The sequence below is a fragment of the Falco biarmicus genome, chromosome 4 (genome assembly GCF_023638135.1).
Source record: "Falco biarmicus isolate bFalBia1 chromosome 4, bFalBia1.pri, whole genome shotgun sequence".
In the NCBI taxonomy this organism is placed as follows: Eukaryota; Metazoa; Chordata; class Aves; order Falconiformes; family Falconidae; genus Falco; species Falco biarmicus.
In genome coordinates, this window is record NC_079291.1 from 106,221,564 (window position 1) to 106,453,236 (window position 231,673).

Here is a 231,673-nt window from a genome sequence, read left to right on the forward strand (position 1 = left end):
TTCTTTGTGATCACCCTTGCTGGGCTTGAGCTCTTGCTTTTCATTTCTTTGAGACTGTGTTGCTGGTATTGAGACACTGATATTTCAGATCCTGTCTTCATTTGGACTCCTTCATAATTTTTTTCATCGTCCATGGAAATTGGTCTGTTCTAACACTGTCCTGGTTAGATCTCATTTCGAGCTGATGTTCAAACACACTCTACTGCCATATGAGGCCAGGTAGTGAGTATTTGCCAAGCAGAAGCTGGGCAAGCCACAACGGGCTGGATTTGAATGAGTGAAGTAAAAATGGAAATTACAGGAACATAATTTTGAATATCTCAGTGAGTCACAATCCATTTGTTAGCAACAGAATGCCTTTTGGAGATGAAAAACTTGGGAAGAGTACGGGAGATATCATGTCACCTTTGCTCACGCTGAATAGACTGTCATCCTGCTGTGAGACTCCAAGAGACGTGTTGCCAGATGAGAGTTTTGCTGGCAGAGTTGACTTCAGAAGCCATGAAGGAATTATGTAGCTTGGGACTTGAAACACAAAGATCAAAGTACAGTTATGATCTATTCTCTTTTTTTTTTAGATAGATCTGTGGTATTTAAAGAGAAAGAAGGATACAGTGTTCTCAGGTCTGGAAAAAGTTTTACTTCAGTATTAATCTGAAAGTAGATGGGAAGAAGAGCCCTGTCCAAATGAAGGTGGCTTTGTGGTTTATCCTTTAAAAATCATCTTGTCTTAACAGAGAGTGTGACGATTAATCTCTGACTCTGGTTACTGCATGTCATTCATTAAAAAAATGGCTTAAAGTAAACATATAGTACTGCCTTGGACAGATTCTCTTTGGGAACGATTTCATTTGAAGGCCCTGTTTCCCAGGCCCTTTTCAGTGATGACTTTATGGGAAATACCGTTTTAGAGGTGTTACCTGGCAGACATGATCTGTTATCGCTGCCTCCATATCGGCCTGCTGTGCAGGCGCTCTGAGAAGACACAACCAGGACTCGGCCTGTTTCTGTGCCACTCGTTGCCGTGTTTGCTCTGCGCACGGTCTTCAGAGGAATTTCTCCATAGCCACCAAGGACCATGACTTTTTAACGTGTGCGTGGTGCTCCCACCCATCCAGACTATTTGCCTCCAGCAACTTTGTTAATAGTGAGACTTCTGGGAACACAGAGAATTTTCAATGAGCTAATGAGGAAGGAAGACACTAACCCTCTAGGTCTGATCCTGTCATTTTTGCTCATGCTCATAGAGTTCTGTTGACTTGGAGGAACCAGGAGCGCAGGCATGACCAGGCCATGCTGCTGCTGATACTCCTCTTGGAGCAGATACTCCTCCTTTTTGCAATGCAAGAAAAAGACACTTAGTGAATTCTTTACAAGCTGGTTCATAGTCTCAGTTAAGCAATGCATACATTATTCATTAGGTTTATTGTGACAGTTCCTAGGGACTGCATAGGAGTAGGGCTTAATTATGGTGGGCATCAGAGCCCCTGCAGCCCTCCCAGGTTTTATAGAAGAGGAGGGCAGGCAAGGCAGGGAAAGCGCTGATTTCAAGGCACTGGGTTACAGATTGAGCCCTGTTCTCATTTAGCAATGTCTGTGCTTGAGCGCGGTGTGAAACAGCAGCCCGATGTCTGTGCTCTGTGCTGATGTGGGGGCTGCGGAGAGCAGCGCTATGGAGTGTGCAAGAACATGACACAAATGGAGAGCAGAAGACTGCTCTGTCCCATGTTCCCCGCCCCCTCCTTTTTTTTTTTTCTTCTTTTTTTTTCTCCTTTCATGCCTGTCCTCTTGTTCTGATCTAGCTTCTCTTTGTGTTGTCTCTGGAAATCAGCTGGAAGACCTTGGTGAAAAGGTTACATCCAGGCTGTGGTGACTTAGGAACCAAGGCCGGTCTCGGAGGCCAGACATGGATGTGAGACGGGTTGTTGGCTCCTGGGCTCACAGCCTTCCTGAGGGCCAGGGGAACTGGGAGGGCTGAGACCGTCACGGGGCTGTAGTACTGTTTGTAGCTGGGTAATTCTAATTTCCATAGAGTGAGCACTAAGGCATGGCAGCAGTGCCTGTGGGCCTCGTGTAGGGTAGGGGAGAGAAGCCCTAGTTTTGGGGAAGCCAGCCTGCTGGACCCAAGTGCAAATTTTTGACATACATGTACAAATCTGTGCTTGACTCTGCTCTCTAGGTGGTGTGAGTCTGGATGAGCAGTGAGGAGGAAGCATCCACCAACTTTACAGGGTCTTCCTCAGTCCGCGTAGTCCCATTCAAACAGGGCTGGGTGGTGACCTCCATAGTGCCATGCTGGGACGTGCTGCTTACAGAGCGGTACCGCTTGGCATGGCGCAAGCACCTGCAGGTTTGTAAGTGTCCAGGGGAGCTTATGTTCCCTTCATGGGACACAGGGACTGGCGTGCCTTGGGACCTCATGCCTTGAGCACTTTGGAAATTCTTCTTTCGGTACCTCAAGGTGATCCTAACAGCAGGTGCAGGGTGACTGTAAGAGGCTCGTTTTGTAGAGTGCCGCTTGCTGCTGCTCTGGCTGCCGCCTGCCCAGGGGTTAGGCTGTCAGTGTGGTATCCACCCAGCCAAGCCTTCTTCTTCCTTCTGCTTTAGAGGCATCCAAGTTCAGTTCCCTCGGGCAGAGCCCATGGACTCAGAGGTGCAAGGGTACAATGGCTCTGAACTCTGTCCTGATTTTGACACTCCTCCTTAAGTATATAAGGGCTTTTGATGTATAACCTAGGAATGTACCAGCTAGTGTTACTTGTAGCCAGATCTGTACGTTACAGCTCTTCAGGGATCTGTCCTTCACTTTTGTATTTTACAGAGCCCTCCAGGCTTCACACCTTTCTCACCCTGCTAGCTGTGATTTACTGTTTCTTCCTTAAAACAACCTTCTAGACCACGGAGGCACTGTGTGCTACAGCACATGCCTCTGGAAGTGCCACTGCTTCCCTGCTGTTCCTGCTGCAGAAACACCAAGAGGACCTCCCTGGGGGGTGCTCTGACCATTGCAGAGTGCACTCAGCTGCTGGGACGTGGCTGTGGGGATCCCTTCAGCAGCACAGGTTGCGTCAAGGTTGTATAGAGCATCCAGTGCTCTTGTGCAGGTATTGGAGTCAAGATAAGGGCGAGGGCTATCTTAACTACAGTTTTGCTGTCCTATGAACTCTACTGGAGTTTGGGAAGTTTGGCATCTCGGTATCCAGAAGGAGCTCAGCCCATTTTTTTAATGGCCTTTTCTTCTTTCAGTCTGCTGCTAGTACACTTGTAAACTAAAGAGAAAGGAATAAACTGGGAATGGCTCCAGTGGAGCCTATGGAAATGGGCAGATGCAAAGATGGAGTCAAGAAAGTTGACTTTTGAGTCCAGTACTGGACTTTGAGGCTCATTTTCTTCTGGGAGGTTGGTGGGGGGTTTTGCCTCCATTTCTGCTGAACTTCTACAGAAAAGATACCAATTTTCTTCCATTTTTATGGCATCACAATACTGTTTTAAATTGGAACAGAACATGCCAAGAAGTTATCTTTCCATGGAGAACTTGTTAAAATGCTTTTTATGAAAGTTTTCCCTATGGTTAGAGATCCTTCCAGGATTTTTATTTCAAAGGAGCACAGTAAGTTACTATGTGAGCCCCTCTGCAGCCTGTACCAGTGCCAGTGCCAGCCTGCCTGTCTGATGGTGGAAACCAAAGGGGCCAGCCAGCATGTCCCCTGAAGCACAGTGCCATCATGCTGGCTGCTTGCAGCCGACCACTGTGGAAGGTGACAGGGTGACACAATCATGTGACTCATTTTCCAAGCTGCTTCCTTTACGTTATGGAAACTTGCTGAAGACTGAAAATTCAGCCCATAACAAAATAAATGGGTAATCGTGCCTGGACAGCGTGGGTGAGCACATGTGCTTTAGCTAGCATGACTTTTAATTTTTTTTTTTTTTTATGCTATCCGTTTTTTAGATGTCTCATCTTGTGAACCTTTGAGAGGGTACAAGTGATTTAGGATCTGAAGGACACCTAATTCAATGCTACCCAAGATTCAATAGCTGCCTGTTGTTGGTACAGATCTAAAGGTGTGGCGCACATACTCGGAGAGATGGAACGTCGTGACGTGCTATGTACTTCAGCTGTCCAGGTAAGCAGCTCCCTCCAGTCCACACCACAAGCCCTTACACTTCAAGGTAACAAAACAAAACATCCGCATACATGATGGTGCTCTGTCAAAAAATCCTCCTCAAGAGTTGTTTGCACAGAAAACATTTGAGGGATTTGAAATGAAAATAAAGGGACAAAGACCTCTGAACCTAACTGGGAAGTCCAGCATGAAGGGAGGGAGCAGAGGTCACGCACATGGAAAGATGCGTGTTCTCCTGCCTTGGAGAACAGCAAGTGTCACATCAGCTCTGTAACAGTGGAGCAGCGTCGCTCCTGAAGGTCAGGCTGTCAAGAGCTGACTTTCTCAAACAGACCAATATCTTTTTCATGAAGTAAGCCAAACTCCTGCATGAGACCTTTTCTTCAGTTTCAGAGGAAAACCGAGCTATTTTGAAATGCTCTTTTGATTAGTGCTGTGTAATACAGCATCCTGCCTTAGCCAACATTCAGCACACCTAAGAATTAGGGACGGCACTGCACCCGGTGCTTCTGTAATTGTGAGGAGCTGTACTAGTTACTTGTATTATACAAAAAGAAAACTATAAATCTTTTTCCTTTTGATGTTATCAATATCCCTTGCTGAATGTTTGTGCGTGGATAATTCCAGTTACAAAATATCTCCTTGCTTACAATTTCCTTATCAAACTAGAGGGAATCGGAATTCTCTCCTGTGCAATTGTATGGGACCAGGTCAGCTGAACTTTCTTGCCAAGAGTTTTCTCTGATCAAATAAGAGATCTAACTGGCATTCATGTAGATGGGGTCTTTTTGTGTGTTTCTTTTTTGTTTGGTGTTTGGGTTATTTGGCAATGCATTTAGATGATTTCATATAAACATACTGCTTAAGACTGTCAGTGTTGTTTGGGAGTCTTAGCTCTACATCGTCTCAGGCAGATGGCTGACAAGCCAGATGCCCCCGTGATTAAACTTTTTTTTTATTCCTGGTTTGGCTGCTGGGTAGTTGAATACTGGTCATATATGTGAGGGTTTTGTATCTTCATTTCTTGGTCAGTGAATATGAGACTAACATTAGTGTCTCTAATATAAAGTTCTGTAAGGGTCTTAGAGTGGAAAATACTGGATATGACCTCAGTGGTGATGCCACCAAGTTCTGGGGTGTTTTGGAGATGCCAGTGATACAGACTGGGATAGTGCAGATGTTTGCCGCTCATTCCTTTGCCAGCTGCTACACAACAGGAGCAGCAGAGCTTTTCTACAAAAAGAAAGCTCTCCTTTCAGGTCTCTGTAGAAAATACGGAACATCCTCTTTCACTTTTGGAAGGAAATGAACCTAAACAAAGAACTGACTGTGCTGTGGCCTCTAGGCTGGTGGCCAGTGTCATTATCCTTTAAGGGCACATTACAGCAACCTTCAGTTCAGAGGTGTTGATTTGTATCTCTCTGGTGAGATGCCAGAATGGGGACAAGGCATGGATCCCTCTTGTGTTGCTCAGTGCTGCTGGACCAGTCAGTGTCAATGGGAGAAATGTTTGTTCTGCTGTCATCCTGTCTTCTGGACGGGGATTTGGGAAGGACACAGTAAAGGTGACGTTGCAGGTAAATGCAAGCTATCAGACAGAAACAACTCTGAGACCGTAGGCTTTCCTGCCGCCAGATGTTACTAGATCCCACCCTCTGCTGCATGCTTTAGAGGAAGGCACAATCTTCACAACAGGCCAAATTCATGGGCTTCTATTTGCACCATAATCATCTCTAGAAAGAAATTTCTTACGGATTAGCATATGCCCAGAAGCGTTCACAATGAATAGGCCTTACAGTTTTGTCTTCAGTGTACCGCAGACATTTGGTCATATCTTCAGCTGGTGAAAACTGGCATTGCTTTGTTGCCTTTCCAAGTCAATTTACAATGAGTGAAGATTGGTCTTTCTGTTCTCCTTCACATGAAGGTCATGCAACTTTTGTGGCTTTGTGCAATATGTTCTTTCTAAAGAGAAATGAATGTGCAGTTGTCTTTTATTTTGCAATGATCTTTTAAAGTACTCAGTTCAAAGATTGGGTGTGCTTTGACACACTTTCCACCCATTTCTTTCAAATTAATAATCCTCTGGTGCCTCTCACATGATCTGTTGGTCCTGTGAGGGTTTGAGCTTTGATGGTGAAGGAGTCTTTGAACAACAAGGGAGGACTGGAAAATCTGGGGAACTTCTGTTTTAGAGGCTTTGATATTGTGCTGGTACTCTATCCTACTGTTCGGTTGTTTCAGTATTTCCAGTCTCAGAGATTCATTTCATAATAGACACAAGGATTCTCACTTGGCTTGTCTGTGATTTTCTTAGTTGCTTGAGGAAGACTGTAATAACTTGCCCACTAAGGCTGCCACTACCTTATTTTCAGCAGGATCTAAAAGCAGGATTTCAAAGGAAATGTAGAAATCTGGAGGAGAACCAGCCCCCACTGAGGAAAGGTCTCACCCTAAAGCCTCAGTAAGAGAGCTGGGAGGCACGTATTTTTACATCCCTCTCCTTTCTTCTCTGCGATGATTAAGAGCATCGGCTGCTACTCACTGTGAGCAAAGGTTTAAGAATTTCTCTCACAGATAGTGGAGACATGAGTCGTTCTGCAGGCCTACCAAAATCAGGACTCAGCTTCCTGCACAGTCAGCCTTTGAATCAGATCCCCCAGTGTTGCAGGGAAGTGGGTTGTTAGCTGGGCATCCTCCAGACCCATCTCCAAAGGGATCCCAAAGATGAGAGCTCAGAGCACTCTAGGAAGCTGGAGGAGTCTCGAAGCATTTACAGGAACAAACTGACTTGAGAGTGTTTCAGGCGCTGCAAGCAATGAGGAGGAGAAGTCCCCTTTGAAAGCCAGTTTAGGCTCCAAAGCCAGCAGAGGTTTGGAGGAACCCCTGCCTTTTCTGAGAAGAAAACCACAGAGTTTGAACTATGAATCCACAGCCACCCCCAAGCTATGGATAAAAGCAGAGTATCTTTAAAATCCAAGGCCAGCAAGTCTGGCGTGAGTGGTTAGGAGCAGGAAGCCTCCTACGAGACAGGAGCTCATCTGCTTTAAGAACATCAGGGTGTGTCACAGAGTAACGGAGCAAGATACCAGCAGTTTCACAAGCAACACTAGGAGTCAGATCTGCTTTCTAACGTGTCCTTCTGGGCACTCTCTCGTGTTGGGGGAGAGAGACCTTAGTTTATCAGCCCTTCCCCTACTAGGGGCACCAACAGAGACTTTCTGCTCTGTTTGACCCCCAGTGTTCTCAAAACTCATAGGAACTCGGTATGTTGGTGGCTGCTTCTTCCAATTCCAGTTGAAATTGGACGATTCCCAGAGGCAAGGAGGCACATGGTGTGACTGCACATATGGGTCGTCTCCCTTACGTACTGGGAGGAAACGGCTGTAGGTCGGCTCTGTGGTGGAAGCTGATCTCCAGGAAGAATCACTTTTGAAGAGAAAGAAGTAACTGCCCTGTGACACAGAGTGCATCTGTCAGTGCTGTTTCACTTTGAGGCTGTCAGTAAATCATCTCAAAGGTCTTGTTTGCACTTGATGCTGCCTCAGAAATCCTGAGTCACTCTTTACCCGATTCACCCTGATACATCTGTTTACTCTATGGTTATATGATGGCTGTGAAAGTCCTTAAGTACAAAGAAAGTCGAAACTGGCTCCTTCCTAAAAATGTAGTCCTGCTGCTTTTATAATGAGAAAGCAGGTTGGATGTCACATTCCTTGATAAAACGCAACTGCGTGTCAGTCCCAGCATTTCTCAGGTGTTGAGACATAACTTAGTTTTGCTGTCTGCTTGTGCTCAGGATCTCCTGGCTGTTGAAGTCCAGGAGTACCAACACAGATTTATACCTCTAAGATGTTAAGTACAAATTACATTTATGTCAGACAGAAGCATCTCAGACTAATCCTCTCAGTCTCTGACCTGGAAACAATTACAGGTCTGTATCAGTGTGGAAAAAAACAACAACAACAACAAAAAAACCCAAACAATTTTCTTTCCCATTTTCAACATTGAAGGGTGTTTGGGGCCATGTTCAGCTCAGCTCTGGCCTGTGTTTACTGCTGTCTATGTACATGCACGTCTGTGTCACTTGGGTCACTCTGTCTTTGCTGAGGGTTAAGGCTGTGTACACAGCTGTTTGCTGGGGTCATCTGAAGTGCATTTACATTTATTCTGCAGTAACTTGGTCATGAATTTAAGCTCTGAAGGGCACCAAGCAATTGTGCTTATCAGTAGGAGCCTTGGTGCTCACCTCTTGCTGATGGGCTCTTTCCTAAGTTATCTTCAACCTCAGTCGCTGCTGGCAGTCCTGAGAGCTTAAAATCAGACAATTGTTTGAGCGTTCATTAAGCTCTAAATACTTAAACAGTGAAACCTTTATAAAAGCACCTCTGAAAGCTGAAGAAGAAAAATACAACTGCCTGTAATGAAACTTTCCTGCTGGTGGCTGTAAATCAGTAGGGTTTTAGTAGCTTTTGATGAGCATCTCAATGGGGCCTATCAATCTGACTGCATTTAAAGTTTCAGCCGTTGTTATAATACCCGAGTGATCACAAATCGTCTGATGACAGAGATAACTTGAAAAGATTTAGCAGAATATGAGTTTAGCTGAAATTGTGACCTGACAACCATGGTGTCTCTAACAACTGCCTTAAGTCACTAATGTGCCTCTATCCTGGATGCAGAGACTACGCTGATGCCATTCTGTCTTTTGTGGCAGCTCAGCTATTGGTGTCCCCATCTCTCCTACCTCCATTTTCTACCTGAGGCAATAGCATTCACTCCTGACCCAGGAGACATGGAGTATAAATTCAGATAAAGGAGAGAAACTAGAAAAGCTGTGTATGAGCCATTGTCATCAGAAATTTGTGCAGCCACAGCCACTTCCCGGTCATATAATTCAGTTTTCTCTAGCAATGGATGCAACATAGCTACTTAAGAGTCTCACCTCTTTATTTTTCTCCTGTTTCAAAGCTAATGGTAAAAAAATAATAATTAAGGTATCCATGAACATCCTGTGGTTTAGGAACTTGGGGAAGCATAAATTGAGAGTTTTAGGCACTTATCTTCAACCAGCTATCCCAAAGGCCATTTGAGCTGTAAAGTCCATCCATCACTTTGGCTACTGACGCCAGTGCCACTGCCAGAGAAAGATCAGTCAGGCTGGATTATCAAAGTCAAACCCAGAGACAGCTCTTGTGGGAAGTCGTTGAGAAAGTCTCATGTCTTAATTCCTCATTGCGTAGGAAATAAAAAGGGGATTGTGCACGAGGGGTGGGAATGTTCTGTTTCTTATTATCTGAATGCGTGGTCTTGAAAGAGAGGGCAGAGCCCCTGTGCAAAAGATAAATCATATTAATGCAGTTTGTTTCCCCATTTTTGCCTTCCAGTGCTGTCTTCTGGGAGCTGGAGTCCAGGAGCTTTGCACATGAACTCTTATATAGGGCTAGTAGTAAGGGTGGGTTGTTTTTTTTGTGATAAGAAAGAGCCAGCCTTGGGGAAAAGGAAAAAAACAGACCCTCAAAATGGAGTGAAAGCTATTTATTCATAAGAGAGTGACCAGCTTGACTTTAGAGGTGCAAAGGCAGGCCCAGACCTCTCTCCGCATTCAGCAGCATTGACTGTGCTCGGGGTGCTGGCTGCGCTGCTGGCTTCCGGAGTCATCACGGGGGCTGACGGATCGGCTGTGCCCTGGGCAATGGATGTGACCGATGGCATCTGTCCATGCTGGTAGGGGGATCCCCTCTGGGGGAGCAAGCGGCCTGGCAGCTTAGCATGGGGTGCAGTGGGCTTGGGAGTTGCAGTTTCGGTAGGGAGGGAAGAGGAACGCCTGGAAGCATCTTTGGGGCACCTGTGAGAGCAGAAGGCAGGGATTTGCACTGGTCTGTGACATGCACTGTGGTGTGATTCAGTCGCCGGCCCTGTCTCTTGGCTCAGTTCAGAACACAAAGCAACTCAGAAGCTTCCCCCCCTGCCCCTCCCCGGAAGCTGGGGCTTTTTGATAGGTATGTGCATCCCACAAGCAACTGTTTCTGTCAGGACATTTCATGGCTTTTGAGGGGAGTGTGTGTGAGAGGGGGAACCTAAGCAAAATGCACAGGTTTTGCTAACCAAAACCCAACTTTCCCTACACCTCTCTCTCTCCAGGTAAGATTTTTTCGGGGTTGGGTGTGGGTGTCTGTGTATACGTGATTCACTTGGATTTTAGGAAAGAAAACCTACCTGGGAACCAAAACCTCCTTTACAAAAATACTGATAAACCTTTTCCAGTTCCATGAAACGTTTCTCAGAAGGCAGGAAACAATTTCTTGCCTCCCTCCATGTGGTTAAACAAGGCTGAGCAGTGAATGGGCAAGATGAAGCTTGATGGTGGTGAAGGGCCCTGGGGCTCACAGGCACAGGCTTTGAGCTGGCAAAAGCCAGCAAGCTCCTACCTACGCAGTGAACCAGGAACTGCAGCATTGGAAATGTGTCCCAGCGCCAGCTCAGTGAAGTCTGAGCAAGAAGGTACATATATCTGCCAAAGGCCAGGGTCCTAAATCTGTCTTCAGGGGGAACTTTGCACAGAAATCCACTGAAAACCAAAGAAGTAGCATGATTTTTGGACCCATGGGAGAAGGGTCAACACTATCCATGTCAATTAAGCAGGTAGGTGAATTTGAATAAAAGAATGGCGTAGCTCAAAATACATGGCTGTAGCTTGCCCTCTGTGGTCTGGTAGGGTATCTCAAGATACCCTCTAAAAAGCTGTTCAAGCTTCTCCGGTAGCAGACTTGTAGGAGCACTGACACAAGGCACAAGTGCAGTGCAGGTTACACACTCCCTCCTTCCTGCATAACTTCATCACTGGCTACTTTGCCTCTCATTGGATTTGATTAAAATCTCTCAAACTGCGTTAGAAATGGAAAGAACACTGCTATTAATTTTCATGGCTGCTTACAGTGGGCATGTTGCATTCAATAGTTCAACGGGTAGGTCAAGCTGCAGTGTTGTTTTAATGAAACCGTGAGACGTGCCGTGCAGAGAAAAGCAAGCTGGGTTCCGCTTCACGGCGACTCCCCCACTCTGGTGGGTCTTGCAGGAGCAGTTTGACTTGCATGCCCCGTGGACAGGACATCACGTCACAGTGAGCAACTTCCATAATTGCTACTGGTATTGGTTATCTTGGCAGAGAGGCCGAAGACTGAACACACTGCAGGGAATGAGCTCTGGGCTTGCTCTAGAAGAAACCTCTTTAGTTAAGGGTCAGGGCACATGGACAGGCAGCAGTAGAGAGGGAGCTATTATTTCTGGACAGACAGCTGACACTAAGGGTGCTTATTGCAGCATATTTATCTGTAATTTAAAATCTGGGTGTGTTTTCTATGCTTAAAAAAAAAAGAAAAAAGCTGAAAGCAAGCAACAGGAAGAGGGTCTGAAATAAAAGGTTGCAAAAAATCAAATGAGCAGCTTCCAAGATCTGCATGTCCGGGTATTGCTCTGGGTGGAAGGTGGCTTGTTTTCCAAGATTAGCTCTTGGCTTATGCCCCAGTAAGTAAGACCACGCATCTGTACTGGCTGTGGCCCAAGGCTTACCCTAACCTGTCCCTGACGGTAACTAGTAGCACATGCTTAGGGGAAGCATAAGAGAGAAACTGTCGTGTGATCCTTCCTCTGTTATTCTTCTGGAGAAACTGGCTGCTCATGGTTGGATGGGTGTGCTCTGTGCTGGGCAAAAAACTGGCTGGGTGGCTGAGCCTAAATATTGGTGGTGAATGTAGTCAAATCCAGTCAGTGACCAGTCACAAGTGGTGTTTCCCAGGGCTCAGTACTGGGGGCAGCTCTGTTTAATATCTTTGCCAGTGATCTGGACAAGGGGATTGGGTGCACCCTCAGTAAATTCACAGACGACACCAAGTTGGGCAGGAGTGTTGATCTGCTGGGGGGCAGGAGGCTCTGCAGAGGGGTCTGGATGGTCTGGATCGATGGGCTGAGGCCAACGGTGGGAGGGTCAGCAAGGCTGAGCGCTGGGTCCTGCACTGGGGGCACAACAGCCCCCTGCAGCGATACAGGCTGGGGGCAGAGTGGCGGGGAAGCTGCCTGGTGGGAAAGGGTCTGGGGGTGCTGGTTGATGGCTGGCTGAACACGAGCCAGCAGTGTGCCCAGGTGGCCAAGAAGGCCAAAGCGCCCTGGCTTGTAACCAAAACAGCATGGCCAGCAGGACAAGGGCAGTGACTGTCCCCCTGTGCTCAGCACTGGTGAGGCTGCACATCAAATCCTGTGTTTGGTTTTGGGCCCCTCGCTTCAAGGGGGACATCAAGGTGCTGGAGCGTGTCCAGAGACGGGCAATGGAGCTGGGGAAGGGTCTGGAGCACAAATCTTAAGAGAAGCAGCTGAAGGAACTGGGGTTGTTTAGTCCAGAGAAAAGTAGGCTCTGCGGGATCTTATTGCTCTACAGCTACCTGAAAGGAGGCTGCAGCGAGGTGACACTAGGTCTTTTCTCCCAAGTAACAAGCAATAAGACAAGAGGAAATGGCCTCACGTTGTGCCAGGGAAGGTTTAGACTGGATAGTAGGAAAAATTTCCTCACTGAAAGGGTGGTCAAGCGTTGGAACAGGCTGCCCAGGGAAGTGGTTGAGTCACCATCCCTGGAGGTAATTAAAGACCTGTAGCTGTGGCGCTGAAGGACATGGTTTAGTGGTGGGCTTGGCAGTGCTGGGTTAACAATTTGACTTGATGATCTTAAGCATCTTTTCCAACCTAAATGGTTCTATATTCTATGATAACCTCCGGCCTGTAGTCCCATCTTTTGGCATCAGAATCTTGGTGATTTTTTGAGCTGGCAGTTGTAGTGGTTCTAGGCTTGGTTTTGGGGGTTGTTTGGGTGGGTTTTGGTTTTGGGAGAAGTATTGAACACCTGTGCTTTAATCACCTTTCTGCCCTCTGTGTCTCTACAGAACTTGGTCACCTCCCCCTGCCATCCCTTCTGAGCTGAGGCATCTTCCCACCCCCTGCCACCCCTTTCCTGAGCCGAGGCATCTTCCCACACAGAGGCAGGAGCTGTGCAGTATGCCAAATCACTGGTCAGTCCATTCTTCTTCTCCATGGGTTGTCTATCCTTTTCAAGAGAGGGTGATGAGACGCACACCTCCCCAGCATCCCCACTCCCTGGAAAGGTCACCCACAGGGTCATTTTTTTATGGTGGCTATAAAAAAGGAAGGCTTCACCTTCCTTCTCTAGCCTTTCAGTAATACTTTTTGAGATCCTGCATGCCTTCATGACCATTCCTGAGCCTTGAACTGGCTTTTTTATAGTACTTTCTGCAGCAGCCCCAATAAAGTGACAGATGACTGTGAGAGCAGAAGGAAGCATAATGTGCTCACAAAGTAGAGAACTGCATGTGCAGGTAGACACTTCTTATTTTATACTTTGACAGTGTATTTGTGCTGTCATAGCATGGCCAGTGTCCCTTTGCTGCGCATCTGCTTGGTCGGCCTTGGAAGTGACCTGATTGCAGCAAGCAAGACAAGCAGAGCAGAGCATTTCCAAATTCTTGGTCATATTTGAAAACTCTCTGAATTACCGGCTGGTGTATGTGGATGCTGTGCTAGAGAGAAAGAGGAAACATTGGTTTGAGATGTAGATCGCAAGTGTTTCAGAATGACCTTGCAATCCCCTGCATGTGGAGTCAGCCATGTCTCAGACACCGCTGCTGTTAAGTAACAGCAATGTAATCTGGTCCTGGGGTTATTCCGTGTACATCCCCTGATCGTTTTGTGGTTTTGAATTTCCCCAAACCAGTTTTTTTTCTAAACTTAAGTAGTGAAGATTAAATCCCTCTTTGATGCACTTTTATTCCTTTTTGTAGATGTTACTGTCTCACTGAGAAAACAAATTTGATTATGAAACACCCTGTTCCCATTTCTCGACTCTTCCCCTCTGTATCTGGAGACCTATGTCCCCTCCCCTTTTGCATATGTTTTGATATAAAGCTCTTGTTGTGCAGGACGTGTATACATAGGCATGTGCTACCTATAGACTGACTATAGAGCTTCTTCTGCTTTGCTGAGAACAGGTGAATTTAATCAGAGCTGCAATAAGGACTGGATTTCCAGTCCTTGCTTTTTTATTTATGTAAGTTGCTTTTATTTACCTAAGTACAAGCCCTCTTCCCGCTCTTGGAAATTTCCACTGACTCCACTCATTTCTTCTTCAGGATTTAACTTCATCTGTTCAGACCAGCCTTGCTGGTCAGGGTTATTCTATCCATTTTTATTCAAGAACAGGGTTAAGTTGGTAACTCTGAACTCTCGTTCCCAGGAAACAGGCTTTGACACGGTAAATAACAGACCAGTTAGGTCTGTTGCTTGGATTGGTGTCTCTCTCGTCTAGGGAGGTGAGCTAGTCTTTGTCAGAAAAGAAAAAGGACAGAAGTGTAAATAGAAATGCATTAATTTAGATATCTAGGCAATGTCTGTAGAGTTAAAATGATTGAAAACTTAAGGAGAATTGGGAAGATGGCAGCAGTACCTCCCTGGGCTTTACGCAAGAGGAGCTGTTGCATTTGGGGGAGAAGAGGAGGATGAAGTGCTGAGGTACTTGGGTAACGGCTCTGTTTCGCTTTGTCACGGAAAGAGGGCTGGTATAAAGGGGAAGGCAGGGGACAGAACAGCTTTTATGTTTGGGCATGGGCTGGGAGAAATAACATGCTGTAACTATTGGAGCTGACACAGCAGAGGCCCATTTGGCCGGGAATATAGGGCAATAAATGCAGTCAGGTGATTGGAGGGTGTTGTGCGTAAGGCTGCCAGGTAGTTAAGCGAGAGCCGATCAGGAAATAATTATGGCTGATAAGAGGAGCTTGTAAGGAGGCCAGCAACTTCTGTGACCATGAAAGGTTTTAATGATTAACTATTATGGAAAGGCTAGAAGCACATTCTCCCCTGTCTTCGAAGTCACACCCCACTGCTCTCTCCCGCGTCATTAACTTCGGCGCTGCCCTGCTGGACGGCCGACTGCTGTGCCAGGGCTTCGCTGGTGAGCGTGAGCCAGCTTTAATGCAGGACGGTCTCTGGGATGTGAATGGAGAAGCCGGTTGCTTCCGAGACGGGCATAGGTAGCTAAGTGCTGGGTCTGCCCAGGTGCCTGCACCTCCTGGAGTTAAGTCCTGGGGGAATCCGTACCCGGGGACTCTGCAGGAGATTGCTGTCCCCTGTATATTGCAAATGAAACCCCACCCTGGCAGTAGGCTCATGTGCGGGTGGGTGACAGAAAGCTGTGTGGCTTGAAAAAGGGTTTGGGGAAAAGATGCAAGAGGGAGGAGAGAGGAAATCTCTTGTGCTTTGAGTGGGTGCAGCAGCGTATGGCGCGGGTGCCTCAGGACGGGTGCACCAACACACACACAGTGCAGCTCCCCAGGACTAGGCCTGGACACTGTTTCTGAACATCTCCTTTCTGTTTCCTTATGCAATGATGAAAACAGCAGACGTCAATAAATGCAGCTTTTGCCAACGCGATGTTGACAGTCTGTGGGTGTTTGCCTGCTGCAGGATTTACAGCTCGGTACAGCCCTAATCATTCGCCTTGCTCACTTGCTCTGGCTTCCGAGGCTCACACAAGAGAAGTGACCTACCACCATCAAAACTTCTGCTTCCCACAACTGGGAATAGTATTCCAGTCTGGTGGGATTCCATCTTCTCAACCACTTTGGCTCCATTTACAAGGTTCTGTACGCACAGGCTTGCACATAAGTGGCTGTGCTGCGGGAAGATGAAGAGGCCACAGACCCTGCTAGGACTGTATGATGGATGGTGCTCAGCGTACATGAGATGAGATTTGTATATTCTGGCTCTGTATGTTCCTAGGATTGGCCGAGGGGTGCAGGGGTGGTGACCACGCAGCAAGCTGGCCTTGTCTGTAGTTGGGTCGGCCCTTTGCAACACACCACAAAGCGCCATCCTTTGCATGGTAGCTCTTTCTTCTTTCTGCTGCTCAGCCTGTACCAGTGAGGGCAGAGCTGTGCCCGGTGCTTGGCAGGCGCTGAACCAGCAGTCTCCAGATTCACTCCATGGAGGGAACTGGCCCGGAATATTAAGGTGGCGGTGGTATTGGATATAGACAGTGGGAATGGCGCTGAAACAGTACTCTGGATCCTGAATAGACTTTCCTTTGCAACCTTACTGCATAGCTGTTATTATAGCGTTTGCTAATTGATTTTTCTTGATTAATGCTAGCTAATTAATTTTTATTAATTAAGTCACATTTAGTGACTTGTATGGTTAGGCACAGCTATAAACCCGTGCACAGACCATCTGCAATGAGCACCAGTTTTTCCAGCTCAAGATTTGCCCCTGACAGGACAAGGTGCTGCCAACCCTGTGGACCCCCTGTGCTGGACCCACAGTAAATGTGGTATTTACTGTGGTATATAAATACTATAAAAGCATGTAAAGGTGCCAACAGGCCGGGGGAGCGGGGGCAAATCCACAGGCTGTTGTTGGGACTGCCCACAGACTGCAGGTAACTCCTGTGTCAGTCTGTGTTGCTGTATGTGTTGGATAACCTTGGCCAATATACAGATTCCATCATCATTTCTGAGAAAATTACGTCATTAATGTATCGTCTTTAATCAATAGGCCATGGCCCTGATTCAGCAAGACACTTAAGTACACGGCTAATATCCATCACAAAGTCTGGTACCTTGATAGGTTGGGTTTTGTTTTTTAGGAACCTGCTTTTTGTATTTGAGATTGAATTTGTGCTAAACTGAGCAGTTTGTGCCTGCAAAGAACATCAGCTGTGGCTTGACCATGAGGTGCCATGTGCTCACAGTATAAATATGACCTCAAAGCTGTGAGATGCCATCATGTGGAGAACAAAATCAAAGAAAGCCAAGAAAAGGGAGAGACCGTTACCAAGTGGTGCATTTGGCCTCTTGTGGCCCACCTCACCTGCACGGAAGGTTGATGCAGAGATCACAGATGATGGAGTGGAAGGTGTGATTTTGGTAAAATTGCATTTGGCTGTTCTTAATGCTGGACGAGCACACAGTGCCCAGGAGGCAAGGGGAGAGAGAGGACTTGCTGATGAATGGGCAGAAAAGCAGTTGATGATCATACTGGGGGAAGCAGAAGCTCTGACTTACTTTCCATGTACAACTTAAATGAATCCTTACAAGTCCCTATTTGATTTCTTTTTTTCTTAACAAACATTTATATTTAAAGAAATCTGTAATTTTATTTTAAACTGTTTCTTTTTTTATTTGAAGGATGAGTTAGGAATAGTTGTAAAGCGATTGTTCATTAGGCTTGTAGCTGGGTTTCATTTATTTTTAATTCTGTTCAGCTTGGATAGCTTTTAATCAGTTTAATACTTAACATCTCATTTCACTAATTGTTATTTATTCCATTCAATTATGTATCTTACAAGCATTCATTTCCCCTTACAGATCTCCTATAATGACCCCTAGGAAGCCGAGGAAATGAAGGCAGAGAGTTTCAAACCACCTTGAGAACAGCTTCTAGTGACCACCTTGCATGTTAGGAGCCTGAGCCATAATAGCAAGAGGCAGGAAAACTGGGATCCTCCAGTCACTTAGATGCTTTTGAGAAATTACTTCTAAACTGTATTTAAGCACTGCAGTAAAGCCCAATTAAGTAAGTACTTAAGCAGAGGCTTAGTTTAAAGCACACAGCCAGTCTTGCCCCTGTTTGACAAACTATATGCTGTGAATTCAGTTACTACTTCTTGGGGAATGGCTGGAGCCATTTGCCTGTCGGGAAGCTTTGCTGTAGGCATGTAGCAAGGAGGAAGATCTGAGCTTCAGGTGTTGAGCTGGTATCACCTGGAATTATTTGGTTGACTTGGATGGAGGTGGTATGATTTACGCATCCATCAGGGGTACTCAGCAATGCTTTGGTCTTGTTTGTAATTGTAGCGCCAAGTGAAGAACTGTGGGGACTCACTGTCACCTCCCCACATACAGGCAGCCACATCTGGCCATGGGCTGTGTCTCTGTGTTACATTGCAGGGAGACAGAAATTTTCTCAAGCTACTGATTTTCTGGCAGAGCAGCAGCAAGCTTTGGTGGCTGAAAAGTGATGAACTCTGCACTGAGCTGTGGGGAGAGCCAGGGGCTCAGCGCCGGCACAGTCAGCCCCAGCACAGTGGTGGGTGCAGCCTTGTGAGCACAACCATACGGGTTTTGGATTCCAGCCATCAAGTAAGCACTTGGTCACACATCATGGACCACCTCTGTCCTCCCTTCAAACAATTTCCTTGCTGTGACCTGCTTTGGTCAGGGCCTGATCCTGACCTGAGAGGAGTCAATGGAGAGGTCAGCCCTGACTCTACCACAGACATTCAAGCCTTGGCCTCTCTCCTGAGCCTCTCCAAGGAGCTGCAGGGCTGACCACATTGCTGATGGCTGCCAAATACACTATTTTCCATTCCAGCCTCACAGCATCATTGTCCCTGCTCAGTAGTCCAGTCTCCCTGGTTACATGACAGCAAAGCTAGGACAGGCATGGCATGGTTTTGCCTTATGTTCATTGATCCTGGCTTAGTGCTCAGTGTTTAACATGACAAAAGGCTGTTTGCAAAGTCACAGCAATTAAATTCTCTAATGGTCCTATTTTTTAGAGGAGTTGAGTCTGTGGGATGTAAATGTATCACAAAAGTAGTCTGTTTAGCACTGTTGCTTTTTTAAAGGCAAAGCAGGCTTGTTGCAGCTCCAGGGGTGAGATCCACAAGATCCTCAGTGGGTGTGGCCCGAGCAAACCCCCAATAAACAGGGTTGGCCAGATCTTCATGGCAAGTTGGTGGCCATGTTGCATTCCTCTAGCAGAGCATGGCTAGTGAACACTTCTGAAATGGCAGAGATAACGACTGATATTTAGGAACAGGTCATAGGGTACTACCAGGAAGTCAGCCAGGAAGCTGTAAGATGCTCCTGTACTCCTACAACACAACAGCAACAAGCAGACCCCTGCCTGCATGGGCTGTTTAAACACATCTGTGGCTCCAGCAGGTTGTTCCACCCAGGTGTGGCTTGTCTTCAGTGCCCTTTGAAGCTGGGACTTGGGGACTTTAAGCAGCTTTCCTTCTGCTCCCAGCCATGACTGTCCAATTGCTGTGCTTGCAAAGACTAGAGAAAACATGAGACAGGGGGAGCTGGAGCTGGAGCAGTTGTGGAACAGCTTTGTCAGAGCTTGTCTTGAACTGAATCACTTTATGGTCCCAATCTGATCTGGATTGTGCTCATATGGGAACCACCCCCTGCTCAGCTTTCTACTGTCGTGGCACAAGGAAGAGAGATCTACTGAGCTCCAAACCCTCGTTCCTTTCCCAAAAAAACATTTTGTCTGGCGGTATGGACTGCTGTAAGGTTAGCACACCTAAGAGGTCTAAAGCAGAGCTCCCATCCTCTTGAGTTTTGTGGAGTCTCAGGATTTCTCTTTGGCTTGCATAAAACGAAATTAAAAAATCAAAAGCTGTCCTGCCCCAGGGCTGGCTGTTCTTGCAGTACCCTGTCACCCTGTGCTTCCTGGCACCCCCCGCCAGCCCCCCGCCCAGTGCTGGTGCAGCTGGGGCATTCTCGGTTCCTCTCTTGTGGGAAGGCTCAAAGGTGGTTTTGCAGCCGAGGAATATTTCCCTGGGGGAACTACACATGGGGAGCTACAGTCGTTTTGCTCTTAGCTGGAGCTAATGGCTGAGGTGAAACAAAGTGATTCAGGGTTTGGAGAGTGATTCAGAGTCAGGCTCTGGGAGCAGCTTCCCTAACTCCACATTCAGGTAAATCCAAGGGCATTGCTCTGGCTTGAGACTCAAGTTGGCAGTTTTATCTCCCATTGGTTTGTCTCCTGAAGCAGTCAGATGTGTTGTGATGTATCTTGGGATAGGTGGTTTTGTTTAAATATAGAAGAATTTGTTTGTGTCCCAGTTCCTTGGTTTCTGTACACTATTTTGTTGCAATTTCAGTGGCCTTGGGATCAAGCGTGTAATGATGATGGGTGAGGGGTCCCTCCACTGCTTCACACAAGTCTAGAAATATACCTTAGCTGATGGCTGCATTTAGAAGCTGAAGTCGATAGTCTGCTGCTTTTTATTTAGCCAAGCATCCCTGCCAAAGCACCAAACTGTAAATAAAAGTGACCTTCCATGGGCTAGGGGGGAGGTCAGGCCACCAGGATGAAATTTGGACAATACTGGAAGGAATAAACATGAAAGGCTCCAAGCCTTGCGTCGCACTGGAGATAGCTCATGTTGACCTTGCTGAGGGCTGTTTGGTGCTGTGTGCTGGGGGAGAGTGTCTGTGCCATAGCTGGCAGCAGCTGTCGGGCAGATGTAAACTCAAAATTAAAAAAGCACCATAGAGCCAGGAGGCTTTTTCAGCCCTCTAAGCATCCGTTCCTTCACAGTGTGGAGGCACAAGCCAAGACCAGCCAGGACGGGCTAATTCTGTAGTAAAGAGGAAACGCTTTGTCTTTGAGCCTGGCAGCATTCAAAGCTTTCACAGTGCTGGAATTTGTCTTAAAAATGGGGAAAAAGATTTCCCTGGATTAATATCCCACCAAACTTGGTTCAGCATACCTAGAGATCAGAATAGATCTGGTTGTTTTTATTTGGTTGAGAAATTAGAAGAGCCTGGCATGGCTGGACATGAAGTCATGCATTCACGGTGTTTATGAATTCTCTTGTGAATGTATGGAAAGCATGTATCATTTCAACTCCAAATGTTGGAAATAGTGCAAATAAATGACTGTGAGTCAGAAGAGGGTGAATCAGTATAAGTTAGTTCCACTGACAATCGTTTAAGAGCACAGACGTGACATGGGCGATTATTTGGCTAATTAGAGCAGACCTTTGAGCATTGAAATCCAGGGTTTTCAAAGGAGCCTGGCAGAATTAGGTGCCTAAGTCCCTCTGCTATCAGTAGGAGGTGAGTACATACTTAATGCTTAGCTTAACAGAACATCCAAGGCATTTTATTCAGATGTTAAGGAAGCAGCATTTCCCCTGAGTGAGTGGGCAGCATGTTCCTAGCAAGCGGGACAGAACGCCTCTAGACAGAGACCTACAGCCTGTACCAGCCCCTGCTAATGCCCACTTCAGTCATCCACTCAGGCTGGAGCTGAAACTTAGGATGCTCACAGGAGTGTGTGAGTGGGAAGAACCCTCTGGCCCTGCCGTGCGATCTAAGGGTGGCAGCTCTGTCCCACAGTCTGCCCCGCATAAAACATGAGAGGGAAGGCTGTTAGTCCTATGTGCGAAGTCAGACAGTATTAAGATGGTTTCTGTTTGCTCCGCTGATGTGTGATGTGACTCTTGTTTATCCAGCAGTAAAGCTGCACATTTCTTAAAGGCAAGCTGCATGTCGGAGGTGTTCACCCAGACACTGATGCTTCCAGCAGAATGTGCTGCTGTGTCCCTGACTGCAGCTGCCACTGGAAATCTTTGCAGCCTGTTGATTTCTGCCCCCTCCCCTTTCTTTTCTCTGGCAGGCAGTGTATATGGACTGGTGCTGTGAGTGTCAGCCAGGCAAGAGTTAAATGCAGTCCCGGAGCTGTTGGCTTACCTTTGAAAGCACAGTGGGAGACATGTACCTCTGATCTTGTAAAAGAACCTGTTTTCTTGCTGGCAGTACAGCCTGCTCCAGTTAGAATACATGGGCTGAAACAGGGCCCGGAGTCAGTCTGTCCCCTGCTGCGGTGGTGGCACTGTCACTGCTTTTGTGGTAAGTAGGGCAATTTCAGTGCCAGTCACCTCTCTAAATACAGCCTTGCAAAGACATGCAAAGTCATTGATTTTTCTTTAGCCCCAGCGTGTTTTCCCTCTGTGAGATCATGGAGCTGGCAGGACAGCCCTGCCTGCAGAGGATTTGCTTCCACTTGGGCTCCAGCCAGGCAAGACAGGAATCCTAAGTGCTCGCTGCTTTGTGGCTCATCTGCAGCAGCAAAGCCCGACGCTTTCTCCCCCAGTTCACGCTCTCAGCACAGAGGTGGCCCAGGGGAATTGTTTGCTTTTTTTCCTGTTAAGTGGGTTTACCCAGGGCAGGCAAAGGAGGAATGGAAGCATCTTCATCAAATGAGTACAATGGTCATGTCTTGAAGGCCTGGTAAAGGCTGCTGCACAAGACGGTGCAGACACACAAGTACTAGAGATGGGAGTGTTACCTGGGATGCTGCACTCTCTGCCACCAAAGTGCCTTCATGTGGTGGGCCAGGAATTGAGGTTAGGGGGCTGAAGTGATGGAAGGCCACAGTAGAAGTGAACAGAAGGTTTGGGAACTTGTTCACATTCCCAAATGGCAAGTCTTCCAGTGTTGCAGGTCTTCCCATGCTGCTTCTGTTCTTGGGAGCTTTTCAGACCCATAGTAACATCTGTGCAGGTAACAGCCCTTGATGAGATCCTATTTGACAGACTTCCTAAGGTCATGCCTTGAGGTCACGTACAACTCTAGCATCCTTTGGCAATAAATTATGCAGCAGGGAACTGTACTGTAGGAGAGCTCCACAGGCTGCCAGAGAGTGCCAGGAGCTTGTTGCTGAGAAGGAAATCTCAGCCTGACCTGAAATCCCTGCTCAGGGATCACTTGCTGCCTAAGTGAGTAGGTAGGACTCTAGTGACATCCTGGGCTATGTTACACATCTTCCAAACCCAAGACTTCTAGTTGCTACCAGGGAATGAAATCCAGGCCAAGCCAGTCTCCCTGACTCCGCTAGAAACCTATGCCCAGTTATGCCATCAAATTCCTCCATGGCTTACGGGTCCCGGCTTGGGAATTCAGTGGCTAGAATGGACCAAGCAGCTTATTTGAAATCCCTGCACACAACTCCATAATTAAGAACAAGAGAGATATTTGCTACTAATTAGCTTTCATTGACCCACTTTTGACCCTCCAAATGCTGTTGTGGTGCACTAGGTCTCTGAGAAGGCATGTCATTCTCTTTGGGGAGAGATTAATCTTCATTACTGTTTCTGCATTAGCTCTTTGTTAGTTTCTCATTAATGTTCTGGTAGATAGGCTGCTAACTGAGGAAGTAACATTCACACAGAACATTGTTAGGAAAATACAGTGCTTTCATGTGGTGTGGTACAGTAATGGCCCAGGGCACTGCTGCCCAGGCATCATAGCACAGCCAGGCCATTGCGGATGGGCTGGTAGCAACAAATGATGGTCATGGATAGTGTGGCACGTGCAACAGGTCGTGTTAAACCATGTTGCTTTGTTTTGTTCCTCTCTTCACCTAGAGTGGCATCTCCCTTGATTGTCTCGTCCACATGTAGCTTCAAATCACCCAAGTTTCTGGGTCCTGCTTTGGTTGAGTTCCCACTGCTCCCTGTTGCAGAACATCCCCTGCTTAGCTCCACGGAAGGTTGCAGCTGTAACACTGGGGACTAACTGAGGTCCACACCCAGGCTTTCCTGTTAATCAGGATACAACCCTGTGGTTTTTCACCTGAGATGAGAGGGGAGGAATCCAGTAGAGGCTGCCTCACAGATATTTCACCAAAGTGGAGACCCTCCAGCAGGTAGCCTTAAAAATAAATTCCAACTGATACTTACCAGAAGAAAGGTCAGCACCAAAGAAATCATATTGTTTTGCTGCTCTGTGATCTCTCTGTCCCATCTAAATTAGGAAAGGGGCTTCAGTTGGTTTCCCTCGGCCGCACTCATACGGTGTTGCAAAAGTTTGCTTGGCTGTTTTCTGTGCCATGGTCTTGCTACAAGAACAGTGTTGCTAACAAGGAGTAATGGTATGGTGTTTGTGGTGAGTCCCAGCCACAGGTCACAGAGAGCTTCTGCTCCCCTAAAGGAGTGACCCCCACAACCCATTCTGCAGGGGGATAAAACAGATCATTTCTAGTGACTTGCTGCGAATTGGTGAATGAGTCAATGGCCAAGCCAAGAGGCCAGGTCTCCTGGCTCCCAGGACTGCCTGTTGTACTTGGCTCTGGACTTTGGAGAGCAGAGCACATTGCTGGAGTCACCTGGAAGTGGTGTGACAGATGTAGGAGTGCAGCCTGCTGTTCTCTTGCAGCTACTTCAGGATCCCACAAATCATTATCTGGAAGTGATTCATTTCTTTGCAAGTGCCACGAATGAGATATGTGTCAGGGTTACAGCAGTCTGTCGCAACGTTACATTGAGTTTCATTGAAAGTGTAAGGTCCTGGTTCAAGGGATTGTCTCTTTTCAACAGCGCATTGCAGTAGCTGAAAGAACCTGCTAAATGCAGTCCTTGAAGGCTCCAAAATTCAAAGGGAAATAAAGAGAAATAAAAACATATTTGAAAAAAAAAAAGAATGAAAGAAACAAACCATTGTGTTTAGATTTCTTGCATATGCATTTGGAATGTTTGGTACTGTTAGTAATGTTGCTGGTAGAGGCTGCTGTGTGAATTTGTGAATGGGCTGCCAGTGTCAGTGGCTGGCTAGATTAGGAAACACATGGTAGAACAGAACAGAACAGACCATTTAAGTCAGAAGGGACCTACAATGACCACCTAGTCCAGCTGCCTGACCAATTCAGAGCTGTGTCTCTGGGCATGGGCAAGTGCTTGCGTTTGGGACCTTTTATTCTGGGCAGCAAAGGCAGTGGTCAACAGCCCAGGCTAAGTACTCAAACACGAGGCTGTTTTCATTCAAGCACCAGAGTGAAATTAAGCCGTAGGATGACCATGGATCTTATTTATGTGCTTGGGAAGATGAAAGTCCTCAAAATACAGGCAATCCCTTCCTAAAGCACTTGTAGCTTGAAGAGTGTAACATCTCAACAGTAGTTAGGCCAGGCTAATGTGGGAAAGATGGGAAGGAATTAGATGTGATGCTTTTAATGTGTCTCAGTGTCACTGGCAATTACTTCTGTTGCAACAAGAACCTGGAAAGCTGGGAAGAAGCAGGTTACAAGAGAAATGTGGCAACTGTTTGGTCAGCTGGCCTGAGGAAGCTCAAAAATATGAGAAGTGCCTGTGTAAACATGGGATGCATTGCCTGCAAGGGAACCTGGATGGAGCTGAATCCAGTTTCAAGCTATTCCTCCTTTATTCACCAAAATTTTTGAAGTGCCCCGGAGCTTTGCAGTTGCTTTGTAAGGTTATTCTTGGTGCAAGTACTTGGGACTTCTCAGGGTGTGCAAACACAATCTTTAAATCTGTTGCTTGGATTCAAAGTTTCGATGTTTGGACACATCAGCTATGTGGTATGTTCCTAATCTTCAAGTGGATGAGGGTAGTTCTGATGGTCAGGTTGGAGAGGTAAACACTCACCACTGCGTATTTCAATGTTACTTTGAACAAAGGGCTAAAAAATGTGATTTATAGTCTTAGCAAACATTCCTGCCAGGGAACATATTTGCTAGATTGTTGGTGAAAAGCTAGATCTAACGGGATGTGAACTCATTCCAAGGTAATTTTGTTTACACATTTCAAATACATGATTGCAAATAATGTTGCTTTCTGCTCTCTGTGCCCCAGTGGAAGCTGTGCACTAACTGGGGGAAAGGAATTTCCTGCCAGACTCAAACAAAACGTGACCTCTGTCTTAGCATGAGCTAAGGACTGGACTCATTCAGACTGGGGTTGGGAAGACAAGGCCTTTTGCCTATGGAAAAGGGAGCTTTTCCAGTGGTAGCATGCTGTCCAGGACTCTCAGTGGTGGTTTGAAATACTGCTGCCGTGTGAATTTTGGGGGAAACTTTGCTCAGCTGCAGTTCCCGTGATGCTGTACTGGTTTGCCCCTTCCTTGGGGTTGGAGGCTGTGTTTGACAGATCTCCAGCTGTGCTGTATCACGGGGGACATTTCCTGGTGAGAGAGAGGCAATGGAAGGTACACCAGGCAAGCCACAATTTCCAAGAAATATCCTGGCCATCTTTCTGTATGCAAATAGTTTTTGGAGGGCAAAACTTTTTTTTTTTTTTTTTTTCATAAAACAACATAGTGAAAAATATCCCAACTGTACTTTTCCTGTTCAAGCCTACTATAATGGAAAACCTGTGCTCACACCTACCTATTAGTAGCACTGTATTAATTCTGAAGCCATTGATCATCAAATATGGCCAATTTTGGTCATTGCAGGTATTTTCCCATTAAAAGAGAGCCTTCACTCTAATCAGGTAACAGTCACAACATTAGGAAAATAAAAATAAAATTCTCTCAATGAGATGAAATACACAGCTGGGAGAGGTAGAAATAGCACTGGCAGATGAGATGCTGGAATAAGGACTTGTCAGCTGGGGGGTGTTGAGATCCAGGATATAGTTGTGGAATGAGGAGAGCTGCTACATCTGTTAGCTGTGGCAGCTGAAGATTAGGTAAAGGCAGCGTATATCAGAAACGTCTAGACAAGGTGGAAAACTTATTACAAGTATTGGGGAGAAGGGAAAAAAAAAAAAGGAAGGAAGAAGAGGAGCAAAAAGCCAGTAAATTGCGTGATTATATGGTGCCTAAGCAAGGCAGGTTGAGATTATGTAATTCTCTGGGGAAACTACATGAAACAATTATATGTTCACTTAGGTGCATTATGTTAGGGTTTTTTTAATTAAAAAAAAAAGGGGGGGGTTGAATGCTCAAAAAAAGTGTGGAGGAGGGTAGTGAAGTGCTGAGCTGAAAACCTTTTTTTAAATCTTTATGTGTACTGCATAGTGAGGGAGAAAGCAGAGAAAAGGATGCATTTGACACGTGTCAGAGATATCAACAGCTCCAGTGACAATTCTAAGGAAATTAAATGGAAATTAAAGGGAAGTGCTTTAGAGCAGAAGTCCCAAAAGCACTTAAAAATATTGAACATCAGAAAAGCTCAGCATCTGTCAGCAGCAGGGGATCAGCTCCTTTCATGACCAGCTTGCTAAGCTTTGAGGGCCAAGCCTGCATCAGCTCTGAGACCCCAGGACTCAATCTGATGCACATCAAAAGCTGTGCCAGAGTGCAGGAGAACCTTGAGGGAAAACCAGCTCCTTCCAGCAGGCAGAAGCTCTTAAATTCCGGCATCATCTAGGGATGAGGGAAAGGATTGGGAATCGGGCACTGATATATCAGCTTTGTGGATTCTCTAATTCTTCAGCTTAGCTGCTGAGAGGAGTTCATAAGATCATCATGATTTCATGGCGTTTGCTTCCCCATTGCCCCATCCCTGTTGCCAAACTGCCGCAGGTTGGGGTGAAGACTGTCCCCAGCCCCTGGCTATGCTCTTCACCCTCACCTCAAGGGGACTTTAAGGGGGGTCAGGCTTTTTGTTGCTGTCCTCAACTGCCTGCTCTTGGTGCACAGTGTGACTTCTGGAAGGCAGGGCAGCACAAGTGTGTTACAAAGCAACTGGAACCAAGACTTTGCAAGCATGGCTTGACTTCCTTATTTCAGTTTCTCATGGTCTTGCAAGGCTATGCAATACCCAGCGCTGGGTGTGCCCAGTGGTCTTCCACTAAAAATCAACAGGCACTTGGCTGTCGACACTTAGCTTAATGCTAACACCGTGTGGCCTCTTTCCTCAGGGCCATGCTTGCTTTCTTTTCTCTGCCTCACTCTCATTTCAATCTCTGCCCATCTGTTGGGTATTTTCATCCTTCTCAGTTCTACCAAGCCAGCGACAGCAGCAGGCGTGTGATACGACACCACTGTTACTTCTTTTGGACTCCCACTGCCTACGTGAGCCAGAACATCATGCAGCCCATGTAGCCTGACACAGAGAGGACCCACAGAGACGCGTACCAGCATCTAAGCAGGAGAACAGTGAGTGTGTTCTATAAGGAAGCAAGAGAAAAAAAGACACTAGCATGTTTTCATTTCCTCAGGAACACATCCCCCAAAAAACCCCACAAGATGGTGAGTCATCCACAGAGGGTATTGGCCTCTCTGAGTTGCAGCTGCTAATTTTTAATTCTATAATTTTATAGGCAAATAAAATAAAAGAAGGAAAGAACGAGCAGATAGGATGCATATTATTGTCTATATGTAAGATTCTCCCTTTTCCAGCATGGAAGCATGAGATTGGCTGTTGGATCTCAGGTCTTTGACGTATTAGTTGGTCGTGCACAGGTGGAGTTTGTGCAAACACATCTACAGGCTTCAGGTATAGCTTTGTGAGATCATATAAGATCATATCATTGGTGAAAACAGTGGAAAAAATTTTAAAATTATCTCTTTTTCTGTAAGTACTTTAACATTCATCAGTATCCTTTGACTGAAGCCCTATATACAAAGTCCAGGGAATAAAAAACTGGGAGGAGTGGCTGATACGCCAGAGAGTCATGCTGCCATCCAGAAGGACCTAGACAGGCTGGAGAAATGGGCCAACAGGAGCCTCATGCAGTTCAGCAAGGGGAAGTGCAAAGTCCTGTCCTTGGGGAGGAACAACCCCAGGCACCAGTACAGGCTGGACACTGCCCAGCTGGAAGGCAGCTGTGCAGAGGAAGGACTTGAGGATCCTGGTGGACACCAAGTTCAACATGAAACAGCAACGTGCCCTCATGGCAAAGAAGAAATCTGGCATCCTGGGCTACATTAGACAGAACATTGCCAGCAGTGGAGGGAGGTGATCCTTCCCCTCCGCTCAGCACTGGTGAGAGATATCTGGGGTGCTCTGTCCTGTTCTGGACTCCCAGTATAAAAGAAAAATGAACGTGCTGGAATGAGTCAAAGGCAGGGTCAAGATTAAGGAGTTGAAGTATCTAGTGTTTGGTCTGGAGCGGGGAGTGCTCAGAGGGGGATCCTGTTGGTGGACACAAACTGAAATTCAGGAAATTGCATTTAAACATAAGAAGAAACTCACTGTGAGTGTGGTCAAACATGGGAATAGGTTGCTCAGAGCGGTGGTAGAGTCTTTACCCTTGGAAATATTCACAGCCTGACTGGACATGATCCTTAGCAACCAGCTCTGAGCAGCAGATTTGGGCCAGATGATCTGCAGAGTACCCTTCTGACCTCAGTGATTCTGTGATTTTATTCCCAGTTGTTACCGCTAAATGGATTATTCAGCTGTCAATAAATTGAGATGATCTAGTAAAGAACTGAAGTGATTCTGTGTTTAGCCTGAAGCTTCCACTGGGCTGCTATGGATTAGCTGAGTCAGACCACCAGTCTGTCAACTGGATAAACATGCCTCTTCCATTTCTGCTGAGGTACTCCCTTTGGCACACACTGAACAGTAGAAAGTCAAGTGCTGCAGTGCAGAGTAAACCCAGAGAGAGTTTATGATCAGTAAGTCTAGATCATAATAAGACTAGATCATAAGTCTAGTTTTTGTTAGGTGAATGGCAAATGGAAGAGTAGGGCTGACGCAAGAACTTTTCCATATATCAGGTCAGAACCTCTTCAGTTATGGGCCATCCTCTACTCTTAGGCTTGACTGGAGTGAGCACAGAAGCAATTTTTCAGGCTTTGTGCCATGAGATATAAGGAGTCAGTTGCAAACACAACAAGGGAGGTTGGCAAAAGGGTACCAATACTTCAAATACCAACTTAAGCTATCTTACTGAAGAAGGATGCAGTGTGGGAAGAATATTCAATTTGATTAGAGGTTGTATTGTTGATCTAATAGAAATCCTGCTTGTTTCTCCAATGGCTGGTACAGCTTGGAGGCTGGGATTTCAAGGTCTTACTCTGTTAGCAATAATGGGAGACTGGGACTGAGTTTTAATTCCTGGCACCTTCTTCAGGGTGCTAAGGGAAGTAGTTTCAAGGTATGAACTTAGTCCAGGGGTCTCAGGAAGGGAGAAGGCAAGGAAAGCTTAAAGGTCAGGCTGTAATCATGAAAACTAGTCTGGTGGGACTGCCTTAAGATACAGGCAAGTCAAGGGCTCTGCAAAACTAAGAGCTCAGCGGCCAACTCCAGGCTGGCTGGGGCTAAACTGGTACTTTTATGTTTATGGACACCCTAATGGACAAGAATGGAAGCTACACAGCTTCTGCCTTGGAAGATCTTGCACTTCCTAGCCTAGGCCAGCCTGGAATGAACTGAGTGGCTGAAAACAAAATTCCATGTGCATGTGTTTTTCTAGGCTTTTCCGCTATCATACTTTCTGAAAGGCCACCTCTATTTCTTTCTGCTCTTTATTGAGGTATCCAAACTAGGGGCACAGGAGGAGCAGAGATGAGGGGTGGGTTTGGCAGTTGTGCTTCTAAAAATCTCCAAGGCAGACCTGTGAAAACATGAAGATTCTCAGTAAAATATCTATTTTTGGAAAGCCAGGGAAATCATGAAACTATAAGGTAGTGGAAAATAGTTCTGCAAGACCTTTGTCATCTTCCTCTCCTCTCCTTGTGGATAAGAGGATATGGATTTCTGAATGCTATTTAAAGTTGGAATGCAATGTCCCTATTCCCCTGCCCCCTCCAACTTAATTGAGTACAAACTGCTTTACTGACACTACTGTTTGAGAGCCAAGGACTGCCTTGTGGTTAAGACTGATTTGATCAATTGTCTCTTTTTCAGTCCCAGCTCTGCCAGCAGCAGCCTGTGACACTGGCAAATACCATTTCCCTAGTATGGGAACGCACTTCTGTATGAATTTCCCTGGACTATTGTGTCATTAAAGCTAATCCTGTACTTTGAATATGGTACTGAATCAAGTTCTGCTTCTTCTCTTTATTGATTGTACACAGTGAATCAGGATGGCAGCATCTCATCCTGTCTGGCTTTTCTTTGTAGATTTAGGCTTTTAATTTCCATCTGAGGATACTAAATATTTCTAGGGACTGCAGCACTAGGGGATGCTGGTACCCTCACAGCTGTGGCGATCAGGGTGTAAAAAGATGCCAGTATGCCATTGCTGTCTAACCTAGCACTGTTAATTCTGATAGTGTGAACAGTGTGGTCAGAGAAAACCAGAGCAAGTGGTAAAGGCATTATCCAGTCTAGAAAGAAAATTGTGATGGTCAGGGATGATGGGAAGGGAGTGATTGAAGTTCTTCCTGCAAAACATCTCCTAGCCTACTCTGCTGTCTTGTTTGCAGCCTCAGTGGGGTGTCAGGCAGGACCTTGGACGTTAATGAACGCAAGGAGGCTTGAATGTGGCAACTGTTAATTGCAGACAACTGTGGGAGTGATGATGCCAAGATTGTCACTGTAATGCCAAAAGGATCCAACTGGAGTGCTTAAAATTCAGTCATGCAGGATTGTATTTAAAGCCTGTTCTCACCTCTCATGGTGGCTCTACGCAAATCCTGCTGGATTATCATCACTCTTCAAAACCAGGCACACTTCTGAAGTTCCTAAATTCAGGTAGTATTTTAGAATCTTTTCCTGTCTAAATACTGGTTGTCTCTGGCTGGTCCCTTTGTGTGCTGGTGTCCCATCTTACATGAGGGTGTTGAGGATCCTCCACAGTGTGCCTAGACTCTGCTGCCCAGTGCCAAATGGCCTTGCAGGTCACATCGTCCCTGCTTGGCAGGGCAGGTGCAGGGAGCTGGTGGCAAAGCAAGACAAACTCTTCTGTCGCCAGGCATGGCTGGGAAAGCTCTGCCTTGTCTGTCTTGTGCTTTGAAATATTTCTTCAGGGCACCACTGATTCCAGAAAATGCTGTTCCCTTGGATGGGGGTAAATCAATATGCAAAAATCCCTCCCTACCAGCTGATACCAAATGTACTGGGTTTTTGTGTTTCTGTTGGCCTCAGTGCTTTATGTATAGTTTCTGCATAATATTTGCATAAGGTACAATTGCACCAGTTGTCTCTTCCCTCAAAATGTTACCCTGCTTCTGCAAGAGCTGGTGCTGGGCAGTAGAAGACAGTAGACAGACCAGGGGGAAGCCTGGCACAGTGATTTCATCGGCCTCACATTGAGTTAATCCTCTGGGGACTTGAAGGAAAACATGAAGTGATGCCAAGACTTGAGGTCAAAGCGAAGCTCCAGCGATGAGTCCAGCCCCTACCTGAATCAAACCATGGTTTCCTTAGTCTGCCCTCTGGTAAACCTACACATGAGTCCAAACACTTTAAAAATTATTCAAGAGAAGGCAATACCCTGGAAGCGTGTGTCCAGTAAACACAGTGGTGGCAGAGGGAAAGGTCCACAGAGCACACTGGACCGCTCCTGGAGTAACCAGAGGCCATTACAAGTGCCCTTGTCCTTGCTCAAGTAGTTGTCACAGGAGGAGGAGATTGCTAAGTGTTTGTGAGGGTTAAAAGTGAAATGACAGTGAGGGCTGGACCCAGCCTCCCCTCTGCTTGAAGTACTGGGTTTGGGATAAGTGGATACCAAAGCTCTCAACTGCTGCATCAGGAACAAAACGTTGGGGTTTTCCCCTATTAATTTAGCCAGACTGACCCATGACTTTCCATCAGGGTCACATTGCATTGGCAATCAAAGGATGCTACTAGTATCTGGAGCCACAACCTGCAAGCCTTCCCCTGCTAGCGTGCCTTTGCTCTGCTCTGAGGCAGTGAGGATCTCCCCAAAATATGCAGTCTTCTGGTGGCTGCTCATAGACAGGAAGGATCACACAAGGGCCCGGTCCTGGCATAGCTTTCAGCCCTTTGGGTGCAAAAGGTATCTCTTAAAAGGGGGTTAAGAGCCACATTTCTCTTTCTAGGGGAATATTCAGAGAGTTCTAATTTTTAGGGTTTTTTTTTTTCTTCAAAGCAAACCAAAACCCTAAGGTTAGATTTCTGGTGAAGAGCATCACAAAAATAATAGAGCCCATCAGAACACAGTTCTTCTCATTTCGATTGTGGTTTTTCCTAGAAAACTGTTGAAAGTAAACAGCTCAAATGTACCTTTAAAGTACAGAAAATGCAGGCTTTGCACAAGGGTGCTCAGCAGGTGGTTTCCAGTTCAGTTTTCCAACTGAAAAATCTAAAAATTGCCTTTATATAAGATGTGGGCTTTTGGTGAATCAACCTTGTCCTGCCCAGACAGCTGGGTTAGGTCAGACTTTGAGGAAACCAGCCTTGCTATGGACAGCCACTGCTCCAGCACCGCTTAGGCCATTGCCTTCATCTTGCAAACCCTGGCTTTAGCTTCAGCTCCCTGGAGTTGTTCTGTACCCTTCTGCAGGGGCCCTGATGCAGGATGCTGTAAGAATGGGACTTGCTGCTGAGTGGTGCTTGTTAAGGCAAAGGGTCGGGGGTTGTGTAGTTTGAGTTAACTCTGAGAGACACAGGAGGCTGAGTAATCAGCAGGGTAAGGGGAAATTTGGCAAGCTGCCTGGGAGGCTTCAGGGAAATTGGGAACAGCTGGGATACCCTGGCAGAGTGAAATACCTCCTGGAAGGGGTATTTCTCTCTTGGTACCTGAGCTGAGTGGAGCTTTGATTCAGGACAAGGTTTGGAGGCAAAGTGAAGAGTGAAGCATAAAGCAGTGGCTGGGAGAGAAGAAGGCTGGTTGTCCTTGGCTGGGGACTGGGGCTGGGAGAGCTGGTGGCAGGAGGGTCACAGTGAGGTGCATTGCTGTGTTCACCAGCCCTGTTGTGCTAGCCTGCTGTCTGAAAAGGCACTCTAGTTTATCCAGAAAGTGGTGGGTTCCCTAGAAGAAGGGAGGCAGCTGACGTTGCTCAGCAGGAACGGGGCAAGGAGGGGCTGGAGCCAGGCAGCAGCTCTGCTGCACTGTCAGAAACGTGTGAATCTGTCTGTGTTGAGCGTCTTGGTGTGTAATTAGCTCTGCAAGGCAGATGCAAAATCAGTTGTGTCTCAACCACTTTGCTTTGGGGGGGCAGCCATCTGTAAGCGAGTAAGACTGCTGTCCTGACAGGGTCTCTCTTTGGTGGGCGGCACTGCTGTGTTTTGGGAAGGGAAGGAGCTGAACGCATGTGCAGGCTTGACGGTGAGGTGATATCCCAAACCCCACAGCACAGGTACCAGTACTAGCTCTAGTGCAGAAGCTGTGGGCTGCGAGGATGTTCTCTTCCCCCACTGCTGCCAGGTCTGTTTCCAAGTGGAAATGGGCTGTGCACAGAGTTCTTGTTGTGGCCTGGGGGCAGGAGGAAGAAATTATGTTTGCAGCTAGCTGGTGGCATGGGTACTCTGGAAGGGGATGAAGGAGGAGGTGGAAGTTGATGGAGTTGTTCTGTGCTCATCACTGCAAGTTTGTGGGATCATAAGGCAACATGCAGTGCGGCATGGGGCCAACTTGTCCGTCTGCAAGGGGAATGATGTCTTTGCCATAACTTTGGTCTTTGGAGTTTTGGTTGGGGGGGAGCTGCTTCCTCGATCATACTTGGCTCCTGAAAGTTGTGTGCGAGTGACTTTGGTCTTGCAGAACTCCCCGAGCTTCTCTGACTCCTCTACCTCATGCTCAGGGCAAGAGCACACTTGGAAGTGGGAAGCAGTCACTGCGAAGCAGAGGATCTGGCACTGAGTGGGTTCTTGTATCTGTGTGTGCTTCAATGCTCTGTCTTCAGTGTTAGGGCTGAAGGTGCGAGGTGGTCTCCAACATCCCATGTAGAGGGAAGGAGAACTACTGTTAACTAGGGTTCTTGAATTCTTTGAATTGCAGCTGACTTAGAGCTCAGAAGCTGCAGGGAATGATGCCGAGTGTGAGGAACGAGCCTTTAACTCACTGACCTACATTTCTGCTCTAACAGTGTCGCAGCATGACATGTTTTATTCCTTTAGTGGCCTGTGGCTGCTCAGTAGAGCAGAGGGCTGCTGGGGTGCTTTGTTCTGGTGCATTGTCCTGAGTCTCAGGAGGATCTTACACAGGCTGGGAGCTGCTAGAGGCAGGGCAGAGAGGAGTGTGCTGGCAGTAGTGGGCATCGGCATCCTACAGGTGTCTCCTGAACCTGCAGAAAAAGGGATGGGGGAGGAGGGACTAGCAGCTGATTTGAACAAACGTGAAAATTTCCAGCAACTGTTTCTTGGCTTTCATGCCGGTGCTCATTTGCTGGGCTGCCATGTGTCACAGGGTCAGAGGGATGCTGAGACTTTTTTTAAAGCGTGGTGTGTGTGGGCCAAGTCAGAGGAGCGTGTGAATACACATGCAAAGTCAGCGCCCATGTACATGGCTAGAAGACCTGAACCAGAGAAATCATTGTGTAATTTGTATTTCTGCATACAAGTAGATATTTCTGTAATTGAGGGGGACAGGACCTCCAGCATGAACACAGGAGAATCCAGTATGACTGATCTGAAAAGAAAATGTGAAATATGAAGTTGTCTTAAGTGTCTCTAGTGCTGTATTTGTGCTCGCTGTCTTTTGAGGTAAAAAGGAGGCAACATGATACTTCTGTTACAAAAAACCCTGACACTTAAAAGCCAGAACTTTTAAGTGCATGTGCCAACCTGGAAGTACTGAGACAATGGCAAAGTACTGAGATGCCAGCTGAAGAAGCAAGTGACTTTGACCCACCTCTCTTCTCCCAAGTAAATCTTTCTGAAACACTAGAGACCTTTCTACCTGTAAATGCTCAGCCCTTGCAGCTGGCCTTGCGTGTCACTGGAAGGAAACAGCTTTTTAGCAGGTTTATCTGCTCCATGCTGGTTTCTCATGGAGACTGAAGGAATTCTTTCTAAACCTCAAAATGTCAGTTTTCATGGCTGGCCCAGAAGCTGGAGCTAAGTGATAAATGGGACAGATTTTTGTCTTGTAGTGTTTTTTTTTCTAATGTTGCAAATAGTTTTGTCAGATTTTTTGTTTGTTTGTTTGGTTGGTTTTTTTTATAAGGACCAGACCGCTCAAATCTTAATTTGCGAACAGGTTTAGTCAAAAAGTAGTATTGGTAGTTGATGGAAATATAGCCAGAAGAAACTGGTTTCCTGGGTCTTGTTTTTAAAGTGACTGTTTAGCTTCTAGATGATGCTGTCAGTTTTCTGAAACTTGTGGCTTAACCAGAGCCACTTTGGACCGCGGAAGGTGTCCCTGTTAGCTGAGCTGCAGAAGCAGCAGCTGTCATTGGGACGCAGAAGGGGCTGGAAGCTTTAGAGAGGAAATGCAACCTCCTGCATTCATAGGTTTAGTTGTGTAGACTTTTTCTGCACCCCAAATATACTCCCTATTTCTACATAAAGAGCAAAGAGTAGACTGGTGTTCTCTGTAGCTGGGTTTCACGGCATCTGTTGTTCATCTGGAGCTTTGCTGAAATGATTGAGCGATGTGGAGCAGAATTCCCAGAAGCGAAGGGCAGTACCAAGTGGCTTGTGTGTGCGGATGCAGTTGGCATCTGCCACAAGGGCTAGGGATGCTCAGCAACGTCACGAGCACTGTGCTAGTCAGTTCCTGAGATGCTTTTGAGGGATAGGGGGATGTCAGAGCTAGAGTGTTTTAACCTGCCTTTCCACTCCGCGCCCCCCCCCCCCCCCCCCCGTAAGCCCGTTGAGCACCACACTATGCAAGAAAAGACATACTGAGAAGGAGAGGTTATTAAAACACATTTCAAAAATAGCTGAAAATAAAACATATTTGGATTTTAATGGCCAGATTTGTAGAACCTGATGCCTCTTCAGGCTATGGTGGAAGAACACAGCTGTCCTGTTCACCCACCAGTGTGGCAGGTACAGCTACCTTGTGGTACCACCAGACTCTAGCCGTAGAGATGTCCTCTCCTGGGTCCCACAGAGCTGCACCAGGGCCAAGCTGTGATCACAGTAGGGGTGCTACAGCTTTACAGGGCCAATGCTGCAAGCTGAAGTGCTCAATGGTAAAAGTATCAGACTAGATTTCTCCACAATATCATCCTCACATAATCCTGGCTGCCTTGTTTTGGGGAGGGACAGCATAGTGTAGGGGCTGCGTAGGCTGTGGAGCAGGAAGACTACAGCTGCAGGGTGAAACAGCCTCACTGCCCTCATCCATCTGGAGTTCACCTCTCATTTCTCCTGAAACACACTGAGAACAGCCCTTGTTCCCTGTGGTCCTCACATCTTCCAGTCGAGAATTTGAAGAGCACTCCTCCATCTCTCCAGCAGGATGGATACCATGAGACTGACCTCACTTGAAGCCACTTCATCCCTTGCCAAAGCTGCTGCTGCTCGTGGGGTCACCTCAGCAGGTTGACACCTTCTCTTGAACTTCTGTGCTCCTGGATGACTTTTCTTGGAAGGATTTGAGCCTGTTGGCTGAGACAGGTGCATGACTGAATTGAACAGGCTGCTCTAACTCACACCAGAGATGTCCTCCTCCTTGGTTTGCAAAGGACACTGAGGGCTGGCTTACCAGCCCCCAGCTCCCACCTCTCTGCTTCCTCTGCAAGGGAGGAGAATCCATGCAAAGGGGAACGTGGCACCATTTTCTTCTCACAAGAGACACCCAGCCTAGTCCAGCACAGTAAACTACAATTATTTTGTGGGTCAGGAGCCCACAGCCCTGTTATGTGCCACACAAAGATCCTTTAGAGTATAGCATAACTGAAAATGGGGGTGGATAACTTGGAAAAGTCACAAACTGTAGCATAGCACAGAACAGTGTGGACAATAACGAGGTGTTTTTGCATACTCATGTTTTTCCTGAAGATGGTAAGAGCTCTTCGAAGTGGATGCCAAGATGTGGTGCCCACTTGGCTCATGGCACAGCAGGGAAGGTTTTGTCTTTAAAAAGATGGTCAGAGAGTCTCTGAGGATCACTTTGTTTTCTTTCCCAGACAGAGGTGCTGAGACCGGAGACTCAGTTAAATTAAACAAATCTTGAAAAACTTCCTCAGACTTGGTAAACCAAGCAGGTTTATCAATCAGTTACTCGCCGATTCGGATGAAGGAGCTATGAGCTCAATTGAAATACGAATAGCAAGTCTAATTCTCTAGCTTGAGGCATGTTGTGGGGGTGGTTTGGACTGTGCAGTGCTCTGAGTCAGGCATCAGATGTCCCCAATGAGCAGATAAGCCTAGCTGCATGTGAGCTGGTGTCACCACAGTGCCTTGGGCCACATGGTGCCATGGAGGTGCTGGTTGTGGTGTCTTTCATAGAGCTTTTCCATGGGGGAAAAACCAGTCTGCTAAATTAGAACGAGTGTATGCTTAGCCTGCATGAACCATTTGCGTTTAACCTCAGAGACATGATCCAAACCCATCAGAGGTGATAGAAGTTTCCCAGGGATTTGTGTGGGTGGTAGAGCTGGCTCCTTTTAACTGCAGGCTGGGACAAATGTTGGCTGAAGAAACCCTGATGGTGAAAGCTGGGCACTGCTGCCTCTCCAGGCTTTGCAAGGGTCTTTTTGTTGTATCTGTCTTCTGTAGCTGTAGAGTCCTTGCAGGCTGTCTTGGATGATGAGTTTTGTTCATCTGAGCAATCTTGACACCTCTGTCAGCAGTTTTTGTGAGATGGGCCTAGTGGCTTCTGTGCTTGCTGCCTCTGTCACAGAGGCTTTGATGTAAATTGAACAAAAAGGATGAAAATCCTGCTCCAAAGAGCTCTGAAGTGTGCAGTCCTGTCTCTTCCTTCAAGTACTGGTGGGCCACGTCCACTGCCTTCATCTGCCCAGGCTCCTGGGGGTCCTGGAGCCATAATCCCTTCCTGGCTGAGAGTGTGGGGTGAGTGCTGGTAGACTGACAGGGGTGTGAGGAAGGGATTTATCCACCCAGATGCCTTTCTTCCTGTGTTTTGCTGCAGTCATGGTCTCCCATGGTGACTTAGGTTTAAACACGTGGTGTTGAAAATTACAGGAAATCTGTCTCCCATCCAGGCAGTCAGCTGTACAGTGTTTCTCTTAAATGTCCTTATAACGTCTTCCATTAAAGAGTTCAAGCCTAAGTTACTATCTGTAAGTCAAATTCATTCTCAAAGAATTAGTCGGTGCTGATATTTTGGTCATCAACAGCCTTTTAATTGGAAGTCCTAGCAGAATTACAGCTCAGTTCCCTGGTATCTTGATGACTGTGCTGTGTCCTGGCGAGCTCCCCCCCCCCCGAGCCACTCTTGCAGTGGGCTCAGCTCAGCGGGCTGCTGGCTCTCCAAGAACTGGAGCTGCGTGCTCAGCCACCACACTGATCCAGGCGCTTGCATTTGGCAGAGGCACAGCCTGTTTCTAAAATTGTCTCTGAGATAGTTCTGCATGGGTTTGTGTCTCCCAGACAGACGATCTGGGTGGTATTTTATATAGTGTCATTGTTTGTTTAACTAATGAAGTAGGAAAAATAAAGAGCTTGGATCCTTGGCTCTATGAAGCAGCTGTCAACAAGCAGCCCTGAGAGAGCAGAGGAGCAGGGACCTAGCAGCCAGGGCACTGAACTGGGGCTCCAAGGGATGGTTTTGATACTGACTCAGTGTAGTCGTGGATGAAATGCAGAAAAGGATGCTGCAGCCCAAAAAGAGAAGGGAGGTGCTGGGAGCTGCATGCCTTTGCTGGTTCTGTCTCGGGGAGCAACTGCTGCAGTGGCGCACGGTGGAGGCCAGCTTTTGTCTGCTGCTGCCTGCCTGGAGTGAACATGACCCACTTCTGCAAATGTTTCCAGAGCCTTCCTTTTGGAAGAACTTGTCCACACAAGGGTGGTTTCCTTCCCTCATGGCTTGTGCCTTACCGCGTAATGTGGGGCAGTTCCTTTAGTTGTTTTTATCTGTGCTGAGGAGGCTAGTGAGAAGCTCCTGCCTGGAGGAGCTCTGCTGGAAAGCAGAAAGCACAAGGAAAACAATAAAATGTCTTCCTGCATCGCACTTTAGTTTGCCATTTTGATTTCAGATGCAAGCTGCCATCATTTCCACATGGAGAAGCCACATGAAAAGCACCACTAAACAGTTCTCTGAGTTTCTCAACAAGAAACACAGCAGCTAAATGTATTTAATCTGTGGGTATTGTTCATCTTGGCTTTAATTTCCTGTTCTCAAAAGGTTTAGGAATTTAAACCCATGAATCATTACTGAAGCTGTTAATGCTTGGAGCCTTTTTCAGAAATGGAGATAAAGGAACTGATATTAATACCAGCTTAGCATGAGTTCAGCCAGAACAACTCTGTGAGAAGTTAACTGCCATCCCAGAGATATTACTTGGTTCTAACCACGATGAAAGCCTCTAAGAAGCAGGTATGTGGATGAGATCATTATCCCCCAGGTAAGCAGAATGCTTCCTTTTAAAATAAAAAAAAAAGTCTCTCTGGCAGGTTAGAGGCTGCATCATCCCCATCTTGAGACCTCTAGAGCACTGTACTGTTCCACTGTTTCTAAAATTGCCACATGTATTCAAGCAGTGACTTTTTCAGAGTATAGTCTTAAGATTTCTCTGGGGCTGGAGGTCATGCACTTACACTGAATAAAAGATTGCAAGAAAATTTTTCTCAGTTCCATCTAGCTGGGCTTTCAGGTTCCTGCTTTTATACTTGCAAGATGTAAGCATCCTCCCTATGTCCTGACCTTAACAGGCTCCCAGATAGCTCAGAAGAAAGGTCTGGCCATGAGATGCTTCAATGGAGGATGTGGCTTCCATTTCTCTGGAGACCGGACAGGATTTAGGGTAAATCAAGTTATTAATCACATTGCAAGAGCCTGGTTTGGCTGCAAGACCATGTCAGGCTTCGACTCCTCTGGGATTGAACTCTGAAGGTCAAGAGAGAAAGTCCAGTAGAGCTTATAGAAAGGTCCTAACTAATGATTGTAGTCAGGAATTAAATGAAAACTGTGTGGGCACTGGGTTCTATTTTCCTGTTGACTTGGTTTTAGTTCTGGAAAGTCATAGAAATAGAGAATTATTGAGGTGGGAAGTGACTTCTGGAGGTCTTCTAGTCCAATCCCCTACTCGCAGCAGGGCCAGCTGCCTAGTTGGTAATGTTGGTGGATGTGACTGTGCGGAAGAAGCTGCCTCCTTCTTTCTTGTTTGATTTTTTTAACTTCAGGTAGCACAGGAGCAGTGAAACTACAAGGCAGCTGCAGGAAAACATTTGGAAGGAACAAACTCAATTCTCCTTAGCAGACTTGCTCTAATGATTTCTTTTTTCAGGATGGAAGAGAGGTGGCCTGGTTTCTGGCGTCTTCCCTCAGGAAAGGGAAGGCCCTGATCTAGAGGAGGTGGTCCTGCTTTGTCTTGCTCCCTGTGCTGGTGGTGTGCTGGAGAGCTGCTGCTAATTGAGATGACGGATTGGTTTCTCTGTGTGTTCATGCTGTGACTGAGACTCCTTGCTGTCAAACAAATATATGGTGGAAGGAAGGGTGGGGAGTGGGGGCATGAAGCACAGCAGTGTGTTGTGGCAGTTCAGGAATGTGCTGGCTTGCAAAGGTGCTGGATGTCCAGTGATGCTGCACCAAGTCACTCTGTCCCAACGCTGCTAGAGCTGCAGTAGTTTTGTGCCAAGCGTCACCTGTTTGGGAAGAACTGTGCTATTTGTTTATATACATGAAAATGTAGCTGAACCCTAATGAGAAATGGAGACATTCCTACAAATACAGCTGTAATTTACATTTCTCTCCTCTAAAACTAGTTTTAAAATGTGTTAGTCCTACAAAGCAAGATGCTAAAAAATGCACGCCCCAAGAGCCTGCAGCTGCTAGTACCAAAAATGGTGGCTGAGTCTGAATAACTGATGGTATTCATTGCGATTGCTGCTGGTGTCCTTCCACCAAAGCACCTGTGAGCCCATTTTGGGCAGTTTGGATTCACTCTGAAGTGGCACAGCAGAGCCCTGTGGCATGCTTCTTCCAAAAAGCTGCTTATAAGGACAAGGCCTCTGTCCCCTTCTCTCCTCTGCTCTCCATCACCAATTAGCTCGAGTCTCTGAGGCTGCAGCCCGTGACCACGTCTCTTCCTTTCACAGAGTGCTCTGGAGCCACTCCTGCTCCTGGAACAATCACACTTGGAGCCAGAAAGCATCAGGCTCTGTCTGAGCCTCTGGGGCTGTCTCTCCATCTGTTTGTTTAATGACACGCAGCAGCCTCATCTCTGACTTTGCACCCTCAGGACAAAAATCCACTCTGATGTTCAGGCCAGCCAGCTGTTCTTCCAAGACAAGGCTGCGGCTGGTACACTGTAGGTCGGAGACCGTTTAAAATTCTTTTTCTGAATTGCTTTATGGCTCAAAATGTTGCTCTCAGATCTGCAGGATACACAGAAAGCTTCCACAAGTTTGCTTGCTTGTTTTCCACTGAAGGGATGGGTGAGCCTAAAAATCCAGATATGCTTACCTGATCGGTGAGGAGAACACCAGCTTGAAGACTGGGAGCTGAGGACTTTTATCTAGCACAATTGTGCAGCCTTGACCAAGCACCTTTGCACTCCTTTTCTCCCCGTGACTGCTGGCATAGCATGAACTGTTCAGATGCTTTGAGGTAGGACAGAGAAAGGAACGTTTGCGGAGTTGTTGCTGTTCTGAAAAACTGACTGTAGATTTGTGTTGCTGGGGGTGACAGTAGCAGTGATTTTTTTAGAAGCTTATTGCACAGTTTTGTGAATCAGTGAGGGGTAAGGACTTGCTGTCACTTACAAACCAGAACCACCAGGATCAGCAAGTATCTATGGTAAAATGCGCCTTCCAAGGTAGTGTGGAGCTGCCCTGTATCCTGTGAACACTGTGTGGTTAATAGAGGAAAAATTAAAAAAACACCAACAACCAAACAGAAAAAAAAACACAACACCCCCCCCCCCCCCCCAAATACAACTGAAAGAGAAGAGTAGCTTGAGATATACTACCTTGTAGTCTGTGCTTGGATGTATCCATGCCTGAGACAGAGAGGGAAGCAGGCAGTAGTGCCAAGTGGTGTCTGAAGGAAGGTGGGCCCCGAAATCACTGAGTGAGAGTAGCAAAACTTCAGAGAAGAGAGAACTCGGTAAAGCGCTGGCTTTAAAATCCTCCTTTGCTCTAACTGCTTGGTTCCTGTGGCCTTTTGTGTGAGAAAGTGGCATGGCTCCTCTCTATTCAGGAGCTCGAGTGTCAGAAGGGAAGAGTCGCAGGGACTGGATCCTCTTGGGGCTGCCCAGGTGGTACTAGCCCGAGTGGAACACCCCTCAGCTCCCCCAGGGGTATGGTTTGGGTTTAGTGCCCCATGCAATAAGGGGAAACGTACTTCTGGGGTGGAATGAGGAAAATATTTGGCTTTCCTATAATCCATTACTAGCTCTTTCCTTTTGTTTTGGAGGTGAAGATCATGTGTGGTAATTCCAGTTGGCTGCACCTCACATCACGTTTCATAAGTAGAGTGAAGATGTTACCCAAATAGTCTGGTTCTGTGTGTGAGCCCGTATACAAAATGGGGTCCTGTTCTGCCATGTGCGTCCAGGCCCAAGGCACTGTCAGCAAGATTTCTGAAGCAGGTGATAGGACCCCAAGCCTTTTTGCAAGTTCCAGGGGGTATTGGCTCACCATGGGCCCAGAAGATGCTTCGGGGCCTTAGAGAATGAGCACAGGGCTGGGAATGGCAGGGGGAGCTGCTGTACCTGCCATGCCATTGAGAAATTCAGACCAGCCAAATATCCACATCTGAACATCTGCAGTTTCTGGCAAAGGTAATGCCAGGCCGGATGAAATGCAAGCCCTGAATTACACAGACAGATGGAGCAGGGTAAGAGGGAGGCGTGGGTCAGAGGAAAGCAGCAGCTGATGCGTGCAGGCATCCTTCTCCAGGGTGAAGGAGCAGGAGCAATTTCCTTTTCGGAGCCAGCCGTTACCCAGCATGGTGCTGAGCACAGTGGGTACCGTTCATGCAAAGTCACCAACAGTGCATTAACAAAAGCCCTAATGAAGAATAGAGCAGGCTTATCATTCACTGAGGAGCCGCAGCTATGCCAAAAGAGCCATGTATGAAAAACAGAGATGGGAGCACATGTCTGCATGCACCCACCCATGGAACTGAGGGACGTGTGCCCAGGGCAGCTGGCCTGCTTGGCACGGGTATCTTGAGAGGCTTCAGTACAAAAGGTTCTCTTGATTTGCTTGAGCCTGTGTTCAGTCAAGGAACTTGATTTCAGTGAAGCAAGATCAAGCCCTCCTTAAACCAGAAGTTATTTTGAGAGTGTTTTTTGAATGCTTGAGTTGATTCTGTTGAGTGGGAGCTGGTTTGTTGATTTTAATTTTTTTTTTTTTTAATGAAAGTGGATACATAACATAAACTTGAACATCTTAAGATGCTTTCACTTAGGGCATCCATAATTGATGATGAAAGTCAAGGCTATTGAAATCTTTCCCCACTGGACCTTTGTGAAGGGACCTTAGAGCTCTGGAGAAAGCAGGATGGAAAGTGGGAGCACTTCCACTTCCATAGCACAGCAGCTTACGGAGTTTATCCACCAGCATACTGTGCAATCAGCCATTCAGATTCCTCCATTTGCATCCTAGTAATAGCAGAACAAGGCACTTTTCTCCATTATAAAAAAAATCTCCTTCTGCTCCACCTTATTCAGAGGTGTTCAGGAAATCTGGCTTTTCCCCCTTCTCTCCCCTGCTCCCTGAAAGCGCTTTTCTTTCTCCAAAAGCAGCATGTTGCACCTTTCTCTTGCCCAGGCAGATGGATTTGGATGACTGCATATACTCAGGGTTATTGCTGCTACCTGCTATTTTAGCAGGAAAATCCCCCGCATACAGAAAAGAACAAAGCCCAAGGATTCCCAAGGTCTCTATTGATGCAGAAGGCACCGAGCAGAGCATGAAAGAGATAACAGAAGCGCAGCAAGATCCTCCTCCATCCCTCCCCCTTACTTGCCCTCTGATTCAAGGAGCAGAGACTGGTTTGTGAATGAGGAGCCGAAACTCGTTCAGACGGAACAAATAACCGATAAAGGCGCACAATAGCGGCTGCTCGCAAGCTGAAGTCAGCAACGAAAAGGTAGCGGTTCTCAAGAGGGGGCTTATTTCCTGATGAGTCATTGGTGCATGACAGATGGAAGGAACTAATAAAATATTACAGACTTGCAGAGCTTTGATCTTCCTGCTTTTTCTTTTTCCCCTTCTTCCCAAGGGTGCAGGCTGTGTTGTTCAAATGAATAGGGTGGAAAGCTCGTTTGGAAAAGGCTCCCCCGGCAGCCATGGCTTGTGGAGGGAAGGTCAGGAGCCCTGATTCAGCACCATGTTTTGGTGCGTGCTGGATTTTAACCCCAGCATGGTTTTGTAGCCTTTGGAGCACCTGTTCCCCTTATCATTCTGTTGATGCTGGTACGTCTTTCAGCCTGCTTGCAGGTCTGCTGGAGAAGGGGTGGGACAAGAACAGCCATTTTGCAGCTTTGCACTTACTTTGCAGGTTCTGGACTATGTGCAAGAAAGAGTGAAATGCATTTCTGGGTCAAATGCGCACATCTAATTTCTGTTCCAACTGCTGCAGCTTACAAGGACCCAGCAACCATGAGCTGGGACCCTTGGCAGGCACCAGGTCTTAATTTACTTTTCTTAATGTGACTAGTCTTTAGGGTGAACAGGTGTAAGTCTTGTCTCTGGGGCTGTGATGCAGAGAAATTTCTGTTCTTTATGGAGAAGTCAGTATAGTAAGAGCCCCAGCCCTGGGGCTTGAATGCAAAGAGCACGAGTATCAGCTGTGTGCAGTTGCCTCTGTGGACAGAGAGTGCTTTCCTTGATTTCAGGTTGTGTCTCTATTGTTGTCTGTCAGTCTGGCTGTCACTGCGCAAACGGAGGAGGGTTAGCAATTCACGTAGGAATTGCTGCACAGGGTTGAACTGTGATTATTTTATTTTTCTCTCCCCTTAACAAGGGGTATTTGTTATTCAAGTCATCTGGTCTGGCTCTGTTCAGTATTTTTTCTTTCTTGAGCTCCTGCCTCGGTTCTGCCATGCTCACATGCCCTTTCTAAGCAGATGTCCCCTGTTCCACCTCACCATGGCAGTTCTGTCATGGCCACCACTCCATGCCACACAGGCGTGCATCTCTCAGCCACTGATGAATCTCCAAGGCTTTGCAGCACCAGCTTTTGCCTTGGCCCCTCCTGCCAGCCCATGTAGAAACCTGCCTCCACAGTGTATCCGTGATTCCCTGTTGTTCACTCGTTGCTGTTTTGCTATAACAACCTCTGTTCATGAAATGATGGAGTTGGGATGCCTTGCCTGCTTGTGGGGTGTGTGGGGTTTGGCTCTGCAGGTTTCTCCCTTCCCTGTACTGCTGGTCAGCTTCCTTGTGCTGCCCTTGCTGCATTTACTCAGGCAATGCTCCTACTCTTACTCCCTTTGCTGTCCTCATTGTCTTCTACCCTGTTTGCCTGTGTTATTGCAATAATACCATGAGACCCTTGCACCATCAGCCCCAGGGGTTTCCTCTCTGAGGAAAGTTTGAATCAGCATTGTTGCCCCTTGCACAGGGAGGTAGGGAGGTGTTGGTGTAGCTCTGCACTTTAATTTCTGGTGGGGAGGTGAGGGGTCTGCCATTTGAGGGGGGCAAGGAACCCACACCATTGTGTTCAGCTGCTGTTATATTTTCTTTAGTGCAGTGTAGGGTTATCAAGGCGCATCTTCCTAGCACAAGGTAACCCTAACAGAGGGTTACCTCTCTGTTAAAGAAACACATAATGCTTCCAGTTTGCAGTGTTTCGGGTTGGGGTTTTTTTTTCCCCCTAAATTGAAATATATGTGGCTTCTCACTGGGAAGTGTTGATCCAGAGCTACGTACAGAAAGAACCTGAGCCTGTTAGCAGAGGCAGGAAATGTAAGGAAATCGTACAAGCGTTGTGGCTTTTGTTCAAAGATTGTCACAGAACTTTGCAGAAATGCGAGGCTAGAAACAGGTAAGGGCAAAGGATTTGTTTAATTTTATGGTATAACATTGCAACTCAGGACCTCCGTGGGGCTTTTTTGTTCAAGATACTGTGTTTCACTTTTTGTTTGTGAATTTATTACATTCCTTAGCTGGTCCCATGGGCACTTAATCTCCAATAGCTGGGGGGCTTCTGATTAGAGCGCAACAGCAAAGCTGCAGATGTGCAGCTATGTAGTAATCTTCAGCTGTGTTACAGATCTTGCTTGCCTGGCTTCATTTTAGCAGAAAGCCCATGGTTCCTGCTTGTTTTTCATGTGAGTGGCTTTCTAACCAGTTATACCCTTTGCCAAGCAGGAGGGAGGGAAGGAAAGGGTGGACTGCCCCTAGGTGGGTGCAGAAGTAATGTTCCTGGTCAGGAAGAGCAGACCCCAATGGAAGCAGGTGCTGGGCAGGGAGATGCCTGTGAGAGTCAAGACTAGTTTGTCTTTTTGGTTTGTGTTGCTTAACACTGAAAAAACTGAAAAATTATGAGTTAGTGGTTCTTCTGTCCTTTAAATTTAAAGAACAAACTAGGGAGAGAGGCCTGTACAGATTGAACACTTAAAATAATGTCTTGGGTTTTTTCAAGCTTGGTTTGCCAAAAAACTCTTAGTAAGACTTTTTGCACTGATCTTGGACAGGAAAACATTGCAAAATACCACATTCTCCTTGGATGATAACATTGTTTCCTGCCCCACTCTAATACCAGCCATGCCGTCCTTTTGCCTCAATTCCTGGGATTACTTTACTCAAATGTTTGCTTTCTCCACTGGGCTGGACTCTGACACTTCCTACTGGTTTTGGGGGATTGGCTGAAACTGCTCCAAGCCTAGAGGCAGCGCAGCCCAAATGCTTGCTTGCTTGTCTGGAGCTAATCTGTGTTCCCAGCTGATATCCTGACAAGCTCCCACCCCTTCACCTCCAGAGAGCCAGCTGGCGTATATAAATCCAACCAACTGGAATTATAATCGCCACATGGAAGTGACGAGATAAGTGCCAAAGCTGCATCTTTCGGTTATCCCCTGAGAGCATCACTGAGCTCTGGAGTTCAACTCATCACATATAACATGGTCCCTTCTGCAGACAGATTGGCTTTGATTTTCATAAATTGGCTTTAATTCCCATAGACTGTCCAGAACACCCTGGTCTGAGAGTGGTAGCTCTGGTTGTGTTTGGAGCAGATGTACCTGCCTGGAGACCTGTTAGCTGTTTGCCCCATCCCTCAAACAGTTACCTGATTTCTTGCCTTTATTTCCACCACAATGTTTCTTTTAGACCTACAAGATCCAAAATCCACTAGGTGAGTTGCAATGTGCTCTATGAGGAGGGTATTTTTTGCATGAAAACAAAGCCCGTGGCAGACGGAAGGGTGGTGAACCTTCCTGAGCATGCTGTGGTGACCCTGCTGTCCCTGGTGGCCAGCTGGCCATTTTCACCAGGTGGTCGTGTGGAGCCTTAGCCCAGCTTTCCCAGTCCCAGTTGCTCTGACAGTCTTGTTGGTGGCTTCAGGCTTAAGTATTGGGCTGCGAAAGGCAAGAAGCCAAAGGACAAGCATTGCTGGGGGTTCCGCTGTGTCTTCACAGCGGGGAGGGGGGGTGGGTGGGGGGTGGAGCGGGTAGCTTGTCCCTCACCCCTCCCAGGCCTGCGCCAGGCAGGCTGTGGGCAGTAACCCAGCATCTCCTCCCAGCAAAGCAGGCAATGGCAAGAAACTGGTCAGACTTAAGCCACTGGCAAGAGGAAGAAGTGCTCCTGTGTCCCTGCAGGCGAGGGCTGGGAGAGTTTTCTCCTCACAGGTTTCTGTCATATGGTGCACATCAGCTTGATATGCTGTTTACTGGCTCGTCCGCTCCAGAAATGTTACACAGAGGGGAAAGCTCTTGGCCACTGCGAGGCTGGATTTTCCAGACTGTTCCCACCGGGGTTTTACTGCTTGCAACCTTTAGCGTGTTTTTTGGTTTGGTTTGGTTTTTTTGCTTAAATCCAGGCCTATGCAACATTAATTAGCTGACAGTGGACATAAGCTTGCTTGATGCGTGACAGTTTTGATGGGGAAGTATAAGCAATGGAAGTGGTGAGTAGAGATGCTCAGGAATAGTGGGTTTGGTCTGTGGAAAATTTCAGGAGTCTCTCTCTCCTCCTCCTCCACCCCCCACCCCCCACCCCCTCCCACCCCCAAACCTGGATACATACTCAGAATTTCCCAAAAGCCCCTCCACCCAACAACAACAGAAGAAGAACTGCAGATCCCACGCCCCCCCATCTTCACTTCAAATAAAAACCTTAACTCTATTTATACCCTTTATTTAAACAAAGATTTTTATAAATACCCCGAAGTATTCCTGGTGACTCATGACTTCAAAAATGTCAAAATAGGCATTTTGAAACCTTTTCTTTCCATTCAATGTTTAACAAAAGTATTTCAGTGCATTTGTTGAAGTATGTTTTGTTTAAAATGGGAGATTCCTTTGCGTATCTGTCTCTGGCACAACCACAGCAGGTTCTGGGGCCAGTTCAGCACGGGGGCTCCCAGCGACCTGCATGGCCCGGCTGGCTGGCAGCCCTGACCTGGATACAGGTAGACCAGGTTCCTGTGTTGACACAGAGATGGTTTTTCTCCTGCTTCATAAATCAGTGGACATAACGGGGTACAAAGCTAAGCAGAAAGAGCTTAGCAGCCAATGTAACTGTACAGGATTATATGTGCAGCTGCAGCGCTTGCGTTACCCTGCAAGGCCACCCAAGAACAGATGGAGAAGGGGACTGAAAGCTGTCTATGGCCTAGACCTTGGTCAGAGCTCAGGAATAACTGAGTGAACTGAGAAAAAGTCCAGAGCTGCACTGGCCTTCTCCTGTTCTCCTTCTGGCACAACTGAGCCAGTATAGGGGATGTCACTTGCACCTGCTGGAGTGTGGCAGATGGTGCTTTCCAGGGACTTTGCTGCTGCCCAGTTGGGCTTAGCACCAAAATCCCATCTTGGAGTGTCAAGAGTAAAGAGTAAGCAGATTCTTACCTGCCTATAAGCAGATTCTTACCTGCCTACAGCACCAGTGTCCTGCTAGCTGGACTAGCAAGGCACTTCCCACCCAGCCTGGCTTTCTGCATAATCCCTGTCTTTAACTTGGTCTGAAGGTGATCAGTGCAGAAAGGATTAGAGACATTTCTGTAGCTACTCCAAAAGAACAGCAGATGTTCCCAGCAGTGGGAATCTCGTCTGCCCTGCGTGGGAGCAGTGTTTGGTACAACCTCAGCCCTGTGTTGGTTGTATCTCCTGCCTGTAATTTACACAAGGAAATGGAGATAATGGCAGGCTTCTGAGAAATGCAAGTAGATTTGGGTCTAAAATGAGAAATACTAGAGAGGTGGCTAGTGTAAGCGGGCACTCACCCTGGGCTGTGCAGCACAGCCATATTTGCCACCTTTAATTTTAAGGTGCCCAACCCAAGCTCACTGTGGCTTATCCAAATCCTTGCTGGGAAGAGAAGCTGGACCTCTTGCTGTATTATAAGTAGGGAGCCAAACTGAAACAGCTTGGTGCTGTGTCCTGTTCCTGGGACCTGGTGGCTATGGTCTGGCAGGAGCATGGGGAGCGGGCCCAGGAGGGACAGAGTGCCCCAGAAGTGTTCACCTCTCCCATTATGATTGAAAATAAAGTTGTCTTATTCAGTCATGTAAGGGTAAACCCAGGGACTGTCCCCAGGGTTGCTTTTACCTCTCATACGATCTTTCCTGGTGTGTTTTTTCGTTTGTGCTTCAGCCCACGTGCTTCCTTCTCAAGTCTGGGAGAAGCAGACACTCCTGAGGGCTAGGTGTCCCAGAGAACTACAGGTATGCATCAGTCTCAAGCCTCTTCCAGCCTGGCTTCATTTGCTGAGCTCTTGCTCTGCTCGCAGCCTCTCAGCACGAGAGGTCTGCAGACCCCTGGCAGTCCCAACCGTGGTGAAAGCCAGCTTCTCTTGGTTTGCAGGTAGACCCCTTGCCACACATGCTGAGATTCATTTGCAGAGTACGTGGTGGATCACTGTGGCAAATGAGATATTCTGGAGATAGTTTTCCAGAAGGTGAGGTGGGACCTTTATTATAAGGGACCCCAGGCCTGTGGGTTCCCATTCCTGAGGTGAAACGGAAGGTGCCATGTGACCAGTCCTTTGCCTACAGCCATGGGGAGGGTATTGCCTAGCAGATAGCTTCCCACACTGCTTTCTCATCCCCTTTTCTGCCAGTCTTTCCTTTCTTGCCTTGAACGAGCCTTCCACAGCAGAGGCTTTGGGGGTGTCCCCTCAAGAAGTGGGGAGGACAGTATTCTGATGTGAGTGGCTGGTTTTCCTTCAGAGCAAAGAGGCAGCTGCCCTCAGATACCAGGATGCCCAGGAGATGTGTGATAGCCAGCTGAAAAGGGAGAAGCTGATCCCATGGAGGATACTTTGCCCTTTGAGCTTGATGTATGTCTATATCCATTTTTTTCAGATATATAAAATGTTCTGTCAGGTGGAATAGTTATATAATTTTTTCCTATAGTTTCACATAACGAATAGGCTGTTTCTATAGGTAGTTGTTTCCTAAAATCTAAGGATACATGGGTGAAGATGCAGCATGCTGATGCTTATACCTGCATTTTCCAAAGCAGATAACCAGAGTAGTTTCAGGGTGGTTGAACCACCATGGACCACAATAATTTTGAGAGCCACTGTGAAGTATCTGTAGAAAGCAATTTTCTACAATCAGCTACTGTATCCTGTATTTTTGGCTGAGTTCAGGAGCCTGTTATGTGGTGTTCGTCCCTCTCATCTTTTAATCACAGCCATCCAATGAAAAAGAGGAAAATTATGATTGTTTCAGAATAATTGACTGTGATTAAATATCTGCTTCCTCTTGGGGGAAAGTAACTGTCTGGATCTGTGTGCGAAGTGCCAGGTCCCCGTCTCCTCCTTAAAGAGTATCCAGTTGAGGTGTGCGTTTGTATCAGCCCTCATGCTAGAATCTGGTCCATCCCCAAAGGGGATAAGAGCCCTGACAGTTTTCAGAGCCACTACCAGGAGATGCTGCTGCATCTATAAAAAAGCCCTCTGCTCTAAACCTCCCTGCGATGCAAAAAGAATGGTCTTTATTTGTCACAAGGAGCTGCAGTGAGAGTGGATTAGTTAATGTTTCAACAACGTTTGGAATTATTTATAGCATTAAACTAATTTTCGTACCACTCAGTAAATAGCTGTTATTTCTTTATGGCAGGCTGCATACGTGCGCTGTTACGGTGGTGTAGCTAAAGGGGCTTTTGGTAGTTTATTCCCATCAGAACTTGGGCATACGCATTTCATGGGTGCTTTCAAAAATTTCTCCAGTCAGATCGTTAGCAGCAGGAGGAGAGATAAGATTGATAATATGAAATACAGTTTCTCCCCCCATTTCTCGAAGAAACTTGGTAAGAGGGAGCAAAGTGAGGTTTCAGGAGGGAGTGGAAGTGCTGTACCATCTAGCCAGGGTGTGCATAGGTTCCAGCTCTGTTCACTGTCTTCTGCCCTATTTCAGTCACACTTTAGTAGCCAGAGTTGCAAGAGTGAATTTTAGATGCTACAGCTAAGCTGGTTTCTTCTTCCTGACAGCAGCGAACTGTTACATCCTCTCCCTGCTTCCAGCTGTGTCTTCCCATCTCTTCCCTGGTGCAGGTCCTGGTGCTTGGCAGACCTTGTGCTAGGAAGATGCACCTTGATAACCTGTCAGAAGCAAGTCTGCTGTATTTGGGGAGTCACTTGCTTCAGTGCAGGGTCTGCTGAGTGCCAGAGCTATGGCAAAGAGGATAAACGGGGGAGCATGCATAAGGGAACCAGCTCCTTTTGGCACCAGTGATCCATTAGATCGGTTCAATCTGTACATCTGTCATTTACATTAGGACTAAAGATTTTTGATCTTCATACACATTTTGACTTGAGGAGAAAGATAGCTTTAGGACAGCCGAAGCTGAAAAAGTGCAAAATGAAGAGTTGATTCATTTACTCCCAGCACCTTTGGGACCACTCTTTCAGAGAAAAAGCTTCTGGAAGGAAGCTTTGACCCTCACTCCAGGTGAGGTGGAAGAAATTCAGTTCCTTGCGGAGTTCATGATGAAAGTGAGCAACAAAGGAGATGTTTTGCTGAGATCAAAACTGAGGAGCTGAGACGTGGGAAAGAGAGGGAAGGTGGTGATGCATCTTTGTATGGTTCTAGGCAGTCCTGGTACAGAGCTGCCTGGGGCACTGCAGGGACACAGCCCCATAGCTAAGTGTCTGCTGGCTTTAGCTCTGATAATGTGTTCTGTCAGTCTCACGTTTCTTTTGATTATGACAATTTGCCATTCCTGCTCATGCAGGGGGTGCTGGATGCTGGCAGAGCGCTTGGTCTGGCTGCCGAACAGCTGGGAGCAGAGGGTAATCCCTGACATTGCTGGGAGGCTGGAAGAGTAGAAAAAGCCAAGGGAAGCTTGATGATGGGGTCAGAGCTGTTTACTTAACACAGCCCATTGGCATAACACTGTGAGTCCACAGTTCAGTAACAGATTCCCAAGACGATGAAAACTGAAAGCTCCAAGAATAACTATTAGGCACGAAAGGTGTTATTTCATAGTGTTATGATTGTTTATATTTGCATACACATATGCACAGCTGGGAGAACTTTTAACTCTCCTGGACTGGGGCCCAGAGAGGCTTTACTTCTTCATCTGCAGGGCAAGCTCTGGCTCCCTTGGAGCACCCGGTCTTTGTCCTGCCATCTCTGTATCTCTGTCCTGCGGGCTCTTGCCCTTGTCCTTTTGGGAACAGGCCCTCTCACCCTGCACAGTAACTGTCATGGGTCACTTCAACAAGCCTGGGTTATTCTCTGCATGGGAACAGCTGCCACAAATCTAGTGCAGGTAGGAACCTGAATGAGAACAGATGAGCCTTGACAGAGAAATGAGATATTGCATGCCTAAGAGCTGGGAAAAGTCAGTATCTCTGCTACATCCTGTAGTTGTCTGTTCCTATGCCTGGCTGATGAAGAGGAGAGCCGTCGTGTTGCTTAGCTATGCAGAACGTGACAGAGACAGGGAGAAACTCAGGCCTGGCTGGCCTGAGACAGGGAGAAACTCCTCTGACACCCATCTGAACTCAAGGAATTTATCAATAATCTCCCACCTGCCTTGGAGAACAGATTAGGAGCATCTGCTGAAAACCCTAATTATCCCTTTTCCCTGCCAAATATTCTGTGGTTGTCAGCTCAACACAGGTTTAACATGGCAGACTGGGAGTCTGCATTTGCTGACCCTGCTATAAATGAGTAAATGCAAAGGACACAGTTACATTCTTGCTCCCTACAATAAACATCCCTATGACTCCAATTTTGCTTTAGCTACTGAGATTAAAGGCAGTGGATTAAGTGGAAGGGAGTGCAGGGGCTTTGAGGAAGACCTGTGGTTTTCCCTGATAGCCAAACAGGCTGGAGATGAACAGGCTGTGATTTGAGCTGGGGCCGTTTCACTTGGGTGTCTCTACACCAGAGGAAACCATCATCGTGGTCAGGTTTAAATAGCTTTTTGTTAGTTTTGATGGAAAGAAGGCAGGCAAGCTATGCTTTTGGGCTGGTCTCTTCTAAATTGAGCCAAGATGCTGTCTTGAGAACAGTGACCCTGAGACTGCTATTTTCTTCTGCCCAAGGAGAAAGAGGATTTCCGTTTCAGTAGTAAGACGTATGTCCTTGTTTCCTACATAGATCAAGTGCAAAACCCCGCAGCATCACAGTGCAGGGGCTGCCCTGCTTTTTTCTCAGGTATAAGCTTTTTTCCTAGTTGGTGTTTTTTGGTGTGTGGTGTGTTTTGTTTTGTGGGGTTTTTTTTCTTTTATTTTTTTTTTAATTTCCCTACCTTATTTCCTCTAACTCCAAATGCTTCTAAAATATATTAAATATATTTCCTGGAATGGCACGTTTCTGAGCATGATTCTTTCATTTCTTGTGTACAGGATTTTCTTCCAGGCTTTGTGAAGTCCTCTTTGTTAGAACAAAATGCAGAAGAGCCAGATGGTTTGGCTGGAGTCCAGTTACCTAAGAAACGTAGCACCAGGACCCTATCAGAAGCTATTTCCTCTAAAGATCATGCTCAGCCTGCTTTGTTCTAATAACCGGCTTAGAGTCAACATTGAGCTGTCAATACCTATTTTTTTCTCCCATAATTAATCTACAAGGTTCAGCCTGGAATAAATATAAATGACTTCATGGTTTGTTCCCCCCCCCCCCCCGCCCCTTCATTCCTCAACATTTCTCCACATGACTCCTCCCTCAAAGGTGTGTTGAATCATGCTTTTTGTCCCAAGTAATACTGTAGTAGAAACTTTTCTGGTCTCTTGCTCTCCCTGGACCAAAGCATCTGGGTTGTCTGTACACATGGGAGAGCTGGAGGAGCTTTAACACCTGCCTGGTCTCTAGTGGCTTGGGAGCTCCTGTAGCTTCTACAGTTTTTCTGCCCATTGGGAATCGATAGATGGGGGATGAGGTGTGTGCTGCGTAGGTGTTGGCCTGTGTATCTGCTGTGTGCTGAAGAGCAGAAATTTCTTATCTACATGATGTTTGCAACATGAAGCTGGGCAGCATGCTGTACGTTTATTTCCCAGGAAGAACCAAAACTCATACAGCTGCTGGGTCACTGCTGTGGAGGGATGTGGGTATATTCAGTCATTCAGTGCACGTGAAATGGGTTGGGAGGACCTCTCAGAGGCCATCCTGCTCTGAAAGGTGGCACTGGCCACTTTACTGCAAGAAGCAGGTTCATCTGCTGAGAAGAGCTTTCATTTGTTTCTTTTTTTCCCTAGCATGTTTGAGATAATGTTATGTTTTCAATCTTGATTCAGACTTGAAACAAAATTGAGGTTTTCTTCAGCAGAAAATCTAAGGGAACATTTGAGTTCATGCAGTGGAGACATTCTTGCTTCGGATCAAATGCTTGTCATGTTCTTTGTCTTTCAGATTGAAGTAATCCATATTTTGAACCAGATTTTTTTTATTTGGTTGTTTAGACCATGTTCACTTAAAATCAAATATAAAGTGGGGAAAAGAATAAAGTAATGTTGTGACATCCATCCCCATCTCAGAGGGGAATGGCAGAGGGACAAAGAAACACACAGGATCATGATCCCATGTGACAGGCAAAAATTCATCCCACAGCCAGTACCTGTCTGGGTCCTTCTGACATGGAGGATATGATTTAGCAACTGCTTAGTATCATGCTCCAGGCTGAGTGCTCGAGTGTATTGACTTTTTTGGTAGTGAGGTAAGAGCTGATTTTTCTTTCTGAACAAGGCTCTGATTGTCAGTTGTATAGCTGGGTAGAAATCTGGCCCTGTTGACTTCTACAGTGTGACCTGGTCATTGGCAGAGCCTTAGGTCTAAGGCATCTTTCTCCCTTCGGAGTTTGTATGTCACCAATTTTTTTTTTGTATGTCTATGATTAGTCTTGCACAATCGCTTCACTAAAGTAGTGTATCAAAATAATTGAGTGAAATTGGATGCTTCCTTTGCAGATGTAAAATTTATTGTCCGCTCGTGCCTTTGTGCTGAAGTTAGGATCTTGGGTTTTAAAAACCCTCCTTCTCCTGGCTATGTGGGAGTTTCCCCTAAAGATGTGGAATGTTTACTGCATACCAACAGCAAGACATTATGCAGACACGAGGCTCACAACACCTACAATTTCTAAACCGCATGTGGTCTGTGTGGATTTCCTTGTGCTGAATTCACATGGAAACACAAACACATGTGGCATTTTTGTTGCTTTTCTAGGAAATCACTGAGCACAGCCCTGCAAAATAATACTTCCTACTGTTAGATCCACGGCGTGTGGGGGAAGGTACTGCTTTTGTGTCCTGTGCTGTTGGAGCTGCATGCCAAGGCTCGTGAGTCATTCACCCCGAGTGTCTGGCTTTCCAGGAAGGCAAATCTCAATTTTAGAACCTATCAGGGACTGAAGAGCGCTGTGGGGAAATAATAAAGGAAAGGTCATCGAATGTTATCAGAACTGGAGTTTTCCAATGGGGATCATGCCAGGAAGTGCATGATTAGAAATAGGAGAAACTGTGTTGTGTCAAGACAGCTGGAGTAAAGCCAGCAGGATATGAAGTGGCTTCAGCCTGCTGTAAAGAAGGGTGAAGTGAGCTGGCAAGATGTAAGAAGAGCAGAGGTTGGAGAAAAAATGCAAGAAATTAATAGCTGTCTTCTTGCTATGTGTGCTCAATAGCACTGTACAGCTATCAGCTGTTCAGTCATCGCTTGGGTGATGTGAAGGAAAGGGGCATCTCTCTTGACTCAGTTGCTGCCAGGTGAATATCAGCCTGTGTTGATGTTTCTCAGAGCTTTCTGACCTGCCGTCAGGATCTCTCAGGTTGGCACCCAGTGAGGTGGTGCTGCATGGTCCTTGAAGAAGTATGCAAGTGAAGGACAGGAGTGGCAAGACAGATCGTTGCTGCAGGAAGGCGTTCCCTCTGCACGGGTACCATCAGCCTTCTGCCTTTCTGATGAGGGAGATGTCTTCTCTTTCCCACTTAGGATCAATATGGCTGAAAAAAAATATCAGTTCTCAGGGAATGCAAAGGTCCCTTGATTTCCTTGGCGCATATAGCAAGAACAAGGACACTTCGCCTCAGTGCACTACTCAAATTGTGATATAGCCTCAGTTGTTTTGTTTGATTACTTGCATAATTCTTTCTTTGGATATATTGAGCAAAATACATGTGCACTACCAGCAGCTGCAGGACTCCGCCCCAGGAATGGCTTCATTTCAGTGGTGAAATCACACTGGAATGTGCTTCTCATCTGAACGTTAACCCCACTTAACCTGGAGGGGGGATGGACAGACAAAAACAAAAACACCACCACCAAAACCACTCCAAGTTTGTCCGGTTTGAGAACAATTTACTAGCCTGTAACAGAGGGACTTAAGTGTTCTGTTTATGTCCCTGCTGACCCACCTCAACTGTTTAGCAGAGAGCTAGAAGGCTTAGCCATATTACATTCATGTTGGTTTGGGAGACAAGACGTGAGTGGGAGAGAGACACACAATTTATTTCCCTTTTCAAAAAATCCACTTCTGCAAAGCTACGTATACTTTGTGTGATTGACCTCTTGGTCATGTGAGCAGTCTAGTGTCTTTCATGGCCTTCGCTATGGCCTTTGCAACTTCAGCAGAGTTCTTCTAGTTGGGTCTCCTTTCCCTTGGCGCGCCTTCAGCCTCCTTTGCTTAATGTTCGCTTTTAGCCCTGGTATCGTGCCTCATATAACTGGCCTCTATCACTGCATGCACAGAGCGCCGCCTTCACAAGAAACCTAGAAAGCCTGGCTCATCCTCAGATGTCTTCCTACTTAAAACCAGGAGTAATGCTCTGCAGAGTTGGTACCTAGAGCACAGCTGCAAGCGTTGCCCTTAATGATTTCAATGTGTTAATGACTTGTACTGCAAGATGTTGTTAATATTTTCTTATTTTGACAGTGGCTATGAGCAAGCAGTTGGCGCATGGTTTGTGATACCCCTAAAAAGCTCCTGGCAAGGAACTGCATCCTTCTGAGTTCCTCTGGGGAAAGAATGCAATGTGACCAGATGCATCTCCGGGCTTGGTCACTCATGTGTGTGGTAACGCAGGCTATTTGGGCATGAGTATTTCACTGGTAGAAGTGATACGAGTTACCAGGTGGGGTTGCTTTACATTTATATTGCCAGGGAAGAACAGGAGAGATCATTCCCAAGAGACTCACCATGCCAAGAGGCCTACCGATTGTTTCAGTTCAGATTGCCACCTCTCCTGTGGTTACCTTTTACACTTTGGTCCCATTGCTGCTAAAAGCGCTGATAACTGTGAATTACTGAATCGGCACGTTACTGGTTTTAAAATGTAAATTAAGGGTCTTTGAGTAAGTGGATCAGTTTCTCTACCTGCTTTGACTTGAGCTGCATTTTCCATCGCTTGCAGTGGTGACAAAGTACTGACACTGCTGATGGCTCTGCAATGTATCAGGACGAGTCCTTTTCAGTGAATGACTTCAGAAATCCTTGTTGCTTGTTTTGCTCATTGCATTTATTTTTTTCTGGCACTGTTATTCTGCAAACACTAGCTTTTAGGCATGTTGATGAAACTTTCATTCAGCATTTACATCTGATTTGAGAAAGGGCTTGAGACAAAGCTGAGGGACACCAAGTTGCTTGGTATGGCCACAAAAAGTTGCTAGTACCCAAAAAGACACAAGGGTTGTTGACGACATGCTAAGTTTTCACTGTAATCAGAAGAAAAACAGGAAGACCCTAATAAGGATATGAAAGAAGCAAAAAAACACACCTGAAATGGAGGCTTGAACTGGTGGCGTAAATTTTTCCAGTGAGCTGTTAACTTCTTTGTTAACAAACTGGACTTGAGTCCTAAACAGGGCATGTAGTCTAACCTGTGGGAATCAGACACTTCACCGTTGGAAAGCCAACATCTTGTTAAAATGTACCATCTGATTAGGTGACAACTACAATTTATCCCCAGGGAAACCCATTTAATTAGTTGGAAGGAGTCAGGATGTTTGATCTTCCAAGAAACAGAGACTTCCAGGGGCTGGTAAATATGAACTCAGGAGGGGGATTTTGTGAGGTGTTCACAATGCATCTGTTCACTCAAACTTGTAAAAAGTCATTACAGCATTCAGTTCTCTCACAAGTCTCTGAATGTAATGAGTTATTTCAGTTATCCAGCAAGTGCTTCAGGTTCACATCTCATGCGCAGTCAGCCTGTTTTCCCTATCCAGCTCTTTCAGTGGCCAGAGAACTCAGAAAGATGAACCAAAATCTGTCCAGAACTACCACAGCTCAGTGGGGAACCTGCACATCAGCTGTTGTTCACAGTAAGCTGGTAACACCAGGGTGGTCACAGGCTGTGTGTGGTATGATTTCAGGGAAGGAGGGTTCACTCATCCTCTAATGATGCTGGTGGTTTTGGAGATCCATTTTCACAGCTGCAGCTGCTGTTTGGTTCCTGTGGAGATGGACAATTTGGCATTTTTTCCAAATTCCCCTCCTTTCTGCACCCAGCTCTCCTCTATGTGTGTTGCCAGAGCAGCCAGCACCAGTTTAACGTTGCTGGCTGTGTTCTGCATGGTGTGAAAAGAGGGACTTCAATCCACAGGAGGAGACTTCTAGCCTAAAGGTCATATGTGATTTCCACATACGCATCAATGTACAGATGCGGCACAAAACCTGATTTCGAGAAGCCTGGGGCAAGGGTCAAACGTAGAAATATTTTATCACTTGTAAGCTACGGTCTTTAAGCCACCTCTCCTGCCCTCCCACAGAGTGCTTTAATGAGCACAATGTAGAAATATCTCTTCTTCTTTAACTCACATTATTAGAACTTTGATTCAGATTCAATGTTTTATTTATGAATTCAACCTTTGACATTTGAAGAGGGTAAATTCTCCTGCTGCCTATTTCATGGCACAGGATAATAGATTTTAGTGTCACAACAACAACAAAAAAACCAACCCAAAACCCAAACCAAACAACAAAACCCACCGGTATAGTGTATCCCTGACACTGTTATATGCAGAAGCTGTTGCATGAATGCGCAGAGGTTGGTGTGACTGGGGGTAGAGAGTGCCCTCCCAGTTCCCTGCCTGTCACAGAGCGATTTGAAATGTTCCCGCTTTCCTCTCCCATATAAAGTTAAGTATTTCCATGTTAAATATTCCCCCTTTGACTGGGAAGTAGCTCTGTGAGGATTTCTAGGAGGAAAGAGGGGCCAGCTAATAACAGCATTAAACCTGACCTTCTGCGTGTGCCTGAGTCTGTTTTCCCCAAAGTGGTGCATAAATTAACATTCTGGCAATAATACTGAGCCTGTTTAATTTTCTGTTTGACTAGAAACGCTGAGAAAATGTCATGATATTTGATTTTATCTTTGTCTATTTTTTGCTCCCGCTGAATGAAGCTTATTGGACTCTCAAGGCCCAAGTGCACACATCGTGTCTGGGAGCACATAAAGGGGTACTGTCCCTCAGGCATGTGCTCCTCAGCCACGCAGGAAGTATTGGGTTTTATGTTTGAAGCCTGGCTGAGGTTCCCTAATGGCTGTTAATCCACTGGTTTCTTTGACTACATCCTGTGCCAGCCCCGATCCCACCTCAGAAATCTTGAGGTTTCTGCTTGCTTCAGTTAAGTATTCAAAAATGTGTAGGAGCAGGAGGCTCCATACCAGACCGAGTACGCGAGAGTGGGATGGATTGAAGGAGCGGCTACAACAGCTAAATTTTCCTTGCTGAAGTGCTGAAAAGTTTGAAGGTACTTTCAAGCACATGAAGGGGCAAGGCACTTCGAAGGTAGAGGAGCTCTAGCCTGAGTGGGCTTTAGTGTAAGAGGCAGCAGAAGAAGTTAAGAAAAGCTTAGGGGTGGGCTGAGCAGATCTGCTGCTGGTGGTTGTTGTAGCTTCACTGAAAGCTGTGGGATATGAAGCCAGATGGAGACATGGCCTTGGGCATTGCTGATAGAAGGAATGGTTTCCCAGGAGAAAGGGTGAAAAACCTTAACCTGAAGAGATGGCCTGACACATCACTATGGTAATAAGTCCTAAAAATAAAAAGTTTGGGAAGGAAATGAACCCTTTACTCACAATCATCCTTCCCCCCCGAGTCCAGTGCTGCTCCAACAGCTGTGATCCCATGGAAAACCTGTCCCAACAAGGCATTTTTCCTTAGTTCTCTTTACAGTCTTGCAGCTATTCTCTCTGTGCTCATCTCATATATTCCCTTTCCCTGTGGCTTCAGGTAGTGTTAATTTCTCTGTATTTATTTTCTCAAAGTGCTGGAATAAGAAAAGGAACAGGTGTTGGCAGTATTTTTTTCCCCCTGGAGGTCCTGGGGGGGTGCCTGTGTGTGCCGCAGGGCTGGCAAGCACAGGAGCTGATGTGCAGAAGGACACGCAGACCACGTGGCTGCAGGCCCATGTTTGATGAAGGACGTGACACTTCAGTGTGGAGCAGCGGCACTGAAGGCAGTGTGATTTACCACTGCCCATGCAAGGAGCACGTGTTCAGAGGGCACACTGAGCACAAGAAGTTATATATTATTTCTTTTCCCCACCTACTGCTCCTTGCCAAGGGATCCCAAACGCAACAGCCAAGCCCTGCTTGCTCATCTCCCCCAAAGGGAAATTGTGTCATTTCTAAAGAAAAGGGCCTTGCAAAGAGAAACAAGATGGGGCGGGAAGTGGGAGAAGAATATGGGGGCAGTGGGGAAAGGCCATCTGGGAACGAGTAAGGAGGCTGGCAGAGCAAGGGGAAGTTGAGCGAGGGGAGTTTTCTAACAAAAAGCCTCCAGTTGGGTGCTTCTGGGGAGGAACATGTTGGTGTTGTCAGGGCACCCCTGCGCCATGATACCAGGTGAGAGTAGCAGCTGTGTAGATGTGGGGCTGGTTTGTGATTCCTAGGGGCAAATGTTGCAAAACTGTTCAGGACCTGTAGAGGAACCTGAAAAAGTATAGGACAACCTGTGGGGATATAGACTGGGCAGGCATAAATGTACATGTCTGACACTTTAAGCACACCTTCAGAGGGGACAGTCAAGCAGGGCAGAGGATCAGCTTACCTGAAAGCATTTCAGAAAGGCATTCACAACCTATCTGGTCTCACTTCAGGAGGAACCCTGTGTCCTGTGTGGGTGCTTTGGCACAGACTGGGCTGGAGAGCTTGCCCCAGTGGGTGCTGTGGGGACACCCAGCCCTCTGGAACACACGTGTCCTGCATTGTGTTATTGCCGGCTGGGAGAGGGTTTGAAAACAACACAAGGTTCAGCTTATTAGAGACCAAACGCAGAGGTGATCATGCCAGCACATACTTTTCACTCCTGTAAATTTTAGGTGACTGGATACTTGCAGAACACTTACTCTTCTTAGCTGCAGTTGTTGGACTCAAATTTGAAATGTATGCAGGGAAGACTTTGGCCCATGTTAAATGCAATAAACACAAGATCCTTTGTTATAGTAAATCGATCAATCAAGTCTGCTGTGGTAGAGATCCCAGTGAGTCACTGGTGTCTCTTGGCCCCCGAGCAGGAGCTCTCAGCGATCCTGGGCCTCTCAGCCAACAGATGCAATATGGCCACCTCAGTTTCTCAACGTGATTTTCATGGGTTCTGCACATCTTGGGGCTTAATCCCAACATGGAAGCAGAATGGGACTGCTCAGAGATTGTTAATGTTTCAGTAAGACCTGCCAAAGAGGGAAAACAGTTGTGAGCTTGCTGGGTGAATGGCAGAAGCTGTTCTCAGCTCCCGTATCTTGGTGCTATGCTGCTGTGTCTGCTGGCTGGCCAGTGCCTGTGAGCACCTCCATCCTTGCTGGAAAAGCCTTACCAGCATAGTTGTCTTTAGTCAGTTTGCAGCCACCGTCAAACTGTAGTAGCCAAGACCTCTGTGTCTCTGAAGAGAAGCTGGCTGAAGGGCACGTGGGTGAGAGGAACGCTTGCCAAACACAGGCCCTGACACCTGTCCCAAAGATTCGTTCCCCATCCCTTGGAGAGGTACTGCGAGGTGTTATGATCCCACCCAAAATTTCCATTCAAGCTGCTGTAACAAAGCAAAGGTTTTGTCGAAGCCAGGGGCCCCTCGTGCCGTGTGGCAGCACCAGCTCGCTGCCTGGTGGCGGGTGGCGATGCGTTTGTGGCGCTGTGGCAATGGCGGGCGGTGAGGCGAGGCCCTCTAGGCCATGCCAAGGCAGCGCCTCTCTGTATGTCAGTAACTCGCCTGGCCATATTTTGGAGGTTTTTTAAAACTGTAGGACTGATTAGATGCGGTTTTTGGATCAGGATTCTGAGGTTAAAAGCTGGTAATAATGTGTACAAAATATATTATTTTGGTGGAACATGAAACTTGCTGAGGGCTTAAAAGCAAAGTCTGTGACTGCTGTCCCGGGGAGCAGGAACATGGACATGTGTAAATCGGGATGTGAGATTAGCGGCCTCTCCAAAAAGGTCTTTTAGTAGCTGGGCTTCCCTTTGGCATTTTATTAATGCATCTGAGCCTGAACTCTTCACCATGCTGTTTCCTTGCTGCCAAGGAAACACAGGCATGTTTGGTGGCCGGGGGTCCCCTTTTGTGTCTCTGTCTACACAGGTATATGCTACTTAGCAGCCATCCTTACTGCTCCATCAGCATTTGTGGGGTTAAGACTCTGGCTGGCAGTGGCCATCCAGGCTGGGCAGAGCACATGGGGAAAGATAGCCCTGCTCCAAGGGGCTTGAGCTCTTACCAGGCGAGATGACCAGCGAGACATGATTTTTTTCCTTTTCTCTTCACAGAAATAAGGAGGATGGCTGGCTGAGAGCACGTAGGAGCGGCAGCGCTAGCAGCAGAAGAGGAAACCCACATCTCCCAAGCACCAGACCAGTAGCTCCTCCAGGGACTGCTTGGTTTTGCTCTGGTTGCTGCGTGATGCTCAACTCTTCTGTCGTGAAGCGGAGCCTGTACTGGTGCCAGTGTAGCTAATGGAGAAAACCGCAGTGTTTTGGAGGTGAGCTGCTCAAGCATTCTTTTCTTCTCAATATTTCTTTCTAGGTAACTTTGGATATTCGTGACTCCTGGTCTGTGAGATTGAATTTCAGCTTTGAAAGATTGTTTGAAATCACCTATTTTTTCCTACAAATAACTGTGAAACTATTTTTACAATTAGGCACTGGGTGGTTCTGAGTGGTTATTAAGAATTGCCTGCTACTACAAATAACACCTAGAAAATGAGTGAAATTCTGGCATTTTCCATACCTCTGTGTGTAATGTTGGTGGCATAATCAACCTGTTAGTTAAACCTTGTCAACCTCAGAAAAAGAATGTCAATTCAGTTCAGTAATTTTATTTTTAGATGGGTTTCTGTTTTGTCTGGATCAAGCCTTGATGAAATTTGCACCGCTGCTGTCCCTGGTGCAGCAGAATTGGTAGCAGGTAGCCTGTGTGTGCAGACAGGTCTCCCTGTTGGGTGTAAATGAAGGGAAGATTTCAACCCGCTTCTGCATCTGAGGGTACCGTTTTCACCCGGATGGTGCTAGCCACCCTGGCACTGCTTCTCTCCTGCATTCTCCACTTTGTGTGGGTTTGGTAAAAGACTTTTCTCCACTGCTGGCTCAGAGTACTTTCGCTCATGGTGATTTTCGTATTGTTTGAGTGGTTATTCACCCACCATGTAAATATCTGCAAGTTTGAGTCAGGTTTGAAGCCTCTAGGAGGGGGCAGAGGGGTAAGACATACACCAGACCACAATCAACCCTGATCTAGATGTGTTGTTGGCGGTAACAGTGTTTAATATGACGTGGTATTGGGTAATTGTAAACAGCTTTTGTTTCATAGGGATGTCTCTGTCCCATATTAACACCCCCACCCTTGCCACAGACAATCAATGCCTTATGCTGAAAAACAGATGGGGACTCAGAATTTCTTTTTGACCGTGATGTGAAAACCCACAAGCATGAAGCAAAGATTTCCCCTCCACCATACACTACTAGCAGGTCCTAGGGTGGAGAGTTTCTGAAGGGTCATCTTTGCTCAGAGTGTTGAGAAGCAGATGGCTCAGCTTCATGGGCTGCACACACTGGGAGTGATGGTGGCTCAGTCATTTGTGACACTCAGTCCCTTGAGGTTGTTTTGCAAGAGTGTTATTAAGAAGATATTTCTGGAAGTTGTGTGTGAAACTGCTGAAAGATCATAGGAGTTGGACAAACCGAGGGATCTGAAACAGCAAAACCCTAGGGCTCTGGTTTAACATCAAGCCTGAGATGTGCCGCTACTAGCCCTTGCTGCAAGGTGTATTTGGGACATGCACTGTAGACAACGGTTGTACATAGTGAATCATGAGGGCCTGGCAAGATCTGTAGGAGTGAGAAATCCATCCTGCATTGGCAATGCAGTGTTACAGGCTCTGTGTGCTGGAGGGAATTCAGTAATAGTGAAAACACAGATAACAATGGTAGGAAGGAGCCTCTGTAGATCCATGTAAGTGCCGATGGTAGGGACCTCTTGCTGCTCAGGACTGATGCCGTTGAGAAGACAGTGGAGTCGGGGAACAAGGCCAGAAGCCCTGTGCCAAGGGGAAAGAGCAGGTCTCTGAATTTGGGTACTGTATTTTTTGCCGGATAGCAATGAGCCTGGCCTTGAAGAGCCCACAGCAGCTAGTTGGAGGGAGCAGCGGGGAGGGAAGGTCTTGCATGGCAGTCATCTCTGGGGCTCTTTTCTGGCCTTGGTGTGCTTTGGTGATCACCACACCAAGAACTCAGCCTTGTGACTAGGAACTGAGGGTTACTCACCAGCCCCTTCCCCAGAATGAGCTACCTGTCTGGCTCACAAATGCTCTACATCACCTGCTAATGAAGCAGATGGCAGGGGAGGTGTAGGCAGAGATGCTAGTAGGAGTTCTTACTCAGGGCCACATCAACCAGCACTATCAGGATAATGTAACTGTGATGACCTGACATAGTGTTTGGGTAGCACCTAGCAGTGTGGAGACGTGATCCACATGCAGGCCTCCTACAGCAATGCACATAAATAACAGTGATTTAATGGGGAGCTATCGTGCTGAGTGGTCCAAGGGCCCCTTATTGCTGCAGATGAATGGAGTCTTCCAGATGACAATTCATAAATTCTGAGTTATTTACTGCATGCAACCTGTCCTAAGCAGTAAATCTTATTTTCATTTACCTGAAGTTAACTTCTTTTTACAAACAATAGCATTGCCCAGGAGCCTTTTGGAAGATGTATCAGTTTGTGAACTCGTGGCTAATGGACGGTTTGGATGGGTTCCAAGTCATCGGGAAATCGGTTGTGCCCATTCTGGCCGAGCTTGAAAAACTGTCAGTGTTTAGTAACACTATCCAGGGGCAAGTAGAAAGATGAAGAAACTGACAAGCAGGAAGGGAAGAAAATACCCTCTCCCATTGTGCATTACTTAGCTCTGGTCTGGGCTACGTGATCCATCCAGAGTGGTGCTGTGCTGGAAGTTGGAGGCATTATTGCCTAGTGCAGGACACCCTCCAACAGGGTGTAGTGAGCTGGGAAAACAAATGGGGCAAATCAATGTAATGCTTTAATGCCACAAGTTGGGAAGGGAAACTTCATGCTGAAGGACACAGAAGCATATTTTGCGCGTATATGTTGTATCTGAAGAAGAGCATCTTCCTTGACTACCAGATTGCTTTGCTCCTGTTAAAGTCAAGGGCAGTATTCCTGTGGACCGCAGTAGGAAAGGACAGTAACGTCTCTATACAAATAATTTTACCTGGAAGCTGGGTATTTCAGATTTAAAAGTTTAAAGGCCTGGTTCTTAGATCTTTTGTGCCAATAAATTGCTGTGAAACAAAAACAAGGCTTCTGTCTGTACTTGTGGTGCCTACAGATTGCAGACAAGTACTTTCTTTAAACTCTGTTCTCTGAAATAATACTCTTTGCAAGATCTGTTTCATTCTGTATGGGAAATGAAATTTGTTGTGAGCACAGCCGCTTTGCTTTATGGAGCTAAATGGATTGAGCGTAGCTAATGGAGTCTTCTGACAACATCAAAAAGAGGTAAAGGAAGAAAGGCAAACCACTTGCATTTTGAACCCCTGTGGATAAAGCAGGACGTGATGAACCCATTTCATTCTCAATATGAATGCAGACTTAAAGCATATTGCTTGATGCGTGGTTTTCTTTTTTTCTAAAAGCCAGTAGTGTGGGTTTTCTTTCTGCACTTGGGAAATGTGTGTCACAGATGAGCGATCCCGCCAGATAATGTTGTCACTAGCACTTAGGTCAAACTAGACTCTAGCAGGTCATCTTGGCAGCAGTCTGTAGGGCTTTGCATGGTGGCTAATGAAGTGCTAAGTGCCCCTTTCACAGACAGGCTGACAAAATGTACTAAAAGGTACATTTGTACAGAAGCACGTCTTCTGCACCCCACAATCCCTCTGAGAGTTTGGGTAAGATTTGCTCAGTAGTTCTTACTGGGAAAAAATGGGTGCATGATGGCTTGAAGGTGGACATACTTGCCTCTTACTTGGAATTTCAGTGGCCTCATTCAGAATATGAGTCATAGGTCTTTTTCCTTTTATTGCTGGGAAAGGTTTAAGTTTGAACCTGGTTTTTGCTTTATATTTGCAGGGATTTGTGGGTTGCATACTCTAGGAGAGCACTTCCTTCCAGACGTCCAGTGATCTCATCTTTCTGAATCCCTGTTTTCTTCCTCATTCTTTGTGTACCATGTCTATACAGATTTCAAGTGCTTCAAACCCTCAGTGGTTTGCTGCTCAGGTTTTTATAGTCTTATATACCATAATCTTTTCAGTAGTTGCACTGAAACTTCTCTGTTTAAAGTGTAACCAAGTGTGGATTCAACCCAGAAACACATGAATAGACCCTGTATCTAGAAAGAGGCAATTTTTGATACGTCACAAGCAGCAAAGTAGACTTGCATCAGTGGAGTTCCTTGTAATACAACTGCTAGTGGGCCCGGTATATATTTAAGTAGATCAGAGACCAAATTAGGTAGATGTTAAGGGTGTTAACAGAGATACCAAGGGTATGGTGAGCATGAAGAATGAATGATCTTGTCCAACTCTACCTAGAAACCCTGCTAGTTTGGGCTATTGTGTGGTGTGTCATGTCCCATGTAGCAGAATTTCTTGTCTAGCTTTGGAGGTGTAGCTGAAAGGGAAAACCTGAGCAAGTGTCTCTGAACTTACATAGCCTGTCCTCTGTTCTGGGAAAAATAAATGAGCTCCTCTAAGGAAGCTCTGAATGGGTAAGGTTGTGCACTCTGCTGGGTCCTCCACACCTCCTCCAAGGTGTAAAGGCACATCCTGGAGGTCTGCTCTGCCAGAGGAGAAAATTGTCACTGGGGCAGCCTTGCCCAAGTGATTTCCATCTGTCAGACAGTACAAATACATTTCCCCTCAGCTGACAATTTCTGAGAATTCATTAGTGCAGTCATTAGAGGGGATTTCTCCTCTTCGTGTGTGGTTTTGTAGCCATTGTTTCAAACGAGCTCAGCCCTGAGTCATTTAGGATTTCATCAGAGTATTTGTGTCCCAATGGCCTGGCAGGCCTGTGGGTGTTGTTCCTGGGGACAGGGCAGTGTAGCTCTCTTCCCAGGCTTATGCTGTTGTGTGTGCTAAAGTTGTGTCCTGAGGCCACGAACTCAGTTGAGACCCACCTCATTACCGGCAAGTGGTGAATTAGTGGGTTTTTTTCCACAATGATTTTAACAAGGAAGGATAATACAAAGGGGAATGTGGCATTTCCCCATTATAGATGGCAACAGTTAGGATACCTCTTGTTAGAGGTGTGCTCAACTGTCTTAGTGGAAATAATTTGTATACTGATGGCATGGGTTGCACTGATAGAAAGTGTTCATACTGCTTCAGCTTGGTCTCCTTCCAGTGCAACAAAAGGTGCAGTAGCAGAGACAGCCTGAATGCAGTACAGGTGGGTGAGGTTGTGCTGTATGAGGTGAACCTCTATTGGAGGTGTGCGCTTTTTCATCTGAAGAGAAGATCCACAATACCTTTCCTAACCCACACAGGAAGGTGAGGGCAGCACCATTGTCTGAACCCCCTTCTTACTTTCCCTGCTGGCTGATGAGTTTCACTAGGCTCAGTTTTCACACCAAAGTAAATTAAAGCTAAAGAAAACACAACAGCAGGGAGAAGTCCTGTCATCTCGCAGCACAGTTCCCCTGCAGTGAGATATTTTTGACAATTCTGTTTCTTTATTTCCTAATTAGAAATAATGATGTGTTTTTTCGGGTCAAAAGACCTCCTTTGCTGTGAAATGTTAGGCAGATTTTGACAGTGTAACTAAAAATAGGCATGTGCACACACGTGTGTATGCATGCACATGCACTAGCGGGAATAAACATGCAAAGTTCTTTGCTTAATTATGAACATACTTTCCTCGGGGAGGGGGCAGGGGGGAAGCGCCTTTGCCTCCAGTTAATTGTTTTTCAAATAAATAGAGAGAAGGAGTTTTCGGAAGAACAGATGGGCTGGAATGAGGAACAGAAATATTTTCAGTCAAAGAGGGGACGGATGATGTAATAATCCACAGGAACAAAGTTCAGTTATTTTATGCTCTCATCCAGACCTCAGAGTGAAAATGCCTCTGTTGTTAATTTCATATTCATCTGCTTTTGAGGGCTGGCTCTGTCTTTAAATGCTATTATAATACACTCGGAGCTAAACTGAGCAAATAGCAATTGAGCAATGATGGAAGAATATATTTGTCAGCACTGGAAGCGTTTGGGTACTGTTTGCACTGTGGATGGTAGGCCAGATATGCATTTGATTATTCTGGAGGGAAAAGGATGTACCTTGAATAACCTTAATGGAGGTCCTCAAAATTTTCATGACTGAAATGAAGTTGGCTTTTGAGGTCTGGCATTTGGGGCTCGATAGCTGCTCACAAATACTTCCAGAAGTACGGCTAGCTCTTATGCTGGTGACTAAGCTCTCTCCTGCTTGACTTATGTGCATAGCTCCTACTGGTGGGGGCTTGTAGATGTGCACGTCCCCACCTTGGGCTGTTAGGGGCCTCTTCATGCTTCTGTGGGCAAACCAGGGTGAAGCAGACATGATGCCTGCTCTGCAAGCTCAGCTACTTTGTTCATGTTGGTTGTTATCTTTGTACCCTTTGAGAGAACTGCTAATGAAATGCTTGTCATCCTGAGTTGCAGACTCTTCAGGTGAGTTTAAGGGTCAACAGACATGGGTTGCATCCCACCATGCAGAAGAGGGCCTTGTGCATGGCCGAGACAGAAGAAAGAGGAGGATAGAGTGATGGGGACCCTGAACAGGAACTCGGTGCACTTTGATTCCTCCAGTGATGAGGAATGACCGTGAGAGTTAAATGATGGTAGTTGGAGCTGTTGGTGATGAGCCTTTTGTGCTCAAGCTGGTCAGGCAGCAGCTCCTGAGGGAACCTGACAGCCTTTGCTTCTTTTATCTCAGAGCTATTGAGCTGGTGTGTAGCTCTTTGAAGCGTTAGTGTCCCAGAGCTTGCTCGGAGGAGCACTGTAGCAGTATTACAATGGAGAGAGGCTGTGTGAAATGCAGTAACTCTTGCGGTGGGTCTAAGATTGAGATTTTGCCAGTCACTGATGGGGTCAGAGAAAAGCAGGGCAAGTGTGTGTGATAATCACCTGGTGTCTCTGACAAGCTGGTGGAGAAAATGAGGATAACAAATAGTGCAAAGGATGATAGAGAAGGCTGTGAAATGCGGGGTTCAGGGGTGGTCGCATACCTGCAGAAGCATTCTCTCTGCCTCTAAAAGCTACTTTTCAGGACTCAATTAACTTACATTTCAGTTGGAATAAAATTCATGCTGTTTGTTTCAGTATTGATCAAACTGGTCCCAGTTGCTTGTGTAGCACTATGCACTAGTCCTGGTTACATTCTGGTTAACTCCCTTCAGAGACAGCAGCGTTGCCCACAAATCAAGCAGAACAATTTATTCGCTAAGAGAAGTCTAATGGATGGTTTGGACAGCCTCCAAAAGCACAGCTCTCCCTGTCTGAACAGCCTGAAATGTTTCAGCACTTGAGAACAAAATCCAGAGATGGGCACAGCTGAGAGCTGCACAGAAAGCTGATGGACCGGGGTTGCTTTTTCCTTTCTCTGCTTCCTCAGTGCCTCGGGGAGACTGGACTTCTAGGGGGCAGGATTGGGGAATCCAAATCCAGCCCAAATGCCATTACCCCAAACCCACAGCTTTACCTTCTAAACTTCAAGGGTTGAGGTCTAGAAAGCTTCTGAAAAGTACTGTGATTCCTTACAGGTGTAATGTGTTCTAGGTCCTTACGTGTCTTTACTTAACATTTATTTGAATTAGCACGTTCTGAAGTCTGAAGTGACTGAGACATCTGAAAAAAATCAGAATGCAGGGCAATTTGAGACATAGCTAAAGGGAGTTGATTGGTACAGGGTGGTTTTAACTGTGATTACAAAATATAGTTAAGCCCAGTAAAGATTAGCCTGAAAATGTACTTTTGGAGGGGTTTAGGGTGTAGCGGATCGCCCCCTACCAGCAGCTAAACACTCACCTGGCCACTTCCTTACCCCTCCCGCAGTGGGATGGGGAGAGGATTGGAAGAGCAAAAGTGAGAGAAACTCCTGGGTCAAGACAGTGTAATAAGTGAAGGAAAATAAGTGGGGGTGGAGAGGAAAGGACACAAGTCCTGCAAAGGCAGTCATTCACCACCTTCCATCAGCACACTGATGCCCAGCCCGTCTCTGAATGATGGCTACCTTTGGTCCCACCTGTGTCCCCTCCCAGCCTCTTGCCCACCCCCAGCCTACTTGCTGGAGGGGGAGAGTGGGAAACAAGGAAGGTCTTAACGCTCTGCAAGCACTGTGCAGCAGGAGCTAGAACACTGGTGTGTTATCAACACTAATGAAGTCACAAATCTAAACCACAGAACAATATGGGCTGCTAGGAAGAAAATTAACTCCTTCCCAGCCATGTTCCTGTGCACAGCATTTTGGAAGGGGGAGGTCTTTGTTAGGTGCATGTCTTTTGAAGTCAACAGGAGCTGGGGAGTGGAATCAAGAGGCTATGTAACACTTCCCAAAAGTGCAGTATGGAGACATTAATTCCAGCAGTAATTTTTGTTTGGTGATAGTCACGCGTGATACATGGCACAAAACAGGAGATAGAAAACCAATACATTTGTTGATGAGTTAAGAGGATGGAATATGTTTGGGTGATGGCAAGTAGCCTTCACTTTTGAAGGCCACAGTGGGTGATGACTTCGAAGATGAGCATTTGCATTGCTCTTCTGCCTGGACAAAGAGGTGCTCAGCCAACAAGAGGATAATGTTTTGTAAGAGAAGTAAACCTGGTGTTTCCTAAGGTCCTGCAAGTTGGTTATCTCTTATGGAGCCCAATTTTCAGCTGGGAGGGTTGACTTAGGGAATGTCAATTTGAGAGGCTGTTTGTAGAGCATGCACTGTCCCTTTCTCGCAACATTGCGTGAGTTTGTCCAGATGACACATGCATTCTCAGGGGCACAGTACGGGAATGCATTGGGCGGCAAGGTTCCTTCTGGGGCTGTGGTTCCTTCACATGCTGTTATTAGGAGAGGTTGTGTTGTGAGCGAGGAGAGTTTGAAAATTCACTTGGCCAAAAAGAATTTCTTCTGTGTCCACTCTGTATCACAACTATCAGTCCATTGAGTTAGTGCTGGCTGGGGCTGGGGGGCACTAAGGATCGTGCACAGTTTTGTTAGAAAAATGCCAAATGGTACAGAGTACTTCCAAACCAGAATACAGCAGTGATGGTTGCATGACATTGCAGTAGACAGTGTACCAAGTGGAGAAATCTTTACTGAGACACTGTAAGGGCTCCTCAGAAGCCAGGATATGTCTGCTGCTCCATCCTTTGGCTGCAGATGGAAGAGACCCTTATGTGCTAAATGCAAGTTCCATAGAAGGAGACAGCATTGGCAGAAGCGCACATAAACAGAAAATAACATACAGGAGAAAAGGCAAGTATGTGGTATGAAGTCTTGAGTAGCTGCCAAAAAGCTAATCTATGTATTTAATCACTTGGAGGTATCCCAGAGCCTGTGTGGTAGAGTGAGGGTCCCTCAAGATGGAAACGTTACTGCCTATAAGTAATGTTCCTGTTTACTCCCACTGATGCTTTACGTAACAATCCTGCTCTGCCCCTGACTGCCTGTCAGATCTGAAATAACTTTCCTTCTGATGGATGTCTTCATGCTGGAGGGGAATGGTGGGGATTTATAGTATGAAAAGCAGCAACAGGAACAGGTATTCTCTCTGTGCTGTCTTCTAGAGGAGCACAGAAGCTTGAAGGTGGATGTTTTTTTACCTGAAGCAAGGATTATGAGGACAAGAGTCTTTTACATTGGGAGAGAGACTCTCTGATTACTCAGATGCTTCCAGGAGTTTTTGCGTTAAAATACTAAGTCGAAGTCCTAACCTAATAATCTCGGCTGCTTTCTTTACATGGTGTTTTCTGACTTCCTTGCTATGTTGTATTTCCATTAAGTTGTGGAAAGCAAGGCTGTTTGTGCTTGGGAGAGGATGCAGAGGCAAGCGTCCAAGCATGTCCATAGTATTGAAGATGATTATATTCCAGCCACCTCCGATGTAAACCACAAATCAACCACTCATGTAGCAGCAGCAGCAAATGGAGGGATATTTAAATTGCCTTGAATAATTTAAAAAATAAAAGCCTTTTAAGTCCCTATCTGCAGCTAATGCTGTATATTTTCCCCCTTTTGTGAGAGGAAGTGGAAGGGGCAACACTGCTGGAGGAACACTATCGTTCAGTGCTCCAGGGACTTGTGGGGTGGGACATGAAAATTGCAGCAGCATCTTAAAACAAGTGTCAGCAACCAAGTTCCCATCAGGAAAGCTGCTTTGAGCATGCAGCAAGATAATCTTCCAGGACTTGCTGAGGTCATGGCTCAGATCACATTTAATGAACAGCAAAGTTTGTGGTAAAGAGGTAGGCTCAGATTCTTTTCAAATCTTCTACCTTGCTCTGAGATTTACCAGGACAAAACTCACCCTGAATCATTTTGAACCATCTCCCTTGACTCTTAAATAGAGGAAGAGAAGCAGCAGCTAAAACTTGACCTTGTTTAGAAGAACTCTAATTGCTTATGTCCTTTTTATGGACTGCTGCTGCCAACAGCTTTCTCTCACTTTGCGGTTGTGGGTCGCACTGCCTGCTGCTGCTGTGTGTTCAGCTGGGCAAATATCGCATGCCATATTCGATGAATATATTCCCTTGATCAGAAATCGGAATTTCTTTCAGCTGTGTTTATTTCTCTCTTCGTCTGCTCTGTCTTCGTCCATCCACCATACCCCCACCAGTAAGACCTACTGCTTGCTTTTTCTTGAGACTAACACGATCTGAAAATGCAGTTGCTTTTCATTTTATGCATGTAACTAGACTTCTGAAAGTCCTGTTTTCACCTCCCTTCTTCATGTCTTCCCAGTAAGCTGTGTCAAGATGTGTCAAGGGATAAAGCTGAGTTGTGTTCATCTATTCTGAAAAATCTGAGGTCTTGGCTACACTGTGAACACCTGCCCAAAATAGGACACTAAAGGCTGTTACGCCCACAAAATGCTTCCTCATCTGGACATAGCTGTGCTTTCTACTGTCACAGTGTAAAGGAGGAAACATACCTTTGTGCAGACACAGATATACAGCGCAACACAAGTTATCTTTGTTTTTTAAAAAAAAAGAGGGGGGACGGGGACGGACGGACTGATGGGAGAAGCTTGCTGGTATAACCATATCTACACATGGGATTGTTGCCAGCACAGCTCCATCAGTGAAGGATCACACCTCTTCATATCCCTGCCTTGCAGAGCTGGGCTGGCAGAAATGCCTGTGCATACGTCACCAGCTGTTGCCTGATTTTTCTCTTTAAAAGGACTTTGCTGATGGGAAGCAGGGAGAGCAAGAGACCTGGCGTGAATTCCTCCGCTTCGCCCACAGAATAGCTCCTGTGGGAGAGGAGAAACTAATAAATGGGGTGTGAGTTTGAGATACGGTCCCCTGACAAAAATACACATCAGCTGAAATGGTGTGAATCCAGGCTGCTCTTGTCTCTCTGGTATTATCTCAGTTACATGATTCTCATTACGGCTGGAGCAGAGCCATGCAAGTTTGGTCCTCAGTGGGAGAAGAGAGACATTGTGTGGTCTCAGCTCTCTAGGGCAATCCTGAAATTCATCCTTGCTTCGAGGCTGCATTGGCTGTTTCAAGCTTGCCAGTGGCCACCTGACTTCATTGAATTGAGCAGAATCAAAGAAATCACCTGCAAAATCACCCAGTGGCACAATTTCTCACTGAAAAGGTGTCTGGGCCTAAGATTGCTTTAGATATGCGTTAATTTTGTGTATTGTCTTCTAACGTATTTATGGTCATGCTGAGGTTGTCCTACACCAACTGTAGGATAAGGCCTTATCCTGCCCCAGGCAGCTCAGAGTCAGGAGCCACACTCAGTGGATCCTTGATATAGGATTGAAAGTATCAGCAAAGTAGTCTTGTTTCGCAGCTCCCTTCACCACATAGGCAAATCCATAGTGTTACCAAAGTCCCTCTTATCCTCTGTCAACATCCCACTTCTGACGTGGGCTGTTAGCTCTAGAGTGCCTGAGCCGGGAGGTGGTTGTCCATGCCATCTTCAAAGGAGACATTTTCCTGCTGGCATCAACCAGTTCAGCCCTGGAGCACCAGGATCCTGATGCCATTTGTTCCTGAGTGTGTCTTCTCGTTATCCACACCAATACCTAAACTTTTTATTTGATTCTGCCAAGATCCTGATCCCAGAGCAGCTTTGCTGCAGTTGTTTCCATAGTCAGACAATGCAACTCACAAAAAGTTGGTTGCATTACCTGGTTTCTTTGACACCAAAGTGTTCCCCAAATCCTCCTATTGCACTTAAGGTCTGGTCAAATGCTGTGTAAGGTCAGTATGTTCAACTTGCACCTCAGGTTTTATTGCACAAGTTTTGTATTCACTTAACTCCAGTTTGGATGCCTGTAAAATTCCCAATATGCAAATGTCCTAAATTTGGCAAAATTGGACTGGAAATCTCACTAGAGTAGGCTTTTATGTGCTGTGCCTCTGACTTCCTTTCCAAATAATCTGTCTTCAAAATACTTCGTGGTAGTTCTCTTGGGATTTTTGCTTTTTCTGTTCTTGCTTTTCCCCAGAACAGGAGAAAAAAAGGAGGAAAAAAAAATAAGGCTGGAAAATTACAAATGCAAATATAATTTGCGCACATGGATTTTTTTTCCAACCTTCTGCACAGGTTAGCTTCAGATCAAAGTTCAGGTCATTCCCCAGTGCCTGAGGCTTTTTATTTTCCATGCTTGCAGCACAGAGGATGATGGAACTAATATGAAGTGATGCCAGTGCCTGTTTGGATGTTACTTGGATCCGTAAAAATGCACTCAGTGTTTCCCAAGTATAAAAAGCCAAAAGAAACCATCTTGAGGTACCATGTGATGTTATTTGCTTTGACCCAGGATAACTAAAATGAAAGGTCTCTCTGAACGCAGGGTGTTCAAAACCATCCCACTATTTTACACGTATGTGTGAGGAAGGAAATGTTCTGTTTACGGGGGCTTCAGCTCGTGTGTTTGCCTCTGCGTGTCTGTGCCTAGACAGAATTTCCCGAGTGAAATGGGTTTGGTGGTTCTGGTCCAGCTTTTAAAGGTGGGAAAACAGAGAGCTCTTCTCCCAGATTACACAAATTGAACCTTTTGTTGGAAAGTTCAGAAGGCAGGGCAAGGGCTGGGGGGCTTCTTCCAGACAGACTCACTGGTCAAGTGACATGTCCCAGGTTAACTTTGAGGGGGGCTGTCAGAGCCCTGTGAGGTACTCTTACAGTCAGTTGTTCAAACTGCGATGTGCGTACTTTGAATATAAAAATTAATCAGAGCTGCTGTTACTTCTAGCTCTTCATGGGACTGTTCTTGTCCGCAAGGCTTGGGAGTGCCTGTGTGGTTTTGGACTGAGGAAGCCACGACAGTCTGAGGCTGGACCGTGGGTACCAGTACCCATGAGCAGTGCTCAGCTGGATCGAAACCTCAGAGCTGCTCTGCGCTTCATCTTGCCTAAAATAGGAATAAGTCTACTTTTTTTATTTTTCTACCTGCTTTCTTTGGGACAGTGCTGTGAGATCCGTGGGTGAACAGCACTGCTCAGAATCAGCACTTTGTGCATTATTTTGTGATACCGGGCTGATCTGCTTGGGGAGCTGTTAGCTGGTGGACATCTCAGAAGGCATCTGCACAGTTCTCAGCCTTGGGCTGGGGTTGACGGTGGTTGTCTATCCTATTTTCCCACCATACCTGTTGATTTGGGGGTAACGAGAGAAGTGGAAGGGTAAAACGCTGGGATGAGCACTGACTGTTGAGCATGGTCTCAGTTTCACCTATTTGGAGATCACAGTAGTGGCCGCTGGTATACCAGAGCGTTAACTGCCACCAGCATCCTGCCTAAGCCCCACTCATTCTCCTAACAGCACTTACGTGGGGATGCATCACTCAAGGTTCAGCTAGACAGAGAAAGAGAAATAACAATAGCAGAAGAACAGGAAGGATGCAGAACTGTGCTGTGGGAGGAGAAAAGGTCTCCATGAGCAAGATGGGCACTGATAGGACTGGTATGATTGTACACAGGAGCACATTGGACATCTATGAAACAGCTACATAGGTGGTGTGAGTTGAAACAGAAGAAAACCAGAGCATGTAGACTGCTACACAGCCTGGGATCCTAGTCCCAAGTGTGAACGCAGCTTCCATCTCTGATGTGTAAGAACAAGCCCCGCTCTTGTTGCACTGGCTGACTCCATCAGCTACGATCGAAGGCTCCCTCGGCTCTGTATTAACACAGCCAACACCTGCAAAAGTACGGTATCGTGCAGATACAGGTGGACACCTGTCCACAGAGGAATATCCATGTCTGTCTAGGTTGTCCAAGTTGCAGTCTCAACTGACAGAATATTCTTCCAGTTTAAGATTTGCATCTCTCATCCCTTGCACAGCCAGAGGAGGAACATCTCTCCTCACTGCAACCCTTCACAGGATTCCTGACCCTCTCCCACCCCCAGTGCTGCCCTACACATGGATGGGTTTAATCTGGCATTGCTTGTACATCCTGTTTTTCTCATGCAGGTGGATGGGAGGGGGGCAAGGACGGATGCCTGAACTCTTTGAGTATTTCTGAGTGTCAATGTATAATCGCTCTGTGCTCATGGGGGCTCACTGTACCTGTTGCTGAAGCTTGGAACAATCTCAGCTCTGCCCTGATGCAAATAAAGGTGTCTAATCTAATTGCTGTTCCCTGCTGCGGGGATTACTTGTTCCTGGTGAGCTGGGACTCACATCTGATGACACTCGCCCTGTTTAATCCTGGGGATGTTATCCCTGCCACGGGAGGGGCTCCCCAGACAGCCATCTGTGCTCTGCCTACTTTGACATTGTCTCTCCCCTTGCATCCCCCTGTGTCTGAATGAAGTGGGGAGGATTACAAGCAGGAGGAATATGGCTGTGGAATGGGAGGTCACTCCTACAGTGGTAGGAAGGTCTAGTTCAGTTGAGGTTTTGGCTTTTAAATGAAAGAGGCACTGGGCTGCTGTTTGGTACAGAAGCCATGAATTAGTGATTAGTAGCTTGCTGGCCCAAACTCGAGGCTTTGCCTATCTGATTTAGTACACCCCAAATTTCTCAGATATCTTGGTATGCACTGGAAGGATAGACCCTTGGGTTTGGGGTTTTTTTTCAGTTTATTTTATTTTATTCTTTTTATCCCAGGCTATGGGAGCTTTTGGGTTTAGACCTGGAGGGTCCTTGTTTGCAATTGCTACTTAGGATGCAAACAACAATCCTCGGGCATGCGCCTGCCACCCGCCCCTGTGGCTTAACAGCTACATCCGAACAGTGTCCTCTGCTGCCTGCGCACTAGGGCGTACTCTCAAGTGTTCGTTGCTTTATTTTACAACCACAATTTCTTCTAAACTTAGACGAGCACACAGTTTGTCAGGAACTGTTCCCATGCCAAGTTTCAGGTTTCAAAGTATTGCCATTTTTGAGCTATTCCCTGCTTCTTTCCTTCTGTGTGTCTCCCTTGCACTTGCACACAAAACTTTCTTTTTAGTGTAGAAAACTATATTTTCTCCACACGTTTGTAACTTAAAACATCTGAAGAGGTTTTGCTCCAAGTTTATATTTGAAAGAAATAATGAAAGCCAACACTGGCAGAGAAAGCAGTGTGAAAAGTTGCAGCTCAGAAAATTCAGGAACGTTATGGGCATTTGCAGAGGAGGACTAAAATGGAAGTCCTTGCAGCCTGCCTTAGCAGGAACCCGGGTCCAATGTTCCGTAAGGTTGTAGCTGCTGTAGCACAGAGGAGTACTCCTGGTCGGGCAACTTCATGTGCTTTATAACACGACGAGGCAGTCCAGTTGTTTGTTGTAATCTAGCATCTTCAAAAGCACTGCAAAGGCTAAGCATTTATGTTTGAAGATCTAACTGGGAGGGCTGTGCTGTGAGTTTCTGGCCCATGAACAGTTACAAACATCTGGGTTTTCTTCGTACTAGTATTGTCAGGTTGGCAGCCTTGCACTCCGTCTGCCCTGGCAGAATCTTCCACCTTTCCCTGACATCATGGGGTTTATTTACTGGATGTCCCCCTGAAGAAAATGGGTGTTGCATAGGCTGGGTCTGCGTTGTCTAGAGGCTGTAGGCTCAGTTTAAGCCTGTGTTTCAGAGTGTTCTTAATCTGCGTCTAGACGTAGCGTAGACATTCCTATGTCTTCACTCTAGTTGAAGCATGGCGTTAGGTTTTGGTGACTGTGTGGCTGCTAGTCAAGGCAACGAGCCAGACTTTGATTTTCATCAGAAAGTGTAGCTTCTCCATGTCAATATCCCATGAGCCAGATGCTGCCACCTCCTGCAGATTTTCCTCTCCTCCCACCCTGTCCTCTGAAGCCCCCCAGCAGTTGTTTTATGATTAATGACATGCACCTGGGTTTCAAAACATGCACTTTTGTGGATTTTGCTGGGGTCAAGCAGAGAGTTGCTCTTTCATCCACCACATAATTGGGTTGGCTACATTGAAGAAAGTATGAGAACTGTAAGGTAGGACTAGGAAACGGGTCTTGGACTAGGAAATACATCTTCTACTTTTTATGTAGCAGACTTTTTTATGTAGCAGAAAGGGTTTTCAGCTCTAATCCATAATGCTGGGACCAGGGTGACAACTTGGCTCCATAGTAGAACCCAGCATATCACAGCTGTCATGTTCCTACGTTTCCCTGGGTTTTATGTTTGGTTCTGGAGGTCTCAAACTTCACAAATTATTTTCTGTGGTACTGTTAGGGCTTGTGAATCTGGAGTTATGGATTCTTTGGCATGTACAAAGGATTTGAGGGGCTACACAGTTGATCCTGGCTGTAATGCCAGCTATGATGAGATGTGGCCCTGAATCAAAGCCACAAGCTGGCCAGCCTCTTCTATGGGGACATCCTTACCTGTTTCCAGATCCAAATGTTGTGTCTATCTCGAATCTTTGTGATCAGGTAAATTAAATTCTTAACCCCGAACAGTGCAGGAATTTGTAGAAAAGTAGAACTAGAGGAGGATCTAAACTGGTGTAGTTTAAGCTTATCTTTTTGTCTAAACAAACTTCAGCTGGGAAAGAGGTAGACTTTCTGGGATGAAATTGTAGGTTCACTGCCCTGAAAGGGATGATTCAACATTTCTTCTTTAGGCCTGGCAGGATTCGTTTGGGTGCAACCTATCTATTATGCATGAGCATGAAAGATCTCATGTACTTTCCATAAAAATCTTCTTCAATTTGGGACTGTTTCAGACTTTTTGCCATTGAAGTATTTGTAAATTTTAAAAAAATCTGATGATTTTCTTTAAACCAGCCTTGTTTGGTGTGCTCCTCCGTTTTGTGCTGCTTTGAGTCGAGTTGTGCGTGGGCACTGTATTTAAAAAAAAAAAAAAAAAAAAAAAGGGAAACTCCAAGGATATTATTGTTATCACCAGAGACAAATTCCTAGAAGCGGTGCCATGATGTAGTAAATGCTGTGTAAACCCAGAGTAACAAAATGTTCTTTCATTTACCACCTACCACAACACAAAGCTGTATTTTTGGGTGTGAATACTGTGATGTATCATACATACACAGCATGCTGCTTCTGCGGCAATCTGATGAAATGCTGCACGCTGTTATTTCTAAGCTTGCGTCTTTGGGACATTCCAGGTTAGATACAGGAGGTTTCTCTGTGGCTTAGTGTCCATAAACAGCCTCGTGGTCTTTGGCATCTCTGCCAATTGACATCTGCCTCTTGCTAATTACACACAGATTAAAAGGTGATCACCCAGCTACTTATCTTTGCAATACAGGTGGCGATGCCAGGCAGTGTGTTTTTAACATGCTGGCAGCCTCTCGTCCCACACCAGTCACCCTCGGTCACCATGCCCACCACACAGCTCTATTTCTACTCATTAAATATACTTAATAAATAAATAGCACCTTCTAAACGCGTAGGCGGTTTGTCTAGCACAGCACTGGTCCTTCCAAACACGCTCTGAAGTCAAAACTGTCTGTTCAGCTTGGCCAGGATTTATCATTAGAGCAGTATGGGCTAGAAAGCGTATTTGTGGCCGGCGTGCCAGCTTGCCTGAATAGCCCGCAGTGTAATCTCCCTTTTTCCTCGGTGGGAGGAGCTGCCAAAAATAGCAAGCCAAGAATTTGTCCATGTTATTTCTGGGATTGCACCAGGAATTGACATCAGGAGGAGAGAAGAGAAAAAGCAAGCAGTGTGAGAAGTTTAGGGTCCAGGGCTGTTTGGGTTTGCAGGCTGCCTCAGGGTGGTGTGGAAGGGTCTGGTAGCCACCATCTGCATGTGGGTGCTTCCATGGGCAGGGCTCTCCCCAGGCCCTGGATGGCTTGAATGAAGTGGCTTAAGCCTCTGCTGTCTGTTAGGGCAAACCTGCTTGGCCCAGCGCATTGGACTGAGCCAGGGACTCCGTTTTGTGGTCCCACGGAGCAATAACGTCCCCCACAACAGCCACGGGACTGTGCCAGGAGTGAAGTGTTAGTTCCTGCGGCCGAGAAAAGGCATGAATGAGCCCTAGCTGAATCAGCCTTCACAAAAGCCTGTGAATTGAGCTGTGACTTCTCTGTGGAAAGGGCTGTTTGTGCTGTAGGAGACATCACTGCCCTGGACAGCTGGGTGGGATCCCAGGGACAGGGATGGAGATGCTGAGCATGTTTTTGTCACTGCTGCTGCATCCAGACCTGGGTGGCCCTTATGCCATGGGGTTATATCAAGACCAGTTTGAATGACCCTCCATGTAGAAAATTTTTGCTTATTGCTAGTTAGCAAAAGATTGGTCCTACCTAATGTCTTCTGTGCTGTCTGCCCCCTCCTTTCCCCTATTCCCTTTGTTTTCAGTATGTACTTTTGGGAACAGCAGTAATTAACATCCTAATCTGTGCCTACAGCAGTTCCCCTGTCAGCAGGGAAGTCACTCTGCACTGCCGCTTGCTTGGGAAAAGGGTAGGGGATGTATAGAAAGCTGAGGTTACCCTGTGCTGAATGATGAGACAATGGGGGAAAAGCAGGGTGTTCTTGTTGGATAAAGAAGTGAAAGGTGGTCAGGGCGAGAAGGGAGGAACTTGTGTTGACAGTGTAGGAACATGGGCAGCAAATGAGCGGTAAGTCAGGCTTCCTTAATGTTGCTGCTGAAATAACCACTTTGTTAGCCCAAATGGATTCATACAAGTATGTCATATGCATCATGAAAGAGATCAGAGCCTCCTCTGTGTGCTAACGAAAGATCCATCTCGCTCCAACACAGGCTGTGAGCCAACTCTCTGGCCTGTGATGCAGCTAATTGGGCATCCGAGTCCTGGGTTCAGTGGCACTGGCCTCATAAGGGCCTATTTAGCTGCCTGACTTATCTCCAAATAGCCGTTTGTTCCCTGCCTGCAGTTGCATTCACCATTATCTTTACTTAATAGTGCATCATATTACAATGAAGAGGCTACTGAGTACAAGTCCTAAGGAATGAATAAATTTCTGTGTTGTCTGTTACGGGACAGAAGGCGAAAGAATTCAGTTGCAGCTTTGGTCTACCCTTACTTCTCCAAAATTTGCCATGCTCTCAAAGTTGGTCCATGTGCTGTATCAAGTGGCAGTTTGAACATCCTGTGGGGGGCCACCAAGATTTACCAGTGCAAAGAAAATAAGAAATGCATGTTCACATTTGACTATAATGATTAATGACTTACTGACACCCATTTTAGCAAAAGCCATGTTTGGAGCTCAACACTGCTGCTGCCATGGTGAGAGATCCATCCTGCTTCGCAGAGCTTAGAGTCTACCCATAAAAACCAGGTAGTGATGGAGAAAGGAGAAAAGGTAAATGTAAAGGCTCCAAGAGGTAAAAGCACCTTCTCCATGTCCTGCCTATGCCAGAAAGCAGGGCTATGAGCGTAGATTAGGTGTCTTTGTTTAGAGTTGTAAGTGAAAATATTCTAGGTGAAAACTGTCCTGTAGGTTGAGGATCTGGATAATGCCAGCTCCTCCTGAATTCTGCCTTTCACCATAGTTAGTCCTGCTAGAGTCAGACAAAGCAGCTACAGAGGGAACAGACCTCACTGTAATTAAGGAGATCAGCATCTGACGCTAATGCAGCAAAAATCAGTCCTGGCTGCAGCAGGTAACAGGAGCTGGGCATGATGGGTTTGCCTGCACGTTCTTCCTGAAAAAGTAACTTTCACCTGTCATCCCCTTTTTCTTTCCTCAATGAATCAGAAATCAGGAAAGCATCTTGGTTTAGCACTTGCAAAACAAAGCATTGGGTACTTTTTGGTTAAAGTAACGTTGCAGTTCAAAATGTACTTGATCTTTATTTCTAACTGTTTAGAATGACTTGAGCAAAATATGTCATCCAAAAGGGGATTTTTTTGAAGAGAACAGTCCTGGGTACCACTCTACTGATTGTCTGATCATTTTTAAGATCTGGAAATGGCAGCAAGCCTTTTCCAGGTAAAAAAGAGATACCTTAAAGGCACCAACCAGCACATTCAAGGGGAATACTGTTGTTTGGTTTTAGCTCCTCCTCTGGTTTGGTGTTTAAAGGATAATGTAGAAATGTATGGACATTTCTACAACTTGGAATCAATGCAGTAGGTTTTAAAATTTCAAAGGATGGATTGTTGCAGTAGAAAAAATTGTAATCATAAACCTATAACTGGGTCATCTGCCAATTAGAGGAATAAAAGAGTTGCAAGGCAGAACACACCCCACATATTAAACTCAGCAGGATTATTTGATTAGCGTATTGCTGTCATTCCCATTAATGGCACACAATTGAAGCTGCTGTAGGTGACCCGTCAAAATGTTTTCATAGTTTTTTAGATTCATGGGAACTTTTTTCTAAACTACACAATGGAGCAGCTGCACCGTACAAAACATGGCATCTCATCGAGTCACAGCCTTGAAAAGCCACGCTGTTTTTCTTTGGTGCAGGTGCAGTAAATGGTAGCTAGTCATTCCATAATTTGAAAGCTGCGGATGACCTATCAGTATGCAGGACCCCAAACTGTAAAGCCGGGTGGAGAGGAGAGAATGAGGGAAGCTGAGGGCAAGGAGGGAATTGGGCTGCACAGCTTTTGGGGATGCTTAAACTGGTGTGAGTGAACAGGACCCATCCAGCAAACAGAGATGTGCTTCCAAACCACTTTTATCGACAAAGGTATTTAAAGCCTGAATTCAGGGGGATGGCAGAGTGCTGAAAATGCTGATCAGGAGGGTTTAATCCAGTGTGAAAAGCGTGAGAAGTAGTTAAAGCAAAGGAATACCTTATGGAGCAAGCTGTGAGGTGACTGGGTTGAACCGCTGTGTTCATCGTGCTGACTCTCTTTATCCCTTTGGTTTGGTTTCATTATTATGCCTTCATGTGAAAACCCCTACAAATAAAATAGATAACAACAGCTCATGAAACTGTTGATCTGCCTGCCATAAAGGATTTCAGCTGTGGCCTGGAAAGATAAATATTATTGCAATTTGGGGTTTTTTTCCCCAGTTCCAGATACTTTTCCTGAAGGATGTCAGAGTGGTGGCCAGCTGTAGTGCTTTTAATGTAGCAGACATAGGGAGATCTCTATACAGAGCATCATCAAAGCTCTGATTCAGACCTCCTTTTCCACTTGGTGCAGTTGAGAAGTGAGCTTGTAACATCCTTCAGTTAAAATCATATTGAAACCCTCTGAGATTCACGAGTGCAAGTTGCTGTACACTGTTAGCCACCTGCAATGCAAGCACTACAGGTTTTGATTAAAGGCAGCTCAGCAATCCTTTGGGCCTTCAGGAAAGCATCTTGCAATGGAAATTTTGTACAAAGTGAACAAGAGCAGTCAGTAATAACCAAATAAATACCTTCAGTACCTGCATTTGGGCTTAAAAATGCTGCTTGGGATGATTTTCCTCAAGAGAGCTCTGTTTTTCCAGCACAAGCCAGAATCTGCTTGTATGTCCAGACAGCTTGGCTAGTAGTGAGATGGAAACATTCTTATTTTCTTGTACTTTGAAGTCTAGCTATTGTACAGATAACTATTGTGTTGGAAACCCAAGGCTGGTGGTTCAATCCAAAAGGACAGAAGGGAAACCCAGTGTGTATTGTTCTTCCAGTGCTAGTGAAGGCCCTTGTTCTAGGAGATGGCATGGTTAGATGGTTGGAAGAGCTTTTATCCAAACAGGCCAGAGCTGATTTTGTTCTGCAAAGCTGAAATGGGGCCTCTGGAGAGGAAGATAAAACTCTGTATGCTTAAGCAGGGAGTTGCCAGAGGTTTTTCTGGCTGGGGGCTCTCATCTTTCAACACAGCCTCACCTGGGCAAGGTAACTGGGAGATCAAGGACTACACAAGCCGACATTATCTCCACTACAGACCCATTTCAATTCTGGATAAGGGTGGCCAGCTTGCTCTGTTGCAAATGCTTTAATAGGACTCTGTAAAGTCCTTAGATTTTGTCCCTGCCCTGTGGGGCCAAGCCTATTCAGCTAAAAAAACCACACAAAACAAACCTTTTCATCACTTCCCTGGACTATGTCCCCTTTGCATACCCACAAGTGATGTTGGTGGTTGAAACGTTTCCTCCTATCCCGAAGCCCTCGCTCAAGACAAACTCCCTGTCTCCATGGGAGTTTCCCAGTGTAAAAACTAATTAAGGACAGGACGATGCAGTGACGATATAAGCCATAACCTGTTTATTTTAGCCAGTATTTAGATTATGACTGAAGTGGGAAGCAGCGTGAGTTTCTGCAAGACAACACTCACATTTCTCACAGAGCATTGGAGATGGCATCAGTTCAAGGTGGGGCTGGTGATGGTGGAAGCCTTTGGAGTTGATGTTAGAGGAGAACAGACACGTAGAGCATCACGTCAACTCCTCGTTGTATGTGAAGACATAATGAGGCGTGTTAGAGATTAACCACAATGACGTATGCTCATAGGAAGCAGTGGGCCTGGCACTCTTTCCTCTGTACAGATAAAGGATCAGATAAAGAGACTGTGCCAGACACAGCCTCAGTTAGAGGAAGAGCTTTTAGGCTGGTAAAGTCATTGAAATATATCAGATTGAAACACTTGTCCTCTCTCCTATCCCACAGTCATTCAGAACAACCTTACTTTGTTTGAGACCCTTTACAGGAATTACTGGGGAGAGTTCAAGGCTGCATTGCTCACACCATTTTCCTGTGTGCTCCTAGAGAAAGAGGATTGAAAGTCAAGAACCTTCCACGCTCCCATTCCTGTGGCTGAGTAATTCTTAGTGTAAGGCAAGATTTGTTTCAATCAGATGATAAGTAACGAAAAAGCTGTTTTTCCCAATTCCCCTTTTTTGTCTAAGTTTAGCCTTGTTTTTTAAAATCTGTTTTGTTAGTTTTACTTAAAAAACAAACAGAAACAAGTTGGAACCCAGAAGGGAAGCATAGATTCACGCGCACTCACACTCACTATTTTATTTTCATCCTAATTTTTGACGTTGTGACTCTTCACCAGCACCTCTAAACACGGACCAGCTCTCAGGTGTGGGTGTTGCACTGCCTACAGAGGCTGACAGCTGCTGCTCTTGTTCATCATTAACAGCACAGTCGTGCCATTGCGTACCACTCAGCACTCATTAATTTGAGACCAAGCTCACTGCATGTCCCAGCAGAAGCAGCAAACTGTTAGAGAAAAGAGATAACAAGGGGACAAAAAAAATTGTATTTGGTAGCAGTAAAGAGCATGCAGGAAGATGCTAGTCATGCAAATCTCTTGTAATGTAAATGCTGCCTGCTCTCAGGTTAGCTTCAGTGTGAAAAGCGGCTCTAGAAGTATCATGTGTAACTTCAGGTGTAAAGCAAGTGAATGGCAGCAATGAAGCCCCGGTGTTGTTTTCCATGTGGGTAGTACCCCTTCAGGTGGGGGGCTCTATGGGAACAGTCATTTTAGGACCCCCCTCTCTGGCCTTCCTTGCAGTTATGTTTATCTCATCTCTAAACATTCCCTCTGTTACCCAGTGTATCTTTGATGAGCGTCCAAAGTTCATATCCGCTCTTGTGTTTAACCTTCATGTTCAGCGGCTGAGGTCGGTGAGCTAATTACGTGCACACCAGCCTCTGAGCACGTAGACCAGGTCTTTTTCTTTTTACTGGGTGACTGATTAGCAGCAGTGGGCCAGCCCATAAAGGAAGGGGCAGCCGTTAGCGCCAAGGAGTCAACAGGGCTATTCTTGCATCTTGCAAAACATGCTGGAGGGTTGGTGGGCAAAAGTGAGCGCTGAGCCCAGCCTGTTGGGTTTTCCATAGGTTGCTGTACAGAAAACATACTCTGTAGCTGACTGAAAACATTTTCAAGGTGTTGTTAAGAGGTATGTGCCCATATTTTATCCCGTGATCTGGCCCAGCTTTGCTATTGTTATGGAAGTGAAAGGTTGGGAAGCTGCTGCTGGAGTTTCCCTCAGCACAGGGAAGTCGCAGCCTTGAGGAATAAGTCCTCAAGGAGACAGTACAGCCGTCAGTGGGGTAGGACCCTGGGTGATGAAGTCTGTGTGTGTGAAGGAGGCATCACAGCTTTTCTGCCTCTTGAGGTGTTTCAGTGGACAGACAGTGTCATGCTGTGCAGGGTGGTTGTGATGTTCGTAGTGTCTTTGATATGTATCTGCAAGCAGTTTTCTTTTAAGGCACAAGACGCTTCATTAGCTTTGGAGCACTTAACTGGGAGGATGTGGAGTGTCAGGAAGCTGTAACCCTGGAACTGTTTGTTGTTGCCTTCTAATAGATGTAGCGCATGAATAGGATACACAGTGGTCAACACAGGGCAACGTGTAAGTGGGCCAATGCTGGAGGCTTCGGAAAAGGGTATGTCCTAAGTTCTCCTCTTCACTGGGGACAAAGCATCTAATGTTCATAGCAGAGGCCAGTTCATAGATGCCTAATACAAAACATGGAGAGAGTATGGCTTGTCCTTTTAAAACAGACCACGGTGGGACCGGCCTCTCTGTGATCACAGCACGTGCCCAAGAGGCGCGTGGTGCCAGGTAGTGGGACTCGGGCAGAGGGACTGAAGAGCCCCATTTCCCTCACTGCAGAGACTGCCCTGGGCAGGGTGCTCTCCCCTCCACCTTCATGCAGCCTCATGAGGCTTTTGTTTTGTCTGCGGTTTTGGGGTTTTGCTTCTTAAATACCTAAATAAAAGCATCTGTTTGGATTGCTTGAGCAGGATGTTACACACACCAAAACCAGAAGGATTTTTCCCAGGGCTTCCAGACTTCGGTGGCCTTAGCACCCACTGAAACTTTGGGAAATGGAGCTTTACACATAGATGTCAAACTCTTTATCTCCACATTTTACATGGATATTTTGCTTTGCATTAATACTTCTCAGACACTGTATTTTGTGCTAATGAGCTCCAATACTTATAAGGAGCAGAACAGAACTGAATAAAGTGCCAAAGGAATAATTATTTTCACACTTGAGCAGCAGACTGACAAAGACAAGTCCTGCTCAACCTAATAAGCTCCTGGAGCAAGGAGGTGTTTTGAGAAGTTGAGCTCCAAGAGGTTAAGAGTGTATTTCCGAGCTTCCTAGAGACTGACACCTATTTGAAATGCAAACCAGAGGGAAGCAGGAAAGCATTAGCAAATCAAAGTGTGTTCTTCACTTGGGGTAGCTTCTGTCTTCAGAGGCAGATGGGTTATGGGCACCAGTCTGGTGCGATATAATTTTTTTTTTTCTCCATGACTGGGAAAGAAAATAAAGCTAATGCTGTGATTGATTAGAGAGCTCTTGCCTGGTCCAAACAGAAAAATACACCTTTTGCTGTTGGCACGTGACACTGTGAATATTTGCTTTGGCTAATAAACATGGAGAAGTTGTTAAATGATTTACCTGCTCTGTGTACCTAGTATTTGTTGCTAAGCTTTTCAATATTTAAACGCCCATCTCTCCAGCACACAGCTCTCTGCGGAGGTGGGGTGTGGAGGCTCCGTATAGTGTCTCCTACCAACCTTTTTGGTGAAAACTGGAACTGGGTGTGTAAAACATTCCAGAAGCAAGGATGGGCTCATGGACCATCAGCTCTACTCTGTAGGTAGCCATTGCGTGCCCTTGGTGGGAACTGCACAGGGGGCATTGCTGGATTTGCCTGAACAGTCTTGCCGAGGGACTGCTGGTGGCATAGTGATTGTGCTGGCTGCAGGATGCACAGGGTGCCTTTGGGAAGACAATTTGTTCTGTTTGTAATCTAATTTTGGCTTTTTTTTCCTTACAAATAGTGTTAGGCTACCAATAAATTGCAGGGGTTTGCCCATGGATCTTAATAGCAACTTTGTTGGCAAGAGAAAACTGCTTTTAAATGTGTTTGTCCTAAGAACAAGCAAGTGAACAAAAATCCAGCCAGTTGTCATCTGTGGTTTTAAAGAGGACTCAAGGTGTGAGTCATGTCATACGATTTTGGTGGTTTCTTATGCAAAGCTTTTGGATTTTGATGAGCTTGGGGTTTTTACATTTGCTTGATTCCAGTGTCTGCAGCCATATCCCAACAGGGTGGCCTGAGAGCTGGATATGCAAGACAAGCTGCCCTAAATCACTATCTCCAGTACAGGTTATCTTATTGTTATGATAGAGATTGTTGCTGGGTTTTGACCCTTCTAGGATTGATACGTAGCCAGAGGTACCTTTTAATCCTCCCTGGAGGGGGGATTTTCCAAAATAATCACTTAATGGAGCCATATATAGCCAAGAACAAATTGGCCCTTACCCCAGGTTGATGCTTATGCATGACTTCGCTGTAACGCTGTACAGCTTCTGGGCATGCTGGTGGGTACTTTGTGCCTTTGCAATCTCTTCTGCTTTAAAAGCTGAAATAGAGAAGAGCACAGAGTTTTCCTGGTCTTAAAACCCAAGACTTACATTCCATATGCTCCAGTGCTATTTACTGATGTTGTCTATTAGCTGTTTGCTGGTGTGGCTGCAGCCCCAGAGCGTGCTCGTAGCACTGCTGGAAAACCCAAAGCAGGACAGAGGTGGTGTCTTCACCACCAGTTGACTACATCCCTGCAGTGCTGAGGGCTGTTTGGTGTCCTCTGTGTTCTCACAGGTGGATGCTCTTTTGCTCTGAACTCCTACCAGCATCCCAGAGCCAACCTCGGAACCAGGCTGGTCCCATTGGCGTAGAATCCTCTTTTAGGGCAAAACTCTTGCTGTTGACGTGGATATCTGTGTTAGCAGCAGAAATCTGTTCCTGAAAATCTGTAAACTGCAGTTCTTATGCTTATTACAGAAGGAAAAGTAGGCTCCCTAGATGGCTGGTTTGCTGGCTGGAGCTTGAAGTGTTAATTTATCTTTGCCTACCATGTTTAGCCATGCAGTGGCCCAGTAACAGCTATTCCAGACAAGTACCTGATGTTTATATGACACATGGGCAAGTGCAATGACAGACTGGCCATATAGGAATACACTGCATGGTGTGCTCCAAGGGATAGATTTACTGAATAAAAGAAAGAAGAATTTAAATAACCTTTACTCTTCATATTCAGGAGTGGGAAGGGCTCGATTCGAAGTTCTGCACACCTGCAGAATGATCTTTTTTACCCCAGTAAAGGCTTGCTAGTGAGTTGAATTTTGTACGCAGATTCCAAATCAAACTATTTGTTGATGTCATGAAAATTATACTTTAAGCTGTGTCAAACCCTCAAAAATGTAACTAATTTCCTCTGTTCACTCAACACCCCTCACTCAGTAAACTGGGGCCAGAAACCAAATGGCAAACCAGCTTGTGACTATTTTTGCTTTTTGTATGAATGTTCTGTTTGAATGTTTTTTGGGGTTGAGTTCTTTGGGGCTTTTTTTACCTTTTCTGTGGCCTTTTTTATCTTTTCTGTGAACATTCCAAGAGCGGTGTTTCTGCTGGGTGATTTTCTCTAAGCAAATGAAATGTGTTTGCTCAAATTATCTCTGAATGTGAACTCTGCATCGCATGTTTCCTGTGATGCATTGCAAGCTGTTAGTACATAGCCACCAAAATGGGGAACACGTGCAGTACTGGAGCTTCTATAATTATTCAGTACAGAACAAATTCCTAAATTTGACCGTGAGCTATCTGAAATTCACTGTTTTCAAGGTATTCACTGAAATAGACTTGTACAGTGCAGCAAAATTACAAGCAACAAATTCATTCAAAGATTTGATGAGATACATTTGAACATTCAGTGGGAAAAACATAACTCATCTGGTAGATTCCAGGTAGAAAGTAATTCATGTTTTAGCTATTGTGGTGGCTGAGTCTTTGTATGGGAACATTTCATACCAATTTTAGTCCTCCAGTAGTGTATATATAGTATAATTTCAGAGTGCTTTGAGTTAAATAGGTCTGTGTGCCTTTTTTACAAGGATCTCTAGGAGCTTTACAAATACTGATTGTGGCTTACGTTTTTCTTTCCACATGGGAGGTGTGTGTAAGTGGTTGGGTTCACATGTACAACAAAAGATTTGTGATCATAGAGGGCATCTGATCTGCCTGACATCACACACAGTACCTCAAGGTCAAGCCAGACCCCAGGAATCTTACCTGCTGCTCAATCCCCTAACTTCATCTACGACCTCAGGCTTTCTTCACATGCACTGTCAGAAGGAAACATGTATGTGTATCCCATGTTTGCCAGTAAAAAAGGTTTCTAACATCTGTGGAAATGATGGGTAGGAATTTGAGACAGGTTTCAATGTGAGCTGGAACTCTGATCTTATTGATGTGTCAGCTCTTGTAAAAGTTGAAGACTTAGAGTGGAGAAGTTAGCAAACATTCAATTATCTCTTTTGGCCCCAAACCGGGCTGTGAGATCTTAACTTGGAAATACCATGAGAAGTCAAAATACAAGAGCAACAGGAAGAAAATGTAGATGGAAGGAAATACGGTTGGGCCTTAAGCCTTAGAGCTTGATTTGATGTTCAGAGCAAAGTTCAGGCTAGCGGCTTTTCTGTCCAAGCTGGACCATGTGCCCATGGCTGGTCAGGACGCCACTCGCCTGCATGATGTCTAGCTCAAAGCACCAGAGTGTGTTTTCCCCAGTTAATGGCCACTGCCTGCAGGAGCTGAGTGCTGAGCCCACCTGAGCTGCAAGAGCGTCAAAGGGGACCCATGTTTGGTGTTCAGGCAAGGTCAGAACCGGGGGGGGGGGGGGGGGGGGGGGGGCTAAGCCCCCCATTATGGGCTGCCTTTGGTCTCCACCACATTGGCCAGGCACTCAGAGCGGGCTGGCTGTCCCTTACAAATTACAGGTCTTTGGTCTCCAGTGCTGTCAAAGCCAGCAACTATCATCAGTACTGTGTTGATATTTCATAAATAAACAAAATTGGCAGAAATGGCTCTGCAAGCCATGTTGGCTCCGTGGAGGACAATTTCCCAGGTTCTTTGCTTACTATAAGCCTTGCCTTTGCCTAATGTACTAACTCTCAGAAGAGCTTGAGAAGAATTTTAATGTGCTAAAGCTGGAAAAGAAGTGACCATCTCATGGCAGGATTTGCCTTTCCCCTTTGGCCTCTGGTTCACTCTACGCTTTCCTCTGGGTTTTGAATGTGCTCCCAAAGAAACATGCTTTGTCCCCTAGGGGAGCATCGCTCTTCGGTGTTTCCTTCTATGCATTATTAAGCTGCAAAAAGAGCTTTGCAGCTTTGAAATATGTTCTCATTAGCTGTAATTAAATCTTTAACTTCTTCAGGCTTGGATAAGGCACAAGCTCTGCTCATCCCAAAGTCTTTCTTCTCCTCTTTCTTTTTTTTTAAATATTTTATTAGTCTCACACTTTGCTAATTACTGAACCCAATGATGTTTCCAAAGCAGCCACAAATAAAAGTATTTACTATTCAGCGAGGCATGTGTTAATCTGGCAAACTATTATATTGGCTGCACAGTCTCTTATTTAATATGAATCACTCTGTAAAGTGCCTCAACAGCACAGCTTCTTATTCATTATTGCTTAATTTCATGATATCTGAGATGTGGGATTTCAGTTAACGGATAATTGAGATCATAAATCAAAATATTTTCAATGAGATTACATGAAACACAAGATGTTCAGGTTTGGAGCCTGAAATACCGTTGTCCCTCTCAGCAGCTCTCAGCAGGGATGGGTGAGGTCTGCAGGCATGTCCCTTTTTCTGTCTCGACTCCAACGCTGGGTCTGCCAAGACAGGGCAAGTTTTTGGTGCGTGGTCCACTTTCTGTCTGATATACTTGCATCACCTCTAGTGGTGTAGGATTCCCAAGTGACGTTTCTCTGCTCTTGACACATCCTTTAGATGGGAAGATTTCTTGTTCCCAGTTTACCAGTAAGAACATGAGGCCAGTCACAGCATATGCACTCAACTTTTGGCAGCATGTGAACATCCAGCAATGTATATGGGACTTAGCTGGGTTTTCAGGTTCTATACTACGTTGCCAAAACCATTCTCCAAGTGTCCTTAAGGTTTTACAGGAAATCTGGGAAGGAATAAAGATGTCGTAGACAGGTGGTCTCAACAACTGACCCATCTCTCTAACTCTTTTCCATGACAGGCACTGAAAATCAACTTACCTGGGATGACTAATTCCTTCCAAAAATCCTAATTACTGCTTTTGTTACTGAAAAGGACTCCTAGATAATGCTATATAAACCACTGATGCAGCAAGTATTTTAGAAGAGAGAAATTACTAGATGTACTGACAGGCACCTTCATTCTGTCTTCCCCATTTAACCCTACTGACCTCCATAAGCCTCGGATCGATCACGCTACCAATTTTTCTGACAAAAAATTAACTGATTCCTTTTTTTGAGAAAGTGGGAAAGAAAGGTTACCTTAAAAGATCACAAAGAGGACAGGAGTCCTCTTCATGTGGAACAAAGATGTTGTAAAACAAGAATGTCCAGTTCTAAATTTTTCTAATGGAGATAAAACCTTCAGCAGAGTTTATATATTTTTCGCTAGATTCCTTTTGTTTCTTTTCTTTCTTGGCTTATTTGTAGCAGCCTTGAAAATAGTAGTTTCATATGGAAATGCTGATACAGCACTCGGCACCATAGCAGCAACCCGTATCTTCTCTGGTGTATTTTAGGTTGCCAGCAAGGCCTGGGTTACTGCTGGCCAAATCTCACCAGGCAGAATTATTGCTTTTTATAAGGTCAGACGTGCAGCTTCTTCCTACTGGAAAGCCTGAGGAAGGACAATGAGTGATTCATTGTAGGCACTCAAGACACACAGACCCCTCGTGTGCACGGTTGTGGGAATACATTAGTACACAGATTTCCTGTTCGTACAGTCCAAGTTATGTAGAAAATGCCTTTGACTCATCGCTGGAGGACAGAATGGGCTGTTTGTGACCAGCTTTCTCTTGTTTCCTATTCTTTTTTGCTCTGCCCCTTCCAGGGTGTTGTTTGACTTTGTTATTCACCCTAGGGGTTGAGCTGGGAGGTTCACCAAAATCATGGACCATGTAGATTTAGAGCAGCTGAACCATTTAACCCAGGGGTGCAGCAAACTGTGGCTGTTATGGAACCTCCTGCAGCTTTGTCCAAGAGTCTCTGAGTTGCTCCATCTATCCAGATACTCAAAGTGGACAAATACACTCTCATTGCTAATCCTGTTTACTGACCCCATGCTCTGTGCCCCCAGGTAGCTGCACAAAATGCAGGGGGAGGATGGAAAGGCCATGGGATGGGAAAGGAGAAGCACGGGAGGATCAGTGGTAGAGGGTGTTCAGAGGGAAGAGCGTCCTGGGCAAATATTTCCTTGTGCTGTTAGACCCTTCAGGTCCACAGGTACTCATACCTCTCTGATGGGATGGGGACACTATTTTATTTCAGCGAACACAGTCATTTTTCTAAGAGCTGAAAAAGTTGCTTGAAGCCTTCAAAGCGGGTAGCGGTCTGATGTCAAAGTAATTTTGTGGATCCAGTGGTTTTCTCCAGGCTGTGGCAAATTTGGTGCAGCACTCATCAGTCCTTGGGTGCCTGTGGTTCTGCCCTATCATCCAAATCATCTTCATCTTCTGCCTGAATTCAAAAATTAGAAAGTGCCATTTTTCATTCCCAAAAGCTTCCAAGCTGCTCCATAGCTGCTTTACATTTGGTCGGTGTTGGCTAAAGGCCTTGCTAAGAAGTTCATCCATAGGTAAGGGTGAGTAAAGAGGTTAGGCAATGCAGTGTAAGGTCCTTCTTGCTGTCTGGCCTGGATCACAAGACCCAGGGAGCTTCACTTACTTGTTGGACCCTCTCTTCATCTCTGCTTTGCCCTTCTAGATGGGTTTTTCTTTCTTTCTTTCTTTCTTTTTTTTTTTTTTTTAATGATTAAAATAGTTCTAAATACCATCATTTTGCTCAAAGTGTAGAAATAGACTGAAAATGCATTCCCCAACTGAACCGAAAAATGTTCAGGTCTCATGTCATTATTTTTTAACCAGGTCTGCATTAAAAGTTTTATGAGCTGCTCCAGTTTCGGAAGGTTTCCCGTAAATGAACTTTCCACCACTCTGTGACAGCAGTGTGTTGCCAACACATGGATAATATGGAAAAATGAAAGGAGCGGGGGGAAGCCCCCCCCCCCCCTTTCCTCCATCTGTTACAATACGGGACTGTGGCAGGAAACGAGTTTTTGCAGTTTTATACAAGCAGAAGTGTGTTGTGTGTTTTGTTGTTTTTGTTTTTGGTTTTTTTTTTTTTAAAGCCGTGGAGTGTGTCATTTCAGAGCTGTCTCCAACAATCTGGAAGCAACCAAATTAAGGCATGGAAAAGACATTATGTAATTGCAAAAGACAAAAAACCCTCCCAACACTGAGGCCTTGTGGCAGAAGCCAGTCTCTGACCTCACCCTTCTCAGGATCTCTGGAGAACACTGTGTTCCTCTGGCCCCTTGCAAAAAATAGCCTCTGCCAGATTTCAGCAAACAATTCCGGCATTTCCTTCCCCTGCCTCTGGTCTGTGGGTGTTTTGGAGTCTCTCGCATGTGTGGGCAGGGATTCATTAGCTAAAATAAAAACCGTACTACAGAGCTGCATATTAGAGAAGGAGAAAAAGAAAGTTGGGGGGGGGGAAATTTAGGCAAGTGTAATAAGCCTGCGGCATCAGCTAGTTTGGACTCAATTCCGGTTTTGGAATTAATAAAGAGTAAGCCAGAAATAAAGGGGGTCTCTTGGGTCCTCTTGTCTCCCCTCCCGTCATCAGTCGTGGGCCCTGGTGCCTTGTCTTGCCCAGCAGCAGCCAAACCCCTGGGGTCTGTAGTGCTGCATTTGCAACTCCTGCCGGCACAGCTGAGCACGGGCCGAGTATTTGAAAGATCAAGGTCTTTGTTCTTTTTTAGCTTTTCCCAGTATAATCCCTACAGAGATGTAATCATTTGGTGTTGTTTTTACTCTGAATTCTCTTTAATTTCCTGCCTGTGGTTTTGGGGGTTTTGTGAGGTTTTATGGTTGTGGAGAAATTTTGCTGTTTACAGTGGCTGTCCTACATGCTCTAAAAACAGCATCCCATTTCTTCTAAGAAAAGTCCTCGTATGTCCTAATTTAAGTTACTGGGTCATCATTATTGCCACAGTGATACTGCTGAGGGAACACAAATAAATATCCTTGCCCACGGGCATCCTGCTGTCACTTTGGTCCCAGGTCTCTGGGGGCAGGAGAACCCTGTTCATCTTCAGGCTGCAGGTTGAAGACCCCAAATTTCACTGCTGGTATATCCAAAAGCAAGGGAAAGCTTCTCCATTTCCTAACCACAGAAGCCAGCGTGTTGCCTTCAGTTTTCCCTGCAAATGTGCTTGACTGTGGTTCGTGTCTGCCAGCTGGAGCTCAATACCTTCTTTACAAGCTTCTGCTTTTGGCAGGCAGGCTGCCAGGGGAGCCGGTGATAGATTTTCAATGGCTGGGCTGTTTATTTAGGATCATTGAACCTCAGAAGGCTCCCAGAAGCAAACAGAAGTTTTGGTTGGCCTGGTAGGGAACCCTACATCTGCCTGCTTGGGCTCTGCAACTATTGTTTTAGCATTAAGGAACGTTTGTGTTGCATGTTCTTTAGCTTAACAATTTGGCTGTTGTGGTGCAGGAAAGAGTTTTGTCCTGCTCCTGTCGGCAGCGATGCTTTCCTTGCTCATAAAGCTCTGCGCTGAGGAACGGGTTGGGGCTGGGATCTCAAAGGAGTCTGAAAGTTGGCTGTGGTCAGGATGCCACATTATATGTGTTAAGGTTCCTCTGCTAGGCTTGAGAGTGTGAAAGTTGCATCTATTACCTGAAAATGTAGAAATTCAGTGATATTAGGAGTGGAGAGGCTGGGGAATAAGGTGTAGAAAGACGAGGGCTTTCATGAAGGGTGCCGTCAAACTCACTCACTGTGCTGCAGCAGGCACGGGGTTCCTCTTTCTGTGCCACAGCAGTGCACCCCTTCCCCTAAGCCCAAAGACGATGGAGAGATGCGCAGGCAAGTTCTCCACTGCAAATCCCGCTCCTGTAGCCAGCAAAGGGAGGTGAGCAGCTGCAGGGCTATGACAATGCTGCTGCCAGAGCCACAGCATCCAAGAAGCCTTCCTTTTGACTTGAGCTCAATTTCTGGGTAAAACAGGGATCCTAGGTTTTAAAAAAACCCACTAGCATATCGCTGGGATGGATGGCCAGGTGCAACAGCCCAGCGGCAGGGCTGTGCTTGGTACAGCTGGAGCAGGGCACCCACAGCCATGTCTTTCTGATACATCAGCTCACGGGCTCCTTTCTACAGCCACTTCCATACTCCTTGACAGGGCAGAAGGGCAATGAAGGGTGAGGTGAGGACTTCTTGCCTTCAAAGGGGCTTACAGCCATGCCCTTAAATGCCTCTGCATTGATCGGTCGTCCCTGGCACCAGCCTGCTGGCTGCACAGTTATCTGAGTGCTGGCCCTGCCGCTTGCCCTGTAGGGAGAAGCTGCTGCTTGCTGGCAGCTTTTGCTTTTTCCCCTGTGGAAGAAACCATAAATCATTGATGAATCCTTTACCTAAATGATGCTGCAGCTCCTCCACCAAGGGAGCCAGGCTGCAACAACCCAGAGTCATTGGGGGGAGTAATTCCCATTCCCTTGTCCCTCGCCAGCGGCAGCAGAGCATGCAGAAGCCCTGTGGACTGGTGAATCGAACATGAAGCCCTGAGAGAGCGTTTTCTAAGCCCCACAGTGGTGCTGCCTCATTGCCTTCCTTCTGGAGGAGTATCTGACATCTTGGTGCTGGGGATTTTTTTCCTCCATTGTGCCAGAACAAAGATAAATATATACATAGTGCGTTAACTGATAATAAAATTAATATATTAAATATATTATTAAACATATATTACACAGATATATCATTAATAATATAATGAATAAATAAAAATAATTAAAGGTAAATAATAAAGCTGTTTGCCTCCCTTGCAAACAACTTTAAAATGTGGCAGGTCTCCGTAGTGCTGCAGAAAATGCAGCAGGAAAGGACAGCGACCTAACTGTGGCGAAAGTGTTGATGGTCGCCAGGATCCTTCAGGCCACTTTGAAAAACCTCTGCTGAAATGGGGCAGAAACTCATTGATGGATGGATAGAGAGGGGCTGAGCTGGCTTGGGGGGTCAACACTGGCTGCCCAGTCCCAACTGGCTCCTTGTGGTATTTTGTCTTGGTTAGAGGAATCAAGCTCACTTTGTAGGATGACTGGTAAGAGCTTTTGAGTCTCTTGAGGAATGACCATCATGTTTGCCGGGGTGAGGAGCTGGGGAAGGTGTCGAGTATCTCCAAAGCTTGTGGAAATCGGTGGCTGGGGAAGCAGCAGAGATGCAGCTAGGAGAAGGGAGAAGAGCTGAATGTGGCCATTAGGCACTGGGGGGGGAGGGATATGACTAAGCTCCTGATGTCCTGGGGACCTCCTTCCATGATTGCTGAGGCTGACAAGTCTAGAAGGATCACACAGACATCAGAGAGCATTTATGAACCTGATCTCAACCTGGCCGTGCCTTGCCGGGGTTTCCACTGGGAAGAAGTTGGCTCTGTACACCTAATTCCACCTCCTCGGATCCTGATGCCTTGTTAACTGACTGCCTGATTTCTCAGGTAATGTTCCATTTACACAATGTAATTAGATTTTGGAGAGGGGGCACAGAAAGCACTGCCAGCAGTTGTTACCCCCTTGACAAACAGCACTGTGTGAAGAGAGCCTTGAAATGCCAGCCCTGAGCCCTCTCTCTAAACGCAGCCGGCAGCGGGGTTTAAGCCATATCCCCAAGGAGACACTAGCTCAAGCATCACATCTTCCCCTCTGGAAGAGGTTTTGCCTTGCTGCTTGATAATGTTCCTTATGATAATTTGCCAGCAATTACTTCAGAGCTTTGTCTCCTCTTGTAAACAGTCTATCAAATTCCGAGTTGTCATTCAGTCTCTGGGCTGAAATAGCATGTGTGTGTCTGTGCAATCCTGAACGCACCTGGTTTAGGTTAAACAAAGCCTGGGGGGTGTTTTCTGCTGCACTGATGTACCTGTGTGGCTCAGACCTGTGATTGTCCTTAAATGCTGCAGATTAGTGCTGACTGCTGCAGGGATTGCATTAGTGTCTGCTGGCTGGATATTAGGACAAATTTCTTCACTGAAAGAGTTGTCAGGCATTGGAACAGGCTGCTCAGGGAAGTGGTTGAGTTGCCATCCCTGGAGGGATTTAAAAGATGTGTAGATGGTGGCACAAAGCGACATGGTTTAGTGCTGGACTGGGTAGTGTTAGGTTAACGATTGGACTCAATGATCTTAAAAGTCTTTTCCAACCTAAACAATTCGGTGATTCTGTGGCTACTACCCAGATCTCTGTATATTGTTGTGTTCCTGCAGCACATCAAAATGTTCTCTCCAAACATTTTTGGAGCAAGAAACAGTTTTTTGGGGGGAGAAGGAAAAAAAAAAAGTATTATTTGCTGAAAACATATTTTTGTTTTGAAAGAAAAAGGCAAAAAGCATCTCAGACAGGTAACAGGAATGTAAAATACTCAGTGGAAAGTAAAATCCTTTTGATTTTCTCTTCTTCCCATCCGTGTCTAACCCAGCCCCTCAGTATCTCCCATGCATAGCTATGGCACAGCCAGTCTAGAGTTGTTAAGGGAATTTCTTCCTTCTGAACTGAAGATGATCTGTATTGGAAGGAACAAACCTAATGCATTTTAGCTTGGCTAAAAAAATGGATTATTGTTTTAAGTTGGGTTATTTGAAAGGGTTGAAACTACTCAAAATAATTTGCTTCTTTCAATAAGCAGTACTTTATGGTGGAAAGATCATAACTTATGTGTCTTATCTTTTTATCACCGTTAAGTTTTTAATATATTACCAATTATCTCTGGATTAGTTGAAAAGTTCATCGTTATGTCTTCTCTCTCCAAATTAACATAAATTAATTACTCTTCCCGGAAAGGACTGTGGAGAGAATAAAAATGCCTTTTGGTAACTGGTCAGACTTGAACAAAAACCCAAAAGTGAGTGTATCTTTAAATGCAGAGAGAAGAGACAAAGCAGCCCCCAGTATTAAATGCCAAACAATAAAGCCTTTAACATGTCTTTGGGATTTCGAGGGGACTGTACTGCTGACCTCTCATTCCTGCATATTTTCTGCTGGCAACGTGGCAGCCTTTTCCCTCTTATCTGCTCTTAGAAACCCATCCCATGAAATGGCAACTTGAGGACCAAAGTAAAAGCAGGCACTGAACTGATGGCTTTGCTTGGGAGGGTGGAAGAAGCTCAGAGCTGGTGGTCGCTGGAGGTAAAAATGGTCCAAGGCAGTTAAGGCCGTGGACACATATCCTGGTCCTGGTCTGGCTGGACTGTCTAGACACATCGCAGCCACTCACCAGCAATGATTTCTACGGCTCTCCTGGCAGAAGGGTTGTGAAGCCCCCAATGTGGCTGCTTTCTTCCCCGCAGGCTGGTTGGCTGGTAGCTGATGGGGCAGCTCTGGCATAGCCATGGTAGTAAACACATAGGGGATGTGGGAATGGCTTGATCTGGCCACCATTCATAAAAGAGACACTTATTCAGAGCCTAAATCCAACTGCAAATCCCTAGCTTGCTGCTGCAAGTAGCTCGTGAAGGTGTTCAGGCTCATGGGGAAGATTAGGTGAGGTGGTTCCTGGTCCTGGTGGGACCTCATGAAGAGGATGGGTGCATGGGCGCTCCTTCTCACTCCAGCATGCACTGTGGTTGTTGCACACACACAGAGCTGCCACTGTGCTGTGTCTGTGTCATGTTGAAGGCATCACCCGTGGTATGAACCTTGGTATGCACCTCTGGCAAATGTTCCAGCTCTGGAGCCAGAAGGCTTGGGCAGAGGAAAGGGGCCTCTATCTCCTGACAGTCACATTGATTCTGTATGAGCCTGACAGTGGCTTGGATACAGAAGCCTTGCCCCTGCGGGAGGAGGAGGAGACTGCATTTAGAAGTGACTCGTGGGGACATGAGCACCCTCCTTGCATGGTGGCATGAGTGCAGAGGACCTCCTGGCTGCTGGCATGGGGGGCATTACTGACAGGTAGTGGTGGGGTGGCTGATTTTATGTATTAACAAAAGGGACATCTGACTAGTAAAACAGTAATTACCTTCAGATCTAGTAAGTGTAATTACTGAGTAATCCACCAGAGTATATAAGGAGGTACGAATATTTTTAGCCTGCAAGTGAGTTCTTCATAGTCCCCAGGTGCCATACTCCAAGTAAAGAGCACTTAGGCAGCACTGATGGCCTGTAGCTTTTAAGAAATTACTGTGATGCATCTTTAAAACTGGCAGCTTTATTAAAAAGGGAGGTGGGGGGATGCTATTATCTTAAAATAGCTAGGTTAAGAGGGAATACACATTTCAGGAGGGCCCCATTGGACTGCAAGGCTTGCAGGCTTGGTAGCTTGAGGTACAGCTTAGAGCCAGAGATGCTGAGAAATTTGTCTGGGCCATTTTGAGCTGAACGTGCTGCTGTTCTCTGATCCAGGCAGTGGGGCTGGGCTGGGATCATCCAATGCTGAGATGGGCACTGCCCAGCTGTCCCATGTGTAGTCAGAGCAGGACAAGGAACCTTTGTCAAACACCTGGAGGATGCTAGAGCACAGAAACCAGTTGAGCTGGACCGGTACTTTAACGAGTACACATTTGCTGCTTGGCTGACGAGTGTGAAAAAGGAAAGGAAATTGTAATTTTCTGGTGGAGCAGATTTATTATTCCTTTTTTAAAAAAAAATAAACTTCCAGGAAATCCCATTCATGTTTGCCATGTGGCCAGGGCACGTTTTCAAAGAACCGTTGCAGAGCAAGCAGCTCACCATTATGTTCAAGCATGATTTCAGAGCACCTGCCTGAGCTACTCCCATTGCCAAGCGCTAGATGAAGCCCTGGGAGACAGAGCCTTTGAGCCTGTGTCAGCACAAGCACTCCCTCATCAGCCTTTCTTTTAATACCTCTGCATAACAAACACCAATTACTATCATTTATGAGGGCAAAACAAAGGTCACACTGGCATCCTGACTTGTGCTTGGATGGTTTCAAGCTGCAGTTTGTTACTTATGTGACAAACATTATCTTTTGCTCCTACTAAGAACTTTCTTGGCAAGTTCCCCTCCTCCACCCCCCACCCCCAGCCAAAAGTTTGTGCGTTGGAGAATGTTTTCCTAAATTCAGGTGAGGGGTTTCAGAGCTGAGTGGCCATAGTTCACCTGAGCCAGCCAAGCACTCCCAGTCTTATCAGTGCCTTGCCAGCTGGGAGGGATGCTGATGGGATGGGTGCTTGAGTGGTTCCCGTTGTGACTGCAGAGCGATGGAGCTAGCAGTTTCTATTGCAAACACCTGTTTACCAGCAAGCCCAGTACGTACATGTTCACAGTGAAAGGTGTGCACTCCCCAAGTGCTCACAGAAAGCCTGTTAAAAAAAAAAAAAAAAAAAAAAAAGGTGTAAAACCCACTCAGCTAGATTCATTTCCATATTTGCAGAAATTTCCGTGGGAATGCCTTTCACAGCACTCAGCCAGCTCGTGCTATGAATTAGCTGAGCCCTTCAACTGCCCCCGGCCTGCAAAGCAATGGTGTGCTGCCTCTTTCTTCCTTTTTTAGCAGACATTTCAAAAGGCAGTATCTTATTCCAGCCTCTTCAGACTGAAGTGGGAATGCAGGCCTCGAAACACCTGCTTCCCGCACCGGCAGCGCTGAATGGCTGAGGAGCATGCAGCCACTGAGCCTTTGTTTTAGGGCTTTCTTTTAACTACAAGGAGTAATCGGAGTTGGCTGTTAAATGAATGAGTTTCGTTGGAAGACAAGCCTGGACACCTGAGGTCTTGCATTCCCGGCAGGGCTGGTGAGCACCAAAGGGCTTTTTCAACAGGCATCACTGGAAAGTTGCTATTATGTGCGAGCTTTACACTCAAACACCTTTGGACAATGAAGGCACCAGAGGACACTGCTGCTCCCAATTGTCAGCAGCAGAATAAATCCGTGCTTCCTGCAGTGTTTCCCTCCTCCGGCCGAGGGGCTGGTGCAGAGCAGAGAGCTTTGCAGAGGCACAAAAGGTCTCTCAGTAGAGCAGGGGTCAAACTGCGGGTTCCTCCTTTCAGAACAGCTCCTGATCTCTGATGCAGAGAGTCCTGCGAGACCCCCTTTCGGAAACGGAGAAAGAGTGACATTGTGTTGCAGAAGCGAAGAAGAGAGGGAGGAGGAGGGAATTCCGTTCCAGGCCCTGCTCCTGAAATGAACCTGGGCTGGGGTTTCGAAGCTCCCCACAGCAGTTTTAGGCCCCCAGCTCCCAGTGGGACCGATGGGAACTCTTACCCTAAATCTCTGCCCTTCCTGGCTGTGCAGCATCTCTCAGAGGGGGATCCAGATACCTGCATCCTTCTAGCTGTGCACCCCATTTGGTCCCCCACGTGTGTCAGGGGGCGTCTGCTGGCCCTGGAGCTGTAGGGAGGCAGTGAGATGGGTTCTGGTACTGAAGGACACCTGCAATCACAGTAATTCAGGTGGACTGGTGATGCGTGTGTCAGCAGGAAGGGGCTGTCTCTTTGCAGAGCTGTGGGCTCCAGTGTCCACAGCCTTTCCCAGGACTTTGGTGAGGACCAGCAGAGATCTTTGGGATGAGCTATGCTGTGGTGCCGGTAGCATGCTCACTCTTTCCTCCAGTGGTCATAGGCTGCAAGTGGATTTGCTTCTGCAAAGCAGACGGAGGCTGCAGTGCCTAACTTCAAAGTTGCTGGGCTCCCTGCAGAACCAATGTCTGCCCTTGAAGGGTGCAATACAGTGCCCTTAAAAATAGGCCGGGAGTCTTACACTTGTCCTCGCTCAGTCCTGTCCCGTGGCAGTCATTGGTGGCAGGGTTGTTTTGTACAGTGGGCTCAGCTGGACATGGCACCCCAGGATGGCCAAAGGAGGGTGCGCAGGGCGACCTCATTGCCGTTTACGTGTTATCTTCATGAGCAGATACAATGGAGCCATAGAAATTCATGTGGAGAGTGACATATTAATACTAAGGACTTGATGTCCCCGCTGTTCATGTTTTGGGATTAGTGCTTTGACTTGTTCTGTTCAGATCTTGGACCTGTTCGCTGATGGGCTGTATTTTTTATTTGTACCTGTAAGGAATCCTGTTCTCACAGCCTGAGTCCTCTGTGTGATGGGAGCCAAAGTGAAGAGTTTGGGAGTTCCAAACCGCACTTCTGATCCAAATCAAATCCTTCTGAGGACACTTTCTTGGACTCTCTGCTGGGGGTAGGGAGATGCTTTATCACCTTGTTTCTGCCAGTGTGTGCTGGGTGGCAAGTCTGGAAGAACTGATGGGATGTGCAAACCTTCTTCTCCCCTGTACAACAGCACAGGCACCTAGGCTGGGTCTACCAGCAGCAGCTGGAGGGGCCCAGACATCCAGCCCTCACCGAATTCGGGTGTCCGGTGGGTGCTTTGTTCCCCTGCATACTGTGAACATCCCAGCCCTGGGCCATCAAGGTCCAGCAAGCCAAGAGCCACTGTTGGCCAACGTATAAATGTACACAGCATCTACATTTTGAGTCTCTTACTACCTTTTTTAAGGCAAATGTTTTCCCCAGAGGTTTCTGAACTCTTTGAATAGTGTAGGAATATGGCCATGCACGTGGTACTCTTCCTGTCCAAGCCCTGCAAAATCCCTGGCTGCATCACCCTGGCACAGGTGAGGTCTTCAATGGCCCTGGACCCCAGCTACTGTCACTTGTCCCTGTGGCTGAGGAAGCTCTTGCAAATCACGCCCCTTCTATTTTTCTACCTGTAGAAAGCATGTGGCAGCCCAGTTCTGAGAAACTAACGCAGGGGAGCCTGAATTTGGTCGTCACATTCCCCATCTGTTAAGTACATCCACACAATGTATTTCAGTACGTGTCTTAAAACAATGATTTCCTTTTCTCTTATTGTTTCAAATCCTTTGGATTCCTCGTGCAGATTAAGGAGTGACCCTGTAGAGCTGAAACACAGCAGCAGAGCTTCTGGGGTAAATCGGATCTCGTCTCCCCGCAGAGCACCAGCAGCGGAAGAATAGCACTGTGCTGGCATTGCATATTTGCTCTGCAGCCAGGAGCCCGGGGAAAGAAAGGATCCAGCTTGTCCATATTGCATGGGTGCAGCCGTCACATTTTAAGGGGTGGAAGAAGGGAAGGGGAGACCCACCAGAAACTTGTTGAAAATCACCATCCATTTACAGCTTTTCTTTCTATGCAATAAACTCCTCTGCTTTCTGCTGTGCAGAAAACAGCATGTGGGGAATTCTGATGCCAGCAACACTTTTTACTGGAAACCAGGATGTTTCTGTAATGAGGAAAGAAACGTTCTTCAGCATGAAGTTATCAAACAACTTGACAAATTCAGATGCGCTAAATCACTCGGTGTAAACATCTGTCTGGCCTGCTTTTATGTGCCTACAGCAAGGGTGGCTTATCCACTTCTTGGCAAGATGCGACCTCTGTCCTCTGGTGCTATTTTTAGCTTGTATTTATTTGGAGGAGGATGTTACAATAATCTAATCAGGCCTCACTTGCCTTTAATTCCTCTTAAGACTCTTTTGGGGAGAGGGGCGGTAAAAACACTGCTGTGGCTAAGGCTATTGCAGCGTGCTAGGATGTGAAAGCTCCACATATGGTTCCCTCCGAACATTGGAGCCATTGGACCCTGCATCGTTAGTACTTGTCTTGGCTGCATTAGTGACTTGCTTTCTGATGTTAGGGAAAATTGCTTCGCTGCGCTGTTTCACGTTTACGTTTTGTCCTTACGGACAAAGCTCTTTTGGGGCAAAATTGGTTGTTAGTGAGTTTTCCTGGCCCTTCTTTTGGGGTGTAGGGGGGGAGAAGCATGGCTGGGAGCTGTTAGAAAGCAGCAATATTCAAGTGTAATCCCATTGACCTCACTGAGAATGCTCACGTGTTTTAAATTAAGTGTGTCCTTAAATATTTTCAGGAATCGGAGCTGGGTTAGTTTAGGCTGAATATATTCAGAAATGCATATGCATTTGGGACCAGAAGGGAACTTGACTGTTTTAAACCCATTAAATGTAAAAGAACAAGATTGTGTGTTGGCTTAAGAGCTGGGAAACCAGTTTTGAAGTCACTATTCCCTATTGCTGAAAGGAACCCCGTGCAGCAGCTGCACAGTAGCATGGGAGGGGAGCAGAGCTCCTAAGGGCAAGGCAACCACCTCCCTTCATCCAGGCAGACCTGGGCACAAAGTGATGCTTGGTACAAACATCTGCTTGCTTTGCATTTCACTTCTCTGTGCAGTGATGCGCTGCTTAGGAAGGTAGTCCCACCTGTGGGAACTGCACCTTCATGGCTTCTGTGCTCCCACCATGGGACTGCATCATGGAAATAGATTTGTAGTTTATACTAAAGGAAAACCTACAGACGGTTTTGAGAAAGTTGCCTGCACCAGGGTTTTTACCTGCATCTTTTCCCATCAAGGCATTTCTGTTTCATGAAAAGGTACTTAAAACCTTTAGCTGTTTCTTTTGTTTGGCATCAAAGCCAGCTTAGAGGAGACTTTTTTTTTTTTTTTTTTTTTTAATTTTAATAGCAGCCAGCTGCATTAGCATGGTCTTGAACCATATTCTTCCTTCTGCTTTGAATATGAAACGTATAGCAAGGGAACATTAGTTTTTTGTCTTGGCAATAAATAGTGTCTTAAGCTGCCAGTAATGGAACTTGCCCATTTACTTGGGAGAGAAAGTAAAAACAAGCACTAATGAAGAAAAGGAGCAAATCCAGCATTTCAGGTCCATGTTCCCTGTTCCCTATGAATAGGCATATACTGCTTGGAGCAGTTATGACAATGGACTGGAAATCCACCGGGTGTTGCTTGTGCAGGTATAAATCCTGCTGGCTGTGAGCCACTTCTCTCTTATCAGTTTCTCTGCTGCAGTGAAATGGTTCAAAATTCACTTCTGGGTCCTGAGGCAATGCCCATGTACTTGCTTTGGCTTTTGCATGTAACAGCAGAGCATGTGTTGGCATTTTTTTCTGTTTTAAAAAAGGGAGGAAGAGGAAGAAAAGAAGGTGTTTAATTTGCTCCAGGAAGGATCACCTTACAAACCTGAATGAAATAAAATAAATGCTGTTTGGTTCTCCAGCCACAAGAGAGAGCTTGTCCAGTTGACAGAGCTAATGCCCTGTTCATGGGCTAGTTCTTTTTGAGCTCTTCAGTGCCCATGGCCAACATCCCAGAGGCCATGGAGCCTATTTCTGAGCCATCCAGCACTGGGAAATGGGTGAATCCCCTAGGATTTGCTCTCTGGCATGAGCTCTTTGTGGCCCTTGGTCACACATTGCAGCACTTCTGGTTTTTGGCTGGTTCTTAAAGGATGTCCCGGTCAGGCTGAGCAGACACAGAGTCTGTGGTTTTCTCTCTTCCTGAGTTCAAGTTCTGTTAAGTGGGAGTGCAGGAAAGAAATGAGCCTTTGTAAACTGTTAGTTCACAACTGTTGCTGGGTCATGTATCTGTCCGCTCATCCCAGTGCCTGTCATCACACAGCTGCCACAACCCTCTATTTATCTTGCTCCTTCTCTTTCTTCCTCAATCATTTCCCCCCCTCCCCGCCCCGTAGTCTGCCTTGCTGCTGGTTTCTGCTCCGTTTTTTCTCTCCCTCTTGCTTTCTCCTTGTCTCTGTACTTTTTTCATGCCTTTACATTTGTTCACCACCTGCGTTCGACCAGGCTTGCAGCAAAAGCAGCTCGCTCCCTTCGAACCTCCTAGGGGTGTTTCTCATCGTCTGCAGGAGTGAAATGAGCCACAACCACGGGACAAAACTGAACTTCGTTCCTGCGATCAGAGCATGGTGAAATTACTCAAAAGTCTATTTAGAAAACAAAATCCCAGCTCATCTTTCCTTTGAGTTTCAAAAGCCCAGCTCATCTTTCCTTTGAGTTTTTAATTCACCAACGTGAAGATCCAGCAGAGCTGGACACCCTGGAAGTCCCTGCAGAGCCAGTCTTGGTGCACTGCAGTCCAGCTGGGGAGTGTGGATGGATGCTGGGGACACTAGTTTAGCAGTGCTGCTGAGCCCAGGGTCTGTTGGTGCTTCAGGGGCAATTTTGACACCCAGTCCTGCCTTCTTGGTGCTTAGAGTTGGAGTAGGTGATCTCCTGAGCTGCCTCCCTGCCCTTCATTTCAGATAAGCTGCTCTGCTGGGCTGTGATACACCTGCAGAGTGCCCTGCCTGACAGCCAGCCTGGCAAACCCAAGAGGGATTGGGAGCACCCATTTCTGCCTGAGGTCTGTGTTTGCCCAGTTAGGACTTGCACAAGAGGAATCCTATGTGTGTGCATGAAGGAATGAACATAAAACCACCCTCTCACCCACCTTCCTGCATCTGCACCTCCCTACTTAGTGTTTCCAAAGCTATCTTTGCATCTGCTCACAGATGATCTCAGGAGTGATTTTGGGGGATGAACAGGCTTTGCTGCTTCTACATCAGCTTTAGTTTTCCCCGTGGCACCCTGAATTTCTTTAAACCTGAAGTTCCAGAAGTGCAAAACCATGGCAGAAGACTGTTGAAACATGTACAAACTGGCAAGCAAAATATGCTGCATCTTACTGAGAGGGCCAAAGTCTTAGAATTATCCTTCTCTTATTTAAGGGCTCAAGTGTAAACTCAGAAACCTGACTTTAGTAACTCATGTCTCTTAGCTATTTTATTTATAAAGAGCGAAAGTTCTTCTGTGTCCTGCTAAATAACTTTTTGACTGGGAAGATATGAGGTGAGGTACATAACTGCTTCATAGTTACAGTAGTGCACTTGGGATTAAGCTTTGAATTTTCCTAGATATTCAGATATCAGAGCTTTTGCCTTGAACATGCTTTGTTTGTAGGAAGATTTTAAACAAGGCAATGTATAATTCCAATGGGATATTTGGTCAGAAGATAATCCTACAATTGTCCTTCAAGTGTGGATATATCATGGCTTATGTAGAGTTATGGAAAACTAGTCCTAATTGTAACCTGAGATTTTTATCTAAGACATGACAGTTTTTTGGAAGATGCACTCTGGAATGTCAGGTCATGACCTGCCATATTGTCAAAAGCCAAATACTGTATATAGCACACCATTCCTGTCTGCGGCTCACATCAGTTTTGGCCAACAGCTAGTCAAGGATGAGAAAGCATGGAGGAGAACAGCTGAAGGCAAGGTTTGTCTTCCTCATCCTGCTGCCGCCTGTGTTTGCCCTACAACATGTGAGCCTGCAGAGCTGCTGTTCTCTCCGACAGTCAGCCAAGATTTCTCTTTCAGGAGAAAACTCTTGATAGCCAATAGCTTCTAAGGTTTTTGGGGTGCCCCTGCCAGACCCTAATTGGTTGTTTTACTCAAATGCCTCTTCTTTTTTGGCTTCATGCAGTTGCTTGTTAAATATAAGAATCCACTGGTCATCTGATATGGTCTTTGGAGATGAGAATATATCTTTTTATACGTAAAGATATAAATACACACAGACAAATAAATATGCTCCTTAGTGTTGTGCCGCCTTCTCTGTCTCAAAAGTCTTACATTGAGATACGTAGTGTAAGGAGCCATTAGAAACACCTGTGGACATCACCCATGTACATCTCTGTTGATATTTCTTTTCTTTAGCAACATATCTAATTCCCCTTATATTGAGCCTCCTCCAAAAGTACTAATGAAAATTGTCAATAATAGAAACCACTAACGCTCCTCAGCTCTTGCAGGGACTTGATGAGGTAAAGGACCTTCTTTTCCACATACCGCTTTGGTTTTAGCTCTATGTTTCCTGTTAAACATATGTAGTGTATTCCCAACATATGGGTGTTAAAAAAGAAGGAATTACCCCCAATGCCGCCTTATGAACATCATTATGATTCTTGTGACTTCTTGATGGTTGGTCTCCAGAGGGGGAGAAAGCGTGGGATTGCGCAGTGAAAACCTTTCTAGCCCTCTCCTGTCCAGACTCCTCTCCCTGAAAGCCAACCTGTTCCTAAGCGATGAAACGAGGGAGGCCAAAACTGGGATAGGGCTGTGCAACGGTAACAAGGCAAAAAGTATAATTGTGTTTGCATATTAGAAACCATGGCCAAATATCTTGAAATATTGCCTAAAGCAATACTCGGGCTGCTCCCCTGTGCTTTGCCGGGCACATGGTTTGTCAGCTGGATTCAAGAGCAGGCAAGGAAATGTTGTGAGGTGGTGTGACAGCTGTAATTGTCACAGAGGGGGGAAACCCTGCAGAAAGCTCGTACAGTGTGTGTGTGGTCTCCTCAATGTGCTTTACTCTGTGTGTATGGGTGTACAAAATTCCACATACAAGTTGGTTTGAACTCCAGGGATCAGCTTAAAGATCTGTGATGAGCCAGGTTGTATTGAGAAGCAGGAAGAACTGATTCAGAAGATGTCAGTGCAGGAAAAAAGTAATCCCAACGCATTTGTAATGATGGTGGCTTGGACTTTTACACTTAGTTTACCTTCTGAAGGAAGAATCTGGTTTCCACAAAAAAAAACATTTTCACTCCAAAAATTTATTTTTTACTGAAAACTGGAGAAGGGAATTTTGAGGCTGGGGCAAATGCTAGTCTCTGTGTCTTCCCGAGTACTAATGAGTGCCTCTCTAAAGTTTTATCACAAGTTGTGCATTTCTGTCCATGATCTGGACACTCTCCTTCCTCTTGTCTAGAAGTCACCTTCCCGCAATGCATTGCACTTTCTGCTGCAGGGCTTAGGTCCATACAACCCTCCACTTCATTGATAATTGCCATAATTTTCAAGCTAGCTGAGTTCTTGATTACAATAAAAGGGATGCCTATACTCAACTCAATAGATGTTAGCTATTTTGCTTCCAAGGGTAATTAGTCATGGATTTAAATAGAAGGAAATAATTGATGTACGCATAGAGTGGAAGCACTTCTGTGCCATTATGGTCTGAAAACTCATGTTTATTTGTTCATTCTGTCTGAACTTGAAGGAGCTCTTTTGTTAGCATGGTAAAAGCAGTAGGCTTTTTGACATAAGATTTTTCTGTGTCTTATTAGAAGCTATTTTCTCATTTCTGGAAGAGTGGGTAAGAGCAAATTACTTGAATTTATCATACTTGGAAAAGGAAAACAAAGGGAGTTTTCTGAAGAGTTATAACGTATTTCTGACATGGTGGGGGTTACATTGGTATAACATGACAAATGTTTATTGAGATACACCTGTATATCCATACTTTAGCAGAAACCTGTAGTTTGGAAAGGTTCTGATTCAGGATTTCCATCTGGAAGGTGCAAGACACACTGGTATCATCAGCCAAGAGCACAAGAAGGAGCTTTGCTTTGTCTTTGTAAGTCCTTTTCGTCCACTGACCTTGTGGTTCATGTTCCCTGTCTTCTCTTCTTCCAAATGACCTAGTGTGGTTAGTTGTGTTATGACAACATCATAAGGAGGAGCATCACCTGGCTCCTCAATCATCTTAAAATACAGTCTCATCCCTATTTTATGCCTCCCTTTGGTTATCTCTCAAGTCCCCCCCCCCCGCCCCCCATCCCCCCCCCCCCCATTCCCTTGCAGCACTTGCTAGGTGCAGCACCTCGTGATTCATCTGTCCTCCAGGGAGGTCATCTTGATTATCTTCCCAGTTCTGTGTCCACCTTTTCACCTAGCTTCCCACGGTGAGTTCTTACAGGGAAAAAAACCTCCACATGCAGGATACAGACCGGTGTCATGTTGGTTGTTGGAGGACGGGTATCTTACCTAAAGCAAAAAGTAACTGAAAAACTGGGCTAGGACACAGGAGCCAGAAGAGCTGGGCTAAGAACCCCTTGAGGAAAAATGGGACCCAATCCAGGTCTCCCACATTCTGTGCAAGAGCCTAAGCCACTGGCCACTAAAGAACAGAAAACCCTTTTATTTGCTGCTTCAGGTCATCAGATTTTGACTCAAATTCACCAGTTGCTGGATGACCTACACTGTATGAGTAAGCGGTTAGGTGAAAAATATGATCTATGTGTAGATAAAGTGATAACATTAATTCTTACCGTGCCTTCAATCTGACAAGAGTTACATCTTGCTACTATACGTAGGAATTCCCATTGTTGCACATACAAATGATAGTGTGTTACTTATAAGCTCTCTTTCATGTCTCTTACTGGGCTAGAGAAATGCCTTCTCAGAAACCTGTGCTGTCAGCTAAGCTGACAAAGGTTTTATTTAACATGAGGCAGAAGTAATATTCTTTAAAGAAAGCTGCCATGCCATTAATTGTCACTCTGGTCTGTGTCAGATGCTTGCAAGAAGCGTGCTTGGTTCCTCCACAAACACAACTGCATCTTTCACTCTTGAATAATGTGCTCCAGATGTTCCACCCTGTGAGAATTTCTTGTGCCCGCTGCAATGCCAAGAGAAAAATAAAGCAGTTCAATTTATTTAACCCAGATCTCAGACTGTCTGTCTGCATCATCTAACTCCATCAAGCTGATGGAGCACATGGAATGGATGGAAAACATGTGGTTCCTATAGACTCTGGCATTTTATGTTGATTAACAAATGTAACATTAGTTTACCCAAGGCCATAATGGGCATGAGCGTGTATTCATGGCAGGTTCTCCGTATCTTCCCCATACTGTACCATTAATACTCATGCTTTGCTACTCAGGCCCAGAGCCCTCAGAAAACTTTGCCAATCTTTCTCATTCTGCTCATGGTATCAGCCTGAGGACTCTCTTACTTACTTTCTTTATAGGCCAAACACAGAAATAGTGCCTAAGTTGCCATTAAAATTTTAAATGGTCTGCGATCCTTTTCTGCTTAAGTATTTTGTGGATGGCGTTGGGACCTCTTGTGTTCTTGGCTGTAGCTCAAATACTTATTGTAGTGTTTCCAGGCAAGACTGGGGGCTTACAGGAGGGTTTTAAAGAAGCCCACTCACAGTGGGCTCCAAGCTGTCCTGCACAAACTGTCTTGGTAAGTGAAATGCCAGCACCACCTTCCCACCACTGAGGGGTGATGAGAACCATTCAAGTGGCATTGGAGGGAAGGGCAGGAGAACTAGGTGTGACACGGTGGGCTACAGAGCTCTGGTTCTTCCGGCTGAGCATACGGAAAGGGGGGAGATCTATCTCCTCTGTATTTAGCTCAAGAGCTTTCGATGGTTGTTTTCAAGGGGGAAGAAGTTTTGTTGTTCAGGTGTCTTGGGACATGACTTGCAGATACAGCATAGTGACAAACTACCCAAGTAACCTCACTCATGTTGTACGGGAAGCTCGTGCACTTGGCTTTGCCCTTACAGAAAATATATGTGGGAAATCCCAACGAGTCAGACAATCTTGAGAGGGTATTTGTACAAGGGTGAAGGTTTTGTGTTGCTACAGGAATGAAGGTATTGATATGAGGATGTGTGCCTACATGAACACTATAGTCCTGCATAGGAGTGGAGAGCCATAAAGTTTGGCAAATAACTTAAAAGAATCTTTGATGGATTTCCAAAAGTCCTCCTGTCTCTGTGTTCAGAACTCATTCTTTAAAAGTTATGTAGATTTTGGGGAAGCCTGTGGTGCCTAACTCAGGCACAAGACTCCAGAGTCATACGAGTAAGAGAAATCAATATTATAATCAGTGGGACCTAGTGTGCTAGTTCAGTGAGTTAAGTCGGTATCTTGCCCTGAAGCAAAAAGTGGTGCAAGCCCGTGGGAGCTGCGGTGTGCAGGTGGCACGTTGCGGGGGGTGGTACCTGCACTGACAGCAGGGCTTCATCAGGAGCGCCAAAGACAGGGCTTCAGAGCCAGAGAGTTGCACTGTCTTTACAAATGCAAACGGGAAAAATATTTTTTTTTTTTCAGTGGCCACACAGTTGGGAGGAATTATGTTTCTTAGTGAAAGCTGGAGCTCCACGTGTCGTTCGAAAATAGCAAGTGTACAACTGACCTATTTCCCACTGGTTTCCACTAAGGTCCTGGTATTACCTGGTCCCTCCTGGACTGCACTATAGGATACAGGGTCCTGGTTCCATGGAGGTGCTGAAACTCAGCTTTTATAATGCCAGGCACCTCAGAGGTGATGGGGGCATGTGTTGCTGCCACACTGACTGTTAGGCTCCCTTGCTAACTTCCTAAAGGGTTCTTTAAACAGAGCAATGTAAACTTCAGAGCAGAGCAGCTCTTACAGGACAGAGGAGAGGCCACCAAAGTAATTTCATCCTCCGACCTCAGAAAAAAGCTGTGCAGAAGATGGTATTTGGTTACCCATGCCCCCATGTGCGCCTCTGCCAGTGCCATATCTGTACAGGATCACATGTGAGTGTTCTGGCATATCCACCTCCACACCATGGCTTTCTGAGGTTTGTTGAGTCTGGAGGACACTGATGTTCTCTAAGCCCTTTCAGAAATGTCTTACTTCCTTTGAGCTGTGTGTAAGATGCATAACCAAAGCAGCATGCAAGAACAATTATTAAATGTTGTTAATTAGGATGTGTGAAGATGGTCCCTCTCCCCTTCTCCTTTGAAGCACGAAAGCCCAGAGGGAGCCTTTATTAAAGTCAACAAAGAAATCTCAAAGGAAAAATTTCCCTTCTTTAATGTGGTCATACACATCATCTCCTGCCTGGTGTGACCTGACATGTGAACGTGATTACAGACTGTGTCGCATCAGGGCAAGGCACACTGCGCCCCGAGCCACGGTGGGGAGGGGAGAGGGACAGAGTCTGCACAGCTGGTTGAACACCCAGCTGCTTGGATCCTCTTGCTGCTGATGCCAAAAATGCAGCATCTGGAGCTTGCTTTTCATCGATCACATATTTTTTGTTACCTACCTTTGATTTAACGTGTTTTCTTTCCAAAGCAACCTCTGATAAAAGCAAGCTTCAGCACCCAGGGTAGCAGCTGGATATCCATCCTGGATTTTCCTGCTGGAGGGCTGGACATTGCAACTTCTTTACTCACCAGATAAATTTTGCTTGTGTGTTTACAACCAATCCAGAGTCTCACAGCAGCCTGGTTACAGTGTTGCTGATGGGTTCAGGAAATGCCCTCAGAAAGACCAAAGACCCCACTGTACTTTGGGAGTTGCGGTAGCAAGCCAAACCTCGAGATTCAGCTTGGTTACATGGCAAGCACAGTATCACTTCCCACCCAAATTCTCAAATGGCATCCCTTTGTAGGCATAAATGCTTTGTCCTCTTTAATCCCAAATGACAAAGACAGGATTTGAGAAGTGCTGCTTCAGGAATTGCTTTTTCTTCCTAAACCTTCCCTCACCGGGACAGGTAGGGTGTGGTGGGGTCTGATCCATAGGATCAAAGACATGGGGATCCTGTGCTGAAGCTGTGTTTTCTGTTGGATGCAGGTGGTGAAGACTGGGCAAATATGTTGTGCTATACTTTTATTGTATGAAAATATGAGAAGGTGATGCTCTTTTCCCTTCTCAGAGCTGCTCTGTGGGCTGGTGAGAGCAAACAATGTGCTGTAGCTTCTCAGGGATGCTTTGATAATCATGGAGATAAAACAGAGAAGGTTCATTATAAAATTCGCGGAGTGGAGACTCTGTACCTGCATGAAGTCTTCAGGAACATCGCTGGTTGTTGCTATCAGAAATATTTTGTTCAAACAGAAACAGTGCAAAATGTGCTGTTCTTGTCAGCTTTGTGCTGTTCCTTTGGTTTGGTCTGACCGTGTTTTTTCTAGAGAATTTTCAAAAAACCCAGGATTTCTGCCCCTCCCCATTGTTGGTTTCCCACTGGGGCAGCATCCTCACTGGGCTTTTCTGTAGCCAATACTACCAACTGTGTCCCTCTCTCTGCATCCTAGAGTTGAGCTGTGAGCTTGGATTTTTCCAACCAAAATTCTCCCTTCCTTTCTTTAAAACCAAAATAAATAGAGAGAGACATATGAAAACAAAACAATTTCCTAAGTGAAGCATCTAGCTGCTTTCTCCTAACACCCAGATAGCTTGGTATGTTCATCTAATCTTCTGCCTTGACTGCTGGGATGGCTGGCCACATCTGAAAGGAGGGGGTAAGCCAGCAGCCAGAGCCTGGATCTATGAGCGATGTTGGTGGCAAGGAGGCTTTGGCAGTGGATTCTTCTCTCACAGCTGCTTTTTTCCCCAGCTGGAGGTTCCAATTGTTGGGCAATGGCACATGAGCCTCCCCCCGAGCCCGGTGGAGCCCCACAGGAGCCGGCTCCGCGCTGTGAGCAGACAATGCAATTAGCTGAGTTTCACAATGTGCTGCTTTGGGTGACCTTTCCAGGGAAAATAATTAGAGGGAGACCATGTCTGCTGTTGATAATTGGCTTCATTAGCTCTGAGGTTAATTTCAGGGATGTGCCCAGGAAACAACAGAAGAGGCTCAGGGGAGGCTGCCCAGTTAATTACTTATGAAATCAAAAAGTCCGTCAGCTTTGTTCTTGCGCATGCGTGAGGGGGGTGGGGGGTGGGATGGTGTGTTCGTGGGGCAGCATGGCCAGATTGGACCCTTCTCCTGCCATCACAGCGATGGTGGGGTCAGCCAGCCTCTCGGAGTGGGAAGTTTCCAACTCCTTGGTACAGACTTGCCCGACTATTAGGAAATTTGAAACTCAGGGTCTGGATCTGCAAAGACCCATTTGGTCTCCCTGGCTGCAAGGCAGAGGACAGGGCTGTCCCTGGTGTAGGCTGCTGTTTCTCAGGGCTTGGGGGATGCAAAAAGAACATCCCTTTTGGGACCTGTTCTTTCTGGTGGCACTGAGGGTCCAGAGGATGGGAGCAAGATGAGCAGAATGGGAAGAACCCTGGGCAACAGAGCCACAAGCCCTCTTCATACTGCATCTGGTCTGGCATCACAAGCACAAGTGCCACTTTCTGTCTGTCACCATGGCTGTACCCACACTGCCCTGGGGGCTTCTCTACAGGGCTCTGTCCCTCTCTACAGGGGCAATTGGAGGCTGAACTTTGCATTTCCTGCTGGGAAGACAACATTCCTCATTGCACATGCAGTGCAACATCTACCTTCGTGGAGTCTCTTTTCTTTTGTCAATCTGCTTTGGTCTCACCAAAGTAATTAGGTGCTTGACCCACCAACAGCCCTGTTGTTTGCAGCCTTGCCATCTCCAGGCTGGGAGTGATGGGAGCATGGGAAATTAAGACAGAAGAGTGCTTTGCAAAATGGATTGGGATGAAACTCTCCTCCCAATCCGGATGGTGTCGGTATGCACCTGCCAGGCTTAGTGGGGCTGCTCAGTGCAGACCTACTTCAGACCCATTCTGGGAATGGACAGCTAAATAACGCCCCCCACCTTTCTCCGTGCTCGCCTGTCATTGCAATAAGCAAACTGTGGGCTCTTTTTTAGCTTTTTTGTGAACTTCCGAAACTTTTGTTTCCATTTGTATCTGAATCTGCACAGGCTTTGACTTCCACTTACTGGTGTGCTATTCTGACTCTCAAACATGCGCCACTTGATTGCATCTGGGCACCTAGGGTGTCAACCATCACTTGCGTGTGCGGTTTGGCAGGGCTTGCCAGAACCAGAACTGGGGAGAGGTGCAGCCTCAACCTGTTCCCTCACTATTGCCTGTGGTTCTCATGTTAAAAACTTGTTATTGTCTGGTGGGACGTGATGGGGAGAGGGCAGCAGGGAGAGCAGGAGCACCAACCCATGCACAGCCGCCCTCACTCCTCTCCTAACAACTACGAGGGGGCCATAGCCAGAAACGGCAGCTCAAAGGGCATCCCAGAGGTACATACAGCATCTGAAGGACACTTGAGGTACATTACATTTGTGTGGCAAGTCTTTGTGCTATGAACTAAAGAGATGTCAGACAGTTTTGTTTCCACTTCTTATTGAGAGCAACAACAGAGGCGAGCAAGAGGTCTTGGGTTTTTCAAGCAGGAGAGTCAAGCATAAAGAAAGTGGGAGAGGGAGCACTTAGGAATACATTCCCACAGCAAGCAGTTGTGCAGGAAAGAGGTGACCAGGTCAAAGGAAAAGCATATAAACAACCCAGAGAGAGAATCTTCTTGGCTGACAGTTTGTTTATATCTTGCAGAAAAGAGTTTAGCAAACCATGTGCATCTCTAGCAAGCTACGACACAGAGTTCCCGTCCTTTCAAATGATAATGCAGGGAGACAACTCGCAGAAGTCACGTCTGTATTTCCTGTCCCGATTTTGGCATAGGAAATACTGTAGGTTGTACCCTAATAAAATGATCAAAGTTTTTTTGTTTGCTTGGTTTCCCTTTCCTTGAGCGCACAATTCCCTGGGAAAGCTCTCTGCAGTGTGGCGTAGACAGCGGAAAGGTGGGAATTGTCTGGGATGTGTATGAGAGAAAGACCCTTCCTCTTGGCCTGGGTGAACCAATGCTTAAGCATGGCTGGACTCGGCGAGGCTTTGTGGATTAAGATTCCAAAATACACCATCTGATAAAGACTAGGGCTTTTAGGGGACCCAGCAGGACCTGGACATAGGTGTGCCAGACCATGCCAGTGGGTACTGGGCATTTTTGTGCTATCAAGGTTTGAGGAAAATCCAATTTGATGTCCTGGTTTGGGAGCTGCTGTTTTGTCCCTTAATCCCAAGTATTCAAATCTGTTCTCGGCACCCTGCTCCTCATTGAGCAGAAAATGCATCCACTGAGTGAACGAGAATACATTGTACCTTGATGGTATAAACATACTTTAAGAGTACGTTGGATCATCCCCAGTCTTCAAATTTTTCATTTGTGTTTGGAGTACGATTCTGCAGCCTTTATTGGTGATTGCAACTAAGCGAGTACATGTGATGTACTTCTCTGGGCCCTTTGCTGTGCACGTTTTACATGAGAACATTAGTTCAGTTTAATACTCACTAGGATGTTCTTCCCGTTGTGAAAAGCGTCACAGAAATTCAGTATGCTTGAGAGCAGTGAAGTCCTGTAAGATTTATTTGAAAAGCCTGGGCTCGATATCCGGTTGGTGTAAATCCGTCTACCTCCATGGAAATTGAAGCAGCTACACTGATTTCCTTGAGCTGGCTGTTCCACAATAATCTGGTTACAGCTTATACTTCCATGATAGATATTCAGAAAAGATCTCAAAGTCATAAAAAAACCCAGTGTTGCTTTCTATTCCACGCTATAAGACCTTTTTTTTACCCCAAAAAGTTCTTAGACTGAGACACACTCACTTGTTCACAAACTGGTCCCAGTTTTTGCAACTGTGTCCCTGATAAACATTTTCTCAGCAGTTGAGAGGACTTGCACCCAAAGGGTGGTTTAATTATGGTTAATTTCTGCAGTTTGGAGGGTGAGTGGCTGGTGAGATCACGTGGCATTGTTTCTGCTCTGTGAATCAAAGCCTTAAAGCTAGAGCTGAAGGACCAAGAAAAAAGTGTTAATAAGTAACAGGCTTCTAGGAAAAATCTTTGGAGAAATAAGTATTTGGTCAAAATTAAGGAGGTCTTGTGAAACTTCTAGACATTTTCACAAGTACCTGAATGCTTTTTAATTTTCATCTTGGATTGTGAAGAGGCAGAAAGCTACCCCAGAACTTCTATTCATGATACTCTTTGTGAATCTCTTTAAGTTTTTCTGCTGGCAGGTATTTGTTAATTTGCAATTAGTACTTTGAACACATTCTTTTGTTCTAAATAACCCATTCATTTGCTTCCCCGGAATTACATCTTCAGCTTTATAACCTCTCCACACAGATACAGCCTTAATTCAGTGCTTGGCTTCAGGCTAGTGATATTTCTTTACCAGGAAAATATCTGGCAGCTCCTCCCCAGTGGATTTGAGAACTAGGCTGTATTGAAAATAAGGTTATACCTGGTCATTTCTCCCTACGCTGTCTTTAGAGTGAGCATAAAGCTCACCGGTCCTTTATCCATGTCATTTATGGATTTCCATAGTGCCAAAGGAAGCACATAGCATATTGCAAAGGCAAATTATTCAGAATAAATCATATGGTGAGTGTGGCAGGTTTGCAGGCAACTGGCTTCAGGAAGATTTAAACCTGAAATGAGGTTTGATGATGAATGTGGAATGATCACTTGTAAATGGATGGGAATATCCTCCATTTATTTGGAGAACTGTGAGACTCACCTAGCATACAGGAGCTCTTTATTTGTCCTTCCCTGATCCTGCCCCAAACTTCCCTCACTTTCTCACTTACCTCTCTTTCCTCCTTCCCTTCCACTGCTTTCCTGTTAGTGAAATCTGTGAAATCAAGTACATCGTCCAAGGACTCATTTTGAGGCAGAGCTGCTTATTTCTCTGGTCATGGGACATGGCTGGGTGCAGGGCGTTTGGAGCGAGCAGACGTGGCCCTCACCAGCCCGCTGGTACATTTTCACCAGCTATGTTCAGAGCCATCTGTTTAACCCACAAGTCCCATCCCACTAAACTAGCCTTGTTGTGTGTCGATTTTCATTTCTGAGCAGAAGCAGGAAACCAGCCAAAGTGTGAAAACAAGAAATAATGAGAAGACCTGTCTAAGTTGAACTGAGGTTTGATTTGCACTGCAGTTTCGGGTCAGCTCTCTGTGTTTTTTTTCTAATTAACTCAGCAAATGGGTTTAGGTAAAGCACAGCCTGTGTTTGCTGGGTAAGACCAGTGAACAGAGAGCTCTCAAGCAGAGCAGAGTTGGCATTCGTTATGGGTGAGCTCACCTTCGCAATGGGGTTTTACTGTGCTTGGCTGCAGCCTCAGAGAACCACCACAGTGCAAAAACTCGCTAGGAGTAAACATCTGGAGGCCAGAGCCATTGCTTGGTCTGTCTGCAGAGCATCTTGCACAGAGAGGTCCCAATCCAGGCAAGAAGTGTGTAGCAAATAATAATAAAAAGAAGCAAAGTGATTTTTGGCAAACACAGCTAATTAGCCCATCATTCTTCTGTTCCCTGGAGATGATCTAACAGAGTTGTCTTCAAAATCCAGTGATTTTGTAAGTACGTAAATATTATTTTAGTCGTCTTTAAAATTACTTGCTCAAATGTCAAGAATGACATTAGTATGAGAGAGGCTATTCTTTGAATTATATTTCCTCTTTTCTTTTTCTGTCTCATAATTTTTAGAGCCACCTGCATAGATTATTTTCTAGCAACTTTGTGCTTTGTCATCAGGTAATCTTGTCACTAGTGATGGGAGGGATTATCTTTTTTTTTTTTTTTTTTTTAATCACCTTTAATGTCACTTTCTTTTTCCAAGCTCTGAGCTGGAAGGTTCTGAAACCTTGTCATAACTCCAGAGCTCTGCACTTTCCTTGCCCAATCAGACAGTCATGGCTGAGTAGTTAGCACCTGGACCTGAGGGTCAGGGCACCTCGACCTATTTCTAGGTCTTTCCTGTATCTACCATGTGACCCAGAATGAGTAACGCTCTGAAAAATGTGACCACAAATAGCAGTAATGAGAATTTCTTAATCCTCGGCTTGGCTTTGCAGAAAGCTGGGTTACCTGCCCTGCAGTTACTGGTGACACCTCCCGTTTCATACTTTGGACCTACGCTAATGCCTGCTGTCTTGGAGATAGCACAGGGGATGGATGCTGGTATGCAAAGCATAGCTGCTTGCTGGGGAGCGTGTGGCACCAGGGCATCCTACCAGCATGCATTTAGGGGAGGCTGTTGAAGGACTCGGTGCTGGCTTTCATCCATTCCTGCTGTAAGACAGTAGGATATATGCAGGGGTTGACCTTAGGTTCACCAAACCAGCCTTGCCGTTGACCCAAAATCATCCCTTTTTCTGTGCAGAAGTGGAAAGTTTCCCATGTTCAGTAGTGTTGAAGTTCTCCATCATGTCACTGGGGGGGCTGTCAGGTTTTTCTAACTGGTGTTCCCTGAGATCAGCACTTTCCCCCAAAGGATCCCTTTCCAGCTGGCACTTCATTTCTGCATAGCCTGCATAGGATCTAAACATGAGCCTCACAAATACCAGAAGGACTGGAGATACCTTTCATTTCTCCTGATTGTGTCCCACATCCTCCTTGGCCCTTGGAAACATTGTTATTCCTTATAATAATTTACTTCCCAGAGGAAAATGAGTAATTCACAGTCACATAAAGACAATCTTGGCTCCTTGGAGCTCTCTGTTCAAGAATAATTTCTGTCCCAGAAGATCTTTCCAGAAGGTAGTAGATGGGTCCTTGCAGCTGGTGGGTTTCATTGAGGAAAACGATGGTAACCTCCTTCAGCTTTCCAGTACTCAAGGAACCTGCTCAGTATGCCCAAATGTTGAGCAGGTAATATTGAAGATGACCTTGTTCGACAGCACCTGCCATGAACAAAAGCCCATGACTGCCCAGCAGTTGTGTTTGGTCAGTGCTGCTGCTAAGGGAGGAGTTGCAAGAGAGGAACATTCATCTTCTGCCTGTGGCTTTGGGTGGCATTAAGAAAGCAGAAATCTTAAAAAAAAATGTAGTGAAACTTGCACAGGGTTTTATGCAAGCCTCAGCTGCTCCACCACGGTTGTGAGAGAGCCTCAGCCAGTGGCATGGGCTTTCCCCAGCAGCTCTTCTCATCAGCCACTGAATGTTATGAGCAAATGAACGTCAAGGGCCTTCCCTGTGGACATTTTCATTCTCTACCATAACCACATGACAGAATGCTTGTCAGGCCAGGTTGCATGCAGTGACCATAACAGTAAAAGGCGGTCATTTAAAGAAGTACCTGAAACTTCTAAGTATATTATAGGAGGAACAAATGAGACAGAGGATGTAGAAGGCCCACAGGGTCAGTCATCTTGTAAAACCCCTGGAAAAGTTGTCTTGATTTCATGTAACGTCTGCTTTCACAATATGGCCTGTGGTTATTTAGCAAGTCAGCTGAAGCAGAATTTCAGGCTTCTGTCTCCTTCACGGGCACTAAACGTATCAACAGTCTATACAAGTGGTTTGTTTCCATTCTCCCATCATTTCTCATCGCCATGTACTGGTGCACAGAGGCGTTTGGACAAAGCAACTGAAAGTCATCTAATTTCCAGTTAAAGCAAAAGCACTGTAAAATGCTTTCAGCTTTTTGGAGGTGTTGAACATCAAGTTGTTTTCACGCCCCACTGCAAAGCAGCAGTGCTTCCTGCAGCCCCACTTCAACTCAGGGGTCTCCTCCAGGTCAGGCTGGGGTTAAAGCTATGACAGGGACAGGGAGAGAAACTTAACCAAAGAGTGGAGGAAAATGCTGTGTTTCAGCTGTGGGATTATGGTTACATCGGGTCTCCTAGGTGCTAATCAGACATACCTTCCTCACCTCTGTGATGTGCCTGGCCAAAGTGAGGAGGGAAAGGAGCGGGGGTGAAGCTGGAGGGGTGCTGCCTGCTCCTGCTCATTGCATTTCTCATTAGTGGGAACAAGGGGGTCTGGGAGTCCCAGTCCTGGCTGAATTCACAAGAAGCACCTGGGGAAGGCTTGTTTGTAGTCACTAAAATCCAGGAACAACAAAAAAACAACCCAACCACCCTGTCCCCAGTCAGCCCAAGAGGTGGGCAGGTGAAAATAAACCAGTCAAGCATGGGCTGGACACCAGCAGCATAGTGGGTCTTGCATAACAGCATGGAACTATGGAACTTGCGTCATGGAGCCAAAAGAAGGGGCACATTGAGGGTAGTTGTGGGGACCCAGGATGGTGGGCAAAGCTCTGTGGAGGGCCGGGGAAGGTTTTACGAGGCTTCTTGGGAGAAGTGACCACACTGGAGAGCTTCAACAGTGGTGGTGACTTTTGCTCTACATCACAAGAAGAGCCACAAGAGGCAGAGCAGAAGGTGAGGAGGAGATAAGTATGTTTTTTCTGGCAGAGCAGTCTAAAGTTGGGAGATAAAGCACAAGGACTGTTTTGTCTGTGCCTTCATGCTTTCTCCTTATTGTGTCTCCCAGTGCCTCTTGCCTTGGGTCCTTTCTCTTTATCACTGTGTTTTGGAGGAGGAGAAGGGGACTAACTACTCTCTGCCTCTGGTGCAAGTAAGGAAAGGCAGCCTATGGGCTAGAAACACCTCTCCTGGAGATATTTTCCTTTTGGCAGAGAGTCCCAAAGTCAAAGGTGAGGCTTCAGGACAGAGTGGGTCCAGGAACTATTCTTCAGTGGGCCTGTGTTGGAATCTTTGCCTGGGCTCTCCGATCCTTCCCCTCATTTCCCTCTCTGCCATGGTAGATCTTGGTGCCATCCTTTTCTTTCCAGCCCAGTTCCTCCACATGCCACTTTCATGGTGGGATTCATTCGCTTCCCTCCTTGCCTCTGCTGTCTCCTGTTTTCCCAGCGTGCTTGGCCTCTGCCCTAGCAGCGCTCCCATGGTTCGTGCCCTGAAGCTTGATTTCTCCCTTAATCCACCACCAAGGCCTGCGCTGTGCCGCCCTCTCAAACAGCGTAGCGCTGGTGCTGTTTGCAGGGCAGCTTTTTTGGTAAAAAGTGGCCAGTCCTAGGTGGAAACCCAGATGTAGTGTAATTACTGCATCCCCTCCTCTCTCTGTCACTTCTCCCTGTCAAGCCAGCAGGCGTGTAGACCCCCAATCTGCCGTGGATGTCAGTGGGTGTTGGCCCCATTAGTTGCAGGATATGTAGCCCTGGGAGGGATGTTGCCAGCAAGGGTGCACAGAAGGCAGAGGATGCAGAACTGTCCCCTCTGTCCCTCTCAGTTTTCTGAAAAGAGCTGAGGCTCAGGTGGGCTTTCACGGTCATCCAGGAGGGTCCTTCCTGCATAAGTTCAGGCCTTTGCACTAGAAATGGATCAGTGCATGGGTTGTACTCCCAGAAAGTCACCTCTAACACACCAAACATGTTGACAACACAAAATAACTAGGAATTTCAAGAATTTCCCTATCTCCCCACTGCTGTGCTGCATGATGCTTTTTGCTGGATGCCAGTTTGGGGGGGTGTTGCGTCTTTGAAGACAACATGGCCTTGTACAAACGCAAGCATCCAGACGGGGTGTTTGCTGCTGGATTTTCTGCTTTGACAATGCATTTTCTGGGAGAAAGAGCCACAAAATCAGGCTGTGAGGCAGCCATGGTGAACTATTGCTTCTTCAAATGAGGCTGTTTTCCTTAGGAAGTGAGACGGGACCTCTCCCTACATGCAAACCATCTTTCAGGGCACATTAGGAGTTAATAGCTGTTAGATGGATGGAGTGAACTAGGGAAACGAAGCCAGTGCAATTAGTTGGTGTATGACTGGAGGGAATTGGTTAATTCAGGCTTTGATTCTGTCCTTTGAGAAGAAAACAAATGAGAAGACATGCCATTTAGAGGAGATGAGTTGTCTTAATCATTGACTTGACATTCCTGTTCTTTCTGTTGGACACCTTTTATCAGCAGATAGAGAGTACAGCTGAGGGTACCAGACAGGCACTGCGTTAGTGCTGGAGAAAAAGTCATGTCATCTTAGGTCATGGCTCACAAATTTCCCAGCAAAACTACACTGGTGTAACGAAACCTTGGTGTTTGGGGTAGCCCTGATGTGTAGATGCATTGCTTACTTTGGGGTATGAGTGATGCTACACAACTATGCTGCTTTAACCTGGTGGTTTCATTGTATTGGGACACTTGTGACGTTAAATTTATGGAGGTGGACGTGCCAGTAGGCGTATTGTGACTTAAATCACAGTATCTGCTGAAGGCAGTGTGTATTTTTTTCCCTTATGTATATATATATTTAAGTAGGCAGCAATTCTGCAGCGTTGCTCACATCAGCCCACCAGTCCTACCTACCTCATCGATAAATGAGTGTGACAAGTTCAGCTTCTGGGGGAAATCCAGTCAGTGCCTCTGCCCGTTGTTCCCCTGTGGTGTCCGAGATGGTCATGGGGAGCCTGTCTCTGAGATGGGTGTCAGACAGAGACATTTCAGCCATCTGTGGTCAGCAGGGTGGCTCAGCAGCAAAGGGCTGCTCTTTTCTGAGCTATAAAGCAAGGCCTTGCTCTGGCTAATCCTTTGGATTTTAGCTAAGCTCACGGTGGCACAGATTTTTACCTGAGGAGAAATGTTGCATGTAAAAGTCATAAATACAGAAGCCACATGCAGCTGGAGGGGGGGCCAACCGCAGAGTGGTTTTAATCTGCTCGTACTGGGGACAATCCCAGTGGAGGGATTTTCTTGGTCCCTTTCCATGGTTCACCAGCTCAAAATAGAGGTGAGGAGCCCTGCTCCCACTTTTATTAGGAAAGGTGGTATTTGGAGGGGCTGGGAAGCAAGGTGTGAGAGGCAATTACACACCCCGAGCTTAGAGGCCAGCCGTGACTTTTATGATCTCATTTCCTCATCCACACACAAATGCTTGGCCAAAGCCCAATCTCTGCAAACAAGCTTTGGTCACCACTGGTTTTAATTAGCAGGAACAGTCCTGTGCAGTGTTCCCAATAAGCGAATGACAAAGTATCAGTCTCAGTCTCTGGCAGTTTTCTCTTCTTCATCCTGCCAGAGGGCTTTTTCTGAGCCCCAAACCAGTCCCTTGATCTCCGCTTCCAGGAAACCTTTATAAAATTCAGACCAGATTCTTGAGCAAGAACCAAATGTTTCAGCCAGAAAGATTTCTTTTTTTCCTTTTTTTTTTTTTTTTTCCTTCATTTTATTTTTGGAAAGGGTGAATGGAGGATGATTAAATCTGAACAGAATCTGAACAGATGATATTTTCAATGGCACATTTAGCATTTATCTGAGAAGGCTCCGATGGGCATGGCGTTGCTGTTGTTTTCTTAAAAATATCAGTCGGGCCAATGTGTTTAAACAAGTTCGGCTGTTACCTTCTTTCCTCATGTTTCACAAGTACAACCAGTGAGTCATGTGCAATATTTTTTATTTGTATTACAGCACAGCAGTGACAGCCCATTGTAGGAGGCACTGCAGAAAGTCCAGCAAGCAGTAGGCTTTGCTTTTAAAGAGCATCTTCAGCAAAACACCCAAAATGCTGGCTAAAACTGCCAGCCCCCTTTTCACGCAGCAGCGGGAAGGTGGCTACCCTCCCATGGCAAGGGCCATTGCGTGGCACTGACATGACTTCTTGTAGGGCACGGTGGCCTTGTTGGTCAGGCCAAAGAGCGAGCTGAGCTTCTCTGAGCCAAAGGACAACCTGCTGCCACTCAGCGAGACCTCCCACAGCGCAGCCACGGCAGCCTCGCTGCTCTGACCTCTGCCGGGGTGCCCCAGTGGGTCACACACACAGGGGGTCCCGTCCTGCACCATACAGTTGGGTGAGCAAAGGAAGCCTGGCATACCTGCCAGTTATTAATTACCCTCATTAAAAAAAGTCTCGCAGTGTGTGGCACTGAGTGAGTGGAATGTTTTAGTGTCTGTTCGTTTGTGCTCTCTGGCTGATGCAGTGTGTGCGCCGATCGTCATGCATGTCCCTGACCCAGTGCCTGGCACGACTGCCGAGAGATGCTTTTCTGCATTAAAGATGGTCTCTCTCCAGGCCTTAGTTAACTTCCCGATTAATGCAGCAGCATTAATTATTCATCAAACTGCCAGTGAGGCCATTAAGTTTCTCTCTCTTTGAAGATACCGGTACCTATTTCTATAACAAGAGCAAAGGAGGAGGCGGCAGATCTAATTGCAGGCATGTAAAGTGAGGAAGGCTCTTGGTCCGTTGCTGCCTTCGTACTGTGCCCGAAAAGCCTCTCTTTTATGGAGGTGTCAATAGCAATTTCATTCTTTTTTCAGAGGAACAAGTGCCTTTAACCATTTAAACCCTCTAAAACGAATGGCTTTTGTGCTTCAATTAAAGACACAATGCAGAGAAAAACAGGCCTGGCTAGCCACAGAGTGTCCCGTTGGGGAAGGTCCCGCCTGTGGCTGGAGGGGTCGTGGGTGCTGCTCTGCCCTCCTGACCCGCTGACCTCTCCCAGCTGGGACAAACCTGTCCCTGCTGAGCCAAGGCTGGACGCAGAGCTGCATGATTTGCTGTCTTAAGGCTGCATTTTGGGATACAGCTGTGGAGCAATGCCTCCCACCTACAGGTGACACCCTGTCCTGTCCAACCAGCCATGTCCCAAAGCCCCCGTGTTGCCCCAGGAGCCCTGGGCAGCCAGTGTCTGACTCGGCATCAGGAGATGTTTGCCCTCTGCTTTGCTTTGCTCCGCTGGCTTTGTCCTGTGCAAAACCGCTTGTGAAAATGGCCTTCTGGAGCCCACAAGGGTCACCTTGTTGCAGAGCTTGAGCCCCTGCCCAGCCACGGTGGCTTGCTTTGTTGTTCAAAATACTCCAAGATCTCTGGGCTAAGTGTATGACAGCAGCATTAATAAATAATAAAAGACATCAATAGTTCTGGGGGATTTTATAGCCACTCCTATCTCGAGATCTCAAAACGTTTCACAAATGTTAATTTATGGAGCCTTACAGATGCTCTTGCCAGATTGTATGAGAGTAGAAAAGAGAGTCGGGGCATGCAGGAGAGCAGGAACCAGATCACGGCCAGTCTGTCCTCTGGCCCCCCAAGGAATGAACCTTTTGGGCTGCAGCTCTGAGCAGCCTGCATTTGTGCAAGCATCCATGGATGTTGCTTTTTCTCCCTGATTTTGATACGCATGGCGCCATTTTGATTGGATAGAAAAGAAATTAGGGAGGCTGCTTCCTCACATTGAAACTGTTTCCAGCGACCTTTGGTATAAATAGCCCAGAGCAGCATCAGTGATACCCACCTAGTAAGCACTGGCCTGCTTATATGCTGTGAAGCATGTCTTTAAGGGAACGTGGTATCATTGTCATATAAGAGCATTACTTTGCCATTAAAATGCGATAGGATTGAATGATAAGAGAAGGAGATTGTCTGGTCCAGACAGTCTTGTCCTCCAGGTAAAGTTAAGCAAGCTTAATGGTTAAACAAGGACTTTTAATGAGGCTAGTTTGCTTTCACAGTCCTTTATTAGCAAGTGTGTTAAACCTGGTCTCAATTAGCTTATGGCTGGAGTGAACTCGAGGAGGTTTTGCTGGGCGGGCTGAAGCACCACAACAGAGCTGCAGGAAAGCTTGGAGGAAGACATGCTGTCTTCCTTTCTACATGCTTTCAAGGTGTGTGTTTGCTCGCCAGATTGAAATGTGTTTCTTGTGCCATTGCAGTGCCCTTAACTGGCTTGGTGCTCAGTTTGGTCTGAAGAGGAAACCAAATGGCAGCAACAAAAAACTTAAGTAAGAAGAAGAAAGTCATCTTGCCTCAGTCTTTCAGGGCAGGGAATAAAGTCCTGCTGAACAGCAATATTAACAGAAAAGGGCTGAGATCCAAGCGGAGAAACCTTAGAGAGTCTGGTACAGATGGGAAGACATGAGCTGTCTGCTTAGAGACACACAGTGCCCAAAACCCAGAGCAGCTTTGGGTATGTGTGTGTGTTGCTGTATGGTCAGCGCTTATAAGGAATGAAGCAAATTACTTTGTATTTCCTAAATACTCGGTTCAATACTCAGTACCTGACCTCCAGGGAATCTGTTCAGCTGTGCTGTGACCAGTGTGGCTGCTCAGCACCAGGGCTGAGCTCAGGGGAAAGGAAGGATTGTGGCAGAAACAAGGGATCGGTGGTGTTTATTTCTGTTTATCCCATCTAAAGTGACTCCCTAGTCTTGGCACAATGCAGCAGGGAAGAGAAGGGATAAAGCAAGGCTCAAAATCCATCTTTCTTACTGACCTATCCTCAGTGAGCCCCATTCTGATAGCTAACCAGGACAAATTGTCCGCACTGGCAGTCTCTAGCCAGGAAGATCACATCACCTAGGTGAAGCCTTTTTCACCCACCAAAGATTTAGTTGTTCTTGGACCAAAGGCAACAAAACCCCCATAGAAACCTAGATCCTCTTTCTGTTTCTAGAAGCGAGGAGGGGAGGGAGCAGTTTCCACCGCAGCAGCCAAGTGCGTGACAACATGACAGCCTGTGGCCCTTCCCAGGGCTGCCTGGCTGCCATGCTAGGAGATCAGCTAGCACCCAATTGCACCCGTTAATGGTCACAAAAAAGTAAGGGGATTAAAAATTCTATAAAACAGGCAATATGACGGTTAGTACTATATCAGAAGATTAAATCATTTCCCCAAGAAATACAGGAGTGCAATATCTGCACTTGTCTACCAGGCCATGAAGTAGTGAATCTGGTTTAGGAGCAATGTTGGAGGCAGTTTCTGAACCATGTTGAGATGTTCCCTATTGAACAGCAGCCCAAAGCAGCTACAGCTAACAGCAGAGGATTATGTGCCTCTGCGGAAAGGCTTCCCAAGTCCCTGCATAACAGGAGTAAAGGAGAACCCAACTGGTTTGGGTTTCTTTCCTTTTTATCAGCCTTAGTTTATTTTAACCCACCTTGATGGGAAGTGGATTCATTTGGCAAAGGTGCTGATGTTGGTTAAAGTGTGCAGAGTGGAAAGTTTCCTCCGGTGATGCTGGAGGCTGCAACATCCTAAGCTCTTGCTCCACTGTGAGCCACAGATGCAGTGCTGTTTCTGGGGTTTTAACGGCTTGGTTGAAAACCTGGAGAAGGCACAGCACAGAGCCACAGAAAGAGAGAGAGCTAGAGAAAACAGACATTGAGGTTGAGAGACCTGTTTCGTGAGGAAAAGAGAAATGAGAAGCAATTTGACTTCTGTGCCCGAGTACTTTCACAGAGAGAAAATGCCAGGTACCAAGTGGCTCCTCAGTCTCAGGAGGTAATTCAGCGTGAGCATCCCTGGCTGGTAAAATGAAGCAAAGAAAGTCCAACAGGGCTTGTGTTTTTGGCAGTGGGGACAGTGAGCCCTGGGGACAAATCACCCCCAGCAGAGGCTCTTTGTCTGAAATGCTGTTACAGTCTTTCTTTTGAGATAGGCCATAATCAACACAAGCCATTAATCTTAATACTGGGGTAATTAAGCTTAATACAGGGTAACTGAGTGCAAATGAATAGGCTGGGATGTACGGGAAGTCAGATGGGATAATTCTTCCTGGCCTTCCAGTATACAAACAAGCTTTGTAGTCCTAATGCAAGCCCCAGAGGCTCGTTGTGTTTTACTGTGAAAAGATGTGGGTTTTATTAACAACCAGATACCCTTCCAGGCTGTTTTCACAGCAGTTGGAGGATGTTGCTGGGGCAGAAATGGTGCTGGGTTTTTTTAAAGTGTTAGCGAATCTGCTTTCCTTTCTGCACCCAGAAGTCTGCAGGGTGCAAAGAGGTCAAGTCCAAAGCTGCAGAAGAGCACTGCCTTTCCCCAAAAGTACTTGTGGGATGCACATCTTGGTGGATAGTTACAGAGGGTGCCTGTGTGGGGCAGGATGGGCAGTGCCGTATGTGCATTCAGCAGCTGCCACCCGATGAAAGGTCAGCCAGACCACTGCCATTTACAGCAGGAGCACACTGGAGCTGTGCAGAAAGATGTCTTCAGCGGAGGTGTCCCACGAGCAGGGAGGGAGGGGGAGGCAGTGCTGGGGGCAGAGGATGGGAAGCAGTCATCTCCGCAGTGTAAATGTCACTGCTCATCTCCTCTCTCCTCTGCCCCTGCACACCCAGCCCTCCACAGCCCCGTGACAAAAACCTCTTGGCTTTATCGAGAGAAATGCATTTCTTTCTGTCTGCTTTCAGTTTTGTGACTGCATTGTTTCTGATTTTATAGACATATATATACTTAAATTTTTTTTTTGCATCACCATTAGTTTCAGCCACATTCAGCCCTGCTGGGTGGCAGAAGGGAGAAAATGTGCGTATACTGTTCTTCCCAAATCTGGAGCACATACAGCCGGGTGGCAGTTCAGATTTGGCTTCTCATCTGAAAGCCGGAGCTGCATTTCTAACAATACAGCACCCACCCAGCATGAATTTGTAATGGATCACGCTTTGCCCTAGGTCTTTGGCTTATCCTTGGCTGACACTGAATTAAAGGACGTGATGTGTGGGACTCGGTAAATCCCTAACCTGCTGTCCCAGAGACAAGTATTACCAACCGTACCACGCTGACACATGAGATTAGTGGAAGAGGTGCCCTCAATGCCACAGGCAGAAATGGGTCAGCTCGGATTTGGAAAGCTCTCTACTTGAAGTGAGTAGCAAAACAGCCTGTAGAAATAAAAGACCAAAAATGCTGTGTTTTCTGCCTCAGATCCCCCCTGAGATCCACAGGCAGTGAGTCTTAAGTGGCTGAACATGACCATTTATGTGGTGGGTATTAGCTTTGTGAATGGCATTTTATTAGAAATAAAGAAATCAGGAAACAGTTCAGCTTAGCAGCCGCACCATTACCAAATATGAATCTCCTTGATACCAACAAAGTCCCTAAATTTATATTATTGTTTATCAGCCAAGAATCTGATGATTAAGGGCCTTATTGTGAACTTTTCAAATGCAATCTAAGTGTCCCCGCTGCTTCTAGTAACTCTGCGGCAGGAATGCAAATCACATATCTATTCCCCTTTCCCTCTTCCCCTTGCCCTAATCAAATCCGTTATTCATGCTTTTTCTGACATACTAGGTTTTCTGGCTTGGTTCAGCAGTGACTAAGTAGCTTTACAGTAACAAAACAATGCTGTCTTTGTTCTGGAAAAGTGGAGAAATGAAGATGTATAATCTTGAGATAAGGAAGCTCACAAGTGAGAAGGAAGCTGGGCGCACGCACTGTTGTAGTCTGACATTAGCTGGGTTGAATTTACAAATGCTGCTTAGAAAGAGAGCAAAGAAAGAAAAAAACCTCTGTTGTTGTTTTGGTTTACCAGCTCTTAAATGACCCAAAACCCACCAGAGCTGATGGTGTTTCTCTGGTTAAACTGATGATACTCACCTGCCTCTCATACATTGGCTTTATTTTCTCCATTGCACTCTCCCATGCTGCATATGCTCATCCTGCCAGTCAGGGTCATGAGGAGCCCTCATTGAGTTCTTCTTCCTACAGAGCATCCCATCTTCAATTGGTATTTTGGACAGCAAATCATCCCCAAAGCTGTGCTTTACCTAGGACATCCTACTGTGCTTCTTCCATCATGTTGGCTTCTCCAAAGACAGTCCAGCTGAGCAGTACATGCATGCAGTAACGAGACCTTAACTGTATATCTTCCTGGGTGTTTTTCAGTAAACCCTGTTAATTCACCACACTTGTAGGAAGCAAAATTGAAATACGAAGTGTTATCCCTTCTGCGTAGATCCTCGGGGCAGGGTGGTGCAGCCTATGCACTTTCCACAGGCACTGGATGTCCCCACTCTGCCTGTACTTCTGGGCTGGCCACCACGTCTCTGGGAGCGTTTGAGGAGTGAGAGGTCTGCCATGAAGGTGTCACTGCTGCAAGGTGTGGATGAGGTGAAGGAGGCAGGTACATACGATCTGGGGACAAACCTCGGCTTCTCCCTTGAGCTGGTGGAGCCAAGTGTCGAGCTGGGGACAGCAGGGGAGTGAAGCTCTGTTTTACTTGCTGGTAACCTTGCAAAGCCTGTGCAGACGTTCAGGGCATGCAGCGGGCAGGAAAGGGGAATGCAGAACAGGTGGAAACCAGATGTGAGTGTGGTTGATTTGAAAGTTTGTGCACAGACCTGTGGAGTATTGCTTTCTCTGCTCTTTCGAGCCCACCCCATGAACTACCCCGCAGCACTAGTGGTACAATTAATTCCCTTGGGAAATTTGGCTTCTCTGACCATCTGATGGTATGCACAGTCTGCTCCGTGTCCAGTTGTGATTCTGTCCTGGCAGGGTGTGCTTTACCATGGCTGTGTGCTCTAGGTCTGCCTTTGAAAGGGGGAAGGGTCTCTGCCTTCCCAGAGAGCCCTGGACCCTGCTCTTGGGGAGAAACATCTATAGGGCAGCGAGCAGAGCAGAAAGCGGGTGCAGAGAGAGGTCACAGAGCTGGTGGGAAGCCAGAGGTACCTGGAGGAGACTATATAGCGTTCACAGCAGTCTGGAAGGCTCAGAGAAAGCCTAAAGGAAAGGACTTGTCTTTCAAGGCAAGAGTGGGAGCAAAGTTTGTTTTAATCCTCTTTTTAGTAGCTTTAACCTTTTTACTGGAGTTCTTTATTCCAGGAGTTCATTGCTAAGGTAAGTGCTAGAGCAGGAGGTAGTCCTGGAGGCTGCTGGTGGCACACATGCGCTGAGAAAGGGTATGGGTCAGTCCACCTCAGAGCTCTTGAGCTTTTGAAAACCCATTGCCAGATTTATCCCTTCAGCCCGTTGCTGTGGCCTTCTCTGCCCAGCCAGGACTGGTTGCACCAGCACCAAGCCAGCACAACTTCTTGGCCCAACCAGTGACCCCAGTGGAAAGCCAGCTCCAGTGGACTGGAAGTGTACAGTGTCCCAGCAGTGCTTTGCAGAGTGGGTCCCCAGCTTCTCAGCCTGGAGGGGTGTGTTGCTGCCGCAAATCCTGTTTCCCAGATTTTCCTTCATTGGTGGGAGCCTCATGAAACACGGGGCCACCTCTGCTCTTTCCCATGTCGTTGGGGTCCTTTGGGTACTGCAGGCCTGCTTTCTCGACCAGGGTGGTTTCCCTGCACATTCCCCATGGGAAGAGCCATCAGTGCGGTCGTGACACTGGAATTCATTACAAAGACAACTGTGACAACTGCAGGAAATAAACAGTGGGAGCAGATGGGCTTCTAGAGACCAGAAATCCCATTTCTCTATGAACATCCTCAATAATTAGACACACACAAAAACAAAGGAAGGAACTAAAAATGCCAAAGGCTTGGGGCAGCCTGTAGGCAGAGTTGCCTTAACACACGAGTGAGCCTTTTCTGGTGGCTGCAGCGTGGTGTGGACCTGCAGGAGCTGTACGTGAATCACCTGATATGCTCTTTGCTTCATTTTGCTGTTACTCGTTGAGCTGTTGCGTGAAGGTTTCCACACCGCCACCCCAAAGCATGGTTATCTTTCAGGGATTTGCGTTTCATCAACTCAGTAGTGTGAACCACTTACCCGATTTAACAGGGACGTTTTGTTCTCTTTTAAGGGCACAGTTGTGAAAATACTCTCTTTGCTTCTTTGATATTGAGGCAGAGGCTAAACCCCATTCTCCTTCCCGCTGTCCCATTCCACCCTGCCTGTCTGTAAATCCTGTTGTTCTGTGCTGAAACACCTTGGCTGCAGTGAAAATTACATCCTGAAATAATATGGATCTTAGCAATATGTAAAAGACAGGAGAACTGGAGAAGGCTGTGGGGAAGCAGTGGTCACCTAAGGCATGAGGTATTGCTCACAGCAGGCCCTCTGAGTCCAAACCTTGTACAATATGGCTGTCTTGGGCCAAAGGGGCTGTGGATTTGTTGCCCGCCCTCCAGCTAAGGTCCTTACTCAGTCCAAAATAGCTGCTGCTCTTCCCCAGGGTTAATGCATAGCAGTCATGCTGAGGGAGAAGCCCAGCGTGGGCTGCTCTGGGAGAACTGCACCTTTGGGTCAGCATCAGCACAGTTAGGGCTACAGTCAGGAGGAGAGCAGCAAAAGCTGGTGCTCCACTAGACTGAGCTGGTGTCTTCTTCAAGAAGAGGGATCTCAGATGGTCCTAAGAGATGTCAGATGGGATGTGATGGTTCATAGAGGTAGAGGAGGACAATACTAGATCTAGGTGTGGGGTACAGATTGGACAAGTGCCTGTAAACAATGAGGTCCAGCTGCTCAGAGTAAACTATTTAGGAGACAGGTAGTTACAGCTGGTCAGGAAGTTTTTCCAGACAGTTTTTATTTTTTTCTTAGAAGGAATATTAGAATTTGATACATAAATAATTACCATGGTAAGTTTTGTATTTTCCACAGCAATTTTGAGTTGTGCTGAAAAATGAAAAACTGAAAACATACAACCTATTTTTTTTTTTTTCATATGAAAGGCCTGAACATTCCCAGGATAGGGAGTCAATTTTCCAACCACTTCTACTGAAACTGGTGGTAACCTGCTTATTTCCTGAAGGTGACATTTGGTGTCTTCCACAAGGGCTAAGATGTACACCCTGCTTTGATTTGAGAGTGTCCTGTCCCAGGTTTGCTCCCTGGGAAGTGGCACATTGCCCTAAAATCCCCTTGAAATGTGCTCTAGCCACCACTCAGCCACAAACTCACACACGGTGCTTTTAACTGCCAGCGCAAATGAGAGTTGGTTTACACAGTTCCTTGTCTGTAGCGCTAAACGGAAACACAGAGCTCCAAAATATGCAAAGATGGAAAATAATCCTGGCAGGGGGTAGTTAATCAGGCATTAAAAGCCAGGACTGAGTCCAGGCAGAGATTAGACAGTTGCTCTTTAATCAAAGCAATCGAGCTCATGTGTGACTTCTAATAACACTCACTGCTTTTCAACCTGGAATTGGAGTTAGAAAAGCAAGGTTTTCCTGTAATTCCATGAATAGCATTATTATTATTATTTGTGCAATTATCTGGAAGCATTCTCTTTAACCACGGTCTGGGATCAGGTGCTGTCAACCACTTGTTCCTGCTAGAGCAGCAGTAAAAGAGAAAGACGTTCTGTTTGGTTTGGTCTGTTGCATTGAAAAGACCACAGCAAACCATTGCTTCTGAAGGTTAATGGCTTGCCAGGGCTTGCTACTGAAACTCTGCTGTGTTGGTCACTGTGAGGATGATGCTCTATCTTAGCTGACCATCTCTGGCAGCAGCCAGGTGCCTGAGCCTGAAAACCGCAGCACTTGAGCAATCTTGTTGTGTGCAATGCCCGGACTGTGCCGCGCTCACAGCCGGTCAGTGATTTGGTGGTTTGGTGTGTAAGCTGGGAGCTCAGGCCCAGAAAACCTGTCCCTCATCCTACAGGCTGCGGATCGTGCTTTACGTGGACTCTGAGGCTCCACCACAAAATATGGGTGTTGCTGTTGCATGGCTTTAGCCTCCAGGCACAGCAAAGCACTGGGCAGACCAAGAAGACCAAAACCGCCTTGAGAGCGTTGGTACTAAATACACAGCAGTCCCAGCAGCTGCCTCCTGCTGCATAATGCAGCTGTGCAGATGTGAGAGCACGGGATTAGCAGGACCCTGAGCTCCTCGCTGTCAGGATTTAAGGATGGATTCGAGCTGTGCAGCTCAAGCACAAGACAGCTGCCCTCGCGGCTGGTTCTTGGTTTCTCCTTGCCCTCCTGCACTGAATGCCAACTAGTTTCGCTTCTCACCGGGTGGCCTTTCTGCACGAGCACCTCTCTTCTAGCTCTGGCAAGGTCTCCCCTCACCAAGCAGAGCTGGTGCTTACTGGAGCTTGCTGGACCCTCATGGGTGCTTACTCGAGCAAAACTGTTTATGGCACTGGGAAGGTTGCCAGGTCTGCAATAAGTGTCACCAGGTTTGTACCTCCAGCTCTGTGTGGTCACTGAGATAAATTGCACCCCAGACTACTTGGGCTTTCCTAGGGCATGGACAGGGTGCGTTGTTACCAGCCAAGGAGACGTGGTGGTAGATAGGGGTTCATTTTTGGCAGTTCCCAAAGGTTTCATATGATGGGTTTTGTTCTGGGTGTGATAGCAGGTCAGGCAGTCACAGACTGGATTTGTTTCTCTCTGGTCTTGGAAACCTTCTTGTCAAAACCTGGTTGCAATCTATGCCTTTTGACTTCAACCCACTATATCGACATAATGACGCATTTGAGCAACAGCATTTGAATGAGCTTTGCCCATCAGTTGCTCCGTGATGCTTCGGGGAATGGAGAAATAGAGCAACTCCATTCATTTCCTCCAAGGGCTTAGAGGTTGCAGTGGCAGCTGTCTCAAGAGAGTAGTTGCAAGTCCACCTACTTCCCAGTTCTTTAACTAAACTCTGAATATATCGCTGCTTATTGAGCGTGACCTGTTTTCTCCCTAGTGGAAGGAGGTGTATTGGGGACATTTCTCTTTTTTTCAGGATGAGAGAGGCTTTTCGTCATCCTAGCATTATGCAGCGGGAAGGAGTGCTTGTTGGAGGCACTGTCTGCAGATGGGTAGTGAGTAGCTCACTGGCTGTCCTGGCACCCTGCTCTTAAATTTGGCTAGTAATTTTCACCGCTTTCCAGCTAGAACATTGCTGCCTATTGTGGGCCATACAGAGTGCTAAGAAGAAATAAAGCACTCGGGAATTGGCCCAGGCACATGAAGCTGAATTGATCTTCATCTTAAAATTCACCAATAAATAAAAGGAGGCAAAAATATTTGCAAGGAAGCCACCTTGCTGCATTGCCGTGCTAAAAAGCTATGGAATTAGACATGCGTGCAGATAGATGAGAATGCTGCTGGGCAAAGCCAGGGAGATAGATCTCAGGTCATGCTCTGACACACTGCCTCTCTCTGTGGTGATGGGGGACAGAATCCACTCCTTGTTAATTGATGCTGCTTGTTGCCATCAGGACTGCAGGCCAACCAGAAAGCGTGCTGAAAACAGGCCAGCCATGAAAATGGCTGTTCTGGATTGATTTCTGCAGTGTTAGGAGGAAAACAAACAGGCTATAAAGGAAAAGATGAGCGGGAGCTGGGGCAATCGAAGGCAGCACAGGGGAGAGGCTGCTAAATAAAAGCAGGCTGGTGGTGATGTTTGCATCCAGCAATCCCTTCCAGAGTTCTGCCCTGTGCCCAGCAAGAAATCACTGCCTTCTCCATTAAGAGTTAACACCAGATCAGCACAATCCCTATTTTTACCGTCTCCAAGGTTTCCTAGCAGCCTGCTTTGACTGGGTTATGCTGAAGGCCTGCCCTAATGTTTCTGCCTTTGGGGAAAAGAGGAATTCCTGTGCCTGCCCAGGAGCGGCAGGACATTCCCAGCGTGTCCTGCTTTGCTCACTGCCTTTTCCAATACTTCTGTCTGGTTGAAAGAAGAGCCCTTCCAAAATTCCGAACAATTAAAACTCCTTGGAAGGCAGTCCTGGGTATTCTTTCAAGAAAGGAGGCTGAGCGCAAGCAAAGTTGGCAGTGCCGGTGCTGAACCATGCAGCAATGCTTGGAGCAGTTTGCCCTCCGATGGCCAGTTGGAGCTTGCAGCTCCTGCTCTCCACCGCTGCCACGGAGGTTTTCCTTCAGCTCACATGGCTCCAGACTCTGGATGAGGGCATTGTGCTCCTGGCCTGCGTCGTGGGTCCTCCACCCAGAGGATTATCCGTCAGGAAGGGCGAGCAGGGGGCTTGCTGGAGCAAAGCTGTCATGGAGAGCGCCCAGCACCTTCTCCTTCTCCAGCAGCACACTTCCTTGAAAGCAGTTTTGGCTTCTTGAGAACACTGTGAGCCTGCTCTGCGTTCCACCGTTTGGTCACTTGTTTGTGGTTAGTTGAGACTCTTGTATAAGCTACAAAATACCCAGAGCTGCTACACTTTGGTGAGAGCATCTGACAAGCATTTTCAAGCTGAAGCACCATTAGGTACAAGCTCACTGGACATATCTTCTGCATGGTTCTTATTGTGACATCGCTTCTCCACTTTGGGGCCACATCTCTCACTGATCCCTTACGCTTGGCCAGCCCCACGTCAGGGTGTGCCTGTAACTGGGGTGAAGAGAGTAGGTTGGCCTGGCATGGCCTGGGGACCTGTCAGCCACCCTGGACCCTGCTGGGCTGCTGGTTCGAGCACCTCTCCCTGCCCTGGGGAAGCCCACAGGCCATTCCTGTTGTCTCTTGCAACGCACTCCACATCCCAGAGCAAAGCAGAGAGCCTGGGCCAAGGGACCAGCCAGAGCGGGCACTCCCCAGTAGTCAGCTTTTACCAGGGACAAGGAGGAACCAGTTTGGAGGAGGCATGTTTTTATCCTCCTCTCCCGAAGAGGAAACGGGATCAACAGAACCACAAAGAAAAACACAATGAAAATAGACAATCATTTTGCTTTTTGTCAGTGTTTTGCATGGTAAAACAAGAGGGTAATTACAAGCTCATGAGTTCCACAGTCTTTGTTTTGAAGTGCATTTATGTCCTGAGGCTCAGTGTTTCACAGTTAGGTAGAAGGCAAGAAGAGGTAGATAGGCTGGTTTCCCCTCCCCATCTTCAGTGACATCCTGATAACAACCAGGTATGAAGCTTTGTCTGTTCCTCTCCTTCATCCACCTATCAGAAAACTGTTCTCCCCTTTGAATTTGTGGGATTGTTGGGGGTTTTTCCCAGCACCTTTGGTAGATTTCCAGCCCCCAGCTATCCCTGCAGCCCCCAGCTACCCACAGTGGACTTTAGGCACTATGCGCATGACAGCAATTCTCACCCTGGTGACATAGGGTGTCCCCAGCCCCACTCTCCAGAAGACAAACCTCAAAAATGTGATCCCTGTTAACTGGCCGTTAGTGTTGAGTTGAATTTCTCAGTCTTTGAACGGCCGGCAGTTACCGTGCTGGGTCCATTGCAGCAAGTGTGGAAAGCCAGATGATTTTAATGACAGTGTATCCATTGAAGTCTCTGGTTTGTGGGAGGTTGTGATCATTTCCTCTTTCTCCCAGATGAAAGAAACGCAGACTAAGGAGAAGTTCCTTGGCCATTGCTGGGTGGACACTTTGAATATCTCATTTAATTTACTAGATAATGATCACATTTATGGAACAGCTTGTTTCAATTTTCTCATTATCACTAACCGAGATGATAGCTTATTTAATCCACTTCTGCACCACTTCACAGACAATGAGAAATGTGGGAAGGAAAGTCCTTCAGGGGAGCACGTGGAGCCCTTGCATAAAGCAGGCTGGTACAGGTGAACCTGCAGCAAGGAAGCCTCAGGTTGCTGATAAAGGTTACTAATAAGAAGCCATGTGAAAATGGGGAATTTTGCAGGGCGTCTGATGTCGTCCCTTCAGGGAGAGCCATCACAGGTTGTTACAGCTGGATTGCTGTAACACCAAGAACGGTGTCAGGATTGTCCTGGACACCCCATACTCCCAATGCTGCTGGAGCTGCAGTGGCTAAACCAGATGCCAAAGCTTTTTCTCCAAGGCAGTAAGAAGTCTGTGCTGACTGTCAAAAGGCTGATATATTGTCTGCCAAGAGGACTGAAGGAAATGATGAATGAGATCAGAGATGAATTTGCCTTAATACTAATATGTTATTTGTAAAAGCAGAGTGTTTCCGCTGATTCTGAAAGAAATTTAATCCTCTGCCGCTGAGAAGGAAATGGGTTTCTAAGTCTGAGGAATAGAGTGCATCATAATCCCAGAAGAAGTAGGCAGCAATTTCTGGCACCGGAGACTTGGCAGAATGTTAGGGTTGAAGTGGAAAAGGAGGAGCTTTAGCTAGTAGATTTCAGCAATGGTAAATGGGGTGAGGGACACCTGTGGTCTCTGGGCTGTTGCGACAGTTTTCCTACCTTTGCCCATGTGATGTAGCATGGTATCTATATTATCTAGTGGTTTTACATGGAAGAGAGCAAGCTCTCATGCTGCTAAGCCTTCTCCTTCCCTGCATCAAAGTGCATGTAAAGACCTGCTATGGGAGAGGATGGGGTCCCAACTTCAAGGGCAGCCGTGGAGGAGGATCACCTAAGGGCTGAAAGGGGACTCCCTCTGACTCCTTATTTGCCCAGTGTGACAGATGATGAACAAATTGACCAGCTGTCCAAGTCAGAGCAGAAAGGTTGCGACTGAAGCATTATATCCACATGCACACCTTCAAGCAACACCACCTTTTCTGAAGGTTTATGCAGATCCCCTAAAGTAAAATTATTCCTCTTATTTCAGTTGGCTTCTAAAGAAGGAGGTGCACAGAAGGGGCCTGGAGTATTGAGATGCTCAGCTGTCTTTGATGGTCTCTCCCTAGGACCTTCTGGAAAGCTCAGACGAAAAGCCAGGTGTGCATTGCAGGGGGATTTGTTTTCTCAAGTGGAAATTATAAGACAAGTAGAAAGACTGTCTTTTCAAAAGCAAGCAACTCTTCAGATTCCAGTTGTAAATCAGACTGTTGGTCCTTCTTGCATCTATTATGCAAAATATCTGCTTGACCTGTAGCTGTTTAGGAATCACTCTTGAAATACTCTATTAAGTACTAGCATCAGAGCTCTGTCTAAAAAGTCCTTTATGGTGGCATGTCCTGCTTTCAAATCCTACTCATTTTATGCCAATTGCTGACAAATTGTAATTTTCCAGTAAACCACTCAGAATAAGCTGATATAATAACTCTTTGAGAAGTCACCAAGAGTAAAATACGAAAAGCAGAGGCATTTGCTTTCGGAATTTGACCACTTTGAGTACTGCTTGGCTTCTAGACAGTTGGTACAAATTCTGTGTGTAGATGGTTGATTTTTAAACTCCAAATCACAGCGATGAGTTGAGCAGTTACCTATGGGATTGGCTCGGTTAGGATGGGAGTGCCTGGGTTGCAGTTTCTGTCCAGACTTGGGGCAATGACGTGCCCAGTCCCCACCAGCTTTGGTTGCAGCCAGATGCTGTATTCATTTAGGCACCTTTGATGTATCCAAGCTGTTACCCACTCATACTGCTCATTGCATTTCTACTCTCAGCCTTACAGAGGGCTGACTGCAAGTTGCGTGACGTGGAGGGGTGGCCAAGGTGCACTGATAATAAATGATATGGTCAGACATGCCTGGGGGTACCCCTGCTGCCTTTGGAAACTGCCCAACTCCACACAGATCCAGGAAGGGAAGTGCCAGGAGGAGCTGCTGGCCAGACCACCTAGCTAACAAATAAATCCTCATCCACGTTAGCCCTGCAGTCACACATCTGCTGTCCAATGGCAAGTGGGGGAAATTCTACAAAGTGAGCTTGTTCCAGGCAGCTTTAGTCTTATTAGTTTTTGGAGGAAACCCAGGAAAAGTTATATTGGAAAGCTGAAAGCTGTTATGGCAGGATAGCCGCTAAGTGACTTGGTATGTGCCCTTGGGGACCAGTTCTCCCAACTTTATGAAAAATGATATAATCTGATTCTCTAACTCTGTGTCATTGCAGGCCCAGTGTGGTGTTTTCTACAAAAGGATTGTGATGCTCAACAATTGCCATAGTATTTCTATTCTTTTTTGTGGGTAGAACAAAAAGGGAAATGGGAAAGAAAACGGTGAAAATGCAAAATCTGTTACTGACTTGCTTCTTCCTGGAGTCCAGTAAGTTGCTGGACACTGTAGATTTTTCAGTCCTTTCAGTTACTTGTATTAGGTAACTCCTAGTATCACTCATGGATGTTTAAAAAGAGGAAAACGGGATTTTTCCTCTCTGCCAATTGATTCATTGTGATCAACACACAATCTTCAGGGCATCATCACCACCCGTGGGCCCCTCCTTCCTCTGCTCACCACCACAGCTGCCTGGTGTGTCTGTTGAGCTGTTAACTTGGGACATGAGCTCCCACTGGAGCGGATGTTTGCTGACATCTTGTCTCAAGTCTGGAACAAGCAGAGGGAACAGTTGGAAGGAGATGTTGAAGCATGAGGGAGCAGCTGAGCTGGAACATGAGCTATGCTTTGAGGGAAAGAGGCAGGTAATCAGTTCTTACAGATAGCTCAACCCATAGGAGGGTTGGACCAGTTAGAAGCTGATGAATATCTTCCCCTTTCTTCCTCTTGTTTTGAAGGAGCAGGCTATGCTGCTTTTGACAAGCTATGAGCACCTCTAACCTTCAGGGAAGGCTTAGTTGTCTCTTTGGGCCAGGGCTGGCACTGGTGGAATGGCACCACATAGCTGGAAGTGAAGAGAGGATCTGAGCCACAGGTTTCTGTTACTCAAGGTGACTGCAGTATTGTCCCTCCACTCACCCACAGTGGAAGTGTTCCACATCCCACTCCTCATTAGGAGGGACCTGCCAAAGCCTCCACATAGCTTTTATGTCTGCTCCGTACCTGTGAGCTTGGACTGAATCATCTCCCGCTGCAGGTCCTGACAAAAAGTCAGTGTGGTTCAGGAGAGCCCCAGGAACAAGGCAGCTGGGCTTGCTGGCTGGGAAGAGCTACCAGACAAAGGAGGCTTTCTTCTTGTCATCATGCTGCTGATCCTGGGCTGCTTACAAGCAATTATGGCTTAGAGCAAACAGGACATCTTGGACATGCTCTTAGGCTTAGGAAAGGGAAAAGAGTAAATAGAAACTGGGAGGAAAGGATGACAATAGGGACGGAAGGAGGAAAGCCATTTAAGCTAGGCAGGCTATTGCAGCTGCCTACACAAAACCCTCTTCCCATCATCCCTGTCACGCAAAAGAGAGTCCAGTGCTCACCAGAAAACTAGTAAAAGGTGCACAGAGCAGCAAGCAGAGGTTGGAAAGCTTTGTCAAACACACTGTTGGGCAGTGTCAAACACAAATGTTTTCTGCTTCAGAAGATAATGCGTCGTGTTGGGAGAGCAGTGCTACACCTCGTCCTGTGCCATGGTGGAGCATCCTGGGGAGGAGAATCGCTGGGTTTCTTGGAGTAAGGAAGTATCTGAGCATGGCAGGCACTGTGGGCATTTTAGAGGGCTGTGGTCATCACCAGAAGGAATCTACTGTTGTGTTTGGTCAAAGGATGAACCAAGATGAAACTGTGGTGGCCTGAAGTGTGTGGCAGCTGCTTTGTCTCCAGTGTGACATGAGTGGGGAAAAGGAGCTGTTAGCCAGCCTGCACCCTCTAAACATGACTATTTTGTTGTGTCCTTAGCAGATTAGGCAGCAAGGCTAACGATTAGTCCTTTGAAGTTCCTAGCCCTCTCCCCACACCGGTGCCTTATGCTTGTGGCTGTTTGAGGCCAAACAGTGTCTCTGCATGTGCAAGGGGTTGTCATGCTGTCATGAGCTAGTTAGAACTGGCGGTGAATGCTTGATTTTACATTAGAACCCATTTTCCCCCCCCCACGCCGACTGTACGTGTCTCTTCATGCCCAGGCTGTGTCTTGTTTCCGTTTGTTTCCAATTACTACATCCCTCTCTGGCTGGACTCGCTTCCTCGCTGCCTGCTGAGCACGCATGAGATTTCAGTTGTGCCCAGAGCTGTGCAGACTTGTAGCGCTCCGTTCCCGAGGCCTCGCTCCGCTCTGCACCAGCCAGGCTGGTCCCAGCTGAAGGGACGCTGTGGGCTGAGCGAGTGCTGGCTGGCACCAAGCCAACCAGGCAGCCGGGCCAGCAGCCTGCCACTGCTCTGCTAGTAGGTGTGGTGTGATTAACAGCAAAGGTCTAAGAACAAATGAGTAATCTCCCTTTCAGTCCCAGCTCTTTCACCTTTCATTATTAAAAAAAAAAAAACAACCAACAAACAAAAACACACACACACACAAAAAAAAGCCCCCCCACAAACCCAAAACCCAACAAAAATCCCTTTGCGCTCTGTCGCTGAGCTACGGAAGGCCACTAAATGGCCCTTTGTACTTCATTGCCACCATCTATCCCTACCAACAGCGTGGCCCCAACTGAACCTAGAGTGTCCCTGTGCTCATAGGTGTTGTGCGTTAGGCAGCAGGGATGCCCTACATGTCAGCAGACATGGGCACAGCAGATGGAGGACCTTTCCCCATCCTCTGTAGGGTGTATGTGGCTTGTTTGGAGATGGATGGGAAACCCAAGGTAGAGATTGATGCTTAGTTCAAAACCCCTGAGCCTTAGCCAAGAGCTTTTAAACTTCTGGCCAGTCTTCCTCACCTGATCTGGAAAAGCAGTACAGCATGTGGCCAATGTTAAACAAGCGAGCAGTTTTTTTGCAAAGCCTGCTGACCAGCCTGAAAATCATTCCTTTTAAGCTGTCCCAACTTAGGAATACAAAAAGGAGAGAATTTAGTCCATTTAAATCATTTGGCATGTCATTTAAATCTTTCTGGAGCAAAGGCAAAGCTGTACAGCTCTTGTTAAAAGAAAGTGCTGTAAAAGTGCAAGGGCATAGAGCCTTCAGGAAAAAAACCCACCATTTTCAGATTGCCATGTTTGACAAGTTTTTATGTATTTGTCCCCATTGATGTACTGGAGATAACTAACAAGCTGGTAAAGCTGATCATAATAGATCCAAAAATTTGAGTCAGAGAGATTCCCCGCAGCCCATATCCGACAGGTCTTGTCACTTGGATGCATTTGTAAAAAGCTGGTTTGTCTCTCCCCTTGACAGATGCTTTGATGAGCTAATCATCTCATTTCCGTGAAATGCACATCTGTAAAAACAAAAGGGGATGAGACTTGAACAAGTGACTAAGCCCTGTTCTTGTTTGCATTGTTTCATTACTATTATTTGAGTGAAGCTGGAATTCCTCCTGTGGAGCCTGCCGTGCCCTGCACCAGCTGACAGGTGACATGCACACATGCTATTTCAAGCAAATGACTTCTCTCTGAAATTCTGCTCACCAAAAAGTCCACAAGATGTGCCACTTATGATGTCTGATACCCCAGGACCAACTAGCCTTGGCTCGGCTGGCCACTCATCTCCTGAATGTGTTGCTCTGACTTAGGAGGCAGATAGGAAGGGCAAAGCCCCTAAAACCAAAAATAGATGCTGGAGCAAAAAACACACAGGCCACAAGCAGCAAGGCGGTCTTCGCTGTGCTTGCCATGGGTGGAGCAAGTGCTAGCCAAGGGACAGGGGTCAAGAGCCTGCCAAAACCTTTCTGCCAGGGCCATCAGTTTTGGGGGGGTCACCCGCTCCGGGAGGCGGTAGCTCTCTCATGGGTGCTGGGTGCTTCCCTGCCTTTGTTATTGCCGAGCCAGTTTCCCATTATATTTTCAGCCTTGTGCTCAGCGGCCAGCGGGGTACAAAGATGTACAACTTCTTTGGGCTTTTCTATACATCTTCTGTACTTTTTCTTTATGCTGTGGTAGATGAAGTGTCTAGGACTCCAGTTCCCATGGACTACAAAGGAGCTAAGGGCAGTTCAGTGACTCTGTTCCAATGCTGAAAGTCCTTACATCCATCCTTTGCATCAAGCCCTCCACCCCATATATTCATTCTGGACAGTGATCCAACAAAGAAATCTAGTATGATTTAACTAATCTGCCTTTGCTTTCCACCATTAGTTAATTTAGATGGAATCTGCTGCATGTTCTTTACCAGGCAGTTACATTTTAGTGTATTTTTGCCTTGCTTTCCTGGTTTTCCCTCTTAACAATGTGGTTGTGGGTTTCATTCCCTTGTTTCAGTGTTTTCTGGATTAACTTTGTAGCAAACTACATTGCAACTGTATCAACTAGGGGGAAAAAAAACCACCCATATGATTGTTTGCATCAGGAAATTTGGTTGTGTATTTTTTCTTTAGGTTTTTGCGGAGTAGAATTGTGACGGAGGAAGAGCAGATAAAGTGGCCCTTGAGTGCAGGGAGGAATATGCCCAGCTACTGAGATGGGCAGGAGCCTTAAATACTGGTTGGGTTGTGAGTCCTCAGAAGTTTATTTCTTTTTTTCATTTCAAACTTGAATTTGGGAGAACGACACATGGTGTGGCCCTGCCTCCACCTGTCCAGAGCCATTTATTTCAAAGCAAGAAGGTTTTTGCTCTGAAGTGGAAGTTTAAAGGGAAATTATCAGGTCCTTTCTAAACCAGTTTTGCATCTTTGTTACTGCTTTATCTGTAGTAATTTGAAATGCTGGGGGTGGAATGTTTTTTGGTGCAATGCCAAAAGAAAAGTGAAGTCCAACTTTAACCCTTGGGCTCCTCTTGTCATAGCTGTGTACCTTAGGATCATGTTATGTGGACAGTAAAATTTCTTTACGCTTCTCTGGCCAATGTGAAGGGCACTCAGAAGTGCGTATGTGTTTGATGGTGGATGCAGATCTCCGTGGGTGTTCATTTTTGCAGGGCCAAGGTCAGTGTGAAGGAGGAGCATGCTGGCAGAAGTTGATGGGGTGCAGTGTGTGGAGCTGTGGCCATTCTTTCCCTGCTCTGTCTTTGCAGAGAGCTGCGGTCCTGGTGCTTCAGGCTGTGTTTTCCTTTGGTGAGACTTGTGGCAAGCAGAGGAGCTCACGCTGCCCTTACCAAGGTGTTTCCTGAGTCAGAGTTGCAGGCTGGAAATTCGGCACTTATGCATTAGCCACAGTTCCCTGGAAAGGGGGTGCTGGTGTGGCACTGACCCAGTCCAGAAACGGGGGTGCACATACATGAGTTGCACTATGAGCAGCCAACCTCGGTGAGGCTTCTGCCTCCACGTTCACAGATCAGCACTGCAAGATAGTTTAGTGATTGCTTTTTCCATGGATGTAGTTCCTATTCTTCTTTTTCTTTCTCCCCCCACACCCACACCCACCCCTCTTTATTTCTTCTTTTTTCTTAGTTAAATGTGTCAACACCAGTGCATAGAAACTGCACCATAGGCTAACGTTGCTGCCAAGCAAGGGTTAAAGCGTGGCCATTCCCCTCTTGCCTTTCCTTACTAACAGCTTTCAGATCTTGGCATCTATCAAAATAGATGCTGGAGCCAAAAACTAACAAAGGTGGAAATGATTGCTGCAGGGCAGGCCGCTGTTTCCTGTAATCTGGTCTCAGGCCAAGCAGATACAGCTCCAGCTGCAGCCCCTGCTTCTGCTGGAGATGTTTACGATGAGCTGCCATGGGACCCAAGGCTGGAGCAGCCCAGGGAATTGGCTGTGCAACCTGAAAACCAAACCAAACCAGGCAAGGACAGATATCATACCTAAAAGTGTGGGTTTGGACAGAATATGCATTAGAAGGTGTTATGGGTAGGGGTTATAAAGGTGACCCGGCCCTTGGGAGCCAGCTTTGGCTTACAGAGCAGTACAGTGAGTAAAGGCAACTGGTTTAAGTCAAACATCTTGGCCACCCCATACGGTGGATAATGAGGGAAACAGCCCCTTTACTTTCCTGGGGCTCCAGTCAAATACAGTCACCTCCTTCCCTTCTCCCCAGCCAAAACCCACCAGCAGTCACAACAGCCAGTGGCTCAGCAGGGGCTGAGCAGGGACCTTGATTCGCCTGTAGTTCTTTTGTTGGTTTTATGGTCATGTAGAAACATGGTGGCTTTACATGCCAGTCCGGTGGTGCCCCTTGGTAGAGGTGTGGCATGGTGGTGGGAGGAAAAGGTAGTGGCAGCAGGACTTTGGGGCTCACTGGCAGCTCCGGCATGGCTGAGCACTGGCGTAGATTGATGGCAGCTTCTTCTGGACGTGACTGTGGGCTGGCGTGGCATCATGGGTGCCTCCTGGCTGCTTGTTCTCTACTCTGTGCCTCTTTTCTGCTGAGACACAAAACTCTGGAGGAGCAAGCTTTTGGAGGACTGCGTCTGAGTTGCTGAAGTGCAGGGAAAGGCAGTTCTGATCCTTGAGGCATGTGGTGGGGCAATGCTGGACTCCGGATCCCATTTGAGGACAGTGGAAGCTACACTGAAAGCCCAGCGTGTTGGGAAACAGCCTGTAAATGAAAAGGGTGTGTGATTTCATAAGGCACATTGAGGCTTGTGGAGGAAGCTTACCTAAGTCAATTAGCAATATACATGTGCCTTGGTATGCATGAATCCTGCTGGCAGCGTCGAGGCTTTTAAAGCCAAATCTGATACAGTTTTGAGCACTTCTGGAAATAGGAAGGTATGCAAGTCTCCTTTGAAAGTGCTTCGCGCTGGAATATTAACTCCATTTTAAAAGGGTTGCCAACACACGTAGCTCCACCAGTAAAAATGGAGGTCAGGTTACACCAGTTATGTTGGTGATGAATGGTGTATAGACATCCATTAAATTTTAAATCAGGCTCATTTTGACTTATTTAAAGTTGATTAAGAAAAGGTTGGTGTTGAACCACAATAAGCCACTCTCAAATAAGGGAAGCAATACAAATTAATCAAGTAGGTAATAAGCTGGAGCTACAACACTCAGGTTGCACCTCTGCCTGTCCAGTTTTCTATTGTTTCCTTTTGCATTTCAGACTTTCTATTACTTTCTCTGTGCCTGTGAAGTAATTTTAGATACCTGTTCTCTAATGTTTGGGTTTAGTTTTGTTTGGGTTTTTTTTTTTTTCCTGTTGGACGTTTACTGGAAATAGCATTTAACTTTTTACCCCCTAATGCTTGTGTTCAAATCCTTCTCCATGCAGGGGGGAAACAGGTGCGTTTCTTCTTCACTCCCATCACAGGTCTGTACCACCGTGTGCTCTCTGCTTGAGACTGCTTGGAAAGTACTGGAGGTTAGAAATTCAAGCTCTGTGCATACAGGTTTTTGCATTATAAGAAGAAAAAGTGAAGTGCTTCAATGTTCAGAGCACCTGAAGGGCAGGTAGGTACAAAACGTTGGTGTCCTTGCATCTGCGATGGGTTTGGTATGTGATCGAAGTTTACTTACTGCTCTTGCCCTAATGCACTTAAGACCTCCCTGAGTTTGAAAAGTGCTTTGAGAACTTGAGATGCTCAGGTCTTTCTAGAAAGATAAAGCAGAAATTGCTATATTCACCTTCTCTTTCAGACCTCCTATTGTAACTGCCTTCTGTGAGCACCGAATTTATACGAAAAATTTATAAAGCATTAAAAAGTCATTGCAGTCTGTCTCCATTCCCCCACTGATTGCTGCAGCTTCTCAGTTTTGTACTCAGTTTCCATCACTTGGGAGACACATACATCATGCCAATAGGATCCATAAATATTCTTAATCCCATTTTGCTGGTAATTTTCTCTTGCTTTAATCTGAATGCAAATGGGATCCCAATTCACATGAGAAACTACTCTTCTGCCTGGCTGCATTGGTAGCAGTGCCGCCCCTCAAAATGAAGCACCCTACAGTTGTATTTTGAAACCCACATTTATTTCATGTTTACATGATCTCCAGACTTTGAAATCCTTCAAGGGCACCCCAAAATGCGCTCTCAATTTCTACCAGTTACCAGGCACTGGAGGGAATACTGGAAGCTGTTCGGGACAACAGCCGCAAGGCAGAGATCGGGATGTACTGGAGACTCATCTGGCAATGCCAAAAAAAGAAAACACTGCATTTTAGGAGGGTTTCTCAAGTGCTCACCAGCACAGTAGGCGTGGGGTGGTGGGCTGTCACCGTTGTGACGGTTGAAGCAAGTGGGTTCAGCCAGAATTAATCCACAGCTCACAATTTTGAGAAGGGCTGTTGCCTCACCACATTATCCAAAGGTGTGTTCGGTGCGTGGCAGTACATGTCACCCTCATTAAGCTTCGTAACGTCACACAGATCTGAAGCTGGTGATTTGCTTCTGGGACCACTGCCATGCCTCGGGGTGCCTGACGGGAGGATTATTTTTGTTCTTTGCAGAAGACACTGTTTTCCAAATGGATCATAAAAAGAAAAATGTGCTCGTAGGTGTTGAAAGAGCAAATGCTTTTGCATTTGACTGTGCTGTGCTTTTTCTAGTTTCTCCACTCTTTGGAAGCAAACGGGTGCTTTCATCCTAATTTTAAATTCTGGGTCCTTGCAGACTGGCCCAGTCCACATAATTACAGTGAGGACAGTGATTTTTGAGGGGAAGGCAACTGAAGTAGTGTACGGTGATTCACAAAACAGACCTTCTGAGATACTGTCTGCTCCCTTAGCCAAGTTTTTGCTTTATGTTTTCCTGGGTTTTTCCTTTTTTGTTTCTGGTTCATAAGCATTCATGCTTTCATACACCCCCAGAGTGTTTCTGAAGCTCCATTAAGGCAGTATCTGCACCTGGTTTGAAGTCCATTTCATCCTTTCTCATGGAATTGACGGTAACCCACACTGCAGTTTTCCATGAGGCAATCTGCCATACCGTGTCCTGCCCATGGCTCTCATTACACGCTCTTTCTTTACTCCATGTTACCAGTGACCCTGTCTGGACCCATCTGTGCTTGCCCTGGAGGTAGCTTCTGGTGCATTTTTTCCCCATGTCTCTGGCTTTTAGCACAGGTTTCTCCAGGTCCTTCCTGAGAACTCCCTGGCACCTCTTTATATACTGATTTTGAAGGATTCTGCCCTGGTTTTCTGCACTATAATGTTTGGATCCACTTGGAGACTTCTTGTTTGTTAGCAGCTGTATGGCTGGCCCCGTCTTCTACACCAGCATGTCTCTCTTTAGCCACCGTTTGACTGTGCAGGTCTGTTGTGAAATCCTTTCCCTGACTCATCCTTTTGATCCTTTTTAACTGCCCACTCAAAAAGCACGTTGTGGGCTGGGATGAGGGATTCACCCGGGCTTCAGCTGTGCTGGTGCCTTTCATCCAAGCATCTCTGAAGCTTCTGGAGAGGAAATAGTTCCCACCATGGCCCCACACAGAGTGGGCCATGAGTTCATTTCTCCTCTGGCTGCTGGTGAATTGTCCTGAATTTTCTGGACCAGAGAAGCCACTTCCTTCACGTGCTGGAAGGCACAAAATAGGACCTGGCCAGGCACCGTGCAGGTGGAGCTGGCACTCTGCGAATGGCCAAAAGGAAATCAATCAGTAAGCACAGCCGACCCCTCTGGTGGCACAACTTCTGTCACTGGATGGGCAGGGTTATCAAATCTTACCTGCTGTTAAAACCGCATTAAAATGGAAACAGCAGCTTCAGATAATTTTGTCTCTCTGTCATTTCGTTCGCCAACCATCTGAGCTCTGGTTGCAGGGTCTGTCTCTTTGGAGCAGCCTTCCTAGGTGGATGGATATTGTCTCTTTTCCTCATGAATTCTTCATGACAGTGTTGATCTCCTGACTTAAATTTTTTATGCAATTAAGGCAAGCAGTATCATCGAACTGTCTGCACAGGAAATGATGATCAGTGACAGCCTGAATGTATCACATCAGCAACTTCCTACAAGGCGCTTGCTACCTCCACAGAAGTTATTTGCAGGTAGTTTTAATTACTCTTTGTCTTGCCCAGAGGGGAAAGTGTTGCTCAAAAACTAAAGAGGTCACTGGGCCTCTAGAGATTGCCTCGTGTTTCCATGTGGTCCTTGAAGGTCTTGTTTTCCCGGCCTGTAAAAGGAGGATGTTCTTACTGGATGGAGGTGGGAAGCACATTGAGATGTGCAGCGTGAGCTTGGTGGGTACCCAGCTGCAGGGAGAAACAGGCCCAGTGCCCTGCAGAGAACACAAACCACACGCGGTAGAGATTGAGCAGAGCTGTCACTCCTGGGCAGTACGATACAGTTGTGGTCCTCCTGGCTCCAAAGTGAAGTCAAAGGGCAATGGGACATTCAGACAGCCATCTCTAGGGGACAACATGCTGCCTGCACAGAGGGCCGAGTGCTGCTGCTGTGTACACTGAGTACTGATGCTCAGCAAACTGCAGTTTCCAAAGTGGGCATTGATACCTGTCTCTGCCTTTTGGGGCTGGTCTGGGAGCAGGACTCTCCCAGCCTTCGTGCCAGGGGGAGGATGGCAGAGGTTTCACATGGGCACATGTCAGGGGGAGGAAATAAGTGACAGAGCAGCCTTGCAGAGAAATGTTATCACAGGTGGTTGTGATTGCGTGCATGTGTTGTTTTACTTAACCTCCAAACAATGTATTTGATTCCTTTTTTTTCATTTTAAGTATTATTTGAGCCCAGCTTCAAAACGACTTCCTGAGGTAGCAGATCTGGCAATTCTTAGCAGAAAACAACTTCTGAGTAACAGCTAGAGCCTTATACTGAGGTTTTGAAACGTTGAAGCCATCACTTCATTTCCCCAGGTACCTGCATGCCTGGAGTACATTCTCCTTATACCCCTTTGCCTGAACACTAGGAGAGGTGGCAGAGTTATTAATTAAAACAGTGCCATGCACAGGGTTTGGAAAAGGAACAACAAATACGAAAGGCCTGTGAGCTATTTCCTCCTCTTCTCCTTCCCCTGCAATTTATTCTAATCCAGGTTTTCCATGTGATATCCCTTGCAAAAAAACCCAACCAACAAACAAACAAAAAACCGCCAAAACCAACCCACCTCCCCATTCAGACTTATTTTGGGAAGACGCTTGGGAACACCTTTTGCTTTGAACCTGAATCGTTGCTTTATTTCATAGATATGGAGGCAGCAGCAGGGACCCACACACACACTCCCTGGATCAGGCGTTGGCACTATGTGAATATAACACAAAAAGACATGTAGGCAGTAATCCCTTGCCCTGGTATGGGGGTATGAGGGAGGCTCCCAGAAACACCTGTTTCTTCAGGTTCACAGCCCTGTTTGAGTCATTGATGGCCAGTGATGTTGCCTTTATCTAGGTCAGGCTAGAAAAGATGTAGAGCTAGTTACAGGTGAAGACTGAAGGTCAAATCCCAGAATCCAGTGTAGTTGTCTCTTCCAGACAACAGTTCAGGACCCATTACCCAGCTCGGCATCCTTCAGAGCTCTGTCACCCCCAGAAAACCTCCTTTGTATCACCCACTTCTCTGCAACCTTCTTGCCACAGCTCTCCATCACTGAGGAAAACTGGTGTCCTTAGTGGCAGGGATGCTGCAAGGATAAGTACATTGTCTGTAGTGATGTCATTAAAAAAAATTAATACGTTAAAAATGTTTCCTTCCTCTACAATAATGATAATCTTAATTTTTGAGCTTCCTGCAGTGGAACATTTTCTTAATTGAATTCCTAATTCATTGAACATCTCTAATAAGCATGAATGACAATTTCATCTTACTGGCTGCATTCTTTGAAGGGATGCTCTTTGGAGACTGATGCATGAAACAAAACCTTCTTTCCCCTCTCAGGCCAAGGTTTTAACTCCAGTCTTTGCTCAGCAGTCAGCATCAACCCGGGGCACTCTGCCTCTCCGGGGTATGTGCTGGGCTCCTCTCATTGCTGTCTACAGCTTGAAGGCAGTAACAGTCCTGCAGGCACCCTGGGTTCATCTCTGGTAATTGAGCTGGGCTTCCCCTGCTGAGGAGGCACTGGAGTGGACATCCCTGAAGGTGAAGGCTGCTCTTGCCCCAGAGCACCAGCACCAATCAGGAATCCCACGTGCTCTGCTTTGTTCAGCACTGAATGAAACGCTTTGCTACATGCTGGGCAATCTTACTGCATCCTTTTTAGGCCTGCTTTTTTCCAAGGACCTGGGGAGCTGGAGTTCCTTAGCTGGCATATGATTAATCTGGAGCATGCTGTCACATTCTGGTGCATCTTCCTTATCCTTCCATTTCCAACACACAATTTTTTCCTTGTCCTCAACGTGGTAGGTCCTTTGTTGGAGATGAGCTCCTGTGTCTTGTTGCAGGATACAGGTACACCTCTGCAGGAGCTAAGCCACCACGGGGCTGCCTCTCAACTAGTTCAGCAAACGTTCTCCTGCCTGTACGAGCACAAACCCTGCAAACAACTTGCTTGAACCAGGCAATTTTTGCACCATTCCCTTGGCACATATCTCCTGATGCTGGCATGACTCCTGATGGAGGTATGCTCCACCATGCCCTCCATCCCAAGTGCATCTGAAGACAACCACATAGGTGTTTAGGTTGCACAGAGCTTTGCAGGGCTGGTAAAAATGTTTTTGGTGATGTTACAGTTCCCTTGTCACATTGGAAAAAAAGAGGAATGGAAAGAGAAAGAGGGGAAAGCAAGGGGAAGAGGATGGGAATCCTGCTGTCACAGTTACCTAGCTTCAATGTAACTGGTAGCACACAGACACGACTCCTTCTCCTTAGGGTTTTTTGAGCAAAGAGCCTCTCCCAGCAGCTAGTCGGTCTCTGCTGTACCCCAGTGAGTGTCGTTGGTTAGCTCTAGCCTTGAAGCAGTGGCATTGTTGGTTCTTTGAGGCCCAGCTGAAATCCAGCAGCACTCCTGAAATGAAGATGTCCTGGCTGCTGCCTGGATAAAGCATGGCAGCAAGCTGAGCACATGAACCCGTGTCCTCAGATAGCTCGTCTGTTAAGGTAGCACTGCATTCTTAGAGTTAAATGGGTTCTCACAGCCAGAAGGTGACATCAGTGGAGTAAGGAGGTAGGCTCCATGTTTGCTACATGGAAAAAGGCACATCAGTTATGGGAAACAGTCTTTCGCATCTCAATTAGATGTGACACACACAAGTCTCATCTCTAGGACCATTTATTATCCTCTATCTTTGTTATTTCTAGAGCCGCCTTATTATTATTATTAATATTAATATTAATGTCAATATCAATATTATTATTATACCTCAGTGCTTCCCAAGATCTAAAGTATTTATTCAAGACCAACATAGGATGAATGGGCTATAAAGGGATTTAGGTTCCTTAGGGAGGAAAATCTCAGTCTGGCACGCACTGAGAAGCCAGCCCCATCTCTTCCCTTTGCAGCCAGGGCTGACTGTTTGCGCTTTGCCATCCAAAGCAAGCAGACGGTCCAGAGGCTGCAGGACGTTCTGGGATTGATTTCCAGAGTAAGCCCACATATTGCTGCTGGTTGTGCAGGAGCTAAATTGAGCAAGTATATATGAAATAGCTGCAGCTTTGTCAGCTTGTTGCACCCACAAAAGCCACGCTTACGACATGCAGAACTCCCCAGGCGATCTTGTGCCGTGCTGGGTCGTTTCCTGTGGCAGAGGCTTTTTGCATGATTACTTCTTAATTGTGCTTTGTGCCCGTTGTTTTGTGACTTGCCAAGCAAGGCTATGGATGAAGCGTATTTGTTTGAAGTGTTATCCTTTAGATCTGGCAGAGAGATGACAAAGCTGGGGGGGGGGGGACGGGACGGGACGGGACGGACGACACACGACGGGACGACACACACACACCAATGGGAAATAATCCCCTCTTCACCGGAGGTCTGAATTCTTCTTCCCTCTTCTTCTCTGAAGGTCACTGTTGATCATGAGCCCAGTTACAGCACGGTTCCTGCAGAACACCTCTCCCTTGCTATCCAGCTTCATTACGGTTCCTATTTTCTCTTGCCTCCCAGGGCAACATTATACTGCACTTTCATTGCCACTCAAGAGGGAAGGGAGCCCTCCTAAGCAAACCTCTTGAGCAGGGTATAGTCCTGATAAAAAGCTGTTTATGTGCAATGAGAAGACACCGACCTTGAAATCACTCCACAGTCTTCCTCTCCAGTCCATTATAAACGTGACAGCAGGCAGGTGAAGACTGCTGGCTAGCAGAGAACATTTCCCTCCCCCCCAAAAAAAATAAAATTATCCAGCTGTTTAGAAGGAAAGCACCGATTATCTGCTCTCTCAGGAAAACTGCGAACAAGGAAAAGTGTAAAGCTATTCACACCAAGTCTACAGGGCCAAAGTGTGTGCAGTAACACCTTAAACTCCCAGGGCTCAACCATCGGCTGATAGCAGAAGTTGTACCAGGGGCTGTCAGGGCCATTTCACTATTCTGTGGTAATTTCACGGAAAATGAACTGTGCTGAAGATGCTTTTCCATTTGGGTTCACATAGGAATGTTCTCCAAAAACAGCAAACGTGCCCAATATTCTTAACTTAAAATGGCTGCTTAAAATGCAAGGAACAGTGTGGCTAATTAAGCCTCTGATCATTTAAAATTAGCTCATATGGCTTAGAGAATACAGCCCAATCCAATTAGCGCAAGAGTGCTTTGCTAGAGGCATATATAAAAAGAGGTCCTATGGAGGGGAAGAAAGATCTAGAGACTTTCCAACTCCCATCTACAGAATGAGACTGTGCCCTTTTGTGATAATTTCAATATTCTTCCTGTGACTGATTTGCAGCAGAGAAGAAACAGAGATAACAAACACCCATGGATCGTCTATGGCTTCAGTGTTGTATTTTCCCACTCTCCCGTTTCCACTGGTCACCTGAATGGAGTGCAAGATACACCTTTTACTCAAAGCCAGAGAAGATCGAAAGCACTCAGTATGTTCTATATATGTTCAGTTAGGAAATTAAATTAGGTTGTAGTGCAGTATTGTGGAGTGTGGCAGAGGAAGATTTTCCTCCCAGGGCGGCCCAAGTGATGGAGCAATTGGTAAGGGCTCTGTATTGTCACCTCTTGTCATCCTACACACTGGAGGGGATGGCTTGGTAACACCCAGCAGTGACATCCCACAGGCTGGGGGACACATTTAACTACATTCCCTATCAAACTGATGACTTCTCTTCATTTTTATTAGCAACACCGGTTTTGACTAAGGATAGAAACTTGTACTGATCATGCATCATTTAATTAAAGGGATGATGCAAACGTGTCTGAAATTTCCTGTGGACATTGACTTCTGGGAAGTTGTCCATATTTTGTTTGGACTCTGGCAAATTGATATCTGTCTAGTGCTTCCTTGGAACGATTTGGTTTGCTCTGAAAGCAATAGCTCATTTAAGGCCACTTAGTACATGCTCTAAAGCTGCGCTGCATCAAGGCTTCAGCTGATTTCAGCTCTCATTAAGGAAATGGACACATCCCTGTCTCTTTATACCAGGGGCCTCTCAATTTACTGATGTTTTTCGTGGCTGTGTGAAAGGACTCTGCCCAGAAAAGTGACCACTGCCCAAGCACCGTGTTTGTTCCGATAGGTCTAGCCATATCCTCGGACACGGCACGTGCCTTATCATTCTCAGCAGATGAGCCTGCTATTAAAAACTCCCAAACTATAGATTTTTTTATTATTTAGAGAAGCTGGACAGGTTCAGAGGTGTGTGTGCTGATGTTTCAAACAGGACATTGCCATCAATGAGGAGCCTCCACAGTGTAAGTTGTTGTGCTGCTGGAGGATGTGGTTTGAAAAAAACCACGGTCACATAAAAGGATTGTATTGTCCTTTGGAAGTGGAATGAGTCGACTGCTTTTCTGGAGGCAAATTTATGGGGTTCACTTAGAGGCAAGCCCACATCATCAGTCTGTACAGCAGTCGTGGAGCCTTCAGAGTGCCTGACAACTGTTGCAGAATTTGCATCTCTACACCTTAACCCAGAGCCCCAAAGTCTGTGCCATACACGTTGGGGGACAGCACAGGCACCCACAATTACCCCCATCAGTTAGTTATATTCCCTTTGTAATCAAACCTTTGGTGTTTCAGTGCATTCCTTGCTGCACTGAAGTCACTACTCTTCCGTGACGTCTTCTCCTTTCTGTGTTGTTCAGGTAGTTGCACTGCCTTGATCACAGCAACACCAGACCTCTTCAAGAAGTGCATCATCACAGAACTCACATTTATTTCCGTGGCTCTCCCTTCTTCCCAGTCCCTGAGATGATAACAGAGGTGAGTGTTCTATTTTAACGTGTTCCTTTTTTTACCGCTGCTGATAAACAGGCGTCGGCAAAGGAGTAGCTTAGCACTTGAAATGTGATTCAGTTCTGAGATCTGGTGGGCACTCATTTTAGGGTCAGTGCTTAGGGAAGGTCGGACTCCTCCAGAAGTGAGGTTCAGTCCCATGTTTCCCAACCAACTGGCCTAATGCCGGGGAAATAGGCCATCCCAAGCTTCACTGTGGCCTCAGTGAACTGAGCGTATTTAAGAAAATCCCAAGACCTGAAAACTGACATTGAGTAGAGGAAAATGAAGGGCAGGGTGGCTGCCCACCATACGACTGTGCAACCTGGCTGCCATCCAGGTCAGTGGGTGGCCCTGAAAAACACCCGGTAAAACTCAGATTTTCTGAAGAACGTGGGAAAGCATCTTACTCGGCTTATATCACCTAGGAATTAGAGGGGTGGGCTTCCTGGGTATTCATCTTGAGAGGGACGTGTCAGAGCATTATTCCACCCCACTGCGTTAGCCTGGGGAGCTGGGGGAGAGCGCTCTCTGAGCCAAAGGTATTACCCTGGTAATGCAAGTTGTATTACTCAAAGAGATTTAGGCTTGAAAATGTTGTGAAGGGCTAAAAATGTGCAGAGAGATGGTTACTGCAGCTCAGCCGTTTCCCTCTGACAACAGTCTGTAGGAGAAGCTGAGCAACCTTTTGCAGCTGTCAGAGGAATAAGTCTTTTATCTCAAAGGACTGATCCATAAAGAATTAATTGTCCAAGCCCTGCTCTCAGCCAGGTCATTTTTGTTACAAAATGTATATGTATTATCAACATCAGGACATCCCATAGACTTTCTAAAGGTATAAGAAAGCCCTAGATTATCATCCTCTCACATTAAAAAAAAAAAGTCCAAAAAGAGTCAGTCATCTTAGTGCCACGGGCTGGATTCCTGATTTAAAAAAAAAAAAAAAAAGAGAAAATGCACATTAAGAAAAAATAAATGTGTACAACTGAGAGATTTAGGAGGGTGTTCCAACCCCCTGCAGCCAGAGAAAGAGACTGTCATGACTCTTAACTCTGGTACTCTGGCTCAGACCCTAAATAGTTGAGGCCAAATTATTAATAGAGAAGGTGAGTGACAGATTCCAGATACACAAGTCAGGCTGCCTCCTGACATTTTCTGTCAGTAAAAATAAGTAGCCTTTCTTTACATCTAACAGAAATCTCTTCCCTGGCTCTCCTTGACGGTTCCCCCTCCTGTCTCCACCTCCAGAGATGTCTGAACAGTATAATTTCCTTTTATTTTTAGCCATCTTTCATAATTGAAAGTATCTCTGTGTCAAAGAGAAAACGTTTCCATGAATTCCTCAACAGGCACTTACTGAAAGCAATTGATGAAAATGAAATATTTAATGGGGTTTTACACCTGTGGACTTGGCAATACTGGTGCATCTCAAAAGCAAAATTTTAGTGACATCAAGATGGATGGGCATGGGGCCATCATCTCACCAGCTTCACTGGTGCATCTCTTTGGGGTCGGGATCTGGCCTGAGGGGTGTATGAGTCAGTGGCAGGTGAGCTGCTCCTCACTCCAGAGCTTTCTGCTTTTCCCACTGAAGACCCAATACCGCTGCTTGGGGCAAAGCTGATGTTTCTCACTTCTCAGTAGTACTTAGGGTGGCTGCAGCGCTCTCCAGAGATCCAGCCACATCCACAGGCAGTATTCATCTCATCTAAGGTAAGGACCACCTGGGATCAGACCCAGGGTCCAGCTTGCCCCATTCCTTCTCTTGCAAAGTGGCCAGAGCAGATGCCTCTGGAAGACAGCACAGGAGCTCCTCAAGTGATCTCCTGCATATGTGCTGCCCACCTGTATGAGTTTGTACTTGGGATCTTCCTGAGACATTGTTTTTGCCTTTGCCTTTGTTAGTGTATGAAGGGTTTTTCTTCCCTGGATTAGCTCACCTCTTCCCAGGCCAGTTCTGTGTTCCTGTTTCGATGCTCAAGCAGACAGATCCTGCTCCTGCTCCTGCTCCTGCTCCTGCTCAGTAGCTCAGCTGGACTTTGCCTTGGCCCGAAGGGCTGCAGCAAGAACGTATCAAAGCAAGTACAGGAGCAGAAACAGCCTCTCAACAGCACACAGTGAGGGAAGAGGTGATTCAGTTTAATGCAACTACTAAAACCAACCCCAAGGATCCAAGACTTTAATTGCACCCACTTTGCAAATCAAGCTTTCTCTAATCAAGCTCTCTTGTGACTCACCACTAGCCCAGAGCTGACTGCTGTGGAGGTAGAGAGGACAGACCTCAGCTCTCGTCTGCCCTTTCTCCCTTCCTCACCAGCTAATAACTCCCCCTTGCTGTGTGCCCCCTTCTAGGCTGCCTCCCCTCTCCCTCCAAGTGTCACGGCTCTACCCCCTGCCACCTCCCACCATGGGCAGTGTCTCATGCCTCTCACAGTGTCTTGGTGGAGAAGGGTGCAGAGAACCCTGTTGCATCCTCAAAATTAAGGAGGCAGAACCCCACCCCACCTTCTCAGTGCTGTCCCCAGGCATGGGTGTCAGCTTAAGGGTCTCTCTTGCTGCCTATGTCAGTCCCTCATGGTTTTCTGTTGTGAAAGCTGCAGAAGAAAGTTTTCAGCTTACCGTGTCCATTTAGGAATGATAACATGGCTAGAATTTATGAATCATAACTAATCGTGTTGCCAGTACAGGGAGGATTATACAATGTGTGATCTAATAACCCCCGACTGTTTAATCGCCTGTGGTAGGTTCTGAGCATGTTACACGACAGGTGACATACCTGACCTTTTAAGGTGAAGCCACAAAAGGTGTTTCTTTCATAGGTGTTTCCCTGCTCCACTTGGGTGGAGCATCCTTGCGAGTAGCAGGACCTCCTGGCCTGGCAGAAGCAGGTGGGAGTGTTGTCACACAAGTGTTGTTACATCTCAGAGGAGTTTCCCACTGGCATTCCTGCAGTGATTTCAACAGCAAGGGGAGGAAATGAGTCTGGATTTTGCATGAGGCTGTTGCTGCACGGGTGTCTGTAGGTGCCCAAAAGCCCCCATGGTCTCCACAGGAGGCTGGAAAGGTTCTGCCATCCCAGAGAAGACATCGCTGGGGCAGAGCTGTGGCTGTAACCTAGCCCTGCAGTGTGCCCTCATATGAGTTGTGCAGGTTCAGAGCTAGCAAACTCATGCCGTTTGTGCACTGTTCACTCACTCCTGTCCACCGACCTCAAAGAAACACTTTTCCCCTATGAAGAGCTGCCTCCATAATGAAGGTATGAACAATGAAGATAATGAAGATGGCCTTTGCCTGACAGTGACAGTCCCTTCCTGCTGCTGCCCCATCCTCAATAACCTCTTGGGTTAAGTTCAGCCTAACCAATACAAATATATCTGTCATATGAACATAATTGCATTTAATTGCTGAGATAAATTTAAAATAATTGCCCAGGTGACGTTCACCCTTCCAGGGGCGTTTGTGAATGAACAGGGGGTTTCTGGGCAACCCCACGCTCTGCCCAGGTGCTGACGGTGACTTTCACAGACAGCCACAGCACAGTTCTCGCTCTTGAACATCTTCCCTGCAGCCCTTGGAGTGGTTTCAAGTGAAAAACAGAATGGTGACATATTAAACGTTGCCTCCCACACAGTGTCTCTCTTCAGCCTCCGTTGTTGCTTGCTGTGGGTTCAGGAGTCTCTGGTGGATCAGCCTGCCCCCGAAAACGCATGTGTTTGCCAAAATAGAAGCATTTTTGCAGAAGGCAATGATTTGGCTGAACGTTTTGCCAGCATGCGTCTCTGGGTTTTGCAATTTGTTTCAGCATTTTGTGTTTGTATTTAATTCTGGATTTCATTTTCTTGTACAAGATACTACCACAACAAAATATTTTAATGTTTGCAAATACTTTTTTTGGGAGGGGTAGGGGAAAGACATTGATTTTCAAATATGTTTTGAAATGCCAGGATTCCCTACCAGGCAGTAGGGCCATTTTCCTGTCAGTTCACAGCACCAGCTCTGGTTACATAGAAGTTAATGCCACTGTGAGAGGACCTGAACATCTTTCCCACTAATATGCTTTGCTTCCAGGATGGTGAATTATTTAAAATGCTTTCTATGGCTTTAGTCTCTCCCAAGTCACAATCTCATATTTCATTAATGTCAGTCTCATATTCGATTATTCCTTTTCTGGTAGCAGCTGGGATCTCCTGTCAAGGACCAAGGAGCAGTTGGTACCTTCCTAGGTGGTGATGGAGAGCAGGGTAGATGGGGTCTGGCTTGATGCACTAATCCAGCCAAAGCTAGGGACAACCGTGACCTGCACAACGCAGGGGGAGTTGGAAGAGAGCAAAGCCAACAGCTGAGCAGAAAAATTACACAAGCAGGTGAAGTAGACCCTAGGGTTGGTGGACCTTAGAGAGCAAGCATGGGACAAAATAAGAAAAGGTATTTCAAGGCAGTGGGAAGCGTTTGTGTTTGATATGCCTCACATATGCTGTTTTCTGGCACCTGGGAAAACTGCTCAGTAGTAGCGAAAAAAAAGAGTGAAGAATAATGTCTCCAGTGCAAAATTCCTGCAGCTCTTGGCTCAGCAGAGCATAATTGCTGGTGGCTGGAGCCTGCTTAGGACACTGGAGCTAACACCTCTGTGCTTGCAAGAAGTGGGATCTTGGGTGACCACAAGCATTAAGTTTGGAGTATCATTAAAATAGCAACACCTGCAGCAGCACAGAGTCCTGAACTCCCTGCTGAGGAGTTTCACTGTGCTGTTAACTTAGAGGGAAGATGTCACCTACTAAATCACCCAAACCACTTCCTGCAGCACCTGCTTTTTCCTCATGTCTCCTATCCAAATCGTGGCTAGACCCATGTAAAAAATGCTGTCTCTGCTGAAATAGCTGGGCTGGGCCTTGCTGGATCCACAGCACACATTGCCAGAGGGATGGCTGCAGGAGGAGTGATGTATGGAAGGTGTAACACCTGTGCCCGTGCTACAGGCAGAGCCAGAGCATGGCCCTGTTCCATACTGGAGCCTGCCAGAGTACGGCTCTTCATCACAGCCCTCAATGGAGTCAGGCAGCACACAGGCACTTGTGAAAAAAAGCTTGCAGGCTTTTCCACGCGTGAGGATATTGCCGGATATGAAATGCATTGGGAATGGTCATTTAGGATTGCTGCCCAAGCATCTTTGGGGCCAAAGTGGTACCAGCTTTCGGATCCTGGATGCATCAATCCAGGTGGGGATGGACAGCCACCATGAACCCTGGTCCTGCACCAGAGGACCCCTCTCCAAAGCAGCTCCTCCAGGAAGGGCATGGGTTTGGTCAGAACTTTCTCTCCTGAGCTGGGACCCGGTACGTTGGTGGTCCCTTGATTGCCATGGAGTTACATGCTCACAACTCATGTGCCAAAGACAAAAACCCCACAGTGATTCCCTCTGGTCATTATTTTCTCAACATATTGACTCTGCCAGGCAGTTAGTCAGCAACAGTGGGCACTGTTGGTGGAGCCAGGAACCCTCTGCAGTGGAGGTCCTCCCTTGCTTTCCTTCCTGAAGAAGGAACCTGAGTGTCCCACTTGCTCCCTGGCCTGAAGAAGACCTGACACAGCAGATCTGTAAGCTGTGGGCATTTTGCACTCCCACACAGTTCCCCAGCACCTGGTCAAGCTGATTTGATGACTGTTGTTTCTGGACGTGGACTGGAAGGCAGGCAGAGACATCTCTTGGGCTGGCTGGAACATTCAGCAGGGAGGAAGGCTGTGGCCCTCCCAGCTGGCTGCTCACTCCTCAGCTTTCTCTTTCTCAAGGGCTTCAGGAAGCTGAAGAGATTCAGAGATATGTTTTATTCCCTTTCTTGAAAGTGTGGCTAAAAATAAAGAGACTATTAAAACCAAGCCCAACCCATGAAACGGAGTGCGTAGGTGTGATGCTCACCAACACCTGGGGCTGTGGAGCGTCCTGGGGGAGCTGGCACCCATCTAGCAGACATGTTCTCTCTTTCTCCTCATTCTTTCTTTGGCACCTTGTCAAAGAGTTCACGAGATAATAAATCTAAAGTCATTTTGTTTGAAAGTGACCTGTGTGTTGTTCCAGTTATAAGGAGAAGAGAACAAGACGACAATGATTTTCATTTGTAAAACTGACCAGGACCCCCAGGCTGCTCCTGTGCTCTCTGCTTTTATTTCCTGGCTGAAGGTTTCTAGAGGTGGCTGGTAGAAAATTACAATGGCAGATATTGCTTTGCGGTAGCAGAGCAGGATGTCTCTGAGGTTTGCCTTTGGCAGATGCGATAGACCAGCAGAAAACATGCAGTGCACAAGGGTGAGTTCCTGGACAGCCCTGGGTAGCAAAGGAGGAAGGTTTAATGGAAAGGAGTTCCTCCAAGCGGCATGAAACCATGGGACCTCAGCTCAAGACCTGAAAGGAAGGCTGTGCAATGTGGGCATGCCAGCCCCGCAGCACATCCCTCGCTCGTACCCTCCCAGCTTGCGTGTAAGTAGGTCTTGTGTGTGTGACAGGGAGATGCAGGTCTCCCCTGAAGATGGGGGATTTGCAGGGCCCTTGCATAGTGAGAAAAGTCATAAAATGTGTGTCACGCTACCATAGTCCCCCCAGAAGACCTGTGCCTCCACCCTGCCATAGCAAAGGGGATTGGGGCAGGGTGGGCATTAACATGTTAATCCTTAGACAGCCTGAGGGCTTCAGCTACTGTAGATGAAGGGCTGTGGTGGACGAACATGGACTTAGTGTCATCTGTAATGCAGCAGAGATTGGTGTTTGGTACAAAGGGAATTTGCCACTGTTGGGTTCGGTAAATTGCTTGGTGATACCATGAACTTGGAGCTGCTCATATCCTCCCTTTGCATGGCCAGGAGGGTCTGTATGCAGCCTTAGGGGTGGGAGAGTTACCCTGTGATGCAAAACAGCCTAGGATTTGGTGGATTGAGGTAGCACAGGTGGGGGTGCATGTACAAGATGAGTTTGATTATCTGCATTAGTCTGTAACAGCCTACACAGGTGCACCTCTCAGGCACAGTGTCCCAGCTACTGCAGCAAGCTGAGAGGCAGTAATTCCCTTTCCCTCCCTGCCTTCTCCATCCACAATGCCTTTGGTAGGACTGGGAAATGGTAGGAAAGAGCAAGCCGTGCCAGAGAGCTGCAAAACTGGAAGGAGGGCTGCAAAAATCTGGTGGGAACCAAACGGGCTGTACTTCCAGTGGCAACTTCTCAGAGATGGACTTCCAGGGACAGCCTGGCCAGTGCTGCCTGTGGACACCAGCAAAAGAAAAAGCCACGAACATTGCCTAGACCCCGCATGAACCTCCCCTGCCACTGTCCACCACCCCTGGTGACATAAGTGCACAGCTGGAAGCAGTTTATTCCCCACCAGCCCTTTCCTGCTTATCTGGAGCCAGCAGCAAGAGCAGGAGCCGCTCTCGTAGAGGGACCCTGCAAATCCTCTGATGGACATGCAGACCAAGCGCTGTTTCCCAGGGGGATCGGGAAGGATTGGATAATTAATCACAGCTTGTCTGGGGGTGGATGAGGAAGTCTGAATAAAGGTGTTAACGGCTCTTAAAGGCTTTCCTGGTTCACAGAGGGTGCTGCCTCAAACAGATTATCTGGAAATATTATTAGCTGGGGTGGGAAAGGGGTTTGTTCCTTCTCTAGGCTCTTTGCAGCCACCCTAAATCTGCTTGAGCTGTGGAGACAGATTTTATTGTGTGGGGGGAGGTGGGGGAGAGGTGTTGGCTGTCAGTGGGTCAGCAATTAATTGGTTTATTCCTTTCTCACAGTTATTTTCTAACAAATGTCTGCTAAAACCCTAGTGCCCACTTTGTCCCAGCTCAGCAAACAAGAACCACAGGGATTTGCACTGGGGGAGACCCCAGGCCCTGAGATCAGCTTTCCAGGCACTGCCAGGAGGTCCCTTGTCCCCTGCCAAGCCTCTTTGCCTGTTGTCTCATCTTAGGAAGAGGATGTGATTAGTGTTTCCTGCCACGGGCTGTCAGCTGAGGAATGAGAACTGTGTGCCAAGAGGAGAAAAGAGCTGCCACAGATGGACGGTAAGTGAAAGCAGAGATGTGCCCCCTCTTTGCTCCAAAGGAAACTTTCCTTCCAATGTCTCCGTGGCCCATTAGTTCAGACAAATGCTCTTGTTCAGCCCTCTACCTTCTCTCCTAGCAGAAGTGGCCCCCAGCCATGTGTTTCTGGGTAAGGGTGGGCTCTACTATGTCTTCTGCTGCCATCTGGAAAACCGTTTCTCATGAAACCAACTTTATCAGAACAATGTTGCTGCCTACCCATGGCTTTGTCACAATTCTAGTCCCTTTGCAAGTCAGAAACAGGGGGTGCCATCAAAGCAGAAACCTTGTGCCCTTCCAGCTCCAGCTCAGCACAGTTTCTGCACCGCCGCCCCACTGCTGTAAATGAGGTAAAGTCAGTGGCGGGGCTGTGCTGGCACAGCTATGCCAGGCAGCAGGGTCTTGCTGGGAGCACCGCAGATGGCTTTCTTAAGGTAATAGCTCTGACAGTGCCTCTCGGGCTAGGGAATCACCTTTCGGAGCAGAGCAGGAATGGAGAAAGAACATGGCTTTGGCCTGAAGGATTTTGGTATTTGTAGCTTGACATCATTTTGGCTTGGAGTGAAAAGCAAATATTTTGAGCCCTAGAAGGGTGATGAAGCAGGGACTGTGAAAGTGCTGCTGCAGGGTAGTCCCCTCTCTGCTACGCCTGCCTGGCCTCCTCAAAGCCTGCTGGGCATGCGGAAAATCCCCTTCATGGAGAAATTAATTTGAAATCACATTGTGCACAGGGAACGTTCCCTGTTGCCGTGCTGCTACTTCTCTCCCAGCTCTTCCTAGATCTTTAATAGGCATTAGGCGCTCCGAGCAGGGTCCCACAGGCTGCTATCTTCATGGTTGTGTTGATTTCCAACAACTAAGTTAGCCCCAAAGAAAGCATAATGAAAGCAGCAGATTTCCAGGTCTCTCTTTTCCTTTACAGAAGCCTGTCCTCTTCAAACATGAAGCACAGCAAGTCCAAGCTGGATCCTCGTTCTCCTTGGGGATCAACCTGCCGTGATGATGAGAGAAACAGAGCAAGTCCCCAGCCCTCTCCAGAGGTAAACTGCAAAACCACAGGCTTCACCAAAGCCCTTCAAGCCAGCCCATCTCCCAGGAGAATCTCTGTCCCTTTTTCTCAATACAGGGCTGGAAATAATGACAGGTATGGAAAATCCATTACAAATAACTAAATAACCCTCCGCGCAGCGCTGCTGACTCCGTAAACGCTTCCCCAGCTGTTGGGAGACCGCAGGAGCACTCCCTGGAGTGAGCAGACGCAGGTGGTGCTGGCATGTGTCTGGAAACAGCCTGATGTGGGGAGGAGGCTGAACTTTCTGGTTGTCTGGACCCTTCCCCTCTGCGGCAGGACTTCTCGCCAAGCCCTGTGGCCTCTCTGGGGTTTCCAGACAGCCTGACATCCGCCCCCGGGGAGTCCTGCTGGAGACCGGGGCTCTGGGCTCCGTGATTTGAAGGCAGTGGCGGCAGAGCAGGGAGATATCCTGTTTTCCTCGAGGCAGAAATGTAGTTTTGCGTTAAAATTGTTTTTTTCCTCCCAAAAGGTCCTTAAGCATTTGACAAGCTGTTAAGAGTTAGGGGGAGGATCTGGCTGGCCAGGCTGCGAGGTAGCGGTGGGCTAGAGGGGAAGGGAAGGGACCAGGCGCTGCCCAGCTGGGTGCTGGCGACCAGCACATTAACCATGGGAAGGGAGAGATCTTGGCCAAGGGCTCCAGCGAAACCCTGCCATCAGGTGCAACCCACCAGGGGCTTTTTACTGTCTGTCTGCTGGTACCTGAAGCAACACGTGTTGTTGAATAGCTCCCACATGCCCATACTGAACCCAAGGGCTGTGTCCACACCCGACACAGCATGGTTTTTCCCCAAGGGTTCCTGGAAAGCATGGAGCAGGCAGGAACCAGGCGAGGAACTGGCTGTCTTTATGTAGACTCTTGTTACTGTGTTAAATAAACCAGAAAGCAAAGGGTCAGTGTTTCTGGTGTGCAGGCAAGCTCTTGCATGTTCCAGTGTCCCTTTCCTTCTTGAAGGACGTTTCTGGTAACGCATTTCTGGGGAAGGAAATCAGCCATGTGGTCAGCAGGGTGGCACACAGAGCTGTGAACTTGATAGTGCTAAGGGCAGAGAGACACTCCAGGAGGACCAACTGCACAAGGGGCTTCTCACAGGCATCTCCTACCATATTCTTCCAGTGCTCCTCACTTCCCTGCAGACTTTAAATCTGCAAAGCAAGTTGGATTGTAGCCACTGGGACTGAATAGATGTACCTGGCTAGTCTTGTGTTGCCCATTACCGTGTTAAATGGGCATAGTGGGCATGATGGAGAAGAGACCGACTACTCATTCTTGTTTTGAAGAGCCTTCTATTGGAAGTGAAGGACCAGGGTTCACACTACAGCTTATGTTTCACCAGTAACTTTTCCTACTGTTAAAATTGCATTGTCTCTCTTAATCATGCAAGGTTTATTTTCCCACACTGGAAAATGAATTCAACACTATTGGCAAAGCTGGGGGCTGGGAAGTTTTAATTACTGTTTGTACAGTGCTTTGGGGCTCTGGAGTGAATGGCGCTGGAGGCCTGGGAAGGGTTATATTATATATTGGCAGTTACTTATACTTTATTATAATATATATCTCAGGTCTGCAGTCCTATCAACAGCTCCTTCCTGATACCTAGATGCAGCGGGGCTTCCTACTCCAAGTAGTACAAATACCCCACTCCTATAGTTGCTGACCACTGCTGAGCATCACTGCATGGTAAGAGGACCCACTAAGGTCCAGTGTCCACCTCCAGCCAAAATAAACTCAAGTAGCAAGTGCCTGTGAATACCCAGCTGCTATGCAGGGGAGAAGAGCCCCAGAGCTCTCCTCTCACAAGGCTTTTTGCATTAAAGCATCTCTTCCGTAGGTGACGCAGCCACATCCTGCATTAGCCTTCCTGTCCCCCCTCCTTGCTCAGAACACCACCTCCTTAATTATAATCCATCAAATTCCTCTCTCCTCTACCTGGAAAAAAATGGGATTTGAGGACAAGGAACAAATGTGAAGGTATAAGTCTCTTTTCATGGGAAAGGAAATCTATGCAGTGCCCTGCTGGGAACCCTGCTTTGCCTAAACCCCGGCATAATGCAATAAGAAGTTAAGGCTCTTAGTGGGCGAACAGTGCAAGAGTCCTGTTAAGCACATCTCAGGTCTTTGTGGTCAAGTGCCCCGTGTTGCACCCGGCGCACCACGCTCTGCACAACAGGGCAATTGTGGCCCCACTGCTCTGGCATCAGCATCCCGCGCTTGCCCGGTGCAGGATCCAGAGAGGATGGGCTGTTCAACAGCCTCTCTCAGGTCAAAGCCAGTGCTTCAGAAAACGATTTTGTAGAGGACCGGAGTGTTTCAGTATCAGCAGTGTCCTGGAAAAAGCACGCATTAGCTATCAATTAGCATGTGTGTGCACATCTGTACAGATGTGGGCGTGTGAAGTAATACGGTATCTAGGCTTATGATACCATCCACATGAAAATCAGTGAGGGACTGTGATGACTTTGACCTAAAATACGATAATTTTTTTTTCCATTGCATTTGTGTTTTGGTGGCACACTTGGTTTTCTGATAGATCCTGCAGAAATATTCAGGTGATTACTGCGAGGGGCAAAACTGTAGTTACTTAAACTTTGACAAAGCTTCTAAAATACAAAAGCCTCCGCAGAAGCTGTGCTTTCCTTCTCTAGCCAGCTGTCACCCGGTGGTTCCTCCTGAGCAGCGGCTCCCTGGAGCAGCGGGCAACCCCTCGCTGCCTGCACCAGGCACAGCAGGCAGGGCAGGATAGGCCAGGCAAGGCCCCCAGGGTGAGGGCAAAGCCCATCTGACAGCACTGGAGTCCCCACCCAATGGGTGACAGTGCCAGCACTGCTTCCCATGTGTCCCCTCCAGCCTGGTGTGGATGGAAGGCAGGAAGAAGTTAGCTGAGCCTCTCTGCCCCTGATGCTGCTGCTCAAGGGGTTTCGTTTACTGCCACGTACATTAATTGCTTCTGTTTGGTGGCTGCTGGGGTGAGACCTGCAGCTTTCCCAGGGCGATTGGTTCTAGGTTCCATGGGTTACCACAGCCACGTCACCAAAATCAGGTGAGGAAACTGTCCGCTGGTCCTTTCAGCAGCACTAGAGCATGTCAGTGATGGAGGCAGCCCAGCCCCACAGCAGGGAAGCGCAGAAAGGCACGGGGCTGCTAACAGGCTGACTTGCATCCCTCCAGCGCTTCCCCACTGGCAAGCAGATGTCAGAGGAATGTGGTTTGCAACTGGTTTATTCACTCTTGGGTAACTCCTGGTCTTTCTCTTTTGGGATATTCTTCCGTGCAGCCCACCTGACATCCAGCAGTGGCAAAGAAACAAACACATGGACCCAGGTACTGCCTGCTGCTGGGCTTCTATTGCAAGCACTCAGGAGTGGTAAAAAGAGTGCTGAGACCACAAATTTCAACTTTAATTTAAAACCCCCTTTTTAGGGATGGGGCCAGAGCTGGGCCCGCAAGGGAGAATCCCAGTTCCAAGCACTCCAAGGAAGTAAACAGACCTTTTAAAGACATTTAATGCTCAATAAAGCGGAGAGGGATTCAGCATGAAGCTGCAAAAACAATTCTGAGGAAGGAAGGCAGCTTGCCTGCTGCCCCCTGCCCCTGCGAACCCAAGGGGAGAGGGCATCCATTGCTGCCCATCGCTTCAGGTCAGCATCCCTGGGTGCTCAAAGGTTTCTTTGAACATGGTTCTGTTTAGGTTGGCTGTCGCTGATCCCAGCCTGCCTTTGGCACATGGACACTTTTAACCCCTCAGGGAGGGGTTGGCATTGCCAGCCGGAGTGGGAGAGTGCAAGCCTGCTGCACACTCTGCTCCATGGCTGCCGAGGACACTGCCACGATTCATTCATGTCCCTGCTCAGGGCACAGATGGTAAACATGGCAGGGAAGCCAGGCCATGTCCCACCCCGGCTTGGCTGCCTGCCTCGAGGTCTCCATCGCCCAGAATTTGGAACTTGCCTCTTTTTCCATTGCCTCCGAGGAGCAATGGTGAATGTTTCAGTAACATTTGCTAAAAATAAAAATGTCAACAGAAATAGCCGTTTAATAACACAAGCCTGTGCATCCTTGGGCCCTGAGTGATCTTCAAGCTGGGAGGAGAAATACTGAAATAGCTCACAAGTTTGAAGATACTCTGAGAAACTCCCTTAGTGCACATGGGCCAGCTCTCACCAGCATCGCCTGGGGAAGAAGAGCTGTCTGAGGACTGTTTTCCCTAACTCCCTAGGCAAATAGTCAGCCCCTCTCCAGAAACAGTCTGTCTGATGCTCTGTTTGATAGAAAAGGCTGTATCTGAGAAAAAGAAACACAACTTGTGTGACTGTGCTGAGATGCCTGTAGCGTGGCAGCATATGGACTGGTTACTGTTCCTTCACTTAACATTTTCTGTTATGGCTTTCACAGGGAAAGGAGTCAAAGGATATAGGCATCCCATGTTGGGCAAGGCTTTGCTACGCAGGAATGCACAAATCTGGTCCAGTTCATAACAGCCTTAAATATCAGGGAGTGGCTTTTGATGGAAAACTCAGGAGCTGTCTCAACAGCAACACTGTGCAGCAGCACAGGAGAGAAACCAGAGAGCAAGTATTTTGTGCAGCCTTTTGTGGAATGAGTGGTTGAGACAGAGTGTAAAGATAACAAAATTAACTCCTACTTGCAGTTCAGGCAATGTTAAACCCCTGCAATTCAGGCTTTTGGGAATGATCAGATTTGGCATCCTTGCTTGCCTTCCTCAGGCCCTAATCTGTCCCCAGAAAAATCCCTGGCTGGATCCTGGAGAGGAACCAGCAACAGGGACAGGAGCTTCTCCCCACCAGCTGAGGGTGGATGGTGGATGCGAGTGGTTAAAGCACTAGTATAAGCTGCATTAACCCATCTTCTGTGCTCCATCTGTAGGTTTGCAGGTCTGACGGGTGCGCTGCATGGTTAAAGAGAGCAGTGCTCAGTACAGGAACGGGGCATGTGAGGACATCAGGAGGACAGTGAAAGCCCTGTCCTACAGCCTGAAGTCTCACAGCAAGTGTGCATTAATAAGCCATGCCTACGCTTCCTCCAGGTGTTTACAGTGTGCTTTTCCCCTGTTAGCTTTGAAAACCACAGCTCCATTTTGACATAGCAAGTCCTTTGCTTTTAGTGATGAATTTGGTACAGCAAGTGCATTTGGCTGGGAACATGTGTTGGTAAAACCCTACCTCATTTTGAGAAGTGAACAGGATTTCCCTCTAAAAATGATCTCTGTCTCCAGATGAACAGTTTCAGCCTGTCCTCTGGGAATCTCTCTGCTGCAGAGACGCTGGCTGGCTGGCATTGATGCTGGCTGCAGACGGGTGCCACCGAACCCATGGAAAATATAAAGGTGACAACATCAGCCCAGCCATCAAGGTCACCTCTCCTCTGAGCGGGTTGTCCCAGGGGAATGGGGGCAGGTAGGGATTCCTGGGTGCTTGGAAAGGGACCTTTGGAGGCTTTCCAGCATGCAGGGACCCCCAAAAAACCGTGAAAGGTGGCTGGTTGCTTACCCTCTCCTGGGGCAGAGCTCCTTGTGCCACGCTGGTTCTTTGGCAAACGAGCTGAAACTGGCATAACTGCAAAATGGGGCCAACCAACAACCGGGATGAGCCTGGCTTGTGAGTCAAGATGGGCTGGAAAAGTAAACAAAAAAGCATTTTCAGCCCAGAGAAACAATGGGGAAATGAACTGGAAGCTGGGACCTCTGAATTCCTCCACCCTTCCCCAAAGAGAGCAGTGGGGTGTAGAGGGCAGTACCCAAAATCCAGCATTCCTTGTAACTCAGTTGTACCCTCTGAGAAACATCTTTTTGCCGTTCCATGTGCAGCTCCTGCTGGAGCGACTTCCTCCTCTTTAGCTGGAGCCAGAGACAAAGGAAAGAATTGTTGGTAATGAGCTGTCTATGAAGAAATTCATCTTGATATTTGCATCACTAGTACAAGACAAGGCAGCACCACAACTTTCCTGCGGTGGTTAAGGACAGCACTCGGAGGAGGCTGGGGGCCTCCAGGTCCTGCAAATGGTTAGAGAGTGTTTCAGCATTGCTCATTTGCAAGAGAAGAACCCAATTTGCATTGCTGGAAAAAACAGCCATGCAGAAAACCACAAGAACCTGTAGTTCTGGTCAGGCCTTTGGATTTTGACAGGGTTTTTTGAATACTCCTTCGCAATTAAAATTCCCACTGGGTTGTCTTGCTGTTTTCAAGGCCAGTTGGGACTGGGAAGGTGCAGGTAAGCTGGCAAGCGGGATTGCCCCGAAGCATCGAACTATGTTCCATTAGCCCACCTCAGCTGCAGGAACATGGTTAGCTGGCAGCACTTCACCCCCCTGGTAAATTAGATACCACACAGTGGCTTAGTCACACCAGAGAAGTTAATGGCTCACAACTTGCTGAGACAAATTCCTCCCAGCTTTAATTAGCCATGAGATGCTGGAGTGCCTAAAGCTCTCTCCCTGCCCCTGCCCTTGTTTACTCTCAGTGCATCAATCCAGTCTGGACTCGGGTCTCCAAGTATTTGTAGTGAGCAAATAATGCTAAGTTTTGCCATTGTAGCTTTCTGCAATCAGCTGGAAAACACAGATTTGTAGCCTCAGTCTTTACAAAAACACGAGGATGGATACCTGGGTCCCCGAACTTCAGCGAGAGAGCCAGAGCTGCTCATCCAGGTTCTGCTCCGCTGTGTGCTGGCTCAGTGTCACCCCCAAAAAGAAATGACAGGAGAGGCTGCCGGCACCCTGAGGATGGAGCAGGGACCACGTAGCAGGAGCTGCTAATATAAATGAAGGGGACCTTAATGCTTAAGACTTGATCCTGCCTTTACTGCGTGGTTTTCATACCGCGTCTTGTAAAATCAGTTGCAGGTCATGTGTGCTCATGTATGGTGCTTGGTTTTGCCAGCGTGTCTGTGACAAACAGAGCTGGCTTGTTGGGAGGCTGATGTGATTTTGACTACCTGAATAGTGACCCCTGGGTGTCCCTGCACAAGCTGGGTGCAGGAGTCGATCAGTCCTTCGGAGGGAGGCCCAAAGCCAGCACAGGCTGGAGGGCATCTGGTAAGGCTGGGGCTGATTTTGTTTTACGGTGAGTTTGAGATGAGATGTTTTCGTCCTGGATGGCTTGGGCAGATCTGTTTGGCAATTGAGCGTCTCTACTCAGTTTGTGATGTTTGAGAAAACTCTCCCCTTTCCACATCTCCTCCCCTCCCATCAATATTTCTCTTACTGATGTGATGACAGCCAAGGAACTGAGGTGTTTTCAAATGAGCCTACATAATTCTGATGGTGGCATGAAGGTTCCCAGTCCAGCCAGTTCACACTTGCCAGTGCTAGACTTGGCACTTCTTATCTGACAGCAGATACACTGGAAATCTTAAAAACAATCTGCATTTTAACCTTGATTGTGCTAAATAGCCTTCAGGATGCAGTGGTGCATGTTGCTGGTTGCAAAGAGCGCTGTTGGCTGTCGTTAATTATGTTTAATTTGCACTAACAAAGCACACAAAATCCATGTCCTATAAACTGTGCTAAAGGTAAGTGTGGCTTTTCTATAAAGATGTACAATTTAATTTAAAGATCTGAGGTCTGCTGACCCTCCAGCTTGTTGCACAACATTTCATACATATAAAAATGGATGCGAGAGGCAGTCTGGTTGGGTTTACCTGTTCATACCGGCAGCAGAGAGCTCCAGCTGCTCTGCGGGGATGGATGGGTTTGAACACGTATGGCACTAAGGCATGTGCTTAAAAACTTCCAGCTCATAAATACTCATTCTGTGTTCCAGAGGCACTCATCTGAACCTGACCGCAATGAGCCGGATGCCAGATAAGGGTTACAGCGCTCATCTTCGTGTTGGCCCTAACAGCTGTGGCGTCGGTTGCCAGAAGCGCTGGGTGGCACCCAGCAGCCGTGGCAGCAGCTGCAGAGCCCTTGCCGGTGGCAGCACTGCCATGGCACTGGCAAAATGGCCCCAGTAATAGCAAGGGGACAACTTGACTGTGTAGCAGGGGAGGGGAGGGGAAGAACCTGTTTGGCTCCAACAAATGATGCTGTTCTCCTCCAGCTAAAATGGAGCTTGAACTAATACTTTATTCCTCCCACCCAGGCTCAGAAAATGGGAGCCTCGGTTGCTGGGATGTTTTCCTTTGCCAAGCCTCTGCGCGGCTGCATTTTAGTGAAAAGCCCAGCCCCTGAGACATCTGTGTCAAGGACCTGATGCTTGGCTGAGCACATATATTTAAGCCAACACAAGCAAGTGAAGGGGGGGAGGAATCCCACAACATGTTCTTGTGGATTTCTGACTATGTTACAGCAGTGTGAAGGAAAGAGGGGCAGGAGCAAGAGGAGAGGACAAGAAGGTGACCCTGCTGGCAGGAAAGCAAAGGCCTGACCCTGTTAACACGGTTCATCGTGGTGATGTGCTCTGTCAGACCCTCCAGCCAGCATTAGGTCCAGCACCTTTGTGGATGGTGCTGCCCGGGTCCTCTTGCCCAGACAGGCGCTGTGTGACAAGTAAGCTTTGCTGGCCACGTGTCGCACCTTAGAAAGGCATTTGCTGGTTTTGGCACTGGTTGTGATGCTCAGGAATTGAGAGGGTTTTCTCTTCTGCAGTAGTCAGAGTGGCTGAAAGGCAGAAGTTCTGTAGTACCTGGCATTTTGTCTCCCGTCTGTCTCCGGGCTGGAAGACTGAGAAGCCAAAAAGGGAGTAGAGGATTGCCTTTACCCCTTCTCCCAGCATGGGTTAGGAGAAGCAAAAGGATAAATCAGGGGGCATTTCAGCACTTACCTCCTGTTTTTACAGAAAGCACTATACATTGCAAGTGCCTTTGCACATTTTATAGCACTTTAAAAAGCCAATGTAGCTAATCTGGAAGTTGGCTTGTTCAGAGAAGCACAAAACATGTTCAGCCATAAAAATCCCTCATTTGATGCCAAGTTATTACATTTTCAAGTGTCTGAAAGGCAATCACTATTATGCATCCAAAGAGTTCAGATGACTCCCCCCAGCTCCTTGTGGTTGGTGAGAACAAAAACACCAGCGCAGCATCTTGCAAAGTGGTGTTGTGTTGTTGCCATATGGTACAGATGTTTCAGTAGCAAAGGCAGCCTCCATCTACGGCCTCACCTTCGGAAGAGGAGCAGTGTGCTTTTGTGCAGTTGGAAAAAACACATAGCCTAATTGAAAAGGACAGAGATAAGCAAAACAATGCTAAAAGGTCAGAGAAGTCATGGTCCTGGAGCAACTGGCATACCTCTAACGAGGAAATGTGGTTCATGGGGGTTTTGTGTTGCAGAACTGTCGTCCCAAATCCCTGCGAACTAGTGAGGGGTTGGGTATTCATAGGGTTTCACTCTTCTTTCTGGTTCTTATTCCTACAAAATGTGTGGGACTTTGTTACTTTTGGAAAAGCTGCTTCTCTGCCTAGTTTGACCAGGATGTTCAGAATTTATCGGTGGTACCCGTAAGACATGTGTACACGCGTGCACAAATACTCAGTGTGGTCACATAAACCCTCTTCCCATAGGAAACCAGGATAAAAATGTGGCCTCTCCAAGTGCCTGACTCAATGCTCAGTCTTTAATGGCCGTTCCCGTGTCCCTGTCCTTTCTTCACTTGGGCATTTGATGTGTTTGATTGCTGGAGGGATGAGGGAGGAAGATAAGTGTTGGTGTTAATAATGGTAAGGGATGCTGGTTGTCTCCAAAGCTCTTGCTCTGCCCGGATTCAGGTGATGACTGGGTTACCTTGTCCCCTCTTCTGCTGCAAAGAACAGCTTGGTCAAGCCTAAGTATGTCATCCTCTTCAAAAAAGGTCCCAGCGATGGGAAGAAAGCCATCTTCAAACAGGGAAGGGGGTCGGACGTGCTGAGTGTGCAGGTCCAGCCAAGGGTGCAGCCAAGAGCTGGCCCACGTGCTGGTGGCAGCCTGTTCAGCTGGTGCAGAGGACAGCCGTGACCTGGCAGTAGCAGCTGGTGCATTTACCGACTGTAGCCTACTTAACGGGAAGGCTGAAATCTGTTGCAGGAGCAAGAAGCCAGGAGCATTGGATGCTGGTGGAAGAAGGAGCATGATTCAGCCACCTGAAGGCATCTCCCTGTAGGAGAATTACCTTCTCTATAAAGCAGCAGGCATTGCTCTTAAGTGTTATCAAGCTTAAATCGGTTCCCTAGGTGACATCCTGGTAAGTGGATTTCCCAATTAAGCACATCGCGATTAAGTGGGATGTACTGTAATTACAGTGCTCAGTGCTAGGAGCAAATCAGATCCGTTTGCAGCAGAAGGGCCAGATCGAAGCTCTTCCCCAGTCTGGAGTGGGTTGTACCAAAGCATTTCTGTAAGTGTGAAGGTGGGCAGGCAGGAGATAGGATTTTGCAGCCACCCCCATCATGCCAGTCAGCATGTTCCCTACAGAAGGAAGATGCTGGAGAAGCCCTGGTGCCACGTCTTTAAACCCTCTGATACAGGAGCAAATTCCTTTTGAGGATGCGCTCCTCTGTCTCCTGCTAGTCCACAACCCGCTGGATGAAGCCTTTGCTCCTGCTAGAGAAAATATCCCTTAGCAGAGGTGGCTGTGTGGATGCTGCGCAGGGAAACAGTAGCTCTTTCCATGGAGACAGAGGCTGTCAGATGGTGCTGCCACCTGCCAGGCAGACATCACAGCCCTTCAGAGCCAAATCTCCTTCGCCAGCCCAAGAGAGGTGGTTTTCCTTGCACGGCTCCTTCTCCCCATCCCTCTGGCTTCCTCTACAAAGGTGCGTGTGTGTCCCCAGCACAAAACCTCATGGTCCTGGAGTCAGACTGGGGCTACATAAGCCCATTCCTCTAATATTTTGTGGTTCCCAACTTCTGTTGAGACATCATGGGGGAAAAGAAAGAAGATGCTCCTTTGTTCATTGTTTGTTAGCTAAAGGAAGAAGAACCGAGTGTTTACTGCCTTGGATTGCTCGGAGTATTTTTAGGTGGATGAGATGAAGTCTGATTAGAGACCTTCTGGGAATGAACTGGTCAAGGTAACACTGAAATGCTGGAGATGGGACCTAAAGTGTAGATGCAGTGCAAAGGGAGGTGAAATCTGTGCCAGGAGGAGTGTGTGGTGCAGGAACGTGGCCACTTTGGAACTGGAGGAGGACACAAGACCTGAACATGGACACTCAGACCAGGCCAGCCTCCAGATTAGAGCCTGTTTTACTACTCACCATGTTTACCCAGCTGTCCCAGGATCCTTAATTCCCCCCTGGCTAGGCAGTGACATAAGTGTGATGCAGCATGCTTTCCCTCCAGGCTCTCGGTCCCCTAGGTCATGCTGGCTGGTGCACGTCTTTGGTGGCTGGGGGGCTTCTAGGGGTCTTGTGCCTACAAGCCAGATGACCAAAAAGCTCTTACACCTACCACACCTGTGTTCTTCGCCAGGGTTAAAGGGTGGGGGGCAGAAGCCTATCTAGCTCCCAGAGGGGAGACCTTATATTTTGGGGTGACATATTACATGATTTTTGGCTGCAGAAGGAATCTTACAGTAGGATAACAGGGGAAGCCGATGACTGCTCCTACCTTTGAGATGGTTAATTGGCTCTGTCCCATGTGGACATGGATTGATTCGAACTCCCACTTGCTGGGCTGACCCCCAGCGCCCACAGAAGGCACAGTGCAGCTAGCCTACACCACCGCGGCCCCTCAAACCCCTTGCTGATGCCTTCTCACCTCCCACTGTGGCTGTCCCTCTCCCAGCTCAGCAGCATCCCTCCTCCCTCCAGCCAGGCTGTGGCATCCCCGCAATGCTCGTATCCATCCCTCCAGCTGTGCAGCCAGAGGTGCGCAGCAGCCCGTGTGCAGTGGCTCTGCTGCTGTTCCACCCCGAATCCTTGCTCTGCTGCTTCTTCCATACTGCTGGTTTTGCAGTGCCACCCACTGGCAGAGGCTCCCCAGAAAACCTCCTTTGCAGCTTTTCTCTGCCACAGGTGATGCTCCAAAGATGAAATATTAGAAGGATGGCTCTGCTGGGTGTAATTCACGGAGCACGTCACATGGGTGCTGGTGCAGGACATCTGGAAACCTTCTGGCATCCTTTTCAGCATATCTCAGTGTATGCTGAGCCCAAGCTGCAGGGTCACTGGGTTGGCAGAGTCCCGGGTGTCAGCTCAGAGTGCGATGAAGGCAACTCACCGGCTTGCTCCTATGGGCCCTCCAGCCCTGCGTCCTGCCTGCAGCAGGCCAGATTGGTTTATGTAGGTTCTGTGGTCGTGCTTTCCCATGCAGGATGAAATACAAAATTCTGCCTGATATCAAACCCCATGTACAACCATTCCGGTTGGGAGCATGCTCCCAGGGATGCAGGCCGGGGGACTTGTGTGTGAGAGGAAGCTTTGGGATCACTTTATGGAACCGTCAGCCTGGTCTACCTGAATTTGCCTTGTGCCTTCTAACCACATTTATACTCTTGCCTCTGTCTCCAGTTTAATGGCCAGTGTGAGCCCAGCTGAGATGCAGGAGGAGAGATGGCGAAGAAGACCGCGATGCACTTCTCGGAGTTGGTTCGCAGAGAGCTGGCGTGCACAGGAGACGGCTGCCGGGCTGGTGCCCTGTCAAGGCAGCCCAGCTCAGCTCACTGCCTGGATGCGACCGCCGTGTCAATGCAGCAGCAGCACAGATGGACTGCCAGGAGCTTTCTCCCCGGCCTCCTAATAGGCAGTGAGTGCTTGTTTAAAATAAAGCCTGACAAATGGCATGTTGGGGGCGTCAAGTCCTGGAGCACTGTCTTCCGAAAAGTATGAAAAGGCACTGGAAGGGAGCCTGGCACAGCCTTCCAGATGACAGTAATTAAAGGCTTTTGCACTCAGGCGCTGGGAGCTGCTCCTCTTGCAAATTTGTCTTGATTGAAGAGGAAGAGAATGATTAGGCTGAAGGGGACTGATGGGGGTGGCAGGCGAAAACATGGAGGTAAGTCTCTATTTGTCTTCTGGTTTGTTGGGTTTTTTTCATTCTTCCTCTCTCCCAAACAGTGTCCAGGTGGGTGGAGGGAGCAGCACTCCAGCTCCGCACGCCCTGGGCTGGCTCTGCCTGAGCTGCTTAGGGGGTGTTCAGCTGCAAAGGAGCAGCTCTGCTCTGGTCCTGCCTCAGAGCATCACCCAGTGCTTCGTGCAGCTGACCCTCTTCTGGAAAGCTCTCTGGGCTGGGTGGCACCAGGGTCACCCATCCCTTTACAGAGCTGGCAAAGAGGTTAACCCCTGACCTGGGCTATACCCCTAGCTCCCTATAGGGGCTATACCCCTATAACCTCTATTAACCCCAGGAGTGAACAGCTCTTTCCCTTATTTTAATTATAAAGGGACCGTTGATAGCTTGTTCAGTCCAAGTTTTACTGTGTTATTTACTTTAAAGCCATGGTTTTGATGAAGTTGTCTGAATATATTTTGAGTTCAGGGCTAAGCCCTGCATCAGCATGAGCAGTTACTGCAGTGTAGCTGACAGCATTACAGAACCACGCTCCCTTCCCTTCCTAAGACTTTGTCCCTTTCAGGCCTGTGAGCACCAAAGGCATCCTGGCTCTGGCTGCCCTAGATGGGGTCCTCCTTGGAGCAGTTTGTCTTGAAGTATGTGGGGAAGTCACCGTGGTGTGAGCTCGGATGCCACCTCCAAACCCAGCCAGCTGCTCCACAGTGCAGGGCCAAGGAACCAGTCCAAAATTCGACCGAGAGCCTCTTGCCCCCAAGTCCAGGCCATTAATAGTCAGGTAAAGCAATTTAGCTCAAGTTATGGCAGGATAAAGCATCTCTTTTTTTCCTGGTGTGAAGGACAGCTAAATAAATGGTCTGTATTCAAGCCACTGTAAAAACTCCAGTTCAGAGCTTCTGGGCAGCCATCCGCACTCAAGGAAGCTGCTGGACCAGCCTGCAAATGGATCCTCTTGTCTGGGTCCAGTCCTGCAACTGCTATACCCAGTGGCCAATCTCCCTGTTTGGGAAGATGGGGAAGCAGGCCCAGTGCCTTACATTTGGTGCTCATTAATATTTGGACGAGATAAGCGGTGTGCTTAATCTAGTGCAGCAATTGTGTTTGTTATAGAGCAATAACTCCGCAGGGTTACCATGAAATTCGACGTGGCTTATGAAAAATGCAGGCTGTTGCGGAGGCTGGGCTGCAAACCGCTGGCAGGAAAAAACCCTGTTGCGTCGAGGTGAAAAGCATGTTTGAATGAAAAGCCTGATATGACCGAAGGAGGGACATACAATGGTGCTTTACCTGCCAACTCAGGTGAGACACGGTGCCTGGCCATCGCTGTGTGCTGTGGCCGAGCCCCTTCCTGGTGGCAGGGTGGGAGATGCTTTGCCTGGCCAGGCTCTGGCTGCTGCAGTGGCACTCAGCCACCCTAAATCCTCTCTGGCTTTTCAGAGGGGAAGCTGCTTGCTGAAGGGAGCAGGGTAGGTGAAGGAGGAAAAAACAAATAATTTCCTTCCAGCTTCTGCTGGCAGCGGGGGCGGTTACTATGTGAGCAAGGCTTGCAGCACTGGTTCATTCAGCGGTAGTGTCTGTGTACCTGGACCCCCATGCACGGCAGGCTTGGTGCCCTTGAGGTCAGCTTGAAAACCCGCTTGAGCCCATGGATGGTCCCTAAGCTTTGCATCCAGCCCTAAATACCCTACAAAACACTTGCAAAATGTCTGGCGCAGCCAGATCTGGCAGCTTTGCAGCTGTGAGCAGCCAGCTGCTAGAGGAGCAGCTAGATGTTGTGGGGACAATGACACCCCAAGTCCATACAGGCAGGTGGGATCAAACTGGCCCTGGGGGGTGATGGGTCATTCGAGTGGTGCCAGATGCTCTTCTGAGCAGCGTGTGCTGCTCGCAGCAGTCACACCAGGTTGCCTGCAAACATGCAGCACTTGAAGAGCAGGATCACACCCCAGGCTAGTTTTTCCTTCAGAAGGTGGAAAGGAAGAGAGTGCACTTTTTCCTCCAAACCAGAAGTAAAGCTGGATTCCCTTTCCTCCCCAAAGCATCCAGGTTCGGTCCTGACCCTACTCTGCATTACCAAGGCAGCAGCACCATCTCACTGCTCCCTCCCATTATCCCTATTTAAACCACCCTGAATCCCAGTCACAGTCAGGCTGGCCAGTGGGTTCAGCTGATTGTGCTCTGGAACAGCACAATAAAACCTCCAGAAAATTATTTTTTATTTCCACGTGCTCCCCCACAGCTGCCTGCAAGCCCTGTGCCATGCTTGGCTGTGAGAGGTTCCCAGGGGCTCACAGGGTTGGGCTGCACAGGGGGGGCAAAGCGAGGTCCTTAAGTCCCCCGGTGCCAAAAGGCACCTTCATGGCCTGGCCCTGCTGCTCATCTCTCCGGGTTATGCACTGGTGTGACTCAACAGCAGATGACAGGGGTTAGGAAAAGGCCTGGGATGGCTGGGATGTCGTTGCCATGGAAATCATGCAGTGTCTGGAATAGCAAGAACAAGAGCAACTCAAAAAGTAATGATCTGCCACATTGATTAAGGGGGAGTCGGAGGGATTTTGTTTGGGGAAAGCCTCGTGCTTCAAGTAATATGAATCCATATGCCACGGCTCGCTGTTCGCCTCCCCCTGAAGGGCTCTGTCAACAGGAAATAATCTGATTTGTTTTGACCAGGGGTTTCTCCGGGGAGTACCGACGCAGTGCCTGCCCATCAGCTGTGCTGCACAGCTCTGCCATCGCAGGATGAAAGGCACCAAGTCAATGCAATATTCATTCACATCCTCTTCCCTCCTTCATTCATTTCTTCATCCATTCATCTGCTTCATTCACATTTCCCCAGCGCTTTAATGAGCAGTGCTTAGCCTCTGTAGTCCTGCAGAGCCTTCCCCTGGTACGCTCGTTGCTGCAGATGGCTGTCTTCAGGCTTATTTATTTTGCAGGGCAAAGCTCGGCGTGGCTGGAGTGGGGTCGTGTTGTACCCAGCTGGCACTTGGATCTGCACACCCTGCACAAATCCACCCAGGTATTGCTATTCCAGCTTTCACGTCTCGATTTCTCTTTGTTGTGATTCCCGTCTCATCCAGGTCCTGTCCTCTTCACGGGGGAGCCCGTCACGGTGCCGTGCCCGTGCCCATCGCAGCTGTCCCGGGGGCAGAGGGAGCCAAGCGTGAAATGGGCATCCCTGGAGGGCTGGTGCCAGCCGCTTGCTGCGGAGCCAGAGCCACAAGCATAAACCTCCTCGGGGCTGTGTCACCGTCACCTGTCCCCACCGTGCCGGTGCCCTTTGCGGTGCTTGAGGAGTGCGGGGTGATTTCTTTTTTTCTCTGCCTGGCGTCCTGCTCTCAGAAACCGTTTCAGCAGGGGCGGGTGGGTGATAGCCCCCATGTGAGCCCCCGGCTTAGACCAGGGGAGCAGAGCCGTGGGCCAGCAGTTGCAGGGCGAGGGGCCAGACCCCCAGCGTCAGTAGCCTGGGCAGCGGGGGGTCACAAGCCACATGCATAAGCAGGAGGCACACGTACCCAGCAAACACGAGCCCCTGGTTTTAGGGATTTTCATCAGATGAACATGGCTTATCCCTCCCATCACCCAGTTTGGGGCACTGGAGGGGTACAGCTGGGGGGAACAAGCATGTCTGTATTTCAATGCCCCTTTTTAACCACCCCAGAGCAGATTTGGGTGGGTTTTCTTCCCCACCAATATGCAGACAGTTCTCTTGAAGAAAATAAAATGCCTGGAGAGTGGCTGGGTAGAAATCCAAGAAAGATTAAAAAGAGAAAAATTATTTTCCTGCCCATGATCTCATAGTGGAAAACAATCCTTTCCTCCCCCCGCCTGAAACCCACTTTTGCTGCGTGTGCGAGAGAGATGTACTCCTCGCTCTCCAAATAGCTAAATGCATTTCTGAACCAAAGGAAGCAAACAGAAAACATCCGTTCTTTGTATAATGGAGAGAGCTTTCTCTTTTGTTCCCTGTTTTTTATCAAGTATCTGCTGCCATTATTGTTACTCACTGGGTTATTACCTCCGAGTGGCTACTTCCACCAGTGTGAGCTGGTTTATTGTTTGCTCAGAGCAATTATGGATTGGGATAATTCCTGCCATGTCGTTTCATTGTGGAAGGCTCTGCTGTGCTCTGTGCCCAAGGTAACTTGAGGTGATCTGTGCTGCTGAGTTACCCATCAAGTTAATTAGGAGCGGGTGGCTGGTGCCCCACCGTGTGCTGGGACAGAAGGGTCAGCGGAGGCTGAACCCAGGCATCTTTCTCAGTGTGAGAGGTTTTCAAAGGGAAGTTTGTTCAGTGGAGCAGAGACCAGGGTCATGTTTATTTCTAGGACTAGTTCATCTTTATTGACTGATGGACAAAACCTTGGCCAATGTGTCCTCCCTCCGAGGGTGTGGGACCCCGATGCTGTTTGTATGTAGAGGACAGGAGAGTCCCTGCAGGAGGACTTGCAGTCTTGGTGGAAGATGCTCACCGTCTTGTCCATTGCTGATGCCCAGGAGGTCATTTGGTTTCTCATCCTGTGCTGCAAAGACAAGAGGAGGAAAGTGTTCCTCGGTCCACATAGGATTTCCCCTTACGAATTGCCTCATCTTGCTGATTGGGGAGGGGAAATAAGATCAAAATGCTTCTCTGACGTTTGAAATTGAGACCTTCTGCTGGGCCTCGAGCATCTGCAGAGATCAGAGCCCCAGTGCCGTCGTGCTGCCTCTTTGAACCAGGGGTGGGTTTCACCCCAGGCAGGAATATACACCTGGCTTAATGGCAGAGGGCTCAGCCTGCAGGTTGCAAAAGTACTGAGTTATTTTTACCCCTTTGATACTTGATCTACTATCAAAATAACTTATTTCTTTCTCTTTTGCTTCCTAGGAATCCCAAACAAACCTGCCACAGGCAATAACATTCATTGATGAGGCACTGCCAAACCCCACCAGTTGTCCATGCACACATGGGGTCACGTCATCCCTTGCACAGCCCTGCGACTGCCGCCTTGCTTGGTGCAGCGTTTCTTCCAAAGCTTTGTCCTGCAGCAGGAGCCGTGTGGGGTTTGCAATCCGGATGCTCAGGTTGGTAACAATGTGTTTATACATGCACTTGCTAAGAAATAAATACAAAAGCATGACACTTTTAAGCGCTTGCTAGGGCTGTGACAAACACATTTTTCCCACAGTTAGTAACCTGTGGATTAGGAAGCCATGATTTTTATTTATTTTTAATAGCATACAATGAGGACAGATTAGCATGAAACAATAATGCCATCACATGCTCTCAAAATCCTTCAGTCCAAGACTCCATCCAAGTTCAGCACATGTAGCAATGAGCTTTTCTGAGGAGGCTTGATGGTAAGAAGAGTTTTTTCTTGCTACCTTAGAAACTATAACTAGCAGGGATGCATTTCTGGGGTTGTATGTAGACGTAAAACATCACAAAACAGCATTGTTCAGTTATTTACTCCATTATTAAGCTTGGCCCTCCATTCCCACAGAAACCTCAGGGTGTCTGGACTGCACCTGACACAGAGACGTCCTGCTGGAGCCACTTACTGGAGCTCCTCTTGGGTTTGATCCTAAGCCCATACCCTGGGCTAGGTCAATATTTCTGCATTTCCCAGTAGTTTCTTGTGCAGAGCATGGCTTCATGCTTGCTTTGCTATTCAAACCTGTCCCATCTGAACTCTCGTATATCCCCTTGCAAACAATTGATGATTCAAACTGATCTGAATGGACACAGAGGCTTCACCCCTTTCCTACACTCCCAGGCTGGACCCTGGATATGTAATTTTGAGGGTGCAGGAGCCAGGAGACAGTAGGAAACCACCTCTCTCCTGCTCCTCTCTGCTCTGTCACTGGTTCAGCTGAGGCTTTCAGGGTCTGGAAATCCATCCTAAAGTTTCATAGCAATCTTTCTGGTGTCCTCCCTTGTCAGGCTGAGTCCCCAGAGCAAAGGGAAACAGTGGTAGTTCGCAGAGTGCATTGCCCTCTGCATCATGGTGATGGCATCCAGGGACCTGGAGGACAGGTCACAGGGAGGCAGAGAGCAGGCAGGACCAGGCACAGCTCCTGAGTCATGATGCTGTCCCTGCTGCCTTCTTTTCCCATCAGCAGTGTGAGACAGGCTCTCCTTTTCTGCTCAAACAATTGCTTGGATCAAAGTTTCGCAGCTACTCTTGCCATCCCAGAGTGCACTAAGGTATGGGTCATCCATGCTAATTTTCTCATAGGTAACTCGGTGTCTGAGTGGATCATTAGAGTCCAGAATGACTTGGGAGACACGTGGAAGCCAACATCTACCTGCCAGCTGCAGACGGGGTCCATCCACTTCAAAGCAGTAACATCTCAGGTCCAGACAGGCACCCAGGAGTGGCATCCTGGCAGGTGACTCCATCAGATGGTAAGAGATCAGAACTCTCCAGAGACTTTTCCTACACAAGGTTGCTGTCTTACGTCCCTATTCCCTCATATTTTTGGCCCTTGGCCTGCCTGCTCAACCTCTTTCCCTTGCCCCCAGCTCCCGAAGCAGCCCTGGGGGACAGCACGCTGTGTGCAGGTACCTCCTCACTGCCCATCTGCATTCCTGAAAATAGTCCTACCAGGACCCGAAGGCACTTGTAAATATTTTGTGAGGAAATACCCTGTTTAAACGTAGGGTGACACTAACTCCACCTTCTTTGTGTTCCCCCACATTCCCCAGCTCCGCTCACCAGCGCCGGCCCCTGAGACAGCTCTGCTGAAAGCAAATATGTCAGTCTTGACTGCACAGGGAATATTTTAAGGTTCTGAAAACAAAGTTTATTATAGCAAAGCTGCCAAAAGTGTAACCACTGCCATGCTAAAATATCCTCTGCCTCCTACATTTGTAACGTGGGAGTCTTTTATATCCTCTTTACTGCTGCTGAACCATACATTTGTATTGGCAGCAGATGTATATAGACTGGGACCTATTTCAGTGTCATGCAAAAGAGCTTTTAGGTTAAAAGATATATTACAGCTTACTGGAAAGCTTGAAATTAACTGCACAATGATGCCGCATGAAGATAAAGAACCAGCAATTTTATTGAATTGCAATTTTATCCATATGGGCTGAAGGTTTGAACTGTGTTAACATCTCCAAAGGTCTCCCTTTGCCAAATTAACTATTGCATTTGGGGCAACTGGTTGGAGACAGAAAAAAGAGACCTGGTTTAACGGTTTCCCGAAAAGCACTGCCTCCTTCTCCACTGTATCAGAGTAACCCAAAAAGAAGGCAGCTGAAGCAGAGCCCCTGCTCTGTGCTGGCCAGCGCGAGGGCTGCAGGGAGGGCATCGCTCTCAGCACCGTGGCAGGAAAGGCTCGGCCAGTGCCTGCAAGCTCAGCTGTGGTTATTGTTGATACCAAGCCCATAAATGTGAGTACTTCAGTGGTCAAATTCCTCTGCGGTGCTGACAGACCTCTTACAGGCGGCACCAAAGGTGTCCTCGGATGGCCTAGGATTTCCTTGGGTATCTGGCAGTGGCAGGCAAAGAGTTAACAATGGAAAAATATGTATAGGTTTAGGGGAAGGATTTTTTTCTAATATATGTTTTTTGCTTCACATCTGAGCTCTTGGCACAGCATCCCCCGCCTCTAATCACACCTTATAACTGCAGTTTAAATCAAAACCCGCAAGGCTGGACCAGTTGGATCCAGTTTCTATTAAGCCATTTGATCTGCGACTGAGCAGACTTGCTGTCACCAAGCCAGTCCCCTGCCTGCGCCTCTACATAATGAGGCTCCCGCGGCAGCCGCTGCTCCCCGCTCAGCGCAGGGAAACCATGAAATGCCGGGTCAGGATACACCCCCCCCGCACTGCCCCCCCCCCCCAAGCAGCTGGATGATGAAGCATGGCCAGCCACTGCCCCAGTGCAGGGAGGAGGCTCTTGCTGGACACCTTAAAAGCTCTGGCCATTTAATAGGTTAAAAAAATAATAATAATTTAAAAAAATTAAAATTTCCAAGTTAAAGCAAAATCCCCTTTTTGTTCCTCACTGTAATTTGTTCAGACATTAAATCCTCAAAGATATTGGTTAGGGGTTTTGCTGTTATGTGCACTACACAGCCATGGATGGGTATGTGGCTGCCTTTAATAAGAGATGAGCTCTCATCCTCTCCATGGCGCATCGCTTCCTCAACAGACCGTGAGCTGGAGCCACAGCTGATAAAACCACACAGGCCCCGTTTTGCTCTCTGCTGATATTAGTAAGGGAGCTGATAGACTTCAAAAAAAAGTCACTGTTTATTCCTTAAATCACCATTCCCACTGATGCACACATCGGCAGTAGGAAGGAAATGGTCTCAGACACAATCTCAGCTGCCCCTGTCCTGTCAATCACTGCTCCTGGGATCTGTGTACGCAGGGCAGGAGGACGGAGGGAAGCGATGGGTCAGCATCCAGGACTGCACCAGCAGGCTTCTGCTTTAGCTCCTTTTTGCAGCCATTTTGAACACTGGATAAAGCAGGAAAAATAGCATGCAGTCATATAAATCCAAGCCAGTGTCCTAAGTCAGATGTGTTTGAAAGCAGAACTGCAGCTGTGACAGGCAAGGAGTGTATTCGCTAGCATTTCCTGCTTTTTTAAATTGATCTTTTAAAAAGCACTGGTTTGAATGGGATATTTGCTTGGGTCAAACTGTTGAGGACTTACTCTATTAGTGGTATTTTTTTCCTTTCCCTTCATGTGTCAATGAACCGCACGAGATGGCTGCAGGCTCCGAACTCTGAATCCCCATTCATGGACTCTGAGCTCCTGAGGTTGATTTTACCACTTCAGTAACAGGGAAAATTATGTGAAGTGGTGACAGAAGCAAGTTAAATATGAGTGGAGAGAAATACAGCTCCAGAGCCAGGTTACTGCTTCAGACAAGGCTGCAGCAGGCGACAGTGCCCTGCTCTCCCAGCAGAGACGGCTGCAGTGAAATAACCCAAGAGGTCCTGGATAAAATTAATTGAGTTAATTAATTAAGCAGCTGTGGCATGGCTATTTTCTCTGCATGCTCTGGCTCTTAGTCCTCCTCTCCAAGGGGAGAAAGTGTCATTGAACCCATTTAATGGCAATGCTGGTTCTCCAAAACAGAGGTTGTCACCCTTGGTGTCCCACCAGCTCTGAGATACTCATTGCAGGTGCGTGAGCCTCAGCCAGGACTGAGGACTTTTAGACCTTGTGGCAACACTTTCTAGATGCAGAGAATTGAGAGAAGGAAATATTCTGGAGAGTTTCGATGTTACTGCCTGCAGAGGGGTGGCGTTGCCTTCCTTTCGCCTGCTGTGAGCCTGGGATGGGGACACGGTGCTGGGTGGCACCTGTGAGGGGAGGGCGGGCTGGGTGCACACAACGTGCTTCAGACTCTCAAAACTGATGTAAACTCAGAGCTTCACTCTCCTTCTTTTACGTGCAGCCTGGAAGTCACTGAGTTGTGGATCAGCCACGTAGCTGATGGAAATGCTGCTGCTGGCCCATGGATGGAGGGTTTGGGGTGGTTTGTTTTTTTTTTTTCCAGCCAACCCATTCAGGAAAGAATAAGCTTTTATTTTCTTAGCCATCACTTTTTGCAGCATGTGTCAAGCTAACAATGGCTGGGTATTCCTGCGAGGCTGTAAAATAAGCTCATTCATCCTTTCTCTCTATTTGTTGTAGGGAGAACAAAACAAAAAAAAGAGGGGGGGGGGGGGGGGGGGGAAGAAAAATTCTACTGAGCTACTGTTTGCTTTCCAGACGGAGCCTGTGGTATGGCGCCAGTGGCCAAGCACTGCTCTGGGTCAAACATGAAGGCGACACGCCGTTTGTTCCCTCAGCCTCATGGCTGCAGAGCGAAGGAGAAGGCAGGAATGTCAGTGGGAGCCTCTTGTGGGCTCCTCCTGGCCAAGGGGAGCCTCCCTCCCGCCACCTTTGCCACAGCTCTGTAATTTCCAGCCGAATCATGTTAACCACGGACTGTGCATGGAGCAGGGCTGGGGTTTCAGTCCATGGCCACCCTCCCATTGAGTCAGGGCTGAATCACCCCCCCACATCAAGCGCAAAGGGCCACGGTGCTGCTGGAGATGCAGTGGTGGTGGTGGTGGGAGCTCAACCTGCATCAGCAGTGGGGAGGGACGGGGGATGCTGTCACTTGGCATGTGATGGTGTCCTGATGTTTCATGCACTGAGATACAGTAGGGGTTGGGGGGGTAGATAACAAACTGACATCTATGTCTCTGGAAAGACAGACAGTGAACAAGTTGCCTGACTCCCTGGGAAAGGGCTTGGTGGAGGAGTTTGGGTGCTACTCCAAAACTCCCTGCTGGTGACAGGAGACTGGTGAGGGCAAAATCTCCAGTGTGGCTGTGGGACAAGGACAGCAGCACTGCAAACAGCTTTACCTGCCAGGAGCAAAGTGCTAGAGAAAGTATATCCAAGCATTTGGAAAATCTTTTGGGATTTTCTGGGAAAAGTGTGGTTGAGTACGTGGCCATCCTGGAGAGCCACAGGAGCAGCAGCTGAGTACCTGCAGCTGCAGGTAGAGGTGGGCGTGCACTGACATGAGACCTGATGCACTTATGGCCCAAATTTCCAGCGCTCATGAGCAACCGCTGAAATCCTGATGGCCAGTCTTAGCTGAAAAGCAGACCTCACCAAAAATGAGGTGAACTCATGGGCATTCGGACTGAGGCACTTAAAACAGGGGCATCTTGTCACCTGTTAGATGTCTGCTCAGCTACCAGGTCTGCCTGTGTCGCTTCCCACTAGAGACTGTGCTGATGGGCTTGAAATTTCTAGGGGGAAAGGAAGTTGTGGGTGTTTAAAATAAAGGCAAAAGCCTGGAGAAGAAATGGTCTTGAGAGGAATTGGGCTAGACTGGATTGGACTGGAGGAGCAGTATTAATCTTCACCTGGTGATTTTCCCCCTTTCCATGGAGAGTCCAAGGAACACCAGCTCCCATTGGCACTGCAGCTGTCTTGAAGGTCTTGAGATGTCAGACATCAAACCCCACCCCACTTCTTTCCAGGTTTGAGGAGATGCTTTATTTTGACTAATCTGGGCTAACCCATGGGCTTTGCCACCAGGCAGGTCTGGCTGGAGCTGCTCGGCCTGGAGATGAAGTCCAAAAGCAGGAATCACACCTGGGGAGAAGGAAGACTCACAGGAATGGGTTAGGAAGGGAAGGAATGGAGCAGACATTCTTCCCATCTTTCCAGCAGGTTTAGGGCCTATTCTTTGGTTTTACTGGTCCAAAAGCAGAGCAACCACCCATCCTGCTGAATTCCTCCCAAATTCTCCCGTCGCAGCATGACCAGTATGAATGCCAGCAGCTGGAAGACTGAAATAGCAACTACCATTGCTTAGGCCCCACTGATTTGTCCTGTGGTTTTTCCATGTCCTTTAATCTCCAGTAAATAATCCCTCACTTCCTTGTGGTCTTTCTAATTCCATGCTCTGTGCCGGCACTTCCTGTAAACAGCGGGGCTGGTGGCCCGTGCGTGGCCACCGCCGTGTAATTGAGGCTCTCCCCAGCTGTGCAAAGGGCATGTGACAGGGCTGTTTTTCAGGCTGGATGTGGCTGTGTCCAAGGGCTATGTGATGGAAATGCCTGCTTCTCCTCTCCATCCAGCCGAGAGAAGTCAGGGCTGGCTGTGAGGAGGCTGGTGAATAATACAGGTGCAAAACCAGCACGTGTGAGAGCATCAGGTCCTGGCACCTGAAGAATTGTGCCGTCTGGCCTCCAGCAATCATCATTAGGCCAGTTCTTGGAAGCAAATTTGGACTAAATTATGGACGATGAGGTCCCTCCAGCACATTTGCACTGGTGCTTGCTCTCCTGTGCAGTAGCCACGTCCATGCAGAAGCCATGACCTGACCTTGCTGAGCCCTTAACTGCCACATCTCTGGTCTAAGCTTTTGAGTGGAGTCCCAAAATCAAAGAAAGAGATGAAGGGCCTGTACTGAAGGAAGGCCCTTCCTGATGTTTGTTGCCACACAGGCTTGATCCTTTGCACTCTTGTAGGTAAAAGGCCTCCAGATCCTCTGACAGCAAGGAGAAGGCATTTTTCCAACCAAAACATCTTCAGCTGCTTTATGAGTCCAGTAGCTGTAGGATTTGGCTATCAGATACCCATCCTCAAGTCTAAGGGAATTTTTTTTCCCCAGGTGAGTTTGTGTTAAAACAATGGGGGATCAACGAGGGTTGTGGCAAGAGCTGGGCGGCACTTTTTAGGTGGCACAGCTTTTCCTCCTGCCTGAAAGTTCATCTCTCTGGGTTTCTGTTGACCAGCGGATCCCTCCACAGATACCTGAGTGTCCAACAAACCATTTCTGCAGGAACATCTTTGCTCCCAAGTTACCTTGGCCTCTCACTTGTAGTTATCCTGGTCATCCCTGTGCATGGGGCACTTGCACATGCCTGGCTGGAAGATGATGGTGTGAGTGTGCTTGCAGAGGTGGTTCTGGAGACGGTTGGGTGCAATCCTGTCAGCCCTGCCAGTATCTGCAACTTGCAACATTAATGCTTGCGTGTTTACACGGCCGTAGGAGGGGTCCTGTAACGAGACCCTTCACACGTGCTCCTTCCCACCATAGCTGCTTCTATCTATGATTTCTATCTCCAGGTTTCGATCCATTGGCTATGTCAAGTAAGTCCAATTTATTTATTTTCTTTTCATAAGCTCTCCACAGCCAACCGTGACAGCCAAGGGAAAACTGCTCAGCCTTTCAGCATTAAAGTCTCAATTATCAGAGCACTGACATCTTCCATATGAGGGCTGCACATGTGCGTGTTGGTACTCCTCAAAGTATTTCGGGAGCTGAAGCGTAAGCAGGGACTCAGTTTGACATTGTGTTGGGAGCACTGATAAAAATTCTGGGAGGGAAAGGCCAACCTCAATTTGTGTCTGTCATCTTGTTTAGGACGGGATAGTCAATAGCAAATATGTAGTAGAGCTAAGTTTTTCCATTAAATGCTAATGACCCCTTTGCATCTTGCTGTGGTGCTTGTATTACAGGGGATTGTGTGCATCCTGCAGCTGGCTGAGGCACTGAGACACGAGCAGTAGGCGTCCTGCTCCACATGCTCCGGTGTTGACTAAGGGAAGCTGGGATGGCTGATGTGAGGAAGCAGGTGGGAAATTTGGGGTTCTGGCTGCCCACACAGCTCCAGGATGACTGAATGTTGGCAGGAGCTATCCTAGAGCATCCCATGGAGATCAGATGGGGGAAGATAGTTTCCTCACCACTCAGAGGACTGGGAATTGTTGGCTTTTTTCATGACCACCCTTCCCTTACAAAGCAGATGCCGCACTACCACCAGGCTGAGCTGTTGGCTGAAACACAGCCTTATGCGAAATCAGACTAAAACAAAACTTCTATAAGCTGTTAGGTGGTTCCCTGAGCCCTCTTGAAAGCATTCACAGGTGGGGATGAAATTATCCCATTCTGTATGTATGTGTCATGGACATCCCTGGCTTCAGGCTGACCGTGTGCCTCCACCACTCCATTTTTTCCAACAGTGGGGATGTGAGAAGCCTCAAGAGGGGCAGAAAGGCTTTGCCTGGGCAGCAGTAGGAGCCCTGGAGACCTGAGGCAAATAATCCCTGCCTGGAGCTGGTCCCTTTGGCTCCAGGCACTGCTGAGTTTGCTAGTGGAGAAAACCACTGCGTTGGATCAAACCACTGTTAAAGAAGACTTCACAAAAGTGAATAGCTAGTGGTCAAGAAGAGCTGCCAGACTCCTGCTTTCTCAGTAACTAATAAAAGTGCTTTTTAACACAATTAATGTGATGCCTTGCTAAAGACTGAAGGAAACTGGAATTGAGACATTTGTATTTTGACAGACTCAGTGGAAAACTTCTGTTCAGACCGGTAGGAATGAAACCAATAAATTTCTGAAGAAACTTTCTGAATTCAGCCTTCAAGATAATAGATAGGCTGTTCTGACTGCGGATAAATAAACTCTGTTTTTATAAGTGTTTAAAGACCTTCGGGATGACGAAGTGGAACATACTTCAAGTCTCCAAAGATGGGAAGTGGCTTCTGAGTCAAATGCCCTCCCGTGCCAGGGCTCATATTTTAGACTGCGATCACTCTTTTGTGACTTGTTGACAGGTTTTTTGTTGTACTTTGAAGAAAAAAAGGGAAAACGTCCCAGGCTGAAAATAGCAGTGAAACATTCCCCAACTGGCCAACCTGTTCTTCAAGAAAACTTCCCAGGGAACATAAAGCCCCAGCAGCAGCCCCGAAAATACCAGCTAAGAAACGGCAGGTCAAGTGATAATTGGGGTGAAAAACACTACTTCGAGTGACAACAGCCCCTGCCTGAGCGTTGCTAATCCTTCCTCTTGTGGTGAAGGTGATGACCTGAGGAAGGAAGGTTTGGTTCCCACCAGGAAATGCTTATAGGGTGGACTCTCAAGACGGGAAAGGTGGGAGCAACTCACTCCTGTTTTGCCTCCCTCTCTTGTGAGGAACATCCCTACTTGCGGTTCCTACCCTCCTTGGCAGTGGCTGCAGCCATCCCAGAGGCAGATGGTGAAAAGGCTGGACCACAGCTCATGGCCATCTGGAAAAGAAGGGCAGGTCTCTGCATCTGTGCAAGCCTGGGGCTTAATTCTGCCAACAAAACCAAAAGTGATGCAACCCAGAACCATGTGCGGCGAGCAACACTGAAGCATTAGCACTAAGCTTTGCTTGCTTTGTTCTCCTGCGTATCTACTGCCTGATGTGGACTGTTGGGTGCGTTGGACAGAGGCCAGCAGGATGTGCTTTATTTGAACTGAATATAAAGTCATGTTTCTGGAGGGAAAAAAAGATGAGTCACATATACAGGGTGAAGCCCAAACCAGGCTGATGGGCTCTGAATGGATGTAGGTGCCTGCAGTGGCATGTGGCCAAAGGATAGTCCTGGCACAGGGGCGGCAGCGATGTGCCTTGAGGTCAAGCATCAGTGCGACGGCCAAGTCACTGAGGCTTAGAAAAGAGGCACCAGAACATTCCAAGGGCTGGCTCAAGGAGCTCCATCTCTCTGGTTTCTCGAAAAGAAAAGGAAGGGAGAGCGGATCAGAGCCTGTGATGTACAAAGGCGACAGAAATGGGGGAGTAATGGGAGGCAAAGCCCTACAAGATAGCTGGAAATGGGCACCCAAGGAATCCAGCCTGTGAGAAAGGCTCCATTATTTAAAAGTCAATTTTAAATTGACTTTTTATTAATCATGGAAGTAACTTAGCAAGGCTTGTGCTGATCCTCTGCTGCTGAGAATGTTTTGATCAAGACTTGATTCGCAAAGCAGATGCTCTCATTCGTGTGGCAATAAATTCAGGTCTGAGCTACCCCAGGGAGGAGCCTGGATGGCTGCAGCAACCCACCCTGCCATCGCAACTGGATTAGGGAAAGGCAGGTTGTCCTTGCCAAGGAGCCAAGGGGGAGCAGCGAAGGGTCTGGAGGAGGTGCTGAGGCTCTGACTAGTGTGCGGAAGATTGCCCAGGAGCATGAAGACGCAGCAGCATCCCTCCAACTCGGCACGTGGGCCGCCCTGTGCCTCTGCTGCTGCCTCAGCAGCACCTCTCGGGCTCTGGCTGCTGGTGGGAGGGCAGAGGGGGTCTTTTTCCTAGCAGGGGGGGGGAAAAGAAGTCTGCTTGCAATTAAGCAGCTCACACTCTGCCTGGCTGTGGGAAACGTGTGCTCCTGCCACCAGAGACACCACAGTTGCTACAGCAACTGCAAAGCACTGAGAGGCACCAACACCCTCCCTCTGCCACCCTCCACCCCCCCCCCCCCCACCCCCAATCAGGCGGAGCAGGGAAGGTGATGATGAGGAGACAACCAGCTCGTTGGGATGACCCTCGGCAGTCAGGGACAGGGCTGCCACTTGCTCTGCTCCTGTCCTGCCATGGCCGGTGCCCCAGCACCGCTGCACTCCCATCGGTCCTGCTGAGTGCTTGGACTCCAGGTGGGAGCTGTCAGGGTGGGGATGTGATGCTGGGGATGCTGTGGGGACCACCGCACCCCACAGAGCAGGGGGCAGTGGCAGGCTCAAACCGAGCTGTGCCTGCAAGCACCTGCCATCTCATTACTATTTAAGTCTGTGGTTCCCAGCACTGTGCCATCCTGCCTTGGTAAAAGCACATGGTTTCCCCTGGTGCTCCTCTCTTAAATATTTAATGGTAGGAGGAAGAGCTGCTTTAAGAAACAGTTCAGTGCTTCCATCCAAACAGAAGGTTGATTCAGGTGGCCGGAGCAGACATGAAAAACCTTGAGCTGCAATTTTTCAGGATCCTTCTGCTATTGAAGCAGTGGCAGCGTGATGATGCAGGGGAGAGGGGAAGGAAAGGTGTTTCAGATGCCAGGACAAAGTAAGGACTCCCGGGGCTCTGTTCTGCATCCTCTTCCTGACTCTGTGCCACTGTGGCTTGATTTCTCACACTAAAAAAAACCTCAAAGAGGCTTCAGGTTTGGAGCTTTAGTGGAAAATGCTTGAAGATCACCTACCCCCAGATCTTAGCCAGCCATTCTGTCCTCCCCACCACCTCTGGATGCATCAGGTTTGCCAAGTGCCAAGGGTATAACACAGATATAAAGGCATCCACCTGCCAGAGACTTCCTAAGGATTTGTTGGAGTTCACAAAGTGGTTTGAAAAGCCTGGATCAAATCACTGTGGAAGGAAATGTGTTTTAATGCCAGCCAAATCATAAATCAGGCCATCCTTAATACAAATGACTGCTTGAGATGAGGATGATCAGGGAGAGAGCTGAGCTGCTTCGTTCAGCAGTCCCATGTCCCAATGCACCCACTCCTATGGGGACCAGCTCAGTTATTGACAGTATTCAGAGCAAACCTGTGTCTACCCAGATGCCCTGCACCTGTGCATCAGGGGGTAGGATGCCAGCAGGGCTAATGGACGTGTTGCTACAGCCCATGTTATCTTACCTTCCTATTAAAGCCCATTTCCCTGCAGGGCGGCTGGTGGCAGGCTGAAATCTGTGGCCTTAAGCACCATTTCCAGAACAGGCTGGGCACAAGCACTATTTAAACCAGTAAAATGTCCCAGGCACGATATACATGGTGGTCTGCACCAGGCTGGGCTCAGAGAAACAAAGCCAAAAAACATATACAAAGTGGTGTTAAAATGCAAGTTTTCTTAGTGGAAACTGTGAACTCCGCAACAAAGCTGTTTGCCAATCCCAGCCCCTTGCCATGCAGCTGTAGTGCAATTAGGTTTTCATTTGAATTATGTGCAAATGAGGGTGCCAGTCATTTCTCAGCACTGACTTTGTGAAAGGGCAGTGCTACTGGGCTGCTCAATAATTTATGTCCTTAATATCAGAGGACAGCATCTGTGGAACTTCCTATTGCTGCCACCCAGGATAAGAAGCAACCTTCCAGGACAGATGGGCTGATTGCAGTGAGCCCTGAGAGCATGCATGGAGCGCACCAAGAGGCATTCGCATTAGCGGTTTTGATGGAGATCTGATTTCTTAATTAGCACAACCTTCTGTAAAGATCCCAGTACAAAACCGTGGCTAAAATCAACCAGCAGAGGCTGCACCCTAAAAATCAAGCAGCAGATGCAGCTGGGCAGATTTCTGAGCATCTAAAAGCAGGAAAAGAAATAGCGCAAGATCTGCTTGGTACTGCAGAGGGGAGGATTTCACTGCTGCCGAGCGAAGCGTGCAGCTATCCGCATGCCAGGAAAGCCGAGATGGCCCAGTGGCTGAAGCAGGTAATCTGGCCAAAGGAAAGCATGGGGGGGTGCAGGGGAGCACCACCAGCTTGCAGAAATTAGAACTGATTTACCATCCTATCGATTTCTGGGTACTGGTCAGGGAAGGGAGATTTTTAACCAAATGCTTAGAAACATAATGGTAGCTTCCAACTAGGCTGGTGTTCATGCATTGCACTGCTCTTCTGCCATCTCCAGCAGGCAAACGGCTCCCGTGCTCACAACCATACCTGGTAAGACATGTAAGACAAAGTGCTGGGCGCAGCAGGTATGATGCCCATACTGGACCAGGTCTCACGCATTTTCCTTGGCAGCAGTCTGGTCGCCTGCCCAAGACTCCACCCGAGCTCCTTCTGTTCCGGGGGGTAAAAAACTCCTGAGGCTTTGGTGATGGAGCCGTAAGAGCAAGTCCAGCCATGTCGGGCCACATCCTGCCCTGCTGAAATCCATGAGGGAGCCACTATATTGACACAATCAGCTGTTCCTTAGAAAAATATTAAACTTGGGCAAGCAGCTTAGTAAATGCCTGAACTGCTAGAAACTGGTAAAGTGCCAAAAGGAAGGTTTCTTTTTACTCTTTCCCTAAATATTTACTCCCAGCAGGGACAGCGGCAGCAGCCACGTGTGGAGGGGTCTTTGCACTGCCCTGGGCAGCTTGGTAACTGCTAGCAGAGCATTGCGTATCACTGGAAATCCTGCAAGGGATGTCTTTGTCCCAGGAGGTGTTCTGAAACCCATCTCCTAATGCAAGTCAAAGGAGAATGCCAGCACATTAGCTCCCCTTCTTGCTTCTGTATCTTCTGTGTTAACAATGGAAGTTTTGGAAGCCACCAGCTGGGATATTAGTCAAAAACCCCAAGCCACCTCACCCAAGAGAATAACCCACACCTGAACTGAAATGAATGTGCCTTGCCATCTGTGCCTCTTTGGGCTGGGGTCCGAAAGCTCAAGCCTTTCCCACGCAGAAAGTTTCTGGTCCTGGAAAGCCCTGACCCCCCACTCCAGGGGCCCCCTCGGCCACCACCCCCACACACATGTTCATTAAGCAACAGAGGGTTAATGTGCTTCATTTACTGAAGCTGTCGATATTGTGTGAGCATTATTTTAATGGCTGCTTCATTTATTGCAGTGCCCATTGGGCAATGAGCAAACCCTTCCCCACTGTGTGTGAGCTTCCAGCACGGGATCTCACTTTAGCTGAGAAAAGTATAACCCTGAGCATGACCTCCCACATCCAGGGCTGCTGCTTGGGTCAGGGTCCCTGTAAGCATCTTTCCCCCAGCCATCGCTGCGGCTATGGGCAGCGTACCCGCTGTGCCCAGCTGCATGAACAGCTGGTCCAGGCGTCATTTTAAATGTGTGCAAAGCCCTAGCGCAGCCCAGGGCAGAAAGGCTGGCACTTGCAAACATCTCTGAAGCTGTGCTTACCTTATCAGCTTAATTGTAGGTATTTTTCTGTCCCCATTCCCACTGCCCTGGGGAATTGCCCTGTGCAGCTCTTTCCCAACGAATGTCACTGCTTGACACCAGAGCTTTGGGTGATGCCCGTAACTGAAGTGCTGCCATTTCAGAGCCACAGCCCTGGATGCTCCAGCATATTGCCCTCCTGGGGAAAAGGCGATGGATGCCGTAGGAGACACACGTGTTGGAGCCACCAATGCCTGCCATCGTTCCTTCTCCCAGTGCTGGAGCCTTCCACCTTCAGCATCGCCACTATGCCTGACCCACAACTCCTCAAATCCAGGCAGGGTCTTGCTGTGGGACCAAGCTCCCATTGCTTCATCCATTCCCAAGCTCCCTGAAGTGAGCCTGAAACTCCTCTCATCCCAAGGCTGCACCACTTGTTGCTTTCTCAATGCATTTCAGGTCCCTGATGATTTAAAATTGTGTTTATTTTATTTATTTCAGCTTCAAATGGACTTGAGGAGGACACCAAGCTAGACAAGAGTCCTCAGTCCAGGACACACTTGCCGAGGTAGAGACAGGCAACTATTCAGCTCCTGCAATGAGGCCAGCGAGGCGGTTTGTCCCCACATCCACCCAGGCAATGCAAAGTGGGAATGAAACAATTCCCTAGGAGTAACCCAAAACCAAACGAAAAGTGGGTCTGCATGGAAAGCCCCCTGGGTGAAGCAAAATAAGGAGCCATCGCCTGTGTGTATCAACACATAAAATACACTGGCACGTAGCCCACCTTTAACAGGGGATCCCTACATTTTTAACATCTCAAGTTGCAGCCAGACATTCAAATGCTGGGACATTTTCTTGGGAAATGTCTGGAGCTGGGCCACAGCACAACGCAGTGCTGGGAGGGCTACGGAGCTTAATCAACCTGCTCAGCATTCTTGCTTGCTTCGATCCACATGCCATACAGGCCTACAATGCTTTTATTGTACAGAAAACAAAGCTCTTGTGCTTGAATGTAGCAGCTACAGTATCACGGTCTTGCCTTAACTGGAGGCTCCTCAAGTGATTTAAGTCATCCCCGTCTCTGGTGATAAAGAGTTGCCAGGGTTAAGAGAGATCTTCCTCTTTTTTTAATCTTTTTCTATCCTTCCGCTTAATTTGCAGCCAGAAAAAAGGAGGTGTTTACACGCAGGGCCTAGTTATTAATATCTTTTGGGGATAGCAGCCCTGGTTGTATTTCCAGCATGAAACCAATCGCAATTTTTCAAGGTTTTTGGTGGTGTGCTTGGCTGCTGATCCTGTCTCCGACCCCGATCCTGTCTCAGACAGAGATTGTCCCTCCCTGCTTGCCCAGCTTCTCCAGGGCGCCGGGGCTGCCTTGGATGGTGGATTTTAGAGTCCCCAGTTGATCTGGCCCCACACAATGCAGCCCCGTGCATCAGCGGTGGATTTCCAGCCTCCAGGAGGAGGTTTGCTGACTTACCTTGCTGATGAAAAACACCTCGGCCGCTGCTGCATCTCATCGGTGCAGGGCTTGGGACATGCAGCCCTCTTTTACGTGGGGTCATTAATTCACTCCCACCAGTGAAGCACTTTGAAGATGAGATGTGCTACATGAGTGCTAAGAATTATGGGGTTTATGTCTCTTGGTTAGAGGTGCAGGAGGTAAAGGCAGAGCTGGGGGCCCTCACACGCTGCCTGCTGCCCTGTCTCCGGCAGCATGGACAGCCCTTTCCTAAAGGTTTGGAAAGGGTTTGCATGCATGCTCTTTCTGAAACCCCCGAATCAGGCTGCCAGCCAGGGTTTCAGCCCTGCTCAGAGGAAGTGCAGGGTGCACAGCATCTGGCAGGATCAGGCCCTGCTTATCTCCTTCCCCCTCCCCAGCTCTGCTTGAGCGATAACCTACTTTCTTGCTTTGCAGAAAAAACATCTTGGATTACATTGCTGCAAATGAAAGGTTTCCGTCATGGTATCAGATGAGCTGCAGGTAAGCAGCAAGTTTAATGTCAGCTTTTTTGGCAGCTTCTTTATTCCCCCTCCGCTTTGCACAAACAAGCCATCTTTGTGTGGAAGTTCATTTTCCTTTTTAGCCACAGCATTTGTCATCATGGCTTCCCAGTAATCCTCTCTGTGCAGATAAAGGAGAGCTGTCAGCCAAACTGGATCCCTCACCTCGACCAGCCTGCTGCCCGCTCCAAAACCGGCGGCCAGCTCTCCCCTCCGTCACAGCCCTCCGGCACTGAGGAGAAGGGCAGGAGCTGTGCCCACATGACAGATCCTAAATCCCAGAGTGACACTCAATCAGCCTTAACTACATCTTAATCAGCCCCATGCAATTAAGACGCAGGCATCAAAACCCCAGAGCCAGGAGGTTCTGGGATGGCATAGTGCCTTTCTGCTTTCATCAGGAAAATCAGGGGCATCCTCCACCAAACTCCAGACTGGGATATAGGGAGGGAAAAAAACTTCCAATCACTTTGGCTGCCTCCGTCCTTTATGTGTTCATTCTATTTTTGGCCTCGCAAGGCTCTCAGACCAACATATCTAAACACTGTATCACTTTATATTAAAAAAACCACAACGAACCCCCCACAAAACCCTTTGGATCAAAGCCTGACACGGGCCAGGCTGTGCACCCTGTGGGTTGCCAGAATGGGACCCTGCTGAGGATCACCCTGCTCCAGTTTAACCAGTGAGGGCAGGAGAAGGGGCTGGCTGTGCCAGGTGCAGCAGCACCCACCTTCACAGCCCCACGCCCAGCTGATTCCCTTTGGTGCCTGCTGGTTTGGAAGACTTTGACTTGCAGCCTCGTTAACTGCCTCACTTCTGCTAATTTACACTATCCCACCCCCAGCGGCATCACAAAACTCTCCAGTGATGTGAAGGTGGCGTGAGCTGAAATGCCTTGGCTGCGGAGCTAAATAGCATCAGGGCTCGTTTTACTGCTTAGAAACCTTTAAGGAATCAAGCAGGCTGGTGAATAATCCATTTTAAAAAATCGTAACAGAGGTGCTGGGTAACTGGATACAACGCTGGCCTAAATTTATACATCAAGTGACAAACCCTGATGAAAAAACAAAATCCAAGGGCCCTGCCTGGTGCAGGCTGGGTGCGGTAGGGTTTGAACCCTGGTAAGCAGACACTGGGTGCAGGAGCAGCTCGCTCCGTACCCTCTTGTACCTGCGCAGAAATGGTGCATGTGTGCAGACAACCTGCACAGGCATCACATTTTTTTTTTCCCCCCAGCCTGTGGCTTTTAAACCTCAGCAGCGCTGAAACGTGCCGTGGGCTCGCAGAGGACACGTGCAGCCTGCAGGGTGAAGCACAGCCCCAAGAGCTCTCCAAACAGCTGGGGCTCCGTGTCCTTCTTGTAATAAATTCCTCCCAGACGGTGTTCCAGGGGATTGCTAGGATTTGAGGAGAGAGGAGGCTGGCTGGAAGCGAGACAGGCTCCAGGTTTATCCTTGAAAGCCCCCGTGCTGCAGAGCCCGGGGCTGCGTTTGGCAGCCTGCCCGGGGGAGATGACGGTGGAGGCTGAAGGCTGCCTCGTGCAGTACAAGCTCACCAATCCTCTCACCAGCCAGCTAAACTGGAGAGAAATCTCCCTATTAACAGCGCACAAAGCAGGGCCAAAATCTGAACACCTTCCTGGGCAAGGAGGTAAAGCAAAAGCTCAAAGCAACTTAAAATTTCCTGTGCTCCTAGTTAGAAAGCGGCTGCGTTGGAGCTCTCCCGTAACGTGCCCGGCTTGCCTGATGGGAGAGGGGGTGCTGAGCAAGGCTGTGCTGTGCTTTTCAGCACGACGGATGCAAAAATCGGGTCAAAAATAACCCCATCCCAAAGTCAGCAGCAGAGCTGAGAGGAACCAGAAGTCCTGAGCTGTTTCAAAGTCGCGTTAAATAATAAAGCAGAGAAATGAATAAATTAGCTCAGCATCTATTTAGGTCAGCCCTCTCCATTTCTCCCAGCCGCCTCCATGTGCCTCCTCCCCACGGCGCTCAGCTGCTCCACGCATGCTGTGCCTGTGGACCTGCTCGCTCCTTCCGAACAGCCAGGCTCTCGGGGAGTGCAGGTTAAGCAGGTGTCCCATCGGCTGCACACTTCATCCCAGCCTTGGGAAGCGGCAGACATGCTTCCTTTTCCATTACTGGGGCAAAAAGTATTCTGGAAAATCCTATTGAAGCAATAAGCGTGGGCTGAGCACATGTAGCTGCTCCCTTCCTGGCATTATCCTCTACACACAGCCCTGCACAGAGCCGCAGGGTCCTGCTCAGTGGGCTCGCAGCTGCCCAGGAGCCGTGTCGCTGTGCTCTGCCTACTCATCCGCTGCCAGCCCAGCGCAGCCTCTGGGTAGCCCTGGCCATCATCCAGCTTTATTCCATCCCCAGCTTGCAGCCATGGCAGCACCCCCACTTTTGCAGCCCATCCTTCCCCACCTCGCCGGTGCCCCAGGCTTGGCTTTGTGATTGCATTCATCCTTCGCTGATTTGGAGACAGCCAGCCAGATGGACCAGGTGGATCGACACAGAGGGGAATCAGCTTTTAAACCCCTAAGCTCCCCTCAAATCGTTCAAATGCCTCCAGAAAAATGCAACTACCATGCACTCCTCTATCTTTATTTACAGGTTTCCCAAGCCTGAAATGCCCTCTTTGATGTCCAGAGCATCTTGTGGGTTTCAGCTATCAGCAAGATGGATAAACACTCACCAAGAAGGAATTTATCTGCATCAAGGGCTGCTCCATCTCAGCCCAGCTCCTGCATTGCCAAAACTTAAAGGAAACACACTCGAGCTAGTCCCCCCTGACCCTGCAGGTAGCTGGAGAAGGCCTCCAGTGACAAACCCAGCCAGAAGAAGCATCCAGGGTGTAGGCAATGGAAAATGAGATGTTACTAAGTTTGGCCAAGCTTAGCTGGCTCCTCACAGGTCCCAGCCTGTGAGTCACCGGTACGTGGGCCACCAGCACGGCCTCCCCTCTGGAGGAAGGAGCGGAGGTGGAAAAATAACAAGAGGAAACCAGTTGTTAGTAGTGCCAGCTCTGGGGAGAGTGGTAGGAGGTGGCAGGCCTGGAGAGAAAGGTCAGGGCTGCATTGCCGGCTGCTGCCTGATTTTTCCTCCTGACTTCATGGTGGAAAGCTGCTTATAGGAACATGCTCATGAAGGATGGGCAGAAGGTCTGGGCTGATCTGAGGGATGGTCTCCAAGGGGGAGCGAAAGCCTCCGAGGGCAGCCAGGAGCGACGGAGCTTTTGTTCACCGTCTGGGCTCACCCCTCTTCTGGTTGTACCTCTGATGTCTGCTGGGCTGAGCTTGATCGCCCCATTGAAAGCAACTTTTGGCCCAGTGCAAACATTGCAAAAGAAGATACGCTTTGCAGATGTACTTGGAACAAACGCATCCATCTCCCCACTGTGGCTAAACACTAGTGCAAACCAGTGTTCCCAGTCCCTGCCCCACCATAGCACTGATGCCCATGTGCAGCTAACCCTGAGACTCTCTTGCTCTTGCGCTGGTCCTCGGTGACAATGGTGGCAGGGGGAGATTCAGACAACTAGATCATGAGCCAGTGACCCTGTTCCTTGTCCAAAGCCAATGCAATGAAACTTTTGCTGGGGAAAATAAAAGACTGCAGCTTTCCAGCCTCTTCCAGTGCCCCAGCTCTCCTACCTAGGGCTAGCTGGAGTGCACCCAGCAGAGCACACAAGCCTCAGCTACTCTTCCCCTGTCCCTGACATCAGCCCAGGAGCACTCACAGGGCTGCACCACGCTGCTCCCCATCCCGTAGGGATACCCAAAGCTGCAAATCGGGAATTCTGGTCCCCTTTGCCTTGCAAGAGTTCCTGCTCTCTTGAACCCTCCGGTCTGATGATCGCCACCAGTTGCCACTGGTTTTTCTTACATCCTACTGCAAACACAGAGAGCCAGCCGTCTCCCTGCTGGCAGACCAGCGCTTTCTGTAAGTGAAACAGTATTTCTTCATGTCTGTAAGGAAATTGTAACAGATGTCAGGGCAAAAAAGCCACAGCCAGGTAGGATGTCAGGTCAAGGGGGAAACTGCTGTGTGTCTTGCTGTTATTCGTTGGAGATGTCCCTTCTCTCTGGCTGGGACCAGTGCTCCCACTTTGAGTCCAGAACGGGATCTGTTATGCTCAGGCTCCCCCTAGTGCCTCCACACGCTGGTGTCCCTGCTTCTCCAGGTGGCTTCTGTGGAGGCGCAGTGGCCGTTTGTCCCTGGGCACTGTCCATCACCCTCACTCCCCTCTGGCATCATTAGCTCGGGCTTACGGCACAGCCAAGCCCTGTTTACCCACAAGCTGGGAACAGCCCTAACACTGCCCAAAAGCCACCGCCTCCCACCAGGGACCTCTCGGGCCCGTCAGCCGCCTCGGCCCTGCCTCCGCTCGCTGAGGGAAAGGAAGGTGACAAAGATGGCCATACCCAACAAGATGCAACCCTGCACACTGCAGCTCCACTTTGATGGTGTCTGCGGACCGTGGGGCAGGAAGGGTGATGGGTGGCAAGAGCCTGAGCTGCCCTGGGAGCAGCCCAGGCTGGGGGTGGGGGTGGGCACCTTGCCTGTGAGCCAGCTGGGACAGCCAAAAGCATCACTGTGCTCTCCCCCACTGCTTGATACCTCTCCACGAAGGAGCAGCTTTTAGGGACACCCCATAGTCCATGTCAAGCAAAGTCAGCTGCACTCCTTCTAATCAACACCCAAAACTGCTGTCACGGATTTCATCCAGCCTGCAGGACACTGCGTAGTAGAGGCTGCCTGCATGCCGGGGCACTGGAGAGCTACGCTGTTGTGCTGTGTCCAGCACCCTCCATGAACACGGCCTTTCCTCATCTTCTTCCTGTGGAAACAGGGAGGAAATTTCCCAATATCTTGGGAAACGACCAGCCTCAACCTCAGTTCCAAACCCTTCTTGTAAAACTCAGCCTGACTCAGCCCTGGCATCAGCACTGCACTGGACAACCAACAGCCCTGCAAGCACCTCTGTTTCAGAAAGCACCGTGCAGAGGTGAAGGCAGCCTTATTTCCTTGCTTAACGAGGAGGTGGTTTGGTATAACCATGAATCAAGGCAGTTGCTGTAGCTGTATAGGACAGCACACTTGGCTGGGTGTCCTGGCAGGGTTGGTGCTACGCTGGGTGAGCGGAGATACAGAGCAGGAGTGTGGGGTCCCACAGCTGTTTCCCAGTACCAGGGAGGTGGCAGCAGGCCACTTGTGCTCCCAGCTGCCAAAAAAGCCCTCCCAAGCAGCCTCCTGACACTGCCCCCTCAAGAAATGCATTGGAGCATCAGTCCCCAGCCACTGCTGGTCTGTGAGCAAGCAGTGCCCAGGGGAGGCACCCCAGGCACCCCGTGCTTTGCTCACCTTTCAGCATGGGCTGTGATAGCTGCCTGAGCCCTGATACATGTTGGGAGAAGCTTCTCACATGTAACATCTTCCTTAAATGTACATACCAGAATATATAATACAGAACACCTCCAAAATATTGCACCAGATGTCAACAAAACCCTGCCCATGTCCTTTTGTGGGGTGGATCGCAGTGGTTCCCTAGAAATTAGTGATGTTTTCCTGGATTTATACCCATGGAGCACTTGGCCTGGGGACTGAGCTTCTCCAGGTCACTGACATTACTGAATGGTGGCAGCTACGGTAATTCATTATCCCAAGTCAAAATGTCAACTCACAGGGAGGGAGGAGGCAAGATTAGTCGAGTCTGCTGAAATGTGGCGTCACCATGAAAGCGGTGACAAACCCAACAGAGATCAATCGGCATAAACGTGTGTGAGGCAAGGACATTGACTGAGATAAGTTGTCAAAGGTACTGTGAGATTTTTATTTTAACCTATGATTTTTTCATAATTGTTTTGCAGCTGGAGTAATTACCATCCTATTTAATGAACACAGCTCCTTTAATAGAGGACACTTGGGCTAACATGCACTAATTAAGTCTGTAATCACTGAAAGTATGATTCAAGGTTTTGAACTGGCCAATTGTTCTCCGTAATACCATAATTACAGATACTGCAGCTCATCAGAGCACAGGAGAAATTCAAGGGGTCTTGATCATCCAGTAGTGTACATGGGTCTTGATCCTGTGTCGGAACATCCTTTTTACCCGATATTCTGCATTGGTTTTCAGTGGTTTATAAACTACTCTGAATATATTACACTCAGCCCCATGAACTGAATGCACTTCCACAGCTTTATTATAATAAATTGGCTTACAGGTCTTGCATACCACCTGGGCATTAAGCACAGCTTTTCTAATCCCCACCAGTCTGAATGCTTCTCTCATGTGGACCCAGCAGCAGCTGTGAAAGACTTCTAGGGAGCTTCGACAGCAGTAATTGCAGTGAGATACTGAAAGAACTTGAAAAAGATAACTGAAACCGTATATATAAATCCTTGTTTCTTCATATGAATGAAGGCTCAGAAATGAGTGAAAAAGAACAAGAGTTTTCATCATCTAATGGCCAAGATAAGGGAACCTAAAAGTCGATTTCTTTCTGCCTTCTGCAGTGCAGGGAGGCAAACATACCTCTGGGGGTCAGTTTTATCTTCCGCTGAGCTCTGCTCTTTTGGTTATCAGGGAAGTCAGGCTTTCTTTTTGCTGTTGGCTGTGATTAGCTGGCCACAGTGATGGCCAAATATTTTAAGACTACAGATCACTACAGTGGAAAGAACTTTTAAAAAACAGTATTTAAAAAGTCAGAAGTTTGCATATCAAGAAGGATTTTTTGGAGAACCTCGTATTCCAGCTGCAAAATGCCAGTAAAAGAGTATTGCTATTTTCATTGATTTTTACACTGATAAAAACAGCTGCCCAGAAAGAAAAAAAGAAAAAAAAAAGCCAAATACATTTTGCAACTTAGGTCTTGCTGGAAATAAGAAAAATACTGAAATTAAATTGCATTAACTTTCTTTATCCTATTTTCATTTCAGATTCATCAGTGTTATTTGTCTATCAAGGATAAGCTATTTTTCGTGTTGCATTTTTGTAATATGAAGAGCTTGTTCACAGGTATCTGAACTTAAGGCAGAGTAGCTTATTGCTCTGCAAGCAATGTCACTGAAAAAACGTGTCTGGTTCTCTCTCCCATGTACTGGTCCAGGGGCTTTGGTCTCTGGGCTATTTTTTCCTGTCTGGGTTATTTTAGGCAAATCACTTGTGTCTCTCATCTTAAAATAAAGGCAATGCTATACAAAGATGGCAGTATTTTTCCGTTCTACCACAATGCAGAAAAGCGTGAGCCTTTTTTTGCTCATTTTTCAAAGGTTCCCATTTGAAAGCACAGCAATCCTGGACGGAAACGCTGCGGTTTGTACAAAGAGACATCCCAATGAGCTTGGGTGAGCTTGCCCTTTGGTTTGCCTTTTTCCTTTCGTACTTCGCTGTGGGAGATGCCTTAATCCATAACCACAAACGCCTCTCTGTGGCACCACGGCTGGCGTCCGCAGCTGCACAGCCAGCACCGGGGCTCCCCCATGGCTGCATCACAAACCTTCCTGCGTTCAGGTACCAGGAGCTACCAGGAGACTTAATTCCATCCCTCAGGCGTTGGCAGCCCGATCCGCTCACCTCAGGGCTGCCCACACCAGCAAGGCCTGCTCTTGCTGTCACGGAAGGAAAACGGCCCAAGTGCCCTGGGTTAGTCGGCACCTTTGCGAAGTAGCTGCACTGTGGGCAGACGCGGCTTCATTTGCTCGCCTTCGTCACCACTTCAGTGTCTGGCAGATACTGAGGTACCTGAGCCTTGGCCTGTGTTTTCGCAGGAGACGCGACCCCCGCGGGGCAGCCCGGCCCGGCCCGCTCGGACACCGCTCGAAGCCGCCCGCACCCCGCCGTGGCTCTGCCGCAGCCGCAGGCGCGCCGGGCCCCGGGTTCGGCCGGCGTCGGGGCTGGGGCCGCGGCACAGCCCGGAGGGCTCACGGCCAGGGCTGGAACGCGAACGGCGCCGCCGCGGCCTCCCTGCACCCCGCGGCCCGGCGCGGAGCCAACACCCGCCCTGCGCCTCCACCGCCCCAGCGCACGCACGGCGGGGACACGCCGACCCGGTCCCGGTCCCGGGGGCGCGGGCCGAGGCCGCTCGCCAGCGGCGACCAGGCAGGGCCAGCACGCGCACCGGTGGCCGCGGGCCTCGGCACCACCCGCCTGCGCCGCAGGGCCCCGGGGTGGGCCGTGCCGCCGGGGGACCCGTATCGCTGAGGGACCCGGGTCCGCCACGTCGCTGCGGCCCGGGGGCGGCGGGGCCTGGCTGCTGCGTGTGTCCCCGCCTCGCACAGGGGCCGGGGCCGGCACGGACGGGCGGGGCGGGAAGGGGAGCTGGGCGGCTGCCGGGCGGAACCTTCGCGCTGGCGGCGGCTGTTGCACCACGGAGCGGCGCGGGGTTCCGGTCCGTGGGCCCCATTTCCCAGCAGCCCGCGCGGTGCGCCCTTCTCTTCCGGCCCGGCGACGGCGGTGAGGGGGGTTCTGCGGAATCCGGTTCCATCGGCGCCCCGGGGACGGTGGCGGGCGGTTCCCCGGGCCGAGCCCGAGCCGGTCCCACCGGGCTGGGAAGGGACGAGGCCGAGCTGGGAGGCGGGGGCCGGCGGGAGGCTCGGGGCCGGCGGGAGGCTCGGGGCCGGCGGGAGGCTCGGGGCCGGCGGGAGGCTCGGGGCCGGCGGGAGGCTCGGGGCCGGCGGGAGGCTCGGGGCCGGCGGGAGGCTCGGGGCCGGTAGCGCGGCCGGCCGTGGCGGACGGGCCGGCCCACCGTGGCTGAGGCGTGTTTCTTTCTTCCTGCAGGTGCGACCATGGCCAAGTCCAAGAACCACACCACGCACAACCAGTGTAAGCCGGGCGCGGGGCCGGGCCGGCTGCAGCGCCGGGAGCGGGGGGCCGGGGGCTGCGCCCTGCGGGGAGGTTTTAACCAGCTGCTTTGAGCTGCTCGGTTACGGCAGCCCAGACGTCTTTTATTTTTTTGCAGTGAGAGAACTGGGGGAAGGAGGTACTGGTACGCAGAGACTGAATGGGGTGCTTAATGAAAAGAGTGTTTTGCAAGAGTTGGGAGATATTTTGGCTCAGTATGAAAATAATCTGTAACCAGAAAAAAAACCAAATTTTGTATGTTTGAACTAAGCACGTTACTGAATGACGTTCAGCCTGTGATACTGTGCCATCGAAAGGTGACCACGGTGATAGAATAGTTCTTGTTCAGGGTGTTGTCATCGATGCTCTAAGTAGCAGAGTTTGCGAGTAGATTGTGCTTGGTCTTGCACAGTGAACGATCGTGCCTTTAACGCTAAACACAAGTGCTTGAATTTCTTCATGACTAGAATAACTTTTACTGAGCTGCGGGTGTTGCCACTGGTATATTATTAGATAATGAGAAGCTGGAAATCCTTGAATTTAGAAACTCAAACAGTGTGAATGAGCCAAGAGCACAGTGTGCAGCGGAATGAGAACAGAAGTTCATCTGTAATTTGCATTTAGTTTGGCTCAGAAGGATCAGAAAATGTTCTATTTTGCACCCTTTTGATAGGGTCAGCTGGACTTGAAAAGAAGCTAATGCTGCTGTTTAGTACTAGCAGAAATAGTAATTTGAATTTTCTTGTTCTCCATATAGCCCGTAAGTGGCACAGAAATGGCATCAAGAAACCCAGATCCCATAGATACGAATCTCTCAAAGGGGTGAGTATTTCTATTGACGTTCTCGGGCTGTTAGGCCATTGAGGCTTAACCATGAAACAGTCCAGTACTTGTTTTATTTTGACTGATGTATTTTTTGCAGACAGGGGCTTGTGTTTCAGATGGTCAGAACCACTGTGGGTTTCTGTTTTTATCTTTTGCTTACCTGACATGCAGCTGTGGTACTTCTGACCCACATTAAATCCACCATTGTATGTCTGTAAAACTGTTTTTTACTGTAAAACTGGCCAATTTTGTCTCTGTCCTGCTCAGGTGGGTGTCAGTAACTGCTGCTTCCAATAAATAAACACTTGTCAGTTCAATAGTTCTTCTCCCTTCTGAGTCCTGCTGTGTCGTCTTCTTCTCTGTACCTTTCAATATTATTTTACTTATGTACTAATACAGAGAATTTCACTCAGAAGATGAGAGGAATTGGCATTTTTCTACAATACGTATGAAAATGACAGTATTTTTCTTTTTCTGAGGTGAGGCAAGTGATAAGACAGGATCTTTTTCCACACTTGAAATGAAAACAGGGTATTTTTGATTTGGGGAGGGTTGTGATTCTGTTTGCTTTGTAGATGTGACTATCAGCTTTTTGGATGTGACGTGAAAACTTCTGTATTGCATGGTTCAGTCCTGCCCCCTTCTGCAGATAGTCTGGTAGTCTCAGAGTTTGTCTCCTTGCACTGAGCGTGCGTGAGTTAAAATGACAAAACCCTGACACTCATGTGCCAGTTAAAATGCTGCTTACAGTACAACAGCAAATGTTTTTCTGGCCAACAGTAGCTGACAGTTCTGAGAATTGGTCCTAGCTGTGGCAGGATGCATAGCCAGCTGTCAGCTGACAAAACTGGGAAGCTACTCTTCTGTGCTGGTACTTTTTTCCTTTCAATGTAAAAAGGAAAGGCCTGTGGAAGTGGCACTGGTCTTTGCCCAACAATTCCATGTATATTTGCTCACCTGCCAAGGTTGGTTTGTGGTACTTCAGATCCAGAAGGTATTGTGACATGAAAATGAAATTTGTCTTGTTTACAGTTGTACTCAACTTGTTCTGTTCTTTCTGTATGTCAGTTGCTGGGGTGTTGGGTTTGGTTATAAAAATCAAGGAAAATAGCTAGTTAAAGGATAGTTACAGGTGGCTAAAATAATTTTGCTGATGTAATAAATTTAAAAAAATGAGAATTAATCACAGCCAACATTTAGGAATAATTGAACATTCTGAAGATACAGATGTTTTTACATATATCCCTTCTACAACACAGCTTATTTTTTTTTCCTTATTTTTATAGGTTGATCCCAAATTTCTGAGGAACATGCGATTTGCAAAGAAACACAACAAAAAGGGGCTGAAGAAGATGCAGGCCAACAACGCCAAGCAGGCTGCTCAACAGAAAAAGGACTGACGTGGTTTAAGATAAAGAACCAGTTTTCCTGTTGGCATGCATGTTACAGCATTTTTGTAAAAATAAAATTGGATGTAACAAAGTCTTCACCCTCCAAATTTGAGGAGACCCCTCCAGAAGCCTTGTTTGCGTTGTTTTGGATGCCAGTTGTGCATCAAGCCTGTGTGTAGTGACCAGTTGTGTATTTTTGTTCCCTGGCAGATCATGCCAGCCGGAGCTCTGGAGAAGTTTTGTGTGGATAGCGTCAGCCTCCACATGTAGAAAGTGAAACAAGTGCTCGCTCCTTGGTGCTGTTCTGCTGCGATCGTTGGTGCAGGTCATGAGCGTTCAGTAGTTCAAAGTCTCTTGAAATTGTGAAATGGTTATGGAGTGAAGCTCTCAAATTTAAACAAGAAACAACTTGTTTCTTCGTGTTCAAATTGGAGCCAGTGTTGCCTAGGCTTTTGGGTGACAGCGTTCAATACAGGTTACATTATTTTTGACACTGGCGTGCATGTTCAGAGTTCTCAAATACCATGGTTTTTATGGTAGTTCCTAGTGTTGTTACAGCAGGGTGACATTTCCAAGGGCTGTTACATGTCTGCTGTGTTGCTGTCTGGGTAAGGTGATTCTAGCTAGGGAGATGTGAGAAATGGGAAGGTAACAGTGCTAGCTGTGGTCATGGAAATCATAGCAATTAGTGTTAGATTGGTGTGTTGTGTTCTGAAATATGTGAAAGTACTGACGTGGAGCTACCATGGGAATGTGTAAAGTTTCAGGACTATATAAAATAAGTGTATTTTTCATAGTTCCTGTATTTTAGTGGATGTCTTTCATTCCAGTAACAAAAAAAGTACCTGTCTGATGAAATGCACTGACTGGTGAGATTGGGGGAGTAACATTCAAAAGCCCAAGAGGTGCTGTGGCAGGGGTTTGTTACTGCTGTGCTTCTGTAGATCAGGAGGGGGCTTCACTCCAGATCCCCCCAGCCAGCAAAGCTGGTTCAGGAGGTCCTTTTTTTATTCCTGAAGTGAGCCACCTGTTGAGATGCACGGAACTCTTCCTGAAATTGCAACTCCCATGCTCGTCCACCTGATGGTGGTGTAAATCCACAAATCAACACAAGGGCTGGAAGTTTGCAAGTATCTTCTGACTTTGCTGTAGAGCAGCAAAACACCTGCTAGATTGGGATGTTTCGGTTGAATTTTTTTTTTTTATTAAAGTAATTGATTTTTTTAAATTAGTTTAGCCAGTTACCAAAATGCAATTTTATTTTGAAACATGGTAAATACTTTGATTTCTTTGTGGCTTGAATTCAAAATTCTTTTCCTAGTTCCTGCTTTTTAATTGGTTTTGACTGAAAAATACCACCTAACCCTAAACCAAGCAATGTAGATTTACTAACATAAAGCTCAGGAGTCAAAGGCTTTTAAAATCTGAGGGACATCCGCAGCCCTCAGCTGTCTGGTTTCTGCTGTGTGCATCTTTGGGACTGTTGTGGAGGCTGATGTTTGTCAGCCAAAAGAACTCAAGTAATTGCTGTGTGAGAGCAGTGTGCCGCACTGGGGAGAGCGTACAGCCACAGCATTCATACCACCAGGTAGACAAGATAAAAACGTGGTCTCCCAGCTGCCTTCATTTATGCCTGAAAGCCAACTGGTGAGAGGTTCCTGGTGTTAATCCTCCCTGGAGAGCTGGGTGGGTTTTGTGGGTATGGGGTGTTGGGGTTTTCTGTGGAGTTTGTTGTTTGGTGGGGTTGTGGGGGTTTTTTTGGCAAGTGGTAGGTCACCCAGAGGCAGACACACAGAGCTTAAATCCCACTGGCCTCAGTGGTACCTGAGTGCCTGTGGGTGCCGGAGGTCTCAGCTGTGTGGCTAGTGCCTGCCCCGCTTGAGTGAGCTGTTACAAAGGCAGGTGTGTGTAGTGGTGGTTCAGGTTAGTGTGCACTTCACATCCTCAGCCACTGGCCCGGAGCTGCCCTGCAGCCCTTGCCAGAGCTGACAGCAACACCCAGCATGGGGAGAGGTCCTCTTGGGTCGCTAGTGGTGTTGGAGGAGATGGTGGCAGGAATCCAGCTGTGTAAATGAAGGTCAGTCTGCTGCACATATGTGTTGTGACAAGAAGAGTGAAAGAAAAAGCCTCTGGACAGAGCACATCGTGTTTGTCAGGCTACATCTTCACCTGCATGTCTGCAGATCTCCAACCTGGTTGTGTTTTGGGTTTTTTTAAGTTCTGCGTTTTAAATCTCTAGCACTAAGACTTTCCTACCTAAGAAAGGAGATTCCCTCTTTTAAACACCTGCTGGTATCTTCCCCACAGTGCTTGTGTTGTGAGTAGCTCACCCCCAGGATGCAGCTTAAGGGAAGAGGGAAGGAGAGGGGCAAGGGTCAGGCCGAGAGAAGGGGTGTTGGTATGTTAACAAGCAGGGAGGAAGATACAGGCTTCCTGTAGCTCCAGGCGGCTCCCCCAAGCCTGCCTTCAGAAGCGGCGTTTTCATCTCGCTGCCCTTCATGCTGCCCTTCAGCAGGACAGCTTCCCAAATATGGGCTCGCTGACTTTCTGACCAAAATAGCAGCTGCGTGACAAAATGCAGCACAGAGGAACGTAACCTTAATCCAGGCATCATTGTGTAGCAAGAGACAGGAATTTTGTAAGCGTCCACAGCAGCTTGGTGTCAGGTTTGTTGTCCGCTCCCTGCGTGCATGGTGGTCCCACAGGACACTGGCCCCAGATATCAGTTGATCACCTATTGCATTTTCTAAGCCCATGACAGCTCAGTCCGTGACTTTCCTTGTCGAGGTTGCCCCAGCCAAGAAGGGAAGGCTGCAAAGGGGAGTCTGCTGATGTGGCCTTGTGGTGGCTCCTCATCCTCTTTCACTTGCCTTGTGTAGTCATTTAAGTTCTGTTGGTCAAGCTGAAGATCCTTTTTGGGAGGATTACACATACAGAGCCCAGGAGACTGAACTGGCAGCTGTGGCCCGCTTGAAATTATTCCCGTTATACAGACCTCTGTCATCTTTGACATTTAAGAACTCCAAAACTCTTATGATAAGTCCTCGGTATCCTGCAGGAGGCCAATGAGCTTGAGAGCATCTCTCTGCTCACCTACTGCTGTATATCAGGTTCTGCATGTCGTGCTTGCTGCTGCTGGACGTCATACTTGCTGCAGATTAGTTCTCCCCTTTGCAGTTGAGGACTCCAGTATCAAGTTCTTGTTTGGCTCCTTTTTTCCCTCTGATTTAAAGAAAAAAAAAGAGCAAAGGGTGTGTAACCAAATACTGAATCAGCTCATTTAGCAAAGGTGAGCTGTCACGCAAAAGCCAAGAGCACAGAACTGGGGAGCAGAAATCAAAGCAGTACGAATTGCTCTGATGGGGCAGAGTATTCACCGGGGGCATCGATGTTCACAGTGAAAATGAAAAGTAGGGCTGGATACGTGTTGCTCTGTCCCCCTTTACCGCCTTTCAGTAGCGTGCCTAAGAAAAAAGCAGTGAAGAGAACTTGAGTTCGGCTTTGCCCAAGTTTTAAGGCTGTCACAGGTGTTTCTACAGACCAGGGCCTTTGGTGCAGTGAAGTGTTTGCCTGAAGTACCTTGGCTCGTGGTATGACTGTAGGCGAGATGCAAAGTTTTATTAGGGAGATGTGTACAAAGTTTCTCAGATCTTCCTGCAGTCACTTAGTTCACACAGCAGGGTTTTACTGGGGGCTGAAGAGAGCCCTCAAACGTGCTGGGAAATCTGCAAACCACGGCAGAAATTAAATCTACTGCCAGTGAAAGCAAGCAGATCAGTTGGCCTGAGAACTGTGGCTGTGTCTGGTGGCCTGGTCTGCTGTCACCTGCCAGCACAGCTCCTGGCTCAGCTGGGGCGTTAGAGCACACAGGTCTAGGGACTGTTTTAAAGAGCGGTAAATGGCTCTTTGCCTGATTTAAAAGAAAATTGTTCCAATTACTTTGGGTTTTTTTTCACTCCCAGTTAGTGCATGTGGACATGTCATGTTCTTAAAGGCTTCAGACACCAAAAGTTCACTACATATGCAGGGAAAACTGCAAATTTATTTGGAGTTGAAGAGATACATGGACTCCCGGGTGGTTTTCATTCACCATTAGCACATCTCCAGGCACAGTGGAGGCTTCAGCCAGGCTGATGCTGGTTGGTTACTGATTTTTCAGCCATCTAACCCACTCGCCAGCATGTCATGCCACGTTGCATTCTCAGTGCAGTTGTTCCCATGTTTTAGCCAACAGTGAAATCCACCCGCAGCGCTCGACCCTGTGGCATTTGCTGCCTTACTCTGGGAGGACAGTCAGTGTGTTAAGGCAAATTGGTCTCGCAGCCGTTTTTCTGACTTGGTGCAGAGCATGCTGATCTGCTGGCACCTCTGCTCTGAGGACTGAAAAAGCCCAAGCAGCACCAGTGTGTCTGCTCTTCTAGGGCCAAGCTTCAGCTGCTACAAGATCTTTGTCCTCTCTCTCCAGCCTCTGCTGTCCCTCTTTTACTCTCAGAAAAGAGTGGGCAGGCAGCGAGGTCGTGGCTTGCTGTTGCACCAAGGGGAGAGAGGCAAGGCTGCTTCTTGCAGCCATCCTTTTCCCTGGGGTCACAGCAGAGTCCAAGCCTCGTGACTGAAGGGAGGGAGTTAACCTTGTTCAGTGGGCCACAGCCTATGAGTAAGCAGTGGAGAGTATCTTGGAGATGTCTGTGTTGATGCTGTCGGTGGTGGCTGCCGAGATGTGATGTGAGAGTGCGGGTGTGGGGTGGCTGTGGGGAGAGCCGGCATCACCTTGGCTCGTGGCTGAAGTCTGGGTATTTGCAACTCTGTGGAGATTTCCAGGCCTGGCATAGTAAAACGTTTCAGCTGTGTCCTCAGAAGCAGGTCTCAGTGGGACATGGCTTCTGCTGCTACGCTGGGAAGGTGGAAAATGATAGGTTTTGATCTCCAGGCTAAGGATTCATTGGAAATGGAAGATGGTAACACTCAGGAGCGCTTCCTGTCACAGGGTTGTTTGATCCAACACATTTCTGTGTCGCTTGTGGTGCACCTGTAGTTCTCCTGGCTCAGCAGGAGCTATGGCATTGAGGGCTTGGGACCCTCGGGGAGACCCCTCTGAGCAGGTCTGCCAGATGTTTGCAAAATTTCTGGGTTTTAAAGAAAATCAGCTGCTCTAGCTGACAGGGGTTTGTTTCCTTAGTTTCTCTGATGTTACAAGCCCTGGTTGAGCAAAACGTTCAGTGCTCGTTGTTCCGAGGAAAGACACAGCTGTGTCCTTCCAACCAGCCAACAACCCCTCTCACGCCTGTTTTCACCTCAAGCTCATTTGGTTTGAATTACAATATTTTGCTATTGCTGCAAATGAGGGTGTGTATCACATCAAATACAGCTGCTCGAGGTATTGTTCCTGCAAAGAGGGGAGTAAAAAAAGCTGGGTTTGGGAGGAGAGGCAGAAGGGTGCTGCAGCACGTGCTGCCGTGGCGGTGTGCTTGCCCAGGGTTGAGGGCATCACTGGGGCTTGCACCGACACCATCTCAAGCCTTGCCCTGCCAATGTTTGTTTTGCTTGGGTAAATGTTTGATTTTAGCAACATGACTGCGATGCACAAGCTGTGCTGGGGCTGTAATTCAATGGGAGGAGGCAGCTGTGTGCAGGGAGAGCTGCTAATGCCACAGGAATGCCACACTTCCTTGGGACGAGAAAAGATGGCACCTGGGGCCCTTGGTGACAGCACGGCTTGTCCTCCTCAGCCCTGCTGTCACGCTCTGTCTGGGGGCCAAGATCCAAAGCGGCGTTGTACCTTGCTAAGGGCCCGTGTGGCCCAAACAAACGTGGCTTCTGAGGGAAAATCGGGCGTTTCTGGTATTGCAGCGAGGCTCCCGCCCAGGGCTGCTGGAGGACCATGAGGTGCCATGGGGCTGCCACCTGCCACCAGGCTGGGTGCGATGGGAGGGAGGCACCCAGTCCGGCTTAGGAATGGCTTTTTATTCATGCTCCCAGAGGGAAGTGAGCTGGTCTTCAGGGTGGCAATCTGGATGGCGGGGAGGAGGAAGGGCTGTCCCTTTGGGACAGCTGGGGCAAAGAGCAGGGAGGAGAGGGACTGTCCCTCACCTGTGGATTCCAGTGATGGTATAAGTGGTTGTTAATTCACATTTTATTGCTAAAATGCTGCCAATGCTCCAGTTAAACCAGCAGGCACCAGTGCTGGCTCCTTAGCCTGCCCACCATAGCAGGGGTGAGGAGATGCTGCATGGCAGCTCCCCGCTGAGCACCCTTGGCACCACTGGCCGGGCTTTGCTGCTGGGCTGGCAGTGAAATACCTTCTGGGGGGCTTAAAGCTCCAGGTGTGGCGTCACCTCACCAGGCGCCGCTTGTGAGCACTCGATGCAGCCCCGTCAGTTGTGAGTACGCGACCAGGGTGAAGGTCTCACTGAACCTCCAAGGAACGACCATCTGAGGCACTCGGTGTTAACGTGTTTTATTTTCCCAGTGGCCACCCTTCTCAGCGCTCAGTCTTCATGCCGGTAGCCAGGGGACTTAGCCAAGGAGATGAGGTGCAGAGCCGGCAGGGTTTAGAAGATTGGGGCTGTCAATCTGGCCTCAGATTTATTCAACTCCTTTCATAAACTCCAGGAACTCTGCCAAGGGGAAGACATTGGAAGCAAGGGGAGTGAGGTGGGACTGAAGTGCCCTTGCAACTGCCAAGTGTGCTCTTGGCAGCTTTCTCCAGCCCTGTCTCCGTTTCCATCCCCCTGATGCATGAGAGGCGGAGGGGGGATGGCTACGGCCCCTCTGACTGTGGCGAGGACTCCTCGTGACTCCCGACAGAAACGTCAAAGGAGCCCAGCACCACCCTCGGCCTCTACCAAAATGCCAGAGGTGAGAGCCCAGGGAGGGACACAGCCACCAGCTCGGCTCAGAAATGGTCAGGGGGTCATTTCAGCAGCATCACGTTCGAAGATACAGCCCTTCAGAGATGGTGCTTGCGTTTAGGGGACGGGAGGGAATGGGCAGGTCTCTGGTGAAAAGCAGCGTTGCCTCAGTGCAGGCTGGCTTTCGCAGCATGGGGCCAGGTAAGGCAGCCCCAGGTGCTTGCTGCCATCTCACGAGCATAAGAACCCCCCCTCCCTGTGCAAACACCAGCTGCAGCCAGGCGTATTGCCCAGCACTGCCTGCATGAGCTCAGGCCTGTCCAAGAAGGTAGCCAGGACCATGGGAGCTGCCCAGGCAACACTCAAGGGCTCGCGACCAAACTGCATGCCAGGGGTCCTACCGTCATAGTCAATCCTGCCGTCATTGTTTTTATCCCCATCTTTCATCAGTTCTTCTATGTCATCCTCGGTGATGGTCTCTCCCGTTGCCTGCAGCATGATCTTCAGCTCCTCGAGGTCGATGTAGCCGTCAGCATTTCTGTGCGAGGACAGAAGATCTCAGGAGCGGAGCGACACGCCAGGCAGGGGGAGCGGGAGCGGTTGCATGGCTCCCACCACCCTGCCACGCTGCAGTCGCGGCTCTTACTTATCAAACATCCTGAAGAGATCTGAGAGTTCCTCTTCAGTTTTTCCTTTGCTGTCGTCTTTCATACACCGGACCATCATAACAAGGAACTCATCAAAGTCTACAGTGCCACTGCCTGCAGGCAGAGTGAACATCGTCAGCTGGCACTACAGTGGGTGGATGGGCAATGCCAAGCCAGAGACCACACTTCCCTTTAGTAACCAAGGACCAAAGCTCAGGAGAGCAGCCCTGCAGCGAGAGGCAGCTTTCAGGACACCGGAGTAAGTGACCGAGGCCCTGCACTGATTTTATCACTGAATTTTTACCTTCTGCGGTCATTCTGCCAAGGCAAAATGAACAAACAGTCCTACTGGAAGTGCTGATCAATGGAAATTCCTGCTATGGAGATACCTGTCCATCTCATCTAGGTCTTAATAAGAGAAGTTCCACAAGGCAGGTATTCATGCAGTGTGGTTTTGCACCAGCAGTACAGTACTGTTGTTTTCAATGGCACCGCTGTTGTCCCTTTTTGCCTAATACTTAACTGGTTTTTTATTTTCCAGTTAGTGTGGTGTTTCTGCCCAACTTGCACACAGTGGATTTTATTATGTGTGATTGCTGGCACACTGATTTAATCAGTATTGACATTTGTGCATTTGTGTGTGTGTGTGTGTATGCGCTTGAGTAGTGAAAGACTTGCCTGATGATAGAATCCTGTAATTGTGGCATTTTCGAAATGGCAGTTGCTACATTCAGCCTACACTTTGTTTTTACATGGATCTGTGCAATTTCAGGGTACCCCCCACCACCAGTTCAAGCAATCTGATCAATACAGGAGTAATATTCTTTTCTAGTTTCTTTTTGTCTGGAAATTTCCTAAAGGAACCACACTGAAGTTTGGTGGGTCTTTAGTGTCCTTCAAAATCACAGTGCTGCAGGCTGCTCCCCACTGGCTGTGACTGTCCCCAGCATGGATCCTACCAGTGCTGCACAGATGCTGAGTGCTGCAGATCCACACCATGCCCACCATGCCTGCAGGTCTGGGGATGGTGCTTGGGAGAGTGGAAGGAACCCAGATCTCTCACCATCCTCATCCACCTCGTCTATCATCTCCTGTAGCTCCTCAGGGGTGGGGTTCTGCCCCAGCATCCGCATCACCTTCCCCAGCTCCTTGGTGCTGATGCAACCGTCCTCTGCCCCCAGCACGAAGATGTCAAACGCAGCCTTGAACTCTAAGGAGAGAGGGGAGAGGAGATGGGGGGGGGCGGCTTGCTCTGCACCTTGCCCCTGCAGGCAGGTGGCCCTAGGGCAGGGGTCTCATCCCAGGCACAGCTCCCCTGGCCATGCACCCCCAGCACTGCCCGGGCATGGCACGGTGGGGATACCCGGGCACACGCACAGAAACTGCCTGGCTTGAAATACTAGTGGATCAAAATCCTTGTGGTCATGCCCTGCTTTGGCCAGGCTGGCCAAAGAATTTTCCGGGGTGTAACGGCTGAGGCAGGCTGGGCTGCTGGCTGGGGATCTGGTCTTTAGGCTGTGGTGTCAGGTTAAAGGTGCACCTACCATTTTTTTGCTCTTCTGTCAGCTGTTCAACCTGCAAGGAAAACACAGAGACCAAGTCATCTTTCTTCATCAGCGTCAGTAATTGTTAAAGGGACACGTTACTTGTTCAACAGTTTTTGCAAATGTCAGCCAAGCCTCGCAACAGTCGCCTTCATGGACTACAGGGTGTATGACCAGGGTGGTTTTGACACCACAACTTTTTGTGGTGTTAAGAGATTCTTCCCCTTAAAAAAAATTATTCCCAACTTCTTTGAAGTGAGCATTATTTCTCTAGGGCGGCAGCGTCTGATACCCAGGAGAAGCAGCCTTTGCACAAGGAGGGGAGACCAAGTGGGAAAAGCATCTGCCTCCGCCCTCCATTGGTGGAGCGTTTTTGTTGCCGGCAGGCTTTGCGGCAGGACGGCTGTGCTGCTGAGGGCTGCTCCCACCTGGGCTGGGCCAGGTCAGAGGTGGGATGTGCTGGGGAGGGGGAGGCGGACAAGACCACCCCTAGTAGTTGTTTTTCAGCCCTAGAATCAGGAAACGCCTTGCACTGCACAGAACATTTAGAGCAGTCTACTGCTGCCCGAGTCGGTGTTTATTACCAAGGTTTCTGCCTCCGAAGGGAGCTGCTGGTCCCTTCAACCTGTTCGGGGCACCTCCCTGAAGAACAAGCCTGTGGAGCCATCAGGTATTAGCTGAAATGGGCTGGCAGATTGTTCCCGTATCCTACCCTAATTCATTCCCCACAGATGATCAGTGGGAGCTTCTTAGTAGTTAGCATGAATTAATTAATCAATGAGGAGAGCAAAGAGGAATCCATCAGCTCTGTCATGCCTCTAAGTGCATTTCTCTCTTTGGCTTCGTTCTTGCATGCAGGTACTGCTGCTGTGAAATTGCTGACCCCACCACCGTGCCCAGCTGCCCCTGTGGTAGCATCCGTGAAAACATTGACTCTTCCTTCCCACGCTGGTCAGCAGCCTCTCTGGAGTCAGCCACGTATGACCCCCTGCCGGACCACCCCTGGCCCCCGCAGAGGGTGACTGACCCCACTAACATCTCCTTACTGTTGTCCCCCGCAAGCAGTCCCCAGCACCCATTCCCCCCTGTGTTTTGGTTGGGGCAGAACCCTGCAGCCCAGGGTGGTGGCACCTGTCTTTGAGGGAAGGTAGGTGCTTTTGACCCAAAAAGCAACAGTTTTGCAAAAGCTGGCTGGAAATCCTTCCCATTTGCAGCAGGAGGCTCCCCTCTGCTCTGCCCTGTGAGGTTGTACCTGGAGTGCCGTGTCCAGTTCTGGGCTCCTCAGTTCAGGAGAGACTGGGAACTGCTGGAGAGGGGCCAGCACAGGGCTATGGAGATGGTGAGGGGACCGGGGCATCTCCCTTAGGAGGAAAGGCTGAGAGGGCTGGGGCTGTTCAGCCTGCAGGAGAGAAGGCTGAGAGGGGACCTTATCAATGCCTACAGATATCTCCAGGACGAGTGTCAGGAGGACGGGGCCAGGCTCTTTTCAGTCTGCCCAGCAGAAGGACAAGGGGCAACGGGCACAAGCTGCAACACAAGGAGTTCCTTCTGAACACGATGGAAGAACTTCTTTACTTTGAGGATGTCACAGACCGGCACAGGCTGCCCAGGGAGGCTGCGGGGTCTCCTCTTCTGGAGACATTCAAACCCTGCCTGGCCGTGACCCTGAGCGGCCGGCTCCTGGGGGAGCTGCTTTCGCAGGGCCTTGGGCTGGATGGTCTCCAGAGGTCCCTGCCAGCCCTGGCCAGTCTGTGATTCCACGATTCTGTGAAAGTGCTCTTTCATAGTGGGACAAAGCCTGTGGGAAGTGGGTAGAGAGCCTTGGCCCGCTCCCTGCACACCGGGAGGTGAAGCCTTCCAAGGCAGGGAGCACTAAGGCCGGCAGCAGGACTGCCGTGGCAGGAGGACACCCAAGCCCCTGCAGCCCTGGTGCTGCTGAGGGCAGGTTGGCCGCTGGTAGCCCTTCGGGGCTGTCATTTGGGCAGAGAGCCACAAGGCTCCCTCGGCAGAGGGCCACGGCCACTGTCTAGCCGCTGGGGTAACATGACCCTCTTGGCGCATTCACTATTTATAAGCTTGGGCGAGAGAGGTGCTGGAGATAAAGATGAGCTCCCTGATTGTTCCCAGGCTTTGGTATTTATCCTTGCAGCCCTTTATCTGGACACTTGTCCCTGGCACTGTTCTCAGCGGTGCTTAACAGAACCTAAAAATGTTCCCAAAATAGCACACCCTTATCTAGGCATGAATGGGCAAGATGAAAATCCATTGGGTTCCCTGGCTGCATGTAGGGAATTTGGCATAAATATAGTATTAATATGTGCCATCAGCATACAGCAAATTAATAAAATACTCACTTTTGAAACTTCCTTGACTACTGAATGGATAGATGTGCAGCTATGCTGTATGCAAATCAAATGTATTTGCAACTATAGGGTGAGGCTTGTCTTACAGAGGTGTCTGTTGAGGTGTTTATCGTGCCCTCTGGACTCGGGTGCTGTTTGTGGCTTTATTCCTCTTTTCCCTCCATGTCATTGCAGGGACAGGTTTCTCCGGCTGCGGTGTGAGAAGCCAAGCACAAAGCTCACAGCACTGCGCCAGCTGCCGTGATACCAGATCTGCTGTATTTTGCTTTTATCAGCTCCTCTCTTCATCCCATGTTTCCATCTGAAGTCAGACAGGGGAAGCTGAAGTTCTTGAATATTTTTTTTTCCAAGTAAATGTTTTCTTACAGTTAAAATCTTGGGGTGTAGATCCACAAAAAAGCTTTGTCCCAGCTGGTGCCTGGCTTGGACTTGCTTTGCCTCTGTAACGGAGCTGGTGGTTTAGGGCCAGGACTCAAGCTCCACATTTACCAGCGTGCCCCCACCTTCCAACCAGCAACAACATCCTTATGGGACATCGGATCTGTTGTGTGGCCCAGTTCCCTGGGCAAGGACTCTGCATTTGGGGCAAGTTTTTGGTAGTTTTGGGTTGTTCTCTATCGCTGCAGTTCCTTTTTCTCGGCTAAATTCCTCCATGTTCTAGCTCTGCTAAAGCTCACAGGCTGCAGTTAGAGATGACCTTCACCTGTGGATTTTTGCCCATTTCTGGGGCAGAGGTTTGGAGGGAGGCTGGAGCTTGTGGGTGGGGAACCCTTTTTGTGGGGGGCTCTCCACGCATGCTGCGGCCGCACTGCCCCAGCTGACGGACGGACCCTTTGGGCTGTGGGCATCCCTGGCTTGCAGAGAACTTCAGCCTTGCTCCCTGATTAAGGGCATGAGGTGCCCAAACAGTAAGGGGAGGGCCTGTGCCTTGAGTCACAGAGAACATTTTTGATTAAAAAGCTTAATTAGAGAAGCCTTGATTTTCCTTGATTTTCCAGGTCACATTTTCCTCCCATTTGGAGGTGTTGGTTGGGGGACTCAGCATTTCATTGTACAGCCTTTCCTGAGCCTTCACGCTACTGGGACTGCTAGGGGATTTCCATTTCACAAGCGTCAAGGCTGACCAAAGGACAGAAGAGGTGTGAGCATTCTTTTTTCCTCTTCAATTACATATCAAGCACTACCTTTCTTCCCACTAAAAACCTTGGAATTAAAATAAGACTTGTATGATGTATATTTTGTGCCCCTGGTTAATATATAGTTGATCAGGTTTGATTTTAACAAAAATTAATCATCAAAAAGCTCTTATTTTAATTCCAGTTATGGAAAGGACAGCAGCGATCCACACAATCCAAAATCTATTTTCATCCTTATTCCACATGCATATCACTGTCAGTCTGCATTACAAAATAATGCAGTGTTCTTATTACAGACCAAATAGTTCGGGTTTACACAGTGAGTGCAGTGTGCAGCTGTGTAAGTTAAAATAGCTGTTAGGATGCTCTGCGTTCCCTGAGAGCATAGCTGACATTCTGGATTTCTGCACAGCAGATAACAGGAGCAGGAAAGCAGAGGAGGATGTTTCAAAATAACTCACAAAAGCCAATGATTTTTTTAAAAATCTCCCAGGAAAATATTCAGTTAAGGGGGGAAACGGTGGCAATGGCAGAATTATGAAGCACCAGAAAGAAGAGGCTGAGGTTTAACTCATAGAAATAATGTTCATTTCATGGGAAACACTGCTCGGCTTTGTCTGGGCTAAAACCAGCAGCCACCTCTTGCACTTTCACACTTCTGTTGAGATTTATAACTTCACTTAAAGGCCATCTCCCTGCCTTACAGTGGAGAACCAAGGGAGTCATTGCAAATAATTTAGCAGCACAGTTGAGAGTTTCACGCTTACAAGAAGAGTGTGAAACCTTCGGAGCCGTCAGTGGGAAAGGTCTGTGAAAGGATGATGATGATGACTAAAAGTTGCCACTCGGTAATTATTTATTTGCTTTTCTCCATTGAATTAACTCCATCACAGCTTTGGGAAATCTACTATAAAACCTTTCAACACCCCCACTCCACCCCCAAAAAAAACCAACGTCGCCCCAAAGGGAGGCACTTACCGCTGCCTTATAAATGTCATCCATGGCTGGAGAGGGTGGGTGAGGGGCCGGGGGATGTCAGGGTCACGCTCTGCTGGCGCTGCCCCCCGAGCCTGGCTGATATAGGGGGCCGTCCGCCCCAGGGGATGTGACCAGCCCACCAACAGCCCCACACGCGTTCCCCTGTCCCACCCCCATCCCCGCAGGAATGCCTGGCCTGCGTGCCTTGGGATGGGGACACTGCCGAGCCCCAGGCTGGCATGTCCGGGGCCAGCCCCAGCTACCGCGGGGCAGCTGGAGGTTTCCTCGTGACCTTGATGTGGGAACGAGCGAGCCCTTGCAGCTGGGTTTTGGCAGGACCCTTGCTGATATATCACAGTATTTGGCTGTCCTGACTGGACATGTGCCACCATGTCACCTCCACCTCCCATGTGTTGTGTCCCCCCCGCCACCCCCACCCCCCCGGGGAAGCTGCATTACAAAGATTATACTGTGCCTAATTAACTTGGGTAATACGGGAAAGGCATGCCTCCCAAAATATCCCTGTCCAGCAACAAGTGTCCCCTGGAAGCAGTGGGAACAGGGGGTGTTGGGGCCGCCCTGTCCCCTCTGCCTGCTGTCCCCAAACCCACGAGGGACACGCGGCAGGGGCTGATGCCCTCGGAGGAGTGTGGGTGCTGAGGACCAGGGGATGCAGCCTGGATGCTGCAGCAAGGAGAAGCTTGGAGGCAGCTGGAGCTTTGCCTCTGCTTTCTGCATTTAGCTGGGGCTGCAAAATGAGGGGCATGGCTGCTAACCGTGCTGGATCTCAGAAATAATTCCCAGTCCTTTAGGAAGCCAGGACTTGCTTCATCCAACCAGCGAGCCGATCTGTACCCACTGCAAATGGGGAAAATCTACACTCCCGGATTTATCCCACCACGGTGGAGAGCAAAACACACCAAAGGCCTCCAAGTGATGACCAGCATTTTCTCATTGCAGGGAAAAGCGTTTTAATCGACAGCAACCAAAGCAAAACATCTTTTTCTGGTGATTCAGGACTCCCTCTTGTGTCCAAAGGAACTACAGATGGCTCCAGTGTCCAGGGTGATGAAGTCTCGCCTCCAACTAGCTCATATTGGCATTAGTTAACACAACTGAAAATACTATGCGTGCAGCTGTTAGGTTTCATCTCTTCTAAAAAGCCCTTCTCCCTTTAGTAGTAATCACATTGCATGACAAAACTGGCTGTCCCTCCGTAACGCCTAGTCCAAGTGGCGTTAACCAGTGACCAGGTGATGTCAGCACTGTGAGGATGCAGGTGAGTGCAGAGCTGTGTCCCCACACCACATCCTCCCAGGTCCTGCAGTGCCGGAAGATTAACTTGCTGCTGAGCCTGTTAGGAGCTGCGGTCCTGTGGGTGCCCGCTGGCCGTGATGTACCCAGGTTTCTGGGCTCTGCCTCTTCTCAGCATGGGGATGGCAGATGTAATAAAAAGGAAAATAGTTGCATTTAGGGAATTAATTTTTGAGTCATGTTAGTCTTCAGAATTGGAACATATTTTGGTTGCCTTGAACATAGAAAAGGCAGCAAAAGCTGCAAAGGGAAGTATTGTTTTGTTAAAGACTGAAGCCTGTCCTTAGGTGAGGGCACAGGTTGCGACGAGGGACCTGCTGTCCCCCACCACCAAACCATCACCCAAACCCTCCTGGGCACCCCCAGGGAGACTTCCCCAATGGAGTGCTGCCCCGAGGCAAAGCTCAGCCTGAGCTGCTTTCCCCCCCTTGGGATTGATTCCCTGCGGAGCTGGCAGGGCGGCTGGTGCTGGCCTTGGGCACTGCCAGGCACCATGGCAGAGGGTGAGGAATCGTGCCTGGCCCCATCCCTCTGCCCCGGGAGGTGACAGCTCTGAGTCATCCCCCTGAAAACAGCCCCTGAGGTGCATCAGAATACATCTAGGGCCAATGCAGGGTGGGAGCAGGAGTCTAACATTGCCTTCAAAGGGTGGCAGCTGCACTTCCCAGGCAGCCGAGATGAAATCCAGGTCGGGATGTGGAAGAAGGGTCTCTGTCTGCTTAGAGAGGGGCAATCTGGGCCACTGCCACCATGCAGACTGGCATGGGAAAGCCACACTTCTGCAAATACACGACAGGAATGGAGACTTACAAAACACAGGTATGCCTAGAAGGGAAGGATGAAATCCATCTGGCAGCGAGAGGTGATGTTCCTCCTGCGGAGGGAGGTGCAGGCAAGTGGTGTCACGCCAACCCCTGCCTCCCTGCTTGCTGCTTGGAGCCAAAGCTTCCAGCATCCCCTGGCTCTCCGAAGAGGGTGAGTTACAAAAGAACTGGGGTTTTGTAGAGAAACCCAGAGCCTCTGTTGTGCAAAGCACAGGGGGAGGTTGCTGCAGCAGGTATGGGGTGTGCTGCGGAAAACCATCCGCTCCTACTGCTTCTCTGGCATCCCCATGTGAGACCCACGGCAGAGATGGAGCGTGGCTATCTATAGCCTGAGGAAGGCTGCCAGCACAAGTGCCCTTAATCTGAGCACGTGGCTGGCTCAGCGACACGCTGGCTGTCACTGTGGTTGGGTACAGCACATCAGCTTGGGCTTCAGCTGCATCCTGACATGCCATTGCACTTGTTAGTACCAATCCAAGGTACCAAGACAAGAGAAAGGTTTTCCTCCAAAATCTCAGTTCAGGTTTTCCTTGCCAAGCAGCTGTAACCCACTGCAAAACAAGCAGTCATCCTGCAAGTCACATATAAGGAAATATAAAGCAGAAGCCCAACTAAATTGCAACTTTATTTGAGGCTAGGGTGTTTGCAGGGCTCCTGGGGCAGTCTGTCATGGATCCCAATCACAGAAAAATGCTCCAGCATCCCCCTTCCCTGAGTGGGGCACTCAGCCCTGAGTGGGGCCCTCAGCCCTGAGTGGGGCCAGACCCACCAACATTGAGGCCCTTTAATTTATTGCTACCTAAATCCTCCTTGGAGGGTTTTAGCTGTACGAGCCCCCATTTGGCCCCTGCCCCAGCTGCATTGCTCCTGTCGACATCTTCTCCAGAAGCCAGGACGGGGCTGTGACACCTCGGCACCCGCAGGCAGAAGCTGCTTTAGGAAGAGGAGAAGGGCACCTATTAAAACCAACAGATGTGCAAGTGCTGCAAACTGTTATTTAATTAAAGAGACGGGACATTCAGAGGAAGCTTAATTAAAGTTCCTCTCCGAAACCACTTATTATCTCATCGAGAGGCTGAGCTCAGCAGCAGCTCCTGCTGATGCTGGGACAGCACCAGAAAATCCCTCTCGGGCTGCCTGTACTATATGTGTTTTCTCCTTGTACACATCATCCTTGGGTAAGTTCTGACCAAAGGAAAGCTTTATGCAATGAAAATAAAATCACAAGGGGTTTCCTCGGCTCCATTTGCAGAGCTGTGTTTGCTGATGTGCTGCCCTGGTCCTGGCTGCCCCTGCCAGACACCAGCACGGCCCCTGGTAGCACCACAGATCCCTTCTGCTGTCCAGAGGACTTTGAAAGTCACCTGGCATCCACACCCAGGCCATTTGGCACTTCGGCTACTATGAATGATGCTACACTGGAGCTAACTGCACCCTCCCCTAGGCAGCATATGGAAATACAGGGAGAGGTTACCTTCGTTTTGCTGGAAGGTGCTTTTTTACCCAAAGCTCCTGGGACTCCCCCCAGGGCAACTCGGGTTCATGGGGAAAAGGCCGCGCAGGATCTGCTCGCTGTCTTTAAGCTTCTCCAAAGCTGTTACAGATTTGTCTGTTACAAATTGCTGGCAAGGTCCCTTCAGCTTACGCAGATCCGAAGTGCTTCCCTGTGCTCCGTGGGGCAGACCGCGGGGGTAAGGACAGGTTGTAATGTGGGTGGTCACCCCAGCCAGCCCCCTGCGGGCTCACCCGCCAGGCCCAGGGCCAGGGCCACCCAGCTCTGGCCTAGGGTGCCCCACACCAGTTTCCCAAGTCCTGAACAGCACATGGTGGCCACAGGTCACAGGTCTCCACCAAGAGCTGCTGCAGCGGGAAGCGCTGCCCTAGGCCACCGCCAGCACTGCCCCCAGATGCAGCTGCTCCTCAGCGCAGCCACACTGCTGCTGGGCAGGGTGGCCCTCGGCAGTTC

At 47.7% G+C, this 231,673-nt stretch overlaps 2 protein-coding genes and 2 long non-coding RNA genes across 4 annotated transcripts; 2 read left to right on the forward strand and 2 right to left on the reverse strand.

Moving 5' to 3' along the window:
• Nucleotides 1-3,954: 3,954 nt before the first annotated feature.
• LOC130147904 (uncharacterized) lies at nt 3,955-210,198 on the forward strand. The gene is made up of 13 exons (XR_008821422.1): nt 3,955-4,127; nt 13,061-13,186; nt 63,921-64,132; nt 150,851-150,990; nt 159,671-159,788; nt 167,753-167,846; nt 168,787-169,008; nt 173,819-181,613; nt 181,763-185,180; nt 186,745-186,941; nt 188,096-188,265; nt 193,870-202,967; nt 205,606-210,198. It is a non-coding gene; the product is annotated as an uncharacterized LOC130147904 (long non-coding RNA).
• Nucleotides 79,335-87,241, reverse strand: LOC130147905 (uncharacterized). The gene is made up of 3 exons (XR_008821423.1): nt 87,163-87,241; nt 85,009-85,116; nt 79,335-81,115 (listed from the first exon to the last, which is right to left on the reverse strand). It is a non-coding gene; the product is annotated as an uncharacterized LOC130147905 (long non-coding RNA).
• Nucleotides 210,199-211,308: 1,110 nt separating the features above from the next.
• RPL29 (ribosomal protein L29) lies at nt 211,309-214,144 on the forward strand. The gene is made up of 4 exons (XM_056335763.1): nt 211,309-211,450; nt 211,775-211,819; nt 212,595-212,659; nt 213,949-214,144. The coding sequence occupies exons 2-4, from the start codon at nt 211,783-211,785 to the stop codon at nt 214,060-214,062; spliced, it is 216 nt and encodes a 71-aa protein (XP_056191738.1). The 5' UTR covers nt 211,309-211,450; nt 211,775-211,782; the 3' UTR covers nt 214,063-214,144.
• A 6,353-nt stretch (nt 214,145-220,497) lies between these two features.
• On the reverse strand, nt 220,498-227,661 carry TNNC1 (troponin C1, slow skeletal and cardiac type). The gene is made up of 6 exons (XM_056336504.1): nt 227,570-227,661; nt 223,093-223,123; nt 222,612-222,758; nt 221,548-221,662; nt 221,303-221,439; nt 220,498-220,667 (listed from the first exon to the last, which is right to left on the reverse strand). The coding sequence occupies exons 1-6, from the start codon at nt 227,591-227,593 to the stop codon at nt 220,636-220,638; spliced, it is 486 nt and encodes a 161-aa protein (XP_056192479.1). The 5' UTR covers nt 227,594-227,661; the 3' UTR covers nt 220,498-220,635.
• Nucleotides 227,662-231,673: the final 4,012 nt, after the last annotated feature.

What these genes read in the sequence shown, in the direction of transcription:
- TNNC1 (XM_056336504.1), bottom strand. Translation starts at nt 227,593, where the DNA reads ATGGATGACATTTATAAGGCAGCG. An exon ending in ATGACATTTATAAGGCAGCG is followed by an intron (nt 223,124 to 227,569) that starts GTAAGTGCCTCC and finishes TTTTCCTTGCAG; the next exon opens with GTTGAACAGCTGACAGAAGA. An exon ending in GACAGAAGAGCAAAAAAATG is followed by an intron (nt 222,759 to 223,092) that starts GTAGGTGCACCT and finishes CTCTCTCCTTAG; the next exon opens with AGTTCAAGGCTGCGTTTGAC.
- RPL29 (XM_056335763.1), top strand. Translation starts at nt 211,783, where the DNA reads ATGGCCAAGTCCAAGAACCACACCACGCACAACCAGT. An exon ending in CCACACCACGCACAACCAGT is followed by an intron (nt 211,820 to 212,594) that starts GTAAGCCGGGCG and finishes TTCTCCATATAG; the next exon opens with CCCGTAAGTGGCACAGAAAT. An exon ending in GATACGAATCTCTCAAAGGG is followed by an intron (nt 212,660 to 213,948) that starts GTGAGTATTTCT and finishes TTATTTTTATAG; the next exon opens with GTTGATCCCAAATTTCTGAG.